Here is a 249,758-nt window from a genome sequence, read left to right on the forward strand (position 1 = left end):
CCACTCCCACCCTCAAGGCCACCCTAGCTGTGTGTCCTTGGGGCTGACCCACGCAAGCTCTGCCGAGACTTTCTCTCCCTGGAGCAGAAACCAGCCTCCAGAAGCCTCCTTAAAGCCAGGTTCACAAGCTCCTTTATGCAACGCCATCCGCGATACACGCTAGGTAATAGGTCACACACAGAGTAAACTGAGCTGGTGGCCAACTTTATTGGCCGCTTTATTTTTTTTAATAACTGATTACAACAGCCTTCTAAGGAGCCACCCTGCATTCAAAGGGAAGTGAGACTATCTCAGGAGCACAGACCACTGAGGAACCAAAACATGGAAGGCTGGAAACCAGTCCACGCTAATTCCCACACTTGCCCTTTGCTCCCCATCTTAGAGCCCAGCCAGCCAGAATTTGCCCCCTCAGACCCTTCTAAGCTCATGTTTACAGCCTCAGAGCACGTGGTATATCGTCCTATCCCTAATAGACACGCTCACTCCATGTTTGCTGAATTTAAATTAAATTTTGATGCGTTTTTTATATTAAGTATAATCTAATTGATTGTAAGAAATAAAACGTGGTGTGAAATGTATCGTTTGTACAAATACATTCAATGTTAGGGTTTGATCTATAAAAATAACTACATGACTGAGGTTTGATCTATAAAAATAACTACATGACTGGGGTGGGGTAAGGAAAATCAATGACTGATTTTGTCTCTGCCCGCCCCCCACCAACCCTTCTTCGCCAACACCTCCGCCCCACCCCACCTCCGCCAAGATCCCACTTCCCACCCCTCCCCCGACCCTGCTCTGGAGACTCTACTGTGGACCCCTCCCTGGCCTCAGGGCGGCGCTCTTCTCCAAGGCCGAGGCCACTCTCCAGACGTTGTACGTGAAGCCCTTCCCAGGAAGCTGCTAACAGGGTGTGCACATCCATGCCCTCCTTGCCCTAATGCACCTGTGTCTGGAACCCCCTAGGCTGGAATGGCACCAAACGTAGAAATAGGAGGTAATGGGGGCAGCCCTGTTGTGAAGGCACAGGCAACAGGCGAGAGGAGTTGAATCCGCATGGAGCTGGGCGGTGAGGATGGGGGGCTGGGCAGGAGAGGGGGACAGACCGGGATGAAGATCCTGATTGCTATCAGTGTGACTTTGATTGTTTTAATATTTTCATTGAGATTAATTTTCATAGAGTGAACTGCATAAATCTCAAGTGTACAATTAAATGAGTTTGGATAAATAGGTACCCACACCCCTACCAAGATGAAGATTGTTTCCATCACCCCAATAAAAAGGGTTAGTTTTATGTGTCAACTTGACTGGGCCACTGGGGTGCCCCAGTAGTTGATCAAATCTTACTCTGGGTGTGTCGGTGGGGGTGTTTCTGGAGGAAATTAACATTTGAATTGGCAGACCAAGGGGAGCATACTGCCCTCCCTAATGGTCAAAGACCTAAACAGAGCAGTAAGCCCCCAAGTAGCACTCACTCTAAGTGATGTAAGGGTGAACATAACACACGTAGTCCTTAGGACGACCGAACTGAGACAGGGAAACCGAAGGGACCCCATGAAAGAAAAAGCTGGGTTTTTTCCTGTGCTTCTTTTCCTGCTTCTTTCAAGGACCCACATCCCCACCTTACACGTGCCTTTATGTATGTCCTCCTTGTAAAAGTCAAGGAGTTAATGATTTCTTTGGAGTCCCCCAGCACAACAGATATCAAAGGAGTGACCGGGCCAGGTCATCATGAATGTTCTCCAAGACCACTGATTTCAAACCCCTTGACGCTAAGATCCCTGGCTGTCACAGATTTTGAGTCTGGAGTTCTCTCTTGTCCAGCAAGAGAGTGGACACAGAATTGAATATGAGAGGGGCTAATGTCCGGAAGGAGACAAGAGCCCTGAGTGAGGGTCCTTTCTCCATATTTATTAGGATCAGAAGGCTTACATATGTGATGGGCGTGCAGAAAGAGACAATAAAACAGTGATTTCCAAGGTATGCAGTGTTAGGGGGTTGGGTCAAGACAAATTAAAGTCCTGGCACCGAGCAGATGGCCGTTTACTGCAGGCACCAGGCACCGTGTCTGTTTATCTTAACTTTTCTAGGGGCTAAGACAGATAGAGCATGCTACCTCAGGGTTAACCAGGTATTTTTCTCGCTGATTAGCTGTGGGCGCTTTCACCCTGTATCGGCTTTTTTGCTCTATGCTTTGTTTTACTTAACGATAAATCCTGGGTGCTTTCACCCTGCTGTGGTGGCTTTCCGCCTCTACCTGTTCGCAGATGCTTTCATCCTGTGGAAGCGGCTTTCTGCTCTATGCTTTGTTCTACGCTGGGCACTTTCACCCTGTGGTGGCTTTCCTCCCTAAGCCTTGTTAACCCATTGGTGCGAGCTCCAAGAATTCTTTAACTTATTCCCCACACCTGGCTGTAGGGCATATGTGACTCATGGAGGACACTTGAGCACTCACCCTTGTTCGACCAGTTTCTGGATGCCTGAGAGGACACATACACCAGACCACTGTCCTCGGTAAAAACTCCTGACCCCCAAGCAAAGACGTAGCTCATGTTCCCTTTCCTTTCCGAGTCTCCCAGATGCTCGGTCTGTTTCTGCTCGCTCTATATCTTCAATAAACTCTGCTCTCACTGCTTGCTTGCCTTTGACTTTCATCCTGCACAAAGCCAAGGACCCTCTTGGCTGGTCCTGCGGGACCCCTCCTGGGCCTTAGGACCCAGCCAGCCTGCATCAAAATGAGGTATTTATGATTATTATCCCCATTTTACATGTGCAGAAACTGAGTCACAGAGGGGTTGAGAAACGTGCCCAGTGTTGATCGCTGACAACAAATAAACACAGCCAGTATGTGGCAAAGCAGCCTTGCTCCAGATTCTGTGTTCTTACCCAGTACACTGCCCTGCTTCTCATATATCTCAGTCTATATATTTCTTATTTGAATTTTCATCCTAGGGATTTACTGGTATGATTAAACTTTTCTTAAATCATAATTATGTGATCGAGTCAAGATGATGCACTCAACGTTATCAAAAGAGTCACCAATCAATGAAAGTGAAGCTGTCACCACAATTCAGAGAAACTGTCCCATTGAGGGGAATCCATGCAATCCCCACCCCCCCCAATACTCTCACTTATCCTGCCTCTGTTAAAACCCTTCAAGGCCCCCAAAGCTTTTGCGTTAAAACAGTGGTTCTAAATCTTTTTGATCTCGAGATCTCTTTGCACTCTTAAAAATTATTGAGGATCCCCAAGAAGCTTTTGTTTATCTGGAATATATGTGTAAACACTTGAGCTATTAGAATTAAAACTGGGACACCTGGGTGGCTTCGTCAGCTAAGCGTCTGACTCTTGATATCATCTCAGTTCATGATCTCATGGTTTGTGAAATTGAGCCCCGTGTCAGGCTCTGTGCTGACAGTGTGGAGCTTGCTTGGGATTCTCTCTCCCCCTCTCTCTCTGCCCCTCCCCTGCTTGTGCTTGTGTTCTCTCTCTCTCTCTCTCTCTCAAAATAAATACATAAACTTAGAAAAAAACCCATAAGTTTAAGAAACTAAGACAATACACAAACATTTCATTTATTTAATTGATTTTAAAACAATAATAAATCTATTCCGTGTTAACATAAATAACATTTTTATGAAACCATTTACAAAAGAAAACTAAATTTAGCCAGAAGGATGGCCCTGTTTTACAGCTTTGCAAATCTCATTTATGTCGAGTTTAATAGAAGGCAGCCGGATTGTCATATCTACTCGTGCATTCAGTCTGTTGCGATGTTATTTTGATTGAAGTAGAACAAGGGAATCTGTCCTCAAACAGATAAGTAGTTGGAAAAGGGAAGAGCATTTGAGTGGACTTTTCCAAAACTTGGTGGATATTCTTCTTTCCTAATACACCAAAACTGAATAAATGGTGGTGTGGAATCTGAAACCACACTGATGAACATGTCCTAGTCTGTTACATTAAAATATCCTGGTATACTTTGCTCTTTATAGATCATCCATTGGTCCTTTGGAAGATATCAGTTCACCAAATTATGCATATTTTCCAAAACGTTGACATGTTTTGTTACACAATGTCGAAAAAATATATTTGTTAATACAACCACCAATCTCATCAGAAAGTTTTTTTAAATACTGGAAAATTGCCAAGCTCATGGTGGTAGATACTTTTTCCAGAATTACAGTTTTCACTCAGGAATTCACGTTTCATCCTTGGCAAGAAATACTGTCGAGTTGTTTTCCTTGAGGTGACAAGCTCATTTTGTTCGTTTTCAAGAAAATACCTGTTAGATACTCTGAATGAGCACAGTTTGCCTGTCAGTTATCTCCTCAAACAAAAAGTCTTTTGCGAAAAACACGGCCAAGTCCACTAACCCCTCAATCACAAGTACTGTTCTCCAAACGACCTCAAGACTTCCCGTTCCCCCACACAAAAGATTAAAAAGCTGCGTGCTCAAGTGTCTAGATTTAATAAAATTCGTAATGTTTACTGCTTCATAAAGACATTCTTAAGTGAAACTGGCTTTGTCTGTTTCCTGCCAAAGTGGTTGGTAAGGAATAAATACAGTGACAACGAGGGGCCTTGATTCCTGCTAAGGCGCCAGCAATTTTCACTCACCACCGCTTTCGCACATCAGTGCAAATGTCAACACAGTACGAAAACAACGTAACGTCTGAGTATCGTCGTGAAAACCCATTTGACCACCTGAAAGAGTCTTAGGGATGCTGAGGGGTCCGTGAACTACATTTTGAGAGTACTGCTGCCTTACATTATTTGAAAAGATGGACTAGTTGTCCAAAAACCTCAGATTTACATAATCCAATCAGCACGATCTGATCAATTTTAAAAAGTCACTGTCCACCAATGCCTGTGTTCCAAGCCCCATTAGGTGCTGGGGGCACAGAGGTAGGCATATGTGGCTCCCCATGCCTTGGGGCTTAATTTTATTTGAGGAGACAGACAATAGACAGATAAAACAACTTCAGACTATTTCAAGGCCCTGAAGGCTGGCCTGGGGGAGGCAAGGGTTCCTTCCTATACAGAGAATGGCTGAGGAGGGGCCTCCCAAAGAAGTGATACACTTAAGGAAGGCCAGAAAATAAGGAAGGGCCCAGAAAACAGCATTTCAAGCACAGGACAAAGAAATTGCAAAGATCCTGTGGCAGAAAGAGCATGGCATTTTTAAGGAACAGGAGGGGTGGGCTTAACCTGGGCCTGTTTCTCCTTTCTGGCTTTGCTTATTGCCTAAGGGTGCTCACCCAATCTAGTGGTTTCAACGTCATCTGCTGTGTGCATGGCCGATGGCCACAAATGCTTTTCTCCCGCTGACCCTCCCTAAAACCCAGACTTATGCCCCCAACCAACATCTCCCCTTGGCCACGAATAAGCAAATGCTCAAAACTGACCCGCTATAGAGACGGGCAGTAAAGATGCGCAAGAGAAACAGCAACATCCCAGCAAAGACTCAAGTCCTGTTACCAATAAAGTCGTCGCTGATTGGATTGGTGACAAGGCGCCTATGAGACCCACAAAGCTTCAACGCACCTGTATAGGTTTTCCTTTGCAGTGCCAACTGCAAAGGTTGCAAAGGGCAAAAAATGATCCCCCCAAAACAAGAGAAGAAACAAGACAGTAATTACCCAAATGCATGGGAGAGGTAGACAGAGATGCTGCTTCTGGAGTAGGTGAATTTGACTCTTAGGAACACAGGCTGATGCCCTACCTGCCATTTCTGCAGCTCTTTGGGACTGTCCTGTTGCGTCGGACGTCAATTTTGTTGAGTTTGACAAGAGTGTTCCTGGGTGACTGTTCCAAATCCCCATGCTTCGCGGCATCCCCAGGGACTCCGGTGCAATTGCTTTGGGTCAGGCCCTCCAGCTGCGTATTTGTGCAGCAGCCAGAGCCGCGGGCCTCAGGGGTCAGCCTCCCACCTGGCGCCCGGAAGATACAGCCTCTGACTCATCCTTCCCGCAGCCCCCGGGGCACACTGACCGGGTTCAGCGTGGACCTCGCCAGACGCTCCTGTGAGATGTGTGGCACCGATCGCAAGGCTGGAGGGGGTGACCCGTCAAAAGCCGGGGTGGGGCGCTCGGAGGAAGAATGGGCAGAGGGGGCCCAGCTCGCCCTGCCCAGCTCAGCAAGGGGAAAGCTAGCTCGCGGGAGCCGCGGAGGTCCCAGGGAAGGACACCGCCGCAGCACCGAGCCCGCTAAACCGGCTTCTCAGGTTCACCTTCATACATCTAAAGCGAGGGGCGCTGGGTAGGGCAGCAGAGCAAAAATGCGCACGGGTAAAAAGAGAGCCGGGACGCTCGGTTGAGGCACCGCTGGGATTCGAACCCAGGATCTCCTGTTTACTAGACAGGCGCTTTAACCAACTAAGCCACGGCGCCGCCCGCACGAATACCGCGAGAATCTGTTCCCCATCACCATTTAGTCCCTCTGCGCTGCGCATGCGCACAAGTTTCGTCCGCAAGAAGCGCATGCGTGGTGTATAGTCCTGCCCACACCAGCGGCTGAGGTGAGGGGGTTGGACACGGAAGCCGGAAAAGTGGGAAGCGAGTGTTGCCCCAGGCCCGGGAGCGCTGGTCTTCCCGGTTGCTGTGGTGTCTGCGCCGCGGCGTGGAGCCAGATGGCCCTGTCTATGGGGGGGGGGGGGGGGGCCCGCGCAAGGTTGGGCGTTCTGCCCTCCAGACCTGGCAGAGGAAGCCCCCCGCCGCTGTCCCGCGAGGCCCAGGCCCCCGGCGTCCGGTCTGGGCGCACAGCTCTCCGTGGCCCCGCTCACCGCGCTGGAGCCCTGGGCCCGGGAGCCTGCGGCGCGCCCCGGACGCACTGGGGGTGGGCGGCCCTGCCCGCTCCGCGGGCGGCATCTGCCCGCCTGCCGCGACCAGACCTTCGGTGGGGCCGCCTCTCCCGCGGGAGGGCACCGCGGGCGCCTGAGCCGCCGGCCCTGAGGGATCCGGAGCTTCGAGGAACCCAGGCCGCTGGCCTCGGAGCACCGACACCGCACGTGCTGCCAGAGCTGGCAGGGTGCTCGCCTGCAGCTTCTTGGGTCTCCTCGCCCGGACAGCGCAGCCACCTCTTCCCAACACTTTTCAGAGGGCCTTCGAGCCAATCCATTCATTCACCCACCCGTGGGAGAGCCTCATCCGCAGAAATGTTAGACTCCGCAAGTGCATATGCTCAAGAAGATTTACTCCAGTATTATCTGTAATAGCAAAAATCGAGAAACAAAGCTATGTGCCCATCGGTGCGACACTGTTGGTACCTGCAGCCGAGCCGTCCTCCAACGCAGAAGGGGAAGCACTCCTTTGTGCGTACCGTGTGCGGCAGGAGGGAGACCACTTAGCAAAAGGAATTCTCTTTGAAAGAGAGCGTGAAGTGGAGCTTTGACATGTTCATACATCATTCACGTGGATAAGTGGATACATACTGAATAGCCAGCCCCAGGGTGACCAGAGTCACCAGGGTTATGACTGAGGAGGGCGGCGCCCAAGCACGGAACCTGCCCAAATAGTGACTACCAGGTTACGGTGCTCATGGGCAGAATCATTGGATGCCAGTCAAATACGCTAAATAAATCAGACCTACAATTAAGTTTTTTAAACAAAGCAAGGGCAGTGCTAACGACTGACAGGAATCGTGCGAGCCATAGCAAATGGGAAAGGGAGCCCTTCCTGTTTGTCCATGAAACCTGAAGGAATTGATTTATGTAGTACGGTATGCTGTGGGAGCAGGAGGAGGGCTCTACATCTGCCTGGGCATTCTGGAAAAGTCTGGGGCAGAGAGGATGACCCACCCTGTGATGGAAATGCCCTCCGCCCACCTGCCTAACCAGACCTTCCTCTGCTCTGGGTGGATGGCCGTCTAGGAGCATTAACCAGGGACGACCCAGAGTGCCTTGCCACACAACAGTCTCCTCCCCGGAGGGGTCTCCACACATCTTCCTGTCGTTTGACAGAGCCGTCCACAGGAGCTGCAGTTGCTAGCCTGGCTGCCTTACAGGGCAACACCAGAGTCCATAATGTGTTCCAAAAATGACACCAGGAACACCAGGTCATAAAGCTTAGAAGGAGCAAAAATGCCTCTAGAATTCACACACATGCTTGTTTTCTAAAGGAATCTAGATTTATTCGTCATGAAAACTAAAAAAGTGTATGATCTCCACTACCAAGAGTGCTGTGTAGCTGAGGCCATGCCCCTGCCCCTGTCTGATACGCCTACCCGGCCAGGAAGGGGCCATAGAGAAAGGTCCCTGCAGAACCCCAAAACCCATATGACAGGTGCTCAAGTCAGTCAACAGGCCCAATGGCCATCAGTCATCTGTGGCCGGGCTGCACTCCCTTGCCAGTGAGCTTCCCCTCCGGATGATGATGAGGCCTCTGCTGACAAGTCTTTTGCATCCATCCGGCAGAACACACATTTGGTGACGGTTTCAGAAAAGATGTCACTTTCGTAGATGGAGAAAGGCCTGTCACACACTTCACACTGGCATGGAGCATTTAAAAAGAGCAAAAGGAAGAAGTGCTGGTCAGAGGGGACCAAGGCATCCAGTTAGAATTCTCCCACCAGACCCAGCCACCTGTGGCTGGGCCAAGGCAAGAGCTCCCTCTCCTCTCTGCAGTCTCTGCAGACCCCACAAGGGTGGAAATTGCAGGCCACTGAGAGAGAATGAACACAGGCTTCTCCCTCTCCCCCCCCCCCCCCCCCCCACGGAAGCTGTGCAGGCACCGACCGCCTGGCTCATCCCTGGCTAGGGGAATCCTGGGGACAGGAGCCACAAGCCGCTCGACGGTGGAGAGGACAGGGGGTGCGTGTCTAACCCCGTCCTGTGCCCTTTGCAGAGCACAACTGTGGGGCGGAGGAGCTATCCTAACGCCCTGACACCCTGGGGACCTAACTTACAAAACCATGAGAAACAAGTAGGCAAGATTTCCAAACAAAGCAGCCATTTCTCCGGGTGAAGATACTAAGCATCCTCCTCCATGTCTGAGCCAGTTTCCGGCCAAGGCACAGAGAGCAGTGGCATGGTGGCACAGCTCACCCGCTGTATCTCCTGCCCGCAAACAAGTGAGCACCACCATGGGGCAGGCTCTCAGACCACGGGCAGGGGTCTCTCAGGGGTACCCACCACAGCACCAGCCTCCTGCAAGATGGCACCCCACCCGGGGCAGGCCCTCTGGGAAATCCGACTCCTGAGGTTTCTTATATTGATTTAGAGCAAGGTAAATGCAGAAGGCTCATCTTTGGAACAGCTTCAAGTATGTCTCTTTCTTTTCTCTGTTTTGCAAGAAAGAAATTTGATCCTTTACCTAACTTAGTCTACAGCATACTTTCCCATGGCCCCACCCCAAAAATGACAGGGCTCAGAGGAGGCAGTTCCTGGAGCCCTGTCCCTGGTGGCAGGTGAAGGACATGGAAAAGTACTGCTCTGCAGTTAGTCAGCTTCTAGGGCCTAAGGGCCAACATGGCCACATGGGCCATGATGACCAGCTGGCCACAAAGACCAGGTCCATGTTGGTCCCCTCCCCCCACCTCCTTGCCCCGTAGTGCTGTTCCCAAATTAGCCATTTCCAGAAGCGGTGGCTCCCAGCTGGGCCTTCTAAGAGGAGACACGCCTAGGTGGCTCCAGGATTCTGAGGTAAGGAGGACTCGGGGCACGCAGCATAGACTCCCCAAGCCTCTCAAAGTGGCAACCAAGTGTCTATACTGCAAGGCCCCCACAGGGACTGGCCTCCAGTCCCCAGGGATAGACTCTGTGGCCGGTCCTGGCTGCACCTGGTGAAGCAGGTGTGTCCCCCCTACCATCACGATCCTGCCCCAGAGAAAAACAGGCACCTGGGCGTCTATCACAGGAGGGCACTGGGGGGGCCTGGCCAATGGGTCTGCCGCTGACGTGTAGGAGGCCGACGCCATGTCCTGCTGTGTGCCCAGCCATTTCTCCTCTGACTCATTCCCCTCCTCAAACGCCCGGGGCTCATTCCTGCCTTGCAGTCTCCACACTGGCTCTTCCGCTGCTGGGACGTTCTTCCCCTACACATCTGCACGGCTCACTCCCTCACCACCTTCAGGTCTTTGAACAAATGTCACCTCCTCAGTGACGTGTCTCCTGACCACCCCGTGAAGCAGCCAGCACCTCTCATTCCCTTTCCTGACACTACTCCTCTCCAACTTACCGCCATGAGACCTACTGCAGTATTTTTCTTGCTTCTTTATTCATTGTCTCCTCTTTTAGAACATAACTTCCCTCAGGGCAAGAATCTCCATCTGTTTGCTCATGGTTTTATCCCCAGTTGCCCAATTAATGTTTATTCGAAGAACAAATTGATTTGTGGAGGAGACTAACGAACACCTTCATTACCCAATACTAACCTGTTTCACCTTTGAGCCCAGGGCCTTTTTGTACTTTATGACCAAAGGAATTTGGTCAATTTCTTCAATATTCCATAGTCTCATGGTCCTATCCTAAAACAAGTCAAACAGCAAAGCAGCAGTCACAAGATGGGCTCCTTCAGCTGGGAGGCCCCAGGAAGGCGCATCACATCCAGGTGAAGAATCCCACCCTGCAGAGAAGCAGAAGTAGGGTGACCGACTGTCCTGGTTTCTCTGGGACCATCCCACCTCTATGGCCACAAGTCCCCAATCCCAGCAAACCCATTCCAGGGGGCAAAAAGTCTCACTTTTCAGCAATGGATGTGGAAGTTTGAGGGAAAAGGACAAAACCCATACTGTGGTCCCCAAAATAGGAGCTGAAAGCAAAACTATTTTTAATGCCAAATGGATACACATCCATAGGTAATCCATCTTCCATAGTTGCTGTCAGTTTTCCATGACGTGCAGTTCACGTTAAGTTCCCAGTAATGGATCATCCATTACCGTGATTCACTCCATGCAACGTGATTTAAGTATCCAACTTAACTGCATGCATCGTAATTGTGTTAACAGTCTGGCTTTGATTTTACCTACGCAACTGTCGTGCTCTGTTTCAAGATATTGCTAGTAAAAATTTTTCACATTGTGAGTATTACGATCAGGTTTTCTAAGAGTTCAGATCATGAGAATGAGAATAATTACAAGGCCAGTTTCAACATGACGCAGACCTTGCCAGAAGAGGAGGCTAAACGACTCTGTTTAATGATGGCTGGACAGACACATAAAACTAGATTGGGGGCAGAGGCGAGGTGGTAAATACCCAGAACAAAGCACACTGCAGGATGTGAGGGAAAGACTTTGCTATTGGGTATGGGGAAGCAAATGCAGAAGTACATGTGGACACAAAGTCTCACAAGCCTGGGATGAGGTGGGCAGGTTCTAAATCACCAGTTTTTTCATATCCCAAAAAAGACACCAATGGGAAAGAAAATGAAATGTCAGGCAACCAGATTGGAAAAGAAGTAAAACTATCTCCATTTGAAGGTTACATAACCTTGTACATAGAAAACCTTCAAGAATCGACCAAAAAACTATTAGAACTAATAAATAAGTTCAGTAGGGCCGTCGAATACAAAATCAATATGCAAAAACCTATTGTATTTTTATATACTTGCAATGAGCACTCTGAAAATGCAACTAAATAAACACTTCCATTTAGAATCAGATCAAAAAGAAGGAAATGTTTACTAATAATTTTAACAAAGCGAGTGCAAAACTTATAGACCAGAAACTAAAAAATACTGTTGAAAGAAACTAAAGAAGGTGTAAATAAATAGAAAAATATCTCAGGTTCAATGGGTCAGAAAAAGGTAGTGTGGCACAGGCATAAAGATAGACACAGAGGTCAATAGAATCAAGAAACTAAGTATAAAACCTCACATTTATGATCAATGGCCTTTTGGCTAGGGTGCCAAGAGCTAAAACGATGAAACTCTTAGAAGAAAACATAGGGGTAAATATTAGTGACAGAAGATAAGACAATGGTTTCTTAGATCTGATACCAAAAGCAGAGGCAACAAAATAAAAAAAAAAAAAACTGGACTTGATCAAAATTAAAAATTTGTGCTTTGACAAACACACATCAAGACCTACAAATGGCCAATAGGCACATGAAAAGACGCTCAACATCATTAGCTCTCAGGGAAATGCAAGTTGAAACTACAAGATACCACTTCACAACCATTAGGATGACCACAATCTAAAAAAGATAACAAAAAAACCCTGCCCACTGGGGAGGCTGTGGACAAATTGGAACCGTCCTGCACTGCTGGTGGGAAAATAAGAGGATTCAGCACTTTGGAAAGCGGTCTGGCAGTTCCTGAAGTGAAAGCGATCAAACATACAGAGTTACCATTGTGACCCAGCAGCTCCACTCTGGGGTATAGGCCCAAAAGGATCAAACACGAGTGTTCCAACAAAAACTTGATCACGGACACTCATAGCAGTATTATTTACAATAGCCAAAAGGCAAAAAGAACCATTCCCATCAACTGATGAAATAAAATGTGATATATCCATATAATGGAATATGATTCAACAGTAAAAAGAAATTAAGTACGTACTTCTATATGTTACGACATGGATAAATCTTGAAAACATCATGCTAAGTGAAACAAACCAGTCACAAAAGGCCATGTATTGTACGATTATATTTAAATGAAAGGTCCATAATAGCAACATTAGAAACAATAATAGAATAAATAAACAGTAAAACAAAAGTAGATTAGTGGTCCGAGCTAACACAATGAGACCATAAAAGGAAATAAAAGGTATACAGATTGGGAAAGAAGAAATAAAACTGTGTTTGTTGGGGCGCCTGGGTGGCTCAGTTGGTTAGGCATCTGACTTTGGCTCAGGTCATGATCTCACGGGGGTTCGATCTCAAGTGGGTTCAAGCCCCATGTCGGGCTCTGTGCTGACAGCTCGGAGCCTGGAGCTCGCTTCGGAGTCTGTGTTTCCCTCTCTCTCTGACCCTTCCCAGCTCTGTCTCTCTCAAAAAAAAAAAAAAAAACAAAAAAACCAACTGTGTTTGTTCACAGATGACATAATGGTGTATATAGAAAATCCAAAAGCAATCAACAAAAGAATTCTTGGAATTAACAAGTGATCAAAACAGAGTTGCAGGATACAATGTTAATATACAAAAGTCAACCGCTTTCTTATATACCAGCAATGAACAGCTGGAACCTTGAATTAAAAGCACACTACCATTATTAGCCACGCCCCCCCACCAAATGAAATACTTATGTCTATTTCTAACAAAATATGTGTAAGATCTATGTGAGAAAAACTATGAAACCCTTCATGAGTATGAAAACTCAATATTGCCAAGATGTCAGCTCTTCCCAATTTGATGCATATATTCAACGCAATTCCAATAAAAATCCCAGCAAGTTATTTTGTGGATATTGACACACTGATTGCCAAAGTTTTTATGAAGAGGCAAAAGATCCTCTTGGATTGTATTGTAGCCAATACAATAACAAAGAGAGGGACAAAGTGGGAGGACAGACACTACCCAACTTCAAGTCTTACTGTAAAGCCACAGTTATCAAGACACCGCGGTATTGGTGAGAGAATAGACAGACCATTGGAACCGAATGGAGACTGCAGAAATAGACCCACGTAAATGTAATCAACTGCTTAACAAAAAAGGAGAGGCAACGCAATGGAAAAAATGATAGTCTTTTCAACAAATTTGCTAGAACAACTGAATATCCACGTGCAAAAAAAAAAAAAAAAATCTAGGCACAGACCTAACATTCTACTCAAAATGGATCACCAGGCATAAATGCAAATTGCTAAAACTCCTAGAGAATAACATAGGAAAAAAATCTAGATGACCTTGGGTTTAGCGATGACTTTTAGATATAGCACCAAAGACATATCCATGAAAGAAATAATTGATAAGTTAAACTTCATTAAAATTACATTCTTCTGCTCTGCAAAAGACACTATCAAGAGAATATAAAGAGAAGCTATAGACTGAGAGATAATATTTGCAAAAGATATATCTGATAAAGGACTATTATTAAAAATCTACAAAGAACTCTTAAAACTTAATAAGAAAACAAAGAACCCAATTAAAAATGGACCAGAAAGGGGAGCCTGGGGTGGCTGAGTCAGTTAAGCGTCCAACTTCAGCTCAGGTCATGAACTTGCAGTTTGTGAGTTCGACCTGTGCATCAGGTTCTGTGCTGACAGCTCAGAGCCCGGAGCCTGCTTCAGATTCTGTGTCTCCCTCTCTCTCGCCCCTCCCCCGCTCACACTCTATCTCTCAGAAATAAATAAACATTAAAATAAATAAATAATAAAAAAAATTTTTTAAAGACACCAGTATTCCTTGGAAAATAGTTGGTGAATTAATTTGGGGACACTGTTCAAATGAATATCCATTATCATATCATTCCTTTGATTGTTTTTATGAAAGTGAGTGTGGTCAGCAGACTAATGCCCCAGATCCTAAGCCCCAGAACCTATGAATGTGTTAGGTTATATACCAAAGAGGAATTAAGGTTGCAGATGGAATTAAGTGTGCTAATCAGCTGATCTTACAATAAACAGGGAGATTGTTGTGGGTTTCTCCAGGCGGGGTGGACATAGTCACAAAGGTCCTTAAAAGTGTACAAAACAGTGAGAGGGATATGTGACTACGGAAGAAAGGAACAGAGAGATACAACCTTGTTGGCTTTCAAGATGGAAGAAGATGAACAAGCCAAGGAATGCTGGTGGCTTCTAGAAGCTGGAAAGGGTAAGGAAATGGATTGTTCCCTAGAGCCTCCAGAAAGGAAAACAGCCCTGTGAACACCTTGGTTTTCGCCCAGAGAGACCTTGTCATACGTCTGTCTCACAGAACTGTAAGGTATTAAATTTTTGTGTGTAAGGGGTAAAGTGTATAGTGGTTTATTATAGCAGCAATCAAAGACCAACACACTGAGTGATGTTACATGTCCTGATTCAGCGGTCGCAACTAAATGTCCTGTAGGAGATCAAAAGGGGAAAGCGTGGTCACGTCTGTGTTGGCCCCCTGCTGTGCGGAACTGTCACATTCCAACAACATCATACTTTCTACAGTATATCAAGCGATTTGTCAAATTCTGGAAACCTAGCTCTTAAATACTTTGATTCAAAATTCGGAGTTTCAAATCACCTTCTTGATTTCTGTGAAGATTTTAATGAAAATCCAAAAAACAGGGGCACCTGGGTGGCTCAGTCAGTTAAGTGTCCAACTTCAGCTCATGTCATGATCTTGCAGTTTGTGAGTTTGAGCCCCACGTCGGGCTCTGTGCTGACAGCTCAGAGCCTGGAGCCTGCTTCGGATTCTGTGTCTCCCTCTCTCTCTACCCTACCCCACTCACACTCTGTCTCTCTCTCTCTCTCAACAATAAACATTAAAAAAAAATTTTTTTTAAGAAATAAACATTGAAAAAAGTTAAGTCTTACATTTATGTATTTTAAGCATACACAATATAGCCTACAAATTGAGGGACACCCGGGTGGCCCAGTTCATTAAACATCCAACTTCAGCTCAGGTCATGATCTCACCACAGTTCATGAGTTCGAGCCCTGCGTCAGGCTCTGCGCTGACAGCTCAGAGCCTGGAGCCTGCTTCAGGTTCTGTGTCTCCCTCTCTCTCTGCCCCTCCCCCGCCTGCGCTCTGTCTGTCTCCCTCTCTCAAAAATAAACAAACATTAAACAGAAATTTAAATATGCATTGAAGACTTCTTTTAAAGTCTAAATAAACTGTTGCATGATAAGACAGAAAGAAACAGCATAAAATATTTTTATATTTTTCTTCAACAGATTCAATTAGTCCCGCTATTAATTACTACTAATTGCTGCTGTTAAGTAGTCCAATGATTATTGTTTCAATAATAGCATTTATGTAACAGAGAAGGAAAAACACAGAATGAGACATAATTTCAAATAAGCATTCACTTTGCATACTTTGGTTTGCACTTTTACTTTTCTCCAGCTTTACTGAGATATAGTTGCCATAATCATTTCTCATATTTTCAGGTTAAAATAGTAACACGTAGGCACAGGTCTGGCAGCATCTGGGCTGGCTGGCTCTCTAACAAGGGAGCCTACTCACGGTTCACAGAGTCTTGCCCACGGTCCCATAGACCTAGAAACCCCCAGACTAGAGAATGACATGGCTCTAATAAAGATCGGTGGGGGGCAAGTTGGGACGCCCACTTCTCCTGTACTCACACCTGAAGGACAGCCCTTGGGACACCCTGGGCTAGCTCTTGTGTGCCATTGGCATGGGAACTCCAGGACATAGTGATGCAGAAAGGGAAGACCCACCCGGGACCTCAGGGTGGTCTCTGGGGCTCACCAACACAACGAGCTGACACTTTCCCCTCCTAGGCCCCCTGCTGGCTCCGTCACTCACGGGTCTGGGCAGGCCCTTCCTCCAACAAAGCTCAGAGGTGAGTGGTTGCAGACACGGAAATACCTGGCGACTCCCCACAGGAGGACAAGAGGACCTGCTTTCCCTGTTCCCAGCAGCTCCCTGGATGAGGGTGGCCTGGCTAGGTGCGGCCCTCACAGAGAGCCGGCCCAGGAATTTTGCTGGGCAATAACACTTCTGTTAACACAAATTCTGACAAGTGTGAGAGAAATTTTAAGTTACTCAAAGGCTGCCCATTTTTACCTTTGAAGAAGACAGGACCCGTTTCTTGTCACTGCTAATGGCAACATCTGTCACCCAGTCACTATGGCCCTGAAGAAAAAAAAAATAGAATTTTAACAAGGAACTGGAGGAAAAACCTTGGGAAACACAACAAAAACAGAAAACACAAAGTTGGGACCCCAGAGATGCGTACATTTAAGATGCTAACTGTGTTTCCCTGATGTCACCAATGACATTTAAGGTGGAACAGAAACTGTAAAGGTTGACGATGCGTGCGTACATTACAGCACTGTGTGCGTTGTTCAAATAGTACTCTGGAGTTTAGCAGGATAGAAAGAAAACGACTATGTTCCCGGCTGGTCCCAGAGCACCTCTTGCAGGTTTTTGTTGGCATTCTTTGTTCCAGGAAATACCATTCCTATTGGAGGTCCTGTTGGTGAGGGGGCTTTTGCTTCAAGTGAGGTTTGCTTCAAACCTATCCACTGTGGCTCAGGCAATTAGGGGGTTATTTTCCTCAGGTAAAATGGAGCTCAGAGGAGATAAGTTCCATGGCCAGCTCAGACCCCGAATGATGTCAGGGCTCTGCATCAACATCTTTATCATTCTTTGGCCTTCCTCGTACAGAAAGAGTGGAAGGGGAGGCAATATGGTATATGATGGATATGGTATATGGCAGGAGGAAAGAAGGCAAGAGAGAAATTAAATTCCTGTGCAGAACAAAAGGACAGGAGCTTAAGGGTGGGACAAATAGAGAAGAAGAAGAGAGCAACCGGAAAGGGGACAAAGGGACTTTTGAACACAGGGATGTTCAACATTTGGTTCTAAGGTGTTTATTTGCTGTGATGTAAACTCCCTTTGCCTCCCCCAAAACCCTTGGAGAAGAGGACTGAAAGACCAGCTCTGGGAGCCTGAATGTTGTGATGATCCAGGGGACACATTTGAGCCACAGGGAACAGAGGGACCAAAAATCATGGATGCAAGCATTCACAGCCAAACCATGAGACCACAAGACCAGGGAGGATGTAGATATCTTGGGGTAGGAGGCACTGGGCACAGAGGCACTACTGTAGCCAATCCTGGAACTACCTGACTCTGGATTCTTGCCATGTGGGACAATCCATCCCCTTACTATAGAGCCACTTTGAGTTGAGTCTCCTCTAACTTATAGGCAGAAGCACTCAGCCGATGCCACCATTTTGGAGTCCATTACTCTTTGTGTATCTTCGTTATGGGACTCATCTTTCTGTAGAGTAATGTCCGTGGTCCTTAGACACTTTCCCACCTCTGAGTTTCTGCATTTGCTCTCACATTTGCCTAGAATGCCCTTCCCCAAGATCCTCATCCACCTAGTCTTTCTTTGTCATCAAGTTCTCAGCTCATATGCCACCTTCTCCAAGAAGCCCTCCCACTGTGGATTACTCCTTGGGGTCTATTTCTATCACATCACCCTGTTGTGGTTTCTCTCTTTCACTCATCACTGTCAGTGATTTGTTTGTTGGTTTCTGGTCTGTTCTCCACAGAGGTGTCACCTCCAGTTGGGACAGCTTGGTCTGCCTCACCCACGGCTGTATTCCCAGCACCCAGCACCCGGCATGATCCTCTATCTGATGCTGACATTGGTACCTTCAAGGAGAGCTTCCGGTAGCCTTCTCCTACATCCCAGATAGCCACAGTCCTGTCGAGCCCTCCAGACACGAGAAAAGAGGCTACAACAAAAAGTGACAAAGTTTCAGGGGGTGGGTGGGGTCATCTTCCCCTGCCATCTACTTCTTCCTTCAGGAGGCCAAAATGGGAGGAAGCATTTGTGAAGTGCCACCATGGTTCACTCCAAGGACGCTCAAACCCCTTATTGGTGTGGCTCAATGTCTCCCAACCAGTTAACAGTCAATTCTCATTATTCATGGCAATTATATTCTGTAGTCATCACAAACACTGAATTAGTTAACAGTGAACAATTTCTCCCAGGGAATATGCAGGGTTAGGTCCCTGTGAGCCTCTGGTCACAACATTTCATTAACTGATCAATATATAACCTTGTTTTATGTCTGTTTCTGTTTGAACACACTTTATTTGATACATATTGTTTATTCATTAAGGTTAAGTTCACGGCCATCAGTGCTACAGCTCATGCCTGAACCAAGCTTCTCTGATACATGTGTTTTCCTTGTAAGGCACATTACTGCCTTCTTGTATTAGGAACAGCAGACAGCAAGCACATCAGTATTGTGCTTGGGGGCTTTTTAAACAGCAAAGTCACACCAAAAAAAAAAAAAAAAAACGCCACAAAATGCAAAATACCTGGGCACTAAATGGACTACTTTACAATAAGAGAGCTGAACTAAGAAGGCAGAGGGTCACCTTGTTCAACCTCAGCTGCGAATGTGTGCATAGGCTAACTCACACTTGTCACTGTTCTGTGCATGTCCATAGTCCACGTGGCATCGCAGAAGTGCCACAAGTATTGATTTTAGAGTTACAAAGAAATTTTACCCAATATGCTAATTCACAAACACGGAACGTGTGAATAGCGATGATGTAAGTCTGAAACCCCGAAACAAGGACGGAAGCTGGCAGGACACCTCTTAATGGGGTCTGACTCACACAGACACTGCTTGTGAAGAGGAAGAGTTGTTCAAAGGCACTCTAGCATCTCTCAAGCCAGGCCCTGATTGCTTCTGTACTGGCAGGGTGCCCCTGAAACACAGAATGAGCGCCACTCCCAAGAACGGAGGGGTCAAACATTTGGCTCCTGTGTGTCTAGTGGTCATTTCCCTCACTGAGGCTAGTGGCCTAAGGCTGCTTCCTGTCCTCACCCCTGTTTGCATCTATGCCCCTTCATTTAGCAACAACTCCCCAATTTCCCATGGGGAACACCCCTCACATACTCTTAGTCCCTCTGGTCAGGGGGTACTGACTTGAACCTGTAGCTCAAGGGGGTGGGGGTGGGCAAGTTACTCACACCTAGTCAATCAGAGCTTCTCAGCCCCTGCTGAAATGATTGGTTCAGAGATGAGTGTGTGTCCCAAGCTGAGCCAATGAGAGACTTTCCTGGGACTTGTGCTGGTACCATCTAAAAGAAGGATCTCTGGGGCACCTGGATGGCTCAGTCAGGTAAGCCTCCAGCTCTTGGTTTCAGCTTAGGTCTGGATCTCACAGGTTTGTGGGATCATGCCCTGCATCAGGCTCTGTGCTGACAGTGTGGAGCTTGCTTGAGATTTCAGTCTCTTCTCTCTCTCTGCCCCTCCCCAAACTCGTTCTCTCTCTCTCTCTCTCTCTCTCTCTCTCTCAATAAAGAAATAAACTTTAAAGAAGAAGAGGAGGAGAGGGAGAAGGAGAGGAGGAAGAAGAGGAGGAAGAATAAGGAGGAGAAGGGTCTCTCTTTCTCCAGGGTTGGCTCCCTGACAGCCTTGTCTGAGTGTCTGGACCCAGCCATGCCTACTCTTGGACTCTTGGGGGTTAATAAATATCTTTGGCAGCTAAGCCACATTAAACTGAGTCTCTGTTACTTGCAAACTTGTATCTACGAATGTGCCTCTTGGTTTTTTTGTTCCCAGTGAAGATAAAACCACTTTCACCATTGGCATCGTGGGAAATTGCCTCTCTATACTAAGGAAAGTCCATGTGCACGGAACAGGAGGACATCTGCCCTAGCGCTCTGACAGGTGTGAAATCCTTCTATGTGTTAATTACTCACTGTCTCTGGCAAAGTAGCAGGAGCTCACAGAACCTTCATGGCCCTGCATCAGAGTCACACAGGCTCCGCAGTTTCGAAACTCCCCTGTATGGACATTCCAGATTTTTAAGGTTTTATCCCAAGAGCTTGTACACAGGAAATGGCCACTGAAGGTGAAACAGCAGTTAGAGATCGCACTGGAATGTGCCCTGAAACACAGATGGAAGCGTGCACACATCAGCACTACACGCCTGGAGGATCTGAGGACGCACCTGAGGGGAGGGGCATTGGAGCTGCTCCCCGGTGACCTAACGGACCTCATTCCTTTGATCACTGCCTACCGTGGCCCAGATCTTAATTGTTCTAGGTCACGCTATTCCAGGACTTCTCAATCATGGCGATACTGACATTTTGTGCTGGGTAGTTCTCTGTGAGAGGGGGTTGTCCTGCACATTGTAGGATACCTAGCACCATCCCTGGACTCTACCCACTAGATGCCCTACACCCAACCTGTGACAACTAAAAATGTCTCCAGACGTCGGCAAATTGTCCCCCGGGGGAGAAAATTGCGCCTGGTTGAGAACCACTGCACCACTTAGAGCTACCTGAGACTTGAGGAGAAGAGCATCTGAAAATGTTAGTGGCAGTTAATAGAAGAACAGCCCTTCAGGTTTGGGTCACACTTATCAGGTGGGTGTCTCCAGCCCACCCCCCACTTCCTTTTCTGCAAGACACGGAGGCTTGGCTCCTCTCCCTGGTCCTCCTCCCCCACCCCTCTCCTACTACTTCCTCCTTCCCTTCCCAACTACTCTATCTTTTTTCTCTCCCTCTCTCCTCATTTGTCTTCAGTACCATTAGAGCATATTTTAACATTGTGCGTTTAATTAATAAAGTTTTGAGTTATCCATTCTCAATTTTTATATGTCCTTTTTAAAAAGGGGGGGATCTGTCAGACTTTTGCTGTTTTTGTTGTCTTTGTGATCTTTTGTGTTGTATTTTCCCCATGAATCTCACCTTCTGTTACAATCAGTTTATGTAAACATAAACAAGCATCTCTGAGTAGCCTGGATTATAAAATCCAGGAAAGCTTGGACAAAACTGTTTTCTAGAGCTCAGGTCAGAGTCTTGGACTGTATTTCAGTTCTTTGTAATGCACAGACTGAGTAAGATCAAAGGAGAAGAAATATCAACTCCTTAGAGGTGTCCAGGTTAAAACGTTCCAAATCCCTGTGGCTGTCAGGCTAAGAATCATCCCAGCATATACTGGAGATGGATTAAAAAGCTTTCCCCACAATCCAGACACTGTTGTTGGGATTTAAACCAAGGCTATCTCTATTTTCCAGGATGGGGCTCTCATTTCCAATAAATTCCACTTCTCATAAAAGATCGTTGCACTTTGGGGCCCCTAGATGGCTCAGTCATTGAGCTCACTCGTTGAGCGTCCGACTTCAGCTCAGGTCATGAACTTAGGGTTCGTGAGTTCGAGCCCCGCATCGGGCTCTGTACTGACAGCTCGGAGCCTGGAGCCTGCTTTGGATTCTGTGTCTCCCTCCCCCTCTGTTCCTCCCCTGCTCGCACTCTGTCTGTCTCTCAAAAATAAATAAAGATTAAAAAATTAAAAAAAAGAAAAGATCATTGCACTTAGTACAAAAGTTTGGGGAAAGTGCTTGTATCGCACTTGTTTCTGGACAAGATGGAATCAATGCACTTCTTCCTATTCCTTCTGCTAAGTACACCTAAAAATCTGGGCATTTGTAAAGCAAATGGAAGACTAGGAAAGATGGAGACAAGTAGGCAGACCAGCATGACATCTTGGGACCCAAGAATGACATATATATCCTATATATGAATGACATATTCATATATCCTGGACTGAATACTGGAAAAGCTTGTAACCCAAAAAACAATGGGGACCATTAAGAGGACCTCGAGGAAAGTCTGTTCTCCATAGCCAAAGGGATAGCCTAGCTAGACAGAAAACTTTTAGGCACTACCCACCTTCCTCTAGCCAAACATTCAGGATTTTATGATCCAGACTACCCAGAGATGCGCGTTTATGTTTATGCATCTCATCCCCACCCCTCTCAGCAAGGGCCCAAAAGGACCTTGACTGCAACACTTTCCAGACTGTACTGAGGTGGCCTGCTAGAACAAGATTCTAAGACTGAGAGTTTCCTAATATAATTAATACACAACAAAAGGTTGTGTACACAAAATGTACACAACACAACAGAAATCACTCATCATACTAAGAGCCAGAAAAATCTCCCTGTGAATGAGAAGATTAATCAACAGATTCTCAACACTGAGATGACACAGATATTACAATTATCTGACAAGTATTTTTAAGCAGCCACCCTAACAATGCTGTGATGGACAATTATGATCATGCTCAAAACAAATGAAAAGATGGAAAGCCTCAGCAAAGAAATAGAAGATGTGACAAAGAACCAAATGAAAATTTTAGAACTGAAAAATACGATAACCAAAATTAAATCAGTGAAAAAAAACAGAGAAAAGAATAAGTGAATATGAAAACAGACAATATAAATTAACCAGTTCAAAAAATAATTGACAGAAAAAAAAAAAAAAACCAGCCTGAGGGACCTGTGGGACTATAACAAAAGATCTAAAATTTGTGTCCTTGGAGTCCCAGAGGGAAAGGAGAAAACAGTAGCGCTGAAAAAGTAATCACAGAGACTATGTCTGGGGGTACTTGGGTGGCTCAGTCAGTTAAGTATCCAACTCTTGATTTTGGCTCAGGTCATGATTTCAAGGTTTGTAGGTTCAAACCCTGTATTGGGCTCTGTGCTGACAGTGTGGAGCCTGCTTAGGACTCTCTCTCTCTCTCTCTCTCTCTGTCTCTTCCCCTCCCTCGTGCTCTTTCTCTCAAACATACATACATACATACATACATACATACATACATACAAGTAAATAAATAAGTAAATAAATAAAAACATTTTAAAAAAGAGATTATGTCTGAAATTTTACCAATTTGGCAAAAGACATAAATCTTCAGATTCAAAAAGCTAAGTGAAACTCAAGTGGGATGAACCCAAAAAAATCTACACCCTGACACATCATAATTAAACTTCTTTTCTTTTTTTAATTTTTTTTTCAACGTTTATTTTTAAGACAGAGAGAGATAGCATGAACGGGGGAGGGGCAGAGAGAGAGGGAGACACAGAATCGGAAGCAGGCTCCAGGCTCTGAGCCATCAGCCCAGAGCCTGACGCGGGGCTCGAACTCATGGACCGCGAGATCGTGACCTGGCTGAAGTCGGACGCTTAACCGACTGCGCCACCCAGGCGCCCCAAACTTCTAGCGCAAACCTTGATCTAGGGGTCCTGAGTTCAAGCCCCACACTGGGAGTAGGGATTACTTTAAAAATATTGAATTAAAAGGGCATCTGGGTGTCTCAGTCAGTTAAGTGTCCAACTCTTGATTTCAGTTCAAGTCATGATTTCACCTTGCAGAGCCTTCTTGAAATATTCTCTCTCTCTCTCTTCCCCTTCTCCCTTTCAAAATAATAAACTTTAAAAATTAAACTAAATAAACACATCATTAAACTTCTGAAAACTTAAGACAAAGAAAAAAATCTTGAAAGCAGCAAGAGAGAAATGGCATCTTATCTATAGGAGAAAAACAATTTGAATGGCAGTGGATTCTTCATCAGAAACCATGAAGATCAGAAGAAAGTGACATGACAGATTTCAAATAAATGGAAAAAAAAATGTCAACCCTGATTTTTATATCCAGCAAAAATATCCTTTAAGAATGAAAGGGGAATCAAGACATTTTCAGATTAAGGAGAACTAAGATAATTTGTTGCCCTCAGAAGTATTCTAAAAGAATACCTGAAAGGAATTTTTTTTAAACAGAAAGGAAATGGGGAAAGAAGGAAACTTGGACCATCGGAAAGGAGGACAGAACATGGTAGGCAAAAGTATGGGTAAATACAATAGACTGTTCTTCTCTCTGGAGTTTTCTTAATTATGGTCGACATTTGAAGCCAAAAAAATATCACTTATTTATACTTACACCCTGTAAGTTTCCAAATAGGTTGAGACTGAATTTTTAAAATCCTTTAGCAAGACCAGCTAAGATAATTTGCAGGACCCAGTGCATGATTAAAATGCAAGGTCCCAGTTCCTCCAAAAGCTATAGATAGTATTAGCATATGATCCAGAAAGTCCACTCCTAGGTATATGGCCAAAAGAACTGAAAGCAGGGACTTGAACAGATATCCATCTGCTAATGTTCATGACAGCACTATTCACAATAGCCAAAAGATAGAAGCAACTCAAGTGACCCTCAACAGAGGAACAGATAAACAAAATGTGGTACATACAAAAAATGAAATATTGTTCTGTTGTGAAAAAGGAATGAAGTTCTAATACACGCTACATGGGTGAATTTTACAAACAGGATGCTACATGAAAGAAGCCAGACACAAAAGGTCAAGTAATGTATGATTGCATTTGTATGGAACATCCAGTACAGACAGATTCACAGAGCAGAAAGTAGAATACAGGTTGCCAGGGGCTGGGGTTGGAGGGAGTGGGGAATTATGGTTTAACGGACACGGGGTTCCTGTTTGGGTAATGAAAGGTAATGAAAGACAGTGGGGATGATTGCACAATATTGTAAATGTAATGAATGTCAGTGATTAACTTTAAATGGTTAAAATGAAATTTTTACTTTATGTGTAGTTTACCACAACTTAAAAGATAACAATGTGATAGCCTCCAAACCACTGTTCACTTGAAATGGGTGAATTCTCTGCTGTGTGAATTATATCTCGGTAAAGCTGTCAAGAGAGAAAGACAGGCAGGAAGGAAGGAAAGGGAAAAGTGATGGCTTCTGGGGAAACTGAATGGTTACAAGACAGGTAGAAGAGATTTTTCACTATATATCCTTTTGTTCCTTTTAAATTTTGTACTGTGTTGCATATTTTACATCTTCAAAAAGTAAATTACATATTTTTGAAATAAAAACATGCAAGGTCCCTTGTTCAAAAACTAAGAATTTAAGGACGTTGACAGCAGAGCATTAAATCAAGTGTGGGGCCCTGTGTGGGGCCCTGTGTGACTTTAGAGGCTGCAGCCCTGTCACTTGTCACCAAGAATCTTTGCCTTTATATTTTCTTGCTAAAAACTATTTCCAAAAAAAAAAAAAATCACACATTTGGGTTGATCAAAAATACCAATAGGGTGCCTAGGTGGCTCAGTCAAATTAAGCTTCCAACTTCGGCTCAGATCATGATCTCACGGTTTGTGAGTTTGAGCCCCATGTCAGGCTCTGTGCTGACAGCTTGGAGCCTGGAGCCTGCTTCGGATTCTGTCTCCCTCTCTCCCTCCCTCTCTCCCTCTCTCTCTCTCTCTCTCTCTCTCTCTCTGCCCCTCCCCTGATCACACTCTGTCTCTCACTCTCAAAATGAATAAATATTTTTTTAATTAAAAAAAAATTTTTTAATACCAATAGAGGGGTGCCTGGGTGGTTCAACAGGTTAAGCATCTGACTCTTGGTTTAGTTCAAATCCTGATCTCACAGTTCGCAGGTTCGAGCCCCGCATCAGGCTCTGGGGTAATAGCATGGAGCCTGCTTGGGACTCTCTCTCTCCCTCTCTCTCTCTGCTCCTTCCCTGCTCTCTCTGTCTCTCTCTCTGTCTCTCTCTCGCTTGCTCTCTCTCTCCCTTTCTCTTGAAATAAATAAATAAACCTAAAAAAATACCAATAAACATTTTGCTTGTTTCCTTTTCCACCTCCATGGGGAAAACAGAACGGAGTGGACTATGACACTTGCCCATAGCTGGAGCTGCGGCCACCTCTGCTGTCTGCACCCCACCCCCCACTGGGCTAAGGAGGCGTTCCACAGCGCCCCCACCCAGGTTTCCATGAGAGTCACTCTCAGTAACAGCACGTGTTGAGCACCCATTGTGTGGCCTGAGCTAAGGACCTCACTCAGATGTCACCTCTGCTCGGTTTGCAGGTGAGGAAACTAAGGTCCAAGGTCACACAGGATATGAACCTGCACACTCTTTTTTTTTTAATTTTTTAATGTTTTTATTCATTTTGGAGAGACAGAGAGAGACAGCACTAGCACGGGAGGGGCAGAGAGAGACAAGAATCTGAAGCAGGCTCCAGGCTCTGAGCTGTCAGCACAAAGCCCAACGTGGGGCTTGAACCCATGAACCATGAGATCATGACCTGAGCCAAAGCTGGACGCTTAACCGACTGAGCCATCCAGACATCCCTGAACCTGCACACTCTTGACCCCTGGCCAGACGCCCATGGGACAGCCTGGCCCAGTCCAGCAAGGCTCCTGACTGAGCAGAGCAGACAGGGTGACAGGGCACATACACATTCTGGGATCCTGACTCCAGGGCCTGTTGGAGAGGACTGGCCCCCCGCCTGGTGGTGGCCACCTGACAGGTAACCCTTGCAGTCCTGGATTATCAGATCTTCCCATTTCACAGGAGACACTGGAAATTCACATTTAGGAGGGAGGTGGGGAGGCTCTGCACAATGTTTTCCAGCGTTGGCTCACATGGAAACAAACGCACCTGAGGCCTGTCCCTGCCCAGAAGCCACAGCTAGTGGTGTCCCCCCGCCCACCTCCCTCCTTCACTTTCTCCATCTCCAGCCTCCTCCGAGCACCTGTGACCAAGCTGGGGATGCCCCATGTGGATGCCAGCTCACAGCTGAAGGTGTGCGGGCCAAATCCAGGAGGGTCTGAACGGGGACTCCAGCCCACCTCTCTGCTGCAGGATGGGGCCCCCCCCCTCACTTGGTGATGGTGAGCAGCGTGGCTTGGGATGTAATATCCCAGATCTTGATGCTTTTGTCCAATGAGACGGAAGCCACCTTCTGGCTGTCGGGGTCAAAGCAGCATGCTGTGAGAGACCGGCTGTGATGATCTGAGGCACAGGGAAAGCGACTCATCACCTGACATTCCACATTCCAGGCCACGAGCTCCACATGGCCCAGAAGCTCACACTACTCCCCCAGACTGAGACAGTACTACAGAAACATGAATCCCAGTTTCACAAGGGACTCCTCACTTGCACAGACATTTCCCAGGCGCCTACTGTGTGCCAGGCTGAGAAGAAGAAGCCCGAACAGAGCTCCCGGTCTGATGGAGAGACGCCCTGTGCAAGCTACAACCCACAGGTGTCAGGGGCCACGAGTGGTCATGGTTCCTGGCCAACAGATGGCTGGCCCAGCCCTGACAGGTCGAGGAGGGGCGCTAAAAGTTAGCAGGGGAAACAGAATAGGAAGAGGGCTCCCAGCAGAAGGAACACGTGCACAGGCCTGGAGGTTGGACAGAGCGTGGAAAAGTGTGGGGTGCAACTAGAACCTGGAGGGGGAGGATGGGTAGAGTATGAGGGGACACAGGAGAGGGGAGGGGCAAGCCATGGGGCCGTGCACACGCCACAGATCTGTGCCGATAAACATAAACACAAGGTGCACATGGGAAGTAGGACTGGGATGTGCACACACACATGCCCACACACACTCACAGAGGTCGGGAAGGCCACCCAGTAACATGTTGTTCATAATAGACACTCCCACGGAGGAGACAGGACACACAGAGCAGCCTTGTGCTTTTTACTTTACATAGTTACCAAATGTTTTACAATGATTGCATATTTTTTAATGTTTTATTTTGAGATAACCGCCAACTTACATGCCCTTGTGAGGAATAACACTGAGAGAGCCTATGTGCCTGTCACCCAGTTTCCCCCAATAGAAACACCTTGTGTAACTATCACACGGTATCACAACCAGAAAATTGACATCTGATGATTATTATCTTTATTTATATATATGTATTTTTTTAAGTTTATTTTGAGAGAGAGAGCACAGGGGAGAGGGGGAGAGAGAGAGAGAGAGAGAGAGAGAGAGAGAGAGAGAGAGAACCCCAAGCAGGCTCCGTGCTGTCAGCCCCATGCCAGTCTCAGGGCTTGATCCCACAAAGTGTGAGATCACGACCTGAGCCGAAATCAATCGACTGAGCCTTCCAGGTGCCTCTTTCATCTTTATATTTTAAAAATACATATAAAAATACTATAAAGGCTGAGCCTCCGCTCAGTAAAAGATTGGGCTTTAAACGTCTGCATGACATTGGAACAGAACACTTTTTCATTTATTACAAATGGGGTTAATCATAAAAGCCTTAACCGATGATGGTTTTAGCTACTGGTGTTCTACCAATGAGTGTCTATCTGTAATGATGCCGCTCATTACAGCTTCACCAAATAAGGCAATCAAAAGTCACTGTAAGGGGCACCTGGGTGGCGCAGTCGGTTAAGCGTCCGACTTCAGCCAGGTCACGATCTCGCGGTCCGGGAGTTCGAGCCCCGCGTCAGGCTCTGGGCTGATGGCTCAGAGCCTGGAGCCTGTTTCCGATTCTGTGTCTCCCTCTCTCTCTGCCCCTCCCCCGTTCATGCTCTGTCTCTCTCTGTCCCAAAAATAAATTAAAAAACGTTGAAAAAAAAATTAAAAAAAAAAGTCACTGTCAGTTAAGTGACAAGCAGCTGTTACCATCGCAGACAGAACAGAGCAGGGAGCCCATGCAAACTCACTTTTGATGTGTGACACAGTGGTGGCGTTTTCCGCATCTGTTATACAGATTCCGCGATCCACGTCCAAGGCTGAGACCACGTATTTGCCATCAGGAGAAAGCTTACAGGAGGCTATGAAGGTTTCATGGTTGATCTTCCACTGAATAGGGCAACAATCAAAAGGTTGTTCTCTCTCTAGCCCAGCTGTCCAGTAGAACTTTCTGTGATGACAGAAATGTTACATCTAGGCACTATCCAATATACTAGCCTCTGGCCACATGTGGCCGTTGAGTACTTGCAATGGGCTAGTGCCGGTAAGGAACTGAATTTTTAAGTTCGTGTAGTTTTACCTAATTAAATTAATAAATGCAATTCATTAAGCTGTCTCCAGGACAGATGGACAAGGACAGGTAGAGCGGCTAGTGGAACTGGCAGCAAGGTTCTAGTAATGACCAACTTCACTCCTGTTCAGTTTGGTAAACAAGTGTTTATTAAGTATCTGCCATGTGTCCAGCACTGTGGACAAGACACTGCAGCCCAGTCCCTTGGGCATCTCACAATCCCTTGGGACAGGCTGGCACCAAACCCCAAGAAGGGGACACTGAGCTGCTCCACATTCTAGGAAAGGAGGATCTCTCTGTAGGTTATAAATTATGGTATTGCCATTGTGACAGCTTTAAAATATGCCCGCAAATCCTTTGACAGTCCTCCCTCCAAAAGGTGCAGCCTAATTCCCTACCCCTTGTGTATGGGCTGGACTTGGTGACTCATTTCTAATGAATAGAATATTGCAGAAGTGACAGCATGTGACTAGGTCATAAAAGAAACCATAGCTTCCTCCTTGCTCTCTCTTGGATCACTTACTCTGAGGGAGTAAACTCAAGCAGCCCTATGGAGACACCCAAGTGGAGAGCAATTGAGGGCTCCTGCCAAAAGCCATGTGGGTGCACCATCTTGGAAGATGAGCCCCAGTTGAGCCTTCAGATGACCTTAACCCCAGATAACATCTTAACTGTGACTTCATAAGAAACTTGAACCGGGGTCCCTGGGTGGCTCAGTTGGTTAAGCGTCTGACTCTTGGTTTTGGCTCAGGTCACGATCTCATGGTTCATGAGTTGGAGCCCCACATTGGGCTCTGTGCTGACAGCATGGAGCCTGCCTGGGATTCTCTCTCTCCCTCCCTCTCTGCCCCTCCTCTGCTCTCTCTGTCTCTCAAAATAAATAAACTTAAAAGAATTTTTTTTTAAATAAGAAACTTGAACCAGAACCACCCAGCTAAGTGGCTCCTAGATTCCTGACTGTCAGAAACCATGAGATAATAAGTGTTTGTTGTTTCAAGCTGTTAAGTTTTGGCCTAATTTGTCAAGCGGTGGTGGATAACTAATTCAGCTCTGTAGTTGGCAAGTGGCATGGATCATTGTGCAATAAAAATAAATAAAAGTACTGTAAAGAAGTTTAAAGAAGAAAAAGAAAAGCATCTCAAATAGAAAAACTGGCTAGAGACAAGAGCAGGAAATTTACAAGAGAAGAAATAAACATTTGGAAAAATGCTCAAAGTCAGGAGTAATCAATGTTCGTCTCATTTTTCATCTACCCAAACTGGCTAAAAAAAATTTTTTTTAAATCATGATATCTGGCATGAAGAGGGTGAGCTCTCTTCCAGTGCCTTCGATATGAGTTGGCACAGATGTCTAGATGACAATTTTTAAAACGCCATGATTCTATATCAAATTAGCAGTCAAATCCAGCTCTATTTCCTTAAAAATATTGGATCCTAGGTATCAAAAGTTATATGCAAAGTTTCCTCATTGTAGCATTGTTCATGATAGGGAAACGTGAAAACAGCCCCAGTGTCCCATAACGGGATGGTGAAACACAGTCTGACTTATCCATACCACGGAATCCATGCATCCATTACGAAGGATGACATTGGTATATACGTACTTACCCATTTGTTTTTAAGTGGTGAAAAAAAAAAAAAAGTCAAGATCCAGAAGTATGCACAGGATTATGCCATGTTGTTAACAGAACATACTTGCCTGTGTTCATATGGAAATGTACGCAGACACAGGAAAGGAGATGCCAAGTTATTAACTATCACCTCTGGGATTTTTACAGTGAAATAAACTGATCTTTGCACTAAGAAGAAAAGAGGAGCAAAGGGGAGCATTCAGGAGCTCCCTGGGGAGCCCCTTGGGCAGGGCCAGGGCTACCTGGGCACCAGACAGAGAGGGAGTCTCAGGCTGGTTTGGATGGATGGATGGATGGATGGATGGATGGTGGCCCCTCCAAGACGGGGAGAGGACCCTCCCCTGGACACTCGTGCTTTGACCACGTGGCCTTTGTCCCATGGCCTCAGCTCTGCTTCCCGCCCCATCAAATCCCAACACCCCACAGAGGAGGGTCTATTTCCCTGTGCAGTTCCCTCAGCCTTGAATTCGATGGTCCTTTCTCCCCGACCACGAGTGACCCTTGCTTCTTTTGGGTATCAAACTCTTCCCATCCTTCCAGCAAAAGCCCCAAGAAGCTTTCCTTCCCCGACACCCACCCGCCATCATCTGGTGTCCCTGAGACAACCCTCCTTTTCTGAAAGACTGCTTTCCCTTCCCACCCCAGACCCAGCCCAAGGCCCCCAAAGCCCAGTCAAGATCCCGTGCTGCCACACTGGGCGGGGCACACTCACCAGCAGCTTGCCTGTCTCAAGGTCCCAAGCCCTCACTGCTTTGTCATAGGACGCTGCAATAATTCTGCCAAGAAAATGACCCAGACAGTTATGGCTACAGGTTCTATGGAAAAAAAAAAAAAAAACCTGGAAATTTCTTCATAGAAAATTTCTATAACTTAGGACCAAGGTTGCAAGTAATACCTGAATCTTTCTCGAGACGCTCCCGGCCCCCTCCATGAGCCTCACGGAAAACAGACAGACCCTAATACCGAGGCATTACCGCATGCCCTTCCTGAATCCCTCAGCCACCCAGATGTGTTCTTTCATATTTAGGGCATTAAAGGGACCGTGTCTTCTCTTCTGGGAATGACTGTCTTCTTCTGAGGGGATACCTACGGCTCACACGGACCCACTGTTTCCTTCTCTGCTCACGTCTTGTTACAGGAAAACACTTTGGCAGCTCACTTTGTTCTGAAATGTTCTCTTTTACACCTAGTAAAAATAACATAGCTGTACCTTTGTACATAATAATATACATGTATCTTTCTTCCATTGCGTGATTCCATGGTAATCCGTATCCCCCATATCACGTAATGTTCCAATACTAGTTTTTACTAGTTTTGTAACTGCTGGATAAAAATAAATCTAGGGGCGGCCTGGGCGGCTCAGTTGGCTCAGTGTCTGACTTCGGCTCAGGTCATGATCTCACAGCTCGTGAGGTCGGGCCCCGTATCGGGCTCTCTGCTACCTGCATGGAGCCTGCTTTGGTTCCTGCCTCCCTCCCACTCTGCCCCTCCCGAGCTGTGATTTCTCTCTGTCTCAAAAATAAATAAAAACATCAAAAAAAAATTTTTAAGTAAATCTATTTTAAAGCAAACCCCTTGTTTTAAAGGCCCATTTCACCTGCTCATGAGGGGCTTGAGCAAATGTCTCCCAGAGGCTCTTGTGTGCATGCGGCTGCCTCCGAGCTGGGGCGTGCCTGCCTCCATTTCCCCTGTGAGATGCTGCCTGGGCCTCAATGGCCAGTGACCCCTCGCAGCGTCCACAGCCCATGGGTGTAACTATGGGAAGAGAATGCAGACTGGCTTTGTCTTAGCCACAATACTTGTTGTCTTTTTAGCGCTTTGAATTTGCAAAGAGTTGTCACATCCCCTTGACTCTTACAGCGAAACATGGAAACCATGGGGACATATATGGGAGAACGGGAGTGTATCTGCCCATAAAACAGAAAGTCGTCCCTGGCCTGCCTCCTCACTCCTCCTGACCCGTGTAAGACGAGGGAAAGGTCACCTTTTGCTGTCAGCCGTCACGCTGCACTCTAAAACAGGAGCATTGGGCCTGTGCTCAAAATCCCGAATGACTGAGCCATCCACAGCATCCTCAAATCAACAGGAGAGAGGGAGAGAGAGGTCACTGAGCCGTTGGTGCAAGTCATGAACTGAGCTCAAGGGCAGCCCCGAGCTCGTCTAAACGGCAAAGTATGAGAACCTGTGGTCTTATGTCCCTCACCTTGCTCAAGAGGGCAAAAGGACTTCCCAGCCTCTTCCCCAGAGCAGCAAGGACACCCTGCCACCCACAGTATCCCTGGGAAACTCCCCCTCAACTGCACAGGCACCAGACGGCAACGGGCCACTCTGGGGACAGAGCTGCAGACAATTTTCTCCAACGCTACTGGCCGAAGAGGCTTTGCAGAATCCGCAAGACCTTTCAAGAACTTTTTAGAAGTTCACACCCTTTGACCCGGCAATTCTTCTAGTCAGAACTGTGGTCACAAGGACTTAAGCATGAAAGGGTTCGCCACATGGGTGAGAGGGGAGGCTAAACACCCGGGGTACCGGTCACCGTCACCTCGGGGGAGCGGCTAAGACCAATCCCAGCATGCCAGCAGTGGGGCGCCAGCAACTGTTAGCATGTCGACGGTTAGTAACTAGAGAATAGGGGCGTCTGGGTGGCTCAGTTGGCTGAACGTCCAACTTCAGCTCAGGTCATGATCTCGTGGCTCGTGAGTTCGAGCCCTGCATCGGGGCTCTCTAATGTCAGTGTAGAGCCTGTTTCAGATCCTCTGTCCCCCTCTCTTTGCCCTCCCCCACTGTGCTCTCTCTCTCTCTCCCTCAAAAATAAAGATAGATTAAAAAAAAATAACTACAGGGGCACCTGGGTGGCTCAGTCAGTTAAGCATCCGACTTCAGCTCAGGTCATGATCTTGCTGCTCGTGGGTTCGAGCCCTGCATCCGACTCTGTGCTGACAGCTCAGAGCCTGGAGCCTGCTTTGGATTCTGTGTCACCCTCTCTCTCTGCCCCTCCCCCGCTCATGCTCTGTCTCTCTCTTTCTCTCTCTCAAAAATAAATAAACATTTAAAAAATTTTTTTAAAATAACTAGAGAATATGATGAGAACAAAGCCAGGTAAAAACTAGATAACATGAGGGGAATAAAACAGGGCGCCGAAGTGAAAAGTGCCCATTATGGCAGAGATGAAATATTTTCAGTAAGAAATGTGCCAACATGGGAATGCAAGCCGTTGCAGCCACTCTGGAAAACAGTATGGAGGCTCCTCAAAAAACTAAAAATAGAACTAACCTACGACCCAGCAATTGCGCTACTAGGCATTTATCCAAGGGATACAGGTGTGCTGTTTCGAAGGGACACATGCACCCCCATGTTTATAGCAGCACTATCGACAATAGCCAAAGTATGGAAAGAGCCCAAATGTCCATTGATGGATGAAAGGATAAAGATGTGGTATATATATACGATGGAGTATTACTCGGCAATCAAAATGAATGTAATCTTGCCATTTGCAACTACGTGGATGGAACTAGAGGGTATTATGCTAAGTGAAGTTAGTCAGAGAAAGACAAAAAGCATATGAGGACTTTAAGAGACAAAATAGATGAACATAAGGGAAAGGAAACAAAAATAATATAAAAACAGAGAGGGGGACAAAACATAAGAGACTCTTAAATATGGAAAACAAACAGAAGGTTACTGGAGGGGTTGTGGGAGGGGGGATGGGCTAAATGGGTAAGGGGCATTAAGGAATCTACTGCTGAAATCATTGTTGCACTATATGCTAACTAATTTGGATGTAAAAATAAAATTAAAAAAAAAAGAAAGATGCCAACAGCTTTTCGGGATAAGCAGGGGTGGAAAGTCCCCTTGAAAAACAGGTTACTGGTAAGATAATGAATTCCTAGAAAGGTCTTGAGTTGCTAGGTGAAAATATGATGCACGGTTCAGGAGCTTCAGGCCAACCAGGGCAGGCCTGTGACAATACTTCCTGATATGCAGAAACCACTTTGCATGAAGAGCCCAAGTCATGCTGGGGCAGGGGAGGAGGGGGGCAAAGGACCCTGTGTCAGGGGTCCCCAAGACCACCCCCAGGTTCAGTGATCCTCCAGGATTCACAGGGCTCCACAAATAGTCATATCCACGCTAAGATTACAGCAAAGGACACAAAGCAAAATCAGCAAAGGGACAGGGGCATGGGGTGAAGTCCAGAGAGAACCAGACACAAGCTTCCAAGAGTCTCTCCCAGTGGATCACACAGGACATGCTTAATTCCTCCAGCAACCAGTTGTAACAGCACGTGTGACGTGTTGTCTATCGGGGAGGTGTGCCTGAGTCTTGGGGCCCAGGGCGTTGGGGGGATTCTCTGGCATACACCAAATCCAGACTCCAGAAGCAAAGCAAGTGCTCAGCATAAACCACATGGCTGGCACCAACAGGGGTTTATGGGTACAGTGAGCCCTCTTTGACACTTGGGGGAAGTTTCACGATTGTAGGATACCATTTACCAGTCCAGCTCCCAGATGCCGGCCAAGCCAGCCTCACCAGCAGTCTCAGACCTGCTATGTGAACTCTTTTCTGCACAGACCCAGACCCTCAACCCCTGTTCCAAACAGTGGGCTTGTGTTTGGGTAACCCAGCAGGCCCTAATCAGAGGCAGGAAGAGACACCAGGAATCCAAAGAGGAACACGCCGGGACAGGACACACCCAGGCTGCAGCGCCCCTGGCAGGTGCATTGCTCTGGCACAAACACAGAACTAAGCAAATGATCACAGTGGGGCCTGGGACTGCAGTTTGCGCAGCGCCCCCGGTCAGCTAAGGGCAGCACCGGAACGAACCAGTGTCCATGGGGTCCATGTGCAACTTCAGCATTCAGTAGTGACACCTTATGGCCAAGAGGAGGAACGACTACAGGCCGATAACCCTCTTGGAAAATGTGCACCTCTTAGAAAATGTGAAGGGGATCCTTTGGCAAGAGATCTATAGCAAACAAGCCAGATTTTGTTAGTGAATTCCAAAGACGGTGGGAAAGTCTCTGTTTTGTACTGAATGTTTCTTGAAATGAATGGGCCATTGGTCAGGGCCATGGGAAGGAAATAATTGAAAGCTCCCTCTTCACCTAGCATTTGGAAGCAGGAACCCCTCTGTGGACTCAGATAATTCAAGGCAGGGATACTGGTCATACTTCAAATGGATGCGAAAGAACGGGCACCAAGAAATAGTTGTAAAAATAAGGCAAATGTGATAATATCCGTAGCCCAAGTTTATTGTGGTTATGTAAATAGCATTTCTTTATGGTCTCAATTTCATAAACATGCATATATGTGTGTGAACAAGAAAAAAAAATAGACATATACTCCTCCAACATTTTCACAGCGATTAACTCCAGAGTCGTGAAATGATGGCTCTCGCTTCTTCTTTGTACCGTGAAAAAAACACCAAAGCTGTTACCTCTTAATGACTAGAAAGAGGTGTGCCCATACACTAGAGGGATGTCGCGTGCAGGATAGAGAGTGATTTCATCCCCACTTCTTCTTACAGGTGTGGACTTTCCAAATTATTCACAATGGTCCACAGTGAGGGTGAAGGGAGCTTTCAAAAGATTAAATCAGATGTTTGGGTTCCGGGCGGAGCTGAGAGGAGGGATGGGAGATGGGAGGTGACGGGAGTGGGAAGAGAAAGGAGAAGCAAGGGGACATTTTGGCCAAGATACTGCGACGGGAGAAGGCAGCGTGCGGGGCAATGGCTGAGTCATCTACCCCAGGGAGGGTTCAAGAATGTCAGCTGTGCAGGGGCAGGGACAGCCACAGGAGGAGGCAGCCAAAGGGCAAAGATGGGGAAAAGAGAACCAGGAGGAGGAAAGAGGGCTTCTTGGAGGAGGTGCCAAATGGCGCAGCCAAGACAGACAACTGGCGACTGAGGGGGAAGAAAGGAGGGAGGGCAGTGACCTGGAGAAAGTGGCAGAAACCGGCAAGGCCGTGAGCGAGGCTGGTATCAGGACACGTGGACAGGCCGAAGTGACCGCATCCTAGATACAGCAGCATGGACTAGGCAGCCAGGCCGCTGTGGGGAACCACAGACATCTCAGTGGGTGGTCTTTAATCTTGGGGCAAGAGAAACAGGCATATTTCCTCTTTCAGAGACAAGAGATTTTTGGCCCAAATAGACAGAAACTCCTGTGACTCCCTCCACTGGTGCCGAAGGCGAGAAGAAAGTGGCGAAGATGTGCAGCTGGCCAAGCAGGAGGCACACCTGGAAAGCTGCCCTCTTGCTCCCCTGGGTGATGACAACGAGCAGAGCCCCCTCGCCATCTCACCTCAGATGGTTGAGAAGCGGTTTGAGGCTCTCAGAGGAACGAGTTTTCCCAGAAAGAGATTTGGGGCTGGGAGAGTGGATTTTCTTTTTTTTTTTTTTTTTAATTTTTTTTTTCAACGTTTATTTATTTTTGGGACAGAGAGAGACAGAGCATGAACGGCGGAGGGGCAGAGAGAGAGGGAGACACAGAATCGGAAACAGGCTCCAGGCTCCGAGCCATCAGCCCAGAGCCCGACGCGGGGCTCGAACTCCCGGACCGCGAGATCGTGACCTGGCTGAAGTCGGACGCTTAACCGACTGCGCCACCCAGGCGCTCCAGGGAGAGTGGATTTTCTAAGGGCCAGAGTAGAAGTGAGGAGTGGATGTCCGCTGGGACCAGGAATTGGCCCGGCAGGCCCCAGCGTAGCCCCTGCATGCAGCTGGACCTGGAAAGTTTCAAGGAAGCCCCGGAGGTCATGTAACCACCCAGGGTCACAGAGCTGAACCACTTGGACAATCCCCAAACCCTCCTGCTTAATCTGCCTGGCCTTGGTGCCCACTGATGACACAGAAGGTGACTTCTGTGGTCATCTGGAGGGTGAGGGGCTATCTTCCACCTGATTACCCAGGCCAGAACCCAGGAACCAGCCCAGACTTACTTCTGTCCCCTCCCACCCCTGAAGCCAGAGGAGACGGCAAAACTCAGAACGGACCGTCCTCCCCCATGGGCCAAGCCCCAGCCACACAATCATCTGTGGCCTGGCTCCAATGGCCATTGTCCTCTCCCATTCCTGCTCCCTCATCAAACCCCCGTGACGGGCCAGCATTCCCCCAGACAGCCCTCCCAGGGTCACTGGCTATGCGCAGAGGCTTTGGAAGAGTTCTCAGTGCCACGTCTCCGCAACCTCACGTGACCATCATGCCCCTGCTTCCTGAACCTTGGGGCACTGATCTGTGCTCCAGCCTGCCCCTTCCAACCACCGCTCATGGACAGGTCCCAGGCCTGGCCACTTTTCTGTCCTCTGCGATCACCTAAGCCTGGCCATACCATCTCTATGGATGAAAGTGAATTTTCCAAATGAGAAGGAGACCCAAAGAGATGTCACAGCTCAGAGATCTCAGGCGCGCCCCAGGCACCGCTGGGGCCACCCCACAATAGGTGGGGAGTTCCAGCGCAGTGGTCCCTGCCCCCTGCTCCTCCTGCTTCCAAATCAACAGGCTGACTACAATAAACTCATCTCTCTCCACTGGCTTGACACTAGGGCGGAACCCTCACTTTGCTTCTTTTTCTTGCATTTTGCGCAGAAAGTTCTTTCCAAATCTTTGGGATCCTTGAGTGTCTGGGAACTCAGTATTGGCGATCTCTCCACAAGATATGGGAAAGCTTATGGGATATTTTCATCCCACCTAATGCCGGGCCACCTACCCACAGCTTCACAGTGCAGTCATAGGAGCCACTGAGGAGCTTTGTGTCATCCACACAGAAGTTACAGGAACTCACAATGTGACTGTGTCCCTTCATAATTTTAAATGGAATCTGAAAAAAGGATAGATTGAATGAGTTCAGCAAGTTACAAAATACAAGATCAACATCAAAGAGTCAATTGTTTTTCTATACACTCACAGTGAACAATCTGGGGGGAAAAAACCCTAAGAAAAGAAATTCTTTTTTAAAAAAATTATGTTCAAGTTAGTTAACATACAGTGTAGTCTTGGCTTCAGAAGTAGAACCCTATGATTCATCTCTTACATATAATACCCAGTGTTCACCTCAAAAAGTGCCCTCCTTAATTCCCATCACCCATTTAACCCACCCCACTCCAGGAATTCCTGTTTGTTCTCTGTATTTACAAGTCTCTTATGGTTTGCCTCCATCTCTGTTTTTTCTTCCCTTCCCCTATGTTCATCTGTTGAGTTTCTCAAATTCCACATGAGTGAAACCATAGCATAGCTGTGTTTCTCTGACTGACCTATTTCGCTTAGCATAACACCCTCCAGTTCCATCCACATTGTTGCAAATGACAAGATTTCATTCTTTCTCATCACTGAGTAGTATTCCATTGTATATATGTACCACATCTTCTTTATCCATTCATCATTCAGTGGACATTTGGGCTCTTTCCATAATTTGGCTATTGTTGATAGCACTGCTATAAACATTGGGGTACATGTGCCCCTTCAAATAAGCATTTTTATATTCTTTGGATAAGTTCCTAGTAGTGTAATTGCTAGGTCATAGGGTAGTTCTATTTTTAATTTTTTGAGGAACCTCCATACTGTAGAAAAAAATCCATTTATAAAGGCATCAAAACAGGAATAAATTTAACAAAAAAGTATAAAACTTGTACTTTGAAAATCACAAAGCATTATTGAAAAAAGTCCTAGCAGACCCAAATACATGGAAAAGCATCCCATATTCATGGATTAGCTATTAGTTTACTATTGTTATAAAACTTATACTTTGAAAATCACAAAGAATTGTTGAAAGAAATCAGAGCAGACCCAAATACATGAAAAATCATTCTACACTCATGGATTAGCTGTTAGCTGTCTATTGTTAAGATGAAAATACCTTCCAAAATGATCTACAGATTCAGCACTATGCTGTCAAAATTCCAGCTGAATTTTTTTTTCCAAAATTCATAAGCTGATTCTCAAACTTACATGGAAACTCAAGCAAAGCAAAACAGCCTAAATAATCTTGTAAAAGAACAAAGCTTGAGTACTCACAATTCCCACTTTAAAAACTCAGTACCTACAAAAAGTGACCGTTATCAAGACACTGTAGAACTGACATAACAACAGACATATAGGTCGATAGACCTGAACTGAGAACCCAGAAATAATCCCTCATATTTTAGGTCAATTGCTTCCTCAACAAGAGTGCTAAATAATTAAAAATGGAAAGATTAGTCTTTTCAACAGATCATGCAGACACAAATAAAATCCACCTGCAAAAGAACAAAGTTGGACCATTGCCTCAAGCCATATATAAAAATGAACTCAAAATAGATCAGAGTTCTAAATGTGAGAACTAAAGCCACAGGCTCTTAGAAAAAAACATAGTTGCACATCTTCCGAACTTGCATTAGGCAGTGGTTCTTTAGCTACAATACCACAAGCACAGGCAGCAGCAACAATGACAAGGTAAAGTGGACATTATCAAAATTGAAAATTCTTGCGCTTCAAAGGACACCATCAGGAAGGCGAAAAAACCAATCCACGCGATGGAAATCATACAAATCATATATCAGATAAGGGACTTATCTGATACATAATACATAAAGAACCCTTAAAACTCAACAATAAAAACACAAACAACCCAATTTAAAAATAGGCAGAAGATCTGAATAGGCATTTCTCCAAAGAAGATATGTCAATGAGCTCCAGTACATGGGAATGTGCTCAAAAATCAGGTAATAACAAGTGTTGGCAAGAATGTGGAGAACTCTGAACTCTCACACACGGCTGGTGGGGATGTATAATGGTGCGCTCCTTTGGAATATAGTTCAGTAACTCTTTAAAAAGTTAAAACATATGCATTGGGGCACCCAACAGGCTCAGTCGGCTAGGCGTCTGACTCTTGATTTCGGCTCAGGTCGTGATCTCATGGTCCATGAGTTCGAGCCCTGCCTCGGGTTCTGTGCTGACAGCTCAGAGGCTGGAGCCTGCTTCCAATTCTGTGTCTCCCTCTCTCTCTGCCCCTCCCCCGTTCATGCTCTGTCTCTCTGTCCCAAAAATAAATAAAAAACGTTGAAAAAAAATTTAAAAAAAAAAACTGAGAACTGACTGGGGGAGGGGGGGGGGGGGGGGAGGGGGGAGGGGAGGGTGGGTGAGGGGTAATGAGGAGGGCACCTGTTGGGATGAGTACTGGGTGTTGTATGTAAACCAACTTGATAATAAATTTCATATTAAAAAAAAGAAAGAAACCTACTTCAGATATAAAGACAAATACAGATTAAAAGTAAATGGATGGAGGAAAATAGACCACACTAAATCAAAAGAAAGCAAAAGTAACTACATTACTTTCAGACAGAGCAGACTTCACAGTGAGGAAAAGTTATGTTATCAGGGATAAAAAGAGGCATTGCATAATAAAGGGGTCAATCCTCCAAGAAGATACAGTAATCCTTAACATGTATGTGCCTAACACCAGAGCATCAAACTATGTGAGGCAAAAGCTATAAAATTGCAAAGAGAAACAGATGAGTCCACTATCATACTTGGAGACTTCAACACTGACTCAGAAAGGAACAGATCCAGCGATCCAGCAGGCAGAAAACGAACAAGGACATAATGGAATGCAACGCAACCACCAGTCAACTGGATATAATGGAGATCTACAGATGACTTCATCCAACAACAGCAGGATAGACATTCCTCTCAGCTTCATAAGAAACATTTACCAAGGTAGACCACATTCTAGGCCATAAAACACACTTTAACAAATTAAAAAAAAAAAAAACCAGAAATCACACAATGTCTACTCTCAGAACACAATGGAATTAAATTGGTAATAAATAACAAAAAGATGATTGAAAATACCAAAATACATGGAGACTAAACAACACACTTCTAAATAACACATGGGCCAAAAAAGAAACCTCAAGAGAGGTTTTTAAATATTTTAAGCCAAACAAAATTAAAACATGACTTATCAAAATTTGTGGGATGCAGTGAAAGAAGAACTTAGAGGGATATTTATAACGTTGAATGCACATATTAAAAAAGAAGAAAGATCTAGAATCAATCATCTAAACCTGCACCTTAGGAAAATAGAAAAAGAAGAGCAAATTAAATCCAAAGTAAGCAGAAGAAAAGAAACAATAAGAATTAGAGCATAAATCAATGAAATCAAAAGCAGCAAACTGATAAAAATCAATGAACCCAAAAACTGTTCTTTAAAAAAGATAAGCCTCTAGCCAGGCTGACCAAGAAAAAGAAAAGAGATAACACAATACGAATATCAGAAATGAAAGCTAGATCCTATGCATGTTAAAAAGATAATCAAGGAGGGGCGCCTGGGTGGCGCAGTCGGTTAAGCGTCCGACTTCAGCCAGGTCACGATCTCGCGGTCCGTGAGTTCGAGCCCCGCGTCGGGCTCTGGGCTGATGGCTCAGAGCCTGGAGCCTGTTTCCGATTCTGTGTCTCCCTCTCTCTCTGCCCCTCCCCCGTTCATGCTCGTCTCTCTCTGTCCCAAAAATAAATAAACGTTGAAAAAAAAAATTTAAAAAAAAAATAAAAAAAAAGATAATCAAGGAATACTATGGAAAACTATTTCTACAAATTTAATCACCGGAAATGAAATGGACTAAATTCAAGTTTGAAATGAAATGGACTAAGTCCTTAAAAGACACGATTTGCCAAAAGTCACACAAGAAAAAAATAGACAGTTTGAATAGCTTTTTATCTAATAAAGAAATTGAAATAGTGACTAATTACCTTCCAAAACAGAAAGTTGCAGGTCCAGATGGGTTCACTGGTGAATTCTACCAAACCTTTAAGGAAAAATTATACCAATTCTCTATAATCTCTTTCAGAGGATAGAAGCAGAAGGAATACCTCCTAACTCATTCTGTGAGGCTAGTATTGCCCTAATACCACAACCAGGTAATGACATTATAAGAAAATTAATGACCAATATCTCTCATGGACATAGATGCAAAAATCCTCAACAAATATTAGCAAATGAAATCCAACAGTGTATAGAAAGAATTATGCATCATAACCAAGTGGGATTCATCCCAGGTACGCAAGACTACTTCAATATTCAAAAATCAATTAATGTAACTCATCACATCAATAAGATAAAAAAGAAAAATCACATGATTATATCAATAGGTGCAGAAAAAGTATTTGCCAAAACCCAATAGCCATTTATGATTTTAAAAACTCTCAGCAAATTAGAAATAGAGGGGAACTTCTCAACTTGCCAAACACTATCTACAAAAACTTATAGTCGGGGCACCTGAGTGGCTCAGTCAGTTGAGCTTCTGACTTTGACTCAGGTCATGATCTCACAGTTCATGAGTTCAACCCCCACATCAGGCTCACTGCTGTCAGCACAGAGCCCGCTTCAGATCCTCTGTCTCCCCTCTCTCTCTACCCTCCCCTGCACATGCTTTCTCTCTCAAAAAATAAATGAAACAAAACAAAAAAACATACAGCTAACATCATACTTAATGGTAAGAAACTCAGTGTATCCACTAAGATCAGGTATGAGGCAAAGACTCCTCTCAACACTTCTTTTCAACATTGTACCGGAAGTTCTAGCTCATGCGATAAGTCAAGAAAAGGAAATAAGAGATATAAGATTGGGAAGGAAGAAACAAAACTGTCTTAATGCACAAATGACATTATCGCTTATGTAGAAAATCCAAAGGAATCAACAAAAACTCCTAGAATTAATAGCAGTTTTAGCAGATCATTCAATCACTTTTTGCCGTAACGGAAATGAACAAGTGGAATTTTAAATTAAATACATGGTATTATTTACATCAGCACCCCCAAAATTAAATAGTTAGGTATATATCTAACAAAATACGTACAAGAGCTCTATGAGGAAAACTACAAAACTCTGATGAGCAAAATCAAAGAACTAAATAAATGGAGATATATTCCATGTTCATGGATAGGAAGAATCAATAGTGTCAAGAGGTCAGTTCTTCCCAACTTGGTCTATGGATTCAATGCAGTCCCAATCAAAATCCCAGCAAGTTATTTTGTGGATACAGACAAAATGATTATACAGTTTATATGGAGAGGCAAAAGATTTGGGAAAACAAAGGTTAGAGTACTGACACTACCCAGCTTCAAGACTTACATCTAAAGATACGATAATCAAGACAGTGTAGTATTGGTGAAAGAACAGAGAAATAGATCGAAGCCTAGAGAGCCCAGAAATAGATCCACATAAATAAAACCAACTGCTTTTTGATAAAGGAGCAAATTTAATACAATGGAGAAATGACAGGATTTCCACAAACGGTGTTGGAAAAACTGGATAGCCACATGCAAAAAATAAAAATAAAATAAATCTAAACATCCACCTTACATCCTTCACAAAAACTTAAAATGTATCACAGACCTAAATGTAAAATGCAAATTTATAAACCTCTTAGAGAATAACATAGGAGAAGATCTAGGTGGTCTTGAGTATGGCAATGACTCTTTAGGAACAATGCCAAAGGTACAATCCATGAAAGTAATAATTGATGAGCTGGACTTCATAAAAATTTGAAACTTCTGCTCTATGAAAGGCAATGTCAAGAGAACGAGAAGACAAACCGCAGAGTGGGAGAAAACATTTGCAAAAGACACGTCCAATAAAGGAATATCATCCAAAATTGTCAAAGCTTAATAAGAAAATAAAGAACCCAATTAAAAAATGAGCCAAAAACTTTAACAGACACCTCACTAAAAAAGATATACACACAGGTGGCAAATAAGCATGTGAAAAGATGTTCCACATCATATGTGATCACGGGGTTGCAAATTAAAACAACAATAAGTTACCACTGCACACATAATGGCCAAAATCTGTAACACTGACAATACCAAATGTTGGCAAAGATGTGGAGAAACAGGATCTCTCATTCATTGCTGGTGGGAATGCAAAATGGTACAGCCACTTTTGAAGACAGTTTGACAGTGTCTTCTAAAACTAAACATACTCTTAACATACAATCCAGCAATCATACTCCTTGGTATTTATCCAAAGAAGTTTAAAAACTCATGTCCACACAAAAACCTGCTTTATCAACAGCTTTATCCATGACTGCCAAAACTTGGAAGTAACCTTGAAAAACCTAAAGATGTCCTTTGATAGGTGAATGGACAAATAAACTATGGTACATCCAAATAATGGAGTATTATTTCAGCGCTAAAAAAGAAACAAGCTACCAAGCCATGAAAAGACATGCAAGCCGTGGAAAAAAAAAAAAAAAAAGAAAGAAAGAAAGAAAGAAAAGAAAATCAGGAAACTTAAGTTCACATTACTAAGTGAAAGAAGCCAGTCTGAAAAGACTGTCTGCATCCACATATATGACAGTCTGGAAAAGTGCTTGCCAGGGGTGGGGAGGTTTGGAGGGATAACAGGCAGAGCACAGAGGATTTGTAAGGCAGTGTGACTACTCTGTACGTACATAATGTACATAACGACTACATATGTCATTATACATTTTTCCAAACCCATACAGCGTGCAACTCCCAGAGTGAACTGTAATGTAAACTGTGGACTTTGGGTATCATTGAGGATCATTAATGGTTTTAAATATTTCATTTAGTGGGGCATGTTGATAATGAGAAGGGATATACAAGAAATCTTTGTATCTTCTCAGTTTTGCTTTGAACCTAAAACTGCTCTAAAGAATAAAGTGGTGATATATATAACATGTATTTATTATATTCATATAGATTTACTTGTATTTATTTTTTATTTTAGAGAGAGAGAGTGAGTGGGGGAGAGGGGCAGAGGAAGAGAGAGAGAGAGAGTGAGAGAGAATCCCAAGCAGGCTCCACACTCAGCTCGGAGTTAGATGCCTAGCTGGATCCCACAACCCTGGGATCATGACCTGAGCCTAAATCAAGAGTCAGACTCTCAATGGACTGAGCCACCCAGACTCCCCTGTGTATGTGCTTTTAAATAAATGAGTACTGACACCTGCTGCACATGGATGAACCTCAAAAACATTATACTAAGGGGAAAAAGCCAGTCACAAAAGACCACATGTTGTTTGCTTCCCTTTCTATGAAAGGTCTAGAACAAGCAATTTTATAGTGACAGAGATTAAATTGGTAATTGCCTAGAGTTGAGAGGCTGGCTTCAGGTGAAATGGGGATTGACTGCTCATGAGTATGGGGCTTCAGTCAATGAGAGGTTCTACAGTGATTGTGGCTCTGGTTACAGAACTCTGCGAATACCCTAAAACCCCACACTTTGTATAGGTTACTTGTAAGATATGTGAATTACACCTCAATAAAGCAATGCTTTTAAAAAGGAGGGGGGATACGGGGCGCCTGGGTGGCGCAGTCGGTTAAGCGTCCGACTTCAGCCAGGTCACGATCTCGCGGTCCGGGAGTTCGAGCCCCGCGTCAGGCTCTGGGCTGATGGCTCGGAGCCTGGAGCCTGTTTCCGATTCTGTGTTTCCCTCTCTCTCTGCCCCTCCCCCATTCATGCTCTGTCTCTCTCTGTCCCAAAAATAAATAAACGTTGAAAAAAAAATTAAAAAAAAAATAAAAAGGAGGGGGGATAGAAGGAGCAAGCCTGAAAAGGTCCACTGCCGCCACCACCACCCGCCTCCATGGCGCCGTATTACCCGGGGCCGGGGTGCATGTCCGGGATGTGGGGGTGTCGAACTGTGGTAGTGTGAAGGGACGCGAGGCAATGCGGGACACGGAAATCAGGGGTTTGGGGCTCTGCAGCCAGGCAGTGCGGAGATGCAGGGACTCTGTATGGGGTACCTCGCTAGCGAGGCGGGTTCAGCAGGAGGTGCAGGGGTGAGGGGAGGCGTGGCTACAGGGGTTGCAGAGAGCGCGGCGGTGTGAGGATGCAGGGAAGGAGGCATTTTTCGCCTCCAGGAAGCGCAGAGAGGTGGGACAGGGACTCGGCAGCCAGGGGTCGAGGCGCGCGGGCGCGGACACCCGCTTGGCCACCAGGGGGCGTAGGCAAGCCGGGCGGGCGGCGGGTCCTGGCGTCCGGCAGCCTTTGGGAACCAGCCGTGTCCCGGGGACGCGACCCCTCCTGTCGTCGTTGCGCGGGTCCCTGGCCCCGGGGCGGCCACCCCCAGCTCCCTACTCTGCAGTTGCCTCCGTCTCCAAACTCCCCGTCCTCGTTCTCTCATGGCAAAAACAGAGCTTTCATTATGGGCAAACAGACCAGCAATTGAGAGCGGCTGGCATCCCTCTAAACCCCAACGTCCTTTCCGGGGACCTTGGTTCCGCGTTTCTTCTGGGCATAGTACTTTCGGGGTTCATTAGGGATAGAGACCTCGAGGCGCTGCGGAGACGTTCCAAACACACAGGTACATATCCGGAGGCACGAACAAAACTGGCACATAGAGGACGGTCCAATTTTTGTAAAAACAACAACAAAAAGTCAGTTCTTTATGTGTGTAGCTTTCCTTCACTTGATCAACAAATATGTTGTAGCCTCGTCGGGCCTTATCTAGGCGCTGTGGGGCCGGCGGGAACCGAGGGCGGAGAGCGAGCATCCGTGGGCACCGCAGGGACTGAACAGGCTCCTGCGCCCGCGCGCCACGGAAAGGGGGGCGGCCGTCCAACAGCCGGTACGTGGGGCAGCTCCCGGCCAGAGGCACTGCGCTTGCACCCTGGACGGCGGGGAGAGCCTCCCAGGAAGGAGGGACCCGAGGCCGTCCCTGCCTGGAGGTTCACAGGTCACAGGCGAGCAGGAGAATAGGGAGACGAGCCAGATGCGAAAAGGCCTGGAAGGTCATGGTCAGATCTCTGGACTTCATCTTAAATGCGCCAGGAAGCCACTGGTGGGGGTGTTGAGCCGATTCTTTTTTAAGATACCGAGAGCCATTCGTGTGTTGAGTGTGCATTAAATAAAAACCAAGAATGAAGCACTATCTATTGAGAATGTGCTTTAGCAAATCATCTCAGAGATTTCGATGAAATCATCTGGAACGTTATTAACTTAACATTAAGTTTTGCATTGTGCACTTTCCTTTTAAGGGGTCATTTGGTAACATTTTCATTGAGCTACACCACCACGTTAATCTCACTGTATAATCACCTCCAGATTGTATTGTTTTGAGTCATTACTCTCCACTGTTTATTCTAAACCGATCTTTCCCTTACCGGAGTTTTTCTTTTTCTTTTTTTCCCCGTTTGCTGGAGTGCTCCCCCGAGTAACTTTGTCCTCAAAAAGAAGCATCATTCTGAGTCTTTGCAGGTCTAAAGAAAATATCTTTCTGTTGCCTTTATTGGGAATCAGCAGTTTGGTCAGGTAGAGAATTCTTAGGTCAGAAACATCCTCTGGGAAAACTTGGAATTTCTCAACTTCTGTCATCTTAATGGGTCATAAAAACCTTAGGCCCAAAAAAATCATAAGCCGTCTGAATGTGCATCCACAGGAGACTGGTCAAAGTCCTCAAGAAATGGCTAGCCAGTGGGATACTTCCATAAAAAAGAGCAAGGAAGATGTTTCTTTACTGATATGGAAAGATCTCTAAAATACCTTAGGTAAAAAAAATTGAAATTAGGTGCATAAGGGGTCTAAGGTATGCTTCCATTTATGTTAAAAAAAAAGAAGAAGAAGAAGAAGATATACATATATGTGCTGGGAAATGCATAAAATAAAATATCTCTGTAAGGTTACAGAAGAAGCTAGAAACATTTCTTGCCTCAGTACAGAGATATGGGTTAATGGGGGCAAGGCTCCTAGGGAGACTTGTTTAAAAACAAATGATATCTATTGAATTGGAGTCTTGGGGATGTTCTACTGAGAAAAAACATAATGTCTGTGCTCTCCTTTAATTTCACTTAAAAAGCAGAACAAGTATCATGACTAAAAGCGTTGGCACTTTTAGTGCCATCAGCAATCCCCGTTGTGGGCTCTGCTCCCAGGTGTTCTGAGGGCGGGCCAGGAAGCCTAGCACCTCAACCTGATCCCAGGCTGTTCCGTCTGTGGTCTGTGGGCACCACAGCCTCGCACCTACCCTCCCCAGGCAGGCGCTTTTTGCCTCCCATCTCGCATTGAACTGGACCATTTCTTTCCATGGGAACAATTCAGTCTTCCTCAACCCAGGGAGAGTCTCTTCACGGTTTTCCTTCGGTATTTCTCCTCCCCCTGCTCCCTCTCCCTCTCCAACACCTCCTGTATGTATATTGGCTCTTCTGGATCTCTCCGGCATGCATGACCTTTTCTCTCACAGTTCTAGTTCCTTTATATTTGTTCTTTGAGTCTCAGAGTATCCCAGGAGCTTGTTTTCTAATTTTGTTTCAGTGCTCTGCTCCGATTTTAAAGCTCCGTGGGGGGTTTCGGTGTGGAAATCCTTTTCTCATCCCCAAGAATTCTGTTGACAGGCCACCAGCCTTTGTTTCAATGCGGTGTCTCTCCAGCTATCGCTGAGAAGACAAAGTAGTGTTGGTAGGTTTTTATTTTTTTATTCTTCTAAGTTTTCTGTTGCTGCTGGAGCTAACTCTGTTTCATGGGCGTGGAGGGCTCCTTCACAGACCCTGGGGTATGCACTTGTCACCATGGGGACATTTGGGAGGCTCAGCCAGAAACCACACTCTGGGTTGGGTCAGGATCCCCTGCTTTGGAACACTGTCCTTCTCCCCCAGGGCAGCCTTGTTTTCCCAGGGACAGCAGCCCAAGGGCTTCACTCAGGGGCCCCCGGCAATGCCAAGTTGGTCCCCACAGGTCCCTTACCCGGCTCACTGCGCCCTCCCCACCTGTGGGGGTCAAGCCTGTGCTCCTCGCCCCCGCCCCCGGTGGTCTGACCTTGGAGAGGGACTCCTGGTCGCCCCAGAACTTCTCCTCAGGCATCGAGTGCTTCTCGGATGGCAGTGAGCGCTTGCCCACCTCCAGGGGGTCCAAGCGGGACAGCAGCTGGCCCTGGCGTGCTTCCACAGTCGACAGATGGAAGCGGCCATAGCCCCTGACCAGGGCTGCACGGGGCAGCTTCTGGGGCGGATGCTCAATGTCGCCGGAGGGGACCAAAGGCGGCTGTACTTCACACTGCTGTGACACTGTCTTCTTGACCTTGTCCGGGGCTTCCGGGGAGCCGGGGGCGCAGGGTGGCTCCGAGGCCATCTCAGAGCCCCAACCGCTGGTTTGCCGACACCCAGCACCCCGGCCAGGCCACGAACGAATGGTGGCGCCACGCGCCTGCGCCCCGTGCCCGCTTCCTGGGAACGCCACGCCCTCCCCCTCGCGCTGCGATCTCGTTGCTTCCCCTCCACGCGGAACACGCTTACTCCCAGAAAAACGGGGTTCCGGCCCTGGGCACAAGAGGTATGAGGCCAAGCATGTGAAACGAGCAGCCCCACCCCCAGGGCTTTCCTTTGGTTCTCCCTGGCTCCCTGTCCCAGGACGATTTCTGTGTGCCCTCGGCCTGCGCAGGGGCTCGTGGCGGACCCACCTCACGTGAACAAGAGAGACATGATCACTAGATCTAGAATGGGCCATGCATGAATTAAGATGCAGCTGTTGGAGGCGGGGACGCATATGAGAGTACGAAGGAGAGATGTGTCCCAATGTCAATGACAATAGGAGAGAACGAATGTCACCTCCAGTCGGGTAGCAGCCCCACAGATAGAAAAAGACTGGGTGGATATTCCACAACATTGTCATCTCTGGGTGGCTGAAGTGGTCTTCTACTTTCTTGCTATTTTTAAACTTGTTCAATTGTTCTGATCTTTCTATGAGGTCACTTTGAATGCCAGCACTTTTCTCAAAAGTCTGGTTAGTGCAGATAAGGCAGCCTGGGAGCGGGGCCCCAGGGCTGCAGAGCAAGGACCTGATGCCTGTGTAACCCGGGCTGTGGGCGCACACTCCCCAGTTCTTGGTATGGGAGACTATGTGGGACACTTGGGGGACATCCACCTGGAGAGGCTGAGGCCACCTGCCAGGACCCTGATGCTGGGCCCCCTGCTGGACTCCCAGCCACCCACTCTCAACTAGGAGAGGCAAGAGCCACGTGTGGACCACCTCCCTCTCACACGAGTCCTTATGTAAGGCCAAATGTCTTTATCTGGACTTGGCTTTCCCCATTAACAAAACTAGAGAAAACCCTTCACTTTTCATTTCTTTTTTAAAGTTTCAGGAAATAAAAAAAAAAAATCAAAAAGAAAATAGAAAAATTCCATTTTAATTAAACTGTACAGTCTGAATTATTTCCTCTGACACTAACTGAGGTTAAAAATAGAAATCAATTTCTGCAACCTTCCAAGGCAGCCTTTGAAATGTCAAGGTTTTAAAAATTATTTTACAGCATGAATTTACATATAAATACAATCTGTACAATGTATTAACTTAGCAATCAACGAGCTTCCATCATGGAGGAGATCTGGTACTGGGACAGACCAGGGCAGAATTCAATTACTGCCGCCTTAGTGGAAGACTTTTCAGCCTAGAAAAGGAAATAAAAGAGAGAGGACAATTAGATAAGAACCGAAAGCCAGATAGCTCCTTGGGGGCTGAGCACACCAGACCTCCCCAACTCACAGTGGTACATCTGGACTCATAGAATACAGAGGACGACCACAGACCATGAAACCATCATTTATTTTTATTTTTTTTAATTTGAGAAAGAGAGCACAAGCAGGAGAGAGGGAGGGAGAGAGCGAGCGAGCGAGAGAGGGAGAATCTTAAGCAGGTTCCACACTCCGCTCGGAACCTGATGCAGGGCTCGATCCCATGACCCTGGGATCATAACCTGAGCTGAAATCAAGAATCGGATGCTCAACCGACTGAACCACCCAGGCGGCCCTAGAAGCATCAGTTTAATCTGCATTCTTAAAAATGCTTCTCTGTCACCCCCAAATACACAGGAAGACTCAGTCTCCACATCTCATATTAGGACCTGTTTATAAGGGCCTGTAGGACCTTTGGGAAGGAGCTGAAAAAAAAAACCATGTTTGCTCTAGGGCCAAGGGCTCCTGAGCTGGCAGTCTTAAATCTCAGCTTCATGCACACAAGGGTGTTCATTGACTAGAGCTGGGTCACACTGGCTCTAGATCCTTGCTCAACAGCCCCAAAGTGAAAAACCACATGTCCGCAGCAACAGAAGAGATGAACGCTCTGGTGTGGTCACATAAAGGGATACTCCCTGGCAATGAGGACGAACGAGCTGCTGCAGCTGATAACATGGGGGACTCTCACAAACCAATTCAAGAGTCATACATGGTTCCTTTAAGTAAAGTCCAAGCAGTAGAGTAACCAACGGTGACAGAAGAGGGGCTACCTCTGGGAATGCGGGTAGGCATGCCAAGTGGGAGGAGACACGAGCAGCTGTGGGGTGCTGGCATATTGCTTGATCAGGCGGTGAGAATGCATGGAGCTGGAAGGTGATGGTCTGTGCACATATATGTATGTGTGTGCACTAAGGTGTTTGCTTAGCTGTATGATTCTACGTCTGTGAAATTCTAGAATGGGCAAGACAATCTGATAGAGACAGGAAGGAGAGGGGTGTCTCAGGGGAAAGGGGTGGAGGCGGCAGACCACGGTTCCACCCAGAACCAAGTGGCACTGTCACAGCAGAAAATCATCAGGGCCCTTACCAAGAGTGACACTCCATGCCAGGTGCTGGGGATGCAAATGAGACCCCTGTGGTCATGAGCCTCCCACTGTCCTTTGCAGAAGACAGGGGTGAGGCACAAAGGGTAGAGGGCCCTCGGGGTTCCAAGGTTAGAACCCAGGAGGCTCGGTGGGGAGGAGCGGGGGGACTAAACCTTTAACAACCACAAGAGTGAAGATTTAAGTGCACTCCACACCTCTGACCCTCCCTTCCTTGGAGAGAGGTGCTCTCAGGTGTGGGAAGAACCCCTCGAGCCCTCTTCCTGTGCATGGATGTACATAAATGTACACACAGGGAAATCCAAAGGCCAGAGGACATTTTAACATTTACAGCACTGCCTGGACATACCGTTCTGCAGCTTTTGATCTCCTGATGGTAAGTTTTAGATGCCAATCAGCACACAGCTCTCTGCCCACGTTTTCTGATTGCTGCACAGTGTCCCACAGCAAGCCCTGCTCCCGCCCTCCCACCACGCCCGCCAGATGGGCACTGAGGGGTGTCCCCACAGGAATGACTCATCAGACGGCCCCAAATCCTCAAGATTTGGCCTCAAATCCTCAAGGCCTAACCTCCCTGGGCCTGGCCGTCCCACCTGGGAGATGAGGGGACCCACGTGTCTGCCTCGCTGGAGTGCATGAGGATGAAATGAGCAATGCCCGTGGTGTGGGCACCTTACCATCACGCCGGCATGCAGGAGGAGAGGGAAATGTAAGTTGGCACAGCCACTTCAGGAGGCTCGGGATTAAACTGAAATGCTTATCTTTGTATTTTTGAATCATGAGAATGTGCTGTCCGTTCTGAAGAAGTAAATGGAAACGAACAAGGGGGTGGCACTTGTATTTCCAGACAGCAAGATATACCTACAAGGCCACAGTAGTTAATGCAGGTGGGTAGAACAACATCAAATGGCTAAGAAACCGGAGTAGAGAATGGAGGAGGAGGCCCTCGGAGGCATGGGGACTAAGAACAGGACCAAGCTACTCTTCCTTTAATGAGCTGGTTCAGCAGGTAGGGCTGACATGGCCAGGGCTCACCTGTGCCTCCCCTTTCATCCCGGGCCCGCAGATGGACTTCCCCTTCCTGGCTCCCTGGGGGCCAGGCTGTGCAGCAGTGAAGACTGTGACATCCAGATAGGACCGCGACAACCCCCAGCGCCACCCTCCACCCGTCCCCTCCTAGGAGGGGCATGCACCGAAGTGGAACACACTGGGGTCCTGAGTACCTTTCTTGGTTTTCTTTCTTTCTTTTTTCTTTCTTTTCGATATACATATTGATCATTTCTGACGTTTGCCTCTCAGCAAATACACGGAGATTCCAACAAGCCTTGGAAGGTTTCTGAAAACCAGTGCCCCCCACTGCCTACCTTCTCAGCAGTTCCTGGGGTGACAGGTCTACAGTCCCTTCTTCACCACTCGGGCTGTCGCTGCTGTCTGTGCTCTCAGAACTACTGCTCTTCTCTGGTTTTTTATTCTTTTGCTTGCCTTTGTGTTTGTGCTTCCGGTGTTTCTTTTTCTGAAAAAGAAAAGGGCGGTGGGGGAGGGGGGACAACTGGGTGTTTCCCTCCCTGACTGGGCACAATGACAGGCTAAGGAGGCATTTGGTTGCCAGAGTCATTCAAAAACAAAGACAAAACATCTCATTTGGAGCGAACTTCAGTCTACGATGGGACAGACCAGACCACACAGCTGCGCGCACACACTCTGAACTGACCCTCTGGCAACAGACACGGCAGAACCGGGCAGATGTGGTCAGGATGCCATCTTGACACTTAGCCCCCATCTGTCTCCTCCAAGGTTGATGAGGGAGACAAAGGCAAGAGAAACGTCACTGCAATGAAATCTCCTTACAGCTTGCAGCCCACTGATACACACCACCGATAGAAACGTGCAGAGTGTGACCTTCCTCGAGGAACTCGTGGCTGCCTTAGTGCCTTCACGTTGATGTTCGATTAAAGACTAAAAGTCACCTTATCTTAACAGCAGCTAGCCCCTCAAGGTCCTGAAAGCCTTGCTTCCAAATTCCTTAGAAACTTACTTAAAAGTATATAATCAGTCACTCTCACAACCCTGGTGCAGCTTTCTGCCTTGGGTCCTGTCCCCGTGCTTTAATAAAATCACCTTTTTGCACCAAAAGCGTTTCAAGAATTCTTTCTCAGCCGTTTGCTCATGAACCGCGCTTCACCATGTCATCAAGGTGACCCCTGCCACCTCGCATGAACCTGACCGGGGCCACATTGTTAGGCACATGTGATAAACTACGTATCAGGATGGTACAATGAGAAGAAGCACAATGAAGAAAACAGTAGAAGGTCTGAGAACAGCAGATCCGCTGGTAAGAAACGAATGAATTTGGTTTTCAAACCTGGCAGCACCAGTTTTTCCCTGTCGGATGTTCATCTTCCCTGCTCAGGAATCCTTTCTTTCTGGTAGCCAATCACGGAGCTGTTTGTTCTCAATTCCACCACTGTCCTGACCACTCTGGGGCCCAACACTAACATCAACTGAATTAAAAGCCTGTGCCATCGCTGAAAACACACGGATGGTGGGACAGGGGTGTCAAAGTGAAAGCACACGCTACTCTTCCAAAGTTCCTTGACCTCCAACAGCAAGCTTTGAACCCAACTCTCTATCCATAATGATGACAGAGCAGTTGAGGAAAAATGTTCAAAAGAATATCTTCATTTGATATTGAATGAGTAACCAATTAACACTACTTTATTAAGATTCAACCATTACTCCCAAGTATTTAAATGTCCTTTCCCCCAACTTTTTCATGTTCACAAATAAAATGTTTTTAAAGTAGAACTGAATAGTTAAAATATTCTGCCTGAAAGAAAAACAAAATTCCTGCAAACTGAAGGCGTACATGAGTGTCCACATTCCTGCCAAGGTATGGAGAGGCCTGTGTGCCCCCACCTCGGCCACCAGATATTCTCCCTGCCTGGCTTCCCCTGTCACCCCTGGGGGCTTGTCTGCATGACAGAAGCAGGGACATCAGAGCCTGCATCCTGTCCAAGACACCCGGAAGTTACTTACCTTCTCTTTCCTCCGTCTGTGCTCTTTCTTGGTCTTACGTTTTTCTTTGTTTTTTTTATGTTTCTCTTTCTGAGGTGCCTCGAGTTTCTGACGGACATCTGAAACACAAACGTAACACGTGAACTACTGGGGAAAATAAAGCCCAAATTGTTGAACAAGGAACGTGACGTAGGTGGAATGTTTAGCATTAAGGTGGGACTCCTGCCCTGCCTCGCTGACAAACGGGTTACCTGTCACCTGGTAGCTCTATATTTAGAAACTGCCAGAAGCCTCAACGCAAGACTTGTGTGAGCCAACCCGTATCTTGCCACAGCCTTATCTGCCAGATGCGTCAGATGGAGATAGAGTCGGGAGAGAAAAAGCACAAGCCTGTTTTAATTTAACATCCTCAGGCAGCTCAGGAGACAGACCAGAGTCTGAACCTCAGCTTGGCTGCCAGCTTCTCCCTGACCTTCCGCACGTTGCTCAACCTCTCTAAGCCTCAGTTTCCCCATCCGTGAATAGTGACAGGAAGAATCCTTGCTCTCTCGGGGACACAGAGGATTGGACAGAACCGTGCACATGAATCCCGTAGCCCAGAATCTGGTACATAAACGTCAGCTCCCCTCACATCATCCTCCCTTTACTAAAGCACATTACATATGCGTTTTATCTTCTAAGTTGAAAAAAACCCTAGAAAATTAGCATGAAAACAACATAATGTACATAATCATTAAAAAGGACCAAGCAAGTAGCATACACTTAAATTCTCCACCTCCAAACTCTGACAACAATGTTTTCATAGGTCATCAACCTCCAGGTCACCAAACCAACAAAAATCAATTTTTTCCACCTAAAGAAAAGTTTCAAGGGAATTCAGAAGAATGGATATTTTCCAAATCTAGGTAACAGGTGCCTGTAACTCTCTGGTCCTATTGTTTGGTCAGATATTTTAAAATCTGACTCCTCCAAACTTTTGTTTTTTAAGTGCTTGTTTTTGAAAAACCATTCCCCCTCAAAAACCCACAGACAAAATTAAGTAATTAACTATTACAAGGATATCAAGGACGGTCTGGGAAATGGGAATAAATAACTTTGCTCTTAAATTCCAATACACTTACTTTAAGCTGGAGATCTGAACTAAAGCAAATAATAAATACATTCATTTCAATTTTTCAAAACATCACACTTTTTATCACCTCTTTGAAGGCTGGCTTAATTAATCAAACGAATATTTATACGTGGGTGCTATAGGAAACTATGAAGCAGATAACAGAATTATGTCATTTATATACCTGGGCCAGTTTATCAGATGTTTGTTAACCTGGCCTTCAAGGAGATGATAATCCAGTCTAAACATTTTAACAAAACTGTCCATTTAAGACACTGAATGGAAGTTGTTGACCGACACTGGGGACGGAGGATGGACTGTGTTTACTTCTGAAAGAATTACTTTTGCTTTATTTGCTACATCAGCCAACACAGTAAAAGTCTCAGACTACCCTTCTCCCTACAATTCCTCACCCATCTCTGTGTCCTAGATTTTTACTTTTTTATTTCTGTAAGTGACACCATTTGAGATACTCGGGACTCTATTATATATAACGGAAAGTTGAAGGAAAAAAAAGTTTAAAGGTCTCAGGCTGTAAAGCAACAATTCTCATTTAGGCACTAGGTGGAAGCAATGAGATGCAAAATGTAGCTAAGAACAAAAAAACCAGAAACAAACGTATGTACAGTTGATCTCAAACAACACAAGTTTGAGCCGTGCAGTTCCACCATGGTGGGTTGTTTTTTTTTTTTTTAAGTAAATCCAGTACAGTAAGGTAAACATGTTTTCTCTTATGATTTTCTTAATAACAGTTGCTTTTCTCTAGCTTACTTTACTGTAAGAACACAAGATATAATACATATAACATATATAATAAATGTTAATCAACTGTTCATGTCATCCGTAAGGCTTCCGGGCCACATTTGGGTATTAACAGTTAAGTTTTGGGGGGAGTCCAAAGCTATATGCAGATTTTCAACCGTGCATGGTGTTGGCGCCCCTAAACCCCGCCTTGCTCACAGGTCAACTGTAGGTATTTGGTCAGCCTCGTGTTGGCCTAGGTGGGCGGAAGTAATAACACGGTTAGAGCTGTCACAGCTCAGGGGAGACGCTGGTGCCGATGCAAACAGGTGAACCAAGGAGCTCTCAACTCACTGGGGCAGAAGACGGGAGGCAGCCGTGGGCCGAACGCTTCTCTTTCATCTATCTGCATCTTTTGTATCGGAAAGGAAGGTGCGGGCTCCTGGGCTACCGGCTCGCTAGCTGAAAAACACCAGGGTATTAATTTTGTCTATTTATGTTAGTATTAATTAATATTTTACCAATATTAACCTGTTTGAATCTTTAATTAATACCTGTTGCCACCAGATAATGTAAGCTTTTCTTTACCACTTTGCTGAGGATACAGCAGGCAAACCTGACCTCCAACCTCGGGGACATTTGAGCTGGGAATTCAGTCGCACGAGGCACCTGCAAGCAAGTGCGCCAGTGGCGACAACACAGGGGCATATACAGCACACGCTCCAGGTCACCTCACTGAGACCTCAAGGGTTGCAAGATGTCCTCGAGGAAAGATATCCTCAGAGAAGAATAAAAACTTACAAACAGGGATCTAAGACAGTCCCAACTCAGAAAGCTTAATTTCATTCAAAATAAATGATCAAAGAGGGGGAAAACTGAATATAAACACACTACCATGTTCACATTGGTAATGCCATTTTTTAAACAGATGACTATGTTTTCATACAGAGGAAAGAAAAATGCAAAAAACCTGGAAAAGCATGCATCAAAGTATTGACAATGTTTATCTCGGGGAAGCGGGATTCCAAGGATCCTGGGCTTTCTACAGTTCTATATTTGTAAACTTTTACAGTTCAAGTATACATCGCTTTGTAATAACAAACAAGCTGGTTACTTTTTTCCACAGAAATAGGAAACAGCCATTTGCAAACTGCCTAAGAATAAGCGATGTTTTAGATCTCTATGTAACTTCTTGGTTCAAGGCCCTCAAAACTTATACCCAAGTCTACCACACACTGTCGGGGCTAGAAACCCCTCTCCCTGCCCCCCCCCCAAAAGGCTGAGATGGAAAATTCTGTCCACCTACCCAAGCATCTGAAAAACCTCCCACCCTGACAAGTGCCCAATGACTTCCTTTCCTGTCCAAACTCCCGGCTGGCGGAAGAGCCCTGTACACTTCAGGACCAAAAGTTGCCAATAATCCTAGCACCTCATCATCAACCAATTAAAAAAAAAAAAAAAACACGCTATTTTTTAAACAAAAATTCTACTATTTTTAAATTCTTCTCAACTAAGATAAGTGGGAAAATCGGTATTATCAAACATAACTATCATAAAAATGCACCAGAAATTTACATCCAAATCCACAACTGAAAATATACAAGATTAAAACATCGCTGCCCGCTAATTCTCCTGGTTTAAAACTGCACACTAAACAAAAAAGCAGCTTCTCTAGACACGTCCTCATTTTCTTCTTTAGATCCCCAAATCTAAAGTAGCGACATACCACGTGCCACGGATGATGTTTCCGCCGAGTCAGTTTCTTGGGAGCTTTTGAAGTCAGCTTCCCCGGTACCTGCCTGATCATCCTCACTGTCGCCTTGCTCATCCTCAGAGGATGAGGACTTCTCATCGGAGGAGCTGGCAAAGATGGCCTTAAATAAGTCCATGGATGGGCGGCTCCCTTCTCCTTCAGTCTGTGAATCCACACCTTTGCTTACACTCTGTATTAACAATGAAATGAGTCAGGAATGAAGAAGCAGAGGTGAGGGGAGTCAGACGTTCTAGAAACACACACACACACACACACACACACACACACACACACACACACTCTTATGTTTATGCTCAGGTACATGGGTCTCCATACTACACATGGTCTAACTAAACAATGGCCACTCACATGGCATTTATTCTTGTGATGTTTCTGATTCAACAACTGCAGAGCGAGCTGACTGGTAGAAGTAGCTGAAGGTTCTCATGGAGACAGGTCATTAATCAGAATTGCAAAGGACTCACAAAAATGCAGTTGAAACCAGCACAGTGCTTCTGTCCTGTTTTCAAGAGTCTATCAGCCTTCAGAGGTCCAAAATTAGAGGTTAATGAAGGCAGGGGCCTGAACCTAATTAGGTCAATTGTCTGCTAAAACAAACCTTCACCATTCTCCCTCAAATTTAAACAAGACCTAAGGTGGGAATGTAAACTGGTGTAGCTGCTCTGGAAAACAGTGTGGAGGTTCCTCAAAAAATTAAAAATAGACCTACCCTATGACCCAGCAAGAGCACTGCTAGGAATTTACCCAAGGGATACAGGAGTGCTGATGCATAGGGGCACTTGTACCCCAATGTTTACAGCAGCACTCTCAACAATAGCCAAATAATGGAAAGAGCCTAAATGTCCATCAACTGATGAATGGATAAAGATGTGGTTTATTTATACAATGGAATACTACTTGGCAATGAGAAAGAATGAAATCTGGCCTTTTGTAGCAATGTGGATGGAACTGGAGAGTGTTATGCTAAGTGAAATAAGTCAGGCAGAGAAAGACAGATACCACATGTTTTCACTCCTATGTGGATCCTGAGAAACTTAACAGAAGACCATGGGGGAGGGGAAGAAAAAAAAATGGTTAGAGAGGGAGGGAGCCAAAACATAAGAGACACCTAAAAACTGAGAACTGAGGGTGGATGGGGGGTGGGAGGGAGGGGTGGGTGGGTGATGGGTACTGAGGCACCTGTTGGGATGAGCACTGGGTGTTGTATGGAAACCAATTTGACAACAAATTTCATTAAAAAAAAAAAAATACTGGGGCGCCTGGGTGGCGCAGTCGGTTAAGCGTCCGACTTCAGCCAGGTCACGATCTCGCGGTCCGGGAGTTCGAGCCCCGCGTCGGGCTCTGGGCTGATGGCTCAGAGCCTGGAGCCTGTTTCCGATTCTGTGTCTCCCTCTCTCTCTGCCCCTCCCCCATTCATGCTCTGTCTCTCTCTGTCCCAAAAATAAATAAACGTTGAAAAAAAAATTAAAAAAAAAATACTGAGAACAAACTGAGGGTTGATGGGGGGTGGGGGAGAGAGAAAAGGGAGTGATGGGCACTGAGGAGGGCACCTCTTGGGATGAGTACTGGGTGTTGTATGGAAACCAATTTGACAATAAATTATATATATTAAAAAATAAATAAACAAACAAACAAGACCTAAGGTCTTATAACATAATGTCCAAAATGTCAAAATGTCCAGGATGCAATCCAAAATTACTTGGTATACAACCAATCAGGAAAACCTCAACTGGCAAAAGACAATTGATAGACGCTAACCCCAAAATGATAAAAATGTTGGAATTATGTGGCAGACTTTAAAGCAGCTATTATAAGCATGCTCCAAGAATACGGCCAAACAGACAGAAAGATGAAAAGGTCTCAGCAAATAAAGAAAAGATATAAAGGAGAACCAAATGAGGATTTTAGAAATGAAAAATACAATAACCAAAATAAGAAATTCACTAGATGGGCTCATAATAACAGCAGAACAGACATGACAGAAGAAAGAGTCAATGAACTTGATGACAGATCAATAGAAATGATCTGATTTAAACAGAGAGAGAGAAAAAGACCAAAAAGAGGCCTGTGGGCCAATATCAAAAAGTCTAACATTTATGTCATCAGAGTCACAGGAGGGGAGTGAGAGTGTGGAGCAGAGAAAATAATGGCTGAAAACGTCCCAGATCTGGTGAAAAACAAGATTCAGGAAGCTCAGCAAAACCCCAAACAAAAGACTCTTGAGGAAACCCACACTCAGATACATCATAACCAAACAGCAAAAACCAAGGACAAAGTACAAATCTTGAGCAGCCAGAGGAAAAATCACATCATTCTAAGGAGGGGAACACGTCGAATAACTAAATTTCTCATCGGCAAGCAGGAAGGCCAGAGGGAAGTGGTACAACATTCGTAAACGGTTAAAAGGAAAGTCCTGTTGACCCAGAATTCTGTATCTGGCAAAAACACCCTTTAGGAATGCAGACAAAACACACATTCTCAGGGGCGCCTGGGTGGCTCGGTTGGTTAAGCGTCCGACTTCAGCTCAGGTCATGATCTCACGGTCCGTGAGTTCGAGCCCCGCGTCGGGCTCTGTGCTGACTGCTCAGAGCCTGGAGCCTGTTTCAGATTCTGTGTCTCCCTCCCTCTCTGCCCCTCCCCTGTTCATGCTCTGTCTCTCTCTGTCTCAAAAATAACTAAACGTTAAAAAAAATTAAAAAAAAACACACACACATTCTCAGATGAAGGAAAATTAAGAGAACTGCCCTCTCGAGTTGGAACTTCTCTAAAAGAACTGCTAAGTAAGGGGAGTCCCTCAGACAGGGAATGATAGGAGGGAGAGCTGGCACTTCAGGAAGGAAGAAAGAGCAATAGCAATGGTAAATATCCAAGTAAATAAAACGGACTGTCATCTCACCAGTTCTTTAAACATGTCCAACAAGTGGAAGCAAAAATTAAAACACTGTCTCATGAGGTTTTCAGCACATGTGCACATAATACATAAGGCAACATCATAAAGCTGGAGAGTGAAGGGACCTACAGAGTGGTAGAGATTCTATATTCCACTTGACGTGGTAAAATATCAATTCCAATTAAATTGTGAGAAAATAAGCATGTATATGATAGAGCAATCATTAACAAAATAGTTAATGGGGCACCTGGGTGGCTCAGTCGGTTAAGTGTCCAACTTTGGCCAGGTCATGATCTCACAGTTTGTGAGTTGAAGTCCGGCATTGGGTTCTGGGCTGACGGTGAGGAGCCTACATGGACTTCTCTCTCTCTCTGTCCCTCCCCACTCACACTCTCTAAATAAACAAACTTAAAAAAAAATGGGGGGCGCCTGGGTGGGTCAGGCGGTTGAATCTCTGACTCTTTACTTCGGCTCAGGACATGATCCCAGGGTCGTGGGGTCCCAGGGTCGTGGGGAGCCCTTGTTGGGCTCTGTGCTGAGTGTGGAACCTGCTTAAGATTCTCTCTCTCTCTCTCTCTCTCTCTCTCTCTCTCTCTGCCCTTCTTCCTGCTCGCGCTCTCTCTCTAAAATAAAAAAATAATAAAACACTAATAAAATTATGAAATAAAAAGATAATATGATACTGATGAATCTCAAAGGTATGAGTCTCAAAAAGTTATATACGTATATTGTCTGATTCCATTTACGTAATATTTTGAAAAGAACAAAACTATAGACACAGAGAAGAGATCAATGGTTGATGGGGGTTTTGCAGGGAGGGGAGGGTATGACTAGAAAGGGACAGCATGAGGGAGTTTTTTGGGGTGACGGTACCATTTTGCATCCTGATTGTGGTGTGGTTCCACAAATCTGTATTTGTATAAAAACTCACCGAACTGCACATTTTAATGCATGTTCCTTTAAAAGATAATTTTAAATGAGGCTATCAGAAATAAAACCAACTTTTTGATAATTCCAGAGAAAGAAAAAACAAAAAAGGCAACACAAAACACTCAAATTCTCTAAAGATCTGCAGTGCTATTTCCTAGCTTATAGATTAATGTTCTAAGAAAGTAAGTTCCTTTACAGTTTCTGTAAAGTAAGTTTTTATTAAGCGAGATGTCCATACTTGACTGATTTCTTTTTAAAAAAAAAAGAAGTAAAACTAACTTTTTATTAAATTCAACTTTCAACTATTAGACCAGCAATTTTTTACAAATCCAATGGATATTTTGTTTATGCTCCCCACAAAAGAAAACCCAGTGAATTTTATTTCAATGGCTGATGCTAAGTGAAAGCATCCCTGGCAAAGAAGTTTATACCTTTCCTCATATGATCAAAGACATGATTGAAACTACTGTAATGTAGAGCAGGTGCTGGCAACTACAGCCTCTGGGCCAAATCAAACCCACTGTCTGCCTTGTAAATAAAGTTTTATTGGAACACAGATGAACCCAATTTTTTTCCATATTGCCACAATTCCATTGTGATTTCTTTCCCATTTGACAGCAAAGTTGAGTGGCTGCAATAGAGACTATATGGCCCACAAAGACTAAAATATTTACTATCTGGCCCTTCTCAGAAAGCTGGCAGACCCCTCCTATCAAGTGATGACAAAGCACCATCACAGAGAAAGGCAAACGCCCCAGACAGCCTGGCAAAGAGAACCTGGAAGCCACAGATACCTTATCTGAGAGTGACTCCGTCACATGTTCTTCCTCTTTGATGACTAAAGGGCTGGACTCTTGTGTAGGTGGGCCAACTTTTGATCTAGCCAAACTTAAAAATTCACTAATGGAATCTTCTTTCTTTTCTTGTTTAGATGTATCCCATCGCGATGGTTTTCGTGATTCTGAAAGGTGGGAGGACATAGACGTAATATCAGAATGTGGCAAGTAAAAGGTAAGCTCTCCATTCCAGCTCTTTCATTCATTCAAGAACACCAGCAGACCTACTGTGGGCCAGGCATGGTGCAACGTGTCGGGAACATGGCAGGTGCTGAGGCAGAGCCCCAACCCCAAACAGTATACGTCTGGACTCTTACAACACGCGCTAATGTGTTCATATGAGCGATTCCCTTAATGGAGGGAGAGCTCACACCGTGTGTACCCCGAAGACTTTCCAACAGGATCGGGGTTGAAACCATGGTCAGCCATGGGCCCGAGGAAGCCCCACTCACTGTCAGGACCTTGGTGTTGTGGCCCTTTTTCACTCGCTGCTTGAGTTGCAGGTGAGGAAGCAGTCTCTGGGAGTGTCAGAAAGTTGAAGACTGAGTATTTGTCACGTTTCACTCTTGGTAAGCCAACCAAAGTTGAACTGCGGGGTGAAAAGAAAACACATATATGTAATTTCAAATAACAACTGTGAGGATAACATCTAGTTCGTGTGAAGTTTTCCGTCTTGTGTTTTTCACCACTAGCTCTTCTCTTTGCTAAGAGGTCCCTGAAGGTGATTGCGCTTCTCCAAGCAGTTTAAGAATTTGGAATGGCTGATGTTAGGGCCCACGAGGTTTCCCTTATTATAGTAAGAGCTAGAATTTAACTTTGAAAATGTATTCCCATGAAGGAAAAGCTCCACTGCTAAAAATATACCTAAATTTTCTGACAAAACCTCAGATTCAATTTAAGTGTCGAACTTTTATAAAGAATTAGTGTAAGTAATATTCTAAATGTAAACTATATGTGATTATTAAAAAGGTGGCAAATCAGACCAGCATTAAGTTTTTGTAACTTGACATATCTGAGTTTCACATCTTTGGTAGAGAATAAAGTCTTCTTTCTGGATGTTTGCTTATTATTATTATTATTTTTTTTTTTTTTAGTAACAAATTAATAGAAGTTAAATCTGCAAAATTTGCAACTCCAAGCATTTACAAGTAAATTCATCTAGAAAAAGGGAATTTATATGAATAGGTTAGGGGGAGAGTTAACTTTAATATGGGGGAAGGAGTACCGATGTGAGGACAGGTTTATCCAACTTACTCTGGATAAGGGTCAGGGACATTAAACCTCTTACACAGCAGCTTGTCAGGATGCCACTCAAATGTGTCTCGGGTAAGCTTCCCAAACATCTTCATCCTCACAGCCGACTGCTTGTCATTGACATCATTCTGGGAAAAGACATTTATTCTGTTTCATCAAGCGGTCACACCACCGCCCTGAGTGTTCTTTCACTGAAAAGCTTTCAAGCAACCTTCCAAAATTTCCAAACAGTGCTTATGCTGCGCCACTGTGCTAAAGGCATAAATCATTCTTATTCTATAATGCCACATATATTCTGATCATTCCACTGAGGGATCTAAAATATTTGTTTGAATTTTACAATTCATCAGGTAGGGATGTGATGGTGACAGACCTCTTGGTCTCGAGGGACTTCCACTTGATCTGAATCGTCCTCCTCCTTGGCATGTGTGAACCTGGAGGACAAGGTCGAATGGGAAGACACATACAGCAGGGCTGCCCGAGCAAACTCATCCCGCTCGCGGCCTCGCTCCCATTCTGTCATACTGGGGTCCAGACAACGTTCCAGGGCATCTATGGTACAAGGAATGAGAACCTGCTTCACTCTTAGGAAGAACGTAGGGCTTAGAGAAGAACACCCGGTGGGTCCCACTGTGTCTCTGTAGATTTTACCAGAGAGGCCACAAATCTGTACCCTGGTTTGTAAGAGCATGGCGGGGAGTACCTGTCAGGTTATATCGCTCTCCCCCTCAACATGATGCTTTTATTGAATTCTGTCTACCACACAGAACAGAGAAAAACATTTGGGGACTCATGCTCAGTTAAATCTTCAAAGCCAGGGGCGCCTTGGTGGCTCAGTCGGTCAAACATCTGACTTTGACTCAGGTCATGATCTCAAGTTTCATGAGTTTCAGTCCCGCATCAGGTGAGCTCAGGCTCCACTCCGGGTGAACATGAGCCCCGCTTTGGGTGAACCCAGCTATATCCTCTCTCTCTGCCTCCCCGCCCTCTCTGCCCCTCGCTCATTTGCGCCCTCTCTCTTTCTCTCTCAAAACAAAACAAAACAAAACAAAGCAAAACAAAACAAAACAAAACAAAACAAAACAAATCTTTGAAGCCAGGAACTTGCTACCACTCCGGGACAGTGATAAGTTCATCCTAACTATATTCCTAAGTCTTGGCAGAAAAACACTCCTTTTTCTAACTTTTGGGTTTTTTTAATTTAATAAATAAACACTGGGGGTGGGTTCTTAGGTCTGCTTTCGAAAACCGACTCCTCCGATTTGCTGACGACGCTCACGAGAACCGCTATGAATAAGCGTAATCCCTCTCCTCAGTCTGGCTGTATTTACTCCGTAGATCACAGAGTGATTTTTTCCCCCCTTGTAATGGTTCAACAGCCAACTACCTTTTTAAATCAATTTTTAGGCCATGATTTAGGGCTGGATGATTAGGATTTTAAGACAAAGTGGGAGATGACCTTGTTCTCTTGGTGTGAAATGCAACACTTACAGGAGGCAGGCATCCGCACACAGTAAATGGTCTGTAGTTTAGCAGTAGCCACTGCCAAGCCACGTTCTCTACGTCAACAGCTATCTTTGGGACTTGAGATATGGAGAAACACAAGCTGCTTGCTCCTACTTTCTGAGGTCAAGAGCCAGGCACTACAATCTTTGCACTGTTTGCAGCAGGACAAAGCAAAACACCGGCAGAGTGGGGTACTTCGACTTTCAACCTGGGACAAGGGCCAGAACAGCAAGACTGCTTCCGCTGGCCGAGAGGTGGGAGACCCAGGCCCAGCACCCACCTTTCTGACCCCGTGTCACATGTACTAAAAACTCTTCGTATCGTTTTTGCTTTTCGGGATCTTTCGCGAAAGGTTTGAAGCTGCTGGCTCTCGTGGCAGCTGTCCCACCACTCAATGCCATGTGCCACGAGCAGGTCCCCACGTCCGGAGAGGAAGGCTGGGGTCTGCTGCTTGAGGCCTTCTGGGCCAGACTCCTGGCCTTGAGTTGAGCTGCTTTAAGGTCAGTTGCCTGCTTCATTTCTTTGATTCTCTCTTTATCTTTTTGGGACAGAAACTCTAACACTGAAGTAGATGAACCTAAAAAAAAAAAAAACAGTAATACGGAAGAAATGAAAAGCACCGTAAGACAACCATAGTGACATTTCTGTGGTACATACGTGCGCAATATCACAAATGTACGTAATTAGAGTGTCTTAGTTTTTCATCTGTACTCGTATTATCCCTGGGAACTAGACAGTGAAAATAACATGACTCCTATTTTACAGTTGGCAAAAATGGAGGTCAGTACTTGGATGTTTATCAGGTGAGCGAGTGGTCCTAGAACAAGGAAGCTGACGTTCCAGGCTCCGGATCTCCAGCCTGAGGCAGCCGCCACCTCCACAGTCCCACTGGGCACAAGCCCCGGTTCAGAGCCAGCTGCCCCTGCGGCATCCACTCCTGTCATAGCACCCACTGAGCACTGTCTTGGGCCAGGAGGACACCGGAGACAAAGTCCCGCTCCCCTACATGGGGGCATGGGAATTAGAGAAACCCAAAGTCAACAACACCAGAGGATGGCTACGAGAGGAAGACCATGAAGGAAACAGGCTGACATGACTGAGGGGGACCTAGAGGTGAGGGCTGGGAGGGGGAGCAGGGATTCACTAGCATATGTGACAGGGCAGGGGAAGCCCGGAAGGTGCCTCCAAAGAGATAATATTTGTGGTGGGTTAAGTAAAAGAAGCCGAAGTAGAAGGGAAGAGCAGAGGCAGAGGAGATGGCGAACATCAAGGCCCCGATGTGGTACATCGCAGTGGGCAGGGTCAGAGGGCGGGAGGCAGGATCACAAGGCTAGACCTCAGGGGGTTAAGGGAGAGTGGATATGGCTTGAAAAGAAGGCAAGACTGGATCCCGTAGCCTGGTGGGGAGTCTGCATTTGTCTTCAATGTGACAAGTACTGGACTGTTTAAAGAAGGGCAGTGATATCATTCGGTTCGTCCGGCTGCTGTTGAGGGGAAGGGACTGCAGACGGGAAGGCGGGAAAAGGAGGCTGATAATGAGGCTCTGCAATAGTCCGGGCGAAAGAGGGTGGGCGCTCACTCCAGGCTGGAAGCAGCCAAAAGGCAGAGACATGATGGCATCCCCAGTGTGTTGGGGACAGCGCTGAAAGGGCCTGCTGATGGACGTGGGTGGGCAGGAATCAGGATTCCTACGTTCTGGTCTAAGCAGCGGATCACTGGTGGCATCATTCACTGACAAGGAGAAGACCAGAGGAAGAGCGGGCCTGGAAAAGGAAGTGGGGAACCGAGACTTCCGCTCTGGTCTATTGTATTTGAGGTATCTATTGGGCTCCCGAATGGCAAGTCCCAGTTCACCTCTCACAGTGGGTCTTTCTGTGCCAGCCTAGAGGGGATTCTCCACACTTGTCCACACTTTCAGATGCACTCGTCCCTTTTAGGCTTTCGGGAAAGAGCTACAGTCCCCTTTCCCCTGAGGAAAAAAAAAATCACACATTCTCAGGCTGTGCAGGGACAGCGAGGGCACCGGCGTCCCTGATCTGCACCACATTCCTGGACAATTATTACAAGTCTGAAAACCACTGAGCTTAAGACAAGAGCTGCGATTTCAGTGGCACAACCCAAACTTGTGTTAGAAAACAAGTCTTAAGAAATAAAGGATACGTACACTGCTATGTGTACTGCTCACAAGGAACAATTTTGTTCTCACAGTGTGGGAATACTCAGTCATGTACCAAGTGTCACTGAGAAAACAACTTTCCGTTTTGATTTTGATAACCCCAATTACTATCAATGTAATGTTCTTAACCTCTGTGGCGCATACCTTGAATGGGTGTTTCTCCCAGCAACTCCGCCCGCTTGGAGGCATTCAGCTGGTGCCTACTGTGTGTCCCTGGGTCAGGCATTGGCTTCCCAGCTGACTCTGACAATACCTGGACTAAGTGGGTGTTCTCTGAGGTTGCAGCTACCACAGGTCTGAAATAATGTACCGGTCGATAGTCTCTCGGCAATTCAGGTGGTGGGTAGGTCTTAAAAAAAAAAAAAAAAAAACCCACAAAACTCAGAAAAGACAGGCTGTAAGATGACCATGTTTGACTTACCCAAGAGAACCCATAACCCATGAGTGTTGTGAACCCTGCCCTTGCCAGGCCAACATCCAGCAGGAGGGTCGCACTGGGAACAGCCTCTCCAGATGTCTAGCCAACATCCATTCTGGATCTGGAGGGTCACCGGGACTCTACTGTTCCAATGGCCACACATCCTGAATGTTACCCCTGCCCACTTCTGCAGACAGTTGCCAATATGCATGTGTTATGTGACAAGAAAGATGACAGTAGGTAACACAACGTATCGGCCCACATGCAGAACTGGCCTACTATAAATTAGAAAACTTAGAAAAGTATGATTCAAGGCTTAGAAAAGACATAATTACTTAAAATAAGTTATTTTTCCATTCAGAATTATTTTTCTGGTTACATTTCAGTTCCAAATGAGAGTTTCAGGACTTACTTTTTTGATCTGAGGTATTTTTAATTCAAAAGCTGACTGAATTGAAATTGAAATATATCTGAGAAATTCAGGCACAGATGATGATAGAACAGCTACATTAAAAGAAAGTATACCGCACTTTTAAATTACTGCACAGAAAGGTCTCCCTTGCTCTGAGTCTAACAAGCATGTATTTATGGACAGTCTCATTTAAGCCATTTTCTAGATTCTTCCGCTACTTGAAACCCTGAGCTCCGTAACCAGTGAAGCACCGAATGCTCTCCAGCTGTGGCTCCGGGGCTCACAGAGGGTTTGACAACAGTGACGTCCGCATCCCACCCCACAAAGCTGGCGCCAGGCGGGGTCTCCCAAGCAGCCCAGGTGGCTGAACCACGCAGCCTAGGGAAGCACCCGGCACAGTGACAGCCTGCAGCAGAATGCTAGTGTCACTGCCAGGACATCTCACTGTTTATCGCCTTAGCCCAACCACCTCCTCTGAACATACGGACTCCCAGATCAGTGGGCAAACACTCTTATGTGGCCGCGACACCCGAATCCAGAGGAGCGTGGCAGAAAGGGGAGGGGGTGCGTGGCCACAACTCTCATTAATATCCTCCACTGGATTCAAAGCATCCCACTCCCTCCGCTAAATCACGTTCTGTTTGGCCTCTGGATAAAGAGGCTGGGTTTTGAGCCCATATGTAGAATACTTGCCTGTGAAAGGCTAAGTGAACATAGCCCTTCTCTGAACTGTTCCCACGCGGAGCGCTATTCCAGCAAGCTGCACCTCAGGAACCCCCGACGTCTGTCTCCCCACATACAGCCCTCTGCCTCACTGCAGTGAATCTGTGCATCTGGCACCCCCACAGGAATAGGCTGTCCTTGGGGGCCAGGACTTAGTCCTGGAGGAAGTGAGTCCTCAAGCCCTGAGTCAAGCGAGTACTTCTCAGCCTTTTTTATGCTCTCATACATGTAAAAAACTAGCATCGTCCTTTGACGTTACTTGACATTTCTGGTAAAAGTATCAGTTTACCATGTGCCCAAAGCTGTTCTGAATATATTCTGCTCGCTGTTACAACATTTTCACGACTAAACAAATCAAAGCTGCTGTAACACCGAATGTGGTGTTTCAGGCGGCACTGCCCCTGGCCTCCCCTCTTCTGAAGAACCATGGGCCAAGCCACAAAGGCACTTAACAGACATTTGCTGAATACAAAAACAGAGAGCAAATTAAAGGATGGAACAATCTAAAAAAGGGATGCCAACAAGGCGAATGGCCAGGAGCCTCACCTGAGCTGCCAGCACCATCACCCAGTGATGCTTGCCTGTGGGGACGTGGCTCTGATGGGGGTCAGAGACAAATTACCACTTGGCCCAAGCTGCACAATGACCTCACGAAAAAACAGGACTATCTGGAAAGGCATGTGGAGTTCTCCATGGGACCTGACCTGCATGCACGCAGCCTCTCTTCCTTCTGCTTGCCCAGACAAGGAGTTCGAGGAACCCTGTCCACACCGGCCAACACTCTTCCCTGCACTCAGGAGGAGGCAGCAATGGGGGCTTTTCTGACTTAAAATTTTCTACTTTTCCTTAAGTTACATTGCCCTTGGAATTATACCAATTCCGTTTTCCCACCAGTTTCTAATGTAATTCTTTTTTTAATGGAAATAACCATTTACTTAAAACTTGGATTTAAAAAGTTAGCAATTTAGGGGCACCTGGGTGGCTCAGTCGGTTGAGCATCAGACTGCAGCTCAGGTCACGATCTTGCGGTTTATGAGTTCGAGCTCCGCGTCAGGCTCTGTGCTGACAGCTCAGAGTCTGGAGCCTGCTTTGGATTCTGTGTCTCCCTCCCTCTCTGCCCCTCCCCACTCACACTCTGTCTCTTTGCCTCAAAAATAAATAAACATTAAAAAATTTTTTTTAAAGATTAGCAATTTAGGGATACCTGGATGGCTCAGACAGTTAAGCATCCGACCTTGACTCAGGTCATGATTTCACAGTTCATGGGTTCAAGCCCCACATAGGGCTCTGTGCTGACAGCTGAGAACCTGGACCCTTGTTCAGATTCCTGTCTCCCTCTCTCTCTGCCCCTCCCTTGCTTGTGCTCTGTCTCTGTCTCTCTCTCTTTCTCAGAAATAAACATTAAAAAAAATTAAAAAGGGGTGTCTGGGTGGCTCCGTTGGTTAAGTGTCCAACGACTTCCACTCAGGTACATGATCTCGCGACTCGTGGGTTTATGCCCGGCATTGGGCTCTGTACTGACAGCTCAGAGCCTGGAGCCTGCTTCAGATTCTGTGTCTCCCTCTCTTTCTGCCCCTCTCCCACTCAATACTCTGTCTCTCTCTCAAAAAATAAATAATCTTTAAAAAAAAGATTAGTTGGGGCTCCTGGGTGGCGCAGTCGGTTAAGCGTCCGACTTCAGCCAGGTCACGATCTCACGGTCCATGAGTTCGAGCCCCACGTCAGGCTCTGGGCTGATGGCTCAGAGCCTGGAGCCTGTTTCTGATTCTGTATCTCCCTCTCTCTCTGCCCCTCCCCCATTCATGCTCTGTCTCTCTCTGTCCCAAAAATAAATAAACGTTGAAAAAAAAAATTTTTTTTTAAAAAAAGATTAGCAGTTAGATATTTTGGATACAATGTGATTACTGACATTTCTAATGCAGAACATGTTTTCCTGGACAATCACTAATAATTATGCTGTTGCTTTCTGAAAACAGAATTCACTTACTTTTCAGTTGTTAACGTAATAACTCAGGTCACCTAGCAGCGAATATTTTAAGTACTAAAGCATAAAATAAATAAATAAACAAAATTTTTTTCCTTACTTTTTTAGACGATAAGGGTTTAGAAGCCAAGGAAAATCCATCCAAAATTTTGCCAATGTATCGAAGATCTTTCTCTGATTCTGCAAAATGATGTCATCGATTAATTCCGGAAGCAGAGAAGATTAGAATGGGACAAAAGACGTCAGTTGTTTTTTTTTTTTAATCTCCAAGAACGTAAATACCACAAGTCATACATGGTATCTTGCAGAGATAGCAGTAAAGGGGAGGGAAGAATGCACGTAAAGCCGTCACACCTCTGTTGACTCAGCCACCGGCAGCCGGGCCCGCGGCACCCTCCGTTGATTAGGCTGCCCCAGATGTGAGGCCACGGCTCTCCAAGACAAGTACCTCAATATTGCTTTTAGATAAAAAGCCTAGCTTAGGAGGACCTAAGGTGAGGTGTACCAAAGAGTATACTCTATGGAGTAAAAGATCTCAAGAAAAAACATTAAGAGGCTAAGTATGGATAAAAGCAAAATCCTGACAATAAGAGAGTCATTTCTAAAACCAGGTGAAGAACCAGGGGAAGACTACTCCCCAGTTTCCTTAGCAACTATCCAAATAAGGCACAGAAGACAATGCAAACAGGCCAGCCTGTAATCTAATCTCAGTCCAAATTAAAAGGTACTTCTGTCTTTTTCTCAAACAAAATTCTAAGAAGAGATAAAGATCACTAAAGATCACTCAGAAAACAGAATGACCGATGCCCTCAGAATGGGAGCCAGGGATTGGTCACTGGTTGTGAAGACAACCTCACAGACAGGGGCTCTGTGATTCTCAGGGATTTCCTGAGCATAGTAGTTATGGCAAAAATCCGTATACACAAAATGCATTTTCTGTAGCCGAAAGCTCCTTGTGCATGACCACCATGAGCACTTACACAAGGGCTGTGTGGTCCTGAGGTAGGCATAGCTGCCCTGGGGCAGGTGGGACCTAAGTCTTCAGCCGCTTACAAGGCAGCACAGCCCTATAACTATCCTCCCCACCAAAATCATTCCTTGCACTTCAACTCATGTTGAACTTTTGTACCAGCTTCTGAAGTTCCTAAAATTCTATGGGATAATTTGAGATTAACTTTGACACTCTTGGCACCCCTATGTTTATAGCAGCATTATTCACAATAGCCAAATTATGGAAGCAGCCCGCGTCCACGGGTAGATGAGTGGATAAAGAAGATGTGCTACATACATACAAGGGAATATTACTCAACCATAACAAAGAATGAAATCTTGCCATTTGCAACAACACAGATGGAGCTAGTGAGTATTACGCTAAGTGAAATATGTCAGAGAAAGACAAATACCAGGATTTCACTCATATGTGGAATTTAAGAAACAAAACAAATGAGCAAAGGAGAAAGAGAGAGAGAGACAGACAGACAAATAAAGAAACAGATTCTTAATTACAGAGAAGAAACTGATTGTTACCAGAGGGGAGGTGGGTGAGGGATGGGTGAAATAGGTGATGAGGATTAAGGAGTGCACCTGTCATGATGAGCACTGGGTGATGAATGGAAGTGTTGAGTCACTGTATTGTACACCTGAAACTAATATTACACTGTCTGTTAACTACACTGGAATTAAAATTAAATTAAAATAAACAAAAAACATCTTTCACACTCTTGGCATTTTGTATTCATTTAAAGCCCAGCAATTTTACTTCTGTGAATTTATTCTGAAGAAATAAAACGCAAATGTGCATCAAGACAGAGCCATAGAATATTTATTATAGCTGTATGGATCATGGAAACAAATAAGAATAATTAAAAAATCAACCATGAAGACTGGCTACATTTAGATTCACTCAGTGAAAAACCTTAAGGTCAAAAGTATAGAAAGTTGTGTCTAGGGGTGGGAGAGATGAGGAGGCCACGGCAGAGAGGGGATAAGGGGAGTCTGGGGGGATCGGGGAAAGTCAGCAGCTCAGGCTTGATGTGGAGAAGGGTAGGATTCAATTAGCACAAAGATGTTGTATAAAGGAAAAGCCAAAGATCTGACCCAGGAGACAGATCTAAATATGTATTATAAATTAGCAATCATTATATAATTAATATATTCTGATAATGTTAGTCATATAGTATTGTGTCAATATATTGCCATAATCAATATAATCAATAATTAACATGTTAATGTAATCTGTAATATTAATATATTATAACACATTAACATACATCTTTTTAAGTTATAAAAATAATACATAGTCTTAGTAGAAGATTCTGAAAACCTAGGTAACCAAAAGGAAGAAGTGATGTCAACGAACATTTGGGCACACCCTCTTCCAGCATTTGTGTAAAACCCTAGATTCTTTTTTTGGCAATAATGACAGACGCCACTGACACTTAGAGTGCATGCTGTGTGCCAGGCAGGTCTCAAGCCCTTCACGTACGTTAAAATCTCCTTGGGTATGCCACAGTCATGCCCACTGTCCAGGCAAGGATGCCCGAGGCCACAGCTACTAAGTGGGGAGAGCCAGGGCTGGAATCCAGGCAGCCTGTCTCAGAATTTGTGTTCACAGTCGTTAAGCTAACCACCTCTAAAAACTGATTTGCGCCTGCTTTTTTTCCTTCCAGAAATGCAAAATAGGCATCCTTTAGGAAGTTATACTCGGATTGTTTAGATTTCAACATGTATGTTTCAGCTGTGTTGTACAGGAATTAGATCAAATTTCACCTAAAAATGTCTCTGTAGACTGTTTTATCTCAGCAATCACCTCCTTACTTCATTTAGGTGCTTGTTATTATTATAACCAGGGAAGAGTAGGTACCATTTATTCAGTCTTTGGGCAGGTACCATGCCAAACACCGAGTTATGCCTCTTAATCCTCACAATGACCCTCAGGGCGGATCTGATCCTCACTTTACAAATGATGCCCAGAGAGGTTACTAGTCTTGCCCCATGTCCCACTGCTGGGCAGTAGACAGCTGTGATCCAAATCCAGTCAGATGACTCCAAATCACATGCTACTAACATCTGCTCCAAACTGTCTCCTCCCTACACTACACCTTTTCTGGAAAGAAAAACTGAAGTATTACTTAGAACCACAGGATCTAAAGGTGCCTGGGTGGCTCAGTTGTTAAGCATCTGACTTCAGCTCAGGTCATGATCTCACAGATCTCACAGTTCATGAGTTCGAGTCCCACGTCAGGTGAGCTCAAACCCCACTTCAAGTAAAACATGAGCCCTGGGTGAGCCCCACTTTTCTTTCTCTCTCTCTCTCTCTCTCTCTCTCTCTCTTTCTCTCTCTCTGTGCCTCACTCACTTGCACCCTCTCTCTCTCAACAAATAAAACAAAAAAGAACCACAGGATCTGAGTCACTACAGACCCTGACTTGAAATTTAAGTTGTGTTAAGACATGTCCATCTCCCTAGCCCAACAAGAGCCCTCCAGGAACCAGGGACTCAAGTGAGGAGACTGGCCGGGTGCCAGTACCAAGCTCCCTCTTGCTGAAGGTCCCGCACCGAAAGTCCCGCACCTGGCCTTCTGACCTGCTGGGTCTATGTTGGCCAGTTGCCCAGTTTCTTGGGCTTCCCTCTGACCCAGTGCCACCTCTGACCTGTAGCACAAGCACCTGTCCACATACTCGCTCCTTCCCTGATTCCAGACCTCTTCCTCCTCCCCACCTTGGCCTTGTCTTGACAGCTGGCTTTGGCTCCGACCCGGTCTACCTTCTGTCTTACCCCCCACACGGGGCCTCTCTTCTCTCCACTTTGTTTCTCACCCTCCATCTCTGGCCACCACCCCCCAACTCCACCGAGGCTGACACTGCAGTTATCAATTCTGCAATCCCTTCTTCCTGATATGCTGACTTTTGGTCCTACCATTGGTTGAGGGTCTATGGAATTACCTTTCTGACTTTTATACTGCCTGGGTGCTGTCCAGCCGTAGAGTCCATCTCCAGGCTCCTCATCCTTCAAAATGGTGTCATATTTGGATAAAGTTTCTGTGGCATAGATGTCATCATCTTCCTCTTCCAGGGCACCAACACCAAAAGCCTTCAAAAACAAGGTTTCAAACTGCAATGACAGGTTTTAGAGCATGTCTCCACTGAAGAATAAAGCTACTTTAAGGATGTGGTTGAACAGACCACATTAGCACTGCAAGATCACCAAAAGAGAGGAGAAGCAGGAGACCAGATTAACACATACACTCAAGTCCTCTTGGAAACAGTGACCGGAAGTGAATGCTGTCCTCCAGTGCTGGGACTGTCCTCCAGGCCTAGCAGCAGCTACAGGTCTGGGGCCTAGCGAAGGAAGGCGTGGAGAACACACCCAGCATCAGTGCGGGAGGAGAACAGGGCCTCCAAAAGCAGAAAGGCAGAATATTCATCTTCTGGTCATTGTGGCCTGGGGCCAGTGCTGGTGACCAGGATCTCAAGGCACCACTATTGAAATAGCTATTGTAAGAACCTCTAACCTTTGTGGACATGGCCTCCAACAAGGATTACTTTTTGTTTGAAAAAAATTTGGAGGGATGCCTGGGTGGCTATTGGTTGAGCATCAGACTCGTAATTTCAGCTCAGGTCATGATCTCGGGGTTTGTGGGATCAAGCCCAGCGTTGGGCTCGGTGCTGACAGCTCAGAGCCTGAAGCCTGCTTCAGATTCTGTGTGTGTGTCTCTCTCTGCCCCTCCCCTGCTCACACTCTGTCTGTCTCTCTCTCTCTCTCTCTCTCAAAAATAAATAAACATAAAAAAAATGTTTTTTCAAAGAACATTAGGTCACAGGATCTCAGCAGTACCTATTAAAATCAGGAAGGTGTGCTTGAAGCGTGTTCAGAAAAGGCTGTAAAGAAAACATAACCACCTCAAAGTCTTCGCATAGTCAATGAATAATGACTGCTATAGATATAGTATAATATGGAAAGCGTTCTCATTTGTCAATGGTTCCATGTTCACGAAACAGAAACTTTTACCTGGCCTGAAATTCCCAATTTCCTTCCTTTATTCACCCCAATCTCTCCAAGGAGATTGCTGGCTCCCTCAGGTCCCCCACTGAAAAGATTAAAATGTTCTCCCGCAGTTCCAAACAATGCTTGGTGGGGATCCAGGCCCTTGTAAGCCAGTCCATGCACATTATCTTTAGGTGTGAAATCCACAGGTGTGATGTCTTTGGGTGCAAAGGTCACATTTTCAGGCACATAGTCATCATCTTCATCCTATTTAACCACGAGGAAAAAGGAGAATGGAGGTGAGTCACTGACTGGTGCAAAGGAAGCCTATAAAATACTATTTTCCAATGACTACCTCCAAACAGAACAATGACCAAACTTTCATTTCCACTATTACAAATCGCTAAATTGAGTCCCTGATACTCAAGAATCTGAACAGACCTTGGACATGTATGGTGAGGGCATGTTGCTGAATACATTCTCTGACATGAAGACAGTTTCAGGGTAGGGGTATTTCACCGTAATGGGATCTGACTGATTTCTAAAATTCTTCTGACCCTAAAATTGCACGTTCATAAACTAACAGGTGTCACTATACCAAATTCAAGGTCAGCCTTTGCATATAGTACCTCGGATCCTTCAGAGCCTCCAGGGGGTAACGCACAGCCATAGATTTTTACTCCAGGATCTATAAAAGAGATGTCAAATACATTAGTCATGAGCAGCTAAAAATATGGAAATCTAACTTGCTGACATTCTTTAGAAGTCCATGACAGCACTTATGAAAGGTACTACGGCTTTAGGGTCAGAGACTGATCACTCAGAAATTGTTTTCCACCAGCCCCTGCCCCACCCACACTCTGTCAATAATGTGCTCAGTGACTAACCACTACTGTCCCCAGGCCACAGAGAACCCAAAGGAAATTATTACTGCCTCCAAGAGTTCGTACTCTGGCTGGGGAGACCAAGGGTAAGACATAAATAGAAAAGAATCCTAATAAACTGTGACACAGTTTTGATAAGAGTAGGAAACAGTTTCACATGATGCTAGCAGAAATATAAACTAGTACAATTCTAGTACAATGCTATTACGCATGACACGCAAAAAGCCTTAAAATACAGGTGACCTTTTGGGAATGGAAACTGGTAGAGCCACTGTGGAAAACAATACAGAGGTTTCTCAAAAAATTAAAAATAGGGGTGCCTGGATGGCTCAGTCAGTTAAACGTCCAACCTCCGCTCAGGTCATGATCTCCCGATTCGTGAATTCAAGCCCCGCATTGGACTCCGTGCTGGCGATGCGAAGCCTGCTTGGGATCCTCGCTCTCCCCTCTCTCTCTCTGCCCCTCCTTCACCAGCGCTTTCTCTCTCTCTCAAAATAAATGAACTTAAAAAAATTTAAAAATAAAAATACCATATGATCTAAAAATTCTACTAGTCGGTATTTATCCAAAGGAAAAAACAAAAACACTAATTTGAAAGGATACACACACCCCTATTTTATGACAGCATTATTTACAATAGCCGAGATACAGAAGCAACCTCAGCATCCATCAATAGACGAGTGGATAAGAAAGATGGGGTATAGTTAAATATCCCATGGAATATTACACAGCCATAAGAAGGATGGGATCATGTCATTTGTGACACGGATGAACCTAGAGGATGTTGTGCTAAGTATTGGCTGAGAAAGACAAATTTCACTCACATGTGGAATCTAGAAAAAAAAAAAATAAATGAATAAACAAATAGCAGAATCAGACCTATAAATGCAGAGAACAAACTGATGGTTGCCAGATGGAAGGGGACTTAGAGATGGGCAAAATGGGTGAAGGGAAGTGGGCGATATAGGCTTCCAGTTCTGGAATGCATAAGTCACAGGGATAAAAGGCACAGCACAAGAGGGGCGCCTGGGTGGCGCAGTCGGTTAAGCGTCCGACTTCAGCCAGGTCACGATCTCGCGGTCCGGGAGTTCGAGCCCCGCGTCGGGCTCTGGGCTGATGGCTCAGAGCCTGGAGCCTGTTTCCGATTCTGTGTCTCCCTCTCTCTCTGCCCCTCCCCCGTTCATGCTCTGTCTCTCTCTGTCCCAAAAAATAAATAAACGTTGAAAAAAAAAAATAAAAAAAAAAAAAAAAGGCACAGCACAAGGAATACAGTCAATGGTACTGTAACAGCGCTGTATGGTGACAGATGGCCACTACTCTTGTGGTGAGCACAGCAGAACCTATGGACTTGTCCAATCACTGCACTGCTCACCTGAAACTAATGTAACATTGTGTGTCAACTGTACTCAAATTTAAAAAAAAATACAGTTGACTCTTAAACAGCACAGGTTTGAACTGCAAAGGTCCATTTACACACAGACTTTTTATAGTAGAGCTAATGTGAATATATTTACCTTAGGATTTCCTCAATAATAATTTCTCTTCTCTAGCTTACTTTATTGTAAGAATACAGTATTTAATACCTACAACATATAAAATATGTGTTAATTGATTGTTTATGTTATCAGTGAGGCTCTTGGTCAACAGTAGGCTATTAAGCAGATAAGTTTTTAGGAAGTCAATAGTAATATGTGGAAATACAACACTGTATGTTATATAAGTATATATATATAATTTGTACTTGAAAATAAGTAAATGTTACACATGGATTTTCAACTGCATGCGGGGTTAGCATTGTTCAAGAGTCAACTGTAGGGGCGCCTGGGTGGCTCAGTCGGTTGAGCGTCCGACTTCAGCTCAGGTCATGATCTCGCGGTCCATGAGTGCAAGCCCCGCGTCGGGCTCTGTGCTGACTGCTCAGAGCCTGGAGCCTGTTTCAGATTCTGTGTCTCCCTCTCTCTCTGACCCTCCCTCGTTTATGCTCTGTCTCTCTCTGTCTCAAAAATAAATAAACGTTAAAAAAAAAATTAAAAAAAAAAAAGTCAACTGTATCTGCATATTACTTTGCCCGGCAGCTTCATTTCCCGAAACGCGTAGCCATTAAAAAGTGTGCTACAGAACTGATGACAATCAATATACATACCAGGTTTTTGTCGGCGAGGTCTTCTCTTTACTCGAGGGCCAATCCCTTGTCCTTCCTTCCAGCCCATTTTTCTTAGCAATTCAAAACCAATAGATAATCTAGGATATCAAGGCATTGAACGTGAACTTCCTTTTATAATACTGGAGGATAGTAAGAAATCAGCAGTCTTTGAGTCCCTGTCCAGCTCACACACTTGTGCCTGAGCCCTGAAACACAGCCCACCCCCATGCACGTCAGAACCACATGGACCTGCCGTTCTGGCCACAGCTCACTGGACGTGGGTGCACACCGAACCCGGGGAAGCCCATCCGTGTCCTCTCTGCTGGGCCTTTGGAATGGACACCTGGGGGCTCTAAATGGTCCTTGTCAAGCCTGGGGCCTAAGAAACCATGAGTCTGAGGCTGCCACATCAGGCCACACACCCAGGAACAGAACAAGGAGATATGCAGAAAGAGAGGGAAGAATGAGGCAGACCGGAGAGAGCCCTTGAGGCTTCTGAGGGAGGGTGGGAGGGAAGGCACCCGAGTTCCTAACAGCTCACCAGCCTCCACCAGCCCCAGCAGCAGAGCTGGTCACTGGAGCTCTAGAATACGCCATGCAATAAAAGCGCAAGATCCTTTTGGCAAAACCCCCTTTTGCACTCAAGCTAGGCTTCTCCTACTTGCAACCAAACTATCTGTAATTAAGATCATTATGTGTATGCAAAGCAGATGCCAAGATCACAAAAGTTAGAACAAAATTCTTCTCACTTTGCTGGTGTTATGAGGTCATCAAGCAGAGTAGCTCCAGGAATGGGGGCAGTAGCAGCTGCTAACTGCCTGGCCTTTTCTCGTATTCTATCTTTGGTTTTGGAAGCAAAATCATCCGTGGTGACAATTGCTTTAGGTGCTATCCCAAATTCACTAAGATCCTTTAAAAGAAAATTCAAACAGAATTACTTACATCATTTGGTAAGTGATTAACCATAATACATCACGTAGCTTTATTTCTTAAAAAAAAAAAAAAAGTTAAAACCACACAACTGATGGGATGCCTGCCTTGCTCAGTCAGAAAAGCACGCAACTCTGATCTCGGGGTTGTGAGTTTGAGCCCCATGTTGGGTACAGAGATTACTTAAATAAATGAATACGTAAAAACTTTAAAAAACAAACAAAAAAACTACACAACCAAATTAGGCATCAGTGGAGCAGCTGACTTATGTGTGTGCGTGTGTGTGTTTGCATGTGTGTGTGGAGCAGCTGACTTTATATCTGCCTTTAGGATCCTCACAAAAGCTAAGGCCGGTAGCCGAGGACAGGGCATGACGACGGCCACTCAGTGAGGCCACAAGAGGCACAGCCAAGCTAGGAAGATAAGAAGTAATTAAAATCCAATAATTACCTCTACGGAAAGTAACTGTTGCCTCAGACAATATTTCAAAGGTCAGAGTGCAGGGGGCAAATCTCAGAGTCACAGTCAGCAAGCATTCCTGAGCATGTACGTGCTACCTTAAGTGTTTCTGCGTTTCCTGTTGGCTGCCTTTCCGATAGCCTATGCCCTCCCTCTTTCCTCACAGAGCCCTGAAGCTGTGCAGACACCGGCCCCCCTCGGTGCCGCCATGCACTCCCGCAGTGGTGTCCTGGTGCGTATGCTGGGGCCCGGGTAGAGTTAGGCAATAGGGGTTCGTATCTTATCTAAGCCAGTCCTTTGATCCCACTTCCACTGCCAAGGATGGCTTTAAGAATGAGCACGTAGGGGCGCCTGGGTGGCGCAGTCAGTTGAGCGTCCGACTTCGGCTCAGGTCATGATCTCGTGGTCTGTGAGTTCGAGCCCCACGTCGGGCTCTGGGCTGATGGCTCAGAGCCTGGAGCCTGTTTCCGATTCTGTGTCTCCCTCTCTCTCTGCCCCTCCCCTGTTCATGCTCTGTCTCTCTCTGTCCCAAAAATAAATAAACGTTGAAAAAAAAATTAAAAAAAAAAAAAAAAAAAAAAAGAATGAGCACGTAAAACAATCTGCCCCAGCAGACGTGAGGTAAAATCCCCGGTAGGACTTATGGGAATGGTTTCCTTGCTCTCAAGAAAAGATACCAAAGAAAAGCCCTCCTTCCACTAGGTGATGTGATCCTGGATGCGCCATCTGGAGCTACTGTAGCCACCTTGGGACCACAAGGAGAGTTGATGTAAGGACAAGCTGACATGCAGAAGATGGCTGAGAAGAGAGGACGCGGGGCCTCGCTGACATCTAGGCTTCTTGTTCCATGAGTCATGTTTCCATATAGATTATGCTAGTCAAATAGGAAGGGGACCTCCCCTTGCCTCTTACCTGCAACCTAAAGGATGTTAATATAGTGTTCTATTTCTTCTTTATCACAAATGAATCCATGACTAGGTTTTAAGGAAACAGAGGTTTAATTTTAAAACAAAATGGAGCATGGGGTTCCTGGGTGACTCAGTTGGTTAAGCTTCCGACTCTTGCTGTTGGCTCAGGTCATGATCTCGAGGACGGGGAGTTTGAGCCCCGCGTCAGGTTCTGCGCTGGCAATGCAGAGCCTGTTCGGGATTCTCTGCCTCCCCCTCTCTCTGTCCCTCCCTTGCTCATGCTGTATCTCTCTCTCAAAACAAATAAATAAACATTTTTTTAAAAAATATGGAGCACACCTCCCCCCCCCCCAGCTCCCATTTACCCCTAAGAAGTGCACAGTCATCGTTGTGTTAATGAGGTACCCAGGTGCCTGCACAGGGCTCCCTTTGACTCCTAACTGGTCTAGTCGCTCACCGTTCCTTAAACGGTAGTGTGCACAAAGTTACTGTCGGAGGCTGTGGACTCAGCTCCGTGGATACTGCACTTTTGGGGCAACTGGGGCCTCTTCAAGGAAATTTGCCTATGAACGACTTTCCTCTCCACCCTTAACTTTAGAAACTGGCCCCAGCATAAGATGCTACTCCAGTGAACAAGAATGCATTGAGGTACAGAGCACTCTAGTCCAAACTCCTAAAAGATAATGCCTCGCAAACAAAGAAGCCTTCGTACACTGAACCCTCTGGGGAGACTAAGGCGCTGCACACATCCCACTGGCTAACAGGCAATTCCGGTTCTGCACACCCACCTCTTCATCCATGAAGTCTTCGGGACCAAGAACAGATTTGTCTGCTCTGTTCTGTCGTGAAGACACGAAGGAAGAGGGTGTCCATCCTTGAAAGAAAAGCGTTTAGAATATTATAATAGATGGTATGTTGGTTTATTACTAAATAATTAAATAATGCAATTATGTACTTGAAACCCCCAGTACCTACAAACCCTTAGCTACTTCCTATCTCACTGCTCATGTAGAGATAATTATACAACATAACTTTATTATTAATGCTCACATCTCTTGGCAGAACTCAGTGGATAGGTTTCCTCCTAAGAATCTAGGACCAAGAGAAATCAAATTATACAGTAAAAGTGGAGATGGGGTGCGTAGGTGGCTCAGTTGGCTAAGCATCTGACTCTTGATTTCAGCTCAAATTATGATCTCATGATCGTGAAATCAAGCCCAGAGTTGGGCTCTGCGCTGGGCATGCAGCCTGCTTAAGATTCTCTCTCCCTCTCTCTCTGCCCCTCCCCCACTCCCTCATTCTCTCTCTAAAAAAAAAACAGAGAGAGAGGGGCGCCTGGGTGGCTCAGTCGGTTAGGCATCCGACTTCGGCTCCAGTCATGTTCTCACGGTTCGTGGTTCGAGCCCTGCATCGGGCTCTGTGCTGACAGCTCAGAGCCTGGAGCTCGCTTCCGATTCTGTGTCTCCCTCTCTCTCTCTGCTCCTCCCCCGCTCACTCTCTGTCTCACTCTCTCTCTCTCAAAAATAAATAAACATTAAAAAAATTTTTTTTCAAATAAAAAAGAGAGAGAGAGAAGAAAGTGACATTCTTTTTCCAAGTAGATGTGAACCAAAAGATGCAAGGTCACCTTAAAAGGCAGGACCACTCTGAGACCAAGAGGACAGCAACAGACACCAACTTGTTAACATATGAAGACATAACATCAAGGGGCATGAGTCAGCTGTGGAAGGGTGGCTGGCACCAAGTCACACAAGCAGCGCAGGCAAATTCAGGGTGCCCTGGCCCAAGGACTCAACCTGGCCAGTCTAAGGACAGGTAATGCCCATACCACCCCCAATTCCATCAAACCCCTGGGTCCTATAACTACCACGCCGGTTCCCTGTCCATAGTCACCAAGCATGTACCATGCCTATACGGTGAGAATGGCCTGGAGGTCAAATGTATCTGTAACCCTCTGCGATACACTTTTGTAGTTTTCTCTGAGAGGGACACACCTCCTTTCTGATTTCCTACAAGAGTCCTGTGGACCTAAGGAGTATGGGGCAGATCTACTCTTGGTCAGTGGGTGGAGCAGGTTTCTGGGCAGGCCTGGGAGATACCCCCAGGTATCCGGGAGTGAGGATCAGCTCTCCTAGGCCACTGCCTTCCTCCACTTTGGATTTCTATAGTCTTTGCCCGATTTCTGTATAGTCCTTCTAATGGTAAAGAGATACTCCAGGGTATGAACGTATCACAGTCTTCCTGACAATCATTTGAGCTGGTCTTATTACAGTACACGGCACAGCTATAATCGCAACAATCAGCAACGTATTAGTGTACTTCTTTCTTCACCAACCCTACTGCCACTTTTAACATTTTAATAAAGTGTGCTAATTTCATAGTGCCTTGGTTACCTTACTTTGCCTTTCTTAGTAACAAGGCTGAATATTAAATACAGCATTTCTATCTCCTCTGGAGTAAACTGTTCAGATACTTTGGTCATTTGCTCATGGAACTGCTCTTTACACATTCTGGATATTGAACTTTAAACCATCTTATTGACCTACCCCAACTATTTCTTACATGGCTTTTCTCATCTTTATTTTACTATTGTTCCATACAAGTTATTGTGTATATATAAAAACGTGTCCCATTTTGTTCTCAACAATTGCTACATGAGTTACTCAGTTCTTCTTCCCTTCCTATCTGGCACATAAAAGTCATTCCAGTTTCTGTGTGAAAACATTTAAAAAACATACATGACTTTAAACAATGCAGAATCCATTATATTGCATAACATGAAATTTTTAACTGATTTTTCCTCAGGTTGAGAGCATAGACTGACAAGCATGCTGTGGTCCCCAGTGCCAGGAGAGAGCGGCTCTGACCCTCAGTGGCCTCACCTACAAAGCAACTATGACATCTGCCTTCCTCAGTCACTGAGACGCGGGAGACAATGGTTACCTGAGGGAATGTGTATGACAGCATTTTGTGTGTGGCAAGATGCGATGGTATAAAACGGAAGTCATTATTGTCACTTAACCATCTGGTGAGAATATATCTTTTTTTTTTTTTTTTTTTTTAAGTGAAAGAAAACTTTCACTCTCAGGTTGTAACCAATGAACAACATACCAGCGGACTCTGAAAACCTGCCAAATCTTGAAAGAACACAAAAGGCTACAGTGTGTGTATTAAAGTGTTTAAAGAAGTTTTTTTAAAAAGGGAGAGGTGGAAGAGGAGGAGAATCTTATGATAGTTCAGTGATATGATGTGATATGATAGCTACACGTAGGAAAATCATACCTTCTTTCGAGCCAACGGTGTTGAAGTACCCAGCAGAGAAACCTCCGCTAAAGGCCCCATGAAACCGTTTATACCTTCCTTTTTCGTCTCTGACAGTCTGATCCTGAAGAGGAATTGGTTTTTTTGGTCTTTCACCTGAAAAAAGTATTTTGATGAGAGAGAAGCGGGTGGCGGATTAGAAAAAAATTTAGGGAAAGTGTCATTTCTTAAACATGCTGAATTGTTTACTTCTTGTAATTTCAAGTGTAATAATTAAGTTTTTTTTTTTATTCCTAGGCTTTACTAGCTTATATAGTTTGTAAAGTAATATACTGTATCAAGCTTCTTTATAGTTCTAAGGCAATTATAGATATTTCTTATTTCTGTTAGACACACGTTTTGGCACCAATGGCCTGATTCCCACTAAAGTCCATCACATAAACTGAATTACATGGGGTGGGGGCGGTTCCAATAGTTGGAGATAAACTCTACTGGCAATGCCAGAGGCAGGTCGCGGGGCTGGCACAGGGCATGAGAAGGTTCGCGACACAAGGAACACTTCTGTATCTCTTCTAGAACTTCACAGCATCCCAAGCCCAGAGTTTGTCCTTTGGTGTTGCCCATTCTCCCCAAATCCTAAATGTGTCCTTATTTCTGGCAATCTCCTGATTCCATAGTTATTGTTCTTTCAAATTAATCATTTTCCTGCTCTGCTGAAAAGGGCTGGCTTGCTACATCACATAGTGGAAAGGAGCTTAATAAAGTCTAAAAATTCCTTAGGTTTACACTTTCAGGTGCTGTGTCACAAATTACTGGTTAATTTTATCCACTGTGATTCAGAATTCTGAATCTATTTAAAATAAAAAGTAACCATCAAGTTACTGCCAAACATTCAACACAGAAAGCAAGTTATATGGTAGTTAAGGGCACAGAGTTGAGGGTCACAACGCTTTCACCCCATCTTTACCAGGACCAGGACCTCAGTCATCTTGACTTCTCTATGCCTTGATTTCCTCATCCGTAAAATGGGGGTGACACGAATAGTAATATCTATTTCATAGAGTTGTTATGCAAAGTGAATAAGATAATGCCTATAAAGTGCTTAGCAAGAAGAGAGGTACACAGTAAGCACTTAAAATACTGGCTGCCATTATTATTATTATTATTATTATTATTATTATTATTATTATGTACAGTAGATAAGCCCATGTGTCCCTGTTATTTCAATAATTAAGCCAGTGACTACTTCTGGAAGATGGAACAAAAAGCAGAGGAACTTCTAGCTTCATAGTCCTACATTCTTACTAGTAGCTTGTGGTGCCTTTACATCATTTCTGGAGTATAACCCATGGCAGGGCAGTCAAGAGTTGAGGTTTGGAAGATCAAGACATCCAGGTTCAAATCCCCCTACCCTTGCTACTTTGTGAACTTGGGCAAGTTACTTGATCTCTCCACACCTCAGCCTCCATGACTGTAAAGGTAGGGCGATAAACAGAACCTATCTGGTAGGCTGGTGCTGAGGATGACCCACCACAGGCAGAGAGGTGAGCACAGTGTTTGGTCAAGCGAAGCTTGGTTAGTTAATATTAGCTACAATTTCATTTCACTCTAAGGAACTGAATTACAACTCGGGTCCCATGATCCAAGATTTCCAGTGTTTGGAAATGCGTCACACACAATCCACTACTACATGTGCACCTGGCACGATTCTTGGCTAAGGTGGGGTTTCTCAACTTCGGCACTATTGGCAGTTTGTACAGGAGAGATCTGTGCCGTGGGACGGTCCTGGGCACTGTAGGATTTAGCAGCATCCAGCAGATGCCAGTAAGCATTGCTCCCCCACCCAGCACAGCCAACATCCGCTGAGGGGCAACATCATCCCCGATCGAGAACTACTGGGTTAAGGTGAGAGAGGGCACACCCTGCCAACGCAAGGCGCCATTCTTGCTCTGTTCCCAAGGTGCTCTTAATCTGGAAGGGGAGATAAGATCAGCACACAGCTAAGTGGAACCTGTGGCGGCAGATAACGAGGGCCGACCAGCATGGCCAGCTGGGTCCCACAGGGCTCCTGAGGGGGAGGCGCCACCTGTAATCACATCAGGAGAAAACTCTGGGGAGGAGGTGGCGTTGTGGCCAGGCCCTCTTGTAATTAGTGCTACTAATAACAACGCAGCCCTTCTTTTCACACATATTATCTCATTCTTCATAACTGATAAGCATGCTCTGATTAAGTAACAACCCTAAAGTCCACGGCTCATAAACACAAAGCTGAAATCAGATTTCAACTCTGCCTCCAAGCCAGGGATACCAGCCATACTATCCCTCACCATGGAAGCAACCCTGTACTAGACCCTGGGTGTGGAAAACTAGACACAACTCTGTCCCTGTTTCCAGGGCACTCAGAGCCACGCGGAGGAGAGCTGAATATATAAGAACTCTTCTGACAATGTACAAGGACCACAACATCACAGTCACCCTCAGCATGAACACAATCCGATAGCTGCTGACAGAGACATAATTCCCAACAGAGGCATTACCTCAATCAATAAATCATAAGTCTGAAAAAGTAGTCTAGACTGACTAAAGGGAAGGGAAGGGGCAGAAGATGGAACTAGAAGGGCAGATAGTGCAAAGGCCCTGCACTCAGTGCTTCAGGGTCTGTGGCATGCCCTGTGGGTGATGGGAGCCACAGAGAGTCTTAAGTGGGAAAGTCATAGCATCAAGGAGGAAAATCGCCCTAAACTTAATCTGGGTACAGGATGAGCCAGAGATGATCCAGAACCAAGTAGAAGTATCTAATGAGGGTAAGTAAGTTCTGGTGCCCCCTTCCTTCCAGGCCAGAGGGTCTATGTGCCTGTGGGTCTGTGTGTGACAGTTTGGCCACTATCTCTTAACCAGAAAACTTTTCCATCAGGGCCAGCAACTTTAATTAAGTACTGGAGTCCTTCCTCTACCAATGTTTGTCTAACCTGTCACTAAAACTTCAAAGCAGGAAGTAAAAGTGATTATTGGTCTAGTATGCTATACTGTAAAATGTACTGAGTGCATTTAAACTTCAAAGTGCTTGGGAAACAATGACTCAATCTTCAAAAACTTCTAATAGTGAGAAGTTAAAGAGTGACTTTTAGGGGCGCCTGGGTGGCGCAGTCGGTTAAGCGTCCGACTTCAGTCAGGTCACGATCTCGCGGTCCGTGAGTTCAAGCCCCGCGTCAGGCTCTGGGCTGATGGCTCAGAGCCTGGAGCCTGTTTCCGATTCTGTGTCTCCCTCTCTCTCTGCCCCTCCCCCGTTCATGCTCTGTCTCTCTCTGTTCCAAAAATAAATAAACGTTGAAAAAAAAAATTAAAAAAAAAAAAAGAGTGACTTTTAGACCAGGGTGGGGGCGGGGGGAGATCTACAAACCAAATGTCCCTTCCTTTCATTTCAAAAGCATGGTTAGGCCATTGGGCTTCATTTCAGATTCTGTGCATCATCAAAGAGGAAGAACTGGAAAAATGTAGGTCAAATAGTTGATGCTTACAATATGTCACTCACAAGGAAACAAGTGTGAGATGAGAAATACAGAAATGCATAAACAGCTGCCCAACATGGCTGTAATAACCTCCACCCATGCAGGTCGAACCCCTGTCCTCTTTCTGCATAGCTAACCCGAACCAGTTTTAAAAGGAATCCCATCTGGCCCTCTCAGGTTCCCTGCTAGCTTGTGAAGGTTGTTTCCTGTCTATATCATATAATTTAGCACTTGCAAACCTTGTACTTTTGTGCTCAACTAGATCTGAACTCCTCCAATACAGGATCTCTGTCAACAAATTCTTTGAGATCATGGGATGATACGTCTGCCAATAAAGCTACCGTGACCTTAGGTTGTATTAAAAAACTACAGTCTAGAATGAAGGACACACTAATGGTAGCCCTGTTCTACCCACACTCTGGTCCCATACTTCGAGAAAGGCTCTGACAAATTGGGGTTTCAGGGACTTTAAACTGAACATATCAGAGAACTGAGGATGTTGAGTGAAGTATGGAGATGACTTAGAGGAAATTCAAGGGCTGTCTTAAGCACATAAGAAGCTTTCAGGAGACTAGTGTTCCTCTGTCTTTTGTAAGCAGAGGGTAAAAGTAGGGCCAGTGTCTGGCAAAAGTTTCTGATGATTAGAACTGCTGGTAGGGAGGGGTGCCTGGGTGGCTCAGTCAGTTGGGCGTCCAACTTCACCTCAGGTCATGATCTAGAGGTCCTTGAGTTCGAGCCCTGTGTCAGGCTCTGTGCTGACAGCTCAGAGCCTGGAGCCTGCTTTGGATTCTGTGTCCCCCACCCCCACCCCTCTTGGCCCCTCCCCCACTTGTACTCTGCATCGCTCTGTCTCTCAAAAATAAATGTTAAAAAAAATTTTTTTAAATAACTGCTGGTAGGGAAGGGTCTTCAGTAGAAATGCCCCAGAAGTACAACCAACCTGGCAGGATGCGGTCAGGGTGGCAAATAAGATCCCACCAACAGGGGCACCTGGGTAGCTCAGGTCATGATCTCCGGATTGCTGAGTTTGAGCCCCACATTGGGCTTGCTGCTGTCAGCCTGTTAGTGCAGAGCCTGCTTCAGATCCCCTGTCTCCCCTCTCTCTGCCCCTCCCCCGCTTGAACTCTCTCAAAAATACATATATTAAGAAAAAAAAAAAAAGATCCCACCAACAGGAGGTCTGCAAGTAACTTCTACCCACCATGCTCCCCATACTCCCTTTGTCCTTCCCACAGGGAAGGACACAGTGTCCTTCCCACTGCCATCAGTCCTTCCTGGGTACTCAATACATTGCTGAACAAATCAAGTCATTAAGGAATCAGACCAGAAACAGGGGTAAGAACCTTGCCTCATCTTGCCCTCACCCCCACATCTCAGCAGCAAGTCCAGTCTGCTCTGCTTTCAATGTGTACCTCTACCCAGACCATTTCTTACCACCACCTCTGCTAACACCCCAGTCCAAGCCATCATCATCATCTCCAGACCTCTTTTTGCTAATATTTCTCCTTCGCTCTTGGCCACACCACCCCCGCCAACCTGTCTATTCTCAAAATCGAGAGAATAATCTTAAAAATATACATCTCTCCCTGTGTAAAACCCCACAATGACTGTCCTGCACTCAGTGTAAAATCCAAACACCCTTACATACCAAGTAAGATGCAGCCCCTGCCTCCCCCTCTGACATCCTCTTCTGCCAGTCTCCCATTGCTGCCGTCGTCGGCTCCACCCACAGCAGTCCTGCCTGACCCTCAATTTGTCAAACTGGCTCTGACTTCAGAGCTTTTGAGCTTGCTGTTCTCTCTGCCTGAAATGCTCTCCTACCCAGATCTTCGTATGGTTGGTTCCTCCCTCTGTTTCAAGTCTGAGCTCAAACGTCCTCTCCTAGGGAAGACATTGCCTGACCATCACCACCACCACCCCCCAGTTCTCCAACGAGCCTGTTTCGTCATCTTTCTGTTTCCCACCCCTCAGGGTCTCTCATGCGTCGCTCCAGAGCGTGGGCACTCCAAAAGCACAGAGCACGCTTCTCTCACCGCTGTTCCCGACACCAGTAGCGAGCGAGCCTTAACCCCGGGGCCACAGGAGGCCCGGCACGGGGTTGGGCGTTTTTGCCCCGGATCCTGGACCTGTTTGCCACAGACCCCGGCGACCAATCTGGTCCGCACCTTCTTCCAGCGGCTCCAGGCCCGTCCCATAGCTGACCAAGTCCTCTTCGCTGTCACTGTCCAGCGCCGCCATCCTGCTCCCTTCCAGGCCCCGCCCCCTCACTACGGAAGCGTCAGAGGGCCAAAAGGCTTCCGCCCTTTCTCCTCCGCGAACCAAGGCGATGCTACAAGTGCAGGTGCCCGAAGGTGTTGGCTGGCTAGCGTCTCGCCACTGGTCTGTGCTTGGGAGATCTCAAATCTGTCTAGTGAGAGCCAGACCCGGTAGGAGTTACCTCGGAGGCTCTGGCAGCCACGACATCCTAGCTCCGCGACTAGCGGGTCAGGCGGAGGCGCCTGGGAGAAGCTGAGAGGCATCCACCTGTCCCGCCGCGGGGCTCGTGCTCCGTGATGTCTGCCCACCCCCACCTGTTGGTCCCTGTCCCCCTCTCCCTTTCAGCTCCCTCCCATCCCACCCTCACTCCCACCCCCACCCCGCCACTTGTTGAGAAAGTGCCTGTGCTTCCAGCTACACACACTCACAAGCGTTTTGTATATATCACCCTTAGGTTTGCATAGGTGGAGTCCCCTTCCAAACCTCTGGAAGGATTCACAGACACAGGAACTCCGATGTCCATGGTGAAGGCAGCTCGGGACAAGAAAGAAGAGAAGAGAAATAAGAAAAAAGAAAAGGAGGGCAGGGGAGAGGAGAGGAGAGGAAAGAAGGGAAAGGGAGGAGGGGAAGCGGGGGGGGGGGGGGGAGGAGGGAAGGGGAAGAAAACTGAAAAGAGAAAGAACAGGAGAAAGGGGAAACAAAAAGCCAGCAGACCAGCAAAAGGCTCCTGTGAGGTAGGGTGGGGACTCTCAGGACATTCTCACTGAATCTAAAGAAAGAGCCATCTCTCAAGTGGGGTGCTGTTATCTCACCCCCAAACTCCTTTTTTGTGGAAGGAAAAGATGAAGCTCAGCTACGAAGGGGTGAGGTTGAGATGAAAACCAGATCTGGAAGTCCAGGTTTTCCAAATGAGGATCAGAAGTTGGCATGAGTCAGAATCACTAGGATGTTGCTAAAATTCCCTTTACCCATCCCCCAGGGCTTCCAAATCAGAATCTCTGGGAGTGGGGCCGTGGCTTAAGCATTCTAAGCATCATCTGATCTCAAGGCCTTGCATTCACTATTCCCTTGGCTTGGAATGTCCTTCTCCCACATACCACATGACTCGTTCCCTCGCCTTCTTCAGTTACCTGCTCAAAGGTTACTCTCTCCATGAAGCCTTCTCTGCTTAAAAACACGTTCTAGTTTGCTATACTCTCTATCCCCCCTTACCCTACTTCACATTTTTCCACAATAATTATCACCTTTAACATATCACATAATTTTATATGCTTGCTTATTTTATCTATTATGTTTTTCTACACATTGAAACTATAAGCTCCACAAGGACATAGATTTGAGCCAGATTTTCTTATTCTCTTTACTGTATCCTCAGAGCTTACAACAGTACTTGGCATATAGTAAACACTGAATGAATCATTTGGGGGAATAAAAGGGATGAATAACTAGTTAAGTAAATCATGGTACGTGACTTTAAAAACAAGATTTTTTAAGCAAGTTTTAAAAATAGCCACAGAATTGTTTGACACTTCCCATTGACAATAAGAGTCTATGTCCCCCTTCCCTTGAATCTAGACTCTCTGACTGCTTGACCGAAAGATTACAAAGTGATAATATTAATTCCCCACACCCAAACTTTAAAAAACTTGCAGATTCCGGGGATACTGACCCCGTAAATCCAACCTCCCTGCTGTGAGGAAGCCCAGGCCACAGGGAGAGGCTTTTCTGTAGATATATGACCTCGCCTGGCCCTAGTTAACAATCAGCATCAGTGGCCAGATATTTGAGTGGGGAAGATCCAAAATGACTCCAGTTCCAGCAACCATCTGAGCGGCTACATGTGAGACCCAGAGCAAGACCTCTTGGCTGAGGTTAGTCACCTCCAGGAACCACGAGAGATAGCAATAAAATGATTGTTCTTATTTTAAACCATTATATTTGTGGTAGTTTATTAGCAGCAATAGGTGACTGGAATGATCTATATAACGGAATAGTATAAAGCATTAAAAAATGTTGGTGAGGAATGATCTCCAACATATGTTGTTAAATGAGCAAAACAGGTGGTGAGACAGAGCACATAGAGTGCTGCCAGTAATATTAAAAGAAAACATAAATAGCTGGATTTATTGTGGCTCTTATATGCACAGCCTGGACACGTTCACATATAACATGTTTCTAGTAAACTCCCCTAAGAAACGAGTAACAATGGTGGCCACTGATCAAAGGAAATCAGGGTAGAAAGGGTAGAGGTAAACAATATTGTGCCATTTGAATTTTTGTTTTTAGCAGCATCCCTGGGTTGTTTTTTTTTTTTTCAAAACATTTTTATGTCAGTGGCTTGGTTTTGATTTTAAAGGTTTTTGTATGTATTAGTATGTACTAATGTACTAAAGGAAAGGCATCTTTTTGTATCTTGAAGCCCTGAAGGGCCCCAGGGTCATCATTTGCCCATCAACTGCCCTTGTGCATATAAATGTAGACATTGACAGCAAAGAAGATTGGGGGCTAATCCACACACCCAGACAAATCACGAAGGTCCATGATTTTATTTCTAAACTACCAACTTATTTTCTTACCATTTATAATTTCCAACAATACAAGGAAAACCCAATAAACTTACTATTGAGAGTTGTACTTAATTGGATTCCTGACAATCATTAGCATTTGGTAACAACCACTTTCTGACTCCTGATCACTGAGGTTCAGGGGAACAAGGGCCCTTCAAACTTCCTGCAGCTTCCCCAAAGAGTGGTTCTCAGCTGTCTCCTGGGTATTTTCAGGATGACTGGGTACTCCATCTGTGACCCTGGTCACTTACAACCTCATACTCCTGATTCTTTGCAGCAGGAACCTGGAGACCGCATGTGTTTTACGTAAGCTGTAGCAGCCTAATCACCACGGACTCTTCCTTTCTTACTTAGACATGCAAAAGGGCACAAATCTCAGCATCTTATCAGGAAATTGCAGATAGGAAGATGAGCTGAATCACCTGGGTATGGAGTAATTTCTTCCTCGTGGTGGTCACTCATGGCAGTAGGATGGTCACTCATGATGTACAAAGAAACCTGCTCTATGTGCTTTGGAATCAATGTCATTCATCTTCTCTCATTGTGTTTTCTTTTTGAAATATCACATTGGGGTGCTAAGTTGGTTAAGCCTCTGATTCTTGATTTCGGCTCAGGTCATGATCTTGAGGTTTGTGAGTTCAAGCCCAGCATTGGGCTCTGCACTGACAGCATGGAGCCTGCTTGGGATTCTGTATCCCCCTGTCTCTGCTCCTCCTCTGCTCCCTTTCTCTCTGCCTCTCTCTCTCTCTCTCGAAATAAATAAATAAACTTAAAAAAAAAAGAAATATCACATATATATGAAAAGTGCACAAATCGTAAGCACACAGTTCTATTTATTTTCACAAAGTAAACACATCCATATAACAATAAGCCGATCAAGAAATAGAAATTTTCCAGAATCCCAGAAGCAATAGTCCCAGAATGGACTGATTTTGTTTTATACTTTGCATAAAATGGAATTACAGTATTTTATGGCTTCTTTTGCTCAATGATATTTTGGGGGGCAAAATACGTTGCTCACAATGTATTTGTTGCTTGTAATAGTACTATGTTCATTTTCACTGTGTAAAGTTTTTCATTGTGTGTGAGTATGCCACAATTATTCATTCTACTGTTGATGGGCATGTGGGTAGTTTCTAGTTAAGGACTATTTTGAAAAGTGCAGCTGTGAACATTCCTGTACATGATTTATGGTGAACACAACATATGCATGCATTTCTTTGAGTTATTTACCTACTGTTGGAATTGCTGGACCATAAGCTAGACCTATATCTGCTTTAGATAGATATATTTAGAAAATGCCAGTTTTCCAAAGCTATACTCCCACATTGTATGAGATACTGGTCGCTCCCTGTTATCATGAATATTTGCTTGTTTGTTTTGCCATTCTGTCACTTATTTGTTTTCATCTATAATCACATCTTCTCAGTATGCCAAAATATCTTTCCTTTTAAATCACAGGAACAGGATAGTGTAGCATTGGATGTGATATAACACCAGACAGTCTAATTTACCGAGCTGGGGACCTCTGAACCTCAGTCTCTTCCTCTGTAAACGGGAATGGTAAAGTACTCACTTGATAGGCTCGTCGGAGGACCAACTGAGATCATGCACATGGAGTGCATTGTGCAGTGCCTGGCCTAGAGTAAGTGTGCAATAAACAACTGCTATGTGTAAGATCCTAATTTATAGCTGGGGAAACTGAAGTCATGAGGGGTTAAAGGATCTGGCCGAGGTGACTCAATAGGAGAGCCTGCCAAGACTGATGTGGCCTTTATAGTTGGTGCACCTCTACGGCACCGTATGGCTTCTAAGAATTTTTCTTTATTTTTATTTTTTTAATGTTAATTTATGTTTGAGAGTGAGAGACAGGGAGGGGAAAGGAGGGGCAGAGAGAGGAGGTTCAGAGGATCCAAGCCGGGTTCCATGCTGACAGCAGAGAGCCCAATGTAGGGCTGGAACCCACAGATCATGAGATCATGACCTGAGCTGAAGTCAGATGCTTAATGGCTTGAGTCACCCAGATGCACCTCTAAGATTTTTTAAATAAAAATTGCAAAATCTGGTCTATAAGTTACAATGAATTTTCATCATCTAAGGATTACCTTGTATTTTCTGCTTTTAATTGGGCAAATATCCTAGGATTCTCCTAGAGAAGATGCATGTCAGAGAGGCCAATGCACCTTTTGTCAACAAGCAGGTAGGTGTTAAGAAGTAGGATTTGCATTTTACTTGGAGGAACTGGGTCCCTGGACAGTCAACCACTGGCCTCAGCCAGATGGTAAGACGAGGACTTGACAAAACGGTTGTTTGCAGTTCAGATTTTAATCTTTTGCCTACCTGGGAAATTCCCACCCCAGCTTTTTTGTTAGGAGCACAGGGGCTCCTCCGTGGTTCTTGTGACACACACCACCAGTAGGGTTGACAAATAGAAGGTTAGATGTTACTCTCCTGCTGGGTCAGCAACAGCAGTTCTCATTTCCTGATCAGAGTGGGATCAAAGATATGGCATCAGGCTGGTGGGCCTCCTGCAATAAGCCACAAAAGTGCTAGAGATGTCTGGTCTGGTCGTGCACAGCCCCAAGCAGTGACATTCAGATGGCTCATGTGGTCTGCTGGGACTCACAGGAAAGTGCTCCTTTTCCTCTGAGGATCCCCAGGAGACAGCCTGAGGGTGGGCTGGTGTGTTTTTAACATGTTTCTTACTCTTGTTCTCCCTTTTTTAAAAAAAATTTTTTTAACGTTTATTTATTTTTGAGACAGAGAGAGACACAGCATGAACGGGGGAGGGGCAGAGAGAGAGGGAGACACAGAATCGGAAGCAAGCTCCAGGCTCTGAGCCATCAGCCCAGAGCCCGACGCGGGGCTCGAACTCACGGACCGCGAGATCGTGACCTGAGCCGAAGTCGGACGCTTAACCGACTGAGCCACCCAGGCGCCCCTTGTCCTCCCTTTTTAATGAAAGAAGCAGTAGGGGCATCTGGGTGGCTCAGTCGGTTAAGCATCTGACTTCAGCTCAGGTCATGATCTCATGGTTCGCGAGTTCAAGCTCCGTGTCAGCCCCTGTGCCGACAGCTCAGAGCCTGTTCTGATTCTGTCTCTTTCTCTCTCTGTCCCTGCCCTGTGCATGCTCTGTCTCTCTCTCTCTCTCTCAAAGGTAAATAAACATTATAAATTAAAAAAAAAAAAAAAGCAGTTCAAGAAGGCAATGGTGGCAGGCTATGTTAAATAACAGATTTGGTTTTCACTGTGTTCGCTTTTATTTGTATCTCTCCATAGGGTGAGGTACTGTTGGTTTCCCAGTTATGGTTATGACCTAATTCTCTTTTAAAATAAAGTTTGTTTAAACAAAGTGAGGAATTTTAAGGAAGACTATTAGGTCAGTAATAGTGCAAGTGACCCATATATGCGACAAATTGTAAAGTCGATTGGAGCTTCAAGGTGGTGGAAAATGACAAAAATCTGAAGGTGTTAGGGAAGGACGGAAGTCAATAGGCCTGAACTAAGACCGATCTCAGCCACTAACAGGGGTGTGCCCTTGCCCACTTCACTCCTCTGAACCTTGGTCTTCTCCTGGGGCAAATGGAGATTATTTAATCCCTTTATTTGCAGAAGGGTCATGAGAATGAAACACAGTATCTATAAACTTTCCGGCTGGAGCAGAGGTTCTCTTATTGATAACTTCATTACTGGTAGTAGTAACCTGCCACCCTAGGATCCTTGAAACAGGAGGGACTGTTTTCAATTCCCAAAGTGGGCGTGGCAGGTTTCCAGGGCGATGGATTTATTGCAGGATGACCGACATATGCTGATGTTAGCTTCATAACTCGTTTCTGACCTTAAGAGAGCCAGGAAGTTTTTGCATCACCCACAGATTTTCCCAAACACCTGTCCCAGCACTGAGTTGGTTAGGACTCTTCGGGTTCTTTCTTAGAATTAATCCTCTGGAAACTCTTTTTCTTGTGCCTCGTCTCAGAATCTGCAGGCAGCATTGATGAGGAAGTTTTTTTGTTTGTTTTTTTGTTGGTGGGTCTTTTGGGGGGGTTGTTTTTTGTTTGTTTGTTTTTACATTTACTTGGTTGTTAGTCCTTCATTGTTGTCACTATTTATTTTAAAACTCTTGAACAACCCCTGATATGCACACATTTTTCCCGCCCCCCCCCCACCCCCCACGTTTTTTTTGAAGAGAAGGAAATGTGTAGCTTGTTTTGAATGCAGACGGTGTTCGGTTCTACCGGAGGCATTTACGGCGACAGCCAAACGCAGCAGCAACAGCGCAAAATTGTCCCTCGGTTGGGGGAGGGGGTTAGGGACGGCAGGACAGCAGCCGGGAGGGGCGTGGCCCCGCGGGCCGGGGGAGGGGGGCTTCCGGCTCGGGCCTCAGGATCCGCCCCCGCTGTCTATTGGTCAAAGGGGGTTTGTGGCGAGAGGGTGGTGTGAACCCCGTCCCAATAGTCCCCCCTTTTGCTCCTAAGCTAGGCGCGTCCCTACACCCCGGCTAAGGGCTTTAACATGCATTTTCGTCGTAGTTCTGGCAGCTTGAGAGAGCATGATGTGGCCCCAATTTGCAGCTGAGAAAACTGAGGTTTTATCTGGTAGAGGTGCTCAAGGACATCCACCTCTATGGCACAAACCTCTTTCTGGGGATCCCCCAGCACCATCCGCGACCCTCAGCGGATCCGCCTAGTCTCTGCAGCGAGGGTGGGGGAATAATGAGGTTGACCGCCACGCCACCAGGTCTGAGTCACCCACCTAAGGCCCGCGGGGGCGCAGCCAGCTCTCTCTCAGGGTCCCCGACTCGGGCCCGGGTCTCCCCGGGCCGGAAGCTGTTCCCGACCGCTCGGCTTAGGGTCCAGGACTCTCGCCGAGCCCTCTACGTGGCGTCGGGTTTGGTCACTGTCCCGCGGCACCCGTGCTCCCTCAGGGAGGGGCCACGACTTCCCCCGCGCTCGCTGCGTTTACCCCCAGGGCTCCAGCAAAGGGGCCGGGTCCCCAGCCCCGGCCTTGCTGCGGCCTCGGAGACCCCCGGCCCGCCTCTGCGCCACAGGACTGAGACAGCAAACAGCGAAGCCCAGATTAGGACCGAGAGGCTCGGAGAAAGCGAGCGACCCGCCCCGGGGCCCCGGAGGCTAGCCTCGGGGGCCTGGGGCGCGGCTCCCCAGGCCAATCTTGAGCCGGGGCGGGGCCTGGGGGCGTGGTGTCGGCGGGCGGGGCCCGGTCTCCAGGGCTCCCGGCCTGGCCTGGGGCGGGGCTGGAGGGGCCGCAGCGCAGGCGGGCGGGGCGGGGCGGGGGCGTGTCCGGGCGCTCTCCCAGACCGACGCGCTGCGGAGCCTCACTCAGTCTTCGCTCCGCGCCCGCGCCGCCAGCATGACCGACGCGCTGCTGCCCGCGGCCCCCCAGCCGCTGGAAAAGGAGGGCGACTGCTACTTTCGGAAGGTGGGCGGCTTCGGGTGGGCGGGGAGCCTACGGACTCCAGACCTTCTGCCCCCAGGCTGCGGAAGGGGCTTCGGGAGCTCGGGGCCGGGGTCGACCAGGCCAGGAGGGGGAGGGGGCTCACCGGCCTGGGGTGGGCGGGGCAGAGGCTTTGGGCGAGGGCTCCGGGCGGTGGTGTACCGGGCGGCCGGCCAAGTGCAGGTGGCTTCCGGGGCTGGGGGCGGGGAGCGGCTCCTGGGGCTGCCCCGCACAGGTGGCGGAGGAGGCTGGGGGCCAGGAGGGGTGCCCGGGTCACCTCGGCCGACTATCCCGCGCCCCTGGGGAAGGGATCAATTCCTAGTTGTGGAGGTGTCCGCGGCCTTGCTGCACGTTGGGACCCGAGCCCACCTTAGACCCGAGCGCTTGGCGGGGTGGAGATAGATCACCCCAGGTGGCTTGGCGTTTTCCTTTTGCCTCCAGACGCTTCCAGTGTCCGCTTCTCCGACTTTTAGAAGGAAGGGGAGAGCTGCCGGTTGGGAGGTGACCTCTGCGTTGCCCCCTTTCTGCCCGAAGTCGCCTGGGAGGGAGTGCGCGCGGTAGACTTGAGGGCGCGGCCTCGCCCCTGCTCATTTTATGCTAAAGAGTATTTATCTGATTGTTGGAAAGACCCGCTACGAGTGCTAGCTTGGCGGGAGATTGTTATTTCCGTGCGACCCTCCGTACGCCCCGCTGGCCCTGGGATAACAGCCCTGCAGCCCAGTCCATCAAAAGCGACCCCAGCTCGCAGAGCTAGGGCGCTGAGATGCCCACAGGTTGGCATGAAAATGCTTTCGAACCCGGAGACACGGTGAGACTTTCCACCCTGCCTCCTTGTAGGTTCCAAAGAATCTAAAAATAGCCTTTGGAGGTTGGCCAGGTTTGACCCGGTGGGTTGAGAGATTGTTGTTTCTTTATAACCCATAAGACCCAAGGCAAAGTGTGTAATTATAAATAGGGAAGTGAAACTTTCTCAGTCAATTCTTAATTGTTCAAAGCCTAACGATCCAGTCGATAAATGATCTTGGCATCTTCCTTCTTCCACATGACACAGACTTTGGGCTTTTCTCTTCCGCGAGGAGCAGTGGCCTCAGGGCAGGGGAGGGGAATTGGAAACAGGTGACAATAGAGTGGGAAAAATTCTTTTTGGTTAAATTGCTTTTCACATTAAAAAAAAAAAAGAGTAGTTTTAAGGTATATTTAAGTTCAAAGATGTCATCATGGAATTACAGGATTATAACTTCTAATTATGTGTGGCATTTGGGGCCGAGGATCACAGGCCATGGAATTGCAGAAGGAGGTGGAGCCTGGGAATCCCTAGATCTTGGTCCTCAGGCCCCAGAACCTGGCTGCCACCCTGGCAAAATTCCTGTGTAGCCTTCAGCAAGTTGCTGCCTCTTCCTGGGACTTCATTTCTTTCCTGAATTGTTTGTTCTCTGAACAGGTGGGAGTCTGGACCCACGGCAGCATTTGGGGGAGATGACAGAGGGATGGGTAGAAGAGATGTGGAACGCCTGTGAGGGTTCCATTCCCAAGTCTTCCAGAACAGGCGTTCCAGGGAAGGATGTGCACAAGAAAGAGAGGGGATGGCTGGTGGGGGAACTAGGAAAGGATGCAAGGTTGGGTGTATCTTATCTTATTTTTTAAAGATTCTATTTTTAAGTAATCTCTACACCCAATACGGGGCTTGAACTTACAACCCCTGAGATCAAGCGTGGCATGCTCTACTGACTGAGCCAGCCAGGTGTCCTGGTTGGGTGTTTTTTTAGATGCAGTGTCTCTGGTGGTAAATGGGAGAATCATGGGTATAAAATAAGGTGAATCACTGGTTTACAATTAGAACCATCGCTACAAGAAAAGGAGATCTTGTAATGATCGTAGTGCTACATCATACCAGCTCAAAGAATGTTCTTTGTACCAGAATAATAAAAGGTGTTGATGGTGAACCTTTCTCAATTTGTGATCTGAGCCAGTTTGACCTAAAACGAATGCTCCCTGAATGAAAGAGGTAGATGTTCCACAGGTGAGAAAGGGAGGAGGAGCACTTTAGGTAGCCAGAAGAGCAAGGGCAAAGGCATGGAATTGTGAGCGCTTGTGAGGGAGCCCTCTAGGGTGTGGAGGTATAAGTGGGAACCAGGCTGTTCAGGGTCACGCATCCTGCTAAGGAACCTGGGAACCTCAGGGACCCATCAGAATGTTTCAAGAAGGACCAGACATGAGAGATTCGTGCCCCAGAAAGCTGAGCGATCTCTGAGTGGGGGATGGGGGAGAGGCAATGGTGGGGAGGTAGGGAGGAGTTGGGGGTTTAGTCTCCTGCAGTTTTCAACATCTCTGCCGTTTCTGCTCTGATACCATTGATGGACCACTGCTGGCTTTTCAGTTATAAAGTGCTGTGTAAACACAGCCTCACCACCCATCCTAATGACCAGCTTGCACCACTAACTTAAACCAGGGGTCCGTCCAGGCTGGAGGCAGGGATCCCAGTGAGGAGGTGAGAATGATAGGCAGCAGCAGTGTCCGTGGGATGGGGAGAGCTAACGGATAGGATATGGCGAGGAAGGTGCTGCTGACGAGTGCAGGCTGTCTGCCCTAGGTGTCTGGGTGGATGGCCAGGCACCTCACTGAGGTGGGGGGAACTTGGAGGCTGGTGTATAGGGGCAGGTGGATTTGAGGCCCCCATGACATATCCAAGTGGTGGTCCCAGTGAGGAGGGACCCGGAAGCCATGAAAACACCCTGTCTGGAGATGGGGCTCTGGGGGCACCAGTATAGGAGGCAGTTGGGGTGTTGTGAGAAGGGCCCAAGACAGAAAGGAGTAATACTTCCACTTAGGGGCAGGCAGAGGGATGGGAGGCAAGCCGGAAGGGCTGCAGTATTAAGGAAGCCGAGAGAAGTGATTCTTTTTCATGGAGAGGTGGGGTTGACAAATCAGAAGAGCACTGGAAAATACTGGATTTAGATATTCAGGGGCTTGTTAGTCAATGGGTGGGTAGAGAGTCAGGGGCAAAAGCCAATGAGGTGGGGTGCAGAGGGGAGAAGGGCAGAGAAGGTGATGGGTGCAGTGAGATGGGGGTGGAGGAGAGACAAGAAGGCAGATTCATTTCAACGTTTTTTATTTATTTTTGGGACAGAGAGAGACAGAGCATGAACGGGGGAGGGGCAGAGAGAAAGGGAGACACAGAATCGGAAACAGGCTCCAGGCTCCGAGCCATCAGCCCAGAGCCCGACGCGGGGCTCGAACTCCCGGACTGCGAGATCGTGACCTGGCTGAAGTCGGCCGCTTAACCGACTGCGCCACCCAGGCGCCCCTCATTTCAGAATGAGGATGTCTTTCAGCTTTTTAAAGCTGAAGGTAAGGAAGTTCGGGGTGGAAGGCAGGTTGAAGATTCAGGGGAGAAAGAGAACAAGCTATAGAGGGGTCCCAGGAGGTGAGGGGCAGGGCAGGGCTGGGACACAGCTGCCGGACAAGCTGGGTGGATGAGCCAACCAGGGGCAGTAAGCGAGGACCCCTGAGACTGGAGATACCACCAGAGTGGGCTCCCCCATCCCGTTCTTGGACTTTGGAGATTTTGTGCACACTTAGAGGATCAAATTAATTTCTGCTAAAATCAGGCTTCTCTTTCATCCTGTTCCTTATCCTATCGTCTTTCCCCTCCCTTTTTTCTCGAAAATGCCATTCTGCTCCATTCATTCAAAAAGCATTTATTGAGTGACAGCTCTAAGCCTGACCTCTGTCAGATTCTGGGGCAGACTCAACTCCGTGGCCCTTCACAGGGGGCCTCATGTCCTGGGGTGCGGGCAGTGCTGGGAGTCGGTGCTTTGTCCGGATAGCTCAGGCCATGCTTGAATAGGAATCCGTTTCTTTGCTTTAGAACAGAGTGCAAAAAGTTGGGGGGGGGAGTCTGCGTCCATATTCAGAGTTTCAACTCTGTTTTGTGTGACTCACACACAAAATGGAAATGAATTGTCCAAAAAGCTCACTCTGCCGGCAAGACCTGGACCCTGCACAAGACCATCATTGGCAGAGAGGGAGGTTCCCCAGTAAATCAGCATCTTCTTGGGGTCGTGTAGGACTTGGCTCTACAGAAAGCCTGAGGACACGGACACAGCTTGGCCTCAGGTCAGGCCTCCTGGGCTGGCAGCTCGGGGGGCTCCCATTTAAAAACAAACAAACACAGAATACTTTCTGGCCCGTTGCATTGTGTCTCATCTCTGGCTTCTCACTGATTTTTTTTTTTAATGTCTTTAATGTTATTTTTGAGAGAGAGAGAGTGAGCGGGGGGAGGGGCAGAGAGAGAGGGAGACACAGAATCCGAAGCAGGCTCCAGGCTCTGAGCTGTCAGCACAGGGCCCGACACGGGGCTCAAACTCACGAACTGTGAGATCATGACCTGAGCCGAAGTCGGGCGCCCAGCCGACTGAGCCACCCAGGTGCCCCATCACTGGTTTTTCCTTTTGTTTTTCCTTTACGTTAATATGTTTAAATAGAGGCACAAGCTCGGTGGCTATAAATTGCTTTCTTAAAAGAATGACCAGTGGAAATGGAGCTTCTTTTCCCAGATTTTCATGCTCATCTTAATGAATGTGTGCGGGAGAATGGAACAGTGTGTGTTCCGACCTATAGTTAATGCAGAGGAGTGTACGTTTCCAGGACACTTGTCCCTGGAGCTCTCTGGGTGCCTTCGTCCTAAAACCCACAGGAAATCCTCTTCGTGGCCAGGAGAGAAAACCAGCTGGAGACAAACTAGAGAAAGCTGTTCTCTAGGGCTGTTGAAAGGGCCCCGCATAAAAGGTCTTAGCACCTTGTGGAAGGAGAAAATCAGGACAAAATGCTGTACTGTCTGTCCTTATCTCTGCCTCTTCATCCTTTGGGAACACCAATGACCCGAAATGAATTTAGCTCCATTGTTTCTACCCCAGAGCTGGAGGAGAAGTTGTTTCTTGTCCACAGAGGCCTCCAGGCTGGACAGGCTCCCAAGGTTCACTGTGTCCTGATTTATGGTCCCTGTTTACTCTGGGCTTCCTTGAGGCTCCAGCAGAGAAGGAAGAATTCTTTTCTTTTCTTTTCTTTTTTTTTTAACCTAGACACTCCTCCTGGTTCCTCCTCTGCACCATTCATCTTCGTGAAGTGTAATTCTGCGTTAGACACATGTGTGCGGGGGAGCTTTCTGTGAGGCCCGGTCCGCCGTGCTCAGTGTCGGTCATGGAGGCTCATCAGCGCCAGCTTTCCGGGGTGTCTGGGCCCCTTCCCCTTGGATGGGAAGAGGTGTGTGAAGGTTGCTGATGCTGCCCTCTGCCCCACCCCATGCACCACCATGGTCTGAGCCAGGTCCTAAAGGCCAGACTGGCTCCAAGTTGATCATGGCCTTGGTGAGCGTCTGCCTGGCTACACTGATACACACTAGCAGCCCAGAGGCTGTGTATGACAAGCACCTCTTCACATTGCTGGATCCTGGCCAGGAGGGGTCCCCTGGCAGAAACAGAATTTTCAGGGTGACTCAGAGGAGAGTCAGCATGATGAGCTAGCTGTAACAATATAAACGTCTCCTGCTTCCTGGGGCTATTTGGATGGTTCCCAAGACACCACCTGTTGATACCGAGCATTGGTTTTAGCCCGGTCACCACTTCCTTCTTTGGCTCAGGTACTAGAGTCTCGTGACAGGCTGCATTGGAGGTGGCCACAGAGGACGGTGGGATTGCAGGTGCAGCCCAGCCCCAGGACGGGGTGTCTGGCCGAGTGGGCGGCGAGGGGTGCCGGCTGGGAGCGAGGTCTCCCACCTGCAGCACCAGGGACAGGGGGAGAGATGTGAGTCTTTCTGGACTTTCCGGTCAGACCCACGCAGTTCGGTGTGGCCATATGCCATTAGAAAGTCCCAGGTTTTGATTGCGTTGTAAGAAGAGAAAAGGGCAGGTGATAGAGAACTTAGGAGTAGTTCCTTTTTGGGGCACTTGGGTGGCTCCGTCAGTTAAGCGTCTGACTCTTGATCTCAGCTCAGGTCTCGATCTCAGGATCATGAGTTCAAGCCCTGAGTTGGGCTCCATGCCGGCCATGGAGCCTACTTTAAAAAAAAAAAAAAAAAAAAAAAAAGAAGTTCTTTTTCTCCCTTGTTATGTGTCTTGTAAAAGTAACATGAATTATTGTGATTGCAGAAAAAGTAATTACAAAAATGTACAAATTCACACACACACATACCAGCCCCTCTCCCACACAGACACGCTTTGCAGACAGGAACTGTTAGCTGTGGGTGAGTGCATCCAACCGGGTGAAATAAGCAGGTCATCAGGTGGGACTGGGAATATATTTGATCCATGGAGATTTGGGTGATGGTAAAAGCTTTGTTACTCATTCAACAGGTTGCACAGTAACTGTGAGTGGTGCGCAGGAGGTGTTGATAAAGACTAGTAGAAGTGACTGCAGGGAGCCTTTAGTGAAGGATCATGGCAAAGTGCTGATTTCATACTGTGGCCTCCCCACCCCCCATGTGAATGGTTGGGGATGCTGGAGAAAAGCAGGTGCTCTGTGATTTGCCGCCCCGGCTCCTGGCAGGGATCCTGGAAGGGCAGGAGGGCTCTTGAAAAACGCTAGACTTTCGTTTTAATTTTGATGGATGTGGAAAAGCTAGATTCTGTTTCATCCAACGTGCCCTGAATCTCCAGCATGGCGAGAAGTTAACATTAGATGTATGTGTGTATTGCAGGGTACTGCATGCTATTTTGGTGCTTTCTGGTTGACAGCTTCTGGCTAACTCATAAACAAACAATTCTGTTTTCCAAAGTTTGGTGGTTGAGTGGGGGATTGCGTCATCAGGAAGGAGTGAGAAAGGCTGAGAAAATAGAAAACATCTTTGCGCTATAGGAGCAACAGAAAGTACCCTCTTTCCCACGCCCTTTTGTACAGAGGATCCAAAGTCGGCTCTGTGCCGACAGCAGCAAGCCCCTTACGGGTCTTGAACTCACGAACTGTGTGAGGGGCTCTAGCTAGGGGACCCTGCCCTGTCACCCTCTACTCAGTCTTCTACCTGACCTGGAGACCCCAAGTTCACACTGTGCCTTCATTTTGCTGGAAAATCATCTACATGCATAAGCTTTACCTTTGACTGTGGAAGAAGAGCCCATACCGGTTTTCTGGGTAGAGGGGAGTCAGGTGCCAGGCACTGACCTGAGTGGGACCCCGGCCGGGGGAGGAAAGACTGCTCCAGTCCCTCTCTCTGCATCTGCCTTCCCGGTGACCTGGCCTTTCTCCCTTTCCTAGTGTCTGTCTCTGTAGGTAAAGGTTGAGTACTCTTGTCCTTTCTGCCAAATGAAGTGCCTCCAAATTGTGCCTGGGTATCGCTTTTAAACACGTATTTCCCAGCTGAGCGGTGTGACTGTTCACAAAGGGCATGCCAGGGGGATGCTGGCAAATGGAGTTCTCGCTCTAGGTGAACTGATTCTAATTAGGACTAATTGAAAAATGAGTTGCAGGTGCCAGAAAAATCCAATCCAAAATGGCACATAAACACACTGTGGCACATCCCTACAATGGAATTCTCAGCACTAAAAAGGAGCAAACCACCCAGAAGTGCAACAGTGTGGATGGATCTCAAAGCATAATATGGAACACAATGTGCCAGACACGGAAGAGTATGTACTGTACGGTTCCATTTCTTTTTTTTTTTTTTTTTAATTTTTTTTTCAACGTTTTATTTATTTTTGGGACAGAGAGAGACAGAGCATGAACGGGGGAGGGGCAGAGAGAGAGGGAGACACAGAATCGGAAACAGGCTCCAGGCTCTGAGCCATCAGCCCAGAGCCCGACGCGGGGCTCGAACTCCCGGACCGCGAGATCGTGACCTGGCTGAAGTCGGACGCTTAACCGACTGCACCACCCAGGCGCCCCTGTACGGTTCCATTTCTACGAAGTTCTAGAACAAGCAAAAGTCTATGGTAATGGAAACCAGAGTATTGGTGGCCTGGGGATGATGAAGATATTCTAATTTTTTTTAATGTTTATTTATTTTTGAGAGAGTGAGTGTGAGAGGGGGAGGGGCAGAGAGAGAGGGGGACAGAGGATCCAAAGTGGGGTCTGTGCTGACATCAGCGAGCCCACTGTGGGGCTTGAACTCACGAACTGCAGGATCATGACCTGAGCCGAAGTCGGGCGCTCAACCGACTGAGCCACTCAGGTGCCCTGAAAAAGTTTGATTGAGGTAATGATTCCAGAGGTTTATACATTCGTCCAAACTCATTGAACTGTGTATTTAGAATCTACGTATTTTATTATACGTAAATTATACCTCAATTTAAAAAATGGTTTAGGCAAGAAAGGGAATGCATTGGCTTCTCTAACTGAGCAGTCCAGAAGAATGGCTTCAGGCCTGGCTTGATCTAGGGCTCAGATGCTGCTACTAGCAGTTTCTCAACTCTCTTCCCCCTGGACTGGTATTCATTTTGGGGGAGACATTCCCCTGCTGGTGGCAAAGGCCAGTGGGGGAAAAATGAAGGTGTCTTCCTCATGAGTTCTGATTATCCTCTGTCAGGTGCTCACTCTGAGTCCCTCTGAGGGCCAGGGGCCTTCAGTTTCCAACTGACCAGGCATGAGGTCAGTGTTCTTCTTGGAAAGGAGGTAGGGGAGCACTGAGTGTCAAGGACTATGAGGTGGGAGAGGGGGACCCGGTCACTGTGCCCAAAGTATGCACAGTGATGTTGGGCAGCCCTCAGCCGGGAAGCACGTGAGAGGTGTCTGGGGGTTTGCAGGCAAGCTGTCCCAGCCAACATCGCCCCGCATTCCTGCTGCTGACTGCCTCACAGCTCATCTTAGAGTGGCAGCAGGGACGTGGGCTCGAGTCCGGCTCCCACCCTCCCTGCCTTGAGTAGCTCACTTAACCTGCAAACCTTAGGACTGTGGGATCTCAAATGCTGTAGCACAGTCCACAACTGGCCGTCTGACTCATGACACATGCCCTGTGATGAAGTTGAGGCCTCACTCGGTATTTGCTTTTCTGGGTGTTGGCTGTTGGACCGTCTTCCGGCGTTTTAACATTGATGCAAATGTCCACACACAGACTCTGTGTGGCAGAAGGACTCACTTCACTGTAGGACTTGTAGACCATGACCTTCGAGGCCAGGACAGTTCAGCTCTCTGCCCCCACCGCCTCCCTATTCCCGGTTTCCAGGTTAAGCAGGTGTGACAGGTGCTGCCTTGGGCCCTGGCACAAACCATCATTCCAGTTGGCAGAAGCTCTCCATCCCGTTAGGAACCCACCAAGAACTGAGGCATGGTCGAGGACTGTGGGTCCCCAGAGAACTGCTGAAGGGGCCAGTGGACAGCTGGCAGCTTCTGGAGATGCCAGGGGGTCTTTATGGCAGTCTTGCCCAGATTTGCTTCTTGGGGCTCCGAGAAGCTTCCACAGTCCTGTGGGTGTTCCTAGTGTTTCCAGCTGGCCCAGCATTCCTACCTGTCAGTAAGAAATAATGTCATTTTGGTTCTAATTACTCAGTCATATCTAATCCTAAGCATTCCTCTCTCTTATCTAGGAACTTGACTCCGCATCTGTGGGCTAGCCAGAAGTTGGGTAGAGTATAGGAGTAGGAAAAAGTTCTTATCCGTGAACTGGAATGGCAGCTTATCTTAGCTCTGGGAGTGTCCATAAAGGAATTCGTTATTAAAGCTTCTCTGTAAAATGGAACACAGCTTGGGTGAACCATGTGACTTTTGAGTCAGATCAAGCCATCCAGATAGAGCTACCCCTTCATAGTAATTTTAGAAAGTATAAAGGAAAGAGGAGGGCCATTAGTTTAGGCCTTGAGTATTCCATTAGCTTAACAGTAAAGACCTTTTAATCTTATATCTGGAAAAAGATAGTTTTCTGACTTTTATTTTGAATCAGAGATCGTTGGGTGGTTTTAAAGATGTTAACTTTTTTTTTTTTTAATTTTTTTTTCAATGTTTATTTATTTTTGGGACAGAGAGAGACAGAGCATGAACAGGGGAGGGGCAGAGAGAGAGGGAGACACAGAATCGGAAACAGGCTCCAGGCTCTGAGCCATCAGCCCAGAGCCCGACGCGGGGCTCGAACTCACGGACCGCGAGATCGTGACCTGGCTGAAGTCGGACGCTTAACCGACTGCTCCACCCAGGCGCCCCAAAGATGTTAACTTTTAAGACCAGTCCAAATCAGATTCTGACTATCTGTGTAATTCGAATCCTGGTGAGTAAGAATGAGAAATCTTGTGGAAGGAGAAGCATTGTAAATTAACCCGGGTCTGACCCACTAGTCCAAAGGCCACTCACTGATATGGGGAATCCTTGAGATTAGGGCTCTGAATAACTCCTCCCTCCTTGGGGTGGAGGCCACAGACCTGGCTGGGGCAGAGGTGGGGCCAAGTGGAAAGGCAGTGACACAACTGGAGAGAAAGGGCGTCTTTTCACGGAGTGCTGCCCACCAGCCATTCCTGGGCCGTAACCACGGCACCCTCTGTGGGCAGGACCTAAAGATAAGCCTCTAAAAGGAACAGAGCCCTCACTCAGATTTCAGGGATTTTACCAGCTGGGGTGGGAAGAACACTGTTAGGTTAAAATTCTTAAACTTTTCAGAGTGAAACATTGCAATCCTTGGGGCACCGGGGTGGCTCAGTCGGTTTGAGCTTCCGACTCTTGATTTTGGCTCAGGTCATGATCTTAAGGTCATGGAATCAAGCCCTGCATCAGGCTCCATGCTCAGCATGGAGCCTGCTTGGAATTCTCCCTCTCTCCCTCTCTTTGCCCCTCCCACACACACACACACACTCTCTCTCTCTCTCTGTCTCTCTCTCTCTCAAAATAAATTTTAAAAAATTTCAGGTGATCAATAATATATAAAAAAATAAGTTTGCCTTTACCAATAATACATGCAAATTGTTAGAATAGGATACCTGTTCCAAGTTGCATAGCAAGTTGGCAAAGATTAATGCTTTTCAGGGCACCTGGGTGACTTAGTCGGTTAAGCGTCCAACTTCAGCTCAGGTCATGATCTTGCGGTTTGTGGGTTCGAGCCCCGCGTCGGACTCTGTGCTGACAGCTCAGAGCCTGGAGCCTGCTTCGGATTCTGTATCTCACTCTCTTTCTACCCCTCCCCTGCTCATGCTCTGTTTCTCTCTGGCTCTCAGAAATAAATAAATGTTAAAACAAATTTTTTTTAAATAATACTTTTCAGCTCAACAACAGAAAGATAGCTCCATTTAAAATGGGCCAGTATCTGAATTGATATTTCTCCATGGAAGATTCACAAATGGTCAATAAGCACATGAAAAGACATTAAACATTATGAACGATCAGGGAAATGCAGATCCAAACCATAAGGAGATATCACTCAGATTGTCTGTTAGAAGAAAAATAGTATTATTGATGGTATGGAGAAATTGGAACCCTCATACACTGTTGGTGGGAATGTACAATGGTGTAGCCACTTTGGAAAATAGTTTGACTGTTCCTCAAATGGGTAGGCCCCAAATTAACCACTGACACAACAGTTCCCCTCCTAGGTCTATAGCCAAGAGAAAGAAAAACATAAAAACAGCCACATAAAAATGTATACACAAATAAGCAGCCCTATTCATAACAGCCAAAAAGTGAAAACATCCCCAAATGTCCATCAAGTGATGAATGGATAAATTAACGTGGTATATTCATATAATGGGGGATTAGTTAGGGGCAAAAAGGAATATGGTACTGATACAAGCTCCAACATGGATGAACCTTGAAAAATCATGCTAAGTGAAGGACGCCCATTCCAAAAGACCTTATTTTTGTAAAATTTCATTTGTAGGAAATGTCCAGAATAAGCAAATGTGTACAGACAGGAAATAGATTTGTGGTTGCCTAAGGCTGGTGGGGAGAAGGGGTAGGGAACAGAGAGTAGCTTTCTTTCTTGGAGGATAATTGGGCTGGGGTGCACTGGAGGTCTTTAAGAGGTTTCTAGGGCCATACCTGCCCTAGAAATATACCTTAAAAAGAAAAGTAGAGGTTCATCAAGATTCATGTTTACAAATATGCACCAAATAATAGCAGATACTTGGATGCAATGTAAATGTCTAACTATAAGGAAATGGTAAATTCTTTAAAAAAGATGGTATTATGCAATTGTTAAATCATGGTTTCGGGGCGCCTGGGTGGCTCAGTCGGTTAAGCCTCCGACTTCAGCTCAGGTCACGATCTCACGGTCCGTGAGTTCGAGCCCCGCGTCGGGCTCTGGGCTGATGGCTCAGAGCCTGGAGCCTGCTTCCGATTCTGTGTCTCCCTCTCTCTGCCCCTCCCCCGTTCATGCTCTGTCTCTCTCTGTCTCAAAAATAAATAAATGTTAAAAAAAAAATCATGGTTTCAAGAAACATTCCATGGCAAAGGGAAGTTTCATAATAGAGTGTTAAGTGAGGAATTAGGATAAGCTGTTATGTGCCAGTCTGCAGAAGAGAGTTAATGTAGCAGGTCTGAGGCTGCTATCAGGGAGGTTTGCTTGCAAGGCTGTCCCCTGCCTGGTATCTGGGAACCTGGCTCTTGGGAGCGTTTCCTCCATCCCCTAACTGACAAGGTCGGCTCACTTCCCCTAGACTGATGGCACCAACCGTGTGGTTTATGATGAACACCTGCTGGGAGTGTTCCTGCCCGGAGTCTGGAATTTTGGCACGTGCCAGCATGGGGTGCCTTTGTGATCAGTTCCTGGTAAAATCCCTGGGCATCGATTTTCTAACCTGGACAGTGACATCTCATTCATGTTGCTGAATTTTTGTTGCTGGGGGAAGAAGGTGCTCTGCATGACCCCCCCCCAGGGGAGGGAGAAGCATAAGGAAGCCTGCACATGGGTTGTTCCACACTCTACCCATGTCTTTTCCTCTGTGATCCAGCTCTGGGTCCTTACTAAGCCGCTGTCGTATAGCTGCGAGTGCAACTATGTGCTGAGTCCTGTGAGCCTTAGTGAATCTCTGAACGTGGGGCTGGTCTTGGGAACTCCCAACATTGCACTAATATGAAAAATAATGACATGCACATAAAATACATGAGGAGGAAAGAAACCAATTCGCAGTGGCTGTTTTGGAGTTGCATCATTATGAGTGACTTTTATTTTCTTTTATACTTTTCAATATTTTGTGTATTTTCCATTTTGATGTTACTTTTATTTTCAGAAAAGGCTCGTTTTTAAAACATTTCTGTTACATTAAATGTTGTCATTTTTATTTTTAAAGTTTATTTATTTTGAGAGAGAACATGTGCATGCAAGAGAGAGTGCATGAGAGCAGGGGAGGGGCAGAGAGAGAGGGAGAGAGAATCCCGAGTAGGCTCCGAGCTGTCAGTGCAGAACCCAGTGTAGGGCTCCATCCCACGAACCACTAGATCATGACCTGAGCTGAAATCAAGAGTTGGACACTCAACCGACTGAGACACCCAGGTGCCTCTAAATGTGTCATTTTTATTTTTATTTTTTTTTAATGTTCTATTTATTTTTGAGAGAGGAAGAGACAGAGTGTGAGTGGGGGAGGGGCAGAGAGAGAGAGGGAAGCACAGAATCCGAAGCTGTCAGCACAGAGCCCGATGCGGGGCTCAAACTCACGAACCACGAAATCATGACCCGAGCCGAAGTCGGACGCTTAACCAACTGAGCCACCCAGGCGCCCCATAAACACTGTCATTTTTAGAGTGGCTGACCTCTGAAGGGTCATCTCTCATTTTCCTTTAGGGTTGCAATCCCCTTGCACAAACTGGCCGAAGCAAACTGCAGAATCAAAGGGCTGCCTTGAACCAGCAGATCCTGAAAGCCGTGAGGATGAGAACAGGAGCAGAAAACCTTCTGAAGTAAGTGTCTGCTGCCTCAGCGGGGAGCCGGCCTCTCCCGGAGCCTATCCGTCCCTAAACTCCTCGGCCTGCTTGGCTTCCTCTCTAGCTCTCGGTTTTAACGTTGGGTTCCCTCCTTGTTTCTGGCGCCTGGAGCAGGCCCTTCCTTGCCTGGAGCTTGATTATGTTACAGACAAGTATTTTACCCCGCCTGTTTGTGTGTTTGGGGATGGGGGAAGCCAATGATCACATTCCTGTTTGTTTTCTCTGCTTTCTCTGGGACTTGTCCGTCTGTTTTCTCTGTTGTCTAGTGGAGAAACCATGCCTGGTCTAGAATCACTGCTTGGTAAGTGTTGGATGTAGAAAGGAAGGCAGGAGGGAGGGAAAGGGACATTTCTGTTGCCAGTGTCCAGCCCTCCAATGAGAGGCCCCAGTACAATCCCATGGCCTTGGGGCCCTCATTATTATGCTCTGGTGGTGAAGTAGTTACTTACGAAGCGTAGAACTCAGTGAAGCTTTACCTGTGTCATAGGCAGCTGGAAGCCCTCCCTACACCCCTCAGTGCAACACAAGGCAGTGTGTCAGCCTCCCCTTGTGTATAAAGGGTGCAGACTTTCTTCTTCCTTCAGAGTTCTGGGGGTCACTCTTGTCAGCCCCATGCCACCTTCTGCACGGGGAGCCAGGGTAGGCGCCGTGCCTGCTGCCTGGCCAAGTGAGACAGGTGCCCCCTGGAGACTCAGAGAGAGATGCAGGGCGCTTGTAGGGACCCGGAGCTTGGAAACCTGGCAGGGAACCCGGAAACCTGGCAGGATGTGGATAATGGGTGTTCCCAATGGGTCACCTGCACTGTTGGAGGCCTTTGGGAGCCCAGAGGCTATTGGGAAAGACAAATACACCAAACCAGGTGTTCACAACAGAGCTGCAGTAGTCTGATGGTCACAGATATGTACAAGCGGCATGATCATCTCCTCCACACGGGCTGCTCACCTGAGCACCCAGGAAAGACAGGAGGAGGGTTTCTGATCATGAACTTAGGGTAAACTTTCAGAATCCATCTGTATTTGCTCGCTAGGGAAGCTGTCTGAGCTACTAGGTGAGGGAAAAGGAAGGTGCCCTGTATGTGTATTTTAAAGGGTTTGTATGTTCGCTTTTGTGCACGCATAGGCTTTTTCCAGAAAGTATGAAGAAAGAAGCCGTTAGACTTGCCTCTTGGGATCAAGCCCAGGGATGGGGTAGAGGTGACTCTTACCCGTAATATTACCGCCTCCAGTGTTTGGGTGTTCTTTTAGGAAGGACATGAATTACTTTTATTCATTTTTCGTGTGAAATCCTGCAAAGGCCCAGAAGATAGTATCACCAACCACCCGAACCTGCCGCTGACCCGGGAGCAATAGTGTTGTACCTCGTGTAGGCATTGATACTCGTGGACTAGCAGAGAACGCAAGTCCTGGGGTGGCCAGGCTTCCGGGAACCTCTCCTCCAGCTACTTCTGTAGCAGGGTGGAAGCTAAATTGTTACCGGAGGAGACTAGGAAACTTACAACATTTCACCTTTTTTTCTTTTTTTAAGTTTATTTACTTATTTTTTCTCTCTTTTTTTTTAAATTTTTATTTATTTTTGAGAGAGAGAGAGAGACAATGAGACAGAGCATAAGCAGGGAAGGGGCACCCAGCAAGAGAGAGAGAGAGAGACACACAGAATCCGAAGCAGGCTCCAGCCTCTGAGCTGTCAGCACAGAGCCCAACGCGGGGCTCGAACTCACCAACTGTGAGCTCATGACCTGAGCCAAGGTCAGACGCCCAACTGACTGAGCCACCCAAGTGCCCCAGTTTATTTACTTATTTTTAAGTACTCTCTACACCCAGCGTGGGACTCGAATTCATGACCCTGAGATCAAGAGTCGCATGCTCCACTGACTGAGCCAGCCAGGCGCCCCACAACATTTCACCTTGTATTTTATTTTATTATTTTTAAACTTTTTAAAATTTATTACCTATTTTTGAGAAAGAGTGCAAGTGGGGGAGGGGCAGAGAGAGAGAATCTCAAGCAGACTCTGTGCTCAAACTCATGAAACTATGAGATCGTGACCTGAGCCAAAATCAAGAGCCAGACATTTAACCAACTGAGCCACCCAGGTGCCCCAACATTTCATCTTTTTTTTTTTTTTTTTTAACGTTTATTTATTTTTTTGGGACAGAGAGAGACAGAGCATGAACGGGGGAGGGGCAGAGAGAGAGGGAGACACAGAATCAGAAACAGGCTCCAGGCTCTGAGCCATCAGCCCAGAGCCCGACGCGGGGCTCGAACTCACGGACCGCGAGATCGTGACCTGGCTGAAGTCGGACGCTTAACCGACTGCGCCACCCAGGCGCCCCAACATTTCATCTTTTAAAATGTCTGGCAATGTCCCTGTCCCCAGAGAAATCTGGACCTGGGGACCATCAGGTCTGCAGTGTAGTGGCCGGCACAGCTCAGGAGGGGCTCTGATTCAGGAGTATAGGCCATGGGCTGGGCTTGCTGTGCCGGGAAGGGTGTAGGCGCCTTCCCCGTGGTGTGATTTGTGGCTACGGGTTTTGGTTGACACTTCTGAGAGGCCAGCCCTGTGGCTCTGGGGGGCAGGCAGGCAGCCTTGAGTCTGTGGCTCCCCAGGAGCAGACTACAGTTGATTGGCCTGTCATTCACCCAGGAAGTGAATTTCTTGAGTGCCTAGGAAGTAGCAGGCACTGTTTGAGGTGCAAGAGGAGAAGGCTGCTGGCAATGCAAACGAATCCCTGCTTTCATGATGCTTAATCTCTTGTGGGGGGGACCTTCCTAACAGCAAACAAGTCCAGTCATGTCAGAGGTGATGCTTTCTAGGGTGTCGATGAAAAGGAAATGGGCTAGAGGTTGACAGTGTGGTGTAGCCTTAGAAACAGGCCAGTCAGGGAGGCCCTCTCTGAACAGGGGCCTTGGCGTTTCTAAGGCACAAACCAGGGTAGTTTTTGTTTTTGTTTTTGTTTTTGTTTTTTGGTCTGTCTTGCTCTTTTAATGACACCAGCAAACAGCCTCTGAGACCCAGTGGTTCAAGCTCATTGTCAAGTTAGCATTTGTTGAGCTGGCAGGGTGGGGGTAGGGTGGGGTTGTTAATGATTTTCGAAGTGACCTGACCTAAAAGTTCAGAGTGGCCCTTTCTGGAGACTGTTGGGAGAGGGAACCCTAAAGGTATTTATTAATCTGACTTCGTTGGCACCAACGGTTTCCCAAAAACAAATAAGGCGTTCAGCTCTGGCCCCTTGGCTGTCCCTGGGTGTCTGATTAGGTGGCCTGGGTGTCTGATTAGGTGGCTCTCCCTGCCAACAAGGGGTAGTTTAAGTCATAAATTGAGCCCCACTATCCTGTGCACCTGTTTTCAGGTTCCCGGATGTCCCTCCGTAGACCTCAGATAAAGATCGAGCAGTTGGAACTGGGTGGGGTGGCCTTTGGGAAAGCGTCCCCCAAAATGCAGGAAGGCAAGGGTCCCAGTGGCTTAGCTGCATTGGTAGGGGGCTGCGACGCTGGGCAGGCCCTGGCAGGAGCCAGGCTTTCTACCCCTTCAAGGTCTCCCTCCTCCTCCTCTGAGCCGTATCGGCCTAGAGTCCATGAGCTTCCTGAGGTTTGATTAGGAAGATAGCAGATATTTTAAATGTACTTTTCCAGGCTAAGCAAGGACAATATTCTCTCTCTTTTCTTAGAACCCTGCCCTCCCTGGAGAAAAGCTGGGGTAGAAATGTGATGTTGTTTCTCTGAAACAGAGATGGTCTTTGTAACATTAAAAGCAACTTGCCACATGGTTTAGCTTTAACTAACTGGGCCTTTGAACGAGGGCGGGTCATTTAACATCTTTGGGGTTTAGATTCCCCTCTTGTACTGGGAGCTTTGGACTGGAGCAGGACTGGCCCACTGTGAGGCTTACAGAGGCCAGGCCGGCTCAGGAAAGAGTGGAGGGGGCCAGACCTGGTGCTGGGGGGCAGTAGGGAGTGGTGGGGACAGTGGGGAAGTACAGAGCGCATACTCTCTCCAGAGGGACCACGTGCGGTTTGCCTCATCGTGGGGGCGCAGCCAGGATTGCCGGACCTTCGGTTTTTTGGTTTTTTTTCCAGAAGATAGAGATCTGATCTTTTTCTCTCCTTTTTATTTTTCTTTTTTTTAATCTTCTGATATTTGAGTTTTTAAATATTGGCACATAGACCAAAAGGGGAAAAAATCACACCCTGAGAACCAAATGAACTAGTCCCTGGACCTCCAGTTTGCAACCCCTGGACCGGAGGGTCATGACGTGCTGGGCAGAGGTGACCAGGGGCAGCCTCAGCGGTAATGAGCATAACTTGAGGCTAGTGACCGCTCACACGGTCGGTTCTGATAGAGGCTGGTGTATGTGCAGTGGGGTGTATGAACCCCCCATGACCTTTGGGGCTCGCAGCAATCTTGAGGCCTGCCTTCCTATGCTGGGAGCAGATGTCCTGCCAGACGGGCTGATCTGCCGCCTTAGCTGGGTGGCCACATGGGGCCGCCAGGTGGTACTTGCAGGATTTGGGGACAGATGGATTAAGGTCAGACGGTTCCAATAAGGTCTCCGAAGCTGGTGCAGGTCTCGGTGCTTGTCAACATGCCTGTTCCTGAGGGGACCGTTTTACTGAAAAATAGGACAGAAAAAAGTTCCACTAAAGTAAATGGAGTTCCATGGGGTCAACATTCAAAATTCACACGCAGCTTTAAGACAAAACACGGGACGTTGAAGAAATTGTGGATTTGGAGCGGAGACACAAGCCATCATCATGTGGGGGCTTCTTAGGGTGGAAAAGGTCTCGGCAGCTCCAAATTCAGACAGAGGAGAATGCATGGATGTAGTCAGTAGCCTCGGGAAATAATTTGAATATGGCCTTCCTTCCCTGTTCACACTTGTTGGGTTCATCACTCAGAGAGAGGCAGTGAGACACCTTCTCGTTCTTGACTTTTGGAACATGTGCATGCTCTTGATGAAACATCCAAGGGAAGGGGCCTTTCCCTGGTGGTCCGGGCCTGAGGGAGGCCGTGGGGGACCTGGGCCGAAGCACACTTTTGCTTCATCCTGGTTGGCCTCAAGTGCTCTTTTGGTTTGTTTGTTTGTTTGTTTGTTTATGAGAGAGAGAGAGAGTGGGTGAAAGGGGCAGGGAGAGAGAGAGAGAGACAGAATCTTAAGCAGGCTCCACACTCAGTGCAGAGCCTGACGCAGGGCATGATCCCATGATCCTGGGGTCATGACCTGAGCCAAAATCAAGAGTCGTTCAACTGATTGAGCCACCAAGGCCCCCCCAAGGCCTCTTTCAGTTGTAACATCAGTTACCAGACCACAAGGTTCTCGGAGGAAGTTTGCACCCAAGGGAAAGGTGCGAAAAAAAGGCATGTTCTTCCATAGAAGTGGAAGGTAGCCCAGGTGCAGAGCATCAGTGTTGAGGAGACGAGCCTGGTTTTAATTCCTAATTTGAGCCAGCTGGTTCCATTTTTGTATGTTAACCCAGACTATTCCCCCAGCCTGGGCACATACACCATGTTCAGTGGATTTACCTGATTTGAGAAACCCCCTTCCACCAGTGAAAAATCATTATCTGCACTAGAAGCACCTCACACTCGAGGGTTGGTTTCCTATTCATCGTTGTACCCAAAGGTAGCATTGTGGAAACTGACTCTGAGGCCCTACTTGGCCAACAACTTTTTCCAGAGTGACCCACACAGAGGTCCACGTCCAAGGAGCAGCTTGCCGATTTGTTGCATCCTGCATCTCAAATTGCCAAATCAAGAGGGAAGAGAAGGGGCAAATCAATATATAGAGGAGGAAAAATCCAGAGTTGGCCTGTTTGGGGGTCCTGCAGGTATGTGGGCAAGGACCTTAGGGTGAAAATTGTTATATTTAAGTTGGATCCACTCTGTTGCAGAGGACCAGCCCCACCCCCCATTTTTTCTAGAGAGTGGTCTTTATTCTGCCATTTTTTTTCAGAAGAGACAATGCCAGTTTCCAGGTGAAACGGAAAGAACTAGAAGGCCGGGGTCTTGTTTTCCGTTATAACTCCTATATCCTTTGGTAGACATGGGCCACAGTTTGTCTGTGAGCTTCCTGCAGGCAGATGGAGAGGGGAATGTGACTTGGAAGGCTTCTCATACCCGTTGGTTCAGCCAGAGGCAAACCAGTTGCTACAAAGAAGCCGTTCCCAATACCAAGGGTTGGGAGGATTTCTTTCCTTGTGTCCTTGTGGACATTATCAGCTCGTGAATCAGTCACGTTCTCAGAAACATCTTTGTAGTACAGGTTTTACAAGCGGCAGATTGTGACCCATGGTGTGTAATGAAATCCAGTCATTGGGTTGCTGTAGTGTTATAAAAAATAGGTATTTGTTGGGGGAGGTGTCTAGCTGGCTCAGTTTGTAGAGCATGACTGATTCTTGATCTCGGTGTTGTGAGTTCAAGCCCCACATTGGGCATACAGCCTACTTAAAAAAAAATACGTATAGGGGCGCCTGGGGGTGGCTCAGTCGGTTAAGCGGCCGACTTCGGCTCAGGTCATGATCTCGCTCCAGCACAGAGCCTGGAGCCTGTTTCAGATTCTGTGTCTCCCTCTCTCTCTGACCCTCCCCTGTTCATGCTCTGTCTCTCCCTGTCTCAAAAATAAATAAAAAACGTTAAAAAAAAAATTAAAAAAAAATACGTATACATATACGTATATATATATACACATATGTATATATATTTGGTCTCTGTGCCTCGTTCCTGGCACAGAGCTCCTAAAACTCTTGGAATCTCCTGTCTTCTGTATGTTAATGAGGTGACTCCTGATGGGGGAAGGGAGCCTTCAAGATACAGTCTGTTTACCAGAAAGACCAAATCCGATTAGAGCGTTAGTCCCTACCCCTGAACTTCTGGGGAAGGGAAAGGGGTTGAAAATTGGGTTCAGTTACCGATGGCCAAGGATTTAATCAACTGTGCCCACATAATGAAGTGATGAAACCCCTCCACAGTGAGGTTTGTGAGCCTCCAGATTGGCGAACACATCAAGGTGCCAGGAGGGTGGCGTGCCTGGAGAGGGCGTGGAAGCTGCTCACGCCTCCTTGGCCTATGGGTCTGTTCCATCTGACTGCTCTTACGCTGTGTCCTTTAAAATAAACCACAGTAAATGTAAGTAAACTGTTTTCCTGAGTTTTCTGAGTCATTCTGGTGAATTATCATAGAAGGGTGTTGTGGGAACCCTTGATTTGTAGCTGGTTGGTCACAAGTACGGGCGCCCCTCCCCCTACATACCTTGTGGCTGGCACCTGACATGGTGGCAGTCTTGTGGCATTGAGCCTTTAACCTGGAGGAACTGAATTGAATTGAAGTGTTGGGCACCCAGTTGCAGTCAGAGATTCAGAATTGGAGAGTTGCAAATATTGCTGTTTTTTTTAAAAAAGTAAGCTATTAGAATAGAATAATTGGTGTGCATCACATGAATGGTTTGGTTTGTGCGACTTTTGTTTTAGAGAGTATATTTGTGTATGGATCTACTGTGTTGTGTACAAAATGTGTTTCTTACTGGTAATCATGCTTCACCCCCTCCAACCGCCTCAGAATTCCCACACCAATGCTCTTCACCGAACTGAGCTTCCAGTATCTCATTGCCCAGCTGGGGAGCTCAGACGTGTACGTGTGAAGGCTTACCAAGCAGGAGCAGTAAAAGCACCAGTGTCATCATATCTACTGCCAGGGTCAAGCATGGCTTTTTCTGAGGAGGTGTGACATAAGCGTGTGGGTTCAAGAAGCAGGAGTTTGGTGGGGCGCCTGGGTGGCTCAGTCGGTTAAGTGTCTGACTTTGGCTCAGGTCATGATCTCACAGTTCGTGAGTTCGAGCCCACATCGGGCTCTGTGCTGACAGCTTAGAGCCTGGAGCCTGCTTCAAATTCTATGTCTCCCTCTCTCTCTGCTTCTCCCCTGCTCATGCTCTGTCTCTCTCTCCTGCAAAAATAAAAACATTTAAAAAAAAAAAAAAGCAGGAGTTTGGTGAAGGAAGGGAGAGAAAACCTATAAATACATCATGGAGAGAAACTGATGGGCTCAAATATGTGACAAGGCAGGAAGAACCCCAGTGGAGAGGGCAGACTGTAGGGGAAATGGTTTAGCATTTTATTTTCTGGAGGAAAGACAGCAGGTGAGCAAAGCAAGCACAAGACAGGTGGCTGGATTTTCATCAGCTGGGGAGGGGAAGGTGACCCGGTACTGTCTCGCTGGCTGGCTGGAGCTCTTGGCTGATGGACCTCGGGTGTCCCCATGTGTGAAATGAGGAAGTTCTAGTAGCTGGTCTGAGGAACGACCAAGGACTTGCCAGGATGGCTCGTGGGAACGTACTCAGCAAGGCCTGGCTCAGTACTTGGTTGTTAACTGTTAGTTTTGCAGTGATTCCTCATCTGTAAAATGCACTTGTAAAGTCTTCCAGGAAGTGTCCAAACTTCTGCTTTGAAGACTTGGGTAAAGTTCATTCCTTCATATCACTTAAACCATTCCATTCTATGGATGCGTCACATTTTGCTTATCCGCTTGCCAGTTAATGGATGGATACCTGGATTTTTCTCTCTTTTTGGCTATCTGGCTTTTTGTTGGGACATAAATTCTCATTTCTCTCATAGACTCCTAGCAGTGGAATATGCAGTTGTATGGTAAGTTTATGTTTGTCATTGTTAGAAACTCCCCAGCTGTTTGTTCCAAGGTGGCTGTGTCATTTACATTCAGCAGTGTATGAGGGTTCCTGTTTCTCTGCATCCTCACCAATGCTGCTTATTGTTTCTTTTTCATCAGAGCCAGTCAAGTCGTGTATTGGTATCTCATCCTGGTTTTAATGTGTATTTCCCTATATTGTCTGATGACATTCAGCATCTTTTTGTGTGTTTATTAGCCATCGTATATATTCTTTAATAAAATGTGTATTCAGATCTTCTGTACATTTTATGAATTCAGAAAGTTGCAGGCTACAAAATCAATATACAGAAATCTGTTGTATTTCTATACATTAATAACCAATTACCAGAAAGAGAAAATAAAACAATTCCACTCACAATTGCATCCAAAATAACACGATACCTAGGAATAAGTTTAACAAAAGAAGTGAACCTGTTCACTAGAAACTATAGCCCCGATGACAGAAATTGAAGGTACAAATAAATGGAAAGACATTCCAGGCTCATGGATTGGAAGAATTAGTATTGTTAAAACGTCCATACAGCCAAAGCAATCTACAAATTTGCTACAGTCCCTATGAAAATTGCAATGGCACTCTTCAGAAATAGATAAAACAATTCTAAAACTTTGGAACCACAGAAGAGCCAAAATAGTTAAAGCAGTCTTGAGAAAGAAGAACAAAGCTCGAGGCATCACGCTTCCTGATTTCAAACTATATCACAAAGCTGTAGTAATCAAAACAGTATGGTACCGGTGTAAAAACAGACACATAGATGAATGAAACAGAGTAGAGTGCAGAAATAAATCCACGCATATATGGTCAATTAACTTATGACAAAGGAGGCAAGAATATACAATAGGGAAAGGATAGTCCCTTAGCGATGGGGAAACTGGACAGCCACGTGCAAAAGATAAAACTGGACCGCTGTCTTACACCGTGCACAAGAACTAACTCAGAATGGAAACACTTGCATATAAGACCTGAAACCATAACATTCCTAGGAGAAAACATAGGAAGTAAGCCTTGACATTGATCATGGTGGTGATTTTTTGCGTTTGACACCAGGAGCAGAGGCAGCAAAAGCAAAAAACAAGTGGGGCTACATCAAACTACAGAGCTTTTGCACAGCAAGGAAACCATCAACAGAATGAAAAGGCAACCTACTAAATAGGAGAAAGTATTTGTAATTCGTACATCTGATAAGGGGTTAATGTCCAAAATATAGAAAGAACTCATAAATTCAACAGCACAAAAACAAACAGTCCGGTTATAAAATGGGCAGAGGACCTGAATAGACATTTTTGTAAAGAAGATATACAAGTGGCCAACAGACGCATGAAAAGATGCTCCACATCACTAATTATCAGGGAAAGGCAAATCAACACCACGATGAGATCTCACACCTGTTAGAACGGCTATTATCAAAAAGAGAATATATAACAAGTGTTGGTGAGGACATGGAGAAAAGGGAACCCTCATTCACTGTTGGTGGGAATATAAATTGGTGCGGCCATTATGGAAAAGAGTATGGAGTTCCCTTAAAGAAATTAAAAATAGGGGCGCCTGGGTGGCGCAGTCGGTTAAGCGTCCGACTTCAGCCAGGTCATGATCTCGCGGTCCGTGAGTTTGAGCCCCGCGTCGGGCTCTGGGCTGATGGCTCAGAGCCTGGAGCCTGTTTCTGATTCTGTGTCTCCCTTTCTCTCTGCCCCTCCCCCGTTCATGCTCTGTCTCTCTCTGTCCCAAAAAAATAAATAAACGTTAAAAAAAAAAAAAAAAAGAAAGAAATTAAAAATAGAACTACCATGTGATCCAGCCATTCTGCTTCTGAGTATTTATGTGAGGAGAGCAAAATCACTAACTCAAAAAGATATCTGCACCCCCATGTTCATTGCAGTCTTATTTGTAATAGCCAAGATATGGAAACAACCTCATTGTCCACCAATGGATGAATGGATGAAGAAGACGTGGTATATATACACACACCGTGTAATACTATTTGACCATCAAGAAGCACAAAATCTTAACCTTTATGACAATATGGACGGACCTCGAGGGCATTGTGCTAAGTGAAATAAGTCATACAGGGAAATACCATATGAGCTCACGTACATGTGGAATCTCTATTGAAAAAAAAAGAAGGCTCATGGAGACAGAGAACAGATGGAATGTTGCTTGAGTTGCGGATTGGGAGATAGGTGAAATCGGTAAAGGGTGTCAAGAGGCACAAACTTTCAGTGATAAAATAAATAAGTCATGGGGATGTAATGTACAGCATAGTGACTATAGTTAATAATTCTGTATTGCAGGGGCACCTGGATGGCTCAGTTGGTTGAGCACCTGACTCTTGATTTCGGCTTGGGTCATGATCTCATGGTTTATGGGTTTGAGCTCCCTGTTGGGCTCTGCACTGATGGTGCAGAGCCTGCTTGGGATCCTCTCTCTCCACCCCCCCCCCCTTTCTGCCTCTCCCCCGCTCATGCTCTGTCTGCCTCTCAAAAAAGAATAACGTATTGAATATTTTAAAGTTGCTAAGAGAGTGAATATTAAAAGGTCTTATCACACACAGAAAAACCTGTAACTATGCTGACAAATATTGTTTGTGGTGATCATTTTGCAATATATATAAATATTGAATTATTATGTTTTATACCTGAAATTAAGATAATGTTTGTCAATTATTCCTTCATTAAAAAAAATCTTTGCCCATTAAAAAAATTGTATTGTCTTTTCATTACTTGAGAAACTCTTAATGTATCTGATACGAATTTTTATTAGATATATAATTTGCAAATATTTTCTTCTAGGCTACGGCTTGCGTTTTTTGTTTTTTGTTTTTTGTGTTTTTTTTGGTTTCTGAAGCACAGAAGTTTTTAAATTTGAGAGAGTCCAATTCGATTTCTTCTTTTATGGTTTGTGCTTTTGGTGTATAGCTAAGTACACATTGCCCGGCCCAAGGTCATAAAGATTTCCTTCTGTATGTATATATATTTTTAAATTTTTTTAATGTGTATTTATTTTTGAGACAGAGACAGAGCATGAGCGGGAAAGGGGCAGAGAGAGAGGGAGACACAGAATCTGAAGCAGGCTCCAGCCTCTGAGCTGTCAGCATAGAACCTGGTGCCTGGTTCAAACTCACGAACTATAAGATCATGACCTGAGCCAAGGTTGGACGGCCAACTGACTGAGCCACCCAGGTGCCCCTGTATTTTCTTCTAGAGGTAGTAGAGTTTTGGCTCTTATATTGAAGTCTCTGATCCATTTGGACTTAATATTTATGTATGGTATAAGATTTAGATTGAGGTTTATTTTTTGCTGATTGTGCCGAAAAGAGTTATCAGAGCAGGCCTGAGACAGCTATCCTTAGAAAGCCTGTTTGCAAGGTTGTCCCTTGGCCGGTGTCTGCAGACTTAATTTCAGGATAGTTCCCACCGTTTCCAGAACTGATAAGAATGGTTCACTGTGCCTGAGCTGTTTGCACAAACAGTGTTGTTTCTGCTGGATACCTGCTTTCCTTCTGGGAGTCTGGAATTTTGGAACATGCTAGACAGAAGTGCCTACCTGACCAGTCCCTGGTAAAAACCTGGGGCACTATGTCTCAAATGAGCTTCCTTAGTAGACAGCATTTCACACGTGTTGTCAAAACTCTGCCGGAGGAATTAAGTGTGTCCTTTGTGAGAATCCTGGGAGAGAGGACTCTTAGCAGCCTGTGCCTCCAGACCTTACCCCATGCACCTTTCCCTTTTGCTGTAATAAATCACAGCCTTGAGTACAACTCTGTTGAGTCCTGTGAGTCCTTCTAGTGAATCCCTGAATGTGGGGGTGGTCTCGGGGACACGGACATACCTAAGGATGTCCAATTGCTTCAGCACTATTTTGTTGAAAAGACTGTCTTTTCTCCTTTGAAATGTCTTGTCATCTTTGTCAAAATCAATTGACCATAAATGTAAGGATTTATTTCTGGATTCTATTCTGTTCCATTGCCTAGCTTTATGCCACTGCTACATTATCTTGATTGCTGTGGATTTATAGTAAGTTTTAAAATCCTATAGCATAAATCCTCCAACTTTGTTCTTCTTTGGCTCTTAGGTCCTTTGCATTTCCATATACATTTTAGGATCAGCTTGTCAATGTCTACTAAAAAGCTTATGGGTTTTGTTTTTGTTTCTTGAGAGAGAGAGAGCGAGAGAGAGCGCACTTGCAGGGGAGGGGCAGAGGGAGAGGGAGAGAGAATTCTACACGCACTCCAGGTTCAGCACAGAGCCTGATACAGAACTGAGTCTCATGAACTGTGAGATCATGATGTGAGCTGAAATCGAGTCGGATGCTTAACCAGCTGACCCAGCCAGGCGCCTCAGCTCTTGGGGTTTTGATTGGAACTGCATTGAATTGATAGATCAATTAGGGAGAATTGACATCTTGACGATAGTGAATCTTCCAATCCATAAACACGGTGTCTCTCCAATTAATATGCACTGCTTTGTGGTTTTCAGGGCACAGATCTTACGCTTCTTTTGTGAAATTTATTCCAAAGTATTTTTACATTTTGATGCTAATGTGAATAAAATTGTTTTCTGAACTTCGTTGTAAGAGTGCTCACTGCTGGTATGTAGCGATAGAATTGATTTTTGCATATTGAATTGTATGCTGTGACCTTGCCGAATGTATTAGTTCTAGTATTTTGTGAATGCCTTGGGATTTTCTATATACAAGATTATGTCATCTGTGAGTAAAGACAGTTTTCCTTCTTCCCTTCCAATCCAGAGGCCTTTAATTTCTTTATTTACCTATTGCCACTGGCTTGAGCCTCCAGTAGAGTAGTGATTAGAAGTGGCAAAAGCGAACACTGTTGCCTTGTTCCTGATCTAATTGAGAAAGCACATCTGTCACCACTAAGTATGATATTAGCTTTGTTTTTTTCATAGATGCCCTTTATCAAGTTTTGTAAATTTTCTTTTATTCCTAGTTTGGTGAGAATTTTTATCATGAATCTGTGTTAGACTTTATCACATGCCCCTTTTTTTTTTTTCTGCATCTGTTGAGATGACCATGTGTTTTTTATCCTATAGCCTATTATTATAGTATGTTACATTAATTGATTTTCAGATAGTAAACCAACCTTGCAGGGGCGCCTGGGTGGCTCAGTCGGTTAAGCGTCCGACTTCGGCTCAGGTCATGATCTCACGGTTTGTGAGTTTGAGCCCCGCGTCAGGCTCTGTGCTGACAGCTCTGAGCCTGGAGCCTGCTTTGGATTCTGTGTCTCCTTTTCTCTCTGCCCCTCCCCAACTTGTGCTCTCTCTGTGTCTCTCAAAATATAAATAAATGTAAAAAAAAAATTTTTTTTAAACCAACCTTGCAATCCTGGGATAAATCCCACTTGGTTATGGTATATAATTGTTGTTATATGTTGCTAGGTTCGGTTTGCTAATATTTTGTTGAGGATTTTTGCATATATATTCATGTAGGATATCAGTCTGTTGTTTTGTTTTCTTGTGGTGTCTTTCTCTGGTTTTGGGTCAGGGTAAAACAAGACCTCATAGAATGAGCTGGGAAATGTTATCTTAGCCATTTCCTTTCAAGGGGGTAGTTTATGGTCTTTTATGAGTGGCTGGGAGCAGTTCTCTTTTCTCTTCTCAAAGCTGATTCTTCACAGGGATGTCTTAAGATTCATGTCTGGCAGCTCAGTTTATCATCGATGTCCCAGATCCATTTACTGGCAGGTGTGGCTCAGGATGGGCCAGGTGCTGAGCATCTCTGAGACCTCTTATCACATCTGGTGCTCACATCTGCAAGTGAACCCTCAGGACGTCCCTATGGGGTTTGGGAGGTCTGCTCACTCGGCAGTGGGGCACTTGGGCTGAAGGCACTTTCCTCCCTCTTCTCTTCTAACAGAGCAGCTACGAACCAGAAGGTGCGGGAGCAGGTGCGCCTGGAACTGAGCTTCGTGAACTCAGATCTACAGATGCTCAAGGAAGAGCTGGAGGGGCTCAACATCTCAGTGGGAGTCTATCAGAGCACAGAGTAAGTGGGGGCACTGATTCTTCCAGATACTTTCTGAGCCTTAGAACGTGCTGCAACAGGGATGGTGCCCAGATAGACCCAAGGGTGTGGCAGACCCCACTTTGGGAAGAGACGGATTGATCAGTTTGAGGTTTGAGCGTGATGCAGGAGTCACAGGGACGAGCCTATGGAGTTTGTTGGAAATGCCTGCAGAGTGAGACAGAAAAGCATTCAATTGTCCTAGGACCCTTGGGACATAGTTTTATGGGAGAGCTGTGACTGGGTCCAGATGAAGAGACAGTATCTCTCACGTGGCTCTGCCATAAAGATGGCCTGGAGGGACTTCTTTTTTTTTTTTTTTTTTTTTTTTTTAATATTTTTTTTTAAAAAAAAATTTTTTTTTCCAACGTTTTATTTATTTTTGGGACAGAGAGAGACAGAGCATGAACGGGGGAGGGGCAGAGAGAGAGGGAGACACAGAATCGGAAACAGGCTCCAGGCTCTGAGCCATCAGCCCAGAGCCTGACGCGGGGCTCGAACTCACGGACCGCGAGATCGTGACCTGGCTGAAGTCGGACGCTTAACCAACTGTGCCACCCAGGCTCCCCGGCCTGGAGACACTTCTGTGGTTGGCCTGGAGAGCCAGCCCACTGGGTGGGGCCACCCTGCCCTCTTCCCCCTCAGCCTCTTCACCCCACACAGGGCCTGCCTGGGTCGTTCCATTGGTAGGATGCAAAAACAGACAAACTGCTTGACAGGGATCACTTACATCAAAGATTAGGGGACCCAGGTGAGTTGGCATGGCAACTGAGAGACTTCAGAAACGTACCCCGTTAAATACTTGAGAGATGAACGACCTAATTCAGGAGCCTCCCCGTAGGGAGTGTTTGTGGGAGGTGCAGTATTGAGGGGCAGACCTCAGAAAAAGCTCAGAACATCTCCCCAAGGTGAGCTACCTTTGAAAGACATGTCCATCTTGGAGGAAAAATAACCTTGAGGAGCTGTGCGGGGACATGAAGCTTCTCAAAAGGCAGGTGAGCGCCCGGGGAATCTCAGTCAGAAAACAGTATGTGGATTAACAAAAGGATGGCATTTGGGAACCTTGAGTCACCTTTGGAATGTGCTTTTCCTGACTGTCCCCAGTCCTCTGTGTGGTATGTGGGTGTTTTTCAGAACCAGAGGGAAGGCATTAGTGTGTGAACCCTCTGTTCTTCCTTCTGTGACGTCCGGAGCCCTGGCTCAGTCACCTGTGGGCCCCCGTGTGGGTTTGAGCACCTAACCACAGCAGCAGATGAGAGGCTTCTCCCAGCCTGTGCTGTGGTATTAAATTCCAGTGTTTTGCCCAAAGGTCGACGTTCGCTGAGTAAGGAAGGCAGGGCCAAACTGGGCTGATAAACGTAGGGATGTTTCATATTCCTGCCTGCGGTACCAGACCGCAGGGATGTATCCCACAGAGACAGGCACTTAAGGCCCCTGTGTGATTACAGTGTGGCTCTACAGCGGCCAGTTGTTTCCCTGTGCCATCAGGGAGTGGGGAGAGAGTGCAGGTGTCACAAGGACGCCTTGCATTTGCACCCGCCCCCTTCCTGTTTTCTTTTCTTTTCTTTTTTTTTTTTTTTTTTTTCCAACGTTTCTTTATTTTTGGGACAGAGACAGAGCATGAACGGGGGAGAGGCAGAGAGAGAGGGAGACACAGAATCGGAAACAGGCTCCAGGCTCTGAGCCATCAGCCCAGAGCCCGACGCGGGGCTCGAACTCCCAGACCGCAAGATCGTGACCTGGCTGAAGTCGGACGCTTCACCGACTGCGCCACCCAGGCGCCCCCCTCTTCCTGTTTTCAAAGCAGATTGTTTCTTTCTTAGCGCCATTGATCTTTAAACGTTTCTGCGAGGCAGAACAGGAAGAAACAGTCTCGCTGGGCAGAGGAGAAAACACGAGGAGGCTGGAGGTCATGGAGAAAGTTACGTTAGCACAAGGTTGGGACTGGGGTGCCCTGGCTGCTCCAGGGAGGTCATGGGGAGCACAGCCCTCGCCTCAGGCCTAGTGGGGTGAGGGTAGGAGGGCGTTGGGGCCCAGAGGACAGAGGCATGGCCCATCCACAACCCCCGTCCAGCAGGGTCTGGCTTTCCCAGTGGGCTTTGAGGAAGCCAGGCACCCCCACGGTGGGATCCCACCTGCTTTTAGCACAGCCGGTGGTTTCCCCTCAGCCACAGAGGCAGTTTCAGCTTACAGCTGCATTGTCCACTCACCCTACCATGCATTCCTGGCCTTTTCCCCAGCTGGGCTGAGCGGCCCCAGGAGGTCTCTGGTTACAGGTCAGGGAGCTAAATCTCTGTTTGCAAAACACAGCCCGAGCCCCCTACACTCCCTTTTGGCTCTGTCCCTGTCCCTCAGAATGTAGGTTCAGGGCACACTCCCAGGGCGACCTATGGGGAAACTGAGTGGTCAGTTGTGGGGGAGTACTGTGGGGGGCAGGCAGCCGACCAGGGTGTGACCCTGGGCCTGGAGCTGGGTGTACTTCGGTGTCAGAAAGGGCCCTTGCCCTCAAGGCTTTCCCCATGCAGGTGATGGGACCCTAGAGGGATTCTCCCCATCAGAAGAGGCTCCTAAGAGTCCAGGTGGGACCTGCCCTGGTGAGGAAAGGAGGAGGAGAAGGGAGGGGTTGGGAGCTGATGGAGGAGGTGCATTGATTGGCAGGGTGGTACGTCCAGGTCGGGAGCAGTGCCTGCATCAGGCACAGACCTGCCACACAGGAGGTCCCCAGCATAGTCACTGAAGGAACAGGTCAAAATGGTAGACCCCCGTGTGTTAGGCTGGGTAGTGCAGAAGTCACAGGCCGCTGGGATTGGGTTTAGACCAGAGACAGGTATGTGATCAGAGTCATCTTTATGGAGTATGAACCGGCATGGGGATGTGGTGGGGCCCTGAGCTGGACCAGCATGGGGACCCACGTGGTGGGTCCTGAGCTGGGCTGCTGGGTGCATAGCACCCGGGACCGGGATGTTCATATACCTTGCTGTGTTCCTTCTAGGGAGGCATTTACCATCCCCCTGATTCCGCTTGGTCTGAAGGAAACCAAGGATGTTGACTTCTCAGTCGTTCTCAAGGTAAATCTCAAAGCCATGGGCACTTGACTCAATGTTTACAAAGAAAAACTAGAAGTTGTGTATCCCTTGCAAGTGGCCGTAGGCTCAGTGGGCCAAGTGTTAGTTGATTTCTGCAGGATGCCTCCAGACCCCTTCAGCAAGCCAGAGAATGCTGTGCTGTTCTCCTGTGTCCTCCGGCTGTCTCTGGTTCCCTCCGAGGCTCGGGGCCCCGGGAAGGCGAGTTAGAAACCTGGGCCTACCCTCCCCAGGAGGCCAAGCCACAGAGGGTCCATGGAGGATGTGCTTTGGAATTTAAAAATTGTATCCTGTATTTTTTCTTAAACATGGCCTAAATTGGTTATGAAATTTATGGAGAACAGCTAAATTTCCCCCCAACGTTTTATTCCGAAAATTTCTAAACTTCTAGAAAAACTGAAAGAATTTGGCAGTGAATCCGCGTATACTCACTACCTAGATGAACATTTTGCTTTTATGACATGTTTGTCCATCTATGCATCCCTGTATCTACATACCAATCCACCTTGAATAGCTAGAATTTATGGGGTTTTTTCCCTCTATCGAATTACTGGGGATCCAGCTGCATCTTCTCTTTCTTTCTTCCTTCCAATCTCTCTCCCTTTAAAAAAATTTCTTCCCCTTCTTTTTAAAAAGTAACAGCTTAACCCCCCCCCCCCCCCCACACACACACATACACACAGTATCTGGCCTCCTCTTAATTGTGGGGGTCCCTGGTAAGCAGCTGTTACCTGTAGGCCCATCTGCGCCTGTAGCTGTGCTGGATGCTGGTGATGTCACAGGTCTTGAGTTCCAGGTCTGTGGCTCAGTGGAGATTTCAGGTGGGAAGCGGAACAGGTGCTTTGACAGAGGCCCCCAAAGCTGCCTTACCCCTGTCCAGGGCCAAGAGAGGCCTCCCATGTCTGGAACGCCCTCCTCTTCCTCCCCTCCCTGGCTCCATCACTCTGAGTTTTAATGAATCACCCCCAACGTTCATTTAGGAGGAGAAAGGGGAAATGGGGTGGAAGGTAGTGCCTGTCTCTGAGCTCTCCAACACAGGCATGGTGGAGGGCAGTTAACCCCAGCATTGTGAAAAATACTGCTGAGTGTTGCATTTCTTTTCATAGTAACTCTTGTTAGTTGGCTCATCTTGGACTACTTTCAATTTAGGAAAGAAAAAATGATCATATGCATTTTGGGCACTATGAAATGTGTCCTTTTAAAAGCAATTGGTTAATGCTTCAAGAGCTTCTGCACTTGACCTCCATTCTGGAGCAGAGACCGTAAGTCTCCTGACTTAAGCTCTTTCACTTAGGGCCTTGTTGACTGCTCCCTTGTTTATACCCAGGTCCTGGTCCCTGTCAATTTGGGGTTTATTTTGGCGTTTAAGAAGGGACATTGGTAGCCGTACAAGACTCAGGATCACCCAAGGTTTGATTTTCTGGCTAGAAAACAACCCAGGAGCTGCAGCTTTATGTCAGCTATGTAGAGGCCACCTGAACTTCTAGATGGGACACTTGTCACACGTCTGTGAGACTCAAGACAATCTTTATGTCTGTGGAAATGTGTCTGGGTGCCTTTGCGGAATAGTTTCTTTAAGATTTAGTTTGTTGCTTGGATCCAGGGTGGCAAGGGCACAGGCATTTTAGAAGGAGACTCTTGGAGACACTTGGGGATTTTATGGAATCTGTGAGGATCCAACCATGTCACGTGCTGAATCCCACATTAAACTCAGTGGGGGAAAAAAAAAATCACATGTGGCCATGGCCAACTGCTATTCAGCTGAGGCTTCCAACCATGTCATTTTAACCTCAAAGGGACTCTTCAGATGTCAGGCATACAAGAATGAGAACATTTGGGGACGTTCTGTTTTCTCCTTTCCACATTTGTCCCTGAGACTCACACAGACAGGTGCTGCAGAAGCACTTGGGCCGACTTAATGAGGGCAGTTCAAAGTGCAGGCCGCCTTGTACCTCCCTGTGTATCCGTGGGGCGTTTAATGGCCAGTAAAACTTCACGGTGTGATTTCGTTCTATTTTTAAATACATGGGCTTCCAAACGGCCTCATTTGAAGACACCATCAAAATAAATTCCCTTTCCAGAGAATTCAAGTTGTTTGTTTTGGGTGGTTTTTTTTTTTTTTTTTGGCCTCTAAATATAGCTTTATTTATTTATTTATGTTTATTAAAAACAGTACTGCAGAACATTCAGAAAAATACCAAGGCATGGAAAGATCCCTCCCAGCCCTACCCCGCCGTGTCCCCACTGAGCTTGGTAACCTGCTCAGCACTTAATCTTTGGACACTGGGGCTGTTCCTCCGGTCAGGGGCCTGACTCGTGAAGGTGTGTGACTCCCCCCACTCCCCTCCGTCATGACTTCACGTGGTGTCTGCTTATAGAAGGCAAGGTGGCTATTAATCTCATGCTTCAGGCAGCTTCCAAATGCTCGCTGTTGTCAGCGGCTCTCCACTGAGCATTTGCACACTTCACCGGATGTTCTCTTTGGACAGATTTTTAGATACGGATTTGGTCGGTGGGAGATCCGTAGTACCCACTTACCCACGAGAAGCGGTCCTGCCTTACACTCCTACTGACTGTGTGTGACTGCTTATCTTCCTGCACTTTAGGTCACCCTGGGCAGCGTTCACCATTTTTATTTTTTTATGCTATCTTTGTGATCTTTGTGAAATCGGGCAAAATAAGAACTTATTACAGTTTACATTTCTCAGGTCGGTACTTGAGTTGAATGCATGTATGGTTTGGGGTTGGGTTTTCTGTTTTTTGGTTTGTTTTGTTTTGTTTTGAGTTTATTTATTTTGAGAGAGAGAGAGCATGCACAGGCGGGGGAGGGGCAGAGAGAAGAAGAGACAGAGTCCCAAGCAGTTCTGCACTTATTAGCACAGAGCCCAATCCCGGGCTCAAACTCATGAACCGCGAGATCATGACCGGAGCTGACATCAAGGGTTGGACGTTTAACCGTTTGAACCACCCAGGCGCCTCTCCTGTATGTTTATTTTCCCTTTACACTTTCCCTTTCAAATCAACTGTTGCTGCCCTTTGTCTGCTTTTCCAGTGTGCTTTTATTTCTTACAAGAGATCTTTTACATATGAAGGATATTAACCCTTGGTTTTATATATATTGCAAATGTTTCTCTCAGTACATTCTCTCCTTAATTTAACTTTTGTTATCCAAGCAATAACCAGCTTAAAAAATATAACATATATATTTCTGCCTGTAGGATTTTATGTCGATGAACTTACCAGCCCTTCCCTTTACAGTTCCGCCTTAATAGCGTGTTCGGAAAGCACCCTCCACGCCAAGATGGCCTAAATATTTTGCCATTGTTTCCTCCAGTGTCTTGTTTAAATGTTTTCACATCACATCTTTAATCTATTTGGAATTACTTTGGGAGTAAAAAATGAGGTATAGGGCTGTAGCTTTTTATTTAAACCAAATGGGTAGTCAGTTTCCCCTGAACTCTGTGAAGAAGCCATCTGTGGTGCTGGATGGTGTCTGTTTCTCCCCATGCTTCCCCCCCCCCCCCCCCATCCACCCTTCTCAGTCCTGCTCTGTGCCTGGGAGGCCACAACAGGCTCCTGCTCTGTGGCTTCTTGTTGCCTGTGGCTGGGGGGGGGGGGGGGGGGGGGGGCCCCCCAGAGGATAGGAGGAGCACCAAGAAGTTCGGGCATTTATTCTCCAGGCTCCTTCAGCCGGCCTCCTTTTTTTCATTCCCAGAGGGAAGGTCCTGGTGGCTTTGGGTGCCTACCTCAGGTAGCCAGCCACCTCTCTGGGTTTCCAGAGCTCCTTCCCTACCCTGACCCTTTAGCTCTGCGGTTCCAATGGCCCTGGAGGTTCCACACCATCCCTGCGGTTTCCCTTAACCCTGCCCACACCCCTGTATTAGCCCTTTGCTTCAATTCACATTGGCCTGCAGTCTGTGTGTGCCATGCCACTTCCTTCCCGTCTGGACCTGCTGGCTGCTCCAGCCTTTCCCACTCCTGTGGAACGCTGGCTTCTGTTATACACCTGATTCTCGAATCTCCTTCCCTCTGTTTCTGATCCATGCCTGGTTTCATTGTCTATCCATTGCTCACAGTTTAATCCCTGTGTGTTTTAACAGCACTTAGAGCAAGCCTCTTTTATTAACTATGCTCTTCCAAATGTTCTTGGCTTTTCTTCCACATTTTTACTCCCATGTTTTGTCAAGTTTCCCCAAAATAGCACTTTTGGGTTTTGATTGAAACTTCATTTAGATTCATAGCTTAATTAGGACAAAATTGTATCTTTACAATCTTGCACATTTTCATCTATGAACCAAATATTTCTAATTGTTGATGTCAACAAATAGCGAGTTTTACAGGGGCAGAGACCATGTCTGTCTGATTTTAAAAAATGATTTAATGCTTGCCATTTGCAACAACATGGGTGCATTTGGAGAATATAATGCTACGTGAAGTAAGTCAGAGAAACACAAATACCATATGATTTCATTCATATGTGGAATGTAAGAAACAAACGAAAAAAGACAAACAAAAAACCCAGACTCTTAATAGAGAACAAACACGTGGTTCCCAGAGGGGAGGTGGGTAAGGGGGTGGGCAAAATTTTATCCCTGGGAATATTGTACTTTTCTTGATCTGGTACATTTGGGAAGATATGGTTTCCCTGTTACATTTTTTCTAACAGGTTATGGCTTGTATTAGAAAGGATTTATACATAGTAACTTTTTGTCCCTTTCACTGGATGCCTGCTAGTTTAGGAGTTTTTCAGTTGAAGCTCTAGGTTTTGTAAATAAGGCATTATTTTGGAAAAAAAAATTGTTTTTTCCTTTCTAATGTTTGTCTTTATTTGTTAACTTTCAGAATTATGTTATATAAATAGAATGATGTTATATAATCCTGTCTTATCCCTGATGTTTACAGTGGGTTCCAGCCAGATTTAAAAAAATTTTTTTTGTTAAAATGTTTATTTATTTTTAAGAGAGAGACAGAGTGCGAGTGGAGAAGGGGCAGAGGGAGAGGGAGACAGAATGTGAAGCAGGCTCCAGCTGTGCTGACAGCTCAGAGCCTGATGTGGGGCTCGAACCCACCAGGCGTGAGATCATGACCTAAGCCAAAGTCAGAGGCTTAACCGACTGAGCCACCCAGGCGCCCCCCCCCCCCCTTTTTTTAGAGAGCGTGTCAGGGAGAGGGACAGAAGGGGGAAGGGGAAGAGACAGAGAGAGGGAGAGAGAATCTTAAGCAGGCTCCACACTTAGTGCAGTGCCTGACACGGGGCTCCATCCCATGACTCTGGGATCATGACCTGAGCCGAAATCAACTGAATGAGACCCACAGGTGCCCCTAGATATTTTTTCTTCTACTTAGTAAATTTAATCTCACCTAGGAATGCATTTAGAATTTACCAAAACTCTCTCTGACTTCTGTGAGGTTAACATAAAGTTTGTAATTTCTCTCCTAATTTTAAGAACATTTTTGCCATGGGACACCTGGGTGGCTCTGTCAGTTGAACATCTGGCTCTTAGTTTCAGCTCAGGTCGTGATCTCACAGTTTGTGGGATCGAGCCCTGCTTGGGATTCTCTCTCTCTCTCCCTCTCTCTCTGTCCCTCCTCCCATTCGCGTATGTGCACGTGCGCAGTCTCTCTCTCCCTCTCTCTCTCAAAAATAAATAAACATTTAAAAAAGAAAAAGAAAATTTTTGCCAGCATCCGTAGCAGAAGTTGGGGCACCCGGGTGGCTCAGTTGGTTAAGCGTCTGATTCTTGGTTTCGGCTTAGGTCATGATCTCACGGTTTGTGAATTTGAGCCCCACATTGGGCTCTGTGCTAACAGCGCAGAGCCTGCCTGGGATTCTCTCTCTCCCTGTCTCTCTGCCCCTCCCTTGCTTGCTCGTTCTCTCTTTCTTTCAAAATAAATAAATTAATTAATTAAAAAAGAAGAAGAAGTTGACAGAACAGTGTGCTGTTCTGAAAAGGATGCAATTTTTCTCAGCCCTGAGCATCTCGAGTGGTGACCTGAACGGTGTTTTCAGAGATGTCATCGGAGACATCCAGATCATTTTTGCCATACTGAACTTCACTAATAACATAATTATGGTGGAGAATCCTTTCAAATTTTACAAACGGTCATTACATTAGGAGAGGAGCCGATTCCAAATATCAGCACTTTAAGTTGTAAAAAAAAAAAATCTGTGACAGATTTCATACATTGAAAGGAAAACTTAGGTAAGAAAGACCAAATTGAAAAACAGAAGGAGCAGGTGCCTGGGTGGCTCAGTCGGTTGTGCATCCAAGTTTGGCTCAGGTCACATGACCTTACAGTCATGAGTTTGAGCCCCACGTCAGGCTCTGTGCTGACAGCTCAGAGCCTGGAGCCTGCTTCAGCTTCTCCTGTGTCTCCCTAATCTCTCTGCCCCTCCCCTGCTCATGCTGTGTCTCTCTCTCTCTTTCTCTCTCTTTCAAAAATAAATAAACATTAAAAAAAATTAAAGAAAAAAAAACAAGAAAAGAAAAACAAGGAGCTTCTGCATATCCCTGGACCCAGCAAGACATTTCAAAATGTATGCTGAGGAGCTAACAAGAGGTGTGCGGGAGGGAGACTGTCATAGTGCTATCTTTAATCACAGAGGTTTACAAATGACTTCAGTGTCTAACGAGAGGAAGTTAAGAATATGATACTTATTGGCTAGCACATAGTAGGTGCTCGGTTTATTTGTTCAGTAAATGAGTTGTACAGTGATTACATTGGAGGACTGTATAACTATTAGAAGTCATGTTGCAGGGCGTCTGGGTGGCTCAGTCGGTTAAGCGTCCGACTTCGGCTCAGGTCATGATCTCACGGTCCGTGAGTTTGAGCCCCGCGTCGGGCTCTGTGCTGACAGCTCAGAGCCTGGAGCCCGTTTCACATTCTGTGTCTCCCTCTCTCTCTGCCCCTCCCCTGTTCATGCTCTGTCTCTCTCTGTCTCAAAAATAAATAAACGTTAAGAAAAAAAAAAAAAGAAGTCATGTTGCAGAGTATCTTGTGGTATATGAAGACGTTTGGCACATTGCCAATTCAAAGAGAAAAGCATAGCAAATTTGTATATTCACTCAACAGAATCCCACGTTTGTAAGACGGTGTGTGGGTGTGTGTGCGTGTGGATATGCACTGAACGTACAAAAAGGAGGTGCTTTAATGTAGAAATTGTGTAAATTGACTGTACTCACAGACACTTGAGAAAACATAACTGACCAGTGTCACTCAACTTTTTTTTATAGCCAGGGAGAGCCAACGCTCATGGCAGATGTTATGCAAGAAGCCACTCTCCTCCCCCTTACCCCGTTTTTATCTTTTCCCTGTAATGCTTGCCATCTTCTAATATATGATGTCATTTACTTGTTTGTGGTGCCTGTTACTTATTGCCTGTGCCCCCTTGTGAGAACATAAGCTCCACGGGGAAAGGTCTTTGTTTTGTTTGCTGATGTAGCCCAGACACTATGGACGGTGCCTGGCACGTAGCGGGTACGCATCAGTGTGAGTTGTGTGACTGAATGAACCCACGGGTCGGTCATCAAACGCTGGACTGTGGACCGGGTTAGGGGGTCTCCTTCGGGTACTTCATTTGTGGAATGCCCAAAACTGCTCTCCCAAAGGCTCCCATCATAGACCCCAAGGGTAGCATCCTCATAACAGTGCCTCGCCAGGAGTTTCCTTCGTCAGGAAGCCCCTGTGCTCCGAACATCTGAGCCCTGCAGTATCTGTGACGTTCGCCAGAATTGTTCAACGTGTAGTACTTATGTGGTCACTTAACTGTCCTGCGAAGACATTTTAGTTGTTTGTTTGTTTGTGTTCAGTAGGCACCATGCCCGACGTGGGGCTCGAACTCATGACCCCAGGATTAAGAGTCGGATGCCCTACCGACTGAGTCAACCAGGCACGCCTGCAAAGACATTTTAAAATAAAAATAATTTCAACTTTCTTTTTTACTGAAGCGACAAAAGGAACTTTAAATATACATGTTGTTATGAATTCTACATGGATTTTTAAAGGGGGGGAGAGCACATTAGACATTCCTGTATACCTATTTATGGTTTCGAATGTCACCTTACAGTGGTTCATCTCCTTTCTCTTGCAGGATTTTATCCTGGAGCATTACAGTGAGGACAGCTACCTCTATGAAGACGAAATAGCAGATCTGATGGACCTGAGACAGGTACAGTTTTGCGTGCAGCAGGGAGGGGAGGATGGCCACTGGAGTCTTCAGAATGTCCTTAAAGTCTTAGAGAATCGCTCCTGGTTGGAGGTGATAGGGAGGTGCTCCGGGAGCCATCTGTTCAACCCGGCACACGAGAAGACCACAGGAGGGGACAGACACGCCCACTGGCACATCTGGGTCTGGATTCCAGGACTCCTGAGTTCATGCCAGCCCTTTGCCACCACTCCTAGCGCTCACGATAGCAGCACTGGGTCCCGGGCTCCATAGACGTGGTTATGTGCGACATCTTCCAGAAAGTGGGGGGGGGGGCAAGAGGAGGCAGGCATCGACTGTGTCCTCACCTGCCCCCCGCCGCCATCCATGGCTCCTCTCCTTTCAGGCCTGCCGGACGCCCAGCCGGGATGAGGCCGGTGTTGAACTGCTGATGAGTTACTTCATCCAGCTGGGATTTGTGGAGAGCCGATTCTTCCCGCCCACCCGACAGATGGGGCTCTTGTTTACGTGGTAGGTGCCCGGGGTCCCTGCTGCTGTCTTCCCCATCAGCACCCCAGGGGCTCCTCTGCAACCACAGCCCCCTCTTTCAAGCGGTCCCATTTATACAGGAGAGCCTGGAGACGTGTAGATAAACCGGTGTTTATTTATGAAGGGGACCCAAGGGGAGGAGGCTCCAACAGACCGTGGCTTCTTGCTTCTCAGAACAAGTGAGCCGAGCAGAAGAGGCATTTTTTCGTGCTCATTTTATTGTTGGGGGAACACCGGGGCTCTGAGGTGGAACTAACAAGAAGCAAGATTCTTGTTCCAGATGGGGCAGGGGGTGGGGATCAGGTTTTGTCCCAACGACAAAGGCAGCAAACAGAAATAGATCGGCTCTTAAAACCCTGAGCAGAACATTTGATTCTTCTCGAGAGTTGGTATTTTCGAAGGGTAGTGTCGTTTAACTACTTTGGAGATGCTGTACCTCTTCACTGAGCGTACTTAGCATGGGCGAAAGGGGAGGAAATGCCAAGAGCTACGGGGCATGTTCAGAGCCGCATTTCACCACAGCTGGTGATTAGTGATGCTGTCCTTTTGAATGATCAGGCGGATGACTTTTGCTAAAGATGCCTTAGCTGCCTACTCACAGCGAAAAGGCTGAAAGTGTTTCTCCTCCGTGTTGAATTAGGAGGAAGCTCCACATCTATCTCCTGGTTGACATGTGAACTTTAAAACAAATCCCCAGTCTTTTAGACTTGAGGAAGAATTATGAGGGGTTAGTAACGGCTGTGTTACATTTAGGAGAAGACCTGTATTTTTTTAATACACCTTATTTTTTAGAATGGTTTTACGTTCACAGCAAAAGTGAGAGATTTCGGGGAGCCTGGGTGGCTCAGTCCGTTAAGCGTCCGACTTCGGCTCAGGTCATGATCTCGCAGTTTGTGAGTTTGAGCCCCATGCCGGGCTCTGTGCTGACAGCTCAGAGCCTGGAGCCTGCTTCAGATTCTGTGTCTCCTTCTCTCTCTGCCCCTCCCCTGCTCATTCTCTGTCTCCCTCTGTCTCTCAAAAATAAATAAATGTTAATTCTTTTTTTTTTAAAAGAGAATTTCCCATATACCCTCTGCCCCCCAACACATGCCCGGGCTCTCCCATTACCACCCAAAGTCCGTAGTTTACATTGGGGCTCACTCTTGGTGGGAGGCATTTCATGGGTTTTGATACATGTATAAGGACACGTATCCACGTTGTACTATGATGCAGAGTAGTTTCACCCCCTTACAATTCTCTGTTCCATCTTTTATCCCTCCCCTTCCCCCACAACCCTGCTGATTCTTTCTGTCTCCATTGTTTGCCTTTTCCAGATTGTCAGATAGTTGGACTCGTACAGTATGTAACCCTTTTTCAGATTGGCTTCCTTTCACTTAGAAATACGCATTCAAGTTTCCTGCATGCCTTCTCACGGCTCAATAACTCATTTCTTTTTATTGCTCAGTGATATCCCACTGTATTGTTGTTTGTGCCACAGTTTATTTATCCATTCACTTATGGAAGGACATCTTGGTGGAGAAGCCTTTTTCTTGTGTGAGATTGTGGGCACCTGATCTTGTGTGAGATCAGACCCGTTGTCTTGCTTGGAAACGAATGCTTCATTGCATGTGTGTTTTTGAGTTTCATTCAAGAAATACACTTTGTCCGTTTTCATCCAGAACAGCACTCACTAGCCAAATGATCCGTATTCTCAAAACCGTTTCTTTTAAATAGGTATGACTCCCTCACCGGAGTGCCAGTTAGCCAGCAGAACCTGCTACTGGAGAAAGCCAGCATTCTGTTTAACATCGGAGCCCTCTACACACAGATCGGGACCCGGTGCGATCGACAGACGCAGGCTGGGCTGGAGAGTGCGGTGGACGCCTTTCAGAGAGCAGCAGGTGTGTCTCCGCAAGGGCTGCTGGGATACAGTCCTGGCCCCACCAGCTGGCACTGGCCACTGCAGCGGAAGAGGGTCAGTGGGTCTAACCCGGGCCCACGCAGAGCCTCACAGGCCTGCAAGGGCCAGGCGGGTTTCTCGAGCTGGTGTTATCTTCCCACCGAGAGAACTGCTTAATGGCTCAAACCCTGTCGCCTCAGTCTGGGTTTGGCTCATGCACACAGCGAACGAGTCCCGTGGTTAACAATTAATCTTTTCCAAACAGCTGGTCCCGAGGATGGCAGTGAATGAGTTGTTCTTTTGAACACTGTATTTATTGAAGAAGGGAATACGTTCTCTCAAAATAGTGCAAGTGTAGGCTCTTTTTGGTTTTCTTTTATCAGGAGTGGTTCATCACGGCATTTTACTGTCCGTGCCTTTATCGTGTGCCCATTCTGCAAAGCTTGCCTCCCTGAGATTGCTCCTCTCAGCCCTCTGTCAAGCGACACTTAATGCCAGCCTGTAGCGGGGTGGGGGTCACCAGGCTGGGTGCAGCGGGTGGGCCTGGCTCCTGGGTGTCTGAGGGCCCCGCATTGCTCTCCTCCAGCACGGCCCGTGTCTGGCAGACTCGCCCTGAGAAATGGTGGGTGGGACGGCGACACGGCACAGACCACAGCACGACCCCCTCCACTGGCTTCATGTCAGGGTTCATTCCAAGCTGGCGCTTATCACTGCTTTGGGGCATTACTCCCAGCGGAGAACTTTCCGGGTATCTCACTCTGCAAGCCTTTGCCATTTTGGCTGATCGTGAAACTGCTTCTGTTAAAATGACAGATCCCTTGGGATAAAACGACGCGCTAAGATTCCGTGTGGGAGCGGATTTCTTTCACTGTCAGTCCTTTTCTGGGCTCATTTTCTTTCTGAGGAACCTAAAGCAGGTGTGCTTGGTGACCCATCTCTAAGATTACAGCAGTATAGACGACATTAAGCACAAGAACAGAGTGGGAGCAGACCCAGAAAGGAGCAAATAGCCTGCAGCCATTGCCATCGTCCACAGGGCTGCTTATGCTTTGCAACAAAACCAGAGGAACCAGTCAGATGGGATTCATGTCAGGGATTTTATTTCAGCCCGGGGTTGATTGTCAGTGAAGGCTGTGACAGTTAATTTTCCAACCTATAAAAAAGTCAGCTAAGGGCTACAGCGGGAACATTCCCATTGGAGTGGGGGAGTCGATCTTTCCTGAGGTCCTGGGGAAAAGCCCTGAGTTTTGTAATGACCCAGGTGTTCCGTGTGAGCATGTCCGTCCGAGAGCTCTCCTGTCATCCTGCCTGCTTTCTGCTTTCACCTCCATTAAATGCCTGGTCATGTATGGAATTTCTCACAATTGTCCCAGGTGAGACAGGAACAAACAGGGAGTAGGCTGGTTTCCTTGCTTGATGCAGAGGTAAATGTTTTGGAAAAGGATCCGATTTTTTAAATCGTGGTCAAACATACAAGAGAAAAATGACCGTTGGCAGCCAATTTTAAGTGTTCAGTTCATTGGCATTAAGTACATTCACACTGTTGTGCAACGGTCTGTCGCCAGGACTTTGTCATCTGCCCAAACTGAAACTCTGTCCCCATTAAATACTAACTGTCTATTCCCTTCTGCCCCCAGCCCCTGGCGACCAGCATGCTACTCTCTGTCTCTCTGAATTTGACTCTTCCAGATCCCTCATCTCACGGAATCATACAGTGTTTGTCCTTGTGACGGGTTTATTTCACATAGCGTAACGTCTTCGTCCATGTTTTAGCATGTGTCGGAATTTCCTTCCTTTTTAAGGCTGAAAACTATTCCATCGTAGGTATACACATTTTGTTTGACCATATGTCGATGGACATTTGGGTTAGTTTTTACCTTTTGGCTGTTATGACTAATGCTTCCATGAATGTGGGTGTCTAAGTATCGGTTTCCATTCCTGCTCTCACTTCTTCAGGGTATGTACCTAGGAGTAGAATTGCTGGATCTTACCATGATTGAGACTCAGATGTTTTTTTTTTTAATGTTTTATTTTCATTTTTGAGAGAGACAGAGACAGAGTGTGAACAGGGGAGGGGCAGAGAGAGGGAGACACAGAATCCGACACAGGCTCCAGGCTCTGAGCTGTCAGCCCAGAGCCCAACGCGGGGCTCGAACTCACAAGCCATGAGATCATGACCTGAGCCGAAGTCGGACACTTAACTGACTGAGCCACCCAGGCGCCCTGAGAATCAGATTTTTTAAGATGCTCCCAGATACCAGGGAGAGTAGTATCCCCAACTAATGTGAAAAAAAATTTCCAATTCGCAGGGGTTTTAAATCATCTGAAAGAGACGTTCACTCATACTCCGAGTTATGACATGAGTCCTGCCATGCTCAGTGTGCTGGTCAAAATGATGCTTGCACAAGCCCAGGAAAACGTGTTTGAGAAAATCTGCCTTCCTGGGATCCGGAACGAGTTCTTCATGCTGGTGAAGGTGGCTCAGGAGGCTGCCAAGGTAAGGCGTCCTGGTTCCCGTGACTTCTGGGGGTGGGCAGGATGTGCTGGTGTGGGCCCCCTGGAAGCAGCCGGGGAACAAGCCCTCGGCAGCTTGCCCGTGACCTGGGCAGCGTGCCCGCCCTGGCCAGAATGCTAGCTTGCATTTTCTTGGCAAGTGTGGCGTTTTAGATACGGATCACTGATTCCATCTGCAGCTTAGCCTAAAAACCAGCATAATGACAGTTGCCTGATCTCCCTGTTAACTATGACACCGAAAGAACGAGGCACCCTTGGAGCTGCTCCCAGATTCTGGAGCGGCCTCCAGCAGGGCCGCTCCGTAGAAGAAAGGGCTCTTTTTCTGCACCCTGGGTGCGTGAGCACCCCTGTGCCAGGCTCCCCGTTCCCAGCGTTCCTTCTGTTTCAGGTCGGGGAAGTCTATCGGCAGCTGCATGCGGCCATGAGCCAGGCACCGGTGAAGGAGAACATCCCCTACTCCTGGGCCAGCCTGGCCTGTGTGAAGGCCCACCACTACGGAGCCCTGGCCCACTACTTTGTAGCCACGCTTCTCATTGATCACCAGTGTAAGGCTTGTGGGCTTGGGGGCTCTGGGCTTTGGTCTGGGTTGTGCTTCTGGGACATTGTGAGCTGAGCGAGAGCTGCCTGCCTCTCTGGAGACGCTCACAGCCTGGGGGCCCGTGTGGGATGAGGGGTCGTGCGGTTCTGCCTGAGATGGAGCAGACAGCTCCTAGGAGAGGACTTTTCCCCCGGAGGGAAGCCCAGGGTTAACATCAGTGAAACACTCCCCTGGGCACCGCATCCAAGGGGATGCCCCCAAGCTCAGTATTCAAGATGACCTTTGGATGTGATATTTTATTTTATTTTATTTTATTTTATTTTATTTTATTTTATTTTATTTTATTTTATTTTATTTTTCAGTGCATATCAGAAATGCATTTTTATTTTTACTTGAAAACAACTTAAATTTTTAGACAAATGATTTTAGTCTATAAATTGGATTTTGTTTTTGTACAGAATATAAAGATTTCCCTCACTGATCTTCCATGTGAAGGGTATTACAAGCCTGAAGGGAGATACTTTCCGCACACAAGTGTGGATCTCACACATAGGGGACTGGAAACCAATGGGGTAGTGCTTCTAACCATAAATTAGGACAAGTGACACCACATATTAAAAAGGGGTAAGAGAAATATTCTAGTTAAGCAGATTCAAGAAGCAAACAGGACACAAAAACTGCGCAGATAAGACGAAGTCAGCAACTTTAGTTAGGATTCTGCAGATTATGCTGGGGTAACAGGTTTGTGGGGTTATAGTGTGTACCACATGAAAACAGCAAGAAAGAGCCAGAAAGGCTGGAACAAGGGGTTTTCACTAAAGCAAATTAACTTCTTGTCAACTGCCAAAACCAAACAAAACAAAACTGAGCATATGCATGTTAGTATACTGAAGGCATGTTATGCCCGTTTCCGTGCAGTGTGCTAAAAGTTAGATAGAACTTCTTCGCTGGTGCACACGAATCATTAATAGTCACGGAAAGTTGTTTTGCTTGTGTTTTGTTGCCCCTTCTCACCAAATTTCGGGCATGTCTTGTTTTAGATGGAGTATAGCCTTTATCTATAATTTCGTCCTGTAAAAACACGTGAAGACAACGTTCATTCTGTGCCAGAGGATGACCAGCGAGCTTGTTTATAAACTGCCCCAGCCCCCGCTTCCTTTCTTCCATAAAATTATCATCAAATATTCCATCATCTCCTCTGAAAGGAAGCTGACGCAAAAATGCTTTTCCAGGCAGCGGGGGAACTACAACCTTGCTCTCTCTTTCTAATTCACTTTGCAGCCACTCAAAGTCACTGTATCTTCTAATAGTAGATTCCTTCAGCTTGAAAATAGGCAGATTTGTCTTGACCCTGGTTTCGTAGGTGGTGAAGCGGCCCTGGCCGACCCCCACTGTCTGCGGGTTGCTCACATCGATCTCGAGAAGTTGCTGGGCGGCCCGTAGGCATCATTCAGGTTCTGGGGCTTGGCGATCAGCTGCCCAGTGTCCACCACGGTCTCCGCGATTTCGCTGCTGCAGCTGCCGCCCTGGATGTGATATTTTGAATGAATCAAAACCAGAGCACCTGAGTGGCTCAGTTGGTTAAGTGTCGGACTCTTGATTTTGGCTCAGATCGTGATCTCACGGTTTGTGAGATCGAGCCCCATGTCGGGCTCTGCGCTGACAGCAGGGAGCCTGCTTGGGATCCTCTCCCTCTCTCTCTGCCCCTCCCCTGCTCACAAGGGGGATTCTCTCTCTCTCTCCCGCAACATAAATAAACATTTAAATGAATCAAAACTAATGCAAAAAACATATAATCCGTGGTGATCCAAATTTTCTTTATTTTTTTTTAATGTTTATCTTTGAGAGAGAGACACAGAGTTTGAGTGGGGGAGGGACAGAGAGAGAGAGGGAGACACAGAATCTGAAGCAGGGCTCCAGGCTCTGAGCCGTCAGCACTGAGCCCGAAGTGGGGCTCGAACTCACAGCCCGTAAGATCATGACCTGAGCTGAAGTCAGACACTTAACTGACTGAGCCACCTAGGTGCCCCAATGGTGATCCATATTTTAAATAGAGACTACAGATCAATAACAATGCTGTGCTGAGCTACACTGGAAACTGGGGCAAAGAGGAATTTTGATGTTTCTTCATCATGCATTTTTTAGCATTAATTTTGATATTTAAAAAATTGCGTTAAACTATCATGTGTTCTGATTGATGAGTTTTGGATGCCCTCTTACATTTTTAGCCCAAGCAAGGTGTCTTGCTCTCCTCGCCCTAGTCTTGGCTCTGATCTGAGGTCAGATGGGACTTCTGTTGTCATTACTTCCAATCAAAGTAGCCCTCCAAAGTAATGAAAAGGACCACCTCTGGAGCCACACTGCCTGGGTTCCTATCACAACGTGCCATTAACTAGCTGTGTGGTCTTAGTTAATTTCCTTAATTTTCTGTGCCTCAGTTTTCTCACCTATAAAATGGGGATATGAAAAAACCTATCTCATAGGGCACTTGTGAAAACCAGGTGCCTGTGTGCAAAGCTAAATAGTCCCTCATATCTAGTGGACGCTCGGGAATTGGTAGCTGCTACTGCCAGTGTTAATATAGAGTCTATTAGACGGGATAAGTCATGTAAACCAATAGAAAGAACGACACTTTGGTAATTGCGGTAGAAACACAAATGAGGCAGCAGTTGGACTCCTTGGTGAGGTCACGGAAGGCTTCTCAGAGGTGGTGACGTTTGAGTTGCCCTTTGAACTCTGAGGAAGACTTTTGCGGCCGAGCCAGGAGGAAAAGCACAGCCAGAGCAAGAACGCTAGCTGAGCTGTGGAAGGGAGGCCGGAAGTGTTGAGGTGGTGAGGCTAGAGAGGGGACACGTGCCAGGGAGGGTGCAGGCGTGGAGGCCACCAGAGGTCTGAGGCGGGGCTACGCTATCAGGTTCTGTGAGGTGGGGGAGTTGGAGGAGTTGGGGGCCCAGAGCCAAACCATGAGCCCCCAGAGTGTGCCTGGCCCCGGGTACGCAAAGTAGCCAAGGGTGTGTCCAGGGGCAGAAAGACCTATCGTCCCAAGGGCCTTGTAAAACTGGAGAAGGAAGACTGGAGACGTGGTTGAGAGAGATCTCCCAAAGGGGTCTTCGGCACCGTCTCCAGAGTCTGTGGCCGCGTCTGTGTCAAGAAGGGATTTACCCTGTGGCTTCCATTGCAGTGAAGCCTGGCGCAGACGAGGACCATCAGGAGAAGTGCCTGTCCCAGCTCTATGACCACATGCCAGAGGGACTGACGCCCTTGGCCACGCTGAAGAACGGTCACCAGCGCCGACTGCTGGGTACGTGTCGCCTGTCCTGCTCACAGGGCCCCAGACCGGTCCCCGGGGGAGGGCTCAGAGAGCAGGGCATCCTGAGTCGTCATGGCCGCTGTGGATCAGTTATCATGAGGCACATTCTGAAGACTCAACAGGCTTCTGGAACCGTGTTCTCGCAGGTTCTGTGAGGGCCCGGGCCAGAGCTTTGACCATCTTCCAGAGCCCTAGAGGTCCAGGGCTGGCCCTGGGTCATCCAAATGTAGAAGGACGTTAACTTTCTTCTGTCACACCTGAGAACTGGTGATGAATCGTCCTAGTTTGGTCCCTGCCAAGTCTCAGAGTGAAGATCTCTTTTCACGTGTGAAGCTGAATTCCTCTCCTGCCCAGACCTGCCCTCGTCTCATCCCCTCGATGGCAACTCCAGCCTTCTAAGTGCCCAGGCCAGAAACCTGGGGCTCGCCTTCTGCCTCCAGTTTTCTTTCTCATCCCACATTTGATTGGCAGATCCTGTTGACTCTCCCTAGAAAACACGTCCCAGGTCTGACCACTTCTTAGCTACCACCCTGGTCCAAGCCACACGTGTGATGTGCTTACTTAACAGACATCGACTCCCATCAGCCTCACACAACCCTGTGACGTAGGTATGGTCCACTTTACAGTTGAGGAAATAGAGACCCAAAGGGCTCATAACTGGTCCCCCTGCTTTCCCTTTGCTCCTTCATAGTCAGTTCACATGAGGCCTCTGTTCATACCCTAATGGGCTCCCATCTCACCCAGAGTAGGGGCAGAAGCCTTCACCCTGCACTGGTAAGGCTGGACGTGGTCTGACCCCTGCTGTCTCTGGCCTCATAGTTCCTCCCTTTTGCTCTGGCCCTCTGCCTCCAGCCATACCCTCAAGCTCCTTGTTACCCTTGAACACGTAATAGGCTTAGTCTTGCCCCAGGGCCTTTGCACTTGCTGTTCCTGCTTTCAGGAGTGCTTTCCTGTGATATCCTCTGGCTGCTCCCTTGCCTCCTTCGGGGCTCTACTCAGAAGTCCCCTTCGGGGCGCCTGGGTGGCTCAGTCAGTTAAGCGACTGATTTCAGCTCAGGTCATGATCTCACGGTTCGTGGGTTCGAGCCCCACGTCGGGCTCTGTGCTGACAGCTCAGAGCCTGGAGCCTGCTTCAGATTCTGTGTCTCCCTCTCTCTCTGCCCCTCCCCCACTCACACTCTGTTTCTGTCTCTCAAAAATAAATAAACATTCAAAAGTAAAACTAAAAAAGGTACCTTCAGAAAGGCCTTCCCAGATCACCCATCAGAGAAGAGCAACTCTTTGTTCCCGGTCTTCTTTTGCTGTATCTGCTACCTGCCCTGCTTCATTTTTCTCCATAACCTCATTGCCACACGGTCCTCTGCCTGTTTCTTTGCTCCTTAGTGATCTCTCTTCAACCACTAGCGCATAAACTCCATGACGACAGAGGCTAGTTTTTGTCTGCTGCTTTATCTCTACCGCCTAGAACACGTGGTAACTATTTGCTCAATGGATGTTTTATAGACCTGAGTGAGCCGTCCAGGCAGATCCTTCAGAAAAGAGAAGGTCCGCCTTTCTGGGCTGGTCCTGGGGCACTTTGGCTCTCCCTGACACATTCACACTGCGCTTTGGGACGCTGATGTCACGGGGGGTGCTTTTCTGTCGGCAGGCAAGTCCCACCTGCGCAGAGCCATTGCCCACCACGAGGAGTCTGTGAGGGAGGCCAGCTTGTGCAAGAAACTACGCCACATTGACGTGCTCCAGGAGGTGCTGTCCGCAGCGCACCAGCGCTCCCGGCTCAAGTACGCTCAGCACCAAGAGGACGATGAGCTGCTGAACTTGATGGATGCCCCTGACATTATCTGTGAGTGGCCCGGGAGCCCGTTTCTCCGGGGGCATGGCCTGTGTCTGCTCATCCTGGAAGGCTGGGGCAGACCCTGCTGTGTACTGGGTACTGCTCTCACCCTGGAGTTATCTGCTGCTCACACAGCGCGGGGCCTTCTTTATGGTCGTTGTAGCATGTGACTCCTTTCTGCCCCTCAGCGTGCCCCCTTGGTGTCCGGGCACCCTGCTGCCTGGCTTGTCTTCATCTCCTTCACAACCCCCTTGGCTGACTGTTGTTGCCCAATCCCACCCACCCCTCAGGCATTCTTGAGAGTCTGCGCTCGCTGCTTTGCCTCATCCAGATGCCTTTCCTTAAAGTCGCACAAACTCCCCGGGGTTCCAGCCGTCCCCTGTGGTCAGGAGACCTCGGAAACCACCTTCGCCTTGGTGTTTTTGCTACACCCCACGCCCCACAGGCCCTCTGCCTTCTGGGAGTGCCCTTTGCTGTGTCTTCTACCTCCGGCTCCATGGTTTTAAAGCCAAAGGCTTCCGTATTCCCTTTCCTATGCTTGCTCTTTCCTGGTCTCTACATCCTTTAGCCACGCCAACATTTTCTGTCATTCTTTTTGTAGGACAACAAATCACTCTTATTATGAAATGAGAAGTAAATATAGTGGAATCAGGGGACGTGGGGAAAATTTTTACCTTGACGGTGAAAATGCTTCAAAACCTAGTTTATCGTGTGCGTGGGTGTGTGTGGTAAGAACACTGAAGATCTGTCCTCCCAGCAAATTTCAAGTATACAGTATAGTGCTAGCTCTAGTCCCCCCCGCTGTGTGTTGGATCTCTAAAACCTCCTCATCTCGCGGGACGGGACGTTTGTTCACTCGGACCAACATTACCTCACTCCCCACCTCGCCCCCACTGTCACCCACTGTTCTTTCTCTGCTTCTGTGAGTTCAAGTGAGATCACACATCGCCAACACTTTCTGAGCATTTCCAAGGGATTCATTACCATCCTAGGCTCAGGAGGATGGAGGCGTTTTGGACAGTCGTTGCTGCCCTTGGGCGGGGGAGGAGAGGGGTTGTTGTCAGTTCTGCCCCAGGAGGCGGGGGTTGGGAGGCCCCTCTGAGAGGTGACTTGACGGTGAAGGGATGACAGGGTCTTTCGAGGAGTTGGGGGGAGGTGGCCCAATCGAGAGAACCTCCTTTGTCCATACTTCCTTCCACCCCACTTCCTACACCTGTGTCCCTAGTCTGTTAAAGTTCCACCCCAATTTCCGGGGACCACTTTCTGAGAGACGGAGCCCTGCGCAAGCTGGAGCCGGGGCTTGTCTGTGGTAACGCTGGCTGGTACCTACTGAGCACTTGAGGTCTGCCAGGCACAACAGTGAGCACCCTATATATACGGAATCTCATTCAACTCTTCCTCCAACTCTTTAGGGAGGCACTGGTATTGCCCTCATCTTAAAGATGAGGCAGTAAAGGCTTAGGGAAATCAAAGTCTTTGCCCCGGGTGACCAGGCTGGCAGGTGGAAGCAGGCATGCTGCCCTGTGATTCTCCTTCATGGACACTGGCTCCCTCCTTGGCCCCCGTGTCCACACAGTGTACTGCGTGGCCAGGAAGTAGAGACATCACCTCCACGGAGGGAGTGGGGGAGCGCGGCTCCTCGGGAGGCCGCCCAAGGCTGGTGGTGCCACTCTGGGAGTAGATGAGCACCCCGTCCGAGCCCGACACTGAGTCAGGCACTTTATAAGAAGCCACAGGGCCATCTTGTGAATAGAGGGGTGTGTTCTGTCTCGGCAGGGCCAGGCTTCTTCCCCAGGTTTTCTTTGTATACTGCTCTTCATGTATTCTTGGCCTGCTCTGGGATCCTTTGTCAGGAACTGCCTAGCCTCATGGTAAGAGTTGGCGTGAGCGTCCCATGAATGTGACGGTGGAGATTTAAGCTATCAGTGGACGCAACCGGGCAAACCGACGTTCCCCTGAAATCCTCATATCCCACATTAATGATGAAAGGAGGAAGCTCATCTCACCCGGGACTCTGTGCTGGGTCCTTCCTTCGTAACAGCCACCCCTGAAATGTAGACTACTTCTCGGTCGGGTTTCCCGAGTGCCAAAGGAAGTCCGCTAGAATATAAACACACTCCTCGAAGGCAGGGGATGTGTCTTGATTGTCACTGGTCTGTCCCAGCCCCAGAGTGAGGTATGGCTCACAGTAGGTGCCCGGATGGAAGGTGCAGCTGACACTGGGCCAGGGGGTTGACAGACAGTCAGTCCCTCTTCTGTACCACTTGTCTAGACCAAGAGGAAGGCCAGGTGACTAGGAGAAAGGTTTGCTCCCTCTTCCCTTCAGAGAGAAGACTTAGACCTGAGTTTTCAAGGATAACTTTCAATTATAGAAACATTTACGCTTTCACTTCTAATGTTCTTTTCCAGCTAAGACTGAGCAAGAGGTTGAAATTATATTGCCACAGTTCTCCAAGGTGACAGCAACAGACTTCTTCCAAAAGCTGGTATGTTGAATGCTTATTCCGTGATGACTCAAGGGAACAGCTCATATAGGCTGCAAGTATATAAAAGGCTATTTTTAGGTAACTATACTTTTTTTAATTGGAGACTTTATATAGTTTTTGTTAAGATGACTTAAAAAAAAATTTTTTTTTTAAATGTTTATTTTTGAGAGAGAGAGAGAGACAGAGACAGAGTGCCAGCAGGGGAGGGACAGAGAGAGAGGGAGACACAGAATCCGAAGCAGGCACAGAGCCTGATGCAGGGCTCAAACTCATAAGCCTCAAGATCATGACCTGAGCCTAAGTCAAACAGTTAACCAACCGAACCACCCAGGTGCCCATAAGATGACTTTTTAAAGAACATTTTCTTGAGGGGTTCCTGGATGGCTCAGTTGGTTAAGCATCCGACTTCGGCTCAGGTCATGATCTCGTGGTCCATGAGTTCAAGCCCTGCGTCAGGCTCTGTGCTGACAGCTCAGAGCCTGGAACCTGTTTCAGATTCTGTGTCTCCCTCTGTCTCTGACCCTCCCCCATTCATGCTGTGTCTCTCTCTGTCTCAAAAATAAATAAATGCTAAAAAAAAATTTTAAAGAACATTTTCTTTAAAATATATTGGATATTTTAGAGAAAATGGCAGTAGGATGTTCCTATGTGACTGCTGTAGCATGTATTATCCCAGATGCTGTCATTAGTCTCTGAGCAAGGCCAGGTGACATCTGCAAGGACAACAAGGTGACATTTCCTGTAGCTTCCATTTTTTTAAATGAAAGAGAGAGAGTGTGAGCAAACGGGGAGGGACAGAGAGAGGGAGAGAGAAAATCCCAAGTAGGCTCCGTGCGCTCAGCCCAGAGCCTGACATGGGGCTCGAACTCACAAACCGTGAGATCATGGCCTGAGCGGAGATCGAGAGTCGGATGCTTAACCAACTGAGCCAGCCAGGAGCCCCTCAGCTTTCAAGTGCTTGATTCAGCCTTCGGATCCTGCACCTAACGAATGCTGTTCCGCAGGGCCCCCTGTCGGTGTTTTCGGCGAACAAGAAATGGACACCTCCTCGCAGCATTCACTTCACTGCAGAAGAAGGGGATTTGGGGTTCACCTTGAGAGGAAACTCCCCAGTTCAAGTCCACTTCCTGGACCCTTACTGCTCTGCTGCGGTAAGTGTGTGCCACCGTAGATGGGGAGCAAAACTTACTGGTATCTTTGCAAGCAGTCAAACAGGTCAAACAGAAAGAAAGCTGCCCAAACAAATATATCTGGGTGTATGAATGAATTTAGGGTTCCTCTCTGTAAAAAGACGGACCGTGTGAAAGGCCTCTCATGGGTCTTACTCGCCCAGAGAGCAACGGATTCATGCATGCGGTCTTGAAGCAGACTTATGCAAATACCTGTTTTGTTAATGCACTTGGGAACCGATCCAGGGGTTGGAATGAACAGAACACTGACCTTCATTTAAATCCTGCTGTGTGTAGCTGGCAGGAGCCAAGGAAGGGGATTATATTGTGTCCATTCGAGACGTGGATTGCAAGTGGCTGACGGTGAGCGAGGTCATGAAACTGTTGAAGGGCAAGGGCAAGGACGACGTGGAGATGAAGGTCGTGAGCCTCCTGGACTTCACCTCGTCCATGGTGAGTGCTCACACCCCGACAGGAAACAGCAGCGCAGAGTGGGGTTGGTGTGAGTCCAGCCCCACTGTGCCAGCAGACCCTCCACCACCTGCCCCAGACACCCTGGGCCAGAGATCACTGGAAAACTAAAAAATGCTGTACATAAAAGAACCACTTATTTTTCTGATTAAGTTATTTGTTACAAAAGTCATATGTACTTATGGTAAAAAAAAAAAAAAAAAAAAAAAAACTCAAATGCTACAGAAGGGCACGAGACGATGTGTGGAAGTCCCTCCCCTCAGAGGCAGTGCTGGCTGTTTCCCGTGAGATCTTGGGAAGTGTTTGATGCCTGTGCAGCCTTCGTGCTCCCTCAGCAGGAGGAACCGTGTACATTCTCTTCCACACTTGGTCACATTTAATTATGGGCCTTTGGCTCTTCCCTCTATGACAGGGTTCGTTCTTCAGGTGTTGGCAGGGCATCCTGTGTGTAGGCCCTTCCTAGGTGTTGGAGCTCCAGCTAAACCAGGCTGATGAGGTCCCTGCCCCCAGTATGCTGGCCCTAAATAAGCAAATAAGTGGTTGTGATTTTTGACAAGTGTGGTACAGCAAATGAACTGTGTATCGCGACAGAACGATTGGAGGCGGGGAGAGGCTCCTCTAGGCAGGGCTTGCACAGAGACGTGAGTGACAGGGATGAGCCAGCCATTTGAGGAGGCGCGAGAGGAGCATTCTGGGCAGGGGGATCGACAGGTGCAGAGTCCCTGTAGCAGGAAGAGGCTTCTGCTAGAGGAACAGAAAGAAGGCCTCTCAGCCGGAACGTGGTAACAAGGGAGGGAGTGGCAGGAAATGAGATGGGAGGGAGGCAGGGCCCCACTGGCAGTGGTGGGAGTTTGGAAGCCAGTGAGCCTCTCAAGAAAGGGAGTGATGTGTATTTGAGAAGGACATCTGGTTGCCTGGAGGGTGGCCGCAGCGGAAGCTGGCTGTAGCACGTGTGCGGGCCAGCGACGTGAGCACCTTACACTAGGGTGGGTGACGACAGAGGTGGAGGGAGGTGCGTGCCCCTGAGATGTATCTTTGCAGGTAGAGCTGACAGGGATTTGTGGATGATCTGTGTAGAAAGCGTCGTGGAAAGGAAAATGGCCGCTCAGTTTGGGGCTTGAACAAAGGCGCCATTTTTTCGTAGTGATGGGGAACGGGGGCCAGGGGCGAGGGAGGTAGAGAAGAGAGAAAACAAAGAGATGTACCTTGAATGTTTCACATGTCAAATGTAGATGTGAAGTAGGCGGCTGGATGTTCAAATCTTCAGTGCAAGGGAGAAAAGTCAGACCTAGAAATATCTGAGAATCACCAACATAGAGATGATATTTAAAGCCGTTCAGAGACCAAATGGGAATTGCCCACGAGGGTCTGAGGGTCAAGGACTAATCCACGAGACACCGCAGGCATCTGGAGGTCAGTAAGAAGAGAAGTGGGAGCAAAGGAAGTTGCAAGGGAGCATTTGGAGAGATAAGATAAAGAAGTTTCTGGAATCAAGGAGAGAACGGTTGGTTGTGTAGGATACAGTTAAGAGGTGGAGAGGGAGGGAGGCGGAGCCGTGTCTATTATTATTTGGCAGCCGGACAAAAGGACACTTTTCATGGAGAGATGGCAACAGAACTCTGATTATCAAGGGCTGGAGAGTGAATGGATCCTGTGATTCCTTTGATAAGAAACGTCCAGAACAGGCTAATCCACAGAAACACAATGTAGACTAGCGGTTGCCAGGGGTTGGGTGTCAGGGAATGGGGAATAACTACTGATGGGTACAGGGTTGCTTTCTGGAGGGCGAGGACATGTTCTGAAATCCCACGGTGGTTCCACAACCCTGAATATGCTCAAAACCACAGAATGGTGTTAAAGTGGTGAATTTTATGGTACGTGAATTATGTCTCCATTTAAAAATGATGGGGCGCCTGGGTGGCTCAGTCGGTTAAGCGTCCGACTTCAGCTCAGGTCACGATCTCACGGTCCATGAGTTCGAGCCCCGTGTCGGGCTCTGTGCTGACTGCTCAGAGCCTGCAGCCTGTTTCAGATTCTGTGTCTCCCTCTCTCTCTGACCCTCCCCCGTTCATGCTCTGTCTCTCTCTCTCTCAAAAATAAATAAATGTTAAAAAAAAAATTAAAAAAAATAAAAATGAAAGAAGATGAAGTCGAGGGACTCAGTGAGCATCTTGGAGAAGGGATCATGAGAAATGGAGTTTTTAGGGGCAGATCCATAGAATTGCAGGACAAGGGATCAGGGTCCCAACCAGAAACAAAAGAAGTTTGTCCAAAAGAAGGATAAATAAAAGAGCTGGGCTCAGGGCCAGAGATGTCGTGATGGTGGTGGGGAGTTGCACAGCACAAGACGTAGCTGTACAAGGAGAAGGGCTTATCTTTCCATCCGATAACTTTGAACCAGGCCCATGTGAAAGTGCTGAGGTCGGAGTAGAAAAGCAAGGATTCGAGACTCAGACGTGCTGGAATGGACTTCTGGCTTTCCTGCCAGTGAAATGACTGACCTTAGGCCTCAGGGAATGGTTCTGAGCTGCAGGAAAATGGGGTGGGGGTGGGGGGCAGTGCCAGCATGGGATGCATTTCCATTCACAATAGGTGTTTAATAACCGTGATAGTTATTCTTTTCACCCGCAAGGCCTTAGACAATAGCAACTGAGCGCTGTTTTTAATTGCTTTTGTTTCAAACACAACCAGAGAATGAGAACAATAAAGCCCATGCCCTGGTTGGACTGGTGACCTGTTCCCCCACTCTCTGAATTGTGGGGACCCCCAGCACTCCTCCGTGGAGCGTTATTTGGAATACTACTGATGTAGCAGAGACCCCAGCCCCGGAATCAGGCTCTGTCTGCTACTAACCAGCTGTGTGGCCTTCGGCAAGTTACTACCCTCCTTGGGACTGTTTCCTCATTGGTATAAAGTGGGACGGGTGCAGTGGTTTCAGACTGGGCTCCGTTAATGCTGTGAGTCAGGGGGGTGCCCCAGGAATATTTGAGATGGGCAGTGGGGAGCATGCTGCTGGAGGCCAAGACAAAAAGGGAATGGCAGAAAGGGGGCAGACACTGGGGTGCAATCTGGGAGGGGGACATAGGAAAAAGGGAAGCTTTTCAAAGGCGGCGGTGGTGTAGGTGTGTATATAGATAATACAGCAAGCCTGTGTGCCAGGAGGCAGGAGTGCAGGAAGGCAGGCACACCCAGAGGGCGGGGGAGATCCAGGCGCACAGGACTGGTCTTCAGGGGCAGATGCTATTAAGGTAACACAGTATCAGGAGGACGTGTGTGGGGCGTCAGGAGACCTCCAGAAGGAATGAAGTTGCTAGGATAATGTAGGAGTGCCAGGGATTGAGGTGCCCAGTAGGGGTTTGGGGACAGGGTTAGAATGCCAAGGGAAGCCAGCTGGCTTGGTGGCTGTTCCCCAGTAACGTGCAGCCATTTGAGTGCAGGCCTGGGGGGAGGCAGAGGGTAGAGTTTCACTAGACTTGGCATTTGTTGGTTGAACTATGGCAGAGGATAGAGGGAATCTGTAAGGCAGTGGTTGTAAAGATGGAAAATGGACTCTAAGCAGGTTAAAGTTGAAAAATGTTTGCAGGCATCACATCTACATCCAGGACGGTTTGTTATTGGTTTTCATTAAAAACAGTGTGTGGTGTGTATGTCTTGTAGAGTATGGAGGGATTAAATGGCAGTTTTATAGATAAGAGGCATCTTCATCCAAAGGAGCCAGACTCCAGGGTGAATACCCTTCTTTATCGTCCCATCTCTCAAATCCCGATTTCTATTATGAACAGCGTACCCCACCACTTTAGATATGTTGTATGTAGATTTAAAGGCCTGGTCCCAGGGCCTGGAACACAGTAGATGTTCAGTAAACACTTGAACTTAGCAACCTCAGTGTCAGGCAGACCTTCGAAGCAGGCGATAACCTGCATGGAAGGTTACAGAAAGCAAGGATCTTCAGATGTCTTAAGTGAGCCCTGCGCGATCTTTTAAAAGTTAATAGTAGTGCTTCTGGGTACAGAGTTTCAACTGGGGAAGATGAAAGGGTTCTGGAGACGGTTGGTGGGGATGGCTGAACGACCGTGTGAATGTGCTCCGTGCCACCAAACTGTACCCTTTAATGTGGTTAAAATGGTCAGTTTTCTGTTATGTATATTTATTTCATCAGTTTAAAAGATAGGGGGAAAAGCTAATGAGCATCTTCACCATGGATTCTAGATGGTCAAGAGAACGGAGTTGATTTACACTGACTAGCATGGACTGAAGTCCAGTGTTCATTAGGTGAAGAAAGCAAGAGGCAGACCGGTGGGTCATGTATTCCTTTTAAGGAAGGACAATGGTCACTAGTATGTGCACACAATACCTGTATATGAACATTATCTCTAAAAGAATAGCAGAAATAGTGGTTACTTCAGGGGAGAGGCCTGGAAGCCAAGGTAGGAGGGATACCTTCTGTTCGGTATATACATTTTCATATTGTTGGCCATGAGCATGTATTACTTTTACAAGTAGAGTAAGAACCTTAAAAAGTGAGTACTGGTCCCTCGCCTAAATTACTACCAGTGAGTCTATTCCTTAAAAATTGTCCTTGTTTTGGGGTACCCGGGTGGCTCAGTCGGTTGAGCGTCCGACTTCAGCTCAGGTCATGATCGCACAGTTTGTGTATTCAAGCCCCACGTCGGGCTCGGTGCTGACAGCTCAGAACCTGGAGCCTGCTTCGGATTCTGTGCCTCCTCTCTCTTTGCCCCTGCCCCACTCACGCTCTGTCTCTCTCCATCTCTCAAAAATGAATAAATGTTAAAAAAAATAAAAATAAAAATAAATTGTTCCTGTTTTTAAGAACCTAATCCTATGTAAGTGTTAGTCACCTGGGTTTCAGAATTACATCAGCTTAATTGTTGAGAAGATGCCGTAAGAGCAGAATTTTGCCATCAATTGTTTAGCAGCTATCTGGAGGATTTCTAACACCATTTTTCTTCTTTCCTATGCGCAGCATAATAAGTGTGCGACATACTCCGTGGGCATGCAGAAAACCTACTCTATGATCTGCTTAGCCATAGATGATGATGACAAAACTGATAAAACCAAGAAAATCTCGAAGAAGCTTTCTTTTTTGAGTTGGGGCACCAACAAGAACAGACAGAAGTCAGCCAGCACCTTGTGCCTCCCGTCGGTTGGGGTTGCGAGGCCTCAGGTCAAGAAGAAGCTCCCCTCGCCCTTCAGCCTTCTCAACTCGGATAGTTCTCTGTACTAACGTGAGCAAACAGAAACGTTCAGGCTCCTAACGCCAACGTCTCTGGTGCTGACCACGCCTTCCTATCTGTGCCACAATAGAAAGTGTCTCAATATTCGCAAATCTCCTTTTCTCACCGGGTAAACTTACAACGGTAGGTCTTCGTGAATGCAAGTCACAAGAAACCTCTAGAAATTTCGGGGGGGGGGGGTGTCACCGTATTGCTGCAAGTTATTTATTATATAAAGTATTGTAAATAGAACAGCGCTGAAAATACGGCTATTTTTAATGGCTACAGTTACAGCTTGTTGTTACTATCTGAATTAAAGGGGGTTACCTCTATTGCTGTCCTACTTGTCATCGTGTGCAGGCTTAGGTAATAGATCATTCCTTAACTCAGAATTCAGATGACCCCCCCAATTAAGGCAGGTCAAGGGATTCTAATGATTGACTAAGGTAATATAACTCAGAAGTATTCCAAACAACTGCTTCCTAAGGGGAATTTGTGAATCTGAAATGACAAGATTTTATGATTATTTCTACGTAATATGAATGCTATTTCCAGATAAAGTCTAGTGCCAAATTTGTCACAACTTACTAGACAAAAACAAACCGCACAATCTGGGAGCATTGTTGCTTCTAGTTTGATGTCATTAACCAGCTGCTAACACGGTAGCAGTGTTAGATGGGGATGCTATCTACAAGGTAGACGATATACTGTTTGATACTCAAAACATTTTTCTGTTTGTTTAAAGTAGGAAGTACATAATTGTATATTTTAAGAGTCTAAGATGGGTTGGAAACATTTTATCAGGTAAAGGTATAAATGATTCTAGTTTAAATCTCTGTTTGACCTGTTTTTACCCGTCTATCTCTCTTGCTCACAAGTTGGATGACACCATGATTCTAGTAAGATTCACAGTTGACATAGTTTAAGTTCTATAGCTAAAAAAAAAAAAAAAAAAAAAAGCATTGAAATCTATTTTTGAGAATTAATAAGAACTTAAATATTTTCTAGTGTGCAATATCAAAAGGGAAGCAACCACATTTGGGAAAGTGTATCTATCCACTGCTGTTAGGGCCATTTTTATATAAATATTTAAATAAACATATTCATTTGCCTGAATTAATGTTTTTAAAATTTTTTCCCACTTATATTTCACTCCTCTTTCAAACGGTTTCTACCCTAATGCACAAAACTTTCCTGTTGTTCGTCTTTTTTTTTTTAAATAATGACTGACACCACAAAACAGGATTTAGGGAGCTTTCAGGTTATCTCAGCATCTTTGAAAACATATGTGCATCTTTAATTGCATTTATTTTTTGAGTGGCTGATTGTACCTTTATATCCCCACCACTAGCTCTCTCCTCTCTGGATGCATCTGCCCCTGCCATTTACCTTTATATCTTCCCACTGTTGGGCTATACATTTGCAAACACATTCTTTACCCCTCTCATACACACTGGCTTTTTATCTTTAAAAGGGACTTCCAAACTCCAGGCTGTGTTCAGAAGGCATGCTCCGTGGCTATAAACAAACTGTAGCTACCAGGAAGGGGGAAGGAGGGTGGGAGGGAGGGGAAAGGAAGGAAAAAAAAGGCAGTACAACTGTTTGTTTACACTGGCAGCACCCTCAAAACATAGTGATATTAAGACTAGACTGGAAGAACACTGGGCCTGTCACCAGGAACAAGAGGCTTATGGTACACAGCATAGTGCTTCATTGTAGGTTTGTTTCCTTTAGAAGGTCACTTCTACCTTCTGAAACTTGATTAGACTTTTCCATGCTAGACAAGATCAAGGTTATATGTTAAAATCTGCCCAGGCTGGCTTTTTGCTGAATTTGAGAGTCCCAATTTAAACTCTTTTAGGAAGATCCCCATGGGCTCTCTTGCTCTCTCTCTCTCTCTCTCTCTCTCTCTCTCTTTTTTTAAAGACTTTATTTTTAAGTACTCTCTACATCCAACATGGGACTCGAACTCACAACCCTGAGATCAGGATTGGCATGCTCTACCCGTGAGCCAGCCAGGTGCCCCCCAGTGGGCCCTCTTTCACTAGCAGGATGAGAGCCGTGCTACCTAGAGCCCACTAACTCCACTATCTTAAACGCCTGAACCCAGAGAACAGGGCAGGGCAACTGGCAGCTTCCATTCAGGCCTCACCTCATTTTTCATTAGTTGCAGTGAAAGGAGATTTCTTTGTTCTCAACTTTTAAATATGCAAAGAAAACAAGATGCTGTAGCTCCTGGCTGCGGGAAGAGCCGTCACCTGGGCTGTGTGAAGAAGGCATGAATGTGCTGTGCCACTGCCTGTCCCACCACTGGCTCTAGTTCTCTGATGGAAGCATTACTGAGTTGCTGGATACTTGGGAACTTCTGAAGCAGAAGAGGGGCTTTAACTTTTCCAACTCCTGGGATCTGCTGCACAGTTCGAAGGAGGGATAGCTCAGGCATCAGAGTCCGTTTCTTACTGAGGAAAGGGTTCTTACTGGGCTCTTTGGTTTGTTCTTGAACCTAATCAGAAAGTAAAGGAAAAGCATGTGAGTACCCTCTAGAGGACTGGCAGTTCTCTTAAAGGTTGACAGAAATTTAGTTTTACTTTTTTTCCATTTGGTTCAGTTTGACTTACCACTACAAATGTTTTCATATACCACAAATCTAATTTTTCAGACATAAAAGATTATTATTTTTGCAAATTTTTTTTTTTTTTGAGAGAGAGAAAGAACACAAGCAGGGGAGGGGACAACAAGAGAAGGAGAGAGAGAATCCCAAGCAGGGTCCACACTGCCAGCACAAAGCTTGACACGGGGCTTGAACTCATGAACCATGAGATCATGACCTGAGCTGAAATCGAGTCTGATACGTAACCAACTGAGCGACCCAGGCGCCCCAGAAAAATTACTGAAAAATAAACCATATTGAGTACACAAAGGAGTAAGAGATAAAAATTTATTAAAATTTAAACTTTCAGGGGGAGGAGGCAAGATGGCAGAACAGTATGGGAAGTTTTTTGTATGTCTTGCGTCCATGAAATACAGCCAGACCAACACTAAACCATCCTGCACACCTAGAAAACTGATCTGAGGATTAACAGAACAATCTGCACAACCTGAACCACAGAATTCAGCAGTACTCACTCTAAACATCAATGGACTCCATGCTCCAATCAAAAGACATAGGGTACGGGGCGCCTGGGTGGCGCAGTCGGTTAAGCGTCCGACTTCAGCCAGGTCACGATCTCGCGGTCCGGGAGTTCGAGCCCCGCGTCGGGCTCTGGGCTGATGGCTCGGAGCCTGGAGCCTGTTTCCGATTCTGTGTCTCCCTCTCTCTCTGCCCCTCCCCCGTTCATGCTCTGTCTCTCTCTATCCCAAAAATAAATAAACGTTGAAAAAAAAAAAAAAATTAAAAAAAAAAAAAAAAAGACATAGGGTAACAGAATGCATAAGAAAACAAGATCCATCTCTGCTGTTTACAAGAGACCCACTTTAGACCTAAAGACACCTTCAGATTAAAAGTAAGGGGATGGAGATCTATCTATCATGCTAATGGTCAACAAAAGAAAGCCAGAGTAGCCATACTTCTATCAAGACAATCTAGACTTTCAAATAAAGACTGTATCAAGTGATGAAGAAGGGCATTATATCATAATTAAGGGGTCTATCCACCAAGAAAACCTAACAGTTGTAAACATTTATGCACCAAATGTGGAAGCACCCAAATATATAAATCAATTAATCACAAACATAACGAAACTCATCGATAGTAATACCATAATGGTAGGAGACTTCAACACCCGACTCACAGCAATGGACAGATCATCTAATCAAAAAATCAACAAGGAACCAATGGCTTTGAGTGACACACTGGACCAGATGGACTTAACAGATATATTCAGAACATTTCATCCTAAAGCAGCAGAATATATATTCTTCTCCAGTGCACATGGAACGTTCTCCAGAATAGACCACATATACTGGGACACAAATCAGCCCTCAGCAAGTACAAAAAGATCGAGATTATACCATGTATATTTTCAGACCACAACACTATGAAACTTGAAATCAACCACAAGAAAAAATTTGGAAAGGTAACAAATACTGGAGACTAAAGAACGTCCTACTAAAGAATGAATGGGCCAACCAAGAAGTTAAAGAGGAAATTAAAAAGTTCATGGAAGCCAGTGAAAATGATAACACCACAACCCAAAACTTCTGGGACGCAGGAAAGGCAGTCATATGAGAAATAGCAATCCAGGCCTTTCTAAAGAAGGAGGAAAGAGCTCAGATATACAACCTAACCTTATGCCTTAAAGAACTGGAAAAAGAACAGCAAATAAAACCCAAAACCAGCAGAAAACAGGAAATAATAAAGGTTAGAGCAGAAATTAATGCTATCAAAACCAAAAAAAAAACCAGTAAAACAGATCAATGAAACCAGAGGCTGGTTCTCTGAAAGAATTAACAAAATTGATAAACCACTAGCCAGTTGGATCAAAAAGAAAAAGGAAAGGACCCAAATAAAATCAAGAATGAAAGAGAAGAGATCACAACCAACACAGCAGAAATAAAAACAATAATAAGAGAATATTATGAGCAATTATATGCCAATAAAATGGGCAATCTGGAAGAAATGGACAAATTCCTAGAGACATATACACTACCAAAACTGAAACAGGAAGAAATAGAAAATTTGAACAGACCCATAGCCAGGAAAGAAATTGAATTAGTAATCAAAAATCTCCCAAAAAACAAGAAGAGTCTAGGGCCAGATGGCTTCCCAGGGGAATTCTACCAAACATTTAAGAAAGAGTTAACACTTATTCTCTTGAAGCTATTCCAAAAAATAGAAATGGAAGGAAAACTTTGACTCTTTCTATGAGGCCAGCATTACCTTGATTCCAAAACCAGACTGAGACCCCACTAAAAAGGAGAACTACAGACCAATTTCCCTGATGGACATGGATGCAAAAATCCTCAACAAGATATCAGCCAACTGGATCCAACAATACATTAAAAAAATTATTCACCACGACCAACTGGGATTTATGCCTGGGATGCAGGGCTGGTTCAGTATCTGCAAAACAATTCACATGATTCATCACATCAGTAAAAGAAAGGACAAGAACCATATGATCCTCTCAATAGATGCAGAGAAAGCATTCGACAAAATACAGCATCCTTTGTTGATAAAAACCCTCAAGAAAGCAGGGATAGAAAGATCATACCTTGAGTTCATATATGAACGGCCCAATGCTAATATCATCCTCAATGGGGAAAAACTGAGAACTTTCCCCCTAAGGTCAGGAACAAGACAGGGATGTCCACTCTAGCCACTGTTATTCAACATAGTATTGGAAGTCTTAGCCTCTGCAATCAGACAACACAAAGAAATAAAAGGCATCCAAATCAGCCAGGACGAGGTCAAACTTTCACTCTTTGCAGATGACATGATACTCTATATGGAAAACCCAAAATTTTCCACCAAAAAACTGCTAGAACTGATTCATGAATTCAGCAAAGTTGCAGGATATATAAAAGCAATGCACAGAAATCAGTTGCATTCCTATTCACCAACAATGAAGCAACAGAAAGAGAAATCAAGGAATCGATCCCATTTACAATTGCACCAAAAACATACCTAGGAATAAATGTAACCAAAGAGGTGAAAAATCTATACACTGAAAACTATAGAAAGCTTATGAAAGAAACTGAACAAGACACAAAAAAATGGAAAAAGATTCCATGTTACTGGATAGGAAGAATAAATATTGTTAAAATGTCGATACTACCCAAAGCAATCTACATATTCAATGCAATCCCTATCAAAATAACACCAGCATTCTTCACAGAGCTAGAACAAATAATCCCAAAATTTGTATGGAACCAGAAAAGACCCCGAATAGCCAAAGCAATCTTGAAAAAGAAAACCAAAGTAGGAGGCATCACAATCCTGGACTTCAAGCTATACTACAAAGCTGTAATCATCAAGACAGTATGGTACTGGCACAAGAACAGACACTTGGATCAATGGAACAGAATAGTGAACCCTGATATGGACCCACAAACATATGGCCACCTAATCTTTGACAAAGCAGAATATCCAATGGAATAGCCAGTGGAATAAAGCTGTCTTTATTCCATTTTGTCTCTTCAGCAAGTGGTGCTGGGAAAACTGGACAGCGACATGCAGAAGAATGAACCTGGACCACTTCCTTACACCATACACAAAAATAAACTCAAAATGGATGAAAGACCTCAATGTAAGACAGGAAGCCATCAAAATCCTTGAGGAGAAAGCAGGCAAAAACCTCTTTGATCTTGGCCGCAGCAACTTCTTACTCAACACATCTCCAGAGGCAAGGGAAACAAAAGCAAAAATGAACTACTGGGACCTCATCAAAATAAAAAGTTTCCGCACAGCAAAGGAAACAATCAGCAAAACTAAAAGGCAACCGAAAGAATGGGAGAAGATACTTGCAAATGACATATCAGATAAAGGGTTAGTATCCAAAATCTATAAAGAACTTATCAAACTCAACACCCAAAAAACAAATAACCCAGTGAAGAAATGGGCAAAAGACATGAATAGACACTTCTCCAAAGAAGACATCCAGATGGCCAACCAACACATGAAAAAATGCTCCGCATCACACATCATCAGGGAAATACAAATCAGAACCACAATGAGATACCACCTCACAGCAGTCAGAATGGCTAACATTAACAACTCGGCAACAAGAGATGTTGTTGGTGCAGCCACTCTGGAAAACAATATGGGCGTTCCTCAAAAAACTAAAAATAGAACTACCCTATGACCCAGCAATTGCACTACTAGGTATTTATCCACGGGATACAGGTGTGCTGTTTCGAAGGGACACATGCACCCCCATGTTTATAGCAGCACTATCAACAATAGCCAAAGTATGGAAAGAGCCCAAATGTCCATCAATGGATGAACACACTGGAGTATTACTTGGCAATCAAAAAGAATGAAATCTTGCCATTTGCAACTACGTGGATGGAACTGGAGGGTATTATGCTAAGTGCAATTAGTCAGAGAAAGACAAATATGTGACTTTACTCATATGAGGACTTTAAGAGACCAAACAGATGAACATAAGGGAAGGGAAACAAAAGTAATATAAAAACAGGGAGGGGGACAAAACAGAAAAGACTTAAATATGGAGAACAAACAGAGGGTTCCTGGAGGGGTTGTGGGAGGGGGGATGAACTAAATGGGTAAGGTGCATTAAGGAATCTACTCCTGAAATCATTGTTGCACTATATGCTAATTTGGATGTAAATTTAAAAAAAAAAATTAAATTAAAAAAACTTAAACTTTCAGAATGCTTAGGATAAAGCAATGAAAACATACTCTTGAGGAGCTCAAACATCTTCCTATCGTTCACTAATAAACGATTCAGTTGTATGGGATTAAATTAAACCTAAACTGGACCTGCTTGATACAGGACCGGGAGAAATCTTGTCTGTCAAAGAAGAAACCCAGTCTTCAGTTAGCAATGGATACAGGAAGGCAGACAATAGCATCCCATCAAGGGAAGAACAATGAAGGAGGGCATGTGGCACAGATGGAAGAGGGCTCTGTGAACTACACAGGGCTGCCTATATTATTTCAATTCGGTTCTCAACCCTGGCTACACATCAAAAGGGAAATTTAAAATCAATGACACAACAAAAATTGATGCTCAGGACCCACCCTGACATTCTGATTTTTAATTGGTCTGAAGTAAGGCTCATGTATCACTGTTTTTAAAAACTTTCCCAGGAGGAGTGCCTGGGTGGCTCAAATGTCTGACTTTGGCTCAGGTCATGATCTCACGTTCATGGGTTGAGCACACCCATCATGCTGTCTGCCAAAAGCTGGGAGCCTGCAGTGTCTCCCTCTCTCTCTCTCTGCCCTTCCCCTGCTTGTGCACTATCAAAAATAAATAAATGTTAGAAAACAATTTTTTTTTAAGTTTCCCAGGAAATTCTTGGGCGCCTGGGTGGCTCGGTTACACGTGGGACTTCGGCTCAGGTCATGATCTCACAGTTTGTGAGTTCAAGCCCTGCACAGGGCTCTCTGCAGTCAGCACAGAGTCCGCTTTGGATTCTGTCTCTCAAAAAATAAATAAACATTAAAAGCTTCCCAGGAAATTCTAAAGTACAGCCAAGTCGAAATAGTACAGCCAAGCTGAATAATCAGGGAGGACAATGGAGAACCAGGCTTAAAAAAAAAAAAAAAAAAAAAAAAAAAAGGATCATGTGGTTCTGGCTGCAGTTGCCCAAGGGTGAATAAGGATTCCTTTAGACTGGATTGATGGATGGCAACCGTAACAAGTGCAGCACCTAGAGTAAAAGATCCAGGAAGGTCAGGTGATAGTCTGTAAGGCAGCGTTCCTGCAGAGAAGTGGGAATCAGTACTTACTAACTGGATAATAAGGCAGGACGCTTCCATCTGGCTGGTCACTGGAAGCAACACCATCCCAAGGTCCAGCACAGTAAACTTCTGTATGGCCGAGAAGTATTGTTCACTCATCTGCGTTTTCTCAACGATCACGATCCCTTGAAGATTACTGGACTTCAGAGGAAGAAAAGAACAGTAAACCACTGTGTAACAAAACTACCTTGGGAGTTTAAGAAAACTACCAGTCCAAGAGTGCTTGGAATGGCCAATGGTTTTATATAAATTATTCCAAAGGAGGGGGGTGGGGGAGGCAGGTGGAAGTCAATTTTCAATTTCAGCTTCTTCCATTCAGTACTTACATTTCTAACCTGAACAAGCCTCTTTCTGTAGCCATTTCCTGCCACCAAATCAGCTTCGGTGACATAAAGAATGCAAGATCTGCTTGACACGTAAAAATCTACCGGTGTCAGGCCATCCTCAAAAACGATTTTAATTTTCCCTTAGAACATAGACAAGAAAAATGACTTCCGTGAGCGCTGGGCGAAAGGCGACAGTAGGTAGGGCGTTTTTAAAAAGTTTAGAAGAGGGCTTTTGCACAGGGCAGCCCACCGACCTTGCATCCCCTGCAGGAGCTTCGATCCGCGCCATTTCGTGTTGGCCACAATATGCCCAAAAGGCACGTGCATGGGACCTGTGCCCTCAGGCGCGTTCCTAGCCATCGGCTGTCTCGATCTGATCAAAACAAAACAAAACAAAACAAAAACAGAAGACGGAATTTGAGCTGGCTTTCCTGCACACGGCCCCACGTTCCACTGAAAGCCGGGACCTCTTTGGCAGGAGCCCATCTGCACTGTTCTTTAAAAGACTGGATTATTTCCCAAAATCTAAAACCCAGGAGATTCCTGTCTTGGTAGCCGCCTCCCTCAATCCCGTCACCTGCTGGGTCCTGATACTCCCGCTCCGTCTGGGTGGTGGCTCCTCAGTCCGGTCCTGGGCGGGGGCCGAGCCCAGCTAGACCCCACCTCAACCACAGCCAGAGGATCCGGCACCTTTACTTGCAGCGCGCCACTTCCGGGTTCCCTTCGGTGAGCGGACCAGTTTTTCATTCTGCCCGCCCTCCGCCTCCCACGGCGTCGGATAAGCTATGGCGTCAAAGATCGATATCTGATCCGACCAATAAGAGAACGGACTACGCACTGTTTCCACCCCGGAGAGCATTTGAACGGGGACGACTGGTTGCCAAGAGCGACGGGTGCGGAGTAACCTTGGCTATGATTGGTCGGAGAGAAAGCAAAGCCAATGGAGGATGACTTTGTTGCAAAGTGCATTGCGTAGAAATAGCGTCTGAGGCTAGGCCCGCGGGAGGGCCACAAGTTCTAGGGAGCGGCCCTCGCTTGTGAAGGTATCTGCACGTCCATCCAGCCCTGGTCCGGCCCCTCCCCGCAGCAAGGATGCTCCTGGGGTTTCGCAGAGGCCGCAAGAGCCAGTTTGTAAGTAGACCCCGGGAGCTTGGAGTTAAGAGGGAACGGCTTGGGATTGGCCTGAGGTTGAAGCCAGGTAGCAGCACTAAAGGAAATGGTTTTCCTTTCGAGAAGCCCTGATTTTTTTGTGTTCGAAAGCATCCTCTATCCCAGGGTCGGCCTCAGTCAGACCGGAGTCGCCTTGTCTCCCATGCAACTTTTGCTCCGGTGTCTGGGAGCACTCCTGCCGGCACAGACCTACTCTACTACTGAAAATCCCCCAATGGGAAGTCGTTCTTAAGATTCCTCCCTCCACTCCCCACCGCGCACACCCATCAGCCAAGTTCCATAGATTCCATCCACCAAACATATCTTCTGGCTGCTGTTTCCGCCTCCACCCCGGTTTCCAGCATTTATCTGGACCGCTGCAGCAGCTCCTCGCTATTTCTCTGTTTCCAGTCTTGCTCTTCATCTAGGTCTGTTCTCCACCAGGCAGCCAGAGGCGTTCTTTTAAAACGGACATCTGATCGTGCTAACTGCCCTCCTTAAAACCCATTGCTCCTCATCCTCCCCGCCACTCTCCGCCCCCCCGCCCCCCCTCGCTCCTCCCCGCCCCCGCACGCTCCAGCCATTTCTTCTGTTCCTTCAGGCCTTTGCCTTTGCTGTTCCTTCTGCCTGGAATGCTTCCCTCCAAAACTTATCACTCTGTCAGTGTAGGCTCATACTCCCAATTTCATGCCTACCACTGCCTGATTAGTCTTTCAAGGGACCAATTTCAGTGGGTGCTCCTCGCTAGGGCACAGGTTCTCCTTAGTCACATATAAAAACTCTTAAGTGGGAACAATCCCCACTCTTACTACCAGCCCATTCTTCTAACCTCCCCTTCTCAGAGGCTTCTGCATTTGCTGTATTCCAGCAAACTGGATTATTTGTTATTTCTAGAACACAGCCACTAATGTCTTGCTTCTTTCCATTGTTCATGCTGTTCCCTATTCCTAGAATACTTTTCCATCTCACTTCCCACATGTGAGAGCAATGGCCATCTTTGATGACCCAATCTAAATGCCTCTGTGATTTTCTGCAATGGGAAGAGGTCCCCTTGCTGACCTCCAGACCTGAAGGAGCCCTTCCCTCCCTGTGCCGCCGCAGCACCAAATTTGTCTTTACCTTTCCCTTGGCACGTCCCATAATTCTCTGTTACATAATAAGTACTTGGGTGCCTTCTCTCTACACTCTATTACCTTGAGGATGAAGACAAGTTTTCTTCATTGCAGTCCTGGTGTTTCACCTCTACTAGGTGTGAATGAATGACTAGTGCCTAGAAAGTGAAGACTGGGTTATACTCAGAAACTTCTGGGGGTGCCTTGGTGGCTCACTTGGTTAAGTGTCCAACTCTGATTTCGGCTCAGGTCATGATCTCATGGTTCCTGAGTTCAAGCCCCACATCGGGCTCTGCACTGCCAGTGCTTGGGATTCTCTCTCTCTCTCCTGTCTCTCTGCCCCTACCCCACTGGCTCTGTCTCTCTCTCTCAAAATAAATAAATAAACCTAAAAAAAAAAAAACCTTCTGAATAATTGCCAGTTGTCTAAAGCCAGATTCTCTGATTTTCGTTGTGCATAGGAACTAGTTTTCATTATTCTGCATCTTTTAAAAATTTTTTTTAATTTTATGTTTATTTTTGAGAGAGAGAGAGAGAGAGAGAGACAGAGCATGAGCAGGGGAGGGGCAGAGAGAGAGGGAGACACAGAATCTGAAGCAGGCTCCAGGCTCTGAGCTGTCAGCACAGAGCCTGATGTGGGGCTCGAACCCATGAATGGTGAGATTGTGACCTGAGTCAAAAGTCGGATGCTTAACCGACTGAGCCACCCAGGTACCCCCAATTATTCTGCATCTTTGAGATAAACTAAAATCTTTCATAAGCTTCTACCAGATGTTGAGTAAGGAGGGAAGTGCTTGAGTTCCAGGGTGATAAAGACAAGAAGATTGCCTGCTCTCAAGAAGCTTCCATTCTGCGGGGGGCAGTAAGTGAGGGACTAGAGTCATCGGGGGTCATGCTGTGAGACAAGTGGAGTTCTAGAGAATGATTCTGAGGGATTGTCAGGGAGGCCCCTCTGAGAAGGGAAAGACAAGAGGACCCCACAATGGGCAGCTGCAGTATATTCTCTGGGTGGGCATGCTTACCTGGCCAGGTGGGTTCCTGGTGGGATTTGATCCCTGGGTGGCCAGTGCAGGTGTCTTCTCTTAGGCCCAAGGAGGGGTGGTGACGGGACCCGGGCGATCCCATACACCAGTGACCCAGCCAGGTTTCATTTGTGCAGAAACACATCATCCATGGCCTCCTACCTGCAGCCAGCATCGCACCGAAGCCAGCTGTGCCCCGCACACCTCCTCCCCGCAGCCCCAACCCTTCTCCAGAGAGACCAAGGTGAGTCTCAGGTGAGCAGGCATTGAGGTCACTCTTGTGCCCAGCTGCCAAGTGGTAAGTCCTGGAACTGTTGAAACTGGTAAGAAAATCACAAGTAGGGGCGCCTGGGTGGCGCAGTCGGTTAAGCGTCCGACTTCAGCCAGGTCACGATCTCACGGTCCGGGAGTTCGAGCCCCGCGTCGGGCTCTGGGCTGATGGCTCAGGGCCTGGAGCCTGCTTCCGATTCTGTGTCTCCTTGTCTCTCTGCCCCTCCCCTGTTCATGCTCTGTCTCTCTGTCTCAAAAATAAATAAAAACGTTAAAAAAAATTAAAAAAAAAAAAAGAAAATCACAAGTAGGTCCATTAGATTCATGTCCTTCAAAGTGTTTATCATGGTTCCATAATGAAGCACTTAATATGGTTTCTGTGGGATGATGGTCTATCCTTTTCAAGTGCATGGAGTTCGGACATTTCATAATTGAATGCAATTAGTATTTTTCCAAATATAAAGCTTTAAAGCCCAAGCTCATAGGATACTGAAAGGAATTTGAATTATGTATGTAATTATTCTTTTGAAGCACAAGTTTGCCTTTTAAAAGAACTGATTTTGGGGGCGCCTGGGTGGCTCAGTCTGTTAAGCATCCGGCTCTTGGTTTTGGCTCAGGTCGTGATCTCACAGTTCATGAGTTCGAGCCCTCATTGGGCTCTGCACTGATAACATGGAGCCTGCTTGGGATATTCTCTTTCTCTCTCTGTCCCTCCTCCGCTCGTGTACTCTCTCTGTCTCAAAATAAATAAATAAACATTAAAAAAATAAATAAAAGAGCTGGTTTTGGGGAAAGAAGGAGAAATGTGTTCACTCTCCAGGGCCTAGGATTCCCCCATTTCCAGTGCTTCTAACACCAGAGAACTGATTTTCTTTTATACCTAAGACCCCTGCCTGTGCCTTCTAAGGGTTTAGACACAGGAGAATTTTAGACTATTTTTTGTCCCTAAAAAACGTGAATACGTGGCTTGGCTTTCCAGTGAATCGGCAGTGAGAACCTTTGTTTGAGTGTTCCTTGAAACTAGAATATTGTATGACTGGTGAGAAAAAACACTTTGAAATATTTTTAGTGTTTGTTTCTTCCTTAAGTACCATGTTGTTAACACGAGTAGCCATTTATTAGTGTTTACTCTTGCCGAGGACTGTTGCAGGTGCTTCAAAAGCATTATTTCATTCCATCCTCAACAAGGCTTTGGCACATTTGGCATATGTCTACATTTTTTAAAAATTAAAGAATGGCGTTCAGATTAAACTTAGGTGTTACTGTGCTTCACATGTAGTGTTACAGTGAAGTAAGCAGTTGTTACTGTTGTCGTACATTTTAATTTTTTTTTTAAGTTTATTTATTTTGGGGGGGCAGGAGAGGGACAGAGAGAGAGGGAGAGAGAGAATCCCAAGCGCTGTCAGCACAGAGCCCAGTGCGGGGCTCAGACTCACCAAACTGCAAGATCATGACCTGAGCCGAAATCAAGAGTTGGACACTTAACCTACTGAGCCACCACCCAGGCACCCCAGTGATACATTTTAAATCTATGTTATAGATATAATCTGTGTTATGAGCCCCGCAATATATATATGTTATAGATTTAATCTGTGTTATAAGCCCCGCGATATATTATTACTATTTTTGCCTTAAACAGTCTTTTATCTTTATTAAATCGGTTTTATTGAGGTGTAATGAACATTTAATAAACGGTACACATATGACGTGTTTACACGCACAAAACCATCATTGCAGGAGGCAGCCATCTTGCTCTTGCCGCGTGCTGTTGTTGGAGGACCCTCCCGGCTTCAGGTTTACCAACAGCATGAATCAAGAAAAGTTAGCCAAACTTCAGGCTCAGGTCCGGATAGGGGGCAAGGGTACAGCTCGCAGAAAGAAGAAGGTGGTACATGGAACAGCTACGGCTGATGACAAAAAACTTCAGAGTTCTCTAAAAAAACTGGCTGTGAATAATATAGCTGGTGTTGAAGAGGTGAACATGATTAAAGACGATGGATGGGACAGTTATTCATTTCAACAGTCCCAAAGTCCAAGCTTCCCTTTCTGCTAACACCTTTGCAATTACTGGTCATGCAGAAGCCAAACCAATCACAGAAATGCTTCCTGGAATATTAAGTGAGCTTGGTGCTGACAGCTTAAAAAGTCTTAGGAAGTTAGCTGAACAGTTCCCTCGGCAAGTGTTGGATAGCAAAGCACCAAAACCAGAAGACATTGATGAGGAGGAGGAGGATGTTCCAGATCTCGTGGAAAATTTTGATGAGGCGTCAAAGAATGAAGCTAACTAAAAAATTTTTTCTGGTGTTTGGAAGCTGGCATGGACTAGATTTAACAAATCAGCTATGTGGTTCCAAAGTTTTACAGACATGGAGAACATCAATTGTTACTAGTTCGGTAATAGAAATATTTTGTATATTAATAATGCTGTTTGTTCAGCATTTTTCGGTCATTTGATTTTGCATTTTGCACTTCCTCCCAGGATCTATTCTTTTGGTCAAAATACGAAGTATTGGTGCAGTTTGAGGGTGTCTTGGTGTTTGATTCTCAGTTTTTTGTTTTGTTTTTTGTTGGAGTATTTTTGGTGTGTGTATGTGTATGTATGCGTGTGGGTATGTGTGTATACAGTGGAGAGCAAATTGGAAAACAGTTCTATTTATCCTCCTTCTTCCCCCAGTAGAAATAAAACAAATCTTTACATTTGAAAAAAAAAAAAAAAAACCATCATTGCAATCAAGATAATAAATATATCCATGGTCCCCTAAGGTTCCCTCATGCCCCTTTGTGATTCCTCCCTCCTTGTCCTCCTCTCTCACATCCCCTGCCTCTGCCCAAACTACCCTCACCCCCAAGCCCAGGCAGCCACTGCTCTGCTTTCTGTCACATGAGGTTAGTCTGCATTTTCTAGAATTCTATATACATGGAATTACACAAGATAATCATGCCAGCTTCTTTGATTCAGCATGATTATTTTGAGATTCACCCATATTGTCGTGAAAATCAGTAATCCATGCTTTTCATTGCTGAGTAGTGTTCCATGACATGAATGATAAATGTGTCACAGTTTGTTTCTCCATTCGCCTGTGGAGGGATATTTGAGTTGTTTTAGGGTTTTATTATTGTAGAAATAAAGGTGCTGTGAACATTGGTGCACAAATCTTTGGTTTCCCACATATGCTTTCATTTTTCTCGGATAAATACCCAGGAGTAGAAGAGGTGGGTCATGTACTAGGTATATATTTATTAAGTAACTGTCACTGTATCTTCCAAAGTTTTTATTTAATTTGTGTTCTGACCAGTATTGTATGAGTTCCAGTTGCTTCACATCCTCACCAGCACTTACTTTGGTCAGTCGTGTGTGTGTGTGTGTGTGTGTGTGTGTGTGTGTGTGTGGTTTTATACATTCACTTTGACATTGGTTCTAACTCGTATTGCCTGTTTACAGGATTTTGAAAGTGGCGAAAAGTGCATAGATAACAATGTATAGAGCTTGTTTGTTTGGTGAATCTGCGTCCTCCTTATGCTTTCCGGATGGCCATATACTGATCTGGAATGGGCCATTTCTTCTTATTCCTTGGCCCGGGCAGCTCTGTTGTGCCTGGAGTCCATGCGCACATCTGAAGTTCCCAATGCCCTCTTTGCAATTGTCTGGATCTTTTCTGTCCAAGGGGGCATATCTTTTGAAGCTCACTCCACAGATGCACTGGTGAATGTTGGTGGGGTGATCTCCAGTCGCTGCCTCCTGGATGCAGAGTGGCCCTTCTCACCAGCCCCCTTTGTGGGACCCATTCTGCCAGGCGTGGGTTGGAAAGGAAGAACATGAGGGATTGTCTTGGCCAATCTTTTAAATTTTGGACATTCTAATGGGTGTGTAGTAGTATCCAATTGTGGTGGGGTTTTTTGTTTTTTTGTTTTTTGGGGTTTTTTTTTTTATTTCTTTGATAATCAAGGTTGTTGAGCATCTTTTCATGTGCATTTGTCATTTGTATATCTTCTCTGGTGGAGCTTCTGTTCACCTCTTGTGCCCCCTATTAAAAACTGGGTTGTTTGTGTTCCTCTTACTGTGTTTCAAGAGTTCTTTAAATTTTTTTTTATTAGTTTTCTTCATTTTTGAATTTTTTTTTTCAACGTTTTTATTTATTTTTGGGACAGAGAGAGACAGAGCATGAACGGGGGAGGGGCAGAGAGAGAGGGAGACACAGAATCGGAAACAGGCTCCAGGCTCCGAGCCATCAGCCCAGAGCCCGACGCGGGGCTCGAACTCACGGACCGCGAGATCGTGACCTGGCTGAAGTCGGACGCTTAACCGACTGCGCCACCCAGGCGCCCCAGTTTTCTTCATTTTTGAGAGGCAGAGAGAGACACCACGTGTAGGAGAGGGGCGGAGAGAGAGGGAGACACAGAATCGGAAGTAGGCTCCAGGCTCTGAGCTGTCAGCACAGAGCCTGACGCGGGGCTCGAACTCACAAGCTGTGAGATCATGACCTGAGCTGAAGTCAGATGCTCAACCAACTGAGCCACCCAGACGCCCCTCAAGAGTTCTTTATATATTCTGGATGCAAGTCCTTTACCAAATAAGAGGTTTGCAGATATTTTCTTCCCATACGTGGCTTGTCTTTTCGTTCTCTTAACAATGTCTTTCAAAGAGCACAAGGCTGGGGTGCCAGTTGGTTAAGTGTCTGACTCTTGATTTCAGCTCAGGTCAGGATCTCATGGTTTGTGAGAATGAGTCCCACGTCAGGCTCTGCACCAACATCGGGGAGCCTGGTTGGGATTCTCTCTCTCCCCCTGCCTCTTTCCTGCTCTCTCACACTCCCTCTCCCTCTCTCTTTCTCTCTCTCAAAATAAATAAATAAACATTAAAAAAATAAAGAGTAGAAGTTTCTAAGTTTTTATGAAGTTTGTCATATCAATTTTTTTCTGTTACAAATCATAATTTCAGTGTCATATCTAAGAAATCTTTGCCTACCTGAATGCCACAAAGATTTTCTGCTATATTTTGTTCTAGAAGTTTTATAGTTTGGGCCTTTACCTTTAAGCCTATAATTCAATTTGAGTTTAGTTTTGAATATGGTGTAGAAGATACAGATTCAAGTTCATTTTTTTGCATGTGGATATCCAGTCGTTCCAGCATCATTTGATGAAAAGGCATTTTGTATTCGTTATCTACTGTTGTGTAACAAATTACACCAAAACTCAGTGGCTTAAAACGTAAACAATAGCATTTTTAATTCCACATCTCATGATGCTCTTTTCTTTTTTAAATTAATTTCTCTTTTCTGTGTTTCATTTTGGATATTTTCTCTTGTTTTGCTTTCAACTTTACTAATCTTCTCTTCTGCAGTGGGTAATCTGCTGTCCATCTCACCCAGTGTAATTTTCAGCTTATGAAATTCAAGTCTTTTTTAATAATCTCCCGTGTTTCAGGGCACCTGGGTGGCTCAGTCGGTTAAGCATCCCAACTTCAGCTGAGGTCGTGATCTCACAGTTCGTGAGTTTGAGCCCTGCATCTGGCTCTCTGCTGTCAGCACAGAGCCCACTTCAGGTTCCTCTGTTCCCCTCTCTCTGCCTCTCCCCTACTGGTTCTCTCTCTCTCAACAAAAATAAACTTAATAAAAGTAATCTCCCATGTTTCTACTTAGGTTTTTGAACACATGGAATCTAGTTCTAACAACTGTCTTTGTAGTCCTTCTCTGCTAATTCTAACATGTGTTCAGTTCTGAATGGGTTTCTATTCTTCTCATCATTTAGGGTCATGTTTTTCTGTCTCTTTGCATGCCTCGTTATCCTGGATTAGACACTGTTCTGAGTTTCGCCTTGTTGTGTGCTGGACATTTTTGTATTCTGACAAATCTTCTGGAATTTTGTTCTGGGATACAGTAAAGTTACTTGGAGACTGGTTTGATCTTCTAGGTCTTGTTTTTATGATTCATTAGGTACAGCCTGAAGCAGTGCTCAATCTAGGGCTAATTATTCCCTGAGGCAAGACCTTTCCAGGTACTGTCCCCAGCATCCTGTAGATTAATAATTCTTTCCCATCTGTCTGGTGGGAACAGGCACTGTCCCCAGCCATGCGTAAGCACCTGGCACTGATCCTCTAATCGTTGTGGATGGTTCTTCCCCCAGGCTTGGATAGTTTCCTCATATTCCCACACTGAGGAATATTTTGTGAACGCTCAGGGGGCTGTCTGCAGATTTCCGGAGCTCTCTGTTTAGCTCTCTCCTTTCCAATACTCTGTCCTGCGAATTCTGTCTGCTGTGCTGTTCCCGGATGCTCACCTCCGTCTCCACAACTCAAGAGGTCCGCCTGGCTGCAATTCAGTTCTACCTCCCTGTGCCGTGACCTGGAAATTCTCTCAGGAATTAAGCTGACATAACTGTAAATCTGTTGTTTTGTTTTGCTTTCTCAAGTGGGAGGGTAAACCCATTACTCTGTCTTTCCAGCATTGCAGTTTTGAATAATTTGCAAGTATTTTTAAAATGCCTTTTGAAATCTTTTTTATCTTATTCTATCTCCCTGTTTTGTTTTGTTTTTCCATTCTGATCTTCCATTTTAATAGGAAACTGCTTGAGTATAGATTCTCTGGATTAGAGACCTGGACCCATCTCCTGTGAGCTAGGAAATCTTGGGCAAGTCATTTATATTTTATGAGAAAATGGAGATGACAGTAATATCTGTTGGCGTGATAATGGAATGAGGTTGTCTGATGGCACATAACAGATGACAGGCGCGTGGTCCGTAAATACGCACTAAACGTAGAATAGAAGGTCAACCTTCCTTCATTCTTACGTCCTGTCGTCAGCCTTCAGCTTGCAGGTTTGGGTGTCACCTTCTCACTGGGATGTTTTTGTCCCTAGGTCTGCCCTGGCTGCAGTCATCCTCACAACAAGCCTGACAGGCCGGACCGTTGCCATTCCTCAGCCTCGTCAGAGATCCCTGTCTGAGAGTGACGCGACCTCTGTGGACAAGGACAGTTTCATCGAGCCCTATGCCACCGCCTCAGAGCTGAGGCTTCAGTAAGGACCATATTGCTGGCTCTCACTTTTCTCCGGGTGGAGGAGAAACAGCTCGCGTGTGCGTGTGGTTATGACTGGAGCTTAGTACTCAGGTTTTCGTCACCAGTGTCAGAGGGACACTGTCCTGGGACGTTGATTGCTTTCGAATCATATCAGAATTTTCTCTAGAGTGGCTCTTGTTCAGTTATGGCTTCTGAAAGCCCTGGTTGTTTTCATGGATGCACAGAGCCAGTGAATTCAGTGCTGCCTTTCGCCCTTCATGGACTCTCTCTGTGCCACAACCTAGATGGCGAGAGTTGTCACCCACCGCTTCTCATGTGTCTTCTCTCTGGGCGTTCACACTGATTTTACCTTTATTGGCACCTATGGACCTTCAAGCATCATTTTCTCTGGTGCTTGTACTGGATGAGAGCCAGCATAGGGCTGGGGGGTTTCCTCCTGAGGCAGAGAGCGTTGAGGACAGAGCTGAGGAAGGTACAAGGAGCGCCTGGGGATGGCTCAAGGGTTTGCGGGGGATGGTCAGTGTGGGGCTGGAATGAGCTTTCAAGACAGAGAAGAGGGAGCATAACACCTGTGAACAGCTGAAGGAAGATGTTTGTGGCTGGGGGCACTCAGGTAAAGTGGGGAGTCATTCAAGATGCCCTGAAGGGGTGGGCAGGGGCCAACCTGGTGATACATTAGGGGTCCTGTTCTGAGGTTTGGTGTCCCCCTCCCGCCACCGACCCAGGAGCCACAGGAAGAAAGACACTGAGGGCTTTAAGGGCTTATGAGGTGGGGTTGGGGATACATGACCAGATTTGCCTTTTATCTGTCTTGTTTCTTCAGTTTTGTTTTTGGAAGTTTTTCTGCGTACCAAATATCGTATATTTCTGATGTAGTAAGATCTATCAGTCTTTGTAGTTTCTGGCGGTATTGTGAAATCTAGAAAGATCTTTCCTATTATATAAATGCTCACTTCCTTCCTTCCTTCCTTCTAGGACATGTTTATGTTTTTGGTTTTTACATTTTAATGTTGACTTCATTTTGAGATGTTTGAATGTAGCCTGTATTTCTCCTGGTAAGAATTAGCCAAATAAGAACTAAAGATGAGGAAATGATCCTAAGCTTCACTAGAAAGAATAAGCAGATAAGACCATCAGAGGAAATCCAGAAAGGAAGAATATGACTGTGGGGAAGGGCTAGATTAGCCACATCATACTTGATTTTTTTCTAAGTTTATTTTTATTTGTTTTGACAGGGAGATAGAGAGTGAGTGGGGGAGGGGCAGAGAGCGAGGGAGATCGAATCCCAAGCAGGCTCTGCCCTGTCAGCACAGAGGCCTCCTTGGGGCTCAAATTCACAAACCATGAGCTCATGACCTGAGCCGAAGTCCAGAGTCGGATGCTTAACCGACCGAGCCACCCAGGTGCCCAACCACATCACATGCGTACTTGAATTAGTGAAAACAGGACTGGTTCCATGATGGAGAAGTGCACGTGGATGCCCTAGGGCACCCTGGTGTTTGCCTGTGACTGTGTCATACAGGCAGCCCCACAGAGCAAGGGGAAGGAAAGGATTCGAAGGTATAGTGATTAGCAATGGTAGAAAAAAAAAATCAGCCTCGAGCCTTGCCTAGTTCACAGCCCAAACAAATTCCTGTTAAATGAAAGGATTAATCTGTGCACACACATAAATAAGACCACGAAATCCTATGCCAATCTTTCCAAACCTTTCAGAAGGAGATGCCTGCCTACTATGCACTTCTAAACTAATAATTTAGAAGGTAAAAAAAAATGTTGTTTAATCATCTGTACGTTAAAAAAATTTACATAGCCTGGGGCGCCTGGGTGGCTCAGTCAGTTAAGCGTCCGACTTCAGCTCAGGTCATGATCTCGCGGTCCGTGAGTTTGAGCCCCGCGTCGGGCTCTGGGCTGATGGCTCAGAGCCTGGAGCCTGCTTCCGATTCTGTGTCTCCCTCTCTCTCTGCCCCTCCCCCGTTCATGCTCTGTCTCTCTCTGTCTCAAAAATAAATAAATGTTATAAAAAAAAAATTTTTTTTTTTAAATTTACATATCGACAATGGAATTAATAGAAAAAATATTTGCAGTAAATAAAAAGTCAGGATTTTATATTTATAGATAAAAAAATAATTTCAAATTGTAATGGACATACTAGAAGCAAAGTATATGAATATATATATAATATATATGTATAATTAAATAATTAATTAAATGTATATTGATTAAATATACATTTAATTATATATAATATAATTAAATATATTAATATACACTTAATTATGTATAATATAATTAATATAATTTATATATAATATAATTTAATTATATTAATTATATATATTTAAACTAGAAGCAAAGTATATAAAACCTATATATGGAAATGTGTTGTTTCAGTTAGAAATGCAGATTTATACAATGAGGTTTAACTTCTTTTGGCCAGTTTTGGAAAATTGTTACTAATGTAGTCCCAGGTTGGGGAGTTGATTGGTGAAATGATTTTGCGCAGTAAGCTTGTAGACCCAGCAAATAATCATACCATTTGATTCAACAGTCTACCATACGGTTATTTGATTCATAAGACTAATGCTAAATACGGAAGAGATTATCGGCACATAGATGATCATTCCAGAATTATTTATAACAGTGAAAATTGGTGGGTGGAGGGGTGGTGGTGGTGGTGCCTGACTGGATCAGTCAGTAGAGCATGCTGACTCCAGATCTTGGGGTCGTGAGTTCGAGCCCCACATTGGGTGTAGAGCTCACTAAACAAACAAACAAACAAACAAACAAACAATGAAAATTGGGGGAAAAAACCCCTAAGTATAGGGAGTAGCTGACTAAACTGGTGTACCTACATGAGTCTTACCTTTTAACATTTTGACTTTAAAAACATGTTGCCAGTGAGGCAAATCATATATGTATGCAGTGATAGGAACTATAAAAACCTAGGTAGGAAACTAGAAATGCTAAGAGTGTACAAAGAGATGGACTAGTGGGTGACTTCCTCCTTTAGCTTCTGTATATTTTTAATGTAGTTGTAATAATTTTTTTTTAATTTTTTTTAACGTTTATTTATTTTTGAGACAGAGAGAGACAGAGCATGAACGGGGTAGGGTCAGAGAGAGAGGGAGATACAGAATTGAAACAGGCTCCACCCAGGCTCTGAGCTGTCAGCTCAGAGCCCGACGTGGGGCTCGGGGCTCGAACTCGCGGACCGCGAGATCGTGACCTGAGCTGAAGTCGGACGCTTAACCGACTGAGCCACCCAGGCGCCCCTGTAGTTGTAATAATTTTATGGCAGGGACTTGGAGGTAGGGCATCTAACACGTGTCTATATACCAATGTGAAACGTTAAGTGGCTTGCTTGCTTATTTGTTTATTTCGCTCTCAACATTGTAATACAGACCAAATTGGCAGAATGAGACAAGAAGAACTTCTTTGCCGTCCTTTGAAATGCTGGGCTACGGGGAGGAGGATTCTGACACACACCTGTCGTCCAGCTGCATGGACTCGGCTGATGTCGGCACCCGCAGGGAAGAGGGAGGTCTCGGGGAGGCTGTGTATGCCGTGCCCCACAGAAATCAGGTATTTGTCACATTCCAGAATTCCTTCTGCACCTTGACGTTAACTTACCGTAAATTGTGTAGATTAGGAAGGATTTGCTTTTCTCTCTTTCGTATTGGCTTTTGTTTGGGGGCTATTTCTCTTAACGTGGGCAGTCTCATTTTTGATCTGGTTAGGCTACAATCTCCAACTCTTTCCTTTATCGTCCAAAGACAGGTTCTCCAGAGGCAAAAATAATCATCTTCACGTTCTTAATGTAGATTTCCATCCAGTGCTAGAAAGCAAAGCCTGTTCTTTTCCTTGCCCGCCCCCCTGCCCAAGCTACTTTTCCGATCACTTCTCCAGTGTCGCCACGCATGTTGCAGCCTTTCTTTAAATTCGTGCGTGACAAGAGGAACATCGCCATTTGTCTCTGCAGTAGCTGGCATTCTCTGAGCGCTTACCATGTCTGAGTCTCTGTTCCAAGCTCTTGTGTGCACATATCCCCACTGCCTCAGTGAAGTAGATTGCATTTATGGCACCATCACACAGTGGGAACTGAGGCACAGAGGTTGAAGGGCCCCATTCCTCCACCACTGCCCGAGCTGCTCTGGTTTCAACTCCAGAGTTTGGGGAACTGGATGGTGCCATTTCCTTCGTGGCAAAAGATAGCACTGTAATTTCTTTTTCTTTTCTCTTTTTCACTGTCACTATGACATGTGTTCAGAGTGACTGTATATACAGATTTGCAGCATCAGATTATATTCATATTGATTATATTTCTATGGATTGTGCCCCACTGTACTGAATCACATGTTCAGTGGCCCTAGGGAGCTCATTTGGAGGAATCCTTATGTGGGCATTTCATGAACTAACTATCACTTGCTAACATAGGCAGACTGTAACATGCGGAGGGAGGTTTCTCTACAGCAAGGAGTCCCGGAGCAGGCAGCTGGCTGCTGAGCCCAGAGGAGATTCTGCTGCGGGGTTCCACAAGGCCCAGGGGAGGTCCCACTGCCCCTCAGTCTGCATGCTCTCAGGCCAGCATTTTGCACTGAGGTTACAGCTAGAGTTGTATCACTCAACTATTTGGGGAAGTGAAGCTTGCTACCCCGTTTCCCATAGAAAAGAGATTATATTATAGCGACCCAGGCAACCTTCTGTGTCCTTAGCAAGACAGATGTTTTATTTTGTAGGCACATCTGTCATGGCTGCTTCAGGACCCATGGGCAATAGGGAAATAATTGTTTTAATTTAAAATTTGAAGACTAGAGCAAGTCAGCTAGCAATAATCAAGAGTTGGTGAGGATATAGAGGAACCATCTAGTTCTGACAGGTGTGTGCATTGGTACCATGACTTCAGAAAGCTGTTTGACATTTCAGTTTATATTAAAGCTGAACAATGTGCATTTTCTATAGCTACCAGCAAGGAAAAAAATTGAAAAGTAGAAAGTAATATAACACATTAGTGTTCTCATTCTCCAGAATGATCAAGTAATGCCATCTTATCTTTTCTTGTTTCAAATTTTTTAAAAAGAAATGAAATTACAGTTAGGGTTGAAATCTTCTTTGTCTCCCTCCCTGGAAGGCCATCTGCTCTTGGATTTGGAATACATTCTCAAAGTCTGTGCTTTTATTCTTTATTTTATTCTCTAAATAAGCGTCAGCACACAAATACAGTACAATTCTTTTCTTATAGCAAATAGGTCACCATACTAAACCAGTCATTCCGTCTCCCAAGCTTTTTTCACTCAGCGTTACAGTTTTGAGATAAATCCACCTTAATTTTTTTATCTACATACCTACCGATGAACACTTGGGTTATTTCCTCGCACATTTGGTACATGCACCTATGTGTGCTGGGTCACACTAGATATTGTCAGATTGTTCTCCAAAGCAGTTTTTTTTTTTTTTTTTGCTGCCTTCCCACCAGCAGCATATGCATGCCCGTCACCATGTTTCTGTACGTCCCAGCCAACAGGAAAGCCTTCCCTACACAGCCCAGGAACCAGAGATGGAGTGTTAGGAACTGATCACAATTGCAAAGGGTCATCATAGTCCGTACATTGTCCTGGCCGGTTGCAGATGGCAGCAATGAAAGGGCCCTTTAAGCTGGAAAGGGATCTCAATTTCCCACAGACTTACAATTAGGTAGGTGGGGGAGGGTTGCAGGGGCTAGACAATAGGTGGAGAAAGACACGTTGACATCTTCTGAGCATTTAATGTATGCTAGGCAGCTTATATGTACCATCTCATTTACTTCACACCCTTGGTGTTAATTAAGTATGTGAAGAAACAGGGTAAGTGACTTGCCCAGAGTTACCCAACCAACCATCCAGTAACAGAGGCAGGATTCAGACCAGGGCAGCCAATTTTCTCTTTTAGAATTAAACTTTGTGTTTATTGTCCTGTGCCTGTTGAGAATATTTCTTAGACATAAAGCTTTCTTTGAAACTGGCCAACTATTCTTAATTTTATAGGATTGAAGTTAGGATTGGGGAAAAAAATGGGTGTGTGGAGCATGTAAGACTGCTATGTAACCACTAGATGGCACCAGCTATGAAGGAGATACTGCCTGTGGGGTACATTTAATATTTTTTAAAAAAGTAAACTTGCCTTCTCTGTATTTACATTCTGTAATCTGATGTAAAAATTTAGGATTTTATCCTTTTTTATGAATCATTCTTACTTCCTTTAAAGTAAACAGTTTTCAAAACTAGAAAGATAAGGAAACAGCAACCCAAGTCAGGCAGTTTGGATTTAAATCTGTACCTCACGCCTCTCTCTGTGTTCCAGGGTAGTTTGGGCAAACATCTTCATGGGAAGTGTGCACCCGCCCAGAAATGGCCTAACATGGAAAGCAAGTCTTGTTTTCAGCAGTTTTCTTACTGGTGCCACCCAAAAGTAAGGCTGCAGGGGAAGTGGGGTGCGTGAATTTGTGGTCAGTTCATGCGATGCTAGCATCCAGTGGACAGAACAGTGCCATGGGCATTCAGAGACCTGAGTTCAAGTCCCCGCTTCTCTACTTCCCAGTTGTATGGCTTGGGTAAGTCAGATAACCTCTCTGCACCTCCGTTTCTTCATCCTATAAAGGACTGTGTTAGGGAGGACGCTGTCTTTGGGCAGGCCAGTAATTTAACATACAGTTACCAGGTGTGCAGTGAGTACCAGGCATTGTGCTAGGTGCTGGAGAAGCAGTGTAAGGCAGAGTCCACGGTCACACCATCACTAGTTAATCAATCACAGTTACGATAAGTGTTACAAAGGAAGGGTACAGGGGTATAAGACCATGTTGGGGGACCGCCAAGGGAAACAGCCAAGGGACGGGAAGGAGCTCCCCCCTGCTTGCTTCTCCCTTTGAGGTCACTTGATTCTTCTGCCTGACACCTTGGTAGGGTCGTTCTTTGTCTCCGCAGTTCAGTAACTTCACCAGAATTAATTGTGGTGTGTATTATTTTCTGTCCTTCTCTCCTAAACTTTAGTTTGTTATTTAATTCTTCAGACAGAGATTTTCCTCCACCTTTTTTGTTTTCAGGGAACATTTCCTTCCCTATGTTAATGTTATCATCTATTTGTTTCATTCTCCTTTGGGAACACCAGTTATACATTTGTCGGCCATCTTTTGTTTGTCTTCCACGTCTGTTATGTTTTCTGTAGTCACTTGTCACTTTGTGTGATTTCCTCTGCATACTCTCCTCATCTCTCTGTCAGCTCTTTGTTGTTGTGTGTTATTGCTTCTAGAAGTACAGCTTTTACCTCCTCTGTTTTGAATTTATTTTTCCTTTTGGTTTTTAGTTCTCCAAATTTACTTTTCACATCTTTTGTTACCTTATCACTTCTCTTGATATCAGTGTGTGCTGTCCTTCATCTCTTGGAGAGAATAGAGGCTGGATTCTGGACAGTGAAGGCAGGCTCTCCACTGGTGTGTCCCTTTAGATTCTTCTCCCCTCACCTCTGCCCTATGGGAATGACTACTTCTCATGGGCCCATCTGCACCCTTGCTCTCATTGCAGCCATCAGAGCATCACTGTGGACCTTTGTGACTGTGATGCTTTGTGGTTTTACAAGGGTCTTCATGCCTGAAGCCTGAGGAGGTTCAGCAGCTTTTGGCATTTTCCTTCTGTTCCAGATTTCCTAGATTTGGTAGCTGTTTTCTGCCATTGACTAAGCTTTTTTTTTTTTTTTTTCTCCCCCCCCCCCCCCCATTCTTCTGATTGATTTCAGTAGGTTTTAAGGGAGGAGAGTGTAGTCTAAATGCCTTGTTACCATTTCTGAGTAGAAATCATGCATAGGATGTTATTGAAGCTCTCCTGTCATCATTCTTGCTATAGTTGTGTTTGTGGATTTGCAGAGCATCTTGTCATAAAGTGCCATATATTCACTCACTCGTTCATTTATTCATCCAACCACCCACCAACAAACTGATATTTGAGTGTCTGCCATGTGCTTGGATGGAAGCCCAGAGAGGAACCATTCATGCAGGGGTAAACCAGTTCTCTCTAGAAACTTGTGGAGGCCAGGGACTAGTGGACATTTTACTGCTGCTGCTGCTGCTGTCAATGATGAGGAATGTCCCCCTTCTCTCTCCATAGTTTTAAATTTCTTTCTATTTTTCTTTTTGTTACATAGGTAATGCATGAATACATGTTTCTTACAAAAGCTGTGGATAGTGCACTAAAGTGGCAGCCTGCCCTGAGACCCTGCTCTTATTCCAACCCTCCTCTCCTCTCCAGCAGTAGCCCCTGTGGCCACTTTGAAATCTGTGTCATTCTTTCAGCTGCAAAAATGGAATAGACAAACATAAGGTTTAAATAATAGACATTTAACTCTCTGACCTAACAAAGGCAAAGGACAGGAGATTCTAATATTGCTTTACACACCTATAGAAAGCTGGTGCCTGAGATACCCTTCGCCTCCTTTTTGTGGTCACCAGTGGGTGTAGTGGGTCCTGGTCCCAAACCAGAAAGGAAGAAGTGGGGTAAGGGCCTTCTCATTATGTTGCTCTGTATTTATCAGGGAAGACATTTTTTTTCCAGAAATTTCCCAGCAGGAGTCTCATTGGTCACATGCCCATCCCTTGACCAGTTACTGGCTCAGGGGAAGAGGAACCCATGCATCGTACCCTAGAGCTGAGTCCATTTTTGCCAAACCAAATCAGGAATCTCTTAGCAAGGGAGAAAGGAGGGCGCTGATTACTGAGAAGCCGGTGCAGCAGTGCCTGCCTGCTGTGGCGAGACTCCTGCAGCCTCTGCATTTACCCACACATGCCCACATGCAGACGGAGATACTCCCATTAGTTTATGTGCATGTGGATTAATGACTCTGCTCTACCAGTACAAGCTCCTCTGCACGAGCCTCATCCCCATCGGTAGCAGGAGAAGGCCGGATAGCAAGTAAGGCACAAGTCTTCACTCCAGCCAACGTGCAGAAGCCACCAAAAGAGTGAGCCCTGCTGTCTTCCATTGTAGGGTCTCCTCCATGCAGCAGGTGAGGAGGCATGGATTCCCAAGCCCTTCGTCCAGCATGTTGTTGGATCTCCAGAGGTCGGTCCTTCCACCTTGCAAAGCAGAATTGCCCCTTCCAGAGTTAGTTCTTGGTTCCCCGCATGTTCTTAGCACACCCTTGCCTTGACTTTCCTCCAAGGCGGGGCTTGCTGGACCCTCATATTGCTCTACTTCTGATGAGCATATAATGCATCTCGGGTGGGCTTCTTCCCTTAACATCACTGATGTGAGGAGAGGCATCTGGGAAGGTGGCCATGCCCCATGAGCTGGGCCCTGTGTCATCCAGGTTATCTCTGCTGGAGGCCAAGGAATGGTGGGGACCCCAACCTACTAGTAAGGTGTCACAGCCATCTCACTCTCGAAGCCACGGGAGTCCACACTGCAGTTTCCTTGCTGTGTTGGCAGGTTTCCTCCTTTGAGTAACAGAAGGCTTCTGACATCACAATCGGTTGTGCATGTTTTTGAACCTTATCTGCATGAAATTCCAGAACATGTATTCTTTTGCATCCAACCACGTTGTTACTTATGTATAAGCTTAAAGCTGTATCGTCCTGATAAATTGAAAATTTGGTCACTATAAAGTGAACATTTTTATCTCTAAAAATGTGTTTTGCTTTAACATCTATTCTGACATTATCCACAGTTTTTTTGATGTTTGCACGGTCCATTTTTTTCCATCCTTTCATTTCAACCTTTCCCTATCCTGAGATTTATCTGTGTCTTGTAAACAGCATATAGTTTTGTTTTTTTAATGTTTATTTATTTTTGAGAGAGAGAGGGAGAGAGACAGAGAGTAAGTGGGGGAGGGGCAAGAGAGAGAGGGAGACACAGAATCTGAAGCAGGCTTCAGGCTCTGAGCTGTCAGCACATAAACTCATGAACCATGAGATTATGACCTGAGCCAAAGTCGGACACTTAACCAACCAAACCACCCAGGCGCCACTTAAACAGCATATAGTTTTTTAAAACAAGTTTACTGAGATAAAATTCACATACCACCCTATTCCTCCATTTATACACTGCAGCATATACAGTTTTTGTTAAGCAGGTTTGCCCGATTTTTTCTTTGCCTTTTTACCGAAGCATTTAGTCCTTTTATATTTAAGGTATATATGGATATATTTGAATTTAACTTTGCCAGCTTTATTTTTTCCATTTGTCCCTTTCTTCTTTTTTTTTTTTTGTCTTCTCTTCTTTGAATTGATGATTTTTTTCAGTTCAGTTTCCTTCCCTCTACTAGCTTGCAAATTATACTTTTCCCCCCTAATGATTACCCCAGTAATTATAGCTTGTACACTTTCCTCTCTAAAATCTGGGGTGCCGGGCCGCCCAGGAAGATAATGAAGGAGGCTGGTATGTGTGCTGCAGGCAAATGAGGAAAGGCTGTTCCTGGCATCACTGAGGTCTGTGCTCCCACTGGGCTGGCCTGCCTCTTCCTTCCCTTTCTTCAATACCCAAACAAGTTTTGTTTTAATTACCAAGGAATTTAAGAAATTATTCAGGGGCACCTGAGTGGCTCAGTTGGTTAAGCGTCCGACTTCGGCTCAGGTCACAATCTCACGGTTCGTGGGTTCGAGCCCCGCATCGGGCTCTGTGCTGACAGCTCAGAGCCTGGAGCCTGTGTCAGATTCTGTGTCTCCCTCTCTCTCTGCCCCTCCCCCACTTGCACTCTGTCTCCCTCGGTCTCAAAAATAAATAAACGTTAAAAAAAATTAAAAAGAAATTATTTAAATTCATACTTTTAAATTAGAGTGGCTTTTAGGATATTGTCACAAATTCTTTAGGCCTATCTATCAATGTATGAAATACTCACAGAGGTACATAGGCCATAAACGTGCAGCCCGGTGAATTGTTACACAGCAGCTACCACCCAAATTAAAACGAAAAGAACGACATTACTAGGACCCCAGGAGTTACCCTTGGTGACCGAGAAGAGGCCACTGCTTCACCACTGCCTTGACTCCAAGACCTGATTAGCTCCTAGAAACTCACCTTCGATTATTTTTGCCTACTCTGAAAATGATGGATTTCGTCATTGCCCTATGTATTGTTTAGAACATTTGAGAGTCTTCTGTTGTTGTGCATGGCGGTAGCTGGCTCACTCTCATCGCTTTGTGATGCCCCATCGTGCACTGCTAACATTCAGTGACTCGCTTGTTTTGCTGTGGCTCTTAGGAGCAGCACTGCGGTAAACAGTCATACGTATACGTACGTATTTCCAGTGGGCCTGTGCTGCTCACAGATGCTCATGTTCTGCATGGGTATAATCTAGGGCACACGTGGGGCAGCCTTAGCACTCGGAGACTAGTAGAGAGGCCGACATATGAAGCCCCTTAGCACTTTCCCATCTCCCTGATAATAGTCAGCTAATAAATCTTTTTTTTTTTAATTTTTTTAAAATGTTTTATTTATTTTTGAAAGAGAGAGAGAGACAGAACATGAATGGGCGAGGGACAGAGAGAGAGGGAGACACAGAATCCAAAGTAGGCTCCAGGCTCTGAGCTGTCAGCACAGAGCCTGACGTGGGGCCTGAACTCACGGACCGTAGATCATGACCTGAGCTGAAGCCGGACGCTCAACCGACTGAGCCACCCAGGCGCCCCACCTAACAAATCTTTGACAGGGTAAACAACGCTGTCGGTTCCCAAGAGATAAAACCCAAGTAGTCCTTTCTTTTTTCTTTCTTTGAAAGCTAAGTAGAGTGGGATACCTGTCTGCATCCTAAGCTGGGTCACCTTAGAGCCCTGCTCCCAGAGCCTCGTGGGCCGAATGGCCTTAGCTCCTGGCTGTGAAATGCCCCTTCTCATGGACATCTCGCCCGTCAATGCTGCCACTTCTCTGTCAGCCTTGGGGACGGCCCTCCTGTGGTCTGCAGCACAGCAAAGCCCAGCTGACCACATGAGCACGATTCCACCGAAGAATCAGGATAGCAGAAGGGACCCCAGCCCAGAGGGCGCCCATCGTAGTTTGCTGTAGAAGACCTGGTCACCGCCCTTCCGCCTGAGCAGCCTCTGCTGCCAGTGGACTGTCTCACGCTCATCACGAGGTGGTCCCCCTCCTGTCCCACGCGTCTGTGAGGGTCAGCTCCGCAGCCCTGCCACCACTTATGATACCTACATAGGACGCCCTCACGGACAGTGGGGGGAAGGCTTCCATTCTCTCAGGAAGCAGCATTTACAGTGGACTCAGAGCCAGCAGGTGTAGCGGACCTCTATCCCAAACGGTGGCCTGGATGAGGATTCTCCTCATCAGGGTTGGCAGCGCTCGGCCCACGTAGAGATGAATAACACACCATCAGCACCCGGGTAGGGTGGTACTGGGTGCTGTGCCGGGCAAGCCGGGTGCAACCCCCCTTCCTGGGTTGGCCCCTGGCAGGAGTGAGGAAGATGGGCACCCGGGCAGCGTGAGTGGGATGCGAAGCTCTCCGTGGCCGGAGCATCATTTGGGTGGCATTGCCTTCGCTACCAGGCTTTTCCCGGGGGACCTGACGTTCCATCCAGTCCTGCCTGGTGTCGTCCTTTTGTCTCAGAGTGGGGAGTGGCAGCGGAAGAGGTGCGGAGTAAGACGCTTGCGTTTGTTCGGAGGAAGTTTGGTACAGATGGCATTCACCACACGTTCTTTTTGTCTTTTGTAACAAAAAGGTTCCGTTGTCACATACGGTGGACAGTGAAGATGAGGAAAATATTTCTGAGCAAGATGAGTTTCCAGGCTCACCTCATACACCACGGCGTACACAAGAAATAGGTAAAAAAAAAAAAAACAAAAATCAAAAAAAACCATTTTGTGGCAATAAATATTGGTTAATGTTTCGAACCTAGAGCCACTGCACCCCTATACCATACTTCTGTGATTCTAAGTAGGAATGTTCAGAGTTTTGTTTTCACTGGAGATGCGTTATTCCTTGGCCGGTGGCCTGGGTGTTAGGTTGTCTTGAACGTACAAGGTGCTCACTTTGGAGTCCGTTCTGTCCTGTCAGTTCTGTTGGCCGTGAGCGGACAGACGCGGGGGAGGAGAAGGTTGAGAAGGGCGCTGAGGGGGGCTGCAGAGGCAGCACAGTGCTGAAGAGCAGTTACCGCTGCGGCTCGAGAAGGTGGCAGGCACAATAGGCTTCGTTAGGCCGGACTCCAAAGGACAAGGTGGGATTTTGTCCCATGCCCCAGTCTAGGCTGCCCCAGGCCATCTGATGGAAAGTTTAGTTACGAATAGTGGGTCAATATTGTTCAAGTGCTGGTAATTGTAATGAACCAGGAAATCGATTTACAGTCCTTTGTGTATCTTTAAGCACTTTTGTCTGTCTTTCTGAATTCTATTAGTTCTAATTTATTTTCATCCAGTTATTTCTGCTCTGTAAATTGACTGTAGAAAGCTAAGAACAACCGACTTTTCACTACAACAAAGGGTGCGGGCACCCTAGGGCATAAGATTACCTTCCTCAGGAAGTACCTTAATCACAAATGTGTATTTGTAAATTAAAAGTGATTACTGGGCAAGACTTGCTTTCCTCTGTATCACCGAGGCAGTTTGCTTCAAAGAACAACTATTTGACCGGTCAGATGCTACTTGCAGGCAGAGGGGAGTCAAGCCTCAGCACCTTTGGGTGGCACATGTAGAGAGAAGAGGGGATGGGGTGGTGTTGGAAAGGTAGGGGCGGCTCAGAGTCACTCCGAGGAGTTTGGCCTCGGTTCTGCAACCATGTGAGCCAAGGGGGTGCTCCGGAATTAACAGGATAAGGAGAAAAGCAGGTGGGTCAGGCCCCCTGCCTTGCGGGGGGAGGGGGGGGGGGGGGGACACTTGTTCATCTCATCGGTAGAAGCCAGGCTCCTGTGATCATGCTCTGGTGAGTTGTCACATGTCTTTACCTGCTTTTAAAACGTTTCCCTCTCCATCTCTCTTCTTTTAATCAGATGGCAAACCTTCGGTTCTGAATTTAACGGTAAGATTCATTTCTTTTTTTTTTTTTTTTTTTAATTCTTAATGTTTATTTGTTATTGAGAGAGAGAGAGAGACAGAGCTTGAGCATGGGAGGGGCAGAGAGACAGGAGAAGACACAGAAGGATTCATTTTTTAAAAACCAGTTTTCTCAATAAATAGAATTTCCACCATAATTTTAAACAACTTTTGTGATTTGTAGGGGGGATAGCTTCCCTTACGAGTCCTTTCCCATTAAATGTTTTTTTTAAATACTTTTGAAACCTGAAGAAACTCCTATTTTCCATAGTTTAAAAATGAATGTAACATTTTGAGAGGTTAGGAATGAATAGATGATAACAAATTTGCAAGCATGGAAATAGGGTTTTGTTTTTTCTTTTTTACAAACATGGAAATAGTTTTAACTTAGGTTTAAATCCTCCGATGCCATAGGAATGTAAAAACTAAAGATTTCTCAGTAGAGTTCATTTTATAACCTTATCTACTTTTTCGGCAGAAATTAGAAACTTAATATCAGATCGACGTGTATTGGAAAAATGAGCAAAAGGTCAAAGCCTTCCCTTTCCTCTAAATTTTGGGCCAAAAAGGAAGATCCTACACTTTTCTCAGCACTTTGGAAATGCGCTTCTCTGCAGCCAGTGGGATCTTTTTGCTTTTCCCAAGGAAGAAGAACCCAGTTAGAGTGCCCTCTAACTGGTCGGCACCCACAGCCCCATCTTGTGTTTCCAAACTTGAACTGACAGCCTGTCCCTCGTGAGACCTACATGTGAAAACATGGTGACTGAACTCACGGGGGAGAGTCGGGAAGAAAGCCCGAACAGGACCTCCTTTACTGCCTCCTAGGAGGCACCAGGAGGGGAAGACCCTTAAGGTTTAAGATGCAGCTAAAAGAAACAATGGATATTAGAGTTTCTAAAGCTGCAGCAGGCTACAAACTCCAGGAGCCGAAGTGCAGGGAAAGAAGCGTATTTAATTATGTGATAGACAAAAACCCAGCTGCTCATGCCAGTCTGTTTTTAGGAGATGCTAAGTACTCTTAATTCAGTACTGTGTTTCCTTCCCTAGGATGAAAAACCACCATTATGTGAAAAGCCTCCACCGTCCCCAGGTATTTGCCTTTTAAATTTAATTATGGTGAACACCTTATTATTGTAGAGGTTACCCAGAATCTTGTCTAAAATAAAAGTCACTTCTTTCCCCTATACAAGCTGTTGCTTCTGTCCCATTACTGTGTTTGGGAAGAGGAGGCACCTGTTGATCTTCCACCTGTGCCCTAAAAGAGAGGGTCCAAGTGTTCAGACGTTGAATGGTGGGTGGATGTCGCCTGGGGATGTGCTCAGGCACTGGGAGGCCAGTGTTTGCAAATCAGGGCCACTTTGTGTCCCCGCCGCCTCCCAGGGCAAGGCACAGGCCGGGAAGCCGCCACCTTTTCTAGCTGACCTTTCCTGGCATGTTTTCAGCTGTAGTCTCCATCTGCCATCCAGTCTCCAATGTTTTATTTCTGAGATGCCTCCGAGTTGCCCTCTTGTTTTCAGTGCACCTGCAGAGTTACTCATTTCTTAGACTTCCTTTCATGTTCTAGCGACTGGATATGCATGTATCAGGGGTCAGGGAGGCTATCTGGAGCCACCAGTCCTTCCGCTAGCCCTTGCCTGCCCCCTGGGGTGTGTGCCAAGCCACAGTCTGGAGCCACCGGCCCTCCCACTCTGGTCGCCCCACCTCCAACTCCGCTTCTGTCTCTAGCCTCTCTCCATTCAGAGGCATGCCCTGGGCCAGGGAGCACATTGCAGTCCTTAACCTCCTGTGACCTCCGTGAGCATCTCTCTGCACGGAACGTTGCTCTGTGTTCTCCCCCAATCTCTCTTGCTACTCCTTCTTAAAATCCTTCGTGACCTCTGGCTTCTCCTCTCCCTGGTGCCCACAGGCTGGTGGCTCCTCCGTCTCTCCAGCTGAGTCCGCCTTCAGAGTGGGGCTGTGTCCTAAACTGAGCTTGACTTAACCGATGCATCTGTGTTCTTGTCGGGCTGAGTGTCTTTCAAGCCGCAGGTCTTGGTAGCCCTCCTTGATTTGCCCTCACTGCCCACACCTGGTCAGCTCTGGGCCTGTCCCTCTCTCGTATGTCCCTTCCTCTCTGCCCTCGCTCTGGGGCCCTCTGGCCTCCCTGCCTCTGGACTGGACCTCATTCCTGTTCACTTTCTTCACTGCTGGCCCCAGAGGCTCATGTGAGAATAGAGCCTCTTCTTTTTCACACCTCTGCCTAAAAACCTTTTCTGGCTCCTGGCAGCCTGCAGGACAGAACCCCTACTTTACACATTATGATATGCAAGGGCCCCCCTCGGCTCCTGCCTCTCTCCCTGTGGCTTACTGTGGCCTCAACAGAACACCCACTCTTTCTTGTATACGCCGTTCTCTTTGCAGGGACTGAAGAACACAGTGTGAGGCTGGATGTGAAGAAGTGACTCACATGGTTTTGGAGATAAAGTCTCTTATAATTTTGATGTAAAATTGTAAAAACCAATATTTAAAAAAACTTTTTCCCTGTACCTTTCCAGATATAACCGGTAGAGCACGGCAGAGATGTTTAGAAATAACCAAAGAGAAGTTCCAGGAAATAAAAGAAGAAAACTTGCATCTGAGCAATGCAAATCAAACCCTTACTCTTGAACTTAACACAGTAAAACAAGCATTGAAAGAACTACAGTTAAAACTGAAAAGAACAGAAAAAGAAAATCGGAAGTTGAAAGAGGCTAAGAAAGCATCCTCTCAGGAAGGTGGGGGTATCTACACTGTTCTTTTATTAAAGGAATAAACAAGAATTCACTTATTTTCTCATTTATTTGAAAGTTACTATTTTCTGTTGTAATATTCGCTGATGTTAATGTTTTTATTGTATTATAATATTTAGGGTTCTTTTTTTTAAGTTTATTTATTTTGAAAGAGAGAAGAGAGAGAAACAGCACGTGAGCTGGGGAGGGGCAGACAGAGAGAGAATCCCGAGCAGGCTCTGCAACTGTCATCACAGAGCCCAATGCAGGGCTCGAACTCACAACTGTGAGATCATGATCTGAGGCAAGATCAAGAGTTGGACTGAGCCAGGGGCACCTGGGTGGCTCAGTTGGTTAAGCGTCCAATGTTGGCTCAAGTCATGATCTCACAGTTCAAGAGTTCGAGCCCCGCATCAGGCTCTGTGCTGACAGCTCAGATTCTGTCACAGATCCTGTGTCTCCCTCTCTCTTTGCCCCTCCCCTGCTTGTGCTCTGTCTCTCTCTCTCTTTCTCTCAAAAATAAATAAATGTTAAAAAAAAAACAGATTTGGACTGAGCCACCCAGGCATTCCCTGAGGCATATATTTATTTCTACAGCTTTATATTATCTGTGCTGTTACTTTGTGGAATCTATTTTCTTTTATTTTCTTTTTTTTTTCTTTTTGTTTTGTTTTTTGAGAGAGAGAGAGAGAGAGAGAGCAAGAGAGCGTGAGCAGGAGCAGGGGCAAAGAGAGGGAGAGAATCTTCAGGGCTTGATCTCATGAATGTCATATCTTGTCCCGACTGAAAATTAAAAGTTGAATGCTCAACCAGCTAAGCCACCCAAGCACCCCTGGAATCTCTTTTCTGTTATGCTTTCTAAAAGGATATTGCTATTCTATGGGAAGGTTATTAGTTCTAATAAATTTTACATTTATTTTATGTATATCATTTGAAACAATGACTTTTGCTGTCTATAGTTTTCATTTTACTTTAATTATACATGCATAAACTTCCAAAACACCATTGACTCTTCAGTGTTAAAAAAACCCTGTAACTTTTATTCATTAATACCTATATATCTGTCCTCCACTGCCTCTTGTGAGCCTAAAGAGAAAAAAGAGCAGGTGATTGTAATTTATATAAAATCTTGATCAATTTGATGTAAGTTCTTCTAATATTAAATTCTTTTTTTTTCCCCATAGTCGCTGCACCTGAACTACTTTGTCTAAGGAAACAGGCTCAAGAATTAGTGGATGAAAATGATGGGTTGAAAATGACTGTCCATCGTTTGAATGTAGAACTGAGTAGATATCAGACAAAATTCAGGCATTTATCCAAGGAAGAGGTAATGTTTTCAATTTTAAAATATCAGTTTTCTGATTTTTTATTTTTCAGCCTTTGCTGTTGAATTGCTTTCCATTCTTGAAGGGTTCATTTTTATTTTTTTTTTAATGTTTATTTATTCCTGAGACAGAGACAGAGCGTGAACAGGGGAGGGACAGAGAGAGACACACACACACACACACACACACACACACACACACACACACAGAATCTGAAACAGGCCCCAGGCTCTGAGCTGTCAGCACAGAGCCTGATGCGGGGCTCGAACCCATGAACTGTAAGATCAAGACCTGAGCCGAAGTCGGACACTTAACCGACTAAGCCACACAGGTGCCCCAAAGGGTTCATATTTATTATTATTTGGTGTAAAATGGCACATCCAAAGCATAGTCTTTTGGGGGACCTTTCTATGTCCTCCCTTCTACCCTTCCTTCCCCTCCCCTTTTCTCAAAACAAAAAGCCATAAAGGTTCTTTGTAAAGAAAATTTGGGGGGCGCCTGGGTGGCGCAGTCGGTTAAGCGGCCGACTTCAGCCAGGTCACGATCTCGCGGTCCGTGAGTTCGAGCCCCGCGTCGGGCTCTGGGCTGATGGCTCGGAGCCTGGAGCCTGTTTCCGATTCTGTGTCTCCCTCTCTCGCTGCCCCTCCCCCGTTCATGCTCTGTCTCTCTCTGTCCCAAAAATAAATAAATAAACGTTGAAAAAAAATTTAAAAAAAAAAAGAAAATTTGGGGACAAATTTAAATACAAAAGTAAATAAAGGAGTAAAAGTCCTTGTCTTCAGCTCCATTCTCAGTCCTGTTCCTCCAGGGTATAGCTGTTGTCTCTTGGTGTACAAACTTTGGAAAGAAAGCAGACTAGTTTTCACAGGTCCCCCAAATCACCTGGCTCTCATAGCCAATGGGACTTGGGCTCATGATTCCCACAGGACTAGCAAGCAAAGCAGCAGTTCTGAAATAGGGATGGTGCACACAGGTGCGGCTACTCACCGGGCTCAGCACAGGGGGAGCAGGCAAATCACCCACCTCCCACTTTTCCCTGGAAGGGGTTTGACCTCATACTTTCCCAGCTGCTGCCTGGGGTCTGGCTTCCAATCAGCCTGCATCTGGGTGCTAAATACAGCCTTCCCTTTTGGGAAATTAATGAGTCTTGGTATGCCCTCAACTACTGGGAGCCACTAAGAACAAAGACAGTGGCTTGGACAATCACAGAGTTTTGAGAGGCAACCAGGAGCTCAGGCCAGGCTGATTGATGAGGCTCGTCTCTTATACCGGACCAGTCTGTCAAAACTGGGAGAGGTAGGCTGTTTTTCCTAATGTACAGAAACCAACACAGAGAGTCCAGGAAGATGCAGGAAAAAGGGAGTATGTTCCAAACAAAAAGATCAGATACTGATTTTAATGAAGTACAGGTAAGTGATTTACTCAGTAGTTCAAAATAACAGTGATAAAGATGCTCACTGAGGTCCAGAGAGCATGAACAAAGTGAGCATTTCAACGAAGAAATAGAAAAAAATGTAGAAGTACCAGACAGAAAGCATAGAGCTGAAGACTACAATAACTGAACCAAAAAATTCAATAGAGGGGTTCAACAACAAACTAGAGCAAGTGGAAGAAAGAATCAGTGAGGCTGAAGACATGGCAGCATAATTCATCCTATCAGAGAAGCAAAAAGAAAATGAAAAAGAATGATGGGACCCTATCAGGTGGATTACAGGGGTTCCAGAAGGAGGAGAGAGAGAAAGGGACAGAAAGCTTATTTAAATAATGGCTGAAAACTTCCCTAACCTGGGGAGAGAAACAGACCTCCAGATCTAGGAAGTTCAGAGAGTTCCAAATAAGAAGAACCCAAAGACACCCACTCAAAACACATTATAATTAATCTGTCAAAAGTTAAAGACAAGGAAAGAATCTTAAAAACAGCAGAGAGAAAAATAACTTATGACACACAAGGGAACTCCCATAAGAATATCAGCAGATGTTTCAGCAGAAACTTTGCAGGCCAGGAGGGTGTAGCACAGTGTATTCAAAAACAAAACAAAACAAAAACTGCCAACCAAGAATACTCTACCTGACAAAGCTGGACAAAGAGTTTTCCAGACAAGCATAAGCTTAAGGAGTCCATCACCACTAAACTGGCCTTAAACATACTGTTCTAAGCTAAAATAAAGAGGCAACTTAGTAATAAGAAAACACATAAAAGAACTAATAATTGAATTCAGTAAATTTGCAAAATCAATACAAAAATATAGAAAAAACAGCTGTGTTTCTAGACACTAACAACAAAGTATTGGGAAGAGGAATTAAGGGGGAAAATCCCATTTATAATAGCATCAAAAATAATAAAATGCTTTGGAATAAATTTACAAAGGAGGTGAAAGATAAAACCCAAAACCATAAAACATACAGATGAAAGAAATTAAAGTCACAAATAAATGGAAAGATTTTCTGTGCTTATAGATTGGAAGAATTAATAGTTAAAATGTCCATACTAGCCAAAGTGATCTACAGATTCAATGCAGTACCTTTCAAAATTCTGATGGCATTTTTCACAGAAATAGATGGCATTATTTCACAGAAATAAAATTTGTGTGGAATCACAAAAGACCCTCAATAGCCAAAGCAGTCTTGAGAAAGAAGAACAAAATCTGGAGACATCACACCTCCTGATTTTAAGCTACTACAAAGCCATAGTAACCAAAACAGTATGGTATTGGCATAAAAACAAACACACAGACTAATGGAACAGAACTGAGGGCCTAGAAATAAACCCATGTATATATGCTCAGTTTATTTTTGACAAAGGAGCCAAGAATATGCTATGAGGAAAGGACATTCTCTTCGATAAATGATTGGAAAAACCAGATGTCCACATCCAAAAGAATGAAACTGGGCCCCTAGCTTACACCACACCCCAAAATCAACTCAAAATAAATTAAGGACTTGAGCATAAGACCTGAAATCATAAAACTCCTTGACATCAGTCTTGGTGATGGTTTTTTGGATTTGACGCCCAAAACAAAAATAAACCAGTGAGGCTACATCAAACTTGTCAGCAAAGGAAACCATCAACAAAATGAAAAGGCAGCCTATGGAACGAGAAAATGTTTGCAAACCACATATCCAATAAAGGATTAATGCCCCCCCAATACAAGGAATTCCTACAGCTCAACAGCACAAAAATAAATAATTTAAAAACGAGCAAAGGACCTCAATAGCCATTTTTCCAAAGAAGAGCTACAAGTAACCCACAGTGCTCAGCACCACTCACCAGCAGTGAAATGCAAAGTAAAGTCCTAATGAACTGTCATCTCACCTGTTAGCATGTCTATTATTAAAAAGACAAGAGACAGCAAGTGTGAGGTGTGGAAAAAAGGGAACCCTCATGCACTGTCAGAAGTTAATTTGTGCAGCCACTGTGGAGGACAGTATGGAAGTTCCTCAAGAAACTAAAAATAGAGTCCCTATATGATTCAGCAATTCCACTTCTGGGTATATGTCCAAAGGCAACAAGGTCACTGTCTTGAAGAGATGTCTGTGCTTTGATGTTTGTTGAAGCATTGTTCACAACAGCCAAGATATGGACACAGCCTACGTGTCTCCACGGATGAATGGATAAAGAAAATGTAATGTATATGCAAAAATGTGTGTGTATGTGAGAGAGAGAAAGAGAGAGATCTATATATCTCACTCTTGATTTGGGCTCAGGTCATGATTCCTGGGTCATGGGATGGAACCCTGTGCTAGCTCCACCCTGTGCATGAGGCCTGCTTGGGATTCTCTCTCCCCCCCTCTCTCTCCCTCTGCCCCCTCCCTCACTCATGCTCGCTCTCTCTCTCTCTCTCTCTCAAAATACAATACAATATCATGGTGGAATATTAGTCAGCATTACAAGAGAAGGTAGTGCTGCTCTTTGCAACAACATAGATGAACATGGAGAGCATTCTGCTAAGTGAATTAAGACAGACAAATACCGCATAGTATGACTTCTGTGTGGAATCTTAAAAAAAAAAAAAAAAGGCAGGTCAAACTTAACAGAAACAGTAGAGTGGTGGTTGCCATGGGCTGGGGGCTGGAGGAAATGGGAGAGGCTGGGGTATAATCTTTCAGCTATAAGACGAGTAAGATCTAAGGATTAATGGATAACATGATGATTATAGTTGATAACGCTGTGTTGTATAACTGAAATTTGTTAAGAGAATAGAACTAGTGTTTTCCTTTTAAAAAAAGGTAAATACATGAGTTGATGGGTGTGTAATTAGCTTGGTGATGGGAATGCTTTCACAATGTAGGCATACAGAAAGGAGAAAGCAGACTCGTTTTTTCTTTAAAAGAGGGATTACAGAATTCGATAAACTCACTGAGCAGAGCACTGTGTTAGATGCCGTGAGGAGCAAAAAGGATCCAGAAGGTCAGGTCCTTGCCCTTAGAGAATAGCGCACGTGAGGGGTGTGTGGGGGCGGGTTGGGGGTTCTGACATGTCAGGATGTGCAGCTGACTGTCCCCTGCTGGGATCAGGATAGGAAGCCAGAGAGGACACCTGTTCTCATGTGGTTCCTGAGAATTCAGGGCAGCTCCACAAGCTTCTGATTTTGTTTGTTAATTTTTTTTTTAATTTTTTTTTTCAACGTTTATTTATTTTTGGGACAGAGAGAGACAGAGCATGAACGGGCGAGGGGCAGAGAGAGAGGGAGACACAGAATCGGAAACAGGCTCCAGGCTCCGAGCCGTCAGCCCAGAGCCTGACGCGGGGCTCGAACTCACGGACCGCGAGATCGTGACCTGGCTGAAGTCGGACGCTCAACCGACTGCGCCACCCAGGCGCCCCAAGTTAATTTTTTTTTTAATGTTTATGTATTTTTGAGAGAGAGAGAGCACAGGGGAAGGGCAGGGAGGGAAGAGATGGAGAATCCCAAGCAGGCTCTGCACTGACAGCCCAGAGCCCAATGCAGGGCTTGAACCCACAAACTGTGAGATCATGACCTGAGCCGAGGTCGGGCACTTAACCCAGGTGCCCTGGTTTTCTTTTTAAAGTAAGACTTAAGTTTACATTTTGCAATAACAGCTTTGAGATTCACATACTCACCAGTTCACCCATATAAAGTGTACAATTCAGGGGTACCTGGCTGGCTCAGTCTTGAGCATGCAGCTCTTGATCTTAGGATTGTAAGTTCAAGCCCCATGTGGGGTATAGAGATTACTTAAAAATGAAATCTTTTTAAAAAATGAAGTGTACAAGTCAGTGATTATTGTAGCATCTTTGCAGGATCATGCAACAATCACTACAGTCAATTTTAGGGCACGTTCGTCACAACAAGAAATTTCATACCTGTTAGCAGTCACTCCCCATTTCCCCCACCACCTGCACTGGCCCCTGCAACTACTAATGTACTTTCTGTGTCTATGGATTTGCCTGTTGTGAGCATTTCATATAAACGAAATCATACAACATGTGATCTTTCTTGACTGACTTCTTTCACATAGCATAATGTTAACTCACGCATGCACTCGAACCTGAGTGGGGGAGGGGCAGAGAGAAAGGGAGAGAGAGAGAGAGAGAGAGAGAGAGAGAGAGAGAGAGAGAATCCCAAGCAGGCTCCACCCTGTCAGCTTAGAGCCCAAGACAGGGCTTGAACTCACGAACTGTGAGACCATGACCTGAGCCGAAATCAAGAGTTGGATGCTTAATTGACTGAGCCACCCAGGCACTCCCCCCGCTGATTTCCTGACTTTTATGATGTTACTGCGGTTGAGTAAATGAATGTTTGCTGGCAGGAAATATACACTGAAGTATTTAGAGGAAAAGGGGCATTGTATCTGCAAATGTCTCTCAAACATTTCAGAAAAAAAGTAGTCATATATACATACATGCACGTATGTATGCATGTGCATGCATAGATGCTGATGCCCGGTCTAGAATAAGAATATCTAAGGCTTATTTGCAATAACATGGATGGAGCTAAGGAGTATAATGCTAAGCGAAATAAGTCAGTCAGCGAAAGACAAATACTATATGATCTCACTCATGCGGAATTTAAGAGACAAATGAGCAAAGGAAAAAAAAAAGAGAGAGGCAAACCGAGAAACAGATACTTAACTACAGAGAAGAAACTGATGGTTACCAGAGGGAAGGGGGTGGGGTGGGGGCAGGGGGAGATAGGTGATGGGGACTAAGGAGGGCACTTGTGATGAGCACCGGGTGTTGGTGTGGAAGTGCTGAATCACTATGTTGTACACCTGAAACTACTGTGAAACTGTATGTTATCTATACTAGAATTGAAATTTAAAACTTAATTTTAAAAAAAAAGCATATCTAAGGCTTGAAATATCAGAGGAAGTGTAGTTTAATTTGCCTTCACCATGTGCTTTGCTCTTAGACTTTAAATATCGATGGCCTCCCATCAAAGGGTCCAACACCACCCTGGTTGGTAAGTGAGAGTTATTTCATTTCAAGCCCACGCCTTCTGGGCTATAATTGAATAGATGTTAAAAACCATTCCAAATTAAGTAGATTTTCTTACCTTTTTAAAAACGTGCTGGTTGTGTTCAGATGTAAGACCTATGATAACCTTCTTTTTTCCATTGTGTTCAGTTGGATACAAAGTACCTGTCACCCTTGTTACTGGCATATGAAGACAGGATGAAAGAGAAGGAGGAGCTCAATGCCACCCTGCAGGTAGGCTGGCCTCAGGACAAGGTTTATAAAAAATAAGAGCACTTCCAACTTTGAAGACACATTTTGAAGATAGGTATGCCCAACATCTCCTGGGTACTCAGATGTTGGAAGGAGAAAGAAAAGGGAGGAAGGAGTGTAGTGGTGCAGGTGGGGGGGGAGGGGAGGAAGGAAGAGAAAGAAAGAGGGAGGGAGGGATCAGTGGGGCCGGAGGGGTGCGCGGGGGTAGGTGAGCGGGGCGTGGAGGGATGGGATGGTGCCGCATCCATCGGAAGCCCGGATTCCCAGGCCGGCAGCCCCGGGTGGGCCGGGCTCCGGGTGTGCAGAGAAGACAGCAAGCAGGGGCCGCTCCTTTCCTGGCACTCTGCGGCTGCACGCTCCACTGCGGAGGGACATTGGGCAGACATGGGAAGAGTAGGCCAGAGATATTTTAGGCCAACTCAGATGCTTCTTAGCTCTCTGAAGAGCTGACCCCAGAGAAATCCAGTGGCGGTGGTGGTAGTGGTGAGGAAGCCAGGCGTTTGCTCATTTCTGCCTTGTTCAACTCTGTGTGGTGGGAAGGGCCTCCGACAGCAGACCCCGTTCTCATTACACAGGCGGCCAAGGCTACGTGGCTGTTATAGGTATAGGTCCCATCCTCTCTGTGTGTTCATTTAAGTGACCAAAGACATGTCTGGAATTGGAAGTATCCAGAGAGAAGAGTTTGGGTGTTCTGGACTCTCTGGCTGGGAGGGTCTGTTAAGTCACCCAGCCTTCCTTGTTATCCTGTCCCATGTACAATGGTCCACGTAATACGGTTTTGAGCCTTTTCTTCTAGACTTCCTGTTGGACACTTAATTTTGTAAGAGGATGAATTAATCTTTTTTTTTTTTTTTTTTTTTTTTATATAGAGAGAGAGAGAGCAAGCACACACACTCATGAGCGGGGTGGGCAGAGAAAGAGGGAGAAAGAGAATCCCCAGCAGGCTCTGACCTCCCAGAGCAGAGCCTTGCGTGGGGGCTCAATCTCACAAACCCTGAGATCTTGACCTGAGCCGAAATGAAGAGAAGCTTAACCAACCGAGCCACTCAGTGCCCCAGGGGTGAATTAATCTTATACTAATTAACTATCAAGCCAAACAATTAACAAAATTAATTTGGTGCTCCTTCTAAAACAGGGGTGTGGAAATAATCTTTGTACATAGACATTTAGTAAATACTCTAGGCTTTGCAGGCCCTGTGGCCTCTGTCAGCAACTCTTCAGCTCTGCTGGGAAGGATGAAAACAGCTATAGACGAAGTACAAATGAATGAGTGTGGCTGTGTTCCAGTAAAACTTTATTTGCAAAACAAGCACCTGGCTTGGGGGCTTTAGTTTGCCTGAGCCCTGTTCTATAAAAGAGCTGTCAGCCATTGGGGAGTGTGTTTGGGCAGAAAGGTAAAAAAGAAGCTACGTGGCATGGTTAGGTTAAATGGGTATAAGGCATAAATGCTAATAGCTGAGAGAAGAATACACACTGGCATCTGAGGTTGTCTCGTGCTGAAGGACGCACAAGACACTGAAGCTGACTGAGGGCTGGCTGAGAAAAGCAGCGACGGAGGAGGCCCAGCAAGAGTGCCAAGAACACAGGAGGCAAAAGCGGGCCCCACAGCAGTCCTTAGTTGGGCTAATGACGACGGATGGAGCTGTCCTCACTGATGGCTTCCTGTAGGAGAGGCTTTCTTGTGATCATAAAGGGCCAAAATTAGGAGAATCCAGGGGCACCTGGGTGGCTCAGTCGGTTGAGCATCCGACTTCAGCTCAGGTCATGATCTCATGGCTTGTGGGTTCGAGCCTCGCGTCGGGCTCTCTGCTGACAGCTCAGAACCTGCTTCGGATCCTCTGTCTCCCTCTCCCTCTACCCCTTCTCTACTTGCACGTGCGTTCTCTCTCTCTCTAAAAAAAATAAATAAACATTAAAAAAAAATTAGACTCCAACCCCTACCCTTTAATTCAGATGAAAAGTTCTTTCTTTTATCTAAAAATTTCCAGTTTATCCTCCAAAGTCTTTAAACAAAAGAAAAATTACAGTGTTCTTAGGTCTCTGCTTTTTTTCTTTCTTTTTTCTTTTTTATTTTTTTTGACCTGCCTTTATCTTTTCAACTTGTGGCACTCATAGGAAAATGTTATCAAATCAGGAACTGAGTGTTTAAAACCTGATGTTCTCTGTCCCTTGTACTCAGCATCGCGGTTGTGTCCTGCTTCCCACCAGACTGGGGAGCTCCCTGAGGGCAGGCACCTGGTGCTGCTACGAAGCTTAAGGCAGCTGTTGCTGAGACTTTGCTAGAAAGCCGCTGACCTTTGACTTGAGCCACAGCGACAGCACTAAGGCTGAGAAATAGCGCCATGTGTCTGTGTGTGTGTTACAGTGTATATACATTTGTATTTCAGGAGGAAATGAGGATGTTTAGGATGAGGGTCCAGGAAGTGGTGAAAGAAAACGAAGAATTGCATCAGGAGCTAAATAGAAGCAGTCCTGTTACCAGCAAGGAATGGCAAGTGTGTTTCTGGTATATTCTGCTAGCTCAAAAGAAAAGATGATAGGAATAAACTTTATTAAACCATCAGATACCTTTTCCTTTTTTTCACTAAAACATTTTCAGGGAGACTTTCTAAGAAATTAATAAGGCACAGTGAAAATGTGATCTATTCCATACTTGAATTTTAAAGATTACGTTTAAAATTCTAAATAGGCTTTTAAGGGGCGCCTGGGTGGCTCGATCGGTTGAGGCCGGGCTCTTGATTTTGGTTCGGGTCATGATTTCACGGTTCCGTGAGATCAAGCCCTGAGTCGGGTTCTGTGCAGACAGCACAGAGACTGCTTGGGGTTCTCTCCCTCTGTGTCTGCCACTCCCCTCTTCACGTGCGTGCACACGCTCTCTCGCTCTCTCAAAATAAACAAATAAACTTTAAAAACTAAAATAAAATTGAAATAGGTTTTTAAACCTGAAATCCATCTACTCTCTCTCCCTTTTTATGTTCCGATGTTATATTTCTCTAGGACAGTTTTCCCATTCCAAACCTGTCGAGCCACATCCTTTTTGCCCTCGTGACTGTTCCAGAGCTTTAGCACAGAAAGCTCAGGATGGGGCTGCTTACCACTAGCTCCCGTCTGGCCTGCCCTTTCCGTGGCCTTCCATTCCCTGACAACTGAGCGTTGCCTCACTCCGTCCTGCTACAGATGCTGCTGCCTCTCCCCAGAATGCCCCTCCTGCCTCTTACTTCATCCGTTAGGGCCCTGCTCAAATGGCCCTGATCAAATGATGCTGGTCAGCGCCTCTCCCTGGAGGCAGAATTCCTCAGTTGCTCCCTTGTCTCAGTTTCTGACACGGCCCTAAACATACACCCTGTCCTGGTACGTGCCATGCTGTGCCTACCTGTGTGTCTCCGTGTCGGGCTTACTGTGCTCGGTGAGCTCTCCGAGGGCAAGGCGATGTCCTGTTCATCAGCACAGTGGCAACAGAGGCCTAGCCAATGAATACATGAAAGTAGAGGTCTTAAAAAGTCTAAGGGCAATATCCAGGCAAGACTAAGAAAGCAAAAGCTATTCACGTTGATCTTTTTCTATGTTATACTTAGTAATTTTTAAACGTTTTAACATCACTGAAAAAAATTAAAGTACTTTCCGTATGTGATGTCCCAGAATTCGGAATAAGAGGCAACAGCATTGCTACCATCAGGTGGGTTCTCCCTGATGTGATGGTCACTGATGTGTCAGTCGGGTTTGGCCTGGGCAGCTGCTGGATCTTGGTGCACTGTGGTTTCCACTGTTGAACTTGGATTTTCTTCTGTCAGGGCTCCTAATGTGCCTCCCCTCAACCCTCCTTGAATAGCACCCTAGAAAGCAGGTCAGTTAAGACCGCTTGCAAGAGCCCTCGAGAGAACTGGGATGTCAGGTTCTTCCTCTGACCTCATACATAAATGCAAGTCAAACCTGGTTACTTCTCCTTAAAATCAAATACATAAACAGAAGAAAGACCCCACTTTCAAATCCACACGTGCACTTGGCCCTTGGCACCCTGCTCTGGTGTGGTGGTCTGTGCCATGGTTGGGGAGATGTTAGGTCTGTGCGGTGCCTGTTGAGACCCCCCCCCCCCCCCCCCATCTGGCCTCTCCCTTATTCTGAACTCATTGCCCTCCACCCTGGGGAGGGGTCCTGTGGGCAGATCTCCTGGCACTCCTGGGCACCCCTGGCACTCGTGCCCCCCCCCCCACCTCCCTGGCCGGGAGGATCCCTGTTCCTACACAGGTGCCCGGTACGGGACGTCCCCACCAGAGACTCGGGCACGCCAACTTCACGTGTCAGTAGAAACTGTCTCCTTATTTTCACGTAATTTCTCCATGAACTTCTGGGCCATAACTAAATTCTGCATTTCTTTTCCTGATGTCCTCTGACCAACTGGGATAGCTCATGTTTCACGGGCCTCAGTTTGCCTGTAAAATAGGAGGGGGTACTAAACTAAATCTGAGGTCTTAAATTTTTTTTTTTTTTTTAAGAAATAGGAGAATCCCTAATATTGAAACAAGAAAGAAAAGAAGGAATGGTGGAAGGGAAAGAAAGGAAGGAGGGAAGCAGGTAGGGAAAGAAAAGAGCGAAGGGAGGGAGGGAGGGAGGAAGAAGTCCCGAGAAAGTCCACAGTGGGGCTGGTCTGTCAGAGGCAGGACAGTTGTGGGGCCACAGCTGGGAGCTGGCGGGGAGGGGGGCTGGGACTCTGTCCCTCACAGACAGCAGGGCAGCTCCCTCCCATCATGGGTGCTGAGGAGCCAATGTGCAGCCACTGCTGGAGTGAGATCATTGCTATAGCTTGACTCTTTCCATCTTTTTTCTCTCCTTCCTCCACTTCCCTTTTTGAGCTTAAAGTGAAAACTTGAGATAATTTACTGGTTTACCATTTGCGTTCAATGGTAAACATTTAACCAGATTTCCGAGGCCCCCTTAGCTCATTCCGATTGGAATTTTCAATCATGAAGGTTGCGCTGGGCTGGGATTTACTTGGCACCCTCTGTAAGGGAAGGGTTTGCTCATGTGAGATTAAGGTTGGGGACTTTTAGTACTTAGTATGGTTTAAGAAACCAGCCAGAGGATTTTAACAAAGTCATCGTTTTGGGACAAATATGCTATTGATTACAAGTGAGTACTTCTCAATTAAAATGAGAACTTCTAGGGAGCCTGAGTGGCTCAGTCTGTTAAACGTCCTACTCTTGATTTCTGCTCAGGTCATGATCCCAGCATTGTGACATCGAGCCCCATGTTGGGCTCTATGCTGAGAGTGGATTCTGCTTGGGATTCTTTCTCTCCCTCTGCCCCTCTCCCCTGCTTGTGGGCTCTCTCTCGCTCTCTCTCTCTGTCTCAAATTAAAAAAACAAAAACAAAAAAAAAAAATGGAAACTTCCTAAATTCTTCCTCGGTTCTAATTACCTACTGGTTTCAAAATAATCCAGTGGGTTTTGGGATTGGAGGTTTATATAGATGAAACAAGATTGACCATTTGATAATTGTTCATAGTGGGTGTTGTGTACATGAGGGTTTATTATCTGTTTCTTTTCTACTTCTGTATATGTTTGAAATGTTACATTTTAAAAAGTTACTGAAGCAGTTCATAATCGAGACTTTATTACTGTCCTTTCCCAGTTTAATGTGAGTGGGAGGATTAACTGTGTTTGAAAGATGTTTAGTATTGAAACTTGTCCAGATAGTCATTACCTACAACACATTAGTGGCTTTCTTTTTTTTTTTTTTTTTTAATTTTTTTTTTTTTATGTTTTTATTTATTTTTGAGAGAGAGAGAGAGTGTGATCCGGGGAGGGGCCAAGAAGGAGACAAAAAATCTGAAGCAGTCTCCAGGCTCTGAACTGTCAGCACAGAGCCCAACGTGGGGCTCAAACTCATGAACCACGAGATCATGACCTGAGCCAAAGTCGAATGCTTAACTGACTGAGCCACCCAGATACCCCTTACTTGCTTTCTTTTAGACTCTGGAGTGTCTCTGTAATCATTCAGTACCTGAATAGCAGTATTTAATTTTGTAAATCAATTGTAGGCATCAGCTTCAGACTCACGCAGAACTGGTTTTAGAGGAAAACAAGTTGTTGATAGAGCAGTTGGAGATTCAGCAAAGAAAAGTCAAGGACATCCATCAGGAGCGTCTCCAGGAAGGTGAGCCATCTTTCCATCAAGTAATGATGATGCTGTGATATCACTGTTGTCTCATACTTGCACCGCCCCCCCTTCTGGTAGAGATCCCCTTCAAATTAAAAATGGGGGAAATCATGTTTTCTAGAATGTGTTGTTCTTTACTGAAATGCAGCTGTTTATGTTACAACATATCCAACCATTACCGCAGTGATTGCTTTCTCTTAGGCTCCGCAGTGTCCTTCCAGTTATTCTGTAAATCTTGTAAAGCAAATGTACATGACCCATTTAGAATCTGCAGAACTGGGTTTGGGGGTGCTAATGCCATTTGTAAGAGGGGAAAATCATGGGAGGTGAATATTTGAAACAATGCAAGGGTCTGTTCCTGAATATTTGTGACATGAGTAATAAGAACTCACTCACTCTCTGAATAGTTTCTGTGTGACCTTGCCCTTCGTCAGAGCTGTGGGCGCTGTGATAGACTGTATTTCCCTTTGATACCTTCTGTGAGCACCCCCTCTCTCCATGTGTCCCTCCCTGCTCCTAGGAGCCCCAGAGCATATGGCCTTGGACTTTGAAGTGGACCAGATTGAGTCATTTCTTCTACTTTGGTTAAACCCCAAATTTATGAGCACAAAAGGTAGTGGCGTGTTTCCCCCTGTGCTTTACTGATTTTTCTTTTCCAGGGAAGAATAACACAGGACAAGAGGGCAAAATACAAGCTGTCTTGCGTGAGCCAATGTAACCCCTCTCTTCTGTTTTCCCTAATGTTCCTGATTATTTTTTTTTTAAGTTTATTTATTTATTTATTTATTTATTTATTTATTTATTTAGAGAGTGGGGGGGGGGGAGGGGCAGAGAGAGAGGGAGAGAGAATCCCAAGCAGGCTCCACACTGCCAGTGTAGAGCCCAATGTGGGGCTCGAACTCACAAACTGAGATCATACCCAAACTGAAATCAAGAGCCGGATGCTTAACCGACTGAAAATGCTCCTGATTATTTAATGACTGCCCTTTCCACCCTAGTGCCCCCACTGCTTCGGACGCTGCTGGGTTGGCACACCATTTGTTTCCACGAGCCGGGTCATGTTTGAAAGCGACAGTGTCTGTCAGCACGTCCGATAGGCATTTCTTCCACAGGACTTCCCCTTCAACTCCACGTGGCACGGACATATGTGCCTTTCCTCTGGCATGATTTGGGGTGGAGGAAAGAGAAAGTCGTTGAGCCTCCTGTCTTTGTTTTCAAGACCAGAGATGGCAGGGAAAATTAATTTTGTATGCCCTGAGCTTAATTTCTTTAAATGTAGTGGATCTGAGCAAGTGTGGTGATTATTCTGGTCACAGAGAATAGGGTCAACCTTTAGGCCTGTCCGGTTTAGTCAGCTGCCTATCTTATCTTCCCATTTCCCAGAGGGAGCTATTCATTTTGACCAACTAACTTTTCACAGAGTACAAGGATTTAAAGTTTTATGCTCTAAGACTTCTAAGTGCCGGTTCCAACAGCTGTCTGGGAAGTATCTTATCATTATGTACTACGGTGTTGCTCAGGCTGAAAATATTTATGATTTCCTTTAGATACAGGACAGAAAACATAACTTAATGAGGAAAGGGAAGAAAAGCAATACATTCAGTCTGTACTTGGGCCATATTTGATGTCTCTACTTGAAAATCTTGCACTTTCAGGGACAATATCGATGTGTGTCTGTGCTTGCGTATCTGTGTGTGACTTAAGGCTTCAGTCTTTGGAAAGTCAGTTCCTTGAAGGCTAAAATCATGTTTTGTTTAACATCACATGTTATCAACTATGATATCAACAAATTGAACATGCTAAAAAATAATAATAAATAGAGCCCCAGTAGGGAAATGTATGTTTAGGGAACATTTAATATAGGGACAGTAATTTCTAAGTACAAGGCCTTTGGTATTAATTTCTAAATCCCCAAAAGATTTTTTCAAGATCATTTTTTATGAGCTGGCTCTCCTTGGTATTACCTAGTAATCAAGAATCCTGTTTTCCTAAGTCTTCTGTACCAAGTCTTTATTCATCTCATTTTTCAGTTTCTAAGCTGACAAAACAACTCATGCTTCTGGAGACTAAAACCCAGAGCCAGGAAAAGGAGCTAACTCAAAACAAGGAGCAAATGGAAATTTTGCGTACCGAATGCCAGGAACTAAAAACACGCTTGGATGGCAAAATCGCAATGAACGTCCATGCTTCGATTGTAAACGAATTAAAAAGGTAAGGACACAGGGTCTTTTCATTTTCACAAGTGTGAGCGTGTCACCGTGCGTGTGGTTTTAGGCGGAGAGGAGAGGGGTCACACTGTCTTCTTCTGAGTCTATTAGCTGCACCAACACAGGTGTCCGGGACTGAGAATGGTAAATCTTTCATTATTAAAGTACGCTATGCCTGTCCTTGAGGGCTGCCATCTGCAGAGTGTGAGTGTGTGTGTGTGTGTGCGCGTGTGTGTGCACGTCCGTGATTTCTGTTCCCCCTACTGTTCCAGCCTTTATTGGTTCTGGACCCAAAGGTAATTTAAAGTAGTAGAACAGAAAACCTGGATATCCAGTAATAGGGAACTGGTTCAATTAAAGGATACAAGCATAAAATGCTATTTATTTGTTTGTTTGTTTTGAGAGGGAGAGAAAGAGCACGAGCAAGGGAGGGGCAGAGAGGGAGAGAGAGAATCCCAAGCAGGCTCTGCACTGCCAGTGCAGAGCCCGACGTGGGGCTCAAACTCATGAATCACGAGGTCATGACCTGAGCCAAAACCAAGAGACGCTCAACCGACTGAGCCACCCAAGCACTTCAAGGGAAAAAATATATATTTTTAGATGAAGAGATTAGATTATAAAACAGTATGTATAGAATGATCACAATTTTATTTAAAAGGAAAATTTTAGGGGCGCCTGGGTGGCGCAGTCGGTTAAGCGTCCGACTTCAGCCAGGTCACGATCTCGCGGTCCGTGAGTTCGAGCCCCGCGTCAGGCTCTGGGCTGATGGCTCAGAGCCTGGAGCCTGTTTCCGATTCTGTGTCTCCCTCTCTCTCTGCCCCTCCCCCATTCATGCTCTATCTCTCTCTGTCCCCAAAAAATAAATAAACGTTGAAAAAAAAATTTTTTAAAGGAAAATTTTATTTAAAAAGAAAGAAAGCACATGTATGTATGTGTATTAAGGTGACCAACCATCCCGGTTTACCTGGGACTGAGAGGTTTTCCCAGAATGTGAGAATTACAGTGCTAAAACTGGAAAAGTCTGAGGCAAACTTGAATGAGTTGACTGTTCTAATATGTGGGTCTTTATATGTATTTCTTACGTGTATAAATACATACACACACATATTTGTATATGGTCACACTCACATATGCCATAAGTACATAGAAAAAAAGACTGGAAGAATGGAAAAATATTAACAGAAATTCTCTTTGGCAGGTGAAATGGGTGTATTAGTAGCTGAGGTTTTCCAGAAAAACGATGGATATATGTAGGATGTGTATATAGATATTTCTAGAGAGAGGTTTATTTTAAGGAACTGGCTCACACGATTATAGAGGCTGGCAAATCCAGAATCCACAGGGCAGCCAGCTGGCTGGAAACTCAGGCAGGATTTCTGTGGTACACTCTTGAGGCAGAATCCTTCTGTAGGAACTCTCAGTTTGGGCTCATAAAGCCTTCAACTGATTGGATGGGACCCACCCACTTATCAAGGGTAATCTGTTTTACGTCAAGTCAGTTGCCGATAGATGTTTATCACATCTGCAGAATTCCTCCACAGCAGCATCCATCTAACGTGTGACCAAACAACCGGGCACCATAGCCTAGCCAAATTGACACACAAAATTAACCATCAAAACCGGTAATTTAAATTTTCTTTGTGTTTTGTTTTAAAATATTTTACCTGTGTTCTATTATGAATATACATTATTTTCATAATGGAAGAAATAATTTTTTAAATGGTTAGGCATTCAGGGGCGCCTGGGTGGCGCAGTCGGTTAAGGGTCCAACTGCAGCCAGGTCACGATCTCACGGTCCGCGAGTTCGAGCCCCGCGTCGGGCTCTGGGCTGATGGCTCAGAGCCTGGAGCCTGTTTCCGATTCTGTGTCTCCCTCTCTCTCTGCCCCTCCCCCGTTCATGCTCTGTCTCTCTCTGTCCCAAAAATAAATAAACATTGAAAAAAAAAAATTTAAATGGTTAGGCATTCAGCTAAGACGGTTGACGTGGGGGAATAAATGAGTTAGGGCATGTAAAGTGCTTAGTTTGGTGCGTCAGTAAATGCTGGAACCCAGTGTTTTCTCTGTACTATTACATGTTGTCTGGGCCATACCTGTACTTTACTTTTCTATTCCAGTAGAGGAAGGAAAGTTTTTTGAGATTATGTTCCTCTTTGTGATTTTATTTCCCTCAAACACCCACTCCTGTGGCTGATGTTTTTTTGTGGATGTGTCATAGGCACATATTCTAGATGTCAGTATAGAAGATATGAAAACCTTCAGAAGGAAGCCACTAATGGCAAAGGCAATGGAAGACAAGGCAAACATGTTGAAAAGGCAAACATGTCACCACATCTCTTGTAAGTGGAAATCAGGAGAGGAGCATTGTGGTAGAGAGTAAACTAGTCCCTACTAGAAGGTGACAGAAGGCCTTTGTGCCAGCCTTTTTCCAGGAGGCTTTGTGCTCAGAGTTGACTGGTGGGGTAGAGGGTGGAGCAGTGAGGGTGAACACGGAGAGTGTTGACTCCGATGGTTCCCTATTGGAGGGCACAGTGTTTGATTGGAGAGAGCATTTGTAACATGGGAAGAGGGGCATGGCTTCATCAGGGATGGAATGTGTGAATTCGGGGAAGTCTGTAGAGGCTGTACCAAGATTTGGTAGAAAAACAGACAAAGTGAGGTGAATACTAAAGACATGAGGTAAGCCAAGGACACCTTGGAGTTGGGCTGAAAGGAGCCAAAGTGCGCCCACCCTCTGGTTGCCTCAGGTAGGGGGCTCCCTTCCCACACTGATCCGGTAGTAAGAGATCCGCCACATGTACCAGAGCAGTTAGTTACTAGTCATCAGCAAAGCAGCTGTTGACCCAGCTCCTACAATGAGGGGAGTCTCAGGAGGAATTTGGGAAAGGGCTGTGTCTCGGGCAAAGATGAGGTCCCGAGAAAAAGGTGTTTGTTTATAGAACAAAAGGATTAAACTGAATGCTCGGTGAGTGTCCAGGGACGGTGCCTATGTGTCATTTGTCCTCTCCTGGTTCAGGGAAGTGCGGATCATAAATATGGAGTGGCTTCTCCATTTTATCTTGTTTGTTCTCTCTGTTGGCAGCTTGCCTGGGAGGAACTGTGGCCCAAGAGAGGGCAGGAGGTTATTCTCATGGGGAGCTGTCCAGCTGACTTAGAGCTGTGCGGTGGCCACGCCTGGAGGCTTACATTGTTCTTGGCTTTTATCATCACTTACAACTGTTGAGTCTACCCACGATGTGAACCAGGGTGTCACCCCACCTCTAAAGAAAGTTAGCAAACTTGTTTAGAGAGAGCTAAAGGTTTGGGGTGACTAGTGGTGTCTACACAAGGAAAGCCTTCCTTATTCTGGCTTTTGGGGCAGGGGGATTCTAGCCTAAAGGGTAGCTGACTAGTCACAGAATTCGTCTGTGTAGGCAGAGTCCTGCTCAGCAGTCAGTGATACGCCTGCTCAGGGAGATGCCAGGGCAGAAAAGCCATCTCCTTATATAATACCTACCAAATACCCAGTTCTTCATCCTAAAATAAGAACAGACTCCTAGATGTGAACAAATGACAAGCCTCATTGGATATAAAGGAGGTAAAAATACAGTGAAAGAGGGAGACCTACGTAAGCAGAGAAACTCACTTCAAAGGAAAGTCAGATGGGGCGCCTGGGTGGCTCAGGCAGGTGAGCATCTGACTCGTGATCTCAGCTCAGGTCTTAATCTCAGGGTTGTGAGTTTAAGTCCCACATTTGGGTCCATGCTAAGCGTGAGGCCTACTTAAAAAAACAAATAAAAGGAAACAGATAATATAGAGAATGCAGGAGATATAAAACAATAAAATGCCATAAAAGAAGTGCAATTATTAAGAGCAAGATTAGAAATGATTACCAGAGGGGCGTCTGGGTGGCTCAGTTGGTTAAGCGTCCAACTTCAGCTCAGGTCATGATCTCACAGTTTGTGAGTTCGAGTCCCGCATCGGACTCTGTACTGACAGCTCAGAGCCTGGGGCCTACTTCAGATTCTGTGTCTCCCTCTCTCTGCCCCTCCTCTGCTCATGCTCTGACTCTCTCTGTCTTTCAATAATAAATAAATGTTAAAAAAAAATTTTTTTTTAATAAATGATTACCAGAATCTAAAGAAAATTAGAAAGGCCAAAAGACAAATTGGTCAATTCTGCCAGAGCATAAGGAGACAGACAATTGGGAATGGAGAGGAAGGTAATAGATGGAGGACCCATCCAGGAAGTCCAACCTTAGATCGTCAGGAACCTCAGAAAGAAAGATTGAAGAAAATGGGCAGACCGACATTAATAGTTGAAGGGCATAGTTGAAGTCTCTGAAGACTAACGCTAGGACCCGCAGAGTACCCGGTACGATGAATGAAAAAGACCCACACCCAGATATACCTGAATGAAATATCAGTGGATCCAGAAGGACAAGACAGTCCCAGCACCCACAAATGAATAGCGAGCTGGGACTCCAAAGGGTTTCATCCTCAGGGTAAGGTGAACCGGAAACAAACCAGCCCTCAGTCCTCTCTGGAGGAAGGTTCCTTACTCCTAAAAATTTTCCAAGGATAGTGTCCAGGACACAAAGACAGACAGACAGACAGACAGTGACTGGGAACTAATAGAAGTAGCACATAATAATAAAGAGTCCAGATATAGAATTATCAGACAAAGACTATAAAGCAACTGGTGGCCGTTAGGCTTAAAGAAATAAAAGCCTCCAAAATATCTTCTGAGAACTAAAAAGCATCACAATACTGGGTTTGAAAAAGAAACAGAATTTTTAGAACTGGAAAATACAATAACCTAAATTAAGAATTCACTGGATGGGCTTAACTCTGGATGAGACCTATCAGGATGGTGAATTAGTGAACTGAAAAATAGATCAGAAGTAGGTAACCATAGGATGGCATGGAGTGCTCCAAGGTTGTGGTATCAGTAGATCACAGACAGGAAGCGACATAGGGATATATTTGATCCAAAGAGTTAGACTTATGACTAGACTAGGGCGTCTTCCACAACTGAAGACAATATGACAACACGTGGATTATACTTGCCCAAGGAGCGCAAGCACAGTCGGGTAAATGAAGAGCTGTCTTAGCAAAAGAGCAGAGGACAGGTTTTCTTCAGAGCAGTTCAGCCACAGCAGGGTGTTTAACAGGTAACAGGGGACATGTCAATTGGGAAACAAACAGAACCCCTAAGGAGCTAGAGTTTTATCACTGGAGAAAATGCCTTTCAGGAATGAAGCCAAAATAAGGATATTTTCAAATCCAAACTGAGTGTTGCCACCAGGAAGCCTACATTAAAGGCAATTCTAAAAGAGAGTATGCATCAGGAGGAGGAAAATAATTCGGACGTGGATGTATCAGAAACAAGGTAGAAATAAGTGTAAAAAAAGACATAGTGAATATGTTAGTAAATGTAAGTGAACATCAATTCCATAGAACAATATCTTTTGGGATTTAAAAATACATAGAATTCTGGGTCGCCTGGGTGGCTCATTTGGCTAAGTGTCTGACTTTGGTTCAGGTCATATCTCGCAGTTCATGGGTTCGAGCCCCACGTCAGGCTCTGTGCTGATGGCTCAGAACCTGGAGCCTGCTTTGGATTCTGTGTCTCCCTCTTTCTCTGTCTCTCCCCCATTTGTGTTCTGTCTCTCTCTCTCCCAAAAATAAACCTAAAAAAATTTTTTTTTAATTTTAAATACATAGAATTCATATGCACAACAATAACAGCATATAATCAGGAAGGGAGTCAATGGAGTTTGTCTTCTAAAGTCTTTATGTCATTCTGGAGAGGGGAAAGGTGTTGATTCATTCTATAGTGTGAAAATATGCATGATGAAATTTGTGCAAACAGAATGTGTATAACTTCTAAACTAGTATGGGGAAAGAATGATTTTTTTTTTTATCAGTCCAAATGAAGGCAAGAAAAAATAGGACAAGTGATAAAATAGTAATAAACTAAAAATAGGACAAGTGATAAAACACAAAATAAAAAGTTAGATTTAAAGGCAAATGTATCAGGACTGAGTAAGTACACACTAAATAGACTAAATATTAAATTAACATTTGTTAAGTAGAGCCCTGGGAGGTTGGATGGTGAGCCATAGTGAGACCACAAAGAAAAGTGAAATAGAGAAGTTTATAACTCACAGGTACCTAGAGGGGCCACACGGGGGGTCAAGGCAAGGTGCCTGGGTACATGAGCGTCTGTGAGTGACATGCTAGGGTTCTTGGATGGAGACCAGATTGGTCAATTCAAACTAAAAAGAGCAGGGTTTTGGTAAGCTTCGGGCCGTCTTACCTATGAGGCAGTGAGGGGAAGGCCCTAGGAGGTGGAGAGAATGCTTATCACGTGGAGGAATACCACCAGGAATTTACATTTACCCATGACTCTGCAGGATGTGACCAAAGTCCTGTGCATGGGGGAGGCTAGCATCCACTCAAGGCCTCACACAGGCCGTACACAATGGGTTGCGAGGCAGAAATACTATGGAGTGGTGTAGCTAAATTCTCAGTGGCAACCCTGTGTTGCCATTAAGCTATACATCTCAGTCAGAAAGGTGCAGAAAGGTCAAAAATGAAAGGGCAGAAAAACCCATACTACTCAAATATAAACCAAAAGAGAAATCATTAGAAATAATAAGAGATTTTAGCAAAGTTGATAGAAACAACATCAGTTTATAACAATGAATTGTATTTCATTGGAGGAACAAATATCTAAAAAGTAGAGTACTTCTGTTGGGAAAATGATAAAACTATACTGATAATTTGGTGGGTAAAAAACTTACAAGTTGATAGGTTTTTGATTTGGAGAATTTTGTTCCCCATTCAGTGTGAAGATGCTCTCCATAGCCTTCCGGCTTGCATTGTGCCTGATGAAAATCTGCTGTTGTTAACATCTTTGTTCCTCTGAACATGATATGTCTTTTTTTCTCAGGCTTCTTTTAATAATTTTTCTTTGTTACTGGTTTTCAGCAATTTAATTAGGATGTCCCTTAGTGTAATTTCTTTATGTTTATTCTGCTTGAGGTTGACTGAGCTTGGAAATAATTTAGCTGTTGTTTCTTCAATATTCTTTTCTATTCTTCTTTCTCTCACCTCTCCTGGGACCACTTGATATTGTCCCATGGGTCTCTGATGGCTCTGTTCATTTATTCCCTCAGTCTTCTTTCTCTCTGCTTCAGTTGGATAGTTTCTATTGCTGTCTTCCAGTTCTCCAATCTTTTTTTCTGCAGTGTCTAATCTGTATTTTTATAACCATACAGTGTATGGTTTCCCTCATATATTGCATTTTTCCATCTCTAGAAGGTCCATTTGAGTCATTTATATTTTCCATTTCTCTTCTCATCTCTCCTCATCCATTTCTCTACTGTCTTGAGCATATTTATAATAGCTGTTTAAGAATCTCTGTTGGTCAATGCCATCATCTCTCTCACTTCTGGAACTGTTCTATTGATTTTTTTTCCCTCTGATCACAGACCATATTTTATTACTTATTATTCCCATGCTTGATTGGATGCTGGATATTGTAGATTTTGTGTTGTTGGATGCTAGATGTAGTGCATTGCTTTTAAATAGCATTAGATTTTGTTCTGGTGCACACTTATGTTACTTGACCTTAGTTGGGTTCTTTCAAAGTTTGCTTTTCTTGGGGTAGGCCCAAGGCACCTTTTAGTCTAGGGCTACCTTAGCTTCATTACAAAGGCAGTGATACCCTTCTGAGGGTTATCTCCAGTGCCCCTTCTATTATAAGGTCTTTCCACTCTGGTTACTGGGCGTGTGTACTACTCCTAGTTCTTGGTGAATGTCAAGAATGGTTCTGCCTCCTCATTTCTAATGGTTCTTTCTCAGCCTCAGGTAGTTTGCTCTCACGCGTGTGCAGATCAGTAGTCCTCAGCCAGAGATTTGTAGTGACTACCCACCCCCCTAAAGATCTCCGGAGCCCTTTCTCTGCCTGCCCCACAGTCTTTAGCTACGTTGGCCTCTTTGATCTCTGACTCCTCAACCTGGCAGGTCCACTAGGTTCTATTTGGAGTTTTCCTGTCCTGTCCTGCAGCCTGCCAGTAAGCAATTGTAGTACTCACTTTGTTATTTCCTTCCTCAGGGATCACAGCCCTGCATTGTGTATCGTCTAAAGGCAGAAAACTTGTTTCTTACGTTTTGCCTCGTTTTCCAGCTGAAGGGGTAAATCTATCTCTACAACTCTGTCTTGGCTGGAAGCAGAAGTCTTTGCATTTTCAACATTCTTCTTTAACCATTTATCATTAACCCAGTTGAATGTGTCCAATAAAATAATAGTTGTTAGTTTTCAGTGAAAGAAATGAGTTCTGGATCTTGTATGTTTTTGAGTTACAGTTGACAAGCTAACCTTAAAATGTCTACATGTCTACAATGTCGTCTACGTTGTCATGTATTCCTGCTGCACATAACAAGCACGTGGCTACTGCCACATGCCACTCTCTCTGCACATTTGACGACACCCAAACTGCTGTTCAACAAATCAGGTTCACTCACATCACACTACACAGATGTCACAGCAGCGTTAGATTGCTGTAAAAGTTTCGAAGCCGTTCTCTTAGTTTCTGTATTGATCTTGTGGACGAGTAACAAATAGCTGGAGACCGACACCCATCTGAGGGTCACACTTGGAGTAGCATTCCTGCAGAGAATCCCACAAGTCTGTATACAGAATACAGGCCGAATGCCTATCGGCAAGAAAATGGGTACATAGAATTTGGTATAATGATACAGTTAAGTATTCTACAGCCACACAAAACAGATGCGTGAGTCTTGGAGACATAAGACACTAAAATACATACAGCCCTTTGTGCACCTGTTGTGCATCTTGATTCTCTTCATGTGTGGTTCCAACACTGGCACACCAGACTGAGTCGTAGCAACGCGTGGATAGGTGGTAACACTATAAAGGTACTCAAGGCAGCTCTATGATTGGGGCAGGACACGTGGGAATATCTGGGGTACTTGAAACGTTCTGTGTTTTTTGTCTTACTATTGAATTATAGTTGACGTACAATGTTAATATCAGTTTCGGGTGTACAGCATAGTGATTGTACAACTCTATACATTAGGCAGTGTTCACCACCATAACACAGTTACCACCTGTCACCATACATTAATACAGTATTATCGACTATATTCCCTACGCTGTACTTTTCATGTCCATGATTTTTATTTTATTTCATTTATTTTACACCTGGAAGTGTTAACCTCTTAACACTTTAAATAGTGTAAAATAGTTAAACCTATTTTGCCCATCCCCCTACCGTCTCCCTTCTGGCAACCACCATTTTGTTCTGTTTGTTCATTTTGTCCCTTAGATCACACATATAAGTGAAATCATATGGTATTTGTCTTTCTCTCTCAGACTTATTTCATTTAACTTAATATGCTCTAGGTCCATCCATGTCATAAAATGGCAAGATCTCATTCGTTTTTATGGCTGAGGAATATTCCATTGTATATCTATCTATACCACATCTTCTATATCCATTCACCTACTGATGGACATTTCGATTGCTTCCATATCTTGACTATTGTATATGCTGCAGTAAACATAGCAGTATGTATATCTTTTTTTTTTTTAAGTTTGTTTATTTATTTTGAGAGAGAGCACGCATGAGGCAGAGAGGGAGAGAATCTCAAGCAGACTCTACACTGTCAGCCCCAGAGCCCAACACAGGGCTTGAACTCACGAACCGTGAGATCATGACCTGAGCTGAAATCAAAGGTAGGATGCTTAACTGACTGAGCCACCCAGGCACCTCAGAGGTATGTATATCTTTTTCAATTGGTGTTTTGTTTTCTTTGAGTAAATACCCAGAGGTGAAATTACTGGATCATTATGGTATTTCTATTTGTAATTTTTTGAGGACTCTCCATGCTGTTTTCCACAGGGGTTGTCCCAGTTTACCTTCCCACCAACAGTACACAGGGTTCCCTTTTCTCCCCCAACAGTTGTTAATTTCTTGTCTTTTCAGTACTAGCTATTCTGACTGGTGTGAGGTGATATCTCATCATGGTTTTGATTTGCATTTCCCTAATGATTAGTCATGTTAAGCATCTTTTCTTGTGCCTGTTGGCCATCTGTAGGTCTTTGGAAAAAATGTCTATTCAGGCCCTCTACGCATTTTCTAATCAGATGGTTTTTTGGTGTGCAGTTGTAGAAGTTCTTTATATATCTTGGATGTTAATCCCTTATCAGATATATTATTTGCAGGTATCTTCTCCCATTCAGTTTCCTTTGCTGTGCAGAAGCTTTTCATTTTGGTGTAGTCCCAATAGTTTATTTTTGCTTTTGTTTCCCTCTCCTGAAACAGATCCATAAATGTGTTGCCAAGGCCAGTATCGAAGAGATTACTGTCTGTGCTCTCTTTTAGGAGTTCTGTGGTTTCAGGTCTCACATTTAGGTCTTTAGTTCATTTTGAGTTTATTTTTGTGGATGGTGTAATAAAGTGATCCGGTTTCATTCTCTTGCATGTTGCTGTCCAGTTCTCCCAGCACCATTTATTGAAGAGACTGTCTTTTCCCCTTTGTATATTCTCGCCTCCTTTGTCATAGGTTAATTGACCATATAAGCATGTACAGTTTGTAGTATATCTTGAAATCTGGGATTATGATACCTCCAGCTTTGTCCTTTCTCAAGATTGCTTTGCCTATTCAGGGTCTTTTGTGTTTCCATACAGATTTTAGGATTATTTGTTTCAGTTCTGTGAAAAATGCTAGTGGTATTTTGCTAGGGATTGCATTAAGTCTGTGGATTGCTTTGGGCAGTTTGGACATCTTAGGAGTATTCTTCCAGTCCATGAGCATAGAATGTTTTCCCATTTTTTTGTGTCGTCTTCAGTTTCTTTCATCAGTGTCTTATAGTTTTCAGAGTACAGAGTTGCATTCCTTGATTAAATTTATTCTTAGGTATTTTATTCTTGTGGTGCAATTATAAATGGGATTTCTTTTTAATGTCCTGTTTCTTCACCTATATGGTAATTATATGATGGTTCATTATAATTATTTGTTAAAGTATGCATTTATCTTTTTTTTTAAACTTTTTAAAAAAAAATTTTGTTTTAACGTTTATTTTTGAGACAGAGAGAAACAGAGCATGAGCAGGGGAGGGGCAGAGAGAGAGGGAGACATAGAATCTGAAACAGGCTCCAGGCTCTGAGCTGTCAGCACAGAGCCAACGCAGGGCTCAAACTCACGGACCGTGAGATCATGACCTGAGCCGAAGTCGGACGCTTAACTGACCAAGCCACCCAGGCACCCCTGCACTTGTCTTTTATATGTTTTTCTATAAGTATATTTTACAATTTAAAAAACTTTAAATCATAGCATTTCACCAGAAGAAGTAAAATCAGAAATGATCAGTACAAGTTTCCTCTGGGATGCCCAGGGGGTGGAAAAGGAAACATTTGTTTTATTAAAAAACATTTTTTTTAGGGGCACCTGGGTGGCTCAGTCAGTTAAGCGTCCAACCTCGGCTCAGGTCATGATCTCACGGTTCGTGGGTTCAAGCCCCACATCAGGCTCTGTGCTGTCAGCTCAGAGCCTGGAGCCTGCTTCAGATTCTATGTCTCTCTCTCTCTCTGCCCCTCCTCTGCTTGCTGTCTCTCAAAAATAAATAATAAACATTAAAAAAATATTTTTAATTTTTTTTTTTTTTAAATCAACTATTTCAGGGCACTTGGCTGGCTCAGTCAGTGGAGCTTGTGACTCTTGATCTCAGGGTTGTAAGTTCAAGCCCCATGTTGGGTGTAGAGATTACTTAAAAATAAAAATCTTCAATAAAAAAAATAAAGTATTTCTCCCACTATTAACTGTTTTTGTTTTTGTTTTTGTTTTACAAATTATTTCTACCTTTTTTATTTGTTTTGTTTTAAATTAAAAAAATTTTTTTTCAACATTTATTTATTTTTGGGACAGAGAGAGACAGAGCATGAACGGGGGAGGGGCAGAGAGAGAGGGAGACACAGAATCGGAAACAGGCTCCAGGCTCCGAGCCATCAGCCCAGAGCCCGATGCGGGGCTCGAACTCACGGACCGCGAGATCGCGACCTGGCTGAAGTCGGATGCTTAACCGACTGTGCCACCCAGGCGCCCCTGTTTTGTTTTAAATTTAAATTTGCCAGCCTGCAAGGCTGGGAGTAAGGCCCACCTGGTACCCAGAGAGACCTACCCCATCCCAGAATTGGGCAGCCTCTGTGTGTGGCTCTACCTGTTCAGGGCTGGTCATGGCATGAAAACTGACCAAGAGAACCATTGAAGAAATAACTCTTTTCTCAAGCATCATTTTGCCAGAATTTTATATTGAAACCGTATGCCCTCTTTAGTCTTTTATTTCTCTTATCATTAAACCATTGAATTTAGTATGACATAAAATTTGTTTTAGCATTAGGATTTGGGAAGGCAATTATAACTATGTAAAAAATTAAACTATCCTAATTTTTCTTCTGGAAGGAATATAGGGTATAAATAAGTATATCTATACAGGGGCACCTGAGTGGCTCAGTTGGTTAAACATCCGACTCTAGATTTTGCCTCAGGTCATGCTCACACGGTTCGTGAGTTCGAGTCCCACGTGGGGCTGTCAGTGCAGAGCCTGTTTAGGATTCTCACTCTCTGCTCTCTGCCCCCCACCCTCTGTCTCAAAATAAATAAATAAACTTTAAAAGAAAAGTATATCCATGTAGAGGCATATGCAACAGTTACGGGCAGGGGTTAGATCATTACCATCAAAAAAGTGTGTGCCCAGCCATGCCCAGCCATGCCCAGCCTCTAGAAGCTCCATCCCAGGCCCTCCGGGAGGGGACAAACAGTATTTCCAGGGTGGAGGGTGGAGGGTGGGGGGTGGGGGGTTGGGGGGGGTGCCTCCCAAGGAGCCCCATGGGCCCCGGGGGCTGGGCTGCCCACCACTTGCCTGGCAGTGGCCGCCTCAAGTTAACTTCAGAGTGCAGATACAAGCCTGTGATGTTTTTGTCTGCCAGCCAGTTGCAGAAGGAAGAGGAGAAAGGAGGTGCTGAGCTAGAAGAACTGATGGAAAAGCTGGCCGTCCTGCAAATGCAGAAAAAGAGCCTGCTGTTAGAGAAGAACCGCCTGACAGCTGAAAACAAAGCACTGGGAGCTGAACTTGAAAGGGCACAGAAAATAAATAGGTTTTTATCTATCTTTTCTTCAGCCGGGTTTTTTATTTTTTTATTTTTTTTGTATTAAAAAGAGACAAATATTCCGTTTTATTTTCTTTGTCTAATACTGGCTAGGAAATGGAAAAGGATCATTGAGATTATTGGATATCAAAACAAAAGCCCAGTAAAGGCTTTGCTGTTGACCAGCATTAGCCAACATTTCTCAAGTCTATGGTTCAATTATAGTTGATAGTCATAATGATGACCCTAAGACTGAAAGTCCTGGAAGTTATTTCCTATGCATTTTGGGGTAACTGGATTCCTTTTTCAAAAGCATCTTTTAGAACATGGGCCAAAAAATTAAGAGAATAATACATAAGTAACCTATTAATTGTGTGAAGCATTTTTTGATTCTTGCTGACTTGGCCGGCAATCAGTAATTATGCTTCATTCAAAATTAAACTCGGTTACCTATTCTCACCCTGAAACTCAAAGGAAGATTTGGGTTGCCGAAGAATACATTTAAATGCTAATATACTTGCTGTGTTTACAATTCAGATAGTCTCTATGCCCTAGCCATGCAGGCTAATGAATTTTTTATTCCACCATTTGGGGGGACTCTCTAGGAGGTCTCAAAAGAAAATTGACGTCCTCAAAAAGCAGGTGGAAAAAGCCATGGAGAACGAAATGTCTGCTCACCAGTACCTGGCAAATCTTGTTGGCCTGGCAGAGAATATGACCCAGGAACGCGACAGTCTTATGTATTTGGTAAGCTCCCCCAGTTAACTTCGAGTCCACTGCAAGTTAATACGCAAACATAGTTTTAAGTGTGTTGTCTTTATAAAATTACCCGTAAAAACCTTCATCTTTTTACATTTTAACTGCACATTTTCAGATTCTCCAAAATTTTTGCTTCCAACCATGGGGGAAACACATTTTTGAAAGGCGGATAACCCACACTTTTAAATAATGGTAAATGATACTCTAGAAGATAAACTCAAAGAATTAGTTGATCCAGCCAAATAGAACAGGGTCGCCAGGCATTTATCACACATGCAGACGCGTCTTCATATTCTCCCTGTAAGGCTGACTTAATGTGTTCCCCGTTTGAAGATGAAATATGAGCACCATGGACAGGGTAAATAGAGTCCATCCCTCGCTGCTCCTGGCGACCCTAGTCCCAAGGAAAGGACCGCATGGGTTATCGGTGGTCCTAGATGGTGGAGCACTGCCCCGCCAGCCCGCGTGATGCCAAGGGCATGGTTCTTGGCATTTCCACATTAGTGTTAAAAGGTGTCAGCGGCAGACTGTGCAGTGAAAGGAGGCACGCTCTTTGCCAAGCTCCACGCGGTGAAAAAAGCCCGATAGCATTTACCACAAAATGGGACTTACGGAGCGGTGTCTCCAAGTGGTGAAATTACAGGCAATTAAGAAAAAAATCCAGGCCTGTTTGCATTTTATGATTTTTCAACTTTGAACACATGTTGCTTACATTCATTTAAACATGTTTGGGCCGCCTGGGTGGCTTGGTCGGTTAAGCGGCCAACTTTGGCTCAGGTCATGATCTCACGGTCCGTGAGTTCGAGCCCCGTGTCGGGCTCTGTGCTGACAGCTGGGAGCCTGGAGCCTGTCTCAGATTCTGTGTCTCCCTCTCTCTGACCCTCCCCCGTTCATGCTCTGTCTCTCTCTGTCTCAAAAATAAATAAACGTTAAAAAAAATTTTTTTTTTAAATAAACATGTTTGTTTAAGCAGCGTTGCAAATCTCTGGTAGCATATGATTAGAAATAATAATTTAGTGCATGTCATGACAGAGGAAACTAGCAGATTTTCTGAGACATTTGGAAATTGGCAAACTTGGAATCACTCAACCCCTCTCCCAAGTGAATGGGGTGTGGAGAGTCTGTCAGGATGTGCCACAGGCTTATTCCCATTTGTTAGTAAGGTATCAAGTTCCTCCTTTGAGGGGGCACCTGGGTGGCTCAGTCAGTTGAGCGTCCCTGGGATTGAGCCCTGCATCAGGCTCTGGACAGAGCGTGGAGCCTGCTTAAGATTCTCACTCTCTCCCTCTGCCCCTTTCCCCTCGCTCAGGATCTCTCTCTCTCTCTCTCTTTCTGTCTGTGTGTGTGTGTGTGTGTGTCTCTCTCTGTCTCTCCACAACAACAACAACAACAACAACAACAAAAGTTCTGGGTGCCTGGGTGGCTCAATCAATTAAGCTTCCAACTTCGGCTTAGGTCATGATCTCCCAGTTTGTGAGTTCAAGCCCCATGTCAGGCTCTGTGTTGACAGCTCAGAGCCTGGAGCCTGCTTCGGATTCTGTGTCTTCTCTCTCTGCCCCTCCCCCACTCACTCTGTCTGTCTCTCTCTCTCTGTGTCTCAAAAATAAATAAACATTAAAAAATTTTTAAAGAAAAAATTCTCCATAGGATAATGAACATTAGGCTTTTAGCCATTGTTTATATAAGAGGAAATAGAAATATAAATAGCACACAGCTCTTGGGGGAAATGTGATCCTTATTTGTAATAAAAGAGATGCTAATTAAGCCAGTCTTGAGATCTCATTCTGCACTTATATTAAGGTTACCAAAAAAGTTGCTTTCTTAATTACAACAGTTGCTGCTAGGAGTGGTAAGATTGATTACACATTAATGGTGATTTCTAAGCCCTTCCCAGGTCTTTTGGAAGCAATGTGACTCAGACACAGCATGGTAGACCCCTAAGCCTGTATGCCCCTGTCCCATCCGCCTCCTGAGAGGTCATCATCCTAACCCAAGTGCTGGGCTCGGGCATTTTCTGTAGTGGTGCTGAGCGCCCATTTCCCCCTTTGCCTTGCCTCCTGTGCTTCCCCACTGGAACAGCCAGAGCGCAAAGCAGAAGCTTGCTGAAAAACGGGGACCCCGCTGCCACGTGTCAGTACCACTGTAAAGGCGAAGTCATCTTGTTTGCAGCGCAGGGCACGCAGGCTTCCCCAGGAGGCAGGCCCTGCACCTCCCGTGTGGGCCAGCGATCACCCCAGGTTTCTGTGATGAAGTTTAGATCCTCCCCGATCCTCACATGGTCCCTCTTAGGTCCTCCCTTCCTATTTGTGGGCCCAGGATGGGAATCGAAACGGAAGCCATACGCTATTTGTCCAAATACTTGGAAATTACAAGCCAACAATCTGTAAATGGAACGTGTTCTCTCCCCCTGCCTTGAACTTTGTTATTATGGCCTGAACGCCAGGCTCAGGTTTAGAATCCTTAGACCCCTCGGACGTGGGGGAGCTGCTTTCAGCCCTCCCCAGCTGTACCCACCGCAAGAGACATCTGTGTACCTACAGACACTGTTGTCCCCCTGGCCCTGCAAGCGCCTTGTGCCTGGGAGCCCCGAGACCAGCCGGGGTTCAGGGTGCTGCTTGCTGCCTCTGCCCTGTCCTGGGACTGTGGGCCGAGTATCCCAACCTTACCCTGTCCTGGTCTCCTAGGCCTTAATTTATTGAGAATGGCATCTTAATTTCTTCTTTTAGTTTTTATTTTTGTTTTTTATTTTTGAGAGAGACACAGAGTATGTGCGTGCAGGTCCGCTCATGCGGGGGGCAGGGGGGTGGAGGCAGAGGGAGAAGGAGAGAGGGAATCTTAAGCAGGCTCCATGCCCAGCTGGGGGCTCAACTCCACGACTGTGAGATCACAACCTGAGCCGAAATCGAGAGTCAGACACTTAACCGACTGAACCACCAAGGGGCCCCAAAAGGGGCACCTTAATTTGCAATCCCACATTTAGGATGAGTTTTCCACGTAACTTATGGCAAAGTTATTTAATGTTCTGTGTCTTATTTTTCATTTCTGAAGGAAATCAAATGAAATCAAATTGTGCTCATCTTTGCTTTTTTATTTTAGCATTTGAAATAATTTATAGTGTGTAGCAATTCATGTCCCATATGGATATTAATCTAAAGCACTCTGCTGCAAATGACATTCCTCTAAGATATAAAGCTGTCACATTTGGTTTGGTGAGTGGCATTGTGCATTCATGTTTATCCTTAATTTTGTAATTATTCAAATAGTCAAGGTAAAAGTATATTTGCATCTCGGCACTTATTCTTTGGGTCTGATTGAAGGAATGATATATCCCGCAAGAATAGAGATGTGTGCTGAAAACCCTTCCAACCTCTCACATTCCCCTGGTTTGAGGGGCTCGATGTTCCATCGGTGTCCAGGAGGGGCGCCCAGCCTGCTGTTCTGGGTTCTTGCCCCTCCTCAGCTGTTGGCCCAAGTTCTGCCCACAGCCTTCAAACGGGGTGGAGGTTGGGGGCCAGACAGGTGCTGGGCCAGGACAAGTGGCAGAACGGAGATTACTTGTAAGTAGCAAGATTCTTCGCAGAAGAATTATTAATTTAATTTTTCTGTTCAACTAAGAGCCCATTATTTTTCTTTTTACTTCGCTCTTTAGGCTAAATGTTTAGAAAGTGAAAAGGATGGAGTTCTCAACAAAATCATAGAAGGCAACATTCGCTTGGGAAAGTTAGAGGAAAAAATCAAGGTAAGTGGCCATTTAACCTCAGAAGTTCCATTTCAGATGGAAACAGTGGCTTACTGGGGTCAGATTTCTGTGTTTAAAAAATTGGTTCATTTTGCATGTATGTATCTCCAGTCATCTACAAAATAAAGCAGTACTGGGTTTTAGGAGCAGAAACCACTCATTAATCCACTCATCAATCCACTCATTAAATAAACCGGTTTATCTGCACAATAAGATGTCATGCAGCTATTGTTTTGTTTTGTGTTTTGTTTTGTTTTATTTTGTTTTAAGATATGGAAAAATCTCCAGGCTCTATCCTGAGCTTAATGTGCAGGCTTTATTCTCAAGGCCAGCATTTATTGGTTCAGTTAGAGATCAGGGTTGACCTATTCCTCTCTTGCTCAGTCCTAATTGCACCTTCTGGTTTCTCTGCCCAAGAAAGTCATTGTCACTGCACCAACTCTCCCCTGCCAGGCCACCTCCCTCACCTGACCTCTGTTCTCCCTGCCATCTGTGTTCTTACTGCCGGCCTCTGCACCTGCATCCACAGCGTTAGCGTTACCAGCCAAACCGTTTTCTCTGGAGTGGGAGCAGGGGTGTGGGCAGGGGCAGGGAGAGGATAGGCAGGCTAGAGGCCTTGGTGCAAGGCAGGGAGCCTGTGGGTTTTGAAGGGGAGGGTAGCTCCACGTGTGGGTAATTAGATCTAGGACTTCTGTAGGATGACGATTTAAGGGCCTGATACGAGGAGAAATAGACTGATGACATTTACTATGTGGGGAAACTCACAAACTAAGACAAATGAAACATTGGCTAGCTCTGTGTAAATAAGTGTAGTGCTGGGTGAACAGCATGTGTACCTATATGTATGTGTATACACATATATACGTATGTATACACAAAATTTATAGATAAATAAATTTTAACTTATAATTACTCAGGCCCAAATGTATGTCCTAATGCAAAAAACAGACTTTTTTTCCCTATGTTTTATGAATATTGCTTAAATAACAAATATTAAGTTTTTGGAAGCCGCATGGCCTGACCATCTTGATTTTCAAGTGGTACAGACAGAGGTGCTGCCTGAGGGCCTTTCTGGCTTCCAGTAGGGTCTGCCACATGAAGTATCTCTGAGCTACCCTGATCTGGGTTCTGGGCCTTCCCCAGGTGAGATCACCTCCATGTAACTAAATTCAGAGAAGACTAGCCTACCCGCCAGCACATCGCTGTTCTCTTTTATAACAGGCAGTGGCCTTTGTGGTGAGGGACGCTCCCGCTGCGGGTCGGGGGCTCATCCCCTCTGTGGGCCACAGCAGCTCTGCTCCTGTTCCCAAATGTGCACTTTCGGGCATGGTGCTACTTGAAGAAAGGGTTCCTTTGCTGAAAGCAAAGTTGAAAATGCCTGTCATGAGTCCTCCAACCAGATCTCAGGGGAGCTTATCCTGTGGCGTCCAATGGTAGGAGTGATTTAATTTAACCAGATAGCTTTTGGAGTTGTGTGGACTTCTAAAATGTCATCAGAGATTCTGAACAGATAACTTAGTTTTCTAGGAATTTTATTCCTGACACAGTTTTAAAGTAAATGAGGATATGGTAAGTTTAATCTTCAAGTACACATATTTGTCATAACCTAACTACGAGGCAGGATAAAGAAAAAGAAACGCGTATCTAGATACACTATAGTGAGACTGCAGAACACCAAAGACAAAGATAAAATCTTAAAAGTGGGGCACCTGGGTGGCTCAGTCAGTAAGTGTCCGACACTTGATTTCAGCTGAGGTCATGATCCCAGGGTCATAAGATCAAGCCCCAGATCGGGCTCCCCATGGACAGCATGGAGCCTATTTTGGATTCTCTCTCTCCCTCTCTCTGTGCCCCTTTCCCACTCATGCACATGTGCACTCTCTCTCTCTCTCTCAAAATAAATAAATAAACATTGTTTTTAGTTATTAAAAAAAATCTTAAAAGTGGCCAACGAGAATGTGTTTTTACCTATTTGGTACCTACAAGGTCAGAAATTAAGAAATTTGACGATACAGTGGTGCCTGGGTGGCTCAGTCAATTAAGTGTCCGACTTGGGCTCAGGTCATGATCTCACGGTTCATGAGTTCAAGCCCCACATTGGGCTGTGTGCTGACAGCTAGGAGGCTGGAGCTGCTACAGATTCTGTGTCTCCCTCTCTCTGCCCCTCCCCCACTCATGCTCTGTCTCTCTCTCCTTCAAAAATAAATAAGCAGTAAAAAAAATTAAAAAGATATTTGTCAATACAGAGCATTTGGCAATGACATGAAGCAGTGGGAACTTTTCTACATTGTTGCTGGGGCTGGAAATTGGTTCAGACCATGAGTAAAGCTCACCACCCAGTCGTCCCTCCCTTCTCCTTTCCAGATAGGGGGACTCTCACATGTGTGCACCAGAAATCACGGAAGGCGACGGTCTCAACAGCATTATTCATATTGTCCCAAACAAAACAACCTCATACTCGTCAGCAGAACAGATAAATAAATTGTGATGTATTCACAAAGGAATACCTAATACCAATGAAAATGAATAAATTATATTTACGGTATTGTGGGTGAATCTCGCAAGCACAATATTGAGTGAAAGGAACACAACGGAAATGAGAACCTGCAATATGTTTGCATTTATATAAAGTTTAAAGGAGGCAAAATTAAAGGGTTTGGGGCATACTTAGATTATAAAACTAAAAATTAAAGGTAAGGAAAAGATTTTAGCAAAAATGAAATTAATGATTACAGTCGACCCTTGAATAATGCAGGAGGGTTGGGGCACCAACTCCCACGCAGTCAAAAATCCATGTGTAATTTCTGATTCCCCCAAAATGTGACTACTAATGGCCTACTCTTGACCATAGGCCTTACAAATAGCATAAACAGTCAATTAACACATATTTTCTATGTTGTATGTGTTATATACTGCATTCTTACAATAAAGTAAGCTACAGAAAAGAAAATGTTATTAGGAAAAATGTAAGAGAAAATACGCTTATAGTACCGTACCGTATTTATCCAAAACATCTGCATATAAATGGACCCATGCAGTCCACGCTCCTGTTGCTCAGGGGTCAACTGTATGCCTGAAGGGTTGGGATACTTGGGGACTTGCAGGCTACTGCTAATATTCTGTCTATTAACTTAGATGATAGTTCCATGGTGTTTGCTTTGTTATTAAATTACTCATATGCTTCCTAAGCTTCCCTGCAAATGTATACGTGTCACCATGTCAATGAGGCACACCTTGACCATTACAGTTGCTGTCCAGCCATTCTTCCACACCCTTCATTCTCACTACCTTGCTTTAATGTTTCTTCCATAGACAGCATCACCTTCCGACAGGTACATAACCTATTTATTGTGTTTACTGGCAATTATCTGTCCTTCTGACCAGACTATAAATTCCACAGGGGCAGGGATTTTTTTCTGTTTTTGTTCACTGGTATATCCCAGGCCCCTGAAATAGCATCTGACACGCAGTATTCAATAAATTCAATAACCTTTTGGAGAATTAATTAAATAATATATTTTACAATTTTAAAAATTCAACAAAGTCAAACGCAATATACACAACAGTATTTCAACTCCCAGAAAGGCTAGAAGGACTATACCCTACCATTAATGATAGGAATCTAAATAGAAATATTTTGAATAATAATGAGCAATCGTGGGTTTTTGTGGGGTTTTCTGGCTTTCCTGTTAGCTTTTGTTTCCAAAAGAGAAGGTCTGATTGTCAGTGTGGTTGGCCTTGCGTTGGAATGTATCTCAGTACTGTTCATCTAAATAAGATAGTAAAAACGGTCTACTCAGCCACCCAGAGAGGCACCTGAGAGCTGGATCCAGGTTAGACAGGGCAGATCTCTGGGGAAGTGGAGAGAAGAAACCTAGAAAAGGTCGAGAAAATTTGAGGATGACATCTCAGGAAACCCCAGGAAAATAGGACTCCCAGAAGTGAGGACGGCACCCTGGAGGTCAGGGCTGTGTTGAGATCTGGGAAGCCAGAGCCACAGGCAGAAGCCCTTCCGAGCCAGGCTAGATTCAGAGGACCTGAGAGGGGGGCCACAAGAGAGACAGCATGAAAAGCCTGGAAGTTGACCCAACCAGTCATGCTCCTAGGAACCTCAGTTCAGAGGAATTCAGGGATCTCCAGAGGCAAAATAAGAAAAAGGAAGAAAAACAGAAGTATAATTGTCCTGCACATGATGAAAATGCATCAGAAATAATATTGCCACACTCAGGTCATGCCACACTCAGGTCATGATCTCACTGTTCATGGGTTCGAGCCCCACATCTGGCTCTGTGCTGACAGCTCAGAGCCTGGAGCCTGCTTTGGATTCTGTGTCTCCCTCTCTCTCTGTCCCTCACTTGCTCTCTCTCTCTCTCTCTCTCTCTCTCTCAAAAATAAACATTAAAAAAAATTTTTTTCAAGAAATGTTGCCACAAAGATCAAAATTATCAACTATATTCAACAGGGAATTGATAGGCAGGTAGGTAGATAAGTAAGGAGGTAGCTAGGTGGCTAGAAAGCTAAAACTTAATAAAGCCATCAGAGCTAGGAGGAAATCCTACAAAGCAGAAACAGACAACCAGATGGAGGAGGATGGGAACTGAAACTGACACAACTCTGAGAAGACATCGAAGGAAGGGAGCATCCGTTTCAGAAACGTAGACTGAATTACAGGGAGCATGAAGAGAAACCTATCCTAAAAGCACAACAGGGACATAAAGAGTAGAAATGAGATGGGGCGCCTGGGTGGCGCAGTCGGTTAAGCGTCCGACTTCAGCCAGGTCACGATCTCACGGTCCGTGAGTTCGAGCCCCGTGTCGGGCTCTGGGCTGATGGCTCAGAGCCTGGAGCCTGTTTCCGATTCTGTGTCTCCCTCTCTCTCTGCCCCTCCCCCATTCATGCTCTGTCTCTCTCTGTCCCAAGAATAAATAAACGTTGAAAAAAAAAATTAAAAAAAAAAAAAGAAATGAGAAAGGTAAAGACAGAAAGGCAGAAATAAAGATGTGAAAAGAATCCAGTAGAGGAAAAAAAAAAAAAAACCAGTGGAGAGGGATAAGAGAGCCAATGTGCCTATTGTTAACAGCCCCCAAAGAAGAAATCAAAACAACTCAGAACCATAATTCATAAAAGCTTTTCTGAAATAAATGAAGACATGAATCTATACATTGAAAGGACTTTACGATAAAGAAAGAATACCTTGGACATGCAGGCAAAAAAAACGAGAAATAAGAAAAAGAAAACCATGTTGGCATCACACTTCTCAGCAGCAGCACTGAATGCCAGAGAGCGGTGCAATGCCTTCTATAAATATTCGAGGAAACAGTATGAGCCAAGGATGTTTCCATCCAATCACACTACTCATCAGACAGTTTTGACAGTGTGAGAACTCTGGGCACATCTTCCCATAAATCTTCCTCAAAGATCAATCAGCTTGAGTTCAGCCAGTCAAGAAACGGTTGGTCAGGGGCACCTGGGTGGCTCATTCGGTTAAGCGTCCGACTCTCGATTTCAGTTCAGGTCACAGTCTCATGCTTCATGAGATTGAGCCCCTCATTGGGCTCTGCACTGACATCTTGGAGCCTGCTTGGGATTCTCTCTCTTCCTCTCTCTCTGCCCCTCCCCTGCTCACACTTTCTATCTCTAGCCCCTGCCCTGCTTGTGCTCTCTCTCTCAAAAATAAATAAAACATTAAAAAAAAAAAAAAGAAAAGAAACAATTGGGCAAATTTCAGAAAAGTAGTGGCAATGAGCAAAAGATACAATTAACTGTGAACTAAGACTTCGGCGAATCAGGGATAAGGCTGATGGAATAAAACGTAAACGTTTTTTGACAATGTGGAAATAATACAATCAAGGGAAAACTGATAGGTTCAGGAGGTAGGAAAGTAGAAAGTAGGACAAGCTAGCTGATTGTTCATATTTCATAACTAAGAGTTCAAAGGATATCATTTCAAGCTGAAAAATCAAGTGGGAGGAGCTTGAGCATATTTAAGTAGGGGAAGAAAAGGTTGTGAGCTAACTTTTGCTAAATGAGAGGAGTAAGGACATACAATATAAAGGCATGAGAATAAAAGTTACCACAAGAGGGGCGCCTGGGTGGCGCAGTCGGTTAAGCGTCCGACTTCAGCCAGGTCACGATCTCGCGGTCCGTGAGTTCGAGCCCCGCGTCAGGCTCTGGGCTGATGGCTCAGAGCCTGGAGCCTGTTTCCGATTCTGTGTCTCCCTCTCTCTCTGCCCCTCCCCCGTTCATGCTCTGTCTCTCTCTGTCCCAAAAATAAATAAACGTTGGAAAAAAAAATTTTTTTTAAAAAAAAGTTACCACAAGAAACCCAAGAGATTCATTCCTAAATAGTAGTATTACAACAGTAAAAAGAACAGAGAAAACAGGACTACATTAAAGTCTTTAAAGATGTATGTAGATAAAACAAGCAAAATAACAAGATTGGGACCAAACAAATGCAAATAAGTGTAAGTGAGTTTATTTCACCCATTAAAAGAAAACAGTTGTGTAGATTGGATTATGAAGCAAACAGTATCCCACGATAGAGCCAAGAGACCGTCTGAAACAAAGCGTATCAGAAGGGTTATGAATAAAAGGATGAGTAAAGATAATCCAGATTTCTGCAAACAAAAAGAAAGAGAAGGTACAGTCTTTAAATGTGCCAAGATAGAGTTCAGACTAAAAGCACTAAGTGAGACAAAAAAAAAAAAAAAAAAAAAAAAGGAGGGGCGTTTATAATGTTAAAAGACTACAGTTAATAATACATCGTAGCCACAAATATGTACGTGCTAAGTAACACAGCAGCAAATCTATACAGTATAAACCACAGGACATACAAAGGGAAATGGAAACTTAGAAATAATAGGAGCTTTAATCTTCTCTTGGTCCAAGACAGATCAAGAGATTAAATGAAAGTAACTAAGGGTATAGAAGATTTAACAATGTAATCTATAAAGTTTATTTATTTACTGATACACACAGAATAATTGATTGATTGTAGATTGGCTACAAAAAGAATCAACCCCTAGAGTAGAAATAGGCACGTTTGTAGAACAAAAAGATGAAAACCAGAGATTAATAATCAGAAAGCAGAAAATAATCTTTGACCTGGAAATTTGAAAACTGTGAGGTAAACCAATTCTTGGGTCAGAGGGAATATATAAACTGTCCATCTCTAAACAGCACTGAATCTGTGTGAACTACAAATTGGAATCTATGTGACAACAGTCTTAGAAATGCTCAGAGGGAAGTCGTAACCTTAAATACTATACAATAAAAAAGTAAAAGGAAAACAAATGAGTCAGGCTTTTACCTCTGTCATCTGTTTACCGATAGAGTGCACAGACCTTGCCAGGTTGGTCTGTTTTTATTTGTTGCATATAAAAACTAGGCATGATGCAAACTAGAAATTTGGTATTATTATACGTGACATTCTTTTTTTTCCCCCCTGTATGGACTTTTATGATCCTTGCCCTCCCAGATCGGGCTTACCGAAGGTTTACTCATTATCTCAGTGGGCGCTGATGGCCCAAATGGGTAGGGTATACATCTGGGAAGCCACCCCATGGACCACAGGCAGCATCCCTTCGCTCACAGAGTGCTTCCTCCTCCCCCAGGGGTACAAGAAGCAGGCAGCACTGAAAGTGGGCGACATCAGTCACCGTCTGACAGAGCAACAGGAAGACTTTGCTAGCAAAACCGCTCAGTACCAGCAAGAGATGAGACACCTCCATCAGATGCTGCGGGACAAGCAGGGTATCCTGGACCAGGCACTGCAGCAGAAAAGGTAGGGCCGCTCCAGCCCCGTCTACTATGGTTAGTTTTGAATGTTTGCTAGGATTTTCTAGTAAAACCCTCTGGACGTGTTCTGTTTATTTTTTACAGTTTAGTTTTGTCCGAATGTAATATTGGTCTTGATTTTTGTTTGCTGGTTAGCTAACACATCCCTCGCCTCACCTAGTTCCCATTTTGCTGTGGTGCTGGTGGCAGTGGTGGTTATGGTGGGAACACTGAAGATCCAGTCCCGCAGCAGCCTCTCAAGTCTGCGACACGGTGTCGTTAACTACAGTCGCCGTGCTGTGCGCCACATCCCAGCTCTTCATTTTCTCTAATCCCCCCCTCTTCAGAACTCCCCATTGTTTGAATATTGGACTTCTTAAATCAACCCAGGCCTCTAATTGTCCTCTCCTCTTGTCCCTCTCTTTGATACTTTTGTTATATTTCATTTTCTTCAGAGATTTTACTTTTGATTAAATGTCTTATTTCTGCTTTTTCTTTCATTTCTGAGGATTTTTTTTAAGTTATTTTTTTAAGTAATCTCAACGTAGGACTTGAACACAGGACCCTGCGATGAAGAGTCTCATGCTCCTCCAACTGAGCCCGCCAGGTGCCTGCCCCTCATTTCTGAGAATTTTAAAATCTCTAATCATTCCCTTTTTGTAAGAGCATAATCATAAGATTATGGGTATATTATGTTCTCTGCCTTCTCTGTTACACTTCCTCCTTTAAACATATGATAGAGGAAGTGTTGCCAGTATATTAAAAACACTGGGGAACGTTGCATACTCTGTGAAGTTCATGTGCTTAGAATTGCATTAATAGAGGCACCTGGGTGGCTCAGTTGAACACCCACTTCGGCTTAGGTCATGATCTCACGGTTCGTGAGTTCAAACCCCACATCGGGCTTTGTGCTGACAGCTCAGAGCCTGGAGCCTGCTTCTGATCCTGTGTCTTCCTCTTTCTCTGCCCCTCCCCCATTCATGCTCTGTCTCTCTCAAAAATAAAATAATTTTAAAGAAAGAATCACATTAATAAAATGGAATTTTGTTTTTTGCTCTCTCCCTTATTCCATTATCTGTCCTTAAATGGTTTGAAAGTTATGCATTCTGTACTTTCAGTGGTTACCCTTAAAATTTGACCATGGTTATTTAACATTAAAAAAAATCTAAATTTAACTGGGGCACCTGGGTGGCTCAGTCAGTTGAGCGTCCAGCTCTTGGTTTCGGCTCAGGTCTTGATCTCACAGTTCATGAGTTTCAGCCCTGCATCAGGCTCCACACTGATTGGGATTCTGTCTCTCTCTTCACCTCCCTGTGCTTTCTCTCTCTCTCTGCCTCTCTCTCAAAATAAATAAACTTTAAGAAAAGAAATCTAAATTTAATATCCCTGTATTTCCTCCCCCAGAGCAAGACCTAATGCTCCTATCTAATTATTTCCCCCCCTCAGTTTATATGCTGATGTCGTCCAGTGTCATTTGGGAGATGAAAGTGAAAAACAAAGATCTATCTTCTATGGTTATCTTTAGGTCCCCAGTTAAATGTTGCTAGTTTCTTTATAGTTCTTTATTTTGATTTACCCAGAAGTACCATTCCTTTACTTACTGATTATTATAAATAAGGTGACAGGCCCAAAATGGGCCTCACTTATGCTAGTCCCACATCACCAGACCAAGACTTGACCTAATCAGTTTTGGCTCTACCAGAAAGGGAATCTTAAACGAATCAATACGGAATTGCCTGGTCAGCACTAGTTAGGTCATATGCCTGGGAGACCCTGCCATCCCCTAAAGAAAAGTTAGTTTGCAATAACCAACTCACTTTTGCCTAGTAGAACTTCCTTGTTCCTGCTCCCCTCTGCCTGTAAAAAGTCTTTCATTTTGTATAGCTCTTCAGAGCTCCTTTCTCTCTGCCAGGTGAGATGCTGCCCAATTTAATTTTTGCTCAGATAAACTCAAAATTTTCATACTTCCTCAGTTTATCTTTTAACATATTGTCTCTTGCATCACCGACCTTATTTCTCAGATTAGTTTCCTTCTTTGTAAAATGCATCATTTGGAAGTTTCTTTAGGGGCGCCTGGGTGGCTCAGTCGGTTGAGCGTCTGACTTCGGCTCAGGTCATGATCTCACAGTTTGTGAGTTCGAGCCCCGCGTCGGGCTCTGTGCTGACAGCTTGGAGCCTGGAACCTGCTTCGGATTCTGTGTCTCCCTCTCTCTCTGCTCCTCCCCCGCTCATGCTCTCTCTCTCTCTCTTTCCTTCAAAAATAAATTTAAATAAATAAATAAATAAGTTTCTTTAGTAAGAATCTGTTGGGAGTAAGTTTTCTTAGTTTCTGTTTCCCTGCAAATGTCTGCATTTTTGTAAGGTAATTTTTGCTAACTACAGGATTCTACTTTGACAGTCTTTTTATCTCAGCATATTCCATTATCTTCTCTGTTTGAGAAGTCTGTTTTGACGAGTCAAAAGACAAGTCTCTGGTAAGCCTCTGTCATTTTTAAAAATAATTGATCACCTTTTCTCTTAATTCTTAAGATCTCCTCTGTCTCTTGTATTCTGCAGTTTCATTGTTATGTGTTTAACTGTAAGGTTCTTTTTTATTTATCTACTTGATAAAAATTATTCTCCATATCTGTGATTTTGTGTCTTTCTTTAGTCTAGAAAGTTATCATCTCTTAAAATAAGCCATTATCTTAAAATAAATCGTTTCCTCTTATTCTTTCTAAGTGTCCTTCTGGAACTCAGATTAAATAAATGTATGTTAGATCTTCTTACTCAATCCTCCACTTGCCTTATGTTTTAAATTTTCCATCTCCTTGTTTTCCTGGTCTACATTCTGGGTAATTTCTTCTGCTCAATATTTCTGGTTACTAATTCTCTCTACAGCTGTGTACTGTCTCACACGACCAATGAGGTGTTTTTCTTTTTGTTTTTTTGTTTTTTTATCTCAACAACAGTATATTTTGTCTTCAATTCTATTTGGGTTTTTTTGAAAATCTGCCTAGTCATTTTTTTTTTTTCAACTTTTTTTTTTTTTGGGACAGAGAGAGACAGAGCATGAAGGGGGGAGGGGCAAAGAGAGAGGGAGACACAGAATCGGAAACAGGCTCCAGGCTCTGAGCCATCAGCCCAGAGCCTGACGCGGGGCTCCAACTCACGGACCGCGAGATCGTGACCTGGCTGAAGTTGGACGCTTAACCGACTGCGCCACCCAGGCGCCCCTGCCTAGTCATTTTTAAAATAAATTCTTGGGGCGCCTGGGTGGCGCAGTCGGTTAAGCGCCCCTGCCTAGTCATTTTTAAAATAAATTCTTGGGGCGCCTGGGTGGCGCATTCGGTTAAGCATCCGACTTCAGCCAGGTCACGATCTCGCGGTCCGTGAGTTCGAGCCCCGCGTCAGGCTCTGGGCTGATGGCTCAGAGCCTGGAGCCTGTTTCCGATTCTGTGTCTCCCTCTCTCTCTGCCCCTCCCCCGTTCATGCTCTGTCTCTCTCTGTCCCAAGAATAAATAAACGTTGGGAAAAAAAAATTTTTTTTTAAATAAATTCTTGGTCTTTGCTTATTTCAAGTACATCTCTTATTTCTTTTTTAACATTTCATTCATAGTTATTTTTTCAATATCTGAAATTTGGCAGAATTTAAATTTGTTTTTGGGGTACTTGGGTGGCTCAGTTGAGCAATTGACTTCAGCTCAGGTCATGATCTCACGGTTTGTGGGTTTAAGCCCCACATTGGGCTTGCTGCTGTCAGCACGGAGTCCACTTCGGATCCTCTCTCTTGCTCTCTCTTCCCCTCCCCCACTCACACACGTTCTCTCTCTCAATAAATAAAAACATTAAAAAAAATTTTTTTTAATCTTACCCTATGTGGCTTCTTTCTTTTTAGAATAACTTTTTAACTATGAACTCATATATACTTGAATTTAATCTGTAGAATCCTGAGGTTCAGGATTAAGGATGTTTCTCGCCAGAGAAGACTTGTATTTGCTTCTCTTTGGTGCTAGAAAATATTTCCAAACCTGGAGCCACTTTAATTTTATTATTAATTTTTAAAATAGGCTATAGTATAGTAATGCTTTTAAAAACATACAAAAAGACTTTTAAAGTATCCACAATGCTATTATTACATTTATAAGGTATAACTTCTTAATATCATATTTTTCTGAACTGCATTTGGGGTGATTTCCTCTGGTTAATATTACAGTTTACTAATTCTCTCTTCAGCTGTGTCCAGTGTACTGTTTAACCCATCCACTGAGCTTTTTTTTTCTAATTGTTCCAAAAATGGCTTTTCATTCTTGGTTCCCTCCACACAGGTCCTGGGGATGCCCAATCATGGGGAACAATGTAGATTCAAGCTCCCGATCCACCTGAGAACAAGCCAGCGGCTCCAGCCCTGTAGCAGACATTTAGTCTCTCAGAGCAGGTTTCTCTGGAAGATGAGCAGATTTTCTGCCCAGCCATGCTTGCTTTGAGGGTCCTTCATGTGCCTCCACTTACCTGCCCAACTGTGGAACACTTAGTTCAGAGTGTTTCTAGGAAGAAGAAGAGAACTGTGGATATGAGCAAGCCCTGGGGTTTTCTGTCATACCTGGTTTGCATGGGCCCAGCACCTAGTCTCTATTCTACAAAAATATGGGTTTCTGGCATGGGCTTTTGTCCTCAGAGCAATACCAACATTCTATTGCCTGCCCCTGTGCCTTCAGTTTAGTCTTTATTTTTTCCTGCCCTTAGAGAGTTCCTATTTATTCATTCATTCATTCATTCATTCATTCATTTATCTATTCATTTATCCATTTATTTATTCATTTATTTATTCGTTCATTCATTTATTCATTTATTTATTCATCTATTCATTCATCATTCATTCATTCATTCATTCATTCATTCTCTTTTGTTTTGTTTTGTTTTTTTAGCGAGCCAGGCAGAGCGAGACAGGCCTTGATCCCAAGCCCTCACCATCCCATGAGATCATGACCTGAACTGAAGTTGGATGCTCAACTGACTGAGCCACCCAGGAGCCCCCAGAAAACAGAAATAATTAAATAGTGTTCAACATTCAGTGAGCATAAGCGGCCTTGGAAGGAAGCAACAGTTAACAAGAGAAGTGACACTGGACAAGTGGGCATGTCACTGGCCTCCCTCAACCTCACTGGCCTCCTTCTTAAACAGCAGTGCTCAGCCCACTTGGTAGTCCAGTTTCTAGCGTCTTCCACAACCACCTGGCTATGTCTGTGAAGGAGCTGGCTTCCGCACCCTGCCCTCCTGCATGAGGCCTGCTCCTTCTTCCAGGCTGAGGCCAGTCTTTCTATCTCCCTGAATCCCCCATGGCGTCCACCATCCTGTGAGGTGGTAGCTGGTACCCTGTCCTCCAGTGGACGTTGGCCCTGTGAGGACATATATACCTTGCAGGCCCTGTTTCCTCAGCATTCCACATGGTTCCTGTCACAGAGTCCCTGGTACCCTTTCCTTTCCTCACACGTCTTGGTTCCCTCTGGGCGCTCACTCCTGGCACGTGGTCTATTGAGGCCATTCTTCTCTGTGTCCTCGGTTATAAGCCCCACTCCCTGCGGTCCCCTCCTCACCCCCAGACTAACTCTTTATGTCCGGGCCCATCGTTGGCTCTGCGGACGGTGCTATGAGAGGTTCCTGAGTGTTGGCCAGGTCACAGTGGGGACAGGTAGAGGGTGCACAGGAGAGGCGTGCAGGGTTCATGCTGTGTGGGTGCCCACAGCCAGGCCACTGTGCCATAGGTCAGCCACTGCAGTCACTGTATTTTATTCTTATACCTGTTAATTCTATAGAGAACAAAGGTCCAAAATAAAGGAAAAGGCAAAACGTAGAGAGGAAAGGTAAAAAGTCATGTTTAGCCTGTGGCTTGTATTTTTTCTATTTCCAGGGGGTCTCAGTGCTTCGTTCAATTCCGGGAGTCTTTGCCTGGGAACCCAAGCACAACGGGACCTGTTCTCTGACGTTAAGCATTCTTCCCTTTGAGTTCTTACTACTTTAGGAGTCATAAGGGCTCTGTAGATAATTTTCTCCTTGTGCTATTTTGTGTGTATTTCTCACAGAGAAATGGAAGGCAAGCTTGAGGTTGTCTGGGAGTCTACCTCTAAGGAAAACCGAAGAATCCGAGAGCTTCTGCAGGCCACGCTGGAGAGGACCAGCACGTGGGATGGCACTGGGGAGGCGTGCTGGACGGCTGAGGCTCCAGCTACCGTGACATGAAGCCACCTCCCACCACCTGCCACAGCCTGGGCCGTGACCAGGACCGCTCGGCCCTGGAGCGCTGCCTTTCCCCGGACCAGAGACACAGGACAAGGGCAGGCACCTGCCTCGCACCACAGCGTTTCTCCTCCTCGGGGCGAGGTAGAAACAAACTGTCTCAGACATTTACTCCATTTTTTACACGTTGCTTTATGTAAACAATACAATGCTAAACTTGATTTTTGCCAGTACGTGTCCCCTGGCTGCGTCTGTGAGACCCGCCACTCAGGGTGACAGCTGACCTGATGCTCTGGCCTGGCTCTGGGCTCCTAGGCCTGTAGCCGGGGGGAGTACTCGGGCTGTGTGCTCCATAGGAGGTGAGTGGCATGAGCCCAGTGATGGTACCGTGCCCTGTGTTAGCGTTTTGTAAATGAGCGCTCGCACTCCAGCCGCAGGAAGTTCCACAGAGTCTGTTCTGCCCCTTCCCCTACCTTTCCTTATCCTCTTGGGAAGGCAGTTTGCTGGGGCCGCCTGGCACCAGGGTAGGGCCCCTGCCCCACGCCACCACCGAGAAGGGTGCCGGGGGCCCGGGTTCACTTCTCTGTGCCACCCCCAGTCATCCCAGCCCCTCAGGACCGTCCCCTGGCACTTCCTGGTGGCAGTGCCAGCCACCTCGGGCTGCTTGTCCCTGGCATGCCAGGAAAATGAGGGACAGTGGGCTGCACAGGACCCTGAAGAGCAGTATGGAGGGTAGAATCCTAGAACCCTCGCAGCTCGGGCATGCACACCGGCCAGCGCCGGCCCTCGGTCAGGTGGAGAAGTTGATTGCTGCTTGGGAAGCTGAGACAGAAGGTCACAGTTGCCTTACATTTTGTTCAGTTTGTTCAACAGTTAAACAATGCCAGTTTATTTTCATTTTACCAGGGGTAGGGAGACTCCCCAGGGTTTAAAACTACGTATCATTGCCCTCCGCGATGTTATTTCAAAAGAATCCACCAGCTCTCTGGAGATCCATAGACAGGCTGAGAGGCGGCAGTCTCTCGCCTTTCGGACCTAGGCTTGCAGGGTGGCTCGTCGTGGGAACACTGCAGTTTGTCACACACATAGAGAACCGCTTTTGTCATTCCTGTCCTTTTCCCGCCTTCTGTGAGAGCATTTTGTTCCCTGGGGAAGTGAACGTTTGTACATCTCAGCTTTAAGTTTGTTACACTTACATACTTTGTTTGTTACAGAACATACTTTGCAACTTTGGTGGCCCCTGGACCTCGTGGTGGCCAGGCAGGGGTGGGGTCGTGCAGCTCTTGGGCCTCCCGCCGGGGGCTGTCCAGGGTGCAGAGGAGGGCAGGACAGGCGGAGCGGCGACAGAGAAGCCCAGAGACTGAACCCAGGCCTGTGTGGAGGAGCTGGAATGCCCTGGGCCTTGCCGGATGGCCAGGGCTCCAGAAGCTGGAAGAGTCCCAGGAGGGGTGTTTGGGCAGAGGCGAAGACCCGGGGACAGCAGGAGGTCAGGGTGGGCAGGGAGGCCAGACTGCTGGGAGGGATGACTGCTTCATCCTGCGGTTTCCTGTGAGAGCAGGAACCGGTGCTGTTCTTCCTGGTCCTGGGGAGTCCGCATATGGCTCTAGAATGATCCTGAGCAGGCAAACAGTTGTAAAACATGCCCCAGGAGCTCAGTGAGCCCTGTTGCCTTTGGTTTGGGCAAAAAGCAGGGGAATTCAGCGTCGAATGGAGAGGGCCCGGGGCACAGCCAGGACGTGGGTGTGAGTTTGGGGTGAGAACAGGTGACGAGCTGCCCTCAGCTTTCTGGTCGATCTGCACAGAGAGCACGGGGGTCGGAAGTGGCTCCAAGAAGAGTGGGAGAGCCCGTCCTTTCCCGGCAGCTTCTCTGTGGAGATCAGTGTGTCCTCCAACTCGGGGGAGGGCAGAAAATCCTGAATTGTCTTTCTTTCAATGCACTTTATTTATTCAGCAAATACACATGGAGTGCTTATCTCTGTGCCCCGTGTCGAGTACAAAGGCAAACAATTCCAGACCATGCTGGGTACTTGGGCGAAAACAGGACAGAAACAATGAGCCCATAACCTTAATGGCTGCTGTGGGAGCTGCTGGCTGAACGCTGGGCAGGACATTCCGAAACCTCATCGTACAGAGGCATGGTCATGATCTTACCCTCCAAAACAAAAAATAATACTTTCAAGGAACAGCCCAGAAGGTTCTCTTCTCCTCCCATCTCCCAACGCCCTGCCCCCTATCTTGCCGGAAAGCTCACCTGGTTCGTCTCTATGTGCTCCTTTGTCTCTGAATTCCCAAGTGACGGTTTGTGCTGGCCTGTGAGACCCTAAGCCACCACACCAGGGGGTGGCCCTGGACTCGGTGCGGGGTACACGGAGCAGCTGGCCAACCTTGGCTGGCAGGAAGGCCAGCCAGGGAGAATGAGCTACATGAGAAATGTAATTTCTTGGGGGAGCATGGGGGAGGGGGGGGGGCGGGCAGGAAGTTCCTGAAGGCTTTGGGCAGGACGGGATGTAGCATTTCAGTGGGTGTCAGATGCTGAGTTGGATTTCCCCAGAAGAAAATTATGTAAAGAAAGACAAAGACTCAGTAGGTATAAGAGTGGAATTGTGTCCCCTTTAAAAAAGATGCATTAGGGATGCCTGGGTGGCTAAGTTGGTTAAGCATCCGACTTCAACTCAGGGCTTGTGGGTTCGAGCCCCACGTCGGACTCTGTGCTGACCTCTCGGAGCCTGGAGCTGCTTCAGATTCTGTGTCTCCCTCTCTCTCTGTCCCTCCCCTGCTCATCCTCTCTCTCTCTCTCTCTCTCTCAAAAAAAAAATAAACACTTAAAAATTTTTTTAAATAAATAAATAAATAAGATATGTTGAAGCCCTAACCCCCGGAACCTTAGAATGGGACTGTATTTGGAAATAGGGTTGTTGCAGATGCAATTAGATGAGGCTAGACTGGAGCAGGGATGGTCCTTATGCCAGATGACTGGTATCCTTAAAAGAAGATCGTGTGAGGACAGAGACACCCAGGGAGGACACCAGGTGACAGCCATCAGGGTTGGAGAGATGTAGCTCCAGGCCACGGAACACCAGCGACAGCCCCCGAAGCTAGGAAGAGGCCGCAAAGGACACCCTGCCTTGGGTGTCAGAGGGAGCATGGCCTGCCCACACGTTTACTTTGGACTTCTAGACTCCAGACCAGAGACAGTAAAACTGCTTGTTTTAGAGCCAAAAGAGAAGGAAACAGAACAGGACCCCAGAGCTGTGAGTTTCCGGAGCGAGCAGGGTCTCCGAGCAGTTATAGGAAAACTTCCGTGTGTGTTGGAGCACATGGCTATTCCAACCATAAATTTCCTGAAGTTGTCTAAACGTGACTCAAGTATTTCTGATGAAAATCTAGCCCCCAGAGTGAGGTGTGCTGTGAACGTCAAACATGCACCAGACTCCAAAGACTTACTATGAAAAGAATATAAACTATCTCACCAATAATTTCTCTACCGGTTACATGTTGAGGTGACATTTTGTATGTATTGAGTGAAACAAAACCTATCGTGAAAGTCGATGCTCTCACCTATTTTTGTTGTCATTTCTACTTTTTAAGAAATGCGGCCACTTAGAAAAACTTCCAAGCGCGTATGTGGCTCACGGTGTGTTTCTCTTGGGCAGTTCTGTAGGGAGCTAAATGTGAAAGGCAAAACTAAGCTTCTAGAAGACAATTCATGACTGCAGGTCAGGCAAGGATCTCTTGAACAAAACCCAGAAGGCACTAACCACAGAGGATGACATGACAATTTGACGACAATACAATTAATGAAGAGCTCTTCACCCGCGTGGCGGGACAAGCCACGTAGTGGGGAGCGTGTGCCACGGCTGACAGACGCCCTTCGTCCAGAGAGAGTGAAGGAGGCCGGGAAGCAGAAGACAGCCCAAGAGAAAACAGCGGGAGAGGCAGGGACAGGCGTTTCGAGGGAGTAACCTAAATGAGTACGTGCGGAGGAGACAGGGAAGCCAAGTGGCACACGTCTAGCCCATCTTTTGATGGGTTTTTACGCCAGGTGTGTGACAAAGCCAACCTAACACGTTTGAGAGGCAGTAGGAACGGGGCCAGAGTCTCCCATCCATTCAGCCCCCGGATGGAAACCCCTGCTCTGTCCCCAAGGCCGGGGGCCGGCGAGCACATGGAGGAACGAAACCCGCACATCCACGGGCGCCTTCCCCATGTTGTCGTACCAACACCGCGAGTCCGCGCAGAACGCGGTGTGGATCCAGCCGTGTGGTGTTCCGAACCGTGCAAAACGGAGCGGAGTGTTCTCCAGGGACGCGGGTGTGTGGCAAAGCTCCAGAGAAAAGCTCGCCTGTCACAAACTGAAAATGCGGTTCCCGCGGACTCTGGAGTCGTGGGAACGGCCGCTCCTCAGCTCAGGGGTCCGTGCACAGGCCGTTGATTGTTTTGAAAACATACGGGAGGCATCAGGTGACCATTTTTGTATGGGCACTTAGAGAGTGAGTCGAAGTTTGCTTAATCACAGAATTCCAGTAAAGTTTTGAGAAAGTCAATGGGACATAAAGAGTGTAGACGGAAGGTACGTTTTGGACCAGTGTGGCCATGCGGCACTGGGAGAAGCGGGTGGCACTGAGGACTCTCAGGACTCGGGGGCGGGGAGCCTTGGAGGCTGGGCGCTGTCTTTGGGGAAACGGAAAAGCAAAGTGGACGCTGGGACGGCTGTGGTCCCAGGAGGGAGGCTGGAGGGGTCCAGACTCTGGAAGTAGAAGCAGAAGACGTGCAGAAGAGGGAGGCTTCAAGAGGCTTGGGGACCCACAGGGCCGCCCGCCCCACTCAGCCTGCTGTGGCCTTCTCTCCCGTGACCGTGCCCAGAAGGCGACTGACCACTCAGGTGGACAAGGAGGGCGGAGGGCAGGGGCGTAACAGAGGCCACGGAGGGAAGCAGACAGCCAGTGCGATGCCTGCCCCCAGGACTCCCCTGCTCAGAGGCACCCGCCGCTTCCTAACTATTCTGTCATTCTTAACAAAAAGCTTGTCCATTTGGTCCCCTCATCAAGCCCTGGACTGCACCATAGCCCCAGCTGCCCAAATTCTGGGGGCAAGGCCAGGAAGGGGGCTCCGCGTCTAGTCTGGCCTCCAGGGTTTGCATGGAGCCTTGCAGCCCCGGGAAGAAGGAGGCCAGGCTGGGTGCCCGCCCCGTGCTGTGGGGCAGACTGTGACCCAGCCCCGTTTCCACCTGCCCCTCTCTGGCCTAGGGGCGGAGCGCCCACAGAGCAGGGCCCTCCGGAGGTTCTGCAGGGGCCCTGCCTGCTCCTGGAGGAGGATGTTTCTCACCGCGCGCGGGACCATTACCTGGTGCGGCTCCCAGGGGCACAAGTCTGTTGTGAAAGTTGAGGACAGGGTACACTTAGGTCAAGCACTGAGGGGGGGAAGGGGGAGATGAGCTGTAGCGAGGAGTGAGCGAATTCCTGTGAGGGAAGGGCAAAAAACCACAGAAAATGGTTCTGTGAAGAAGGGCCATCTTATTGGAGCAAGAATGTTCCAGGTGAAGGCACTTGTGCCCCAGTGGAAGGGGAGGAGGAGTCAGAGGAAATAGGAGGGAAGGGAGGTTAGGGCCTGCCTTGCAGGGCCTGCCTTGGAGCCACGCTCTGGCTTGTCCCTCGCCTCAGTCGACCACCTGTGACTGCTCGGCACTGGTGCCTGGGGTGGGGGTGCATGCAGGGTTTGCAAAGTGGAACCAGCAGAATCGGCAGAAGAGGGCAGAAGCTGGAGCAGGGAGAGAAATGCGTGGATTCCAGAGACGTAAGACTGGACCTTGGATGAGCCAGAGCTGGGGCCCAGCGGCCAAGCCTACAAGCCTCCACCCAGTGCACGTGAGTGAATTGTGGGGGGCAGGGGGAAGGGGAGCAGAGGAGAGCCTTGGGTAGCTCTCCGGGCCTCACAGACCCCCAACACTGTTCCCAGAAGCCAGAGCTTGTGAACTGTCTGGCGTGGACCCACTTCCTCTCAGAACTGAGCTGACTGGGTAACGGTCACCCCTCAGTTCCTCAAGCAGCTGGGCTCAACGGGTGGGGTTACCTCCCTCCAGGAGGACACTCACACACGCCTAGATATTCCTAGGGCTGAAGTGTGGGTCACTCTGGGCAACCTCTCTGTCTCTACACAGGCTTCCCATCAGCAGTAAAGACACTCAGGTGTCTCTCCTCTAACCGAGAACCTTCTCCTAGACCCCACATTCTCCCCACCTCCGTGGGGAGCCTGACCCCTGGCCCTCTGCTCACTACACAGCCTGGCTGCTGTGAATATTTGTATACAAATTTTTGTGTAGATGAGATTTTATTCTTTTTTTTTTTTTAGAATTTAAATTTTGATTTTGATTTTAATTTTAATTTTTTCTTTCTTTTAAATGTGAAATTTATTATCAAATTGGTTTCCATACAAGACCCAGTGCTCATCCCAACAGGTGCCCTCCTCAGTGCCCATCACCCACTTTCCCCTCCCTCCCCCCC

The 249,758-nt window shown here is 45.8% G+C and overlaps 6 protein-coding genes, 1 non-coding gene and 1 pseudogene across 16 annotated transcripts; 3 read left to right on the plus strand and 5 right to left on the minus strand.

Annotated features, from left to right (window-relative positions):
• Positions 1-6,318: 6,318 nt before the first annotated feature.
• TRNAT-AGU (transfer RNA threonine (anticodon AGU)) lies at positions 6,319-6,392 on the minus strand. Its single transcript has one exon. It is a non-coding gene; the product is annotated as a tRNA-Thr (tRNA).
• Positions 6,393-8,295: 1,903 nt separating this feature from the next.
• On the minus strand, positions 8,296-49,913 carry WDR88 (WD repeat domain 88). Its single transcript, XM_040446222.1, has 11 exons — positions 49,530-49,913; positions 38,487-38,597; positions 32,768-32,856; positions 31,496-31,559; positions 28,834-28,972; positions 27,036-27,165; positions 20,265-20,452; positions 18,194-18,276; positions 16,592-16,660; positions 10,372-10,464; positions 8,296-8,487 (listed from the first exon to the last, which is right to left on the minus strand). Exons 1-11 carry the CDS (start codon positions 49,839-49,841, stop codon positions 8,296-8,298), a joined length of 1,470 nt encoding a protein of 489 aa, XP_040302156.1. The 5' UTR covers positions 49,842-49,913.
• Positions 49,914-50,877: 964 nt separating this feature from the next.
• On the minus strand, positions 50,878-91,453 carry GPATCH1 (G-patch domain containing 1). 2 transcript variants are annotated; one of them, XM_040446221.1, is made up of 20 exons: positions 91,341-91,453; positions 85,688-85,822; positions 83,194-83,279; positions 80,858-81,018; positions 80,109-80,206; positions 77,711-77,769; positions 77,106-77,348; positions 76,040-76,187; positions 72,196-72,275; positions 68,703-68,907; positions 66,663-66,959; positions 65,250-65,428; positions 64,877-65,004; positions 64,084-64,211; positions 63,581-63,747; positions 58,919-59,135; positions 57,547-57,654; positions 55,362-55,459; positions 53,690-53,838; positions 50,878-51,159 (listed from the first exon to the last, which is right to left on the minus strand). In XM_040446221.1, exons 1-20 carry the CDS (start codon positions 91,411-91,413, stop codon positions 51,129-51,131), a joined length of 2,790 nt encoding a protein of 929 aa, XP_040302155.1. In that variant the 5' UTR covers positions 91,414-91,453; the 3' UTR covers positions 50,878-51,128. The 2 variants fall into 2 exon arrangements, with proteins under 2 accessions (XP_040302155.1, XP_040302154.1); XM_040446220.1 differs by having other exon boundaries at positions 64,075-64,211.
• Positions 91,454-99,303: 7,850 nt separating this feature from the next.
• RHPN2 (rhophilin Rho GTPase binding protein 2) lies at positions 99,304-160,288 on the plus strand. Its single transcript, XM_040446228.1, has 15 exons — positions 99,304-99,434; positions 113,134-113,249; positions 127,813-127,941; positions 130,952-131,027; positions 139,135-139,212; positions 139,595-139,719; positions 141,451-141,617; positions 143,926-144,113; positions 144,519-144,675; positions 147,850-147,969; positions 149,627-149,821; positions 152,222-152,298; positions 153,303-153,449; positions 153,765-153,920; positions 158,923-160,288. Exons 1-15 carry the CDS (start codon positions 99,366-99,368, stop codon positions 159,181-159,183), a joined length of 2,061 nt encoding a protein of 686 aa, XP_040302162.1. The 5' UTR covers positions 99,304-99,365; the 3' UTR covers positions 159,184-160,288.
• Positions 145,031-147,937, minus strand: LOC121011629 (sorting nexin-3-like). Its single transcript, XM_040446235.1, is given in 3 exon segments — positions 145,031-146,089; positions 146,092-146,194; positions 147,831-147,937. Coding segments are annotated over 3 exon segments (690 nt in total). The 5' UTR covers positions 147,876-147,937; the 3' UTR covers positions 145,031-145,547.
• Positions 160,289-160,760: 472 nt separating the features above from the next.
• FAAP24 (FA core complex associated protein 24) lies at positions 160,761-168,700 on the minus strand. 5 transcript variants are annotated; one of them, XM_040446233.1, is made up of 5 exons: positions 168,617-168,700; positions 168,181-168,299; positions 167,927-168,066; positions 167,589-167,741; positions 160,761-161,675 (listed from the first exon to the last, which is right to left on the minus strand). In XM_040446233.1, the coding sequence occupies exons 2-5, from the start codon at positions 168,284-168,286 to the stop codon at positions 161,427-161,429; spliced, it is 648 nt and encodes a 215-aa protein (XP_040302167.1). In that variant the 5' UTR covers positions 168,287-168,299; positions 168,617-168,700; the 3' UTR covers positions 160,761-161,426. The 5 variants fall into 5 exon arrangements, with proteins under 5 accessions (XP_040302167.1, XP_040302163.1, XP_040302166.1 ...); XM_040446229.1 differs by having other exon boundaries at positions 168,504-168,670; XM_040446232.1 differs by having other exon boundaries at positions 168,521-168,617.
• Positions 168,701-168,913: 213 nt separating this feature from the next.
• Positions 168,914-243,488, plus strand: CEP89 (centrosomal protein 89). Of its 5 annotated transcripts, XM_040446227.1 has the most exons (21): positions 168,914-169,057; positions 171,347-171,453; positions 178,335-178,493; positions 181,897-182,077; positions 184,832-184,939; positions 191,181-191,283; positions 192,444-192,472; positions 193,534-193,576; positions 195,021-195,245; positions 196,418-196,560; positions 202,933-202,983; positions 203,148-203,231; positions 205,637-205,740; positions 209,287-209,402; positions 211,436-211,616; positions 224,610-224,777; positions 225,374-225,515; positions 229,177-229,266; positions 236,880-237,049; positions 239,441-239,516; positions 243,105-243,217. In XM_040446227.1, exons 1-20 carry the CDS (start codon positions 169,019-169,021, stop codon positions 239,478-239,480), a joined length of 2,283 nt encoding a protein of 760 aa, XP_040302161.1. In that variant the 5' UTR covers positions 168,914-169,018; the 3' UTR covers positions 239,481-239,516; positions 243,105-243,217. The 5 variants fall into 5 exon arrangements, with proteins under 5 accessions (XP_040302161.1, XP_040302157.1, XP_040302158.1 ...); XM_040446223.1 differs by lacking the exon at positions 239,441-239,516 and having other exon boundaries at positions 168,915-169,057; positions 243,105-243,488; XM_040446224.1 differs by lacking the exon at positions 239,441-239,516 and having other exon boundaries at positions 168,915-169,057; positions 195,021-195,239; positions 243,105-243,488.
• On the plus strand, positions 172,908-174,179 carry LOC121011630 (transcription factor BTF3 homolog 4-like; annotated as a pseudogene).
• Positions 243,489-249,758: the final 6,270 nt, after the last annotated feature.

The sequence above is a fragment of the Herpailurus yagouaroundi genome, unplaced genomic scaffold, assembly GCF_014898765.1.
Source record: "Herpailurus yagouaroundi ecotype Mexico unplaced genomic scaffold, PumYag 194, whole genome shotgun sequence".
Classification (NCBI taxonomy): Eukaryota; Metazoa; Chordata; class Mammalia; order Carnivora; family Felidae; genus Herpailurus; species Herpailurus yagouaroundi.

Coding starts and splice junctions, on each gene's coding strand:
- WDR88 (XM_040446222.1), bottom strand. CDS start 49,841: ATGGCCTCGGAGCCACCCTGCGCCCCCGGCTCCCCGGAAGCCCCGGAC. Junction 27,166..28,833: donor CACTGTGTCACACATCAAAA/GTGAGTTTGCAT, acceptor CCTGTGCCTCAG/ATCATCACAGCCGGTCTCTC. Junction 20,453..27,035: donor ACGCTGCTCACCATCACCAA/GTGAGGGGGGGG, acceptor TCTGTGTTTCAG/GGCACATTCCAGTGCGATCT.
- GPATCH1 (XM_040446220.1), bottom strand. CDS start 91,413: ATGGCGGCGCTGGACAGTGACAGCGAAGAGGACTTGGTCAGCTATGGG. Junction 72,276..76,039: donor GCAGTATAAAAGTCAGAAAG/GTAATTCCATAG, acceptor ATCATTTTGCAG/AATCAGAGAAAGATCTTCGA. Junction 66,960..68,702: donor GGGAGAAACACCCATTCAAG/GTATGCGCCACA, acceptor TTTTTTTTTTAG/GTTCATCTACTTCAGTGTTA.
- RHPN2 (XM_040446228.1), top strand. CDS start 99,366: ATGACCGACGCGCTGCTGCCCGCGGCCCCCCAGCCGCTGGAAAAGGAG. Junction 149,822..152,221: donor GGATGCCCCTGACATTATCT/GTGAGTGGCCCG, acceptor GTTCTTTTCCAG/CTAAGACTGAGCAAGAGGTT. Junction 152,299..153,302: donor CAGACTTCTTCCAAAAGCTG/GTATGTTGAATG, acceptor GCTGTTCCGCAG/GGCCCCCTGTCGGTGTTTTC.
- FAAP24 (XM_040446233.1), bottom strand. CDS start 168,286: ATGGCTAGGAACGCGCCTGAGGGCACAGGTCCCATGCACGTGCCTTTT. Junction 168,067..168,180: donor GCTCCTGCAGGGGATGCAAG/GTCGGTGGGCTG, acceptor CTATGTTCTAAG/GGAAAATTAAAATCGTTTTT. Junction 161,676..167,588: donor CCTGCCTTATTATCCAGTTA/GTAAGTACTGAT, acceptor CTTTCTGATTAG/GTTCAAGAACAAACCAAAGA.
- CEP89 (XM_040446223.1), top strand. CDS start 169,019: ATGCTCCTGGGGTTTCGCAGAGGCCGCAAGAGCCAGTTT. Junction 202,984..203,147: donor GTCCAACACCACCCTGGTTG/GTAAGTGAGAGT, acceptor CATTGTGTTCAG/TTGGATACAAAGTACCTGTC. Junction 229,267..236,879: donor AGTTAGAGGAAAAAATCAAG/GTAAGTGGCCAT, acceptor CTCCTCCCCCAG/GGGTACAAGAAGCAGGCAGC.